Here is a 230,287-nt window from a genome sequence, read left to right as displayed (position 1 = left end):
TTTAGACCATTGACCTCCACTCCAATTGCAATTCTTTCTTAATTGATTGGACCAATTCAAAAGAAATGGATTGTTTGAATTGCGGTGATATAACTAGAAACTGTTACTGGTCAAAAAAAAAAAAATTTTAAAAAATGAATAATAATAATAATAACTATTGTTTGAATTGCGGTGATATAACTAGAAACTGTTACTGGTCAAAAAAAAAAAAAATTCTAAAAAATGAATAATAATAATAATAACTACTGATAAAATTATAAGAGGAATGTCAAGTGCTGACACAACAATAGAATTTTAAATTTTGTTGTAAAATTCACCGAATTCAAGACGTGTTTAGCACAGCTAAAATTACTAAGTCGTGAAATCAGACATAAAAACTTTTCATTGCTCACCGTGAAGGAGCACCTTAGGAATTGATAGTTTCTCACCAAAGACCACAACGGCTGCCTGTAGGCGATTGAAGGCCTTGAATCGGCTCTTCAATTCATAACTTGATCAACTACATCGAGTTGTATGATTCAGGGATACAAAGGGTCTTGGTTAGTGTGGTGATGAAGGAACTGAAAGAAATGAATAGAACACAATACAGAAGAAAAAAAGGGAAAAAGAACTGAGTGTGGTAATAAAATTTGAACTAGTGTACCGTTAGCATCAACCCTAGAATTTGCTTATATGTTGCTTAGTTATACTCCGATCTTTTCCAAAGACTAACTAAAAAACACAAGTTAGAGCCCCTTAAAAAATTGTTGTTTGAACTGTATGTTAGGTTTACCGTGTGTTAACCAATTGTGTACATAAAATTATCACAAGATGATTCCAGACTTTTTGGACCATTTAAACACAACGCCAAACTCCTTTGAATATTTTAGCTCGTTCCTGTCTTAAAAATCAACCTTCCACTTCTAAAAGCATACCAAAAGGCTAATGGAGCTAGCACTCATCTCCCAACAACAGCCTGGAATTTAGAGGAATCTGCAGTTATCACCCCATTTGCTTTCAACCCATGTGATGCCAACCTCATAATGCACATATTGTGGCCCTTTCAATGATTCATTGCATTCGAAACTAAAGCATACGCGGACCCTGAAATGCATTATTCAAGCTGTGGCATACTTTCCATGTCTTGTCCCTTTGGCAATTTGGACCACTTTTTGTTTTCAAACAAGTAGAAAGAAAATTCTTATATATCAATGGATTGATTTCGTCTAACTTTCTTGGTCGTTTAAATACAACAAAAAATGGTGAACAGCCATTTCGGATATGATCTGATTAAAAACAATATATAATTCCAAAAAGAGCCCACAACACTTTTCCATCTCCCTCCAAACTCAATCTTATCTAACTGTCAAGTTCCAATTCAACCAAAACTGACACAAGCAACAAGTTTATGGAGAAGATATCTCAGCAGATTCAACAACCAAATAAAAGCTATCAATTTAAGCATCAAATAAAAAGAATTGCACCAGTATCTCTCTTGTTATTCTGTAAAAGCCCCAATAAATAAAAAGAATAAAACACAATTTCAGGCCAAAAATAAAAGAAAAAATAAAACTTTTTACTGTTAACTCGGGTAGACGTGCCATATTAACTTACAAGTGAAGGTATAAGAATTATGGGGGTAGATTTCTACAGGTTTAGCATCAGTTGTCAGGAACTTCCGCTGAAGCCTCGACTGTCTTTCTTCAACCTTCCCATCTCCATCTCACGGGTTTGTTGGCCTTCGCTGCTTGAGCCAGACGGGTTCAAACCATATTCACTGGTTGGACCACCACCACTGTACTCGCTGCTGCCATAATCATGGCTTGCTAGTGCCATCTTCCTAAATTTTATCATGTCCTCATTATATTGGCTGGTGTCGTAGTCTGAGCTTCCATGAGAACTGTACATTGTGCTGTGTCCGGGTCTGATTCCTTCATTAAGATCGGACAAAGACACATCTCCTTCCAGGGCTCGCACCACCTGCAAAATTTCAAATTAATTATTTGTTTAGAAATTAGGTACAAAAAGCACATGTATGTTTGTAAAATTAGCATCTTGTTTAAAACCATTTGACCATATTGTGGTTTTTCAAGCACATAGCCAGAAAGGCAGGCTCAAGTGTAAGGGTGCAAGACTCCCAGCAATTGAGTCCACTTGGGAGCTAGTCAAACTCTATATTTTTTTTTCTTTTTCCCTAATTATGTCCAACTCATTTTGGCATAAAAAGAATCTAGAGTAAATGATTTCAGAACTTTCTATCAAAAAAATTCCAACCATAGATGGTGATAAGATTAGAATCATATAATCCAAACAATTGATACATCATTTCATAATTTTCATGGCCTTATTCATCTCTCAAGTCTTAGAAAGGCACAAAAAGCATTGGATCTAAAGACAGAGACTTCCACTTGCAAGCCACATGTACAAGATCATATGGGTTTAGTAAAAACATCAATTAGAATATCATTTCCGCAATCTAAGTACAAACACTCTTTGTATAAGGCACCCTATTTGGACGTTCAGGGTTCCAGTCAAATCACTCAGATGTATTAGGCACACAGCAGCGCTTAACTTGGATGAAAAAGAAATGACATTATACAGTTTTTCCCTTCAATGTGGGGGTGGTGTTAGAAACACTAGAGCTTGTATAGACCTAATCTTTAGTTTCACACAAAAAGGGTGCCCATATGTTTGAAACTATCTTCTCACACAACCACCCAGACTACTACTATTATACCGAGTTATGGCCCTAACAGTATTCAACTTAATTATTGCAAATAAACCTTCATGATTCAAAGGCAAAACTAATACCTGGCTCAATCGGGGTCGACGCCGTGCTGAATGACGCACACAAGCAGCAGCACAAGCAACCATGCGAGCCATCTCATTGTGGTTGTATTCCTTCTGCAACCGTGGATCGACAAGAATATCAAAGTTTCCATCTTCCAAAGTTCGGGTGAGCAAGGGCCTTGCCTGCAACAAAATTAATATTGTTAGTTTTATGATTAGAAAACTACAACACTCCAGGCTTAAGAAAGTATAAGGGGGAAAAAAAAAACGCTCTTATAAGCAGAAAGACAAACAACTCCACTAGAATTGTGTGCATATTATCCCGCCTTTTATCAAAAGATGGATATGTGGCCATTTCGTGGAAAGATAGTGGTGGTGCAAGTAAATACTCACCCAGTCTACTAAACTATCATCCATGTAGGATTGAGCCGTGTCAACAGGTCGTCGTCCAGTAATCAACTCCAGAAGCATTACTCCAAAAGAGAAAACATCTGACTTGTCCGTAAGTTTTCCAGAAGAAGCATATTCAGGAGCCAGGTATCTGGAGCATGTGAGAATTTCAAGGATATTTAATTAGCTGAAAGTTGATTACCCCAGCAATTTATATCACCATCAAAACTAAAATACCAAGCAACATATACCATGGAAAGGTTGGCCTTACCCAAAAGTACCCATAACCCTAGTAGAGATGTGAGTGTTGACTTCGGAAGAAATCTTAGCAAGTCCAAAATCTGCAACCTAAAGAAAACAAAATTCCAGGTTAATAACTCAATAACAATAATAAACATTAGTAGGACATTTAAATGCCAGAACAAATCCACTGAATTTAGTATTTATTTTATTTTATTTATTTATTTAAGTAAGATTCAGAATGAGCCAAGCCACTCCTTAAACTTTAAACTCTCACTGATCATATCTCATAGGTAAAAGGATCAAACTATCAATTTGTTTTGTGATAAAGTGAATCCATCCCCAAAAAGATCAATGATGAAGATCTCGGTAAGTGAAGTATCTTTACGCCCCTAGTTACCAAACAATTGGGATCAAATCCTGCATCAATCAACCCCAAAGGGGATAGCATAATGGCAAAGACTCTCACCTCAAATCTTGGAGGTCGGGAGTTCAAATCCCCTTGGGGCTACCCAAGGGAATTTTTCTGGTAATTGCCTGGTGGTGCTCTAAGAGGCCAGACACCACCATCGTCAACAAAAATAAATAAATAATAATAATAATAATAACCTTGCATCCATGCTGGTTTGGGAATTCATTGTAGGGGGAGGACTGTTGTGTAGCTCATCAATAGATGGACCAAGAAAAGAAACCAACTGGGAAGTTAATCAGGCGGTACATGGGCCTGACTTTAGATTTATTATATAGGTCACAAATAATGCACTATTCAAATTTTGAGAGTCCATGAGCCATGGCCTATTAGGGAAAAAAGGTCTTACCTTTGCCTCAAAGTTAAAATCCAGAAGTATATTAGCTGCCTTAATATCACGATGTATAATTTTAGGATGGCCTGCAAAAAAAATTATTTCAATTTAAAACATGGAATGTTTCCAATGTCACTAGCCAAAAGAATTTCTTGTTGTCATGAGAGATAGAGATGCATGAAAAAAACTTACAGTCCTCATGCAGATATGCTAGTCCTTTTGCAGACCCTAGAGCAATTCTTAGTCTTGTGGGCCAACCCAATACAGGTCTCCCCTTTGCTGAAAAATAATGTTCTCCATTAAATCCTTGTCACCAGATACATCATGCAACAACTAAAAAACAAAGGATATAGACTTGTAATCTAAATCAGATTGTGACGAACTCATTTTTATGATAGCAATACAGCCAATCGAGATAGATTGATATCAAACTGAGAAACAAATCGTTAATTGGTCCTAAGAGACTAAAAAAATATACTAACACCTTCCCATGACATAAACATTCAAAAGCAGCCAAAAAGAAAAAAATCATAAATTACTAAGACAAAAATTTGCATATCAGCATAATATGATTAACATCAGGAATCGATGCTGCAAATGTGGACTTACCATGTAAGTGAAACTCCATAGTGTTGTTTGGAACAAATTCATAAACAAGCAATCTTTGGGAACCAGCGATACAATATCCAACTAATGAAACAAGATGCTTATGATGCACTCGGCTAATGATCTCAACCTCAGCTTGGAATTCACGCTCCCCTTGCCCACTTCCAGCTTTCAGCTGCTTAATTGCAACTTCTTTTCCATTTGGAAGGACTCCTTTGTGCACATACCCAAAACCACCTTGTCCAAGGAGGTTGGCATTCGAGAAGCCATCTGTTGCCATTGCCAATTCTTCATATGTAAATGTGCTCTTTGAGAAACCTAAGGACATGCCAGGGGAGGGTGGCGGGAGTGCATTTTCAGACCCTGAATAGTTGGACCCAGAACCTCCACTGCTACTCATGAAAGGAGGCGGAGGGGGAGGTTGGGGTGTTAGAGAACGCACTGGTGAGTGTGGTGGCCGATATGCAACTGCAGGTGGAGGAGAGGGTTTTTGTGGCATTGAGACGACATGATCCCTTGGTGGAGGAGCATTCTGTTGCCAATTCTGTGGTGGGCCGCCATAACGATCATCTGGCAATTATTAACAAACACCAGAATGAGTGAGCAAATTGGGATAATTATTTAAGCAGAGGATTTCAGAAAAGAAGTAATTAGTCATACAATTCTGATCATAAATCCCTTACATATGCTTATTGTACTTTCTGAAAAGAATAATATTCTTTTCAAGCATTCAACATAGATAGTTACAAATTTGATGAAAAATATATGGTCATCTGCAAAATTAAACATATAAACACTATGTTGTTGCTTCTACTTTTTGAGTTTTACCTATTTGTTCTTTTTGTGTGTGTTTTGGGGGGTGTTATCTTGCTATGATTCTTTTACCCTTGACAAACATGTGAGGATAAGTGATGTTTGTGGTAAATTCAATCATTTCATTTCCATGCTGTCTTGAAATGTCCGTTAAATGGATATGACACAATGCACAAAGAAAAGAAATTTCAAAATAAAATTAGTAGAAATTATCCTTCCTTGAAGCTGTTCAAAACACAAGCACGCAGCCCATGTAGGAGAGTAAACCAAAAATGAGTACAGAAATAAAATTAAAGACTACTTAAAAATGCAATAGAGGAATGCTGAAGTTGGAATTATTTTCCCTAATATGTCAAAATTTATTCTTTGTCAAACCAAAGTTTTTTGAGTGTCAAGTAAGGAAATGCCCTCAAATGTCACAACATTCTTTAATGATGAAACATCTTTTTTCAAATCGTTGAAAAAATGAAAATTTTCCTATAGAAAAATATTAAAAAATTATTGCACAATTTTTATATCCCAATGGAGCTTTGATAAATTAAACTTCAAATAAAAAATTCAATGTCAGACCCGAAATTTTCTAACATGAGATCAGTAAAATGCATGTCTAATTGCATTTGAAAAATAATAGCACTTCATGTAAATTCAGAATTCATGAAAAAACAGTTAGGACTAGATCTTAAAAAAATGACTCACCTTTACGTCCATGTCTAATTGGATTTGAAAAATAATAGCACTTTATGTAAATTCAGAATTCATGAACAGAATTCATGAAAAAACAGTTAGGCCTAGATCTAAAAGATGACTCACCTTTACGTCCATGTGGTGGTGGAAGGTAGTAATCATGATCTCTTCTTTTCTTTTTCTTGCAACAAACAAACAAAATACTCAAGATTGCAAGAATCAGTACACCACCAACAGCAATTCCAACGACGAGGCCAGTGGAGATGCCCGATGAGCTTGACGGAGGTGATGGAGACGTTGAGGATGACGGAGGCGGCGGCGAAGATCTTGCAGTCCCCGTAGGCGGTGGTGGACTCCGATTTGACGGCGGCGAAGGCGTTGACCCCGCCGGAGGAGGTGGAGATGAGGAAGAAGTCGGCGGTGGCGGCGAAGGCGGAGAGGTTGATGGAGCTGGAGTTGACGGCGGTGGCGGAGAGGTTGATGGAGCCGGAGTTGACGGCGGTGGCGGAGAGACTGATGGAGCCGGAGTTGACGGCGGAGGAGGTGAAGTAGCCGGCGCTACGGGTGGCGGCGGAGAAGCAGCAGGAGGGGGAGATGTCGCAGGAGGTGTCGGATTAGATGGAGGCGGGGCAGTTGCCGTCGGCGGGGGTGCTGCCGCCGGCGGTGGCGGTGATGTGGTGTTGGTGGATGGTGGGGATGTGGGAACCGGAGCTGCTCCCGGTGGTGGTGATGACATTGTCGGATTCCTTTATATATGAATATTACGTATATGCATACATAAAGATAAATAGATATAGAGAGAGAGTAGAGAGTCCTATCACCGGGGATGGGTATTGGAGGTGATTCTCTTGTTCTTTTGCGTTTGTTTCTCTCTCTGGATTTTTGAGCGAGAGAGAGAGAGGATGTGAATTTGAAAATAGTTGGTAGAGTAGGAGACGAATCGTCTTAGTACTTTTGATGCAGGAAGTGTGAAGTTTATTTGTTTTAGTAGTTGCTTTTGAAAACTAAAAGCGAAACGAAAGGGGTATTTGTGTCAAGAGAGTCTGCGTTCACATGGTGGAAGAATGCTTAAATGCTCGAGTGGGACCCACACGGCTGGCCCGCGCATCTCTCCTGTCATTACTCGTTTGGATATTTAGTCTTAATTTGGTAGTAATATTTATACGGAGTAAATAGTATCTAGAGTATTTTATTTTATTTTTTAATTAAGCTTAAATGGAGGAGTGTTTGTATTAAAATAGCACAAAATAGAAAAGGACAAAAAAAAAAAAAAAAAATCAGATAGCAATACAACAAAAATAGAAATTTAGAAAATGATTATTTATTTAATGAGACCATTATATGGTGTTAGACAGCAGTATTTTGATGTTAGTTAACATGTAAGCTTCATCAAGGTCGTTCCAAGTCCAACCGTCTAACTTTAAATATATATATTTTTTTAACATACAAGTCGTAATTAATACAAATTCCAGTCTTGGGTGAAAAAAGATTTAATACAAATTTAAGTGAAAAAGGATTTTATAAAAACTCTATTTGGTTGGTAATTTAAAAAAAAAAAAAATTAATTTTTTTTATATATATGTTCTCATAATTCTCTTTGATATTGTGTAGTATCACGTGAAAGATCAAGAAAAATCACATGTAAACAAATATCATTTTTTTCTTATTCCCTCTTACACTCTCTCTTCCTTCATAATTTTCATGATAACTAAAGAAAATAATAATAATTTCATACTTTTAAAATTCAAATTTTATTTTATTGAGAATGTTTCTAAACTAATATGAGATAAATGCAAACAATTTGAAACTTTTCTTCTTCTTTTTTTTATAATTTTTTCAAGGTTCAATATGAAGCTAAAGAATTGGCAAAGGAATAGGAATTGGTTGAGAGATTCCAATTATGCACGCCATTAGAAAATGGGTATTGACGTGAAAACAGCTTAAGGACCTCCTTCATTCCTCAACTGAACTTTCCGATGACCAACAAATTGGCATTGCCATCCTCTCTCTCTCTCTCTCTCTCTCTCTCTTACACACACACACACAACTTAAAAGAAAGCAGTGGAAGGATAGTTTTTTTTTTAGAGTACCAATTAATATCACCTCTCAAATAAAAATAAAAAGGGAAACATATAAATGACTAATCATTTTAATTAATAAAAAAACACTAGTACCTCATTTTTAATTTCACCCACCCCAACCAAACCCGAAGAGAAATAACCATCATATGCCCCCCCAAACAACCAACTTTTTGTCCCACTCATGCGTTGTTGAGAACCGAAAATGGAAGGCATCTTTTTAAATTAACGTTAAACTATGTGTTTTTGCAATTTTTAGCTTCAATATTTTAAAAAGGTTTTGTTTGTTTGGATGTATCATTTTTTCTTTTTCTTTTTAATGATGTTTGTTTGTCATAAAATATTTACGAAAAAATAATATCAAAATTTAATAAAAATAAATTACTTATCAATTTTCAGCAAGTTATTTATTTATACGCTTTTCATAGATTCAATCTTAACTTTGACTTTGACCTTTTTCAAATATCAAAAATAAAAATAAAAAATATATTTTACTTTTTTGAAAAAAAAAATTATACATCAAGTGAAAAAAAAAAAAAAATTGCAAAAAAGTAAAAAAGAAAATCAAATTGGAAGACTTTAATTGCCTTATTTATTATATAGGAGATGGTAGTTCTAAAGTTGATTTCATTTTTTCTTATGGAATCGTAGAAATATTTGGAAAATGCAAACAAAGCAATGCATGATTGGATGAAATCATGAAGTAGACAGTTAGGAAAGGTGAGACTTATTTTTGTTAGAATAAATCATTTATGTTCAAATTACTTTTAACAGAAATGATTATTTATGGTTAATTAATTAATACAAGGTCAAAGATTAGGTAATCTATATTAATATATTTTTCCCTGTTTGTGTATAGCTTTGGCTGTTACTCTAAGTAACCAGCTGGAAACCAACATCTAACCATAGATGAAGATTTGACGCGCTTCCTGCAATGGACCATTTCTTTATATATATATATATTTAAAATTAAAACATTTTTAAAACTAATTCACTGTTAATATTATTAATTGGATAGTTAATGATAAAATATAGCACCGAATCCGTTCCCTTATTATTATTGGATAATTATTAATTATAAAATATGGCACCGAATTTGTCACCTTATTTAGTATTATTATTCTTAATTTATCCTATTTTGGTCCCTTTGATTGAGGGAATGATTTCATACAAACCTACATCTATTTATATCATTTTTCGAATTGTCTAACTGAATAATTTTAATTAACTATTTATATGGAATACAAGTAAATGAAGGGTTCTACTTCCTTATGAGTAGTGATACTTATATCATATTTATAGTGAATTGTCTAATCAAATAATTTTTAATTAACTATTTATACCAAATACAACTAAGTGGAAGTTTCTACCTCCTTATTTGTTATATAATTGATTAATTAAAATAATAATCTAGCAATTCACAACAACTATCATTTTTTATTCTTTATTTGTTATATAATTGATCAATTTAAAAAGTAAATTTAACAATTTAGTGTAACTATTCAGTGGAAGAATCATTTTCTAACCGAGAATGACTATTTTTTCCTCCAATTTGCATTCTGATAATAACATAGAAGACTTCATTGTTTTATTATTTGTATGAAACAATAGATTTTGTTGCATAAAACAGTTGCACCTTGAAACATGTTCATATTGAATTTTGTACCACACAAGTCTGATATTTTTTTTAAAAAAAAATAATAATAAAAAAAAAAAAACTCATGATATTCTATATAAAAGGAGTTGGCCCCACCCTAGTGCATGTTTTCCATTCATATTTGTTCCTTTTATTAAGGGTAGCATTTTTATATTATTTTATATATATATATTTATGTATATGATAGTTGCATCTCTTATCAATACTTACCTATTCATACTATCTTTTGACCGAATCTAATAATCACACATCATTTTTAATTATTAATTTAAAAAATTGAAAAGAAAAGAAAATAAAAATTTGAGTTAATTCAGATTCATTTTTCTTATTTATTTATTTTAATTTTATAATTAAAAGATATGTGTGTATTTGTGATTCGAGCGAGAGCATCTCCAGCCATCTGTTAAATTATTTTTTTGTATAAAATATACACTGTCACATATGATGTGTAATTTTTTTTTTTTTTTTTTTTTACTCCAGCAGTCTGTTAAAATACACTATCACGTCACCAACTTATACAATCTTTTTACACATCTACATTACTATATTTCCTTTCTCTTCAGTCTTTCTCATTCTATTAATGAATCAATCCATATTAATAGTAGATTTGTAATTATGAGGGATTCAGGCATGACACTGATTGGTTGTTATTGGGAAGATATATTTTTATACCTTCAATCCCAAAATTTGAGCAACATAAATTGGTCAACGATCGGCCATTTGGTATTTTGTCATTCTTTGAATACTGTAGTAATATTTTGAAATTGAAATTTGATTTTAATCACATGTTAAAAATAATTGGAAACAACAAACTCCAAACATTATTTTCTCAAAAAAAAAAAAAAATCCAAACATAATTATAAATTTATAGTTAATTCTCGGATCAATGTCAAATTGTTCTATTGCAATAAACTAAAATCATGTGTATATGTGATATAGACCAATTGGGTTCAAATCAATATAACAAAAAAAAAAAAAAATCACACAAAATGTACTATGTCAAACCATTCAATCGCATTTCACATTATCACATAACATTTAAAGGTTATATGAAAACAATAGGGCCAAAAAGAAAGTGAAGAAAAAGAAATGGAAGAAGTATGCAAGCCGGCAATGGCTTCTAGAAAAATATGACCGTTGATGAGCTGGTTGTATGGCATGTTTCGTTCGACTAAGCATACTTTGACCATGTTGTTAGTCATTTGCGTTTGAAAGCTACACATTCCCTGTACAAATGAGAGAAGATAACATTGTTTTGAAAATAAGATTGACATTTGGGTAAAGAAGAAGTTGAGTGTGTGAAGTCTGTCAGGGCAATATTGTAAGTGATTAAATGCGTAGACGTTTATTTAATTTTTAAAAAAAATTTAGAATAAATAAATAAATAAACTAATTACGAGTGTTTACAAATTGCAATATTGAGATATAAAGGTCCGCATGAAAGCATTAAAGAAAAAACATATTCATGACTTTTGTTTTTCCTCCACATTTAAAGCAATTCGTGGTGGAACTTTGCAATCATATTAGGGTCCGCAATTTGCAAAAGCTGAGGCTCGGCTCTCTCATTCTGTGCTATATAAACTTTTCATATAAGTAATATATGTTCCTAATATATATATATGTGTGTCACGCGCGCGTGTGCATGTATGTATTTATGGACACTTTAAAACAGATTACATGATTTGTAATATCGGTCACGATCACAGTATTAATTATTATTATAATATAACAAAGTCGGACAAAGTCAGTATAAATTGACCGATACAAATTACGTATCAAACTTAAAAAAAAAAATTCATATAAATTGATACGTTTGCCACGCCGAATCTTCACAAAATGGATATAGGATTTAGATGTAGGAGTTGCTTTATTTACTTTTGACAGGGTTTGACTATTATGATTTGGGGCATGGTCATATTATTATATTCTTCACATAATTTGTGGCATGATACTCGCTTCTGCGACTCTGACTAAAGGCAAACATTCAGCTCAAACCAGCTTTCCCACACATATATATATATATATATATATATATATTCTCCATTAATGAATTCATTTCTCATCATCTTAACAATTTGTCTCTTAAGATTGAGTTGTCTTATATTTTTCATGTCATAGTTTTCTTCCCTGGTTGTTGGAGTATACTTCTCCGAATGTACGTCAGGAAAAAGAAAACTAGAAACAATATATTACGTATATGTCAAAATTTAATATGCGGAAAAATTTGAGAAAATAACATGCTTCTATTTCTTTTCGGAGGGCAAAGACATTATTCTGCTCTAAAGAAAATCCTTCACTCTTATTACCTGATGATGTAATTCCGACATGAGAGATGATTTAAGCCCATTTAAATTACATTATCATTTACTTATTTATTAGATAATAATTATAAAATATGAATAACCCAAGTTCACTAGAATCACTACATCTTTTCCATTTAATAATATTACAAGGTTTAAGAATAAACTTTAATAATTTAATTTACTTGTATCTTTCTCATTTATCTTTTTCGAGAAAATGTTACTTGCCTCTCAAAGTAAATAACCAAACTAAATCCTTTTTCACATATAGGATCTATTAAAACTTGAGGAATTAGAATATTGATTGTAATCCATTACGGAGCTTTTTCCAATAGAATTAGATATAAAGAAAAAGCAATTAATCAAAATCAAAATCACAATATAGAGGAAAATTCACACAGAGAAAGGCTATAAATTTCTTTTCTCAAGGTCAGTTGCATTGTGGAATCACGCCTTGTATTTTTCTTTTTCTTGAGTCAGTATTTTATTATTTTAATTACTAAACATTTCTTATATACAAAAATATTCTAAATTATTATTATTTTTTAAAATGATAAGGAGACCTTTGTAATTTTATTTATTTTAGGGGTAAGTAGAAAACCACAAGTCACCGTCACCGTCAATTTAACAGAATTTAGTAAATTACAGCTATTTCCTACTTACTATTGACGTTACTTGTTTTTCCACCAGTGACCAGACTAGACCTCCTAAGAATTCAGAATTATTGTGAGAAACAAGAAATTGATGCCAATTTGTGTCGAGAATTTTGGGAGCTAGGAGCATGATTACAGGAATTACTATTAGGTCCGAAAGCGATAGATTGAGATTGAAAATTTTCACGATACCTTCAAAATAAATCTTAAATCTCCACCAATTGCGCCTTCTAATTTCTAGATGTGGATACCATTACTAAAAAGTGATCCTCATGATAAGGAAAATGATATATTCATGATTTTATCACTAAGCATAATTAACTTTCTTTGTTTTTTTGAGAAACCCTCACTCAAAATTTTTTTTGAAGCTAATTTTTTTTTTTTCTTGAATTATTATGAAATTTCCTTACTATTTTGATGTGCTTCAATGTTGACCTTTTTGATGATTATGGTACAGAAATAATATAGATCTTTATACTTTTGGAAAGAAAATATTGAGAGAATAACTACCCTAAAAAAAAAAGGAAAGAGTGACTTTCATGAAGAAATCCGAGTATTTACCATTTATAAAAAAGTGGAAAGAATGACTTTGATAAAGAAATACTACATCAGATTTACCATTTATGATACAATCTTGATTTTTTTATTCTGGTGAAGTACGGCTAAGCGAGCATCTCCAATCGTTATGTGTGTGTGTGTGTATATATATATATATTTGTATAAATATGATGTGTCATTATAAATTTACACAAAAAATTTGAATTGTTTATTTTTAACTCCAATGGTTGTTTTATATATTTTGTGTAAAAATATATCCCTTAATAACAACCAACCACTTGTCATGCCAGACCCCACATAATTTTTACAAACTAGTAATATAGAGTTAATTCTTTAATGGAATGAGAAAGAAAGAGGAGAACGAAAATATATTGTGGCTGTGTAAAAAAGTTGCATAAAATATATAACAATTTTATATATTTGTAAAAAAGTTGCGTAAAATATATAACAATTTTATACATTTGTAACATAACAGTGTATCTTAACAGATTGGTGGACATAAAAAAATTCGTTGGACATAAAAAAAATTTACATGTCATATGTGGCAGTGTATATTTTACCGTATATATTTTATACAAAATAGTGTTTTAACAGGTTGCTGAGATGCTCTAATGTTTGAAATTAATGAAAAATTTAAAATCCAAGTCTGTGATATTTATATGATGGTGTATTTGCTCTACATTTCAAAATAAAAGTGTTTGAATAGTGTGTATTTTTTATCAATGAAAAAAGAAAAAAAAATTTAAATAAAAGAAGAAGTAGAAGATAATATCCGTCGACCTTTCAAAGTGAAACAGTTTGATATTGATATCTTTGTAAGTTTATGTATATATATTTTTTTATCTCTATGAAAAAGAAAAAGGAAAAGAAAAAAAGGTTGGTGATGTTTATAACCACATTAAAGTTGATGTTGTGGTATAACCACCACTAATAAATTGAAATTCGGAATATAATTTTTGATATATAATCTATACTTGAAAAGTTCCACCATCTCTACGTTGGCCATTCGTGTAGACAGGCTAATGCCATGGCCCATCAACTTGATTCTCTCAGCATAATTTCATCCGAACAAGTCAACCTTCCTAATTGTGTTTTCCATATGAAGTTCTGACTTTTATTCTACTGTTTCTCTTGTTTATTTTACGCTTTTTTGTTTGCCAGTAAATTAATAATAAATTGAAATAACCAAATAAATAAAAATAAAAGGAGCTCCATTGCAGGGGAGGATCTTGATAAACAATCTTAAATTCAATCTAATTCAATATTTGACACAACTTTTCATTACGAGTACAATATACACTAAAATATTTTTGCTTGATTGAGATCCCATTGAGAGATGTTCTGATTGAAAATTGAAAATTGAAAATCTGTTTGATATCATATTACAACAATTTATGATATTTTTCTACCTCAAAATCATAAAATGCTCCAACAAATAATAAATTCAAGCGATAAGAAAAACAATAATAAAAACTCATTTATTTTTATCTTATTACATTAGGGGAATTCGAATTCCCTTGGGGGCACCCAAGGAATTATTTCACTAATTGTTTGCTTTAATTTTTTTAAAATTATTTTTTGCAAACTCAATTATAAATATACTTATTTTCAGATTATGTTTTCGAGTTTCTAAGAATTATTTTTAAAATTATAAACCAAACAAATCGATGATTTTGATGAAAGATTGGATTAAGTTTAAGTTTCAACAATACAAGACCTAGCAAATAAGTTAAATAATTTCTCTGAACAGACTCACGGCCCAAAACTCAGTTTTGTACATAGATTTGTACATCAAAGTTCAGCCCAACTCAAAGCTTAGCTACCTACTTCCATCAATATTCGGCCCAACACCATTGACTACGAAGGAAATCAGAAGTCACTCCTCAGTGTTGTCCGAAACCAGGAGTGCGCGTATAGCGAATTACTCATACACCATTTACAATGGATAAATAAATAAGGGTAAATTGCCTTGACAACTCTCATATTTGGGTTAAAGACAATCATTTACAACTTAACCACTTTTGAAATGATAACACCTCACAAATTTGGTAAAATGAATAAAAACACTTCAATTAGGATAAAAGTACGTACTTGTTCTTTGACTTCTTAACTGACCTATGTGAAGTACTAAATTAATTATTTTTATAACCTCATATTAATTGACCAAAATAACTCAAAAATGAAAAAACAAATATGATTGTATAGTGACATGTTTTTGTTATTTATTTATTTATTTTTTTGTGGAAGAAAAATGTGATATGTTGTGTAAGTTCAGTAAACACTAAGAAATAAAAAAATTAGCTTGCATTGTGATTCCTTGAATTTGATATTTAATGTATGCCTATTAAAAATGGCCTTTTAATATTTAATATATTACTATGAAATAATAATAAAAATATATTTAAAAATCATATTACTTACTTTTTGAGATGAAAAATCAGAATTTTGTAAATAATATAACTAATCCATCTATTTTAGCCGTTTGTTTTGCGAGTCGGATAAAAAGACTTATAAAGGTTAATATTATGCTTTGCGAGTCAGATAAAAAGATTTATAAATGTTAATATTGTACTTTAATGATTTGAATGAGTCAATTCAAAAGTCAAAAAAGCAATCTGTACGCTCATCTTGGTTGAGAGTGTTGTTGTTCAGTTTGCGTGCTTCACACTCTCCCTGCCCGAAGTTATATCTATGGGTGTAAGTACAAATTACCCAATAACTAAATAAAAATAAGTAGGCAGGGATGAAGAGTGGTTGTCTGAAATTGACCATCCAACAAATAAAGACAATGGCAGAAACAAGTTCAATTGAAGAATTACTAAATTGTTTGGAGCACAAACCTTTGAACTGAGAATATACACAAATAAATGCACACACTAAAGAAGAAATAATATTCAATCAACTACAACAGCTCTACATGTTACAAATTATAAGCATCCCAATGGAGAATGCTTCGTTCATTGATGAAGCGATTGCTGGGCCTTTATGTTGTTTACAGAACCCAAAGAACCTGTCCAAAACCCTACTAAATGATGGGTGAAATACTTGGACTTGTGATCTAATACAAACACCCATAATGCTGTTGAGAGCAAATTTTAAGCATGCAAGAGTGCGTCTATTTGTACGTGTGCCCTAGCTTTCTACTACCTCGGTAACTTCAGCAACGCTGCTAGCTAGTATCAGTCAATAGACGAAGCAGTCTTGTAGCTATAGCTTTTTCTAGTTACGGCTGAGTGTAAAAGTTCTCAGGTTCCAGGAAATGTGCTGGCTGTACTAGAAAGGATTATGAATGCACATACAACAGAAAGTGAGAAGACAGAGACCCAAGTATTTTCTGTGTACATTTCCATGGCATCCGTGAAAGAAAAACGCGTGCGGCTTTCAGCCCAGTTACGAAGTCTATCCGCTTCTGCTGCATATAATGCTCTTCCCTGAAAAACAAGTAGGAATCAGTTTTCTGCTTCTTTAAGCAATAAAAACAAATTTTAGAATGAATTGGGCATTTGCCTTCACTGTTTTTCTGGGGGTAAAAAGGCAGATGTCATCAAGGAGTCCCATTAAATTATGAGCATCTTAATGACTCAACAGTAGTATAAGTCCAAATCTTGAAGTAGGTAAGACTACTTAGTAAATTTATGATCAGACATGCAGCCCCAAGAGCAATAAGAGTAATTTAAAACATAAGCTTCAGAGTATCATAGTGATGTTCCAAAACTTCCTCACTGCACGGAGTCAGTATCCCAGCCCAATAGTCATGGCGATAAGTAATGGAGCCATGGATTCCTGGATGCACCTTTGCCATGGTTGAGTGAGTTCAAAGGTAGAAAATCCAATTGGTAAAGTTTAGAATACCTTGTCATCAAACCAACGACCTCTTCGAAGCCACGCAGTGACCAAAGCAAGTAAGATCCTAGGTGGAGTCAAGTAATTGATGGCCTTCCCATTTCCCTTTACAACACGCATGCGTGGAACTAAAGTTCTAGCAACTGTTTCTGGGAGCTCACAGATGATGTTAAACATCTGTTTATTTTGAATAGTTGATCCACTGCAAACATGCCAAAGACAAAGTTTTTTATATTATTACAATTGTTACATCTTAATGAACCAACTCCACAAGAATAAATATTTTGAAATTGTAAGTTCCGTTGATGCAATTCCATGGTCTGACCCATGCACAGAGGTACATGGGGCTCTTTTGGTAAAGCTCAATTCATCGACTAAAAATAAAGTTGGAGCAAACAATTCTAGTTTAAAATCAATTACTTCATTAAAAATAATAATAATAAAAAAATCATAAGGTACACAAGTACATTGCAGGAAACAGAATATACCCAGCTTACCTCAAGAGCAAGTCTGTCAGAACCATGCCTGGAGAGGCTGTATGCACTCCCACCTTCGACCGTTTACACTCCTTCAAGAGTGATGACTGTAACTGCCTAAGACCACATTTTGTTGAACCGTAGCTATGGATCAAAAAGGATAAACCAATGTTAGCATCATCAGTAAAATTCAGGAATTAGGGAAGAGCACACCAATGAGTTTGTTAATAACAATATTTTAGTCCTGGAGAAACTCTCAGTCTTTTCACCCAAAAAAGGAAATCTTGCCGTATTTGACATGACTTACACAGCTGTCAAAGGGGTGCTAGATCCTCCAGAGCCTGCACCATCCATGTTAAATATGTGGCCCGCCTTGTACTGGCTTCCCATTACACGCATGGCTTCACGAGTGCAAAGTATTGATCCAACCAGATTCGTAGAGACAATCTACCCATACAGTTATGAGAGAACAAGTGGACTAGTTAGGATTGTAGTCACCAACAAAACTAAATAAAGATCAAGTACACACAGGACCAGAAGGTTAACTATATTATACCAGAAAGAAATTCCACACACAACAAATGAAAACGTATTGATGTGCTGTGTGTGTTCCACCTGCACACGCACACACACAACACACTCACAGAGAGAGAGGTTGGACTTATCCACACACGATCTTATTTATTCATTGGTTAAAGATGTTGCTATTAAGAGACTGCTAAATGAGAGAGGGAGACAGAGAAGAAACATAACAGGTTCTAAAATAAGATCATATTCTAATGAACCCAAGCAATTATCTTCCAATGCTCCCACAAAGCAATTGCTTGCTGATTGCAGAGAATGAAGAATCATCTTGATGCTTGATGAGTTTTTAAGAAAATTTCATTTTCAAAAAACAGAAGACAATAATTTTTTAATAAAGAATCTAAAAACAAAAAATTAGCAGAAATCATCTAATTGTGTGCATACCTGTTGAATATCTTCGTCACTGAACTGTAGTAAGGGCCTGAAACCTTTGTTTGTCCCAGCATTGTTTATCTGTAAAAACAATTAGGATAGTGAGAGAATATTCTGATATGCATCCTAAATGGAACAAGAGTCTCTTTCACTATCTGAACCATCAAGATTCAAACTTAACATACTATCCACAAGCAAAGTAAATATGGATACTACCCATCTGATGTATGTGTTTGTTGTATTCTTAAGAACACCACATAACATAAGTCTCCAGATGAGCAAATAGTTAGATGTGAATGCCAGAGAACAGAGAAGATGAGCTGAATCACTAACCCAAATGTCAATTGAACCAAGTTCGTTGATGGCAAAGTTCGACAATTTTTGCACATCATCTGGTTCACAAACATCACACGCAATGCCTACCACTTTTGCATGTTTCAGATTTTTTCTAGCTGAGTCACCTGCAGGTATCATACCTTCCTTCAGATTCTCCTCGAGCTCTTTGATAGTCATGTCCACAGACTCGGAACTGCCTTCACAATATCCAAGCATTGGTAAGAAGTTGTGAGAGGAAAATTAATAGGCAAATAAATAAACAAATTCAACACTCTGGACACCACCTGCGTGAAGTAACAACTACACGATCTCCTGAAAGAAGAAATTCCCGAGCAAGAGCTTTCCCCAATCCCCTTGTACTGTATCAAACAGTTACAACTTACAAGGATTAACCAATAGTATGGATTCTATAGAAACATAACTTCTCCAAATCACAAACTACACCATAGCCTATCCAAGCAGACTGTAGTTGCATTCAAAATATATATACAGTAGAAGGAAAAAAGAAGGAACTTCAAAAGTAATGCTTAAAAGGAAAAAGCTACTAATTAAAAGAAAATGGCCATAACACTTCACCATTTTGTTTAAGAATCTAAAATCAGTGAACAAATTAATAACTCTGTATGAACTATGGCATCACAGATGGAAGTCCTTTACTTTTAATTCATTAAAGCTATATTTTAGAGCACCGAATGGCACCTTGGAATTGGAAATGGAGAAAATTTAATTCAAACTTTCAACTAAATTTCTTCCAATTCCAATTTCAAGCCGCCGATTTGGTGCTTCGGTGCTTCCAAACGCAACGCAAGTTAAAGGAAAAGGCTTGGGGCAAGAGTAATAACTTTGACAACTGTTCATAGGATGCTCAAAGATGTAACTACATAAAAATTGAACAAAAATGTTGAAATTTTTAGGGAAGTACAGACCAAATAGCTAATAAAATTCCAAACAAAGGATGAAGTGCCTTCCACCATTAGACCATATATAAGGATACCTTCCAGTTATGACAACATTTCGTGGACCAGCTTTACTGACTTCCTCTAGAACCATGTTGGCACCTATCATAGTCCCAATAATGATACCTCCAAGCCAGCTATACCATATCAAAGCATTCATCTGGCTGTCTCCACCTTCACAAAATTTTCAAACAATTCAATTTCAAAACTCAGTAATCTGATATCAACGCATATATGTGTATACAACAAAGTGAAAATTGTCTAACCTGACAGCTGAAATCCAATCAAGAGTATTACTCCAGTGCTCATCATTGTCACAATGTATCTTCCAATTTGCATAGCAGCCTGGCCATTTTAGAGAGAGAGAAATGACTTCAACATGTAAAACACCTAATACTTTTAATTTCAGGCATAGTCAATATATTTAGCTAGACAGATTAAGTGGAAGCTATAAAGCATAATAAGAATCGATTAATTTCTGTTTCTTTCATCCAGAAAAGCTAGGGAAAAAGAATTGAACATTTTCATTATTTGATAAAAATAAAATAAAAAATATAAAAAATATAAAAAAAATCAATCCCCCAGCTGAGTCCAGTTCAACTAGTTAGCCAATTAAGGTCAATTAAAAAACATATACTCCGAATGAAACAGTACAAATACGAATAAGAAATTTTCATTTTTCCTTGTTAAATTTACCGATTTTCTAAGCAGCCAAACAACAGGTAAAAGAAACCAGAGAACAAAAACTAATACTACTCACCGCGAACAATTTCTCCTCCAGTTTCGCTACTGCGTTCCGAAACTCTGCATCAGACCGCGAACGTGAACGAGGATCCACAAATACCGCAGATTTCAGAAAATCCAGAACTTTGAACCTCCTTTTAGAGTCCAACTGATCATTTTCCTTCAAATTCTCACACTTTCTCGCAACTTCCGTTTGTTTCTCGGCCAACTCTTCCCCTCCCTCCTCGGATCTAAAGGACCTGCACGGTCGCACACACACTCCTTGGCGACCTTTACATTGCCCTATAAGAGAAATTGAGTCTAAAAACACTAAATTACGGCGAAAACCCCGTCGGACCGGCGGTATTTGGCCGGTTCGGCGGTAGTCGAGCGGTGATATATGGAGATTTGCCACGGCGGGCATGGTGGCCGATCGAAATGGTTAGGTATAGGTTCGACAAGTGGTCCGATAATTGTGTAGTTACAATTTTTGTGGCCAATTTTTTTTTTCCTTCTTCTATCTCACTCACTCAATCACTCTAGCTGTGTCGAACCTCTTGTATAGAAAATTAGAAAGAGGGTTTTGCATATTTAGCACGCAAATACGAGTAGAGAAGCGTGATGACCACACGTTACTGCAACCTCATCTGCATGATATTTGTTTGCCACGTGTAGTGTTGTTTGTTTGATTCATCATGATATTTCTTTTTTTTTTTTTTTCGTAATAATGATATTTGTTTCTTTCTTTCAGCAGTCCAAATTCCACCAACTATAACTCGTAACCGTATACGCGTTGCGGTGCAAGTTGAGTGAAAGTAACTCTGCTGATATTTTTATGAGTTTGTAGGATCATGTCTATAATTACGAGGAAAATTTAGTTTAATCTAAATAAAATTGTTGCAAAATGGTCCTAAAATAAATTAAAAGAAAAATTAATTGTAATCAAATATAAAATTTATTTACTCTTATTCTCTTAATTTTTTTTTTTCACTTAAAAGAAACTTTTACACTCATATGCAGAATATTGTCTCTCCCTTTCTTTAACAATAGTCCATTCATTCCTTCCATTCTTCTAATTAACTCCCAAATTCACCAACCTTAAGTTCTATTTAATGGCAGAACTATAATGGCACTTTACAAATATAATTTCTTCGTAACATTATTAGTCATGAATCATAGATTCTCATACCACACGTTTAACAATCAAATACGTTAGACATATACGTTATTAATATGCCTATTCAATCAAAATACGCCATTTAAATTAGTTGAGCAAATTTTTTTGTTTGATTCTAACCCACTTTATTGAATAGTGTATTTTGCAGTTGAGTGCGCATGCCGCCAGCAATATTGCATCATCCAATGTCCACACGCTATTCTTGTGTTTTTGTAGATTTGAATAAGATGATCTGCCCCTTACGCCATATGAATCAATCTCCTTCAGCCCCTTACGCCATATGAATCAATCTCCTTCAGCCATAGAAAATGTTGTCGCATTAGAGTTAATTTCTGACCCGATCACTCGGTGTGTAACTGTGTTTTTATGTATTAGTAGTTGAAAATCGAAATAAAGTTTAGACTTAATACACCAACCACCAAATACTAAATCTATTGGGTCAACTCGAAGCAGTTGAACATATGATTTAACTTGACACACGAGATCCACTAACCCCCGAAAAAGATCCAATATAGCAGAAAATAAAAAGAAAAAGATATAAAATAAAAAAAGGGATTTGATTAAAGAAAGAAAATGGAAATTTCTTTGAAAAGAATAAAAAATAATAATAATACTTTAGAAGGTAAAAAAGTAAAGAAATAAATAATTAGAGAAATGTTTATAAGTATAATAATTTTAAGAGGGGCATTCTGTGTAATTTTATAAATTATAGGCATAAAATATACAGTAAGAAAAAAAAAAGAGAGAGATTATTGCAGTATATAACAGTACATAATACAAATTTTTTTTTTTTTTTTTTCCACAGTACATAATACAAATGACATTACAATTTTAAATAAAGAAAAAAATGGTGAAACAAAATTTATGCGGCTGACACATCAGTTAAGCTTTACCACAACACTCCGTAGTAAAAACTTGAGCTTCCTCCGCTTAGATGAAAGATTATGAAAATTATAAAATCTTAAGCCTTATGATTTACTATATCTCTTAGAATAGTTTTATGTTATTAATAAATTAGAAATCATAATAGTGTACAAAAATTTTATTTTGTTCGATTTTATGAAAATTTAATTATAAAAATTCATTTTTTCAAATAGGTGTTTTTTATAATTTTTAAAAAAAAATTTAATATTTTTTGAGTTTTTTGAAAACTGTTTAAAAAAAAATTAAAGTAAACAAATTCATTAACTTTTCAAAGAGGTCTTGAACAGTAGCAAAAATATGTTTGCCAACATCTGTTGGGTACCACATTTGTTTGAGAAAAGAACTCAAATATGAATGGATACATTGTTTTTTAAAAACAATTATAAATAAAATAGAAAATTCCCTTCCAAGAATTATAAAAGACATTCCTTTTCACTTTTTATAAAACTAAAATTACAACAGCTCTTATATATATATATATATATATTTGGTCACACACACGTGTTTTTTCTGAGACTTGAGATTGATATCACTAGGCCACTAGCCCGTTGGTCTATTCATATACTTTGAAACATTTATTTTTTTTAATAAATTTTTTTTTTTCATTTTCAAAAGTTCAAACAAACATAAAATTACCATGTGCTTATTTGACAACTGTTTTTGCTTTAAATTTTGTGTTGCACGAAGTGTATTGTAGCACAGCAAAACACTGAAACACATTTGATAATTTATGTTATATTTTGAATAATATCGATTTTGCTATCAAAAAGGCCCAAATCCAAAACACCACCAAATTGATGTTCGGTATTTTCTTTTATACAGTAGCAAAAGCATTGTAGCCCCAAAAGAAAATAGAAAGTTTAGGTGACTTTCTACCCATTTTGTTTCTCACTCTTAAAACATGTTCTTTATTAAATATGTTTTCACGTTTTACTTCCAAAATTTTATAACAAATTTGACCATAATTGTTTTTAATCACTCGTTTTTTTTTTGGTAATTAAGTGGTATAGCATAAAAAAACATGTTTACTTTTTTTTATAAATTATAGGCATAATTGTTTTTAATCACTCTGTTTTTTTTTTTTTGGTAATTGAGTGGTATAGCATAAAAAAAAAAAAAACTAAAAATAACAATAAGAAAAAAAAATGGGTGGAAAAAAAAAAAAAAAAAGAAAAAAGAAAAAGCAAAGCAGTCCACAGTAGTGGCCCAAATAAAAACACACCAACCCAGGCCCAATAAAAACGTTATATTCTAATTTCAAGCAAAACACAGGCGTATCCAACACCTATGAATTGCCATGGGCGGGGCAGATCAACAAGTTTGAGAGCATCAGCTTATTGTGAGTTGGTGGGTGGCGGCAGAGGGCTCATGTGATGATGGGTTGAGGAGAAAGTAAAGAAAGGGTTTGTATGTGTCGGCTGAAAGAAAGACGATTGTAAGTTCGACTCTGCAACAATTTCTTCAGCAAAGGACAATCGCATTTCCTGCTTAGAAAATAGTTTCAATCGAATTGCATATTTGTTTCTGAATATTTTGTTATTTCTCACCTTCCACGCAGGGGCAGAGCCAGAAAAAATTCAGGGTGCACAGTATAGATAAAAAAATAAAATCAATGAACATTAAAAAAATCCTTGAAATAAAGAGGCAAATTAGAAACTAAATTATTGCAAAATAATATGCAAATAAAATGAAAAAATTTGAAAGGAAAAAAGGAAATAAAAATGAGAGAAGGTTGAAAGGAAAAAAATTAAAGTTTGATTTAAAAAAAAAAAATTGACAAGAGATAATTTTAAAAAATAAAAATTTTAAGGGTGACATTATATATATTTTCTCACATATATATGTAAATATATAAAAAAAGTACTATATATATTATTGTCCACACGTGATATACAAAACTAGCCAAAGTTCATTTTCAAATCATGACTCATCTTTTTTTCAATTTTTGTTTTATAATTGGATGACGCATAAATCTTTCAATGAATTAGTGATAGTATAAGACCCACGAGATGATCTCTGAGTACTCACACTGATGAAACAAGTGCTTATGTTTCAAGATAAAATAGTCTGTTTGAGATTGCTTTTTTATTACTTGAAATCGTTTTTATTAATTGTGTTTAGATATATTTGGTAATCATTAAAAATAATTTTAATGGCTATTAAGTAGAGCGTTTGAATGAAATTATAATTTGGAACTTTTAAAACTACATTCTGAATAAATATTAAATATTTTGGGTAATTCTTTTTCATTAGTCAATTATGGCAATTTTTTATTTTTTATTTTTTATTTTTTAAAACAATTAAATACATTACTTAATAAAGTTGCTATTATCAAATATGGTAATATCCTGTTAAAAAGATATTATTGTAAAATTAGCAATAAATTTTTTAAAAAAATTATTGTTACAAAATAAATTTTAAAATAATTTAATTATAAAAAATACTCATTATAATGTGTTATCAAACCATTAACATATTTTTAATTGACCACAATTTTTTGACAACTCTATTAATAAAAACTTTTTTAATTCCAACAACAACCCCAAACAAGTTCATAGTATGTAAACATTTGGGTGCATTGTGAAGTGAAGAGCGAGTTTGTAATTTCTCTTGGATAGCTAATCATAGGCAAAATGAGTGTCTTGGGATAGCATGTTTAAACTAAATAAGTTTGCACCAAAAAATGGTTGGAATATGTTGAATAATAATGACTACAGGGGCATTTTTAAGGGAGTAAGGATTTAGTGGGTGATGGAATCCATTATATGATGTCATTGGCATTGAGATTAGGGGATTGGTAAGTTGGTAATGTCAATATCGGAAGGGGGTTAGAAATACATCAAGGTTGTGACCACTGTTTATTGGTGAATAGATATTTTGTTTTTCATTCATATGTATTATTTAATACGCAATTCTTTTTAAAATTTGATATTTAATTTGTATCGATTCGTTTATATTGACTTTATTTAAATTCATTATATCATAACCATAACCAATAATGCAAACCATATTCTCACTCTCACAATAATTTTTTTGTTAGAAAATTCCAACACTCTTTGAATAGATGAGTTTATACCATTGATATTAGAAATCCATTAATTAATTTAAAACACTTGTTAACAACTCACCATACATATTTTTTATTTAGAAATAAATCACAGTATAGTAACAAAAACAAAAACAAACACGGTGCTCATGTTCCACGTGAAATTGAAACCTAAAACAGCAATGGTTGCCAAATGGGCCAAAAATTTCCCCAAACAAACCGATCAAATTGCATTCCTCTCTAAAACCTAAGCGTGTGTGTGGACTCTCTTGTTTCTCATGAGAGGGGCCCACAAATGAGCTAGCAGGCATTGAAATCATTGCGAGGAAGCATCCATTGTTGTATCATGTGAGCAATAAACAATGGGGTTTGGGCAACAGAGACAGCAAGAAATTTTGAAGAGCTGAACATTCTAATCGTTGTCACATTTGGGAGAGAGACGCAAAGCGTCGGTGTGGGGGCTTCAATTATAGCAAGAAAATCCTCAGAAAAGCAAGCCCCCAACTCCAAATTCTCTTCCCTTCCCTTCTCTGTTTTCCTTTCCTTCTGGAGGAGAGAAGATGCAGAGGTCCCAAGATCAACGGTCAAGATCTGCCAAACCCACCACCATACACGGCTTCGCCCAGTTCGGAGATCTCCTTGCTGTTCAGAAATTACTTCGTGACAACCCTTCTCTGCTCAATGACCGAAACCCCGTTGTGAGATCTCTCTCTATATCTGTCTTTCTCTGTTATGCACACACACACGTACACACATTGTGTAAATGAAGAAACCCCATTATTGTAAATTGTAAGGATTATGAATCATTGTTGGTGAAAAGAATTAGTTAACTTTGGATGACTCTTCTATAAGAATTCTGGATGCATTTGATCTTATATTCTAATATTACTCTCCCCTTTTGAAAAGAAAAGGATTAAATGATTGCTTCTGAAGATCTAGTGTAGATATGTAAATAGACCTGCATTTTTACATTTGATTGACCTTCAGGGCCAATAGAAATGCAATGCAGTGGGTTTTCAAAATGGAAGAAAAATCTCAGATTTTGATGTGAGTGAGAAAAAATCAAGTTGGTCTAATTATGTAAACAATTGGGTTAGAGAAAAGTGGGTTTTTCATAATAGGTCCCAGGATTATTTGGATAGGATAATTTAATTCATTGACACCAGAGAACAGTGTGAAGTTAATCAAAGTGACATAGAGATGCATTAGAATTAACAGCTTTTAGACATAGGTACTACTGACTGATGAAAAAACCAGGAGCTAAGATTGTTTCTTTCTGTCAAGCAAATACTAGTGATAACATTTAACCTGAACATATCCAATGACATGGTCCTAACTCTTATCTGGTGTGAGTGGGCAGAAAAGGATATATGACGGTTGCGATGGAGATAACTTGAGTTAGTTTTGTGCTCCTTTGGGACTTTAGGAACATTTTAGGGATTAATTTTAGCTAATCTCGGTGTTTCTGAGCCATGTCCTGTAACAGTACAACACTATGATTGTGGCATTGTAGCAATGGCTCTACTTTCTTTGTTTTTGGCTATTGGTTGTAGCAACTTCATCTGTTAAAAATCGAGGATAATGAATTGCAATATGAAATCTTGCATCTGTCTGAATAATGCATATTCCTAAGTTGTTAGATTTTTTAGGTTATTTTTTCTAGATGCTTTGTGTGTGACATATTGGAGAACTTAACTTAGTTATTGAACAAAAAAAATAGAATCCCATCAATACATCCTAAGAAGTTTGAACATTTGTAAGGTGTCTTGTTTGTATTAGACACGTAACGGATATTCATCTTTTTCGTGAACTTTTGGGTGTGTGTCCAACATCTAATAGATTTGTACATACCTTACTGACCCCCCCCCCCCCCCCCCCCACACACACACACACACACAAAATAAAAAGATGGATAAACTGGAACTGTAAAGACAAGTAAAATCAAGGGTTTTTATAAAAACCTCACTTACATAAAGTAAGATACATGATAGTTTTACGTGCCTGCCCATGCACGCATATATGTCGTGTCTTTATTGTGCATGTGTCCATCCAACAAAGGTGACCGTACGGTAAAAATTCACAATATAACCATTGGATATCATTTTTATGAATCAAACTGTCAATAATGCAATCTCATATGTAAATATATATTTCTTTCTTGGTGTATCTCACTGTGCCCATATCATATTTTCTTAAATATTCGGCAGTTCCACATGTCTATGTCTTTTAGTTTTCATTTCTACTACCCTCAAATGAATCCACTTTTAAAAGCACCTTCAAGTTACATGCACTTAAACCTGTGGATATCTCTCATTTTATTTACCACCGCTGATTATTTGGTTATTGGTTGATTTTTTATAGTTTCTTTTTTCTTTTAATTTCTTTGTTTTGTTTTTTAGTTAGGTGGGGGTCAGGTGCTCATTGTAGAAATGCTTTAAAGAAATCAGAATTTTAATTCATAAATGTGAACTTTCTTTTCTGATTGCTGGGCAAATTAATGCATAGATATCTTGGTCTCATTGTTTTTTATTTGAAATTCCTACATTATGAAAGGGTAAACAAGAGTGACCATTTTCAATAATTATGAAGAATATTCTTTATTATATTTTTGCTTGAAGTATTCTCCTGAATACTAATTATCTGGATTGCAGGCTAACTCATTCATTAAATATAAAAGAAATTGTAAAATTTTATTTCTTGGTTTGTCTGCTCAGTGAGTTGTTTATTTTTTGTTTAAATGCAGATGGCACAAACACCTCTTCATGTTTCTGCTGGATACAACAATGTTGAAATAGTCAAGTTTTTGCTTGATTGGCGAGGGCCAGAAAAGGCCGAGTTAGAAGCCAAGAACATGGTGGGTAAAACTTATCCATCATCTGAGTTGTGGTACTTGCCTTCGATTATAACTGCAGCTCTGGTCAATTGACTCAAAATTGTATAATTGTGTGATTCCGTGGTGTTAAATATGGTGTATATTGCAGTATGGAGAAACTCCTTTGCACATGGCAGCGAAGAATGGGTGCAATGAAGCTGCACGGTTGCTCCTTTCTCATGGTGCTTTTGTAGAAGCCAAAGCAAATGTGTGTCTCCTTGCCTTCTTGTTATGCTTTTTTGGTTGAATTGGTAATATAAAGTTGGATTTTAGGTTTTACTGTCTGAATGTTCTCTTTCTCTTGCATCTTATTTGTGCAGAATGGGATGACTCCATTGCACCTTGCTGTTTGGCACTCACTACATGCTGAAGACTGCTCAACTGTCAAGACATTGCTTGAGTATAGTGCCGATTGCAGTTCCAAAGACAATGTGCGATTGGTCGCCATTATATAACAGACACATGTTCCATTGTTCTAATAAATGTTAGTAATTTGTAAAACCTTTGAAATGCAGGAGGGCATGACTCCCTTAAACCATCTTTCACAAGGTCCCGGAAGTGAGAAATTGCGGAAACTTCTTAACTGGCACCTTGAAGAGCAGAGAAAACGTAAAGCCATTGAAGCATGCAGTGAGACAAAAGCTAAGATGGATGAACTTGAAGATGCGATATCCAGCATTGTGGGCCTGCATGAGCTTAAATTACAACTCCGTAAATGGGCAAAGGGGATGCTTTTGGATGAGAGGCGCAGGGCCCTAGGGCTAAAAGTTGCCCCTCGAAGACCTCCTCATATGGCCTTCCTTGGCAATCCTGGAACAGGTAATTGTTTATCAGATTGTCTCCAAATCCAGGGGCGGATCCTGGAATTTCTGCTTGGGGGGTGCAAACATGAAAATGAAAATCAAATTAGGTGTATGAGAATCAAATATATAAAGTTTATATATACTCATAAGTTTAATTTATTTTTGGGTAAAGTGCAAAAAAAAACTTGAACTATATCTGAATTTGCAAGTAACCCCCTTGGACTATATTTTGTGCATAATACCCCTTGAACTATCACATTCTGTTGCAATATGCCCCAATGCCTAGACTATATTTCATTAAATGACCATAATACCCTTTCTTTTTGAATTACACTTAAATATAATTTTCTTTTAGAAATAAATTATGAAAAAAACTCAATACTATTGATGACATATTCTCCATTAAATTTGCATAAATTTAACTTTAATTTTTAATATTAATTGTTTAAATAAAAATCTTAAGTAGAAAATTTTAAAACAATTTAAGTAATTTATTATTTTTTTATGAATATATTGTATGAAAAAGAAGGTATTTTTTATTTAGGTAATTTATTAAATTTTCATAAATATATTGTATGAAAAAGAAGGTATTTTTTTATGGTAAAAATAGTTTAAACTGAGTATAATAAGTTCTATTAAAAATTGTATAATTAATTATTAGTTAATCATATTAGAAAATATAATTACAAATCTATTTATTGTTTTTTCATTTTTATGATAATTTGATACTAATAATAAAATTGAGTTAAATGGGATAATTATTATTTAGATAAGTGAAAAGATAAGAAAAATAATTTAATAAGAAATGACAAATTTAACGAGAAAGGGTAAAATGGTCTTTTGTGATGGGTTTATCTTTAAGTACAACAAATCAATAGTTCAGGGGGTTATTTGCAAAAGGCAATAGTTTAGAGTTTTTTTTTTTGAACTTTACCCTTTATTTATTACAATAGAAGTTTTAGTATATATTTCTTAATATAAAAGATTGTTAAAGAGATTATTTTATAAATTAAAAGTAATTTATAATCTTTAAAGCTTAAACACATGAAATGAGAAGTTCGGAAATATTGATTATCTTTAAGTTATTTTTTTTTTCTTCAAAATGGAAGCTTTAAAAATAAGGTAAAAAAGAGGCCAAATTGAGGTTTCGTTTGCAGGGACCAAAAATCGTATCTTTTTCATATTTGGAACTTATTATTTATAGGACCTCTTAAGTAGGATTTTTCTTTTCAAACTTTCGGGTCCCCATGTAGGTCTATCCTTGTCCACATCCTTCTTTGAATGCTTTCATTTCTGGTATATGCCTGTAAATTGCACCTATATAAGAACAATCTTATGATGTATTTTTGTTGTTAGTCTGTTAGATACTACCTTAGTTTTTCCCGTGTTACATGCATCCCTTGGCTAATGTGTTATAGAGCCAAATTCCATCATTTATTTGCTAAACTGTGATGTGCCAGAATTTTGTTATTATCCTTTTTATACCATTTTATAAATTATGTGTTAACAAGTGTTGAACTGCGATAGCATCTTTTTTGGTCTCGAGTTTGTCGTAAAACCTACAGTCTAAACCCTGCTATTCCTCGTTGATGCAGTGGTGAGTTGGTCTTCATTTCACATGTTAATACTGTAACTCTTTCAGCTTATCCTGATTAGTGATTGCTACCTAATACCTACCTATACATTCTTGTAAATACACTTTTTTCAAGCTGTCATTTTTTTTCCCTGGCGCCTGCTGATCTCTGCATTCTTATTGCAGCTGACCTCATTATTGAAAATGTTGTTTCTTGATAGTTCAACATTTGGTACCTTATCACATGGCTGGTTTTGTTGTTGTCTTCAACATCTCCTTTTCAATTTGATGGGTTTTCATGATCACAAAGGAATTGCTTTTGCACTTCATTTGTTAGTGAACCAAAGATAGTTAAAATGGTTGGTCTTAGGGGTATTTCAGATTCTCAATCATCACTAATAAATATGCCTTTAACTCTAGTTTTACCAAAAGTTCATCTCATAGTGTCAATTTTATCTATCCAATCTAAAAAACTTAAGCCCCTAAAGCAAAATTCTGAAATACTAAATTGTCGTTCTGAGAATCGTATTTGCTCAATCAAAGTCAATTTTTTTTTACCTAATTATTATTTTTCCTCAATTTTTCCTATTGGTAGTAATTTCATCAGGCAATGTCCTCTGATATCAAGATCTTTATTTGGTATCCTTATAAAAAAATCAAAATATCATTTTTTAGGAATGATATCATATTCTTTTACCAAGTCGATGAAAACCATGGACTCAAATCAACTAAAGCCTGTCTCAACTATGAGGGATTGAAACTACATGGTTTATTTTAAGATTATTTTATAGTTTTTATGTTATTTTATTGAAGAGTTCAAGCAAAGTGTTAATACACGTTGAATTGATTCATTGCGTAATTGATATCTCCAGAAGTTGTTTAAATTGCTCTGCCTTATATCTTGTATGGTTAATTACAATGCATGATCACCTGTATATGTAACAGGTAAAACAATGGTTGCTCGAATACTTGGAAGATTGCTTCATATGGTGGGAATTTTACCTACTGACAAAGTAACAGAAGTGCAAAGAACTGATTTGGTCGGGGAATTTGTTGGTCATACCGGACCAAAGACTAGGAGAAAGGTACTCCATTTTCCTACTGAAATCTTATATTGCCATTTTTATTTTTGGGTAAAGGTAAGTTTACCATTTTTTTGTATTAACAAAAGCGGGTACTTTAATGAAGTAATTCATTGCACATTGTCTGCAGATAAAAGAAGCCGAGGGAGGAATCCTATTTGTGGATGAAGCCTATCGACTAATACCTATGCAGAAGGCAGATGATAAGGACTATGGTTTGGAAGCTTTGGAGGAGATCATGTCTTTCATGGACAGTGGAAAAGTAGTAGTCATTTTTGCTGGCTACAGTGAACCAATGAAGCGCGTGATCACTTCTAATGAAGGATTCTGCAGAAGGGTGACTAAGTTTTTTCATTTTGATGATTTTAGTTCGAAAGACCTAGCCAAGATTCTTCATCTTAAGATAAATAATCAAGCAGAGGATAGTTTGTTATATGGATTTAAGTTGCATTCTTCCTGTAGCATGGATGCAGTAGCAGAATTGATAGAGAGAAAAACCACTGAGAAGCAGCGTAAGGAGATGAATGGAGGTTTAGTGGATCCAATGCTAGTTAATGCTAGAGAGAATTTGGATCTGAGGCTCAATTTTGACTGTATAGACACAGATGAACTACTTACGATTACCCTCGAGGATTTAGAAGGAGGTCTTCAATTGTTATCACAGTGAGACAAAGGAGGGAAAAAAAAAAAATCTCGAAACAATTCATTTGGCGGATATATTTCGAATTAAGAATGTTTGTCTCAATCATTGCAGAAGACTCTGAGGTTGTCATGATGTGGGTTTGACAATTAGCAGTTGTATGTTAGGAGACATTCTTTTATTGTATACGTTCCCCGTTTTGAAAGAATAGATTTATGATTTCCATAGATATTCTTGAAATTCTTTATTTCTACACATGTAGAAGATTATTTGTTTTGACCTCTTAATGTATAGCCGTCTTTGGAAGTTTGGGTTCATTTTCTGTGTTCATTCAAGTTAAATAATAAGCTAAAGTTAATTGCAGATTACTCACTTCCGTTAGTTCTTCCATTTTCTTTGGTCTTTCATTTTCGTATTTCAGTTTTTTGTTTTTGGATGCTTTCTTTATTTTTGCTCCTCCTTTAGTTGGTTCAGATTTTTTATCCTTCCAAAGTCGGTCTGAGATCATAAGCTGCAAAACTGGACTGTCGTGGTAAAAATCACATGTTCGCATTGTGCATATAACTTTCTATCTGAGATAAATAATCAAAACCTTTTTTTACTGAAATCATTTTGTTCAGCTAATGCTTTGGAGATTAGGTATGTGCTCTGCATATGTATGAATATGTTGCCCCTCACAATGAAATATAAATTATTATTTATGCTTATAAGTCGTTATTTTGAGAGTACTTGTTTAGACTTTAGAGGTAGGTTACAAGGACTATGGTAAGTGTATATTTGTAGGTTGAACACGTGAAAATGGACTGAGATAAGTATGTGTTTGTAGGTTAAACATGGTCATATATAAATCCTCATTCAACCATAAACTTAAAGCTTAAATTGTTTCAAGGTGTAAGAATGTCAATTTGTTACATTATCTTGACAAATTTTTTTTTTGGTTGGGTGCCCATTCAAGAATTTGACATTCTATTTTGAGAACCGGAAGAGATAACAAAAAGTTACAATCTTAAGAATCTTAAGAGATTCTTTTTTGCATAACAGAATCTCTTTAATTTACTTGTAATAAAAATTTCCAAGTTGAATAGGATGGTGAGATTGAAATTGGACCACAGAATTAAGCTTAATTTTGATGCATCAACCATGTATCCAAGTCTCGTGGAGGGGGTCTCATACTCAGAAAGAAATAATTTTGGTCAGCCAATTAAGGTCGCATCAGTCTTTTTCAGATTTGTTTTCAGCTCATCCGTGGCGGAACGTCTTGTGCTTAGGGAGTCCCTCAAGCTTCTTAAGTGTTGGGGGTTATTCTCACGTTACTGTGGAAGGTGATTGTAAATCACTTATGGACCTTTGCCCAACGGAAGAGGTTCTCTCTGTTATCTACAAAGATGCCTCTATCCTAGAGTTGTACATGGTGTGATTTGGATCGGATTGGGAGTTTTTTTAAATCAAACCATTTATGACAGTTCCATTAATTTTGAAATTAGATCGAATCATAATGCTCATAAAACCAAACCAAACCACGAAAAATTGGTTTGGTTCGGTTCGGTTTGTCAGTTTCAATTGATTTCCTTTTTATTTTATTTTTTAACAATAGAATTTCTTATTTTTCCTGTATATAATACATAAAACCTGCAATATGAACTTAACTTGTGAAACAACAAACAGATTCAGTATATATATTTTTTCTGATACAATTTGACAAACACTACTCTTCCACTTTAATGTTTAAAGAACCAATAATCTCTTCTGGTCCGTAATGGTTATGCTTTATTTTTGCACCATTTGGTCTCTAATTGCGTAATTTTTTGTTGTTTGGTAATTTTCATTTATGATGTTTTTCTTATTATGGCACATAATTTGGTTTTCTTTATCTCTCTCTCTTTGCTAGCTTTCATCATGGCCTGATACAAGTTCAAAGAATATGGGAATTGGGTAACTTGGGAGTAACTTTATTGAGAAAGGTGGGAAGTGGCGGGAGTAGCTTATGTCCAGCCAAAACTATAAGTTATATCATATATATATATATAAAAGTTATACAACGGTTCGGTCTCGGCCGAACCAGTCTAGCAGGACCTCAAACCAGGACCCTACCATAAAATTACGGTTTCATAATTTTGGACCCAAGACCGGATCAAACCGCTATACAACTATCCCAAACAGTCCAGTTCAGTTCGGTCAAATCCAATCCGATTTTTCGGTTTACCGAAATTTTTGAACACCCCTACTCTATCTCTGTCCTTCTTGCGTCTTGCCTAAGTGCTTCCCTTGGTTGGACCCCTTGTAAAGGTAATGTTGTTGCTTACTTATTGAACAAATCGATTTTAAAAGTCGGTAGTAGTGATTTCAGGTTCAGCATATGGCCCCGTGAATATTAAATGCTCTCACCCCGTAATGTATCTCTTCTCTTATTTATTGCTATTCTCTTAAGTTAAAAAAAAAAAAAAAAAAAAAAAAAAAAAAAAAAAAATTCAATAAGTAGATTATGGAAACAAAAGTAGAATTGGATTGAGAAATATCGCGTCCAAACGCTGGATAACGGAGGACTTCAAATCCGGGGATAGTCTAGTCCCGAAACAAACACGACCTGACAGAAAATACAAATTCGCTGAAAAATTGGGGGTGGCGTAGTATTAATTAGTATACGGCTGTAATTCATAGCGAAGTCCAGAACCAGAGTATCGGAAATTCCCATACTCCGGTTCACAAAAATCTTCTCGCTCTCTCTCTCTCTAAAAAGAAGTATGGTCTGTAGTTCTCTGTCCATATTATCATCAACGCCATCTTTATTCCCTTCGAATTCAAACAACGATTCAACTTCCACAGCCGTTGGTTCCGCTAGGGTTCGATTCTTCAATGTCCGGAGACGAGACTTTAGATCTCTCAAGCCCCTGTCTCTTTACTACCATGGTCCTCGAGCTTCGAAGACTGAAATTTATACGAAGCAATCGATTGAAGATGACTCAGCCGAGCAGTTTCTGCAGAATAATTCGATTGCAGATTTCATGAGGTTCAAGAAAGGGACCTCCGATGGAGTCGGCAATGCCGAGTTGCAGACTGCTGTCGTCAGCTATCGAAAGAAGTTCCCTTGGTCCCTCCTCAATCCATTCCTTCAGGTATATATAATATATAACTTTTGATTCAATAATTGCTACATATATGTATGTGTGTGTGCAGCTATGAGTTTTAAATTCTTTGTAATGATGGAAGTTCATTTGTTGCTTCTGTAGGTTGATTTGGTTTCCACAATACACATTGCGGATAAGGAGTAAGTTCACTTATCTACAACCAGCATTAATTTCCCTAGTAGTTGTAATTTAATTTGGGAATAACTTGTTGTAATTATAATTTCATGTGTTGGGTCGATGCGATTTCAAGTATGACCTGTGCTTACAAGGGGAATTATATTGTATATTCTAGCTCTCTCTCTCTGTATAATCCAAAAACCAGCCCAGTTGAACCTTGTTTTATTGTTGGTGCACTATCATTGAATTTTATGTGAGATTTTGATCCCTTGTCTATTTTGAAGATCCTGTCAATAAATGCTGTAGAGATTTTCCTAGTAGCAATGAAAAAAAAAGTTTGGAAATTTGATGTGAAGATGACACAGCCAATCAGCTATTGTTTAACTAATAAGCAACACATTGATTTATTATCGCTTATATTTGCTACTAGGGATTGCTGTTTATAATGAGTCGTATGACAAAAATGGTAGTACAGTTTACTTGGTAAAAGCACATGAAATGAAAGAAAATTGTTGATGTATACTGGTGTTTTCAGTCTGCTCGCCACAATGGAAACTGCTGATGTATACTAGTTTATTTACTCTCTCTCTCTCTACATTAGGGTTTAGTTGCATGCTTGTATTATGCATGACTTACATCTAGCCTTCTTTATTCTTCTTGTTCTAGATTTTCACTTATTATTTGTTGAAAATATTTTCTTCTTAACAATCGAGGATCATTTAGTAATTTTTTTGGTCAAGTATCTCTTTTCAATTTTGGCCATATAGCTTGTAAGAATTTATGATATTAGCTTAAACATCCCAATTTAATTAATCCAATTTCCCACCTTCAAGGGCGGGATTAATCCCTTCAGGTGCCCACGTTCACCCATAAATCATGGGTATCTGGTCATGCCCAGGTGCCTTATATGCCAACTCAACTAATTCTTATTTCTGCGTACAGGTACTTTGCAACCCTCCAGGAGGTACTAGAATCCTATGACTGTGTTCTGTATGAGATGGTGGCTAGCAGGGAGAGTTTAGAGAGCAGAAGAAACCCTGCTGCTACGAAGAAGCTCAAAAGTTCACGGTCACGAGGTTTTAATATTATTGGATGCATTCAACGGCAGATGGCTAGACTTCTTATGCTTGATTTCCAATTAGACTGCCTTGACTACCAGGCTGAGAATTGGTACCATGCAGATCTTGACTACGAAACCTTCAAGCTACTTCAGGTTCTACTCCTTTTTACTCTGTCTATAGTTGATATAACACACTAGTGCTTTATTTATGGAGGCTTGGAATCCTTATGAGACTTTAGGGTTGAGAACATAAGGATTAGGGTATTTCAAGTGCTCTTACTTTGCTTTGATGGGATCTCTCTGCTTTTTAAAGTTTTAAGTTTAATAGCGTAGCTGTATATATGCCATCAACATTCTGACTTGAAAATCTCATGCTATTATCATTTAATTCAGCTTGAGAAAGGTGAGAGCTTCTTTACATTTGCCAGAGATATGACTCTTAGATCAACAAAAGCCATGGTGCAACCACCTTCAAATTCAGGAGAGCTAGGTCCTTGGAGATCCAAGCTTCTATGGGCTTCTCGTGTGCTACCCATGCCTCTTGTTGGTCTTCTTATCATTGGAAGTGTTTGTTCGGATGTGGAAAGTCAAGCATCAGAATATCCTGAATTCGAGGCCTTGTCCAGGCTCGATTTTGGTGCTGCGATGAAGGTCTTCCTGGCAAAAAGACTAGCATCTGAGTAAGTATATTCCATTTTTGTTTCATTTTGTTTTTGCCCTTTTTCTAATCTGAAGTCTTGCTTGCACTAGGCGGTGGTAATGATATTGTTTGATGTTTGGTTAATATGTTAGTGCTTTGGAATGGACTATATGATTAGGGAGCATAGACTTGAGTTGGGTGAGCCTGCTCTTTGTCCAATCTCAGTATTGCATACCATAAATTAGTCAACTGCACCAATCCTTGCCGCAAATATAAATTGTGTATACCAACATATCTGCTATTTTATTACAGCTAAATTTTAACTTCTTTGTTCATTGTATCTAATAAGTTAATGAGGACAATACTCATTCTGAATGCCAAGACCTTGAGATCCTTCATCTTTGTATTTATGGCTTGCTGTTAGATGGGGAACCTACAAATAATCCCCCCCTCCTCCCCAATTCGACTCTATTTATTAAACCCTCTTGTTTCTTATATTTTTCCTATTTTTACTTTTTTAGTGTGAAATCCTGGGTTTTTATTTAATTTTTTTTTTTTTTTGAGGTCCTTGATTTGACGACGAGCTCATTTGGTATTAAAACTGCATCGATTTTCTTTTGGAACTGTCATTCCATTGTAGATAGTGGATCAAGAAAAATATCTTTGCTACTGCTACTATACAATCATGATTTTTAGAAAAGAAATGCCTGGCGGGTGAGATGACTCTGTTTAGTGAAGGTATTGATTGAATGCTATTATAAGTGCAGGTTCACACAGCTTACAGCAGATGTAGAGGAGAGATCTGTTATAATTGGTGAGAGGAACAGAGCTGCAACAGAGGCACTTCGAAGGGCGATGGATGAGGGCCACAATAAAATTGCTATATTGTATGGAGGAGGGCACATGCCTGACTTGGGGAGGCGACTACGGGAGGAGTTTGACCTTGTCCCTTTGCGGGTGCAGTGGATAACAGCGTGGTTAATAAGGAATCGGAATCTAAATAGCAGCTCCCTTCCATTTCTAAAGACAATGGCCAGAATCTTGGGTTGGCCATTGAACAGATACGAGACGCTGGCACTGTTGATTTTTTCCTCTGTCCTTGCATTGGACCTCTGTTTCTGGGAGCTCTTTTTCGGTACTACACTGAATTGGCTTTCAAATGTTGCTTCAGAAGTTTTTCAATATGTTGATGATGCACAACAGGTGCTCTGATAATTCTTAATGAAATACAAATTGTTTGCCTCGAGGAGGATGTTGGCAAGTTGTTTATGCCTGTAAATATTAGTATAAACTTCTGTAATGAAAATTTGAAATATAGCAAATTATTTGGGCCATTTGGATACAGTAGAACCATTTCTTGTCTGGGTAGAATACCAGCGTGATTAGTTCATGTACCCATTTCTTCTTGGATTGAATTGGTATATAATTATATATGGATATTCATTTCATCATTTGCTTGGTTGGGAGATCACGGTATTCTGATTTGTTTATGTTTAGCCTTCAACATTCTCCACTTTAGAATCTAAATTTGATCAGTAGAAGGTAATGTCAAATATTTTAGACACTTGTCTCGATATGAACAATGAAATGCTATGGATTACTTAGGCACTTTGGTGCATTCTAAGTATCTCCTTAGTGGTGGAGTTAGGATTTCATTTTGCGCCGGAAAAAAAGGAAAATATCAGCTATCCTATATTTTTTCATTAATTTAAATTTTTTTTAACAAAAGTTTCTTGGCACTTCACAAATAATTTGGTAAATGAAATGGGTTGAAAATAATGCAACGAGTAAAATATCTCTCTTTAAATAACTAGATGATGATACATTTATGCATTTTAATCATGTTCTATTTTAATTTAAATGTAAAATTTGCTAATTTAGTGGAGCATAAGATACATATTGTTAAAGAGTGCAGCGCTTGGCATGTCGTCGCTTTGGCCGAGTGGTTAAGGCGTGTGCCTGCTAAGTACATGGGGTTTCCCCGCGAGAGTTCGAATCTCTCAGGCGACGATTGAACTAAATTTTTTTCTTTGACTGATCAGTTTCAGAAGGATTAATAGGTATACTGCAATTTTTTTTTATGTAATAATTTGTACTATTTATGAACCACTATTTATGTTTTTAGTTTAACATATAGTAATCTAATTGTGTAGGTAATTGATTTGTCAGAGAGTCAACTATAATATTAAACAAGTACAGTATTAATTATGTACGGAATTTTAAAATTAGAAGAAGTACAAAAATGAAGTAATAATCAGATAATACTTTTCGATTAAAGAAACTTGTAGTGGACTCGATTTTCCTTTTCATGCGTGTTAATTCAGGGAAAAAATCATGGAGGAATCGAATCCTTTTCATGGCCAACGGATAGATATTATAGTTGTGAAATTAATTTAACCAAGCACAACTTTTAATAATTGTTTTCCAGTTTTTATTTTTTATAGTCAGTTTCAAAATCCATTTTCCTAAATTTAGTTTGAATGTGACCTAGCACACCTTGATTAAGTATTTAGGGGAGTTATCAAATCGAAAGTTTTCAAAAGATAATTCAAACCACAAAGCATTTTTCATAATAAAAAAGATTATATATATATATATATATATTCGTTTCAAGCCACTTGGTACACTTTAATTGATTGATACATAAATAAGTACTTATCTAAATTGATTTGACTCTTCACCTTTATTACAAATGGAATAATGAGTATAGGTAAGATGGTACAAGCTCCTCTCTTTAAAGGCGAAATAAAGTGTTTGTCCGATAAATAAAAACTTTGTAAGAATAAAAACTCTTCACATATACAAGGTATTTTTCAACCCTAATATTATTTATATATTAAATACATATTGAGTTTATAATCTTAGACAATTATAAGTTAATATGGTTCATCATTCCAATCAGATTCAAAATAGGTCATAAGAAAGTTCCATATTTGATCAAAATTAATTTTATTTTTATTCAAGTCTCGTGTTTTTTATGTGATGCACCTGTGCGCAAGCTGTATATACACGGTTGTTCAATGGTTTGATCAGACCAATTTCATTTTCATTTCTCTCATTTTTGGCTAGGGATGGGACTTAGGTCTTAATTTGAGGTTTGGAGGTCGTAGTTGGCAATTCCACAAGCAACATACAGACAATTTATTATTATTTTTTTAATTTTTGTTATTTTCAAGAAATTCACACACATCCACTTAACACTTTAATCTTTTAAAGATTCAAACACTAACCATCCACTTTAATTAGTAAAAAAATACATATTAATGTGATATTCATGTCAGTTGGTACATTAATAACAATATTTCATATACTATGGATATTCAAACTAAGATGGTTTTTCCTTTACCCTTGGGAAATGGAATTTGCCGGTGAAGTTTATATTTTCAATAAATTTAGCAACTAGGTCTATTTCAAATTTAGAATTTTATGATTTACATATTAAAGAAGTTAGTTCAATGCACAATATTTCTGTCATTGTAACGTCTAAAAAAAACTTTGTGTATGTAGTGTTATCTCCTCATGCAAAGAGTGTCATGAGCTTGTTATGACTCGGTAAGTTGCAAAAAAAAAATTTGCGCAAAGAGTGTCATGAGTTTCTTATGACTTGGTAAGTTCAAAAAAACATTGCGTGCAATATTTGATTAGTACGAGGAGATCGAAAGCGCAATCGTATATATAGATACTGTGAATTAATAAGTAGGTATAGCGCCCTTTCAATAAATTGTAGTACATCAATTTTTCATTCTTATTCAAAATGTATCACGCTCATTTGATCAACTACTAACAAATTGAGTTTGAACAGCTGAATTTTGATTAAAAAATTTCGACCGCTCAAAATTTGTTGAAAGAAAATAAGTTGTTAAAGTTTGGCTCAACATGGACTCATCAAATCTTAAATCTGAAAGTTTGGCTTAAGTTGTTGTTAGAATAATGATGTCTCAAATTCTGGATTATGCGTCTATTTATTATTTTCTCCGTCCCAAAAAATCGTACTTTTTTTTTTTTGGTCTATTTTAAAATAATTGTCCATTTTCTTTTTTCAAATAATATATTTCAAATCTTTCCATATATGTCTTTGAAGTTTAAAATTTTAAAAAATATTCAAAACTTAAAAGGACAAATTAATAATTTTTTAAAAATTACACATCCCAAAAGTGACATTTAAATTTGGACAAAGGGAGTATTGAGAGTATGAGTGGAAAGAATACAATGGGTAGAGAGAGTTTACGTGTTTGTAAGATCTCATCGCACTCCAAATTGGTTAGGATTCCTAGAATTTTAGCTAGTTAATTAAATGTTCTTACCATTATGAATCAACTTGGGAGATTTATATTTTAAATGTTTCATAATGGTAAGAATGTGTGTGTGTGATTACTATATATACACACAAAAAGGAAAGCCGGTATTTGTATACATACATACTCAATGTATCTATATCTATATACACAAAAAGAAAAATTGTATCTACATCTATATACACAAAAAGAAAATTTGTTGTTTGTATATATAGATACTTAATCTATCTATATACACAGACACACAAAAAGAAAGTTGTTGTTTGTTGGTATAGATACTCAATCTATATATACATAAAAAGGAAAGTTTTTTGTACATAAAGATACAACATCTATATATACACAAAAAGAAAAGTTGTTTTTTGTATATAGTATAAAAACTCAATCTATATATACATGTAGGTGCATACTGTGAGGGGAGAAGAAAAAAAAAGGAAAAGAAGAAAAATAAAGAATTTAGGTGTTTATATATATACATACCCCATTCAAATGAGGAGAGAGAAGAAATAATTAAAATGGCACTTTAAATGGTAGGATATATTTATTTAACTAGTGTGAAATGGTGAACTATGTAAATCTTGTGTGTTGTGATTTAGAATCATTTTTTTCTTATTTTTAATATTTTGCTTCTGTTGTCTCAACAAAATAGTGAACTATGTAAATCTTGTGTGTTGTGATTTAGAATCATTTTTCTTCTTATTTTTAATATTTTGCTTCTGTTGTCTCAACAATTGAGTTTAATTGCAGGTGGAGTTAATTAATCACGATGGTGATGGTCATCGAACAAGTTTTGCTCTTCGATGTGACCGACCTAAAAGAATAGTGGGCTTATTCTCTCGCTCTGAAAAGAGAATGGTAGTTTTGCTCTTAGCCAAGGTTTGTTTTCAGCCTAAAAGAAGAGTGGGTGCAAAACATAATCGTGATGAGATATTGTGACGACCCTGGTTTTTAGGCTAGCGTGTCCTGTGATGAATTGTAAGGATGATCCGATAACGGATCCGAATGCGGAAGCGAAAATAAAAAACAAGACTCTAAAAAGTCAAAGTGACCTTCCATGAGGTCGTGAAACTCAATAAGAACTGATGCGGAAACAAAAGATTGAAAATATGACAAATAAGCCCCCAGGGGCAAAATAGTCATTTCTGAAAACTGTAGATTCGGGTGCCACCGAGCACACCGCTGGAAGGACAACAAAAAACTAATCAAGATGGACTCAAGAATCGCATGATTCAAAATTCGGACGAAGGAGAAACGGCATGACGAAGAAAAACGAGCACTTAAGGCAAAAGGGTAAATTGGTAATTATCCAGGAAGAACCGGGTGCAACCAAGCACACCGTTGGAAAGACAACGAAAAATTAGTCAAGTTAAAAAAAAAAAATTCACTTGAATCGGAGTCTGGACAAAGGAGAAAAGCCCAAAAGAAGAATTGACGTCGCGGCGGCCCGACGAAGGGCCATGGCGCACACAGCGCCCATGCGCGAGCCCACCGGCGTGCACGCCGGCGCCCAAAGACGGTGGCAGCCCTTGGCTGCTGCTATATTTTTTTTTATCTGCCCAGAATTGAGGCTTTAAACGGAGGTCAAGACGAGTTTTTCTGGAAAAACACGAAGAAGAAACCTCCCCTAAAATCGAGTTTTCTACCCGACAACGCATACGGAATCGAAAAAAACTCACTGTGAAATCCCCAAAATGCCCCTAGATCAGAACTGAACAAGAGGGTCATAAAGCTGCTAAATGAAAACTGGAAGCTGAAACTTCACAAGGGATTTCCGGTACCAAGACGATATTTTCTGGAAAAACACGAAGAAGAAACCCCCCCTAAAATCATGTTTTCTATTCAACTATGTCAAAAGAAGAATAAAACTGATATGAAAGGTCCATAATGCCCCTAGATCAAAATATGCAAAAAAAATGCGAAATGAATTCACAAGAGGCTCAAAACACAAACGATAAGGTTTTGCCCAGAAACGACCATGCATGCAAACGTAACTTACCTATTTAGACGTGCTACAATGGTCCATGGCTTAAAAATATAGCCGATACAAAATTCGACCCCCCAACGGGCAAAAAGGCAAAAATGGAACTTGGAATGAAAACTCGGAATCCAAAAATGCAAAACGGGATCAAATGACCGTTTGGCCCTTGGCCACACTTCATACACGATTAATAAGACTCTATAAAAGAATGAAAATGGAATTCCCACACTCGATGCAACTGTGGTGAAGAAATGACTTGCGATTTTTCAAGTTTTTCATAACATTTCATGAAATTAAAAAGTTGCATAAAATACAATATACATGTCATTGGCCTCCGGCCTCATCTCATACATGTCAAATACATTGAAAGGAGTGCACTTATGTACACATTACATACATGGAATCAAATATACATATTTTGACATATAAGTCTACAAAATGACATTTCATGCTAACATTTGCATGAAATGGAAACTTGAAGGCTACACGACATCCAATGAATGCTAGGCGTCACAAACTAAGTCTTCGTACCTAAAATATGCCCCAGTATCGTAGGGGTGAGTAACATAAAGCTACTCGTAGGAGATGAGCATGCATCGACCTAGCATTTTACAAATTTATCACCTTAAGGTGAAACATGTTAAAGGGGCTCATGCCACCTAACGTCTATGTCCAAGTGAGACTCGGGGAGCATCCTAAGCTACCTTAGAGTCTAAGCAACAAGAATCATGATATACATACGTGTATGAAACGAATCATGATTGGGATAATCCAAAAAAACACGACAAGAAGAATGCTTGAGCATAGATTAACATGAATTGCATTTTCAATACAATTGAACTAGGTCTAGAGTAATCCATACAATATAACAAAAGCATATTTGAATACAAGTTAACAAGAATCACATTATCCATGCAATTCAACAGTAAAAGAGCATGTTATACAATGCAACAAGGTTTAAGTTCTCAAAGCCATCAACTTAGAATCTAAAGCACAAAACAACAGTAGTGGTTCATGCCACCTAACGTCTATGTTATAAATGAATCAATAGGATCAATCCTAAGCTTTATTAGAACGTCAAAACACGATTTTCAATATCGATGCAATTTAACCAACATTGGAACTTCCAATACAACGCATAAAGCACAATTTCGCAAAGTTAACATCCTGTAACTTAAAATAGAACAACAAATAAGAAACAACAAGTTACAACATCATCTAGTTATCAACTTGAAAATGAAATGCAAAATCAAACAAAGTGGATACTCGGACGTCACGCCGGATCAGACTGACAACATAGTTACTTTATGGTTATTAGCCCATGGGTAACCTCCCTATGTGCGCACTAGACTATATATAGAGGGATTATCCCCCGTACTAGAACCACGTCCTAGCCATAGCCAAATAACGACATCCCCAAGTTTCCAAAATCAACAAGTTGTGCAACAACGCATATATCAACAGGAATATGCAAGATAATCAACTATCTACCAAGTACAACCAAATTTGGAAACCTATACAATACATGCTCTAAGTCCACAACTAATATGATGTGATGAATGTCGAATCTTCAGTGTGCGATTCTTTACACGCTATGCATGAAAGAAGTTAAACACGAAGTGTGCAAATCATTACACAAGACAACAATATATTCAATAAGGAAAACATATTCTCATAAATACAAACATAGCAACTATGTTATCCAATGTTCAAAACATAACCAAATGAATATACAACAAGTCCAAGTCCATGATTTGAATATAGAAACCACTACTAAAACACAACTAGATCATGGAGCAAATTGATAGAATTTAAATAGATAAACACAATTAAATTCTCTAGATTCCGATTCAATTCCAAATAACCTCAATTTAATACATGTTAAAGGACATAACATGATCATCACCTATATCCATTCTAAAACTCAATTAGGTTGTTGGAACAACAAAATAGAATTTTAATTAAATCATGCTAATTTAATTACCAAGGTTCTAAAACAACTTCAAATGGTCCACAATTAATATATACTAGTAAACAAGTCATGGCCAATACAAATATCAAGTTAAAACCTTAATTAAGCTAATGGGACCACAAAATAGATTTTAAGTAATTCTTTTAATTAAAATCTCTAGATTTTTAAACTTAACCAAATGCTCTTAATTTAACGTATCTTAGAGAATATGTCAAGGACTAATGTAATATTACATTACAAGTTTATTTCATACAAGTTACACCTATGTAAATTAAACTTTCACTAAAGTTAAATATAAAATAAAGGTTGCAATTCTCATGCAATTAATCCCAATTTAATACATGTGAACAACCACACCAAAGCTTAATTTTTCAGCATGCCACAATTCAATTCCAAGTTGTATATCACCATGAGGATTAAATCTTAAATAAGGAAATTAATTAAATGAAAGGTTTTAAAACCTCACCGAATATTCTAAATCAAAAATATGTGAAGCTATATGGCATGTAGATCAAGAATATCAAGTCGGAATTCGAATGGAGTGAATAGTGCACTCGGGGTAAATTAATTAATCAAATTAATTAATAATTACTAATTTTCAAAACACCTCCAATTACTTTCAAATTCAACTATATTGAAGAGCATGCTAAGGCTTAATGTAATATGCTAACACATATTAATTTCAAGCTAGTTAAGGTCATGTGAATTAATCTTTCACCTAAGATAAATATTAAATAAAATATTTAATACTTATTCAAATGTTTCAATTTTAATACACGACAATGAGCATATCAAGGGGCAATATAAAATCATGCTACATGTTTAAACCAAGTTATGAGCAACTGGAAAAATTAGATCCCGTACAAGAAAAATAAATAATAAAATCTCTAGATTTTATATTTAATCATGCAAACAAGTAGTATAAGCATCACAAGCATGCTATATAATAAGAATTTAAACCTAAAACATCCCCTACCTCAATTTGAGATGAAAATCTAAAAAGCCATCAAAATGGAACGGCTCCGAATCCGACGAAACTACTAGGTTTTGTCGGGGACAACGCCGTGAACATAACCCCCATGAAAGCCCCATCAAAATCATAACTTGACCTCAAAACCAAACTCAAGAAATGGTCAAAACTGAATTCTAATAAGGGGGAAAGGTAGAGCACGGCGAGGGGAATAACAAACGTTAAGGCCGAAGACTTTCCATCAAAGAAAAGTGAACCAAAAGAGGAGAGAGAAGATGGCAGCACCCCTTGGGCTGCCATGGGAGCTCCAGGTCGTGCATGAAGAGGGAAGAAGATGAAAAATAAAATATCTCACCCCCCTTTTATAGAAATCTCAAAAAGTGCCCCGCCGGGCCTGAAAAAGTAAAATTTGAGAAGACGCACTCAAATGGCAAAACTTTGTGAACAAAAAAGATTCAAAATGATAAAATATAAGTAACGGAAGAAACGGCGTCAAAAACTGAATCCCGAGCAAAAAGTTATGCCCAAAACAAGTTTGGCGCAAATCGGGGCCAGAAACCCTGAAACTGGAAAACATCGACCAGGAGGAAATTCCAAGAGTACACAACTCGACGAAATGTGAAAATGAATCCCGTACGAGGATCCAGGCTCAAAACAAAACATTTTGCAATAACTTTCATTAATTGCACAATGGCCCCTCCAAAAAGTGAAAACTGCACTTATGGCCTAGAATGAAAATATCTTCCAAAAATATTTTCTTAAAAACCCCTGAAATAAAATATCTTCAAAAGATGTTTACGAAAAACACCCCAAGAAAAGAAAATAATGTCAAAAATTTATGCATCCATGCCCCTATGGGCACCGGGAGCAACCAGAGTACTTTCTTGCAAAAGTAAAGATACATATTTCGTGGAAACCACTCACGATAAGGATATGTGAAGTCAAAAACCAACTCCGAGCTTGAAAAGTGAGGTTGTGCCAAAAACTGACAAACGGAGATAAGACGAAATAGCGCATAGTATCGAAAAATGAAAAATGTGAAAATGACTCGGTCCTCAAAGGAAGTTGTCACTTCACATGAAAGAGTCTCAGAAACCAATTCCGAGCACTCGAGATGACACTAAGCGACACGAAACAGAGCTCAAAAAGGAAAATTAAACGAAAAAAATTCATTCGTAAAATTTCAGGAAAAAAAAAAAAGAAAGGCAGATGACCGGATCGTTACAGGTATAGGTGGAGTCGTGAAAGACAACCAGGGAAAGTTGTCAGATTCATCTTACTGTGGAAAGCGTTGATTGACATGAAGGAATTTGAGTGGAGATTGGTAGGATAATGAGGTCTCAAATTCTAGATTAGCCGTATATTTTTAGAGTCCTATTGTACCGTGTAATGTTGGAGTAAGTGAGTTAGGTTTGGGGTCCATCAAATAGATACTGTTGGAAACGTTGCATACAAAATAGAAACTTTGGATGAATTTTGGAGTAGGTTCCGCTAAGAATTTTTTGCGGATCTATAGATGAACGCGTTCCTCTCCGTGAGGAGATGAACATGGTATATTTACTTTATCAAATTCATTTCCGGATAAATGAAAAATTAGCTCCAAAATAAGGTGTTTAATAAGCCTAAATGGGTATGTAAAATGTAGGAAATACTTGTCCACATGGAAAAAATGATGAAACCAATTTAAGTTTAAATAAGTCAAGTTTGAGATTTGGGTTTGGACCCAATGGCACCCAAGCTTTTAAGAGGGGGAGGACCTAGGCAAGTTTGGGTCCAAACCGTTTACGCGTGCCTCGTCTAGTCCGGGCTTGGGCTTTATTGTAGAGTCTCGTTAATTTTTTATTAAACGAAATTGGACCTGTGTTGGACTTAGACTTAATTTAATTTTGGTTGGGATTATTTTTTAAATTGGTTTTCATTGAAAGGGTGTGATCCAAACCAGTGCATCAATGGGTTGAATTTTGGCTGGGCTTATTTTTTTAATTGGTTTTTATTGAAAGGGTGTGACTGGTCCAAACCAGTGCATTAAAAGGTTGCACCTGGTTCGAACCAATGCTACAATTTGAACTTTTAAATTGAACCATCACATCCCATGTAGGTGATGGTTCAGGCTACCCAAAAAAGCACCTTGCTGCCTATATAAACCCCCCTTAGGGTCATTTGCAAATCATTCCAATTTAAAATACTTCTTCTCCTATTTTGAATTCTCTCATCTTCTCTCTTCATACATACATAGACTTTAGTCTGTGAGTTTAAGTCTAATTCAGAGAGAGAGAGTACTACACCGAGTCGAATCACCCATTTCTTCGGTTTGCAGTGCTACTATCGAAGGAAGAAAAATCATTGTATCATGGGAGATAAACGCCACTGAGTCCGTTAGCATCATAGCGGGATGAATTTGTCTTAAGGACATATGATCAAATTCTAGCCTCGACTTATAATTAGGTTCTTTTATTTTGTATAGTTTTATTTTATTATATATAACTATATTTTATAACAAATTATATATATATATTATTGTTTTATAATAATAATTATATATATATATATATATATATATATATATATATATATATATACACACACATTATAAGTTTACAAAATATTTAAATAGTAATACTATAATGCAAGGTATACTTAGACCATATTTGGACAATAGATACGTAGGTTATTGTTGGGAGTATTGGTGTAGAGACGTGTAGCCCGTTAAGGCAATCTCGCGAGAGTGTGGTTATGACTCTAATAAAATAAATAATGATCTATGAACGTAGCCCTTGATGAACTATGTATCACTATGAATGTAGCTCTGAGTTTGATGAACTATGTAAAAATCTTGTGATTTGGAATTACTTGTCTTTTATTGCTGCGTCCAACAGTTGACTCACCAAATATATTAATAATGGAAGTGAAGTTTTTTATTTTTTATTTTTTATTTTATTTTATTTTATTTTTATCGAAAATGAATCTAAAGTTACCGTGTGTCAACAAAAATTATTTGATGGAGATCATGTGTTTAATTCAATTAAAACTCTCCAATTAAAAAAAAATAGGGTAAAGTATATCAACACCCCCTGAGATTTATTAAAAGGACATACAGATGAAACTTAGCCCATTTTGGGACAAAGATACCCCATCAAGTTTGATAAAGTTGCCAAATACACCATAATGGTAATGAATTGACATTTCTGCCCTATGACTTTTATATTGACCATAAATTGACATTTCCGCCCTCAAAGACCCAATGGTGATGAATTGACATACATATATACATATCCCGACACACAGTCCTTTCTTTCTTTCTCTCTCTCTCTGTATACACACACATATAGACACACATTCAAATCAGATTGAGAGAGAAAGAAAGAAAGGGCTTCAATAATTCGGACTAAACCCAAACCAAATTGACTTACAATTCAATAAACCTAACCAAAGTGATTTACAATTCCAGTCCCAAACCAAGACTTGTTACAATTCAAACCCAAACAACAGGATTCATAGGATCCAAACGGAATAATACAGATTGAGATTCCACAGTGATGATTAACGAGAAATACACAGAATCTAGATCACTGAAGGAACTAAATACAAAATATGTAGATGAATTTATTGGTTATATATAGAAGATTGAGAGAGTCTATAATTCTCACAAGGGTCCGATGAAAACAAATTCTAAATTCAAAAAGACTAATCACATGGTACATGAACCCCTTAAAAAAAAAAAAAAAAAAAAAAAAAAAAAAAAAAAAAAAAAAAAAAACCCTAACTAATCTTTTGAAGAATCTTAGTGTTGTACAGTGTTACCCTATCTAGATTTCAATTAATATATGGCCACCATTTTCAGAATAAAAAACAGCTGAGAGCCTCAATTTATAGGGCAGGAACAAGCTTCCACAAGACTTGAATCCAGAAATCAAGAATTGCTACCTTGTCGAGTGACCCAAAATCATCGGCGACAGTTCAGTTTGGCAATGCTATAAGCGACACGGATCCTGGTCGGTGTGAAACCCAATTCATATTGACGAACAAACTGCAACTCTGGTGAGATCTGAGCTTAAACCATCCATAGAGGCCAGTGAGATCTGAGCTTAAACCGGAGGGACTCGGACGAAACGACAAGATCCTTTTTTTGTGATCGACGAAGTAGGCCCTCACGTCGTTATAGACGTGACTACAAAAGCCAATGACTCGGTCTAAATAGCACCGCCGCAGGCAACGGCGCTCCAGCGCTGAGGATGTGAACTGGGTTTTTCAAGGGTTTGCCATTGCCGCAGCACCACACATGTTGGTCACGTTGTGCCGCCGAAAGGCAGATGTTGTGTCGCCACCACCGTACTCATCCTTCGCCGGACGATTTCACAGCCGGAGTAGAGAGAGAGAGAGGAGAAGGGCAATTAGGTCATTTAGTTGTTTTTGATATTTTACTTTTAAAATTAATCAAATGATGTAGGGCAAATTAGACTTTTCACATGTTTTTAGGATCTGTTTGGCTGTCAAATCTAACAAGGGGGTGTCATTGTCCAAAAATTGAGTAAGTTTCCTCTGTGTGTCTTTTTGGCAAACCTCAGAGGGTGTTGCTGTACTTTACCCAAAAAAATATTTACACATCAAAATTTTATAGAATAATTTTTGTTTAAAAAAAAAAAAACACATGCTAATATATTTTATTTCTTAGTATTCAAAAAAATCTTATACATTTTTCAAATTGAGCAAATAAAGAATATTATTCAATTTAAAGACTGAAACACCTAAAAGCCCATATGACAAATATTTTTAAAAGACTGAAATATCTAAAAGCCCTTATGACAATTTTAAAAAAATAAAATTTAAACACCAATTTCAAAATTTTGGGATTTTTGGAATTTTTATTAAAAAATTAAAAACTGAAATACTTGAAATGCTCTTAAAGGCATTTTTTAATTTTTATTAAAAAAAAATTGATGATTAGGGACAATTTTTTACAAAATATCAAATTATAGAGAGAGATGTTGTTTTTGGGCGTTTTTTAAATATATATATATAGCAAGGATTTCTTTGCACTTTACATGAAAAAAAATAAAAAATAAAAAATAAAACATAAAAATAGAAGATATGTTTTGATTGGATTGCAATTGTTAACCATCTATTAGTTTCTAGTGTATCAACGTTCCATACCAAACGGGTGAGGACATTAGCTGTATTCCATTATAATTTATTTATTCTGATAGGTAAGTCATACAAAATCACATTCGAGAAGACTTGTTTACTCATAAGTGATAGTAGATAGATTATCCATATAAACATAAAATTTAGAAAGCCATAAATAAGGAAATAAATTAAAATAATTGAATTTATTCCAAAAAAAGATGTGGTCCTTATTTATATCACTTTCCAAATTTTGTATTTACTCACTATTTGAACATTTTTAATTGGACCACATAAAACAAAAAAAAAAAAAAACAAAAAGTAAGATTATGATCTACTCACAAGTGAGTAGGCAAGTTTTATCCAATCACATTTATCTCTTTATGTTTATGAATTTGTACACAAATATATACTAGCTTTGCACAAGTCTATATTCACAACAAATTAAACTCGAACTTGGCCCATTTGCTTAGGGTCTGTTTGATAACGTTATGATTTTCATTTTTGACGTGCTTTCATTTATGTGAAAATGGCAAGTTTTAGAAATGTGTGCAATCATTTCTGTCAAAATAAAAAATGTTTGGTAACGTTTACTGTTGAATTTTTTAAACACTTTTAATTTTACTATTTGAGTATAATAAAATATGTTTTTAAATTTTATTTACTATTTAAGTATAGTTGAAAATTAATAAAATAATATTTATTTACTATTGGAGTATAATTGAAAAATAATAAAATAACATTTTAAATTTTACTATTAGAGTATAATAAAATATTTTTAAAATTTAATTTACTTTTTGAGTGTAATTAAAAAATAATAAAATAATATTTATTTACTATTTTAGTATTATTGAAAATTAATAAAATAACATTTTTTATTTTACTATTCTAGTATAATAAAATATATTTTTTAATTTTATTTACTAAATGAGTATAATTGAAAAATAATAAACTTATATTTTATTCACTATATGAATATATTTCAAAATTAATAAAATCATAAAATAAACTTTTTAATTTAACTATTCGAGCATAATAAAATATATTTTAAAATTTATTTACTATATGAGTATAATTGAAAAAAAATAAAATAACATTTCTCTAATTGTGAAAAATAATAAAATAATAAAATGTCATTTCTCTAATTGTGAAAGATAATAAAATAACATTTCTCTAATTCTCATTTTGAAAAATAATAAAATAACATTATTTCAAAACCAAAACTGAAAATCAAAGCTCACATTTGTAGAGTTGAGAATTGCAAAGGAAATATGAAAAGAGATTTCAAAAGTTTTGAAATATGAAAAGTCAAAATAAAGTTACCAATCGCATTTTGTTATTGTCTTAAAAAAAAAAAAAAAAATTTAAAATTAAAACTGAAAACGAAAACGAAAACAAAAAATGTTACCAAATAGTCTAAACCTTAGTTGAGCTCGAGATGATCATGCACAACTCGATTCATTTACAACTATAAATATTTATATGATTTTAAAAAAAAAAAAAAAAAAAAAATGTTACAACAATCATAGATATCTTGTGTGACTAATAAATATTGTGACTTAAGCAAATAAATAGGTTTAACAACTCTTGGTAGGTAATAAATAAGATTAAAATGAATGTATTCTGTCCCCCAAGTGCTTTGTGTGTATTTTGACGATCGACACATAGATTCGCCACCACAGCAATAACAACAAGACCCCAAAAAAAATCAAATAAAAAAATAAATAAAACATAAATAAAAAATTACACATATGATGTCATAAAGAGATTAGGATGGAGACACCTAAGAAAGAATCCAAATCTAAGATAAACGAGTCATTTACCGTTGACCCATATTTCAGAAATCTTGAATGAAGGTATATACTTTGAAGAGTTTGGATTTGGATATACGCATTAATTGCTCAGAAATAACCGTATTTACCTCTTCTTTATAATTTGTCAGCATGACACACCATTTCTATATTTTGGATAAATTCCATGCACCTCCACCTCTATTCTCTCCCTTGTTATACAGATTACCGTTATGTACACACCCAACACATACTTCTTTTTATCCTCTCTGCCTCTCAAATTTACTAACAGTTGTTATTACTCATGTTCTCTAATTGTAGTCTCTAATAAAAACTAAATTACACCAAAAATTAAGTAGGGGTGAAATGGGGTATTTTACCTCTTCAAGATAGAATGGAAGAGTAGTATATATATATATATATATATATATATATATACACGTATAGATAGATAGAGAGATATAAACGTGTAAAAGTAGTCCTCCCTAGGAATTTGCTGCTTTTCACCACACATGCAAAGCAGCTAATCCTTTGATTTTGTGAGACCAAACCAAAACCGTTCACCATCCGGTATTCTCTCTCTCGGTAGCCCACAGAAAAATCAGCAACTACGGATCCATATATACTTTTGGATCAGTAGAGGAGAGGGAGGGATTGGCTTCTACGGAAACCAGTTACCGATCACATCAAATGGAGAACACACATGGAGTTGAACCCGTAGCAGGTCCAGGAGGTGGAGGAGGAGAGCCTTCTATTCAAGAGAAGAAGCCTCGTCTCAACAAATATGCATTTTGTTGCGCCCTCGTGGCTTCGACCAATTCCATTCTCTTGGGCTATGGTGTGTTTTTAATTTCTTCATATCTTTATATTCATTCTATAATTATTCTGTACACATTACAATGTAATTATATAATATTATATATAAAATACTCGGATTCTACCAATTCTTGCAACCCTGTTTGAATTTGGAATCTAATTGTACTTTACCTTATTTTAAAAGGGTTTGAAGCCTAAGTGTATATGTTATTGGCTGAATTTGAAATTTAATAGCATTTTATTCAATAGGGTTCGAGATCTTGTATCTTACTTGATGAGGATGCTGAAACCATGAAAAAAAGGTAAAATGCTATTAAATTCCAAATTTACCTAGTAATATACGAGATTTGAAAAAAAAGATCTACATGTTATTGGGTAAATTTGAAAGGGTTTGAAGCTTAGTATATATGTTACTGGCTAAATTTGAAATTTAATAGCATTTTATCCAATAGGTTCGAGATCTTGTATCTTACTTGATGAAGATGCTGAAACCATGAAAAAAAAGGTAAAATGCTATTAAATTCCAAATTTACTTAGTAATATACAAGATTTAAAAAAAAAAATGCTTTAGGAAAGATCTACATGAAAAAAAATTTATTGACATAAAATTAATGTTTCTTTGCTAATTTGATTTCATCATCATTGGAGTCTGCAGGGCACATGAATTTTCTTTCTCTATATTTTTATTTTTAGTTTTATAAGATTTAATGTTCTTAAAATTATTACTCTTTATGGATAATGGATAGGGACAAATTTGTCTACTATTAAAATCAATGATCCACACATTAGTGAATAATGGTACGAATTTAGGGTATTTATTATTTTTCATATTTTGCAAAATATATATATATATATACTTTTTCTTATTATTATTATTATTATATATGTGCAGATATTGGAGTGATGAGTGGAGCGATCCTTTATATAAAGGACCACATGAAAATCTCAAGAGTCGAAGAGGAGGTATTGGTGGGTTCTCTCAATGTGTGTTCTCTTATTGGATCTTTTGCCGCCGGCTCGACATCCGATGCGATCGGCAGGCGATACACCATTGTCTTGTCGTCGGCCACTTTCTTGATAGGTGCACTCCTTATGGGCCTGGCACCCTCTTATCCATTCCTGATGGCGGGAAGGCTGATTGCCGGAATTGGCGTGGGCTACTCGCTCATGATCGCTCCGCTCTACTCGGCCGAGATCTCCCCGGCGTCGTCACGTGGCTTACTGGCATCTCTCTCCGAAGTGTTCATTGTTTTAGGTATTCTTCTGGGGTACATTTTCAACTATGTACTGTCAGGACTGCCAGAGCACATGAACTGGAGAATCATGCTTGGCATAGCAGCAATACCGGCGTTTTTCATCGGCATCTGTGTCATCTTCATGCCGGAGTCGCCTCGCTGGCTCGTCATGAAAGGCCGACAAGACGAAGCAAAGAAAGCTCTGGGAAAAGTTTCCAGCAGCCCTGAAGAAGCTCAATTGAGACACGACGAGATACTGAAAGACCTTGAGGATGCCTCTAGCAGACCCAAAGGAATGAGGGTGTGGAAGGAAATACTGTGGAAGCCCACTCCTCAAGTTCGCCGGATTCTCGTCTGCGCCCTCGGAATTAACTTCTTCATGCAAGCATCCGGCAACGACGCCGTCATTTACTACACCCCGGAGGTGTTCAAGTCGGCCGGAATTCACCATAAGAAACAGCTGGTTGGGATCACAGTGATCATGGGGCTAACAAAGACCGCATTCGTTTTGGTGTCGGCGTTGTTCCTGGACCACTACGGCAGGAGGCTCCTTTTGTTAATCGGCACTGGCGGGATGATCGTTGCACTAGGTGGGCTGGGGCTGGGGTCGAAGTTCCTCGAGAATCACGAGGCTGGTCACAAGCCACAATGGGCCATCGTGATATGTGTGATGTGTGTGTGCACGTTTGTTTCCTTCTTTTCGATTGGGCTTGGGCCCATTACGTGGGTGTACACGTCGGAGATATTTCCGACGAGGCTCCGGGCACAGGGTAACAGCCTGGCGATATCGGTGAACAGGTTGGTGAGTGGGACGGTGGCGATGACATTTCTGAGCATATCTCATGCGATATCATTTGGGGGAATGTTTTTTATTCTGTGTGGAATAATGGTGGTGGCTTTCGCTTTCTTTTACTTCGTGCTGCCGGAAACTAAAGGGAAGACGTTGGAAGAGATTGGGGCACTCTTTGAGAAGGAAAAAGATGGTGATAAAAATCGACAGTGAGTGAATTGGATAATAGGATTGGGCTTTTGGAGTTCAGATATCCAAAAAGTTTGAAAAAAGGGCAATGGTGTCTATAACACTAGTTATAGGACATGACGGCTGTGTATAATGGTTTAATTTGTTATATTTAGTAACTTATTGAGCCGTCGTGCTCACATGATTGATGCTACTTCCATTTCACCTTATATCAAAATTATGTGTCAATCATATATATATATATATATAGTTATTATTTATAACTAAATTATTTTTTTGAGCCGTGTCTATTTAATGGAACAAGGGCTTTTTGTGATAAATTATAAACGTGGTTACATGAAATTAATGTTTTGGAATTAAAATTGTAGAAGGAATTTATTCTTTTAATTTTAATTTTAAGACATTAATCTCATGCAACAGAATATAATGTTTCTATCAATCATTATCTCAGACAATAATTACTATTGAGAAGTGAAATTACTGCATTCTTGAACCAAACCTTAATTATTATTGAAAAGTGAAGTTATTGCATTCTTGTACTAGACCATAAGAACTCGATGAATTATGTTGTATAAGGAACATTGATGAATTATTTGTAACTAAATCCATCTCCAATTTGTTATTAGTTGGGTATCTGACCCAATAACTCAATTTGTTAAAGATGTAAATTTTAAAAAAGTGATGTAAATTTTTGATGTCAAATGAGATATAGCAAACATGATTGGGAAAAAAAAAAAAAAAAAAAAGAGTAGCCACAGAAGATAAATAAATAAATAAACAAAAAAAAAACAACAGAAGATTGTTATTTGACTTTTTCATTCAAGAAAAATAATAATAACGGGAGACAAAATAAAAAGATGGAAGGGAAAAAAATAATAATAATAATAATTTGTGAATATTATATATTATAATATTAGATAATATATTTATAACACATTATATATACTATATGGTATCAGATTATTATCTGGGTGGGAATCCATTTTCGCTAATTGTACCTCTAAAGACACCAAATTTTAAGCATCCCCACCTCCCTCAATTTCACCCTTCTTTGGCATATGATATGATTCAACCGTTTTACTCCTTTCTGGTAAGGCACCCGCATGAAATGATTTGGTGACCAACAACTTAATTTCTATGTCAACAGAACAAGAGACTTCATTGGGGCATGCAATTTTAATTGAAGCCATCGCATTTACCTCAATCACCATAGTGGGTTAAGTTATTTTACAGATATATTTATGTCACCAAATATAACTCGACATAAAACATGGTTAAAAGATAAAAGCAATTACAAATTGGGTGTTCAGCATCAAACTAATAGAAGCTAGAGCATTACTAAGTCTTCTCGAGGCACCATAATTTCTGCCGGGTAAAATTCCATGGGGCTGGCCTGAAGGAGGATGGATCCAAGATGTTCGCTTTCTCAAATTTGGTAGTTACTCCTTAGTCAGTTATAAAAGGACTAACTCAGTGCACGATACTCTTGTCATTACTAAATTTGAGAAGAGTCAGATGTACGCAGTCTTACCTTCGCATGAAGAGACTGTTTTCAATTTTGAACTCGTGACCTCCAAATTAAAATAGAATAACCTTATTGTTGTGTCAACGCCTACTCTCGTCCCTAGTCAATTATACCACTTGTTATTTCAAAAATTTTGAAAATATCAGGAATTATAAATCCTATAATAGTACCACAAAATTGGTAATGCAGTGACCTAGTTTGGTACCCTTTATATTTCGGGATGTTGCTCCTAGATATGCACAGGGAACATTTCATATAGACAGTCTGAATCATGTACCATTTCTGTCTCCCTGAAAGTTCAAAAAGCGTAGCTATCCCTTATTTTCAAATTTTTAGCCATTAGTCACATGACTCAATTATTGAAAACTAAACACAATAATTAAGGACCAGAGTGGTTCATCAGTACTTTCTTACAATCTTGGCTCATGGTGTGGTTCAATGCCCTTGTCTTGTGCTTTCAACAATATTATGTTGTGATTAAAAGGAGTTATGTTATGTAACATGAAAGTTTTGAAATATCGTATGGTTATATATATACATATATATCGTATTTTATGACCAATGCAAAGGACGACCTCACATGGAAAGTGAGATACATTTGTACAACCTTACCAATTAAAGTCATTGACCAAAAACCAAACTAAGAAATGAGTTTGAAATTTTCAGAGCCAACTTGAAGAAAGCAAAAGTAGAGGTCAGGAAATCTCTGTTATGTTAAAATTTCAACTTGTTAAAGCTGAATCCATCTAACAAAAACTGTCTTTTAGCTAATGGTAGGACGTTTGATGTAAAGGCCAAGTCCTGCACTCATTGGATTGTTTGTATTTTCTTGGATGTTTCTCTACGACTTCAAGATGCTCCAGAGAGAGAGAGAGAGAGAGATCTTTAGGATCATATTTATATATAGTTTTGGTAATTGAAATGACGAGTACTTTCCAAGATATAGTAGTTTCTTGGTTAATTAAATCTAGACTCAACTTGTCTTTTAATTACTGAAGAAGTTCGAACAAGACATGAGTATGTTGACAATGGTTAATTAAATCTATTAGGTTGAAACCGTGTTAAAGGGTACTACAAAATATTTGCTAAAATGAGACACATGAAAGGTGACAACATTGCCTTGGTCCTTCAATGCGGATCTTGATTTTTCGGGAAAAAAACACACACACACACTCTAACATGCAGATTTGGTAAGAGGAGAATTGGTAGTGGTTGTCCTTTTGGTGCATTTGTATCATCTCAAAACTTCGGAAATTTCAGTGTTCAACACGAATCTCACTGTAATAAAATTTGATTATGATGGATTTAAAGTGACTGCAGTCCATTTCCTCATTTGTTACTTTGCACACACTTTCTACTCATGATTTTATGTGTCTAAGCAGAATTGGACTTCGATTTCCAAGCATGGGACGATACTTGCGACAAATGATTCCAAGAGACTGGATGGACCGAGGAGAGATCAATTCGCAATGGACTAATCTTCCAACTCAGGTTATAGGAGGGACATTTCAAATTAGAAGGTATCCTCACTATAAGTGTCAGCACGAACGTTGGGTAGTTAGAAATTCTATTCAAGAAGGGCACAACGTAATAATAATAAATTTAGGGAATAATTTTAAAATTTTAAAAATTTATACATACAAAAATGCAAAGATTTAAAAGTTGAGGGGGTACATGCCCTCTCTTGGCCTTAATTGATTCCGTCTACGAGTGTAAGACGTCATATTTGTAGAGAATGAATCATTAAACTGAGACGAATTGATTTGAATCTAACATTCCAACTCAAATTTAACACTGCTCACAATTTCAAAAATTGTAGATTAAGAAGAGCTCACTTGAAGAGAATAATTAATAAGGACTAGTGTTGGTATGATTCTTCACAAATAATGCAATGGAATATTCCCACAAGTAATGTGTTCCAATGACCAAACCAAACAAGCGTTGTTCTCTCTTACCGTCATGTTAGAGATATATTCAGAACACATTATTTATTAATTTTGGTCTTGTAAATGGGGACACGACTACTATATACTTTGTAATGAAAGGGGTGTGATAGTGCAAGAATTTTATAAAGAACTAACTAGTAAATGGAGATAGATGTGTATTCTATACATCTTCAGTTTTTAGTGCCATAAGTTCCGCTTCGAGCATTGCAATACTTCTCACATTACATATTTTAAAAGAATGTCAATGCTCAAGAACTCGTCATGGTAAGGATTGAATTCACCAATTTTAAGTTTTCAATTTATTTAAAGAGCAGTTGTTAAATAATACAATTAAATTTTAAACACTTTTTGTATATTAAAGTTATATTATTGAGCTAGAAGCTTTGCCCAAAATGTCACGGCTATGAGCTTTGGTGATTTGAAAATGTCCAAAATAAATAAAAATTAAATAAAAGTAGAGTTCTTTTTTGTTTTTGTTTTTTGGATAAATTACACGGACCTCCTCTATAGTTTGCCTAATTACAAACACTTCTCTTTTGATTTGAGAAATTACTCGGACCTGCCCTAAAAATGAAACTAACATACACGACTTTCCTTATGCTATTGCAAGTCAATGATGAATTTTGTTAATGTCATGTACTGAATAAATTAAAATTATCATATTATCCTTCGTCCATCTCCTCTCACACACACATACAAATGATAATACAGTTATTTACTGTAACAACTTAAGGGTATTTCAATAAATTAGACAAATCTATTAGTACATTTCACGATCCGTCACTAAGAAGGGAGATTTGTGCACTTTAATTTCATTTTTGGATAAAATTCGAATACTTTTTTAAATTATTGGGGAGATTTCTGCAATTATGACAAATAATAAGAAAAGTCATTGTAATTTTACGCTTGTTTTTTAAGAAGAAATAAAGTTATTTAAGCCAGAATTGAGTTTTAAACTTGATAATAAGAACGGAGAAGACGACAAAAACCAGCAAAAAGTGATGATCAGAACCTTTTAAAATGTCAATAGCAAGACTTGTAACTTCTTTCTTTGCTGTATATATCCATTACTTAAATTCCGCCACCCTCGTCTTCAAAATCCTTCTCTCTCCACAATATTCTCCTCTCTATTTCTCTCTCTCCAATGGAAAACCGATTCAAGCTGCGAATATCTCGCATGGTCCGTTCATCTTTCAGATCGTGTCGGCCCCGAAATTTATCCGATCTCACCAAACAACCCCTCTTCGTCCCTCACAACCACTCCCACTTGATCCAACTCTTCTCACCCAAACCTCGACCATGTCCATCCATTTGCAGGCCGAAACGGTCCAAAACCGTCGAAGATTTGTGTCCCAGACGTAAAATATCAGGCAGAAACACTCTTCTCGTTTCGGCCGATATGGACGGCCGAAAATGTCCACCTGCATCACCCATTACGCCACTAAACACAATCCACAGCTCTCAAGGTTTCAGAGCGAATCCAAAAGAGAAAAAATCAAGAAAGAAGACGAACAAGAAGACCCATTTGAGGAACCAAAAGTTTGAGAGAGCTCAGTATTATAATGGGTGGTTTAGCAGCGATGACGACGACGACGGTGATGAGACCACACTTTTCTCCTCAAAATCACTTTCCTCTGATTCATCTGGTCGGTCTTTTTACCAAAACAGAGCTCGTTGTGACCACCAAATTGCGACGAGTAGGCGAAGAAGTAACCAGAAGGACTCTGAAATGCGTCTAATGCCGGTACTGCAAGGAAAAGTTAAAGACAGCTTTGCGGTGGTGAAGTGTTCGAGTGATCCCTACAATGATTTCAGGACTTCAATGGTGGAAATGATAGTGGAAAGGGAGATTTTCGGAGCCAAGGATCTTGAGAATCTGTTACAGTGCTTTCTCTCTCTAAACTCTTATCATCACCATAGGGTCATCGTTGAAGTGTACACTGAGATTTGGGATGCTCTGTTCTCAAACTGGTCTTATTGAAAGGTGTGTTGTCTTGGTGAAAAAAAACAGTTGAGAATAGTTTAGGGTTTAAACCATTATATATTGACTGTATTAATGGTTAATTATTCTCACTAATTGGATCTTATAATCAAATTAATTAGTTGTTGATGTTTAATTTCCTGCTCTGCTATTGTTTGGTTGCTTCTTTATTTGTTGTCGTTGTTTTTTTTTTTTTTTTTTTTTTTTTGGGGTTCTAAAGAAGATGACAGTTTCTGTTGCTTTTGAATTGATGTGACAATGTGTGTACTTCTTTTTCCTTTACAACCTTGATAGATGATGGCCATGGAAAGGATGGCTTGTTTGTTTCCAAGGAAAATGTTACAGAATGTAAGAAACTGTCTGGTCAGTTTCTTGTGAAGATGGATTTTATGAGTATTTATTTTTCCTTACTTGGGCCAAAAGAATATAAAGAGAAATAGTACTACCTTTTTCAAATGTTCAAAAAAGGATTTTTATTTTTTAAATGTTTGTGTTTGTCTGTATTGCTTATGCAGGAGTACAAATTATATATGGGGTCTGCAACATACTCAATTCATCGGTTACTCTGTAAAATTGTTAAGCGATTTATCATAATATTCATAATGTTATTAAAATATAATAAATGAAATAAATGTTTTATTATCTAAATAGAAAATAATTGATTTGTTACATACCCTTCCATTCACTCCATCTCAGTTGTGAGAAGATAACAAAAAAAACAAAATTTGAAACTTCATCTCATATTATTGGGTATTCTAATTGGTAGAGCTCCTGGCAAAAAAAAAAAAAAAAAAATGGTGAAGATAATGTTAACCACTTATTGCAAGGGAAGAAAATTATTTTGAGAAATTATCATCATACTTTACCTTTACCTTGTCTTTCATAAAAATAATGGCAAATTTAATATTAATAAAGTTTCATTTAAAATATTAGCATTTCCTTTCATTTTTGAAAGATAACAAAATCAACTAATAAACAAATTAGTATTAATAAAGTTTGATTTAAAATGTTAACATTTCTTTTCTTTTCCTCTCATTTTTGAAAGATAACAAAATCAACTAATAAAGGTTTAAGATCCCTCCAAATCCTTCCATTCCCTTTCTTATTCTTGCAAAAAAAAAAATTATACCAAACACAAAGAATCATACCTTTCCATTTCCTTAATTTCTTTTCTTTTCCTTTCATTTCTTTCTAACCAAACTGGACCTAAAAGCATAAAAAGAGATAAGAAACTATTCATGGTTGATTTTTAGAAACTTGTATCCTATAACATAATACTTTCTACTGCTTTAATGATTTTGAAGTACCAATTACTTAACTTTGTTCTAAATTTTTTTATTATAGTATTAAATAATATTTTTTCTAAAAAAATACTTTCATTGCATTAATTATCGGAATATAACATAGTTGTGCATGCATATATTCATTATATAAAAATAGTAATTAACATTAAATTTCCCATGAATTTTGAACTTTCTTATAATTCATGGACATAAAATACAGTATCGTTCGTAAAGATAGAAAGTAAAAGAAAATAGAACATCACCAAAATTAAATGTGGAAGTACAATTACATGCTTAAAATTGTATACTTGAAAAAGCAATTATAAAAAGAAACTTCATAACTAGTAATTCCATTAATTAATTTATAATCTCTACGTCATAGATATATTTTTGTATGTAGTTAATAGAGGTTGGTCCAAAATTCTTTTCATAATTCGTCAGTCGAAAAGGAAATCGGAATGTTACCTAGTCCACCAATGCGGCCAATTCCATCCTCCAAATTCCTAAAAAGTTGTTGAGGATTGAGTATTTTATCGGTGGCGGAGTAGGTAGAGAGTTGCCGTGACAGACTGGAGGCCAAAAGAAACTACTTTTGTGCTAGCTTGGACTACTAGTCTGTGTGTGTGTGTGTGTGTGTGTGTGTGAATGAATATGTAGTACTGTTAGGACTTAGGCTGTGTCTGAAATTCTATTAATATTAACAATTTTAAATTTCTTTTTAAGTTGTAATTTGTATGGTAATTTCTTGTTTTGATAGCCTTGGCCTTTAAGAAATTTCTTATCTCCAGCTTTAAGGAATTTCTTGATAAGTCTTGACCTCTAACTAATTGTGTTTAAAATTTTATAAAAAGAGAGTAGTTTGGAGAAGGTTGAGAAGAAAAAGGGTTTCGGTGAATTTCATAAAATGATTTATTTCTGTTGGTCGGACATACGACTTATTTTTCCCGGAGTAGACATTCGATCAACAAATACTAATAGTATCAACTAATTAGAATGCTTCATTATTAGACCATGGTATTTGATTAGTCAAATACATCATTATTGTATACTCTTTCATATATATGGCGCAACCGAATTCTTCTTTTTTACCTTTTTTTGAATCAAAATACCTAAGCAATAAGAAATAACCTAACTAATAAGAAATTCACACTTGACAGTGGTACATGTTGTATATGCAAATCCTAAATGTGAAAATATGCGAAATTTGTAGATGAAAAGGTATATAAAAAAGAAAAGAATAGGCTCAGCGTAAATTGAGATCTGCTAAAATAAGTAAGAAGAAGGACCGATGAGATAGCAATAATGAATCATAAATAGAGTTCGGTTCGAATTCCATAGATAATCTTAGTGGGATTGTCTATAATCATAGACAAATGAAAGACTTTCTCACGATTCTTATTCATCCACTTGGTGTTTGAAAATGAGTTGATTGCTCTTGAAAATGAATTCATTGAATAAGTAAACAATTGAATTGGATTCGGTTGGATGGTACCAACGAAATGGAGTGCTAACTCACTTTCCTTATTGAATTAATCTTTTGGCTTTGGTTATTGCCAAAACGGAACATGTTCCATTTTGGGCAGTGAATAATAAGAAAGCTGCGATAAATAGTTTCTTAATCAATTTTGGAAGCCAGAAAACTGAGTAAAAGACTGAAGATTTGGGAAAAAGTTGTACATGTTATTTTAGAGTTAAAAACGGATATGGTAAGAGCATCTCCGATCCCCTCTCAAATGATCTCTCAAACTCAAAATATAACAAGTGCATGAAAATAAGACACTCGGCCTCTCAAAAGATCTCTCATAATTTGAGATTGTCAAAAGTATTATTAAATATAGTAGCTCTCAAATGAACTCTCAAATTCAAAATATAACAAATTGATGAAAATAACATACTCCAATGGGCTCTCAAAATATAGAATGGTTGTTATGTCCAAAAATAGTATTTTGGATGAAATACATCATTGGAGCATAATTGTAAAAATATAGCATTTAACATTGTAGCTCCTCTCAAAATATAAATTTGGAATGGAAATATAATATTTTGCATTGGAGATGCTCCAACTCCTTGTAGGCTAATTGGGAATAGTTGTCCAACAAGGAATTGAGTTTTGAAGACCCACTCTACAAATAGAGATGGATATGACAAGTTTAGAAAGAGAGAATGGAGAAAAGATGTATGGGGTTTAAGAATGAATATTATGAGGAGAATGAAAAATATCTGTAATTTTGAATTATATACATATAACCTCAAAAGAAATGATGAGTGAGTGAGAGATGATGAGTACTACTCCTTAGTTCGGGTCAGGTGAAGCAAAATAGACAACCGGCCCAATACAAGAAAAATGGTTAAAGGCCTAATTCTTTGTTAGTTGCATTGGATCCTAGTGAGTCATAGTAGTATGATTATTCTCTTCTGTATCAGTAAATTCCATAGACCAGAACAGAGAAAGCAGACAGAATTAATGATGTGTATCTCTTTTTTGAGTCTGATTATCATTTTATGAAACAAAAAACACACAAGCATTGGATTCTACTCGGTATACTCTCTTTAATTTGTTTTGATAAGTTTGTAGTTTTATAAAAATGAATGTCAAATGACCTTATCAGCATGCCTCGAATATACTTGCTTGTAACTGTGTTTGTGTGTGTGTGCATATATATATATAAATATAATATATACCAACAAAGTATAGGAGATATACACACGCATCCACTCCATTATGGTCATAAGTTACAATAAAGACTTTTGACAAAGAATAGTATTATCTTTTGTACTACAGAAAATTCGTTGCGCATATGTGATTGCATAATATAGAGAGAAAAACCTTATATCCGCTCCTTTGGTTCTTCTAAAGAGGGAACACAACAACTCCACCATCAAAAAGTAAAAGCAACGAAGGTATCTTATACAACATGTATATTTGAAAAGCAGTCACAACTTTTTGTTTTTTGGTATTATCATATATATATATATGAGTGGGGAAAAACCATCAAGCAAGGTAGCAAACAAAGGAGCGTGTGAAGACAGAAATTAAACAAATTAAAGTAAACCCCAAAAGAGAGAAAGGCTCAATTCAAATGATTTCTATTCGTGTCTTTGTCCATCTTTCTTTTCTTTTTCTTTTTTTCATTAAGCATTTAAAAAAAAAAAAACCTTCAATTCAATGCTTCCATAGCTCTAATCTACATAAAGAAATTTAAGCTCACAGAGAACACCAAGAGAGAGAAGCCAAATAGACAACACAAATGTTGCTCAGAACCTCCCTTTCCAACACCAAGAAGTTCTTTCAAAACACCATAAACAACATCAAGTCTTTTCTGTCTGATGGCTACCAAAGGCTTCCCAAAGCCCCTCCCTTCAACCCCTTTTCTTGCAGCCGAGGCTTCGACGACATGAGGTTCAGCCAAAGTTACAATGAATTGGACAAATTCTACACGGAGTTCACCAACCACTGGGATAGAACTAAGCACAAGCCAAAAAAGAGAAGCAAGAAGAAACTCTTATCCCCTGTCTCAAACCCTAAAAAAGCCCTTTTCCCGGAAAACTTGAGGAAGTTTTCGAAAGCAAGGCCTGTCATGAAGAATTATGCAGAGGAAAACAGAGAGGATCAAAAGAAGAAGAAGTTGATTGTGTATGAAGGAAGTAGAGAAGAGTACTTGTCATGTACTAAAGGTGTGGAAGAGAAAAGGAGCTGTTTGGTGACACAGAAGCTAAAAGAATTGGAAATGATGGACAAGAGCAATGTAGAGCATGTGTTGGACATTGAAGAAGTTCTTCATTACTATTCTCGCCTTACAAGCCCTGTCTATCTCGACATTGTTGACAAGTTTTTCATGGACATGTATGCCGAACTCTTCAGTCTGCCGGAATCAACTAGCAATGACATCTCAAGGCCAATGTTCCGACCAGTGAACTGGTAGGCTCTTCTCTCATTAGCCTCAATTGAATTAAGGAAGAGAACAGAAAAAATTTGGAGCTAGCTTCACATGTTTTCAGGTGGTTTTGTATATTACTCCAATTACCAAGTTCTAATCTATTCCTCCTGCTAATTTTGGTCACGAGATTTGGTTTGAATTCAACTTTTTGCTTATGAACCTATTTTTCTTTTATGTTTACAATTGTAGTTTCTTGTATTATGTTTTGATTTCTTACATTCGTTAATAGATTTGTCTGTAATATTGTTCATAATTGCTTGGATGTGGCTGGTAATTCCGAGATTATACCTATTTATATATTTTCCCCATTCTTTTTGTCGTATTGTAGTAAAAATGTTACTCCCATTACAAAAATAAGAAAAAATTATTATATGATTTGAAATTACATTATTCCAACTAATTAAAAGAGGGCACACATATGAGATCATATGATTATGGCCAATCACAACTCCACATGCAAGCTTGCTAATGGAGTTGTGATTGGTCAAGACTATGATATTGCATATGTAAAGGGCAATTTGGGCCAGCTGCGGATGTAGCACAAAATTGATATGATTAAACCTAGCCCAACAGACTGCTTTTGGGTTGGCCCGTATTGAAAGGTACGCAACTAATTAGTTCAAGAACAAAATACAGCTGATAAAATGATGACTTGAGAGAAACACTGGGAAACTTATCAGATTTTGAATATTTATATTATTTGTATATACTTTTTGTGCTTTTCTTTTTTCAACAATAAGACATAAACTTCTCTTGTTTAGTATTATTCTTCTTTTAGAATTGTTTCCCAATATATTATTTTTGTGATTGCATGAATAATGACAATGTGTTCCCTTTTGTAAACAAAATTTAAATTAAAGCACACTAGGAGGGTCCTTTTCTATGATTTCTTCAACTTTTCCATCCAACTTAGTATGTCCCATTATTATTATTCATTAAAAAGGGTTCACAATCACATAAACAGGTTTTGATAAATGAGAATATTTGGTATTACCCATCATTTGTACATGATAGGTGACTCCTAATTTAGTACCAAAGAATCTGACACTGAGCTTTATGAATAAATCAAATTTGAAAACCATCTATCTTATGCCTAAAATATCACCCCCCAAAAAAAAAACTATTAACTCTTTTCATATAATTATCACTATTCTCTAACTTTTTTCCCTCCATCTAAAAACTCATATCATTCAAAAGACAAAATTTGTTCATACTAATTCAAATCTGGGTTATATATATATATATATATATATTACATATCACATTCAAAGGAATAATTTTGACAAATAATGCTGCAAGCTGGGCCAGCTTAGAAACCTTAGTTGGCATGGGTTTGAGTCGAGATCCAATTCAAATCTAAATCAATTTGATCCAATTTGAACTGTAACTTTGAGTTGGGCTCTTTTAGAAGGGTTGGTTACTAATCTTTTATAGAAGATACTTTTTTATTTGGGTCAACTGGATATTATGTGATATGATATGGATATAGAATTTATTTTTTTTTTTCTTTTTGTCTAACTGAAATTTGAATTAAGCTCTACCTAACTTAAATTTAATTTTAGGTATAGAACCTAAGTATAAAATTTAAATCAATTTATTATTTAGTTAGATTGTTCATGAATCATGAACCTGAGCAGCCTCAACCTTCCACCATCGCCATCGTCACCACCTTCCACTACCGCCACCATCGCCATTGCCACAGCCGCCACTGCCTTTCACCACCACCTCAACCTTCCACCACCGCCATCGTCACCACCTTCCACCACCACCATCGTCACCACCCCCTTCCACCACCACTACAAGTCACCACCACAGTAACTTTTATTGGCTTCCACCACTGCTACCTACACCATTATCTCCTTCCACCACCACCACGACGCTACTGCCACCACTTTCTACCAACGTACACCACCGCCACCTTCCACCGCCGCCACCGCCGCCTTCCCACATTGACACCGTCGCCACCTCCTTCCAACATTGCCACTGCCACTGCCTTCCAACACCACCACCTACCCCACTACCGCTTTCCTCCTCCATCACCATCCACCACCGCCCCTCCCACCATTTATTTTTAAAAAATTATTAAAGAATATCATTTTGTTAATTTAATTTATTTGTTATTAAAAGGGATATTTTTGAGAATTCAATTTAAAATTTATTTCATTTTAAATTTTAAATTAGTCCAATCAAACACTAAAATGATTATTATCATTCCATTCCTACACATTTTATATTTACAATCAAATAATAGAATGGGAATGACTATTCTATTTCATTTTCATTCGCATTCCATTCTTACTTACATTTCATTCCATTCCTCTTGCGAAACGTGTACAACCCAATTTGTAATCCCACGTGGAACAAGCCTTGGTTTGGCCCCCACAAAACTGAGAAAGACAAGATTTGTCTTCTCAAGTGGGACCCACCCCATATCTCTTTTTATCAAATCTGGGTCCCATATGACACGCGTCTATCATGAACGAACTAAAGGTGGGAACCACGTGATCGTCACTCTCATTAATTTGTCGTCATCACGAGGTTTAATTAAAGTAAGATCTCATAGATATTGGACCATCAACAATTGAAACAAACAATCAAATCATGGACAATAAATTAATATATACATTTTATAGTGTAGTATTTAGGCGGTTTGATTCCTCTTTAAGAATCATATTGTTTGAATTATTGGAGATTTAGTTTGACTTTTAGTAACATAATTTAAAGTTATTATACTTTAATTGCAACTTTTATAAGAATCAATCACAAGCACTTTGTAATTACCGACATAGATTGCAACTTTTATAAGAGTCAATCACAAGCACATTGTAATTACCGACATAGACGAATCCATCTAATAAGTAATTATAGTATTTTTTTTTTTTACATATTTGAGTAAATTTTATTACCATATATCAATATTTAATTTCATTATTATCAATATTTCATAACCACTATACTCTATTTTCACTTCCACTTAGATTGTCCATTTAATATCGTAATTTATCAAAGACTCGCCTATTCTAAAGATGATTAGACACTCTCGTAATCATAACTATTCATATATATATATGAATTAAGTGCAAAAAAAACATATATATGTATATGGATTAAATGCAAAAAAAATTCCTTTACTATCGATATAGTGCATATCAGTCCATATGTGGTAAAAAATCCCCCTATACTATCAATTTGGTACGATTGGGTCCCTGGTAGTGTAAAATGACAATAATACCCTCACTTCAGTTGAATAAATTAATAATTATAAATAAGGCCATGTAAAATGACCATTTTGTTCAAATTTATATAAAATAAAATTTGTTTAGTATAAGTATAAATCTCAAATTGTATAACCTAAACCTGAATATAATTAAATCTAAAACCAAACATGCCCTTTCAAATTCAAAAAAATTCGATCTCTTCAAATCCAAATTCATCACCTCACCAATATCAACCTTCGCCGGAAAATCAAACCAAGAACCCATTTCGATTCTATTGAAATTGAACAAAACCCTAGCCTTGTTCATCAGATCCAACTATTGTAATAACAATTCTGTCGAACCCAACTCGACTACACCATTTACAGAAGGTATACACACCATGGTCTGCAACCCAAACACCCGTCCCTGCCGAGCTCGCTCACAGGGTGAGGTGGCGAGTCTGTCGCCTCCGGCGACCCATATCGGAGCCGAATTGAAGAAAGCCTGACCCGGAAGAGCACTTACATTAGCAAACGACTAAGTCATTGACACTAGAAAGAACCACTTCGTATCGGAAACTTCTTCGTCAACAGCTTTGTCCGGAGAAGCACAGGAACCAGAAATAAGTGAATTGAGCTCCCGGAGCACCTTTTTCCGGTGCTCTTACTCCTCCGCCGACAAAGATGACACCGTTTTGCGCTTGGGCTCGCCGACGATTGTATCACGCGCAAGTTTCTAAAGGAACAGGCCGAGATCGGAGTTATCGAGAGATGACTTATTGAGAGCTAACAGCTTTTTGTTCAGGCATTCTCACATGACAATTTAGATGGTTTTGTAAATATGCGAATCTACTGTTTCTTTTTCTGTTTTTTTCTTATTAGTCATGCAGCAGAGCTAACCCTAATGCTTAAAACCCATTGTTAGATCTTTTAGGGTTTGTTTGTTATTTCAATTCTCATTTGTTTACCTGAAATTGAAAAGATAAGGCATGGAATCAATCTCTCTCTATATATATGTTCTTGTGCTTTTATAGAGATACTTTTTGTATTTGACAAAGACACAAAGTTTGTGCTATGTTTTCACAATCAATGAGGCTGGGGCTGGTTTGGATTCTATCTGTACAACCAACATGTGAGCTCTCAATTTTCACATCAGCTTTTACATCAACCAACATGTCGGCGATTGCTGTTTTGGGTCTCCACTCGTTTGGACAGAGAAATTTTACGATTAATTTGGGGAAGGTTAGGGTATAGATTGGATTGCAATTGCATGTGTCTGTAATACATTTGTGTGTATATAAAAGAGAGAGAATGAACAGACGAAATAATGGTGGCGGTAGTGGTGGCGGCGGTGGCAGAGGAGAGAGAGACATGGGTTTGGAGAGATCAGGTTTTTTGGTTTTGCTTGATCTGGGTTTTGCAAAGGTGAGGGTGAGATACAAAGAGGGAGAAAAGAGAATGCAGAGGGGATGAGAGAGGGAAATGATTAGGTGCGGGTGTAAGCATGTTAGGTGTGGAATATAAAAATAATTTTTATCACATCTGTCTACAATTGATTGGTATAGTCCACCAACCTTTTTTGCACAAATGCTAAGGGACTTTTATGCACAAATGGTGAGGGGCAAAATGGAGAACAAAAGGGTAAAATGAGGTTTTAAGTTTTATTTTTTGTAAAAAATTGCCAGAGGGACTGGTTATGCACCTTTTTTGAATTTTGTGGACTTGCATGTATTTTTTCAAAAAGTAAGGACTTATTCTATACAAAGTCTATATATCCGGAGGGGTTTTTTGTACTTAACCCTATATATATATATATATATATATATATATATATATATTAGTTCAATATAAACATTTTATTTTAATTATACAAATTGAGGTAAGATAAAACTGTGGTGCCTAATACAGTCATCCTTTAACAAACTTTCTTCGGACTAAAATAACCTTATTTGCAGCCAGAGTCCATCCAACTGGTAACTCAGATGGTGCGAATTGGAAATCAATCTCCTGCCTCTAATACAACTATTACACACATAACGTCCACATAATCTTGAAAAATGACCATCTAATAAGTAAGCTCTGCTCCTAAATAAAAATTCATGTTTAAAAATTAGAGTTTTTAAGGAGATATGCAATTAATGCATTGTCTTCTTTTAAAATTATCAAATTGTCCTTTTTAATTTAAATATATATAATTACAAAGTTTGAAATTTTTTTAAACAGATAAAGGACAATGATAAAAATATAATGAAAAGATGCTTTGACTTTTCAAAGAAGATAACCAATTTGAGACATGTAAAAAGAGAAAAATAGACTACTAATCAGGGACGCAGAAAGTAATATGAGTGTAGACTATTGAAAAAGAAACAATGATAAATAAAAATGATACAATGAATGATGGGAGTGACTAATTGAGATTTTATTAATAATTAATGAGTAGATATTATGGTAATTGAACTTAGATATAGTTGAAATTGAGGTGCAAAAATAAAATGACCTAAGACTATTAAAATTGTTAGTTTTAATTATCTAAATATTTTAAGATAAATATTATTTTAAAAGTCTCAATTAAACAATAGAAAATATAAAATTTTACATGAAAAATCTGTTCGCTTTAGAACAACAATTTATGGGCAGAGACTAATGCAAAAACTATAAAAGAAAGAAATTCAAATAAATTACACAAAACATAGAATCCATGATAAATCTTGTGAAGCACCTAAAAGCCACCTTCAAACAGTGAGAATGGATAAGGCGGTGGCCTCTCCTCCACCCCACTAGCCATTGCTGCCAAGTTATAACCCATATCTCCACCACTATTATCACACCGTGAAACATTATTCACCGGTGACGCCACCATAAAACCACCCACTGTGGCAGCAGCAGAAGCCGGCAAAGCCCGGCTAGGAATGGCGGCCGCGTAGTTATAACCTTCTTGAGTGATTAGTGGCCGACCCATAACTTCCCTTTGGCTCAAACACGCCGTAGAGCAAAACGTGTCGATGCCGAAATTAGCGTCTGGTGAAGATATTGACGAAATTACCCCTAGGTTTGCACCATGCACTTCATCTTCTCTCTTGACTGAATTTGTTACTGCCATTGCTGATGATGACGGTGATGGTGATACCATAAGACGTCTCTTTTTCTCAGTCAACCCATTGGTGCTCTCTTTTTCAAGGATCATACGTGGTAAAATGTCCGGATCATCCACAACTTTACACAAAAACGACATCATTTGATGTGGGCGCCTCTCCGTTGCCTCTAACCTCTTGTTCATGCCTTCAAGCTCTTGCTCTAAACCCTCCTGTTCTCTCTTTAACCTCTCAATCTCCGTCATCAATATCTTCTCCTCCTCCTCATCATCCTCTCCATGCTTGTGAACCCTACTGTGCTTCCTCCTTGTGATGTTCTTCAACAAATGCTTTTGTCCACGAAGAAACCACTGGTTCGCAAACTCCCACCCGTCCGGATCAACCTTTCTGAATCCCTGTTGCATATATAAAAAGAGCTAGTGTAGTGCACGAGATTTTGACCATTGCAAAGTATAAGGGTGAGGTGTGTAGTATATAACTATATATATATACATAATTATATAAGTATATATAAATGCTGTGTTTATACAACTTACATATGTGTTGAGCTGACGGACAAAGCTTGAGAAATTGTTGTGCTTGAAGTATGCAGGGAGGATTGTTTGTGAGAAATCTATTGGGTCGATTACGATGAAGCTGTTGTTGGCTTTGCCCCATATGATGAAACCGTCGGTCGTCGGATCGTTGACCATCTGATAAGTCTTCATAATGAATGGTGCGATTACGTTGTTAGCTTCCATCTCATAAGAGTTACACTGACTATCTGCAACTCACTGCCTCTTCCTTTGTTTTGGTTTTGTTGTGTGGATTTTTGTGAATGCATTCAATCTAGTGGAGGGAACACGGTAATTTATAAGGGAGTCAAGTACAGTAACAGGTGGGGACGACGCGGTTGATATTTTTTGAGTCACGTACAGTAGAGGTTTAGATATTTTCCAAGTTCGTGTGTAAGTTCCACGCGCGGACAACGAGAGTGGAGCCATCAATTTCAAATTATTTACGTACGTGGCACCTTTTACCATCTACCACGTGTAACAACATATCAGAATGGTCAGACTGTGAGATCGGTAATTAAGCTAAGGTTTGCTAAAGTTGCTTCAAAAGATTTTTCTTTTTCTTTTTCTTTATTCCTCCTTAAATAAGTTTGCTCAAAAGGTTACGAATAAAAAAAATCTCGGCCACTGTTTGGAATAAAAATTGATGAAATTGAAGAAATTTTATTATAATTTTGTGAATTGTTTTTTTATAAATTTAAATTTTATAACTTTAATTTCGGAATATAATCTCAATTCTATATTCGGAAAACAGCGAAAGAAGACTACCTCTATACTTAGAGGATGCTGATACAAGAGTATATAACAATTGATGAAAAAAAATTGTGAAAATTACATAAAATTCAACGTAATAATAATGTCATTTATACATTTGAGCTAGGCCCTCTCTCTATTGGCGTTGATGCATGAATTGACGTTTTGAAATGTGGCACCTTAGATTTTTTACACGACGCCACTTCTTTTAAAATTGTAGTAGTGCCGGGGAGTGGGAAACATGCTTATTTGGTCAATACATTGCTTGATTTCATTTCCACTTCCTTCTTCAACTATAGCAGCTATAGTTATACCATTATATACTAACTATATAACCTACTGTAGTTGTTGTACCTTTTAAGTCCTACCATTCTTTTCAACAGGCGTTGCTGTCACACTTCGAATACACTCTCGCTTTAACGTTCTGCGTACGCTCTCGCTCAAATTCTCACTACTTATGACATAATTTTATCGTTCTCACGCTTTCACTCTTGAATTCGCTATCTTTCGCTTTACATGACTTAAATTATACCAATATATAGACGCAAATATGGTCATATATATATATATATATATGTGTATGTATGTATGTATGTATATACTAATTGATATATTTTATCACATTGTATTTTTGGCGCAATCCATTTGCAAAGATTTTAGCTTTAACATTTATATTTGGCTATATTATCATACTGAATACATGATTTCATATATATTAGGCTATGTTTTGTTACATAAAAATAAAATTAATGGAGGTGGAGAAAACTTCAAATACTCCAATTCTATTCAGCCGCGTATATATTAATGACGTTTCAATTAAGTTTTTATTTCTTTAATGGCTTAAATTAATGAGATTAGGTGGAGTTTCCATGCAAGCCTCCATACCATCAGTTTCTCAACAATTTATTTTTTTTAAATCAACATAATTAATAATAAATAAATAAATAAATTATTCTTGTTAATTTTTCTTCTCCAAGCAAAGGAAGATACACTGATTGCCCAAATCAAAAAGGGGGCCACCAATTCTTAATTAAACAAAGGATCTTACCTACCAGTCTGCTTCTTATATATCTTAGTTCATTATTCAACCAATCAAATTTAGGACATGCTAAAATAATTTAAATACACACACATATATATGTACTCATAAAAATGAAATAAAATGAAACAATGCAGATGCAGAATGTCAAGATATCGCTGACCCACCAAAATCCATGTCACTGAAATTTGAATTTCCATATCTATGTATATCTCATTTATAATCAAGGTTGTTAAAATCGAGATTCTACGTAGAATCGTCTTAGATTTTATAAAATCGAAATCGTAAAATCAGATCGTGAATTGTAAGATTCTATCAAATTGAGAAAAAATAATTAAAGCTAACTTCTTAAATAATAAGACCTGTAAAATATAACAAAAATAAGGTCAAAACACATAATATTACATATCCATGAGTTCACAAATCTCAAATCCTAACAATATTTCGAAATCCGAATATAAATAAAGAGAATGTAGCTCAAAATAATATGAGTTCACAAATCTCAAATCCTAACTCATCCATCTCTAAAGTTAGAAACTAAAATTACGTATCAAAAGGATTTTTTTTTTTTTTTTTTTTAACCCAATGCAATTTCCTTCTTTTCTTTTTTTTCTTTTCGAAAGGTGAAGAAATAAAAAGACCTTTTTGTCCACCAATCTAAGTTTTACAGTGCATGTGAGTGACCTTATTAGTCACAAGCATGAAATTAATCAAAAGTTAGCAAAACAAAATTAATGAACCACATGTTAAAACGATTTCATTATACTATCAGTTTAGACTACAAGATTATATCTTGACTAGCATATCCGGCAAGTCTTCTAAGTTTTTAAATTATTTTAAATTTTTAATATATATGATACGCCTTAATTTATAAAAATAAAATAAAATAAAATAAAATTAGTTAAATGAAAATATTGATCATAAAACCAAAATTTGCCTAAATTTGTTAGCCACGAGTATGCATCCTTGAGATATAATTGATCATTTTAATTTTTTATAACTAAACACAAAAATATATTATGGAACAAATTGATATATATATATACATATATATATATATTTCTTTTTCTGCCACTAATGAAAGATAATTTATATTTTATAGAATAAATATTTAACTTTGTATACTATACTTGAGCCAGGCCTCTTTTATTTTGTAGTCCAGAAGAAACCAACCCAAAAATAAAGGAACTAACCCAAAAATAAAGGCCCAAACAACTAATTTTGTAGAATCGTGTAGAATCGTACGATTCTACAAAATAAACAATTTTGCTAAGATTTGGATCGATTATGGATTTTGAATCGTAGAATCGTGCGATTCTAAGACTCAAAATCGGAATTTTAACAATCATGTTTATAATAGTAGCTTTACACATCAATCACTGGTGCATGTCACTGTCATTAACTTAAAATTTCAATTACATTGTAAAAAAATTTAAGCAAATTACTTTACTCCTTTGAAGATTCAAACTCCAACATTCACTTTGAGAAATAGAGAAAATATGACTTATTCACAAATTTGCAACTTTTTTAATTATTTAACCATACTTGCCGCCTAGCTCAAGGTATATATATATATCATTCGAATCTTGTACATCTAAGTTAGTACCTTCGTTAATTAAAGTGTGAGGTCGTCTCGACCTTTCTGGTGTGGAAGTGCATAATGCTCTTTAATTGGCAATGTTTCAACATTAAATGAATTTAATTCCCTGGCTACCAGGTCACTTGCCAGTTGCAAACCAATATTTTTTTTTTGATTTTTTTTTTTTTTTTTGGGACTTGCCAACCAATATTTACTTTCCCAACCAACTCAGGTGTGACCAAATGTCAGTATCATATGTTATGTTGTCTTGTACATTAAAAGAATAATTATACTTATTTCTCGTGTTAGTGTTGATTTTGATTCAAATATATTAAATGACTAAATAAAATAAAAAAATTTAATCGAGTATCATATTTTATAATATTAGAGGTCCACATAGACCTTAATCATGCTGGTATATTAGAGGTCCGTTATTGTTGTTGCTATCGGACAGTCGTTATCTTGCACCCTAGAGTCCTAGAAATATGTGACAATATGTTGGTGTATCATTAAAAGGGCATCTTTATATGTACACTTACATGTTAATCACGCTAGTTGTAACTTTTAACATATAATAATGGGTACGTAGGATTAGTATGGCCGAGACACTTCCAACTTTGTCTGTTAATGACTACAGAATTAACAGTAATGTAGCAAACACAGGTCTCTGATTGGTCGGTAAGGGTGTGGAAGATCTAATACTGATCATGCGTTTTCTTAAGGTCTAAGTTTGATAAGCAATAATTGAGAAATGCAAATAACATTTCAGGTCAACCAATGATTTTTTAATTAAGATAACGACTTGTGATACCCACTTGTAGCAACACATATTTGACTAATTCGTCATCATTAACTACCCTATGAGAATAGCTACCTAGGTATAAATGTGGTGCACTATCTTATAGATACGGCCTTTAATTAGATCAATTATATTTTAGTAACTTCACTAGCTGTTCGTCATTACCACTGTGACATAGTACATGGGAACCCTAGAAAATAAGTTTGGTGTTCTAACGACTTTGATTTAATCACCATTTAAAACTGAATTGGTTGCTTAAAAGAATCAAGTCAACTCAAATTAATCAATTAATTGGTTCCAAATTAACTGACTTTAAGTATCATTTGCTTATTGAAAGAAAGAAATTGGAAAATGAAAAACAAATTGTACAAATTTAAATGAATTTTTGCAACACGTGATCTAGTTAAAAAACAGAGAAAAATTGAATAATTTGGTCCAGTTATATATATATATATATATATATATATATATATTTGAACAGATTATTATAATTTTTTAATATAATTGAATGGATTAATTTCAGCCCAATATACAAAAGTTAGAACAATATATCAACCATCAAGTTCAGCGGAATTTAGTTGGCCCACCACAACTTCTGTAGGACCTGGTGCATTGCAGCAACCAAACCCTTATTGTCTTGCAAACCGGGCCCAATCTAAGAGCTCATGCCTGTTGGGCTAAAACCGTTAGGCCTTCTATAGACATCAGGGACACGAGCCCGTTTGTCTATGCTCCTTAATTTAGCCTTTGTAAGGTCACAAACTCATGTTTGTATATTCTCAGACAGCACATTCTATACCAGATATGTTTTTTTTTTTTTTTATTTGGAAGTTAAAGCAATTACTCACACCCTACCTCCACCGAGGTTCGTACCAGATATGTTTCCTCCAACTGTAGAAGATTTGAAGTAGATATGCATATAAAGTGTTATAGAGGAAACATAGCAAATAACAAGTGAATATTGTAAAATTAATTTGAGGCAAGTAATTCCACAAAGTACAACAATTTCTCACTGATTAAGGAATACATAATTTGCATGAAATTATAAAGGAAACAGATCAACATAGAGAAAACTGGGTGATTCAGAAAATCCACACATAACTTGGCATTCCTAAAAGCTTTCCATGGTAACAAAAAGAAAAGACAATGCATCAAAGGTTTACAAGAGGATGCCAGACACATGAGTTTTCGGTAATTTACAACAGCATTGTGATTAAATATTGAAATACAGTGACAATACAGAAGAAAAAGAAATAAACCTCAATGGTGAAAGCCTCAAAAGTTCAATCCAAAAACCCATGTCGAAATATACTCAATCAAAAACAGGGTGAAAAAAATCCCATACCGCCACACGTCCTCAGCATGAAAGAAATGAATCGTGACAACGCTGCTTGACACGTTCCAATGACCAGATTTTTTGGGATGTAATCAATGACCAGAAGAAGAAACTAAAACATTATATTCTTTCAGACGCTTCTGAAAATGAGCTAAGCGGGTTTGCAGCTGCAGAATTCCTGCAGCCTTCTGTGAAAGAATAGCATTCAACCTAGATATATAATCATCTAGATGATTTCCTGGCTGGTCAACTTCAACCAACAGGTTCATTTCCTGCATAAATCAATGAAAGTTAAATCGAAGTGTCATCTTCCAGACAAAATGGATGAACCAAATGTAGATGGTCACTAACCTCCTTAACAATATCCATCGTCTCCTCCACTTGTCTCCGATGAGCAGTGACAAGATCTTCCTCATCCTAAAATCAAGCAAAGCAGAATTTTACTAAGCAATTGTCCAATATACCTTTACAAAAATCAATACAAGCAATTTACAGTACTGTTACCTTCAACAGGGCACTAAGATCATCGTCTGAATTTAAATTGTTAACCTCAAAGTATGGCAGATCTCTTCGCATTTTCTGAGTGCCAGTCTTACTCATTTTTTCTTCTAAGGCTGATCCTTGGTAGGACTCGACCTTTTTATTCATCATCCATGATGGTTTGTCTTGTTCAAAGTTCTTATCGGAGTAATCTAAATCATCTTCAGTTATGTTACCTTGACCAGCTCTCTGACTCCTGAAACTATCAGTAAATGCAGATGAGGCCAAATTGCCCTGTGCCCTTCCACTAGGAACACGTTCTATGTTAAAAGATGGAGACGGCTCCCTTTCAGTTTGTTTGGACCATCCAAACCTGCTACTTTCATGAGTAAGATCCATTACGTTATCCTCAGAAGCAGTTAGAGTCGGAATAACTGAAGATAGAGGCAACGCAGTTGAGCTTCTAAGATTTAAGGATGAAGACAATGGATCCCTCTTGGAGCTGTTTCCTTTGGATAGACTCTTAACCCTGAAACGTAAATCAATTAGAATATTTCAAGCAAAGAGAACTAACTTATCAAAATAGATCATTGTCAGAAACAACATTACCTGTCAGCATATCTTAGTGTGTTGAGAGTATGTTCACATGACCCTGAGCTTGGTGAAATGCATGATATCATAACAGTGCGTGAGTCACCAACAAATGAATCTCTAAGAACTTCAGTCAGCTTACTTCCTCTGAATGGAATGTGGCCCTGGTCACTATCAAGAGCTCTAATGCATTCCTTCAAAGCAAGTAAGCTTTTATTAATTTCAGCACCTTCCATTCTGCAACAGATATTTACAATCAGCCTTTACTTATCCATCCACCACATCTACTTGTACTAAAAAAACGATTCTAATGAAATATAGAACAAACAATAAGTTTATAATGTTTAGAAACCAAATAAGATATATGAAAACCTACCTAGTCTGTTTATCATTATCGGTAGTATCTGCACCACGTTCACTTCCAGCAAGATCTATAAAAGATAGCTTGCCTATGATTCGAGCAGGTTTTGATTCACTGCCATCAACCGCTCTTTTGATGGCAAGCTGAAGTATAGCATGTGATCGGGATGATTCCTCGTTCGCACCAGTTGTTCCAGTACTCCTCGTGGCATTTCCTTTCTCAATTAACTCTTTGACCGTCTCCACATCTGATACTCTGTACTCTTGCAAACCCACAATGCAGACCTGCTGTTTCCCATCCTCCCTCATGCAAAGCTTTCTGCAAAAGTAGAGTTCCAAGTCTAGGGAGTTGTACTTACAGAAAATCTTGTCTAATCAAAGAAATGGTTAAAAGTCTGAGAAACTCGCCTCCGATCATTAAGGAGATCAAAAACTTTTCCTCCATATATCTCAAAGTAACTGACAAACAATTGGAATCCTTGGTTCCGATAAGTGTGATGCATTAATCTAAAAATATCTTGGGATGCTTTAAGGGGCAGCGGTTGCATAGTATATGTCTTTCCACTCCCTGAACGAAAAATCATAACCAATTCGGGTATTAATGTAAAAAAGAACAAGGCTGGGATATAATTTCTAACAAAAACCTAAAAGGAAAAGGAATCCATGAGATGCATGTACAAAACAAACATCGAGATGCAATTATCTTACAAGTTATGTCCAAACACCATTTATCAACTTAAAGATAAAGATGTAGATATATAATCAATAAACGGTCCTGTATTTAATACCTAGAAAAATTTAAACTTTTTAAATGTTTATAAGAAACTGACGGGAAGCGTATCCAGTAAGTATTGATATTGCATAGAAATGACAATGAAAATCCTCTGGTAGCCATCAGAAAAGGCAAAAAAGAGGTAGATTTTTTTTTTTAATATTTTCAGATCAAATATGACTGAAATACATAAAATGAGTTAGAAGAACAACAATCATTTAGGAATATTCTTGCCAAATAAATTTATTAAGTACTGAATTACATGTCATGTACAGTGTACTTAACAAAAAATTAGTTAAAGATCAAAGGCTTCTGCTGGAATGGATGCATAGGCATGAATGCCCATCATGACAGAAACCAATAGATAAATGGCAAATCTCCCATGGCAATATATACCTGACCATATCGTTCTTCTAAAAAGGCACTCTTATGACTACAGATGGTGAAACCAACCAAAGCAAATTAGGCATGCTGAAGTTAGTAGAGTTTGTTATCTCGAGTTCGAGGAAGGAAGGCATTAATTATTAGGTTCAGCATAATCTAGATTCTAGTTGATAAAGTTGTTTTTGTCTTCATGTAAATCCTAACAACAAATTTACTTAGTTATTTTTTTTTAATCTTTGGGGTGGGGGGAAGAAAAAAAAGAAAGAACTCTTCCAGAACTTATAAACTCTTTAACTGAATAAATCCTGAACCATCAAAGGGCATGTCCAAACAAACATGTGAAAGAGGAAGATAAATAGCAAATCCAAGGAAATTAAATTTGTAAACACAAATAAATTTTCTAATCTACTAGGAGAGAATCATCCTCATTGTGAACTCTACATCAGTAAGCACATTAAATCACCTACATAAAATTTTCAAATTCAGCAGACCCAAACCATGTTTCTACCACCTAGTAGCTCAAGTATATGGATGATTGTGTTACCATGCAGAAGATGAGGGGTGCAGGTCCCATCAGATTGTATCTTAGAACGGTTGAAAATTAAGTTCTTATTGGAACCACATAGGAAAAAACCAAAAAAGTCAAACCACTTGCCTGTCTGTCCATATGCAAAGCAGGTTGCCTTTGTTCGTTGAAAAATTATTGGAACTATGGGCTCCACAGTCTCTGAGTACACCTATAGCAGTAAAATAAGAGAGACAATATAATAAGCTGAGATATCATTGAAATGGTAACCAAATCTTCTCATACTCACATCATCATTTGAAACATCTCCGTCCAACGCTGCATCAAAAACAAATTCATGTTTCTCGACGTATTCAGTTAGGTCAACCTGCAAAAGGTGGTAAATTAGATTCTAGGAAAACACTTTGAACATCACATCCAATCATATACTTCAATGCCATTAGAGAAGATGTAAGCTGAGAACAAACATAGATGTTAACCATAGGTATTAACCAAAGGTTGCTCAAATGCCTTTGTACAAGAATGAGGAAGAAATAAAAAATATTATCTGTTACTCATTACTACTTAGCTTAAAGGCTTCTTCCCTCTTTCATTGCAGCCTAAAACAAATTAAGCTGCTAAATAGTTTTACTTTCACATAAAATAATATTCATCAATAACATCATTTTATACCTGATTTTCTTTGTGGTTTTGCATCCAGTATTACAGTCATGGTCTGCCTCTATCAACATGGAAGCAATGGTCACTCCTAATGGTGATCACTGATTTTATATGAATCTCAATCAATTTTCGTGGTTCAAAAACTTGCACTCATTGTATGCATAAATCCCATCAGAACGCATGTTATGTTGTAGTCATCTAATTGACTTAAAAGAAAGTGGGTGATTCTACTTACTCACTGAAGCCAATGAACTGCTAAATAATGTTATTAACAATAACACAAAAAGTGTAGTGTTAAGACATGGTTATTTTCTTATATAGCTCTTAATAATTCATCAAATACTTATCAAGAAAAATTGTAAAAGCAGAAGTGACCAACTTCTCAAACACATTACAGATTCCATAGGAGGTTTCACGCCAAAATAACAACTCTAAAAAAACTGCATGTGGATTTCCAACTGACAGTGCAATGGACTAAAGCTGCATCATTCTTGTTTCACCATTCTAACTCCACTTACGACCATAATTTCAACTAATCTACTGTCATGATTCATAACTATCCCACTCATGTTATTTTTGGTCTTTCTATTTCCCTAACATTACCCTAATGTGAACCATGGCATCCTTACTTATCAATGAATTATTGGTTCTTTTTGCACGTAGTCAAACAATCTTCATCATTTCTTTTTTGAATTTTATCTCCACTAGTGCAACGTCCATCATCTTGGAAATGTATTCGTTTTTACATATTGTCCTTCCTTGCCTTACCAAACATCCATGCATCATATATCTTAAGAAGGCATTCTTCCCCGCATTATGAAACAATATTTTGTCTAACTCAATCAAATAATACCAATAAAATATCATAATAGTATCATTACATAATAACAGAAGCAACAACAATCATAAGAGCAACTGCAAGGTCATAAATTCCAACATCATAAATAAATGATGATGACAAGTAACATTTTAAGGGAAATTAGAGATATGGTAAAAGCAACAGCTGCTTTTGCTGTTTACCACTCCATGGGACAGACAAACAAGCCAAAAGTTAAAATCAGAACTGAGTATTAAGATCTATAACAATAGCAATTACAGTTAAGATAACCAACCCATCAGGTGCTCACCTTGAGTTTTGTTTCATGAACAGTGAGTGAATTAGTATTTGGGTTTATGGTAATAATGTCTTCCTCTTTCTTTGCTATTTCTTTTCTATTAAGAGGCCTCTTGCGAACCTGCAATCAAAATTTTTAGAAGCATAGAACAACACAGATTATAGCACAAGTAAAAACTTTAGTGTAATGGAGAAGCTATTTGATAGAGGGCACTCTAGTTTGAAACTCTTTTCTTTTTTTTTCCCGAGAGTCAGGGTTTGTGGAACGTGATTTGAGGTTTTCAGTTATAACTTGCAAGCTCTGGTTGACACTGCAATCCATTTTTGGAATCGAATGTCCACTTCTTAATCAACACAGTAAAGAATACGAGAAATGTAGGTACAGTAGCAAGATTCATACCACAACTTTGATCTTCGCAACATTACTGGGCTTTTCTTTATCTGCAGAAAAGCTTTTCAGAAGGTTGTTCTCAGGCAAACCACCAATAAGATAATTAAGTTTATTGGTAGAGGCATATGGCTCAGAATTATCATAAGTTTTCCCAGGAAGAGGTCGATTAAATGAAGATCCATTGTATATGCTAGAAACCTGCAAAATGCCAAACAGTTTGTACAATACCATCAGCGCAACAATATATAATGACAGTCAGCCCTTCCAAGTTCAAACTAATTCACCATGCAACAACCCATGAACATATATGTATGTATATGTAAGTTTATAACTAGTGGCAAAAGAAGGCATATAAAATATGAGATATGAATTCAAGAGAATAAAAAATATATTGTAAAAAGCTGTTTATTCAGTGACTGATAAGCTATTCAATCACCCATGCAAGCCCTTCCAATTTATTCATTGACTGACAAGTTCAAGTCCTGTTAAAGGGAGATGGGGTTGGGGGAGAGCCATCCCTTTGTGTAGCTCGCGCTGCACTATATATGCAATAGATAAAAGATAAATTTTTCTCTAACAAGAAACACAAATTTTGCTCTGGATAGCAAAATAAGAACTTCCAAAATGCTAGTAAGAATGTGCCTAATTCAGGAAAAAAAAAAAAAAAAAAAGTTGTTTCAGAAAAGTAATCCATTAATTAAGCAACCATATTTCTTTTAAACTAACATGAGACTCTTTTTCTTCTGAAAGTTTGCAAATAGATGAATTCAGATATCATCAGTTAACACATTATATTTCATATTGGCAGAGATAACATTTGAATTCTACTTTAAACCTAAAAGATACCAAATTTAAGTCAGGGCTCAATTTAAAATGAACAATGCAGGTCAAAGAGACAACATCCAAACAAATCAATTCGAATTGAAAAGTCAAAAAGTAAACAAACCTCCGGTAACAGCTCAGTATCAAATGAATGCAGATCGAGTAACCCAGAACTGAGGGCACTTGGGGATACTTGTTCACCACTGGCGGTCTTCCTCATGCTCGACGACCGCGAACAACCCAACGGAGACAAAGGATCCGTCGACACCTCATCTCCTCCTCCTCCAATAACACTCCTCTGCACATCCCTGTTCAATCTATTACCCTGAACTCCTCCATTGTTATCATAAAAACCGAAGTCCTGTAATCAATTAAATCGAGAATCCTAATAAAGCATCCAAATATTAAGAACAAAACATTCATATATATAAAGTTAATTAAATATATAAGCAAACGGTTAATGGGAACCTGTAGAGGAGGAACTGTATTATGGTTTGAGGAATGGAGTTGATGGAGACCGGCAGATTGAAGCCATTTGTTATTGAACGCTGTATCTATGAAATTATCGGAGAACTGACGCTGATGGTGTCCGGTTGAACCAGATCTCTGCATTTGCCGTCCCACTGCGTTCATCTTTCTTCTTTCTCTCTCTACCTAATCGTCCAATGAGGATTGTGATTCTCTCTAAGTAAGTCGATCTCTCACAAATTGAAGTCACAATCTAAGTAATTTTTAAAACCTATACATCTCTGCCGGCCGTACATCAAACAAAAAAAATTGACCAGAAAAAACAAGAGAGAGAAACAGATTGTTGTTTTAGAGAGAGAGGGATTGGGGGGAAAGATTTTAGAATAAAGCTTTTGGGGAGGTTCTTGAGATAGGGTGTAATGGAATGGAGGGTTTGGGTTGTTGAGATTAGCTTTTGGAGCCTTTTCAAAACGAAATGATTTTGAAACTTTTGAAAAGAAAGAGCCCGGTGGCGACTTTCAAAAGCTTCGTAGCTACTACTGTATTTTATTTCAAGTATAGTTTAGTATGTGTACTTGTACTTCTACTACTTCTACGGTATTGTTTTGGTAAGCCTATGTACTAGAGTACACGCGCGTGTGAGGTTGAGGGTTTGCATTATAGCAATTTTTAGGGAAAATTATTATCGACTTTTACATTTCATAATAAAAGACAAATAAATCATAATCTTTTTTTAATCATATTAAAAGACAAATAAATCATAATCTTTATTTTTTATTTATGTAATTTGTCATTTTATGTCCTGCTTTTGATATATTTTTTCATTCAAGTCCTCAATAACTAAAATCTTCCATTTATTACTCTTACTAAATTAGGAGTATAAAATTTCGACTCAAACTTTCATATATATACGGTACATACTCTTACAAAATTAGACATAGAATTTGAATATAAATATACATTTTCTTTTTTTTTCTTTTTCTTTTTACGAAAATCGTGTATTTTACACTATTTTTTTTAATTGAATTTAAATAAAAATTGTTGATGCAAGATTTTGCAGCGACTCGAAGTGACGTACGGTGTAGTACCAACCTAAGGGCTTCAAGGATCAAGTCAATGCTAGATCGGTAAAAGGGAGAGAGAGCGAGATATTGACTAGGGATTTGTGTCATACTTTTCTTATTGACAAACTTTATAGATGAAGACTACTTATCAAAATAATTATTAATTAAACTCATTATGCAATAGATTCTTCCATATTAGTTAACTAAAACTTGAAAATTAATTAATATAGATTCTTCCATATTAATTAAATTAATAGATAGAGAATATAGATTATATATCAAATATAGAAAAAATTGTAAAATGAACTTTTAACAATTTTGAAAATTAATTAAAAAAATTTATTTATGATATATGTAATATTTCTTAAATTCAATTATCATGAGACAATTTTAAGAAATTTCCAACCAAATTACTGTTTGAATCGTTTTATAGTTTTCATTTCTATGATTTTAAAAACAAAATGTTTTTAAAAACAAGAAATTTTAACCAACCAAATCAAAAACTTTGTGGTAATCTAGTGATGCCTTTCAAAATAGAAGGATACTATTCACTAGTGTGACATTCTTTTTTTTCTTTTCTTTTGTTTTTTTTTTTTTCCTTGTAGTGTCACTCTCGAACAGAGGTATTATTTGCTCCTCACGTCCTCGAGCGGGTGGCCCCACATTGGGAGATCGCTACGCGTACATTGATGGTGTCTGAATTTTCGGCCGTAGATCAGTGCAATGCCATTTTATATTCTATGGTGGGGAATGAGTGCCGTGTTATTAAATTGCTTATGATTTTGATTAGCTACAGGTATTGAGAAATTGGGGAATCAATAGTTCGAAAATTTGAATCTTTTTCACATTGGCACTTTTAAATTATTTAGGAAATTTGGCTTGGTGGGCCCACATATTCTTATTGTATTTATTAAGAGTAACAGTGAAGAACTTGACACCAATGACTATTGTAAGGTTGAACATTATATCTTTTTTCTTTTTTCTTTTTTTATTTATTCGACAAATTATATTAACTATATTCTGCATCAGTCCTCTCATCCCTATGACAATTTTGGTTAATCAACAATTTCAAAATATCAATTTTGCTCTTGTAAAATTATTTTATCCAATTAAAAATATATTTAGATTTCATAGATAAAATAATAAATTTTGCATACTTCCATTAAGGGGTTTGGATGGAAATAGGAAAATTTAGTATACTTTAATAAATAAGAGGAAAATTTTGTATAATGATAGATAAGACGTCGTCTCACATGGCCTAAGGTGAGAATTTGCCGATACTTATATGTATGTATATCTTTAAAATATGTAGACTTGTTTTGAAAACTAAAATATGAGTAGGAAGGGTTAGCAAAGTGAACAACATCTACACAATTGGGCAAGTCTTGAAAAAAGGTAAGAGAGTGTATTCCAAAAGTGGTTAAGATGGGTGTGTGATGAAGGAGAAGTTAATGACCCTTATATGTTGTGTAGACATATTTTGATTTTAAAATTCGTTAGTGTCGTGCACATGCATAATTTACTTTTTTAGCATTATACTAATATCAATTCTAAGACTACCTTGTAAAATTATGGCATCATTCTTGGTGCAAACTGCAAACAAAATGAGCAAAAAGATCGAGCTCTAAGCTATGCATGAGGAAAGCTAATGTGTCCCATTAAGAAAGGGATGCGAAAGTTATTAATTAAGATTATTCCGTCTAATGGCTACCAGCTCATTGGATGGCCACTTTTTTATGATTGGCATTTGATTGACATTAGTCACTTGTGGCAAGTTCAGTCAACATGTATGGTACTATTAGACTAACTACTTTTATTGTTTTCATTTGCATACGTATTGTTTTAAAATAAATAAATAAATAATGGAGTTCGTCATCAACTCGTCAACTATAACGAGCCTGACAAATGCCTCGATAGCCCAGTGGTTAGTGTCTTTTGTGAATTTCAAAGTATCAGGTTTCGACTTTCTGCATCAACTAATAGCCGTGGTTCACCATAAAATATCCACAACGATTGTTCTACTATATTAATATTTGTCACTTTGACTTAGTATGTTACTAAAGGTCATAATTTAGCTCTACTTGTTTTCCTTCTTAAGACCAAAAGGAAAAGATAGGTGGGTAGATTTAAAAAGAAAAAATAAAAAAAGACAAATGTTTGCCCTGACGCGTCACCCTATAACTAAAAGCTTTAATTATGGCAACTCTTTGGTGTTGCTTGGGAAATATATGTTTGAAATTTTAGTTACTGCCTTGTAATGACCCGGTCATTTTCCTTCATTTCCTTTTTCTCCATTTATACGGATTAATTTTTTTTCATTGAAATTTTCCTTCGCGTAACCTTATTCTTCGTGCACGGAGTTGGTTTTTGACCCCCCGTGCTTCCATTCTTATTGGTTTCCTTGAATGATGTAGCTTTAGTTTTGGAGGAAAGTTTGCCAGTCATCTCTTTTTCCCGTAGGGGCGTGGATGAAAAGATTTTTCAAAAACATTTTTGTTTCTTGGGGTATTTTTCATAAATATATTTTGAAGATATTTTGACTTAGGAGTTTCTAAGAAAATATCTTTTGGGGTCACTTGTGCAGTTATCCATTTGTGTAAGGGTCTTTGTGCAATTAATGAAAGTTAACTGCTAAGTATCTTCTTGGGGCTTGAATTCTCGTACGGGATTTATTTTCACATTTCGTCGAATTGTGTACTCTTAGAATTGTCTTGCGGTCGAACCCTGCAATTTTCAGATTTTAGGCCCCGATTAGCGCAAAACTTGTTTGGGACATATCTCTCTGCTCGGGACTCAGTTTTTGACGTTGTTTCTTCCGTTATTCATTTTTTCTCATTTCAGTTCTTTCTCGTTCACAGAGTTTTGCCGTTTGAGTGCGTCTTGGCGAATTTCACTTTTTCGGACCCGGCGAGACTCGTTCAGGGCACTTTTTGAGTTATATATATATAATAAATAGGGGGTTTTAAATTGAAAAATCAGTTTTTTTTCTCTCTTTCTCTCCCCTCTCTTGGCCGGATTCCATTGCAGCTAAGGGCTGCCACATTCTCTCTCATCTTTTGAGCTTCTTCTCTTCAGTGAAATGTCGTAGTGCCTTAGTATTTTATGTTCGCCTTGGTAAGGCATTCCACCGATTGGATTCTCATTTTGGCCATTTTTTGAATTCGAGTTTAAAGTCAAATTATGATTTTGATGGGGCTTCCTTAGGATTCTTGTTCACCGTGTTATCCTTGACAAAACTCCGTAGTTTCGTCGAATTCGGAGCGGTTTCATTTCGGTGGGGATTTGAGATTTTCATCTCAAATTGAGGTAGGGGATATTATAGTTTCATATTTGAGTTGTATTGATTGTTTTATGAACTTATACAACTTGTATGCATGTTTTTGTTCAAATCCTATAATTTAATTTAATTATTTTCTTGTATAAAATTTAATTCTAATGTATGTATGTAGCTTAGAATTGAATTATGGCATGCTAGGAAATTAAGCCTTGATATGTTTGTTAACATATATTAATTTTGGGAAATTTGAATAAGAATTGCAAATTTTATTTAATATTTATCTTTCATGAAAGTTTAATTCACATAGTTGAAACAAGTATGAAATCAACTTGTAATGTGATATTAAAATAGGCCTTGGCATGTTCTCTAACCTATGTTAAATTGAGAGCATTTGGATAAGTTTAGAAATCTAGAGATTTTGAATTAATTGAATTAATTAAAATCTAATTAATGGTTCAATTAGTTTAATTGAGCTTTTAACTTGATAATGGTACTAACTTGGACTTATTCACTTGTATATATTAATTTGGGCCCATTTGGGGTTATTTTAGAAAATCTAGAGATTTAATTACCGTGTTTCAATTAAACTATATTTTGTTGTTTTGATGACCTAATTTAGTTTTGGGTTGGTTGTGTAATGACCATACTACGTTGTTTAACATATTTGAATTATGGATCGTTTGGATGAGATTACATTTTTGATATTGAAATGAAATTGTCATAGCGTGTAACGAATCACACACTGAAGATTCGACATTGTGAATGTCATTATAGACTTGAACTCTAGGACATGGTTTGTGTAGATTAAACCTTACTTGTGCATGTAAATTGATTCATATATATTGTTTGAGCTTGTATAAGTTTGGTCTAACTTATTGATTTTGCATGAGTTTTTAACTTATTGATTTAGGGAGGCTTGTAAGGATTATGTCTATTTGATGGCTAGGGTTTGGCCCTAGTACAGATTCATGAGTTTCTTAAGTCATATGAAATGCGTAGTAGGTAGTACCTTGTGGATCGTAATTACCCGGAATAACTTATACACGTGCGCATTAGGTAGTACCTTGTGGGCTACTAACCCAGAATAACTCGATTGATTTGCAGCCAATTGATTCCAAGTAATCCTAGTATTTTCACTATCTGTTTTCGCATTCAATTCCAAGTAGCTAATCATGGATTACTTGTAGTTTGTGAATTGATGCTTGCCTTGTGTATTTGGATCTCATTTAGTATACTTGGAACTATATACCTGTTTCGTGTATTTTGATCTCATTCAGTATACTTGGAACTGTATATCCGCTTCGTGTATTTTGATCTCATTTAGTATACTTGGAACTGTATACCCGCTTTGTGTATTTTGATCTCATTTAGTATACTTGGACTAATGTACTTGTTTGTGTATTCGAACCTCTTTTAGTGTACTTGAACTAGTATACTTACTTTGTGTATGTAGATTTCATTTAGTATACTTGTGCTACGTATACTTGTTTTATGTGCAACTCATCTAGTTTAGTATACTTATGTTTGTATACTTGATTCACGAGCTTTCCATATTAATTGTATACTTGCATCGGTATGCTTAGACATCGCATGACTTGTCTTAATATGGTTTAGTATACTTGGAAATGTATGCTTATATGTCGTATAACATGTTTTAACACTGCTTAGTATACTCGAGCATGTATACTTGTATGCCGTTGTTAATTTTAATTACATGAGTAACTTAGGATGATTTCTGAGTCTCACTTTGACATAGACGTTAGGTGGCATGAGCCCCTTTAACATGTTTCACCTTAAGGTGATAATCTTGTAAAAAGTTGAGTCTATGCATGCTCATCTCTTACGAATAGCTTTATGTTACTCACCCCAAAGTTACCGGGACATTGTTCAGGTACGAAGACTTGGTTCGTGATGTTCATCATTGTTTGGATGACTGTAGACTTGAAGGTTTTAAATTCTTGTAAAAGTTGGCTTTAAATGCCACTTGTAGCCTTATTTGTCAAAATGTGTATATTTGATTCCATATATGTAATGTGTACATAGGTACACCTTTTGTAATGTATTTATCATGTATGAGATGAGGCCAGAGGCCAATGACATGTATCTTGTATCCTACATAACTTTCAACTTCACGAAATATAATGAAAATATTGGAAAATATTAAGTTATTGTCTCAGCATATTGCATCGGGTGTGGGAATTCCATTTTCATTCTTTCATAGGGTCTCATTATTCATGTATGAAGTGTGGCCAAGGGCCAAACGGTAATTTGAAGTTATTTGTTAATTTTGGTTTTCATATTTTCCATTTCAAATTTATTTTCGCTTTTTTAGCCGTTGGGAGGTCGGATTTTGACTCGGCCATTTCCGGGAGCCGCGGACCATTCCCGCGCTCAAAATCACTATTTACGTTTGTGTGCATGATCATTTTCATGAAAAACCCTTTCGTTAGTGAAATGAGCCTCCTATTGACTCATTTCACACTTTTGTTGAAAAATTCGGTTCAAGGGCATTTTGGGGATTTCTTTTGGGAAATAATTTCCGGTCTCAACTCCATCACATAGAAAATGTGATTTTAGGGAGAGTTTTTTCACAACATTTTTCCGAAAAATGTCATCTTAGTCTCAAAAATCGCGTTCTAATATTATTTTTCTGTATTTTTTCTGCTCTGTTTCATTTTACTGTTTCTGGTGCAGTTGAACCGGTTCAAGATTCTTGAACCGGTTCAAGGTGAAGTTTTTGGTCCAGCATGGATGTTCTGTTCATGTTGAACCGGTTCAAGTCCTCCAGAGATTTTCTACAGGTTCAGTTTTGGACTTCCGACTTTGAACTGACGTAACTTATTCATTTCAACTCCGAATTGGTCCGTTCTTGAGTCTAAATTGACCACATCGAAATGAGCTTTCCAATGGTACAAATTTTAGTTTCAAATTCTTCTCCTAACTCAAGATATCATTGTCTTAGTGAGAGGGTGTCAGATTTAGTTCGAATTGGGATAGGGTTCTTTTTGGTTTTCACTTCCTTTGGCCCTGGGACTTCATGTGAGGTTACCAAAGGATGTTTTTTGATGTTTTTGATCTTATTTGACTTGTTGGAAGTCAAATTCCTTTCTCTTAGGGTAAAATGACCATTTTTACCCTTGGTCCATCTCTTGTAGGGTTTGGATACCCTTGGCTCCATTTTGCTTCCGTTGAGTCTCGAAACTTCTCGGAAGGTCACTCTTGTGTCTTAAGGATAATGTACATCTCTAAAGACCTTGTCTTTTGTTCTAGCTTCTGCATTTTTGATCTATTTCGGGTCATCACAAGGCACACTGGGTTTGAAAAATCCAGGGTCGTCACATGCCTAATAGGGTGTCACCAATCCTGCAGTCTATTAAAGACCAAGCTTTATTAGAGATTATACTTCTAATATATTGTATCTGCGTATTGTTACGAAGGAGACTTATTCCATATCCAATTTAGATGAGAGAATGATTAGGTATATATGGGCATTACTTCCACCTAATAACTTAGGTTTTTGGGTCAAATCACGAAATACCCACCCATTACACATGTCCACTACAATTTATTATTATATATATATTTTTTTTTGTGATTGTATATATATATTTCTTTTTAGTTCTAGCAAAAGACACATTCTTTTATATATTTATTTTAAAATAAAAAACTTGAATCTTCAACATCTCAGTTTAGAAAAATTATGCAGATGTGTCGATAGTTTAGTGGGTGAGTGCCTCAAAAATTATGGAAATTCAAGTGGACTATGACCTTGTAACAAGTTAGTTACATTTCAAACATGTTAAGTATAAATTAAGACATTTATTTTATGCAATAACATTTTTTTTCTCCCAAGTATATGTATCTCTAAGCATGAATTCTAGTTGCTATAATGACTCATGAGGCCCACGGAACTGTTGGGGCACAGCGGAAGCAAAAAAAAGAAAGAAAAAAACAATTCAAACCACAGCACAAGATATATACGTGGTTCACCCAAAATTAGGGTTATATCTACGGATGAGAAGAGATTCACTATATATATAGAGATATTACAATAGTAGAGAATATCAACACCGGACCATGCACACAAACTCTTGACCGGGTTCTCCGTGTACTCCACAAGATTCCCTCTCGCCATCAGTGTTCACTTTACCAAACCCGTAACTCACCTCTCCGTATACTCCACGAGACTCCATCTCGCCATCAATGTTTACTCTACCAAACCCGTAACTCACCCCTACCATCAACATACTCCTTCATGAGGCTACATCTCTCTCAACTTATAACTTTCAACAATAGCCTAAGTGTCTATTTATAGAGTCACATACCCAATTCCTTTGTGGACAATGATTACAATTTCTTAGAGGATTCACGTCTCTATAAGAAATTACCATAAAAATACACTCTAAAATAGAAACTAATAATAATGAAAATTTGAGACATAATTCCTAAGAATCTCCACCTTGGCTCAAATTCCATTATGTCAATCATCGCTTCTCATAGCAATTGAATCTAGACAATTATCTGCCATTTCAATATTCTCGATCTTATTGCAGAACTCGGATTATCCCTACTATACGTTACTTAATCAGTCAAAACCCCAAGACTCCACTTTGACTACTCAAGCTCCTTGCCATGTAACCAAGCCGATTGACTCTACCTATAACTGAAGCCCGTTGTAGCACATGTTGAGACTTCTTGTGTTTTCTGGATCTCATTCACCTTTAGCTCTGATACCACTTTTGGGGCACAGTGGAAGCAAAAGAAAGAAAGAAAACAACAATTCAAACCACAACACAAGATATATATGTGGTTTACCCAAAATCAAGGTTACATCCACGGATGATAAGAGATTCACTATATATGTAGAGATATTATAATAGTAGAGAATATCAACACCGGACAATGCACACAAACTCTTGACCAAGTTCTCTGTGTACTCCACGAAACTACCTCTCGCCATCAGTGTTCATTCTACCAAACCCGTAACTCACCTCTCCGTGTACTCCAGGAGACTCCCTCTCGCCATCAGTGTTCATTCTACCAAACCCGTAACTCACCTCTCCGTGTACTCCAGGAGACTCCCTCTCGCCATCAGTGTTCACTCTACCAAACCCGTAACTCACCCCTACCATTAACGTATCCCTCGTGAGATTACATCTCTCTCAATTCATAACTCTCAACAATAGCCTAAGTGTCTATTTATAGAGTCACATACCTAATTCCTTTGTGGACAAGGATTATAATTTCTTATAACCCAATTCACGTCCCTATAAGAAATTACTATAAAAATACACTTTAAAATAGAAACTAATAATAATGGAAATTTGAGACATAATTCCTAACAATAACTAGATTTTTGAATTATCATAATGAGTAATGAACAATTACTTCTTTTACAATTATTATTATTATTATTGCTATATTTTGGGAGTAGATTGGAATTTACAATGGTAGGAGTTTCAATTTAAAGTTTGGACTAAATTTCAGATTTTAAATTTTAACTCGGTGTTATCAAAAATAAAGTTATTGTACTTTGTTGTGTATGCGTAACATCATTATAACAACAACATAATATTACTAAAGGTGTTATCATTATATAAAAATTGCAACACATTATATATATGTACACATTTATTCCGAAAATGCAACTTCAATGTAAATGCGTTGTACTCTTCAAGTAAAATTATTATAATATTGTAGCTTCAATATATATATATATACTTTGCATTGATGTAACATTAATATTAAAAAATACAAGTGTCCAGAACTTGGATCTTCTAAGTTAAAATTTCTCTAAGTTATGATAAGTTGAATTTTCTACATAACGATAAGTGTCATTAAGATATATCTACGACCTATATTAAGCTACATCAGCTAATTTAATAATAATAATAAAAAAAACTGCACGGTTTTAAGATAATATGCTTTGAGAAGACGTAAACATCTCTCTCTTATAAGATTTCTCATATTTTCCCCAAAATAGATTGCTCCCTCACTCTCTTTTTAAAATAATAGTATTGACTTGGATGTAGAAGGTGATCTGATTAAAGAAACTTGAATAGTAAGTTTTCAATTTAATAGTATAGAGTATCTGATTAGATGAATTTTGTAAAATTTAAGTTTTGAACATAGTTTGTCATGATATCAACAGAAAAGAGACGTTCTTTATTATTTAAAAATACTAAATCTTTTTATTTATTAACCCGGAGTGTCCGAAATGGCACGAACCCTTAGGCCCCTCAACAACCCGACTAATTTCTGAGAACTCGGAAGGACACCTTCCCACTTGGGTCGGGTAAGTCATTGCAGGGGTAGCGGAGGTTAGGCACAAAAAACACCCAGCAGGAATTAAACCTCATACCTTGGGCTTGCTAAGCTCCAAAGTTTAGCTAGTAGACTGTGCTGGGCCATATCTAAAGTGGATGAAATCTTAAATCTTTAGTTGGTAATAACTAGATGCATTTTTATGTAAATTCGGATTTAAACTGAAGTATAAATGGTTAAGGTATTTTAAAACTTTTCTATCTTAAAACGATGTATTTTCTTGACTTTTATTAAATTAATTAAAGTGATTTAACATAGGTCATAGATATATTTTAAATGACACACGTTATTCCGTAGAAAATTCAATTTAAAATGGCTTATCCAAGTACTCAAAGAAAATGCTTATTTTAAGAATTTTTATCATATTTTTTTTTCTTTCCGTAAATAGAATTATTATCAGATTTAGCTGTCATATCACCATAAAATGATCTTAGCTAAAAATGTGTAAATTCTAAATTCATATTAATTAAATTGGTTTCTATCGCAAGGCATCAAGTTGAGATGGCCGAGTTGGTCTAAGGCGCCAGATTAAGGTTCTGGTCCGAAAGGGCGTGGGTTCAAATCCCACTCTCAACAAATATTTTACTTTTGGGCTTTTTTGTTTTTTAACTCTCTCTCCTCTTTCTCCTTTTTGACAGACTTGACCCAGGTGAATGATAATGATAATTTATGAATGAACATGTTTAGTCTACTCATGATGAGAAATAGTTTTATGTCTTCCTTTTTTTTTTAATAGTTTAAAATTTTAGAATGGCTAATTAATACTATGAGATTAGAGCGAAGTAATTTCTAAGTCTAGTTCTTATTGTCTCTCTAATAATTTAAATCTTAATCAATCCTTTGCAGGTGTGTTGTGTTTCATGGCCTTTAGGTCAAAGGAGAGCTTCAATTTGCTCAATTTTAAATGGCATTGCCATCATGAAATTTTCATAAAATGAAATAATCATACAAACTTGAAACTTGTCTCTCATCTTTCGAAGATTATATAATATTTACGAATTGTTCACACACTTTTGAGCCAATATGTTATAACTTTACACATGTTCAATTTTAATAATTTTATCACAAAGGTAAAAGAAGAGATCTAATTTCAAGCATTTTTTATCTGTTTTCTTATACAGGCCTGCAAAGTACTCTAGGAGTCAAAATGGCTATTGTTTGAGGTTTGAGACTATTTTGTGGTAATGAATCAAAATGTAATTGCATAGTTTTCTTAAATCTCCGGAATCCCACCCCCCCAGTTGGTCTAAATAAAAAATTAACAATTAAAAATTTAAGCTTTTATGTGTTCTACAGACTACAACATAAACACACACATATATATAAGTTATACGTTAACGGTTGATGTGGAATCTATCTGTAGACTGGAATCTAGCATCTCTCATTAACGTGCAAGTAGTAATTAATTATCCAATTGCAAGTATATAATATACATATACCATATATACAAGAGATGCCTAGGAGAAAAAGTTGGGACTTAGGGGACACACATAAGAACAACTAACACGTGGGAGAAAGCTATTTAAAAGATGATTAATTGTGTCTCAGTTTGAATTAAAAATTACTCTATTTCTTAACCTTTCGTTTAGATAATTGGATATAAATTATATGGAAATTTTGATTTTTTTTTTTTTTTTTTGAAGGAATCACCAGGGGATGACTTTAGTATATAGTATACATACATAAATATATATAATCATGTACATAATTACATATAACATGATATCTATATTTAAATGTTATTCTTTCTTTTGGCCAATACGTTTTCCATGATAAGTTTGATCGCGCGCATGTGGGTCGTGCTGACTAGGAAGTGCAATACCAACTTATGGATGAGTTTGAATTAAAAGTTGTTACATTTGATAATAGATAAAGCTTAAAGAGTTGCTACCAAAAGGTCTAATGTAGTCCTACATTCGGGCCACCTACAATGTTATGCATGTTTGTTTGCTGAGAAATGGTGAGAAAAGAAAATTAGAGACGAGAGAAAATTAGACTTGGTATAAACCCAACCTCATAACACTTGAGATTTGATGTTTTAATTTGGTTTCCTGTATATGATAAGCCATTAAAGGGAAAACTTCTGCTGTCGCTTTCTTTGTTGGTGTGAACAATAGCTTTCATAATATAATTATAGAACAACAATGATGATTGTGGATTATGAATATGACATTAATTTTTAAAGTTTAGATAGCAAATACAGAAAGAGAAAGGTACAAAATAATTTTGCAGTTCTATTGTTACCTTTTCATGTGAAATTTGAATTAAAAGTTTTATTCGTAAACGATTTCTAGTTTTTTAATTTAATTTAATATTATATTTTCCCAATTTAGTGAATTTTTATAATCTTAAATATATACTGAAACTATCGCAATTACAGTATTTAGATATTACTTAAAAATCAGGCAAAGACCGTTTTAACGGCCGTTACATTATTAAGCTTTTCACTGACACAACGGTTCTGAGGGTCCAAATGGTTGTTGGTAATCATCACACGCAGTCCCAGCAAATAAACGTTCCTTCAAAAAATGTCAATCCAAACAGATAACCAATCTGGACCGTCCACTTTACATCTTGACTGATTTTAAAAAAAAGTCACCACATCATATGGCCATAATCTCTCCTACTCGCCCAATCCCGCCTGCTTATCCGCACACATGACCCACCAACAATACCCAAATTACCCCTCACCAAGAACCTTCATACATGGTATCGGACACGGTCTTAAAGTGAAAGGGTAGGGCATTATCGTACATTCAAGTTATACTCATTTGAAAAGTGTGAGACGCAGGAGTTCATGTTAAAATGCCCCGTTCACTGTATAAAGCCGTGTGTGTGTGACTGTGTGTGTTTAGAAGAGAGAGAGAGAGAGAGAGAGAGAGCTCCTTTTACTTCAAAAACATTGTGTTTGTACCGAGTTAGTCCAGATCTCTGTTTTGATCGAAGAACCGCGATCGAAGATGTTGGACGGACTGTTAGGGCGAGGTTTCAGCTCCAAATGGTGAGTGTTCTCTCTCTATATAGACACACATATACATAAATGTATACTCTCTTTCTGTTTGTGTTGATGCATTCTTGATTTGTGTACTCTGATGTAGTAAATCGTTGATTAAGATGATGAGGACGCGAATCGATGTGATACGAAGGAATAAGGATGCCAGACAGAGGATTATGAAGAAAGACATTGCCGATCTACTTGCTAACGGCCTCGTTACCAATGCCTTCATAAGGGTGTATAATTGATTTTTGTTCCCTACTCGATATAATTTTTTTTATTATTGTGTTGGTTCGATCTTTGCTTTGATGATGCTAGTTCAAAATAGAGTTTGATCCAATTTATCTTCTTCTTTTTTCTTTTTGGATGAATAAAATGTTGAATTAATCCAATCTATCTTTGTTTCCTCAGAAAATAAATGAGTTCTAATGAGCTTTACATGTTTTCGACTCTCCTCCTCAGAGCTACTTTGGCTTAATTACCTTAATTATTATTATAATTTCTCTTCTGAAAAAGGCACAGAACAGAATAAAAAATTCAAAATTCAAAATTTTGTTTGTTTGTTTGTTTGTTTGTTTGTTGTTTTTTTTTTTTTTGTTTCACTTTCACAGCAAACAAAAGGAGGTGCAACAATTTGAAGACTGAAACTAAATGAGTTATGCTGTTGATTTTGTGTCACGAACATTTTATTTCTCTTTTTTTCAAATGGTTGGAGCTGTTTGAATTTTATTTTGTGCCTCTATTTCGTGGGCTTATATTTGTATGCATTGGACTTGATTATCCGTGCATTAGTCATTTATTTGATTTTTTTTCTTTTCTTTTATGTAGGCTGTTAGAGTATAAGAATTTTTCGCACTATTTGATTAACATTTCAAAGTACTAGTGTTTGACACAAATCAGGCGGAACAATATGTATCAATTATTATAATATGAATTTGTGCACTTTATCATGAAGTATAATATTCAGTGTATGGTATGTAAACCAAAGATATTACACATCAATGTGGTTCATGCTTGGGTACAAGAATAGAACTGTGAGACGCAATACACACACACACACACACACACACACTCTCTCTTTCATGTGGAATTTGTGGAGATGCTAATATTTGTATGCATTGGACTTGATTACCCGTGCATTAGTCATTTATTTAGCTTTTTTGTTGTAGGCTGTTACAGTGTATGAATTTTCAAAAGAAACTCGTTTTAGTTATTCTCTAGTAAGCAAGATAAATTCTTTCAAAAAATATATGTGATTTAGTGCATTCATTTTGCGTGTACTTTAATACATTTTTGTAGAATATTTTTAATCTTAACCCCATGGAAAAAGAAGAATGTACTTATAGATGAAAAATAAATAAAACGGAATTGTCAAGGTTTTCTTTGTTGCTACTGATACGAGTATTGAGATCTTGGAATGTCTCCCCGAAGACAAACTTTAATCCTGTAATACTTCTTGTGGTTACAAAGAACAATCAGCATTTCAAAATAAAAAATTTTCTTCTTGTCCTCTAGTTGTTTTCTAAGCAGTTCTACCACATTTTTACTCCTCTTCCTTGGTTTGTGGCCTTCTAAAATACAGCATGAATTATGAACATGAACTTCTGGTCTCCAGTATCAAGTTTTATTACGTCACCACTCACCAGTTAAGAGATTGGTTCCAAAATCATGACATGGACAGAACAAATATATATTTTTTAATTTATATCACATCCAACTTCATTAATTCATATTTATGATCCCACGTGAGTGTATAATGTATATGCTCTTAAACTTTAGCACATTTGTTATCCAATTTTAAAATTCTCTTACGGAAGTTTTCTCTTATGTGAGGATGTGAAACAGACTGAAGAATTTTTCGCTGGGCTGTGCCTCTTGTTTTGCTATGACTTCATTGAGCAGTCTTGTGAATACATATTGAAGCAGCTTTCTATCATGCAAAAACAAAGGTATGATTGATGGGCAGTAACAGTGTTATAATTATTAGTTGTCTTTTCTTTCAAGAATACTTTTCATGTCATCATACACCAGCAACGTAAAATAATTGTGTTGAATTGTTATGCTTGACATGCTATAGCGGTATCTATTAATATTGTTGGCTGTCAGATTGTACAGCAATAGCATTTTTGTGCATAAATATGTGATTATTTATATTTTGGTTCCCATCACTAAGAACTCTGCAAAAAACAAACAGGACTTACTAGAAAACAGAGATTTTTTTTCACTGGCATATCTTCTTGATCATGCTTGTTCTGATGCAGCATTACAGAATATGCATACCTTATGCCAATTTATTTCCATTGAATCAGTAGGTTGGGTACTGTTTATAGCTCTTATATATGGAATTCATCTCTGGAATTACAGTAGGCTTTGTGTTCAGGCATGGATATTGAGTGGTCAATGGATCTGGGATATCATTTTATATGTTTGGCAAAGTGGCGTTTGAAAACATTAGGATGGGCATCAAATGTAGCGCTTTTGAATTACTAGTTCACAAGAAGGCTTAGACATAAAATATCCTTAATCAAACTATAAACCTTTATAAGAACCACAGGCCCTTATGCAAGCATATCTTATGTCGCCTGTAGAAAAAGGATTGAGACTCCAAATAAGTTGGGAGTTGCATAGACATCACAAAAGATGGGAACAAGCTGATTGTAGGCTATATAGATCTACCTTTTGGTGAAAAATATTATTGGGAGAAAATTTAAATAGACAAATTGATGCATATTATTTCGAAATTGACAATCTGCATTCCCTTTCTGCGGTTTGGCATTTTAAGTTGTTGGGTGATTCTTTCCAGTCGTGGCTCCTGCTTTATCTTTTGTAGGGATGTCTCTTGTTCTGATTGAATGAAATCTCACCCGCTTACCAATCAAAAGCACAAAAAAAAAAAAAAAAAAAAAAAAATGCTTGAATGTACTCTGAGGTTTCCATCTGCAACAATATGATCAATCAATCACACATTAATTACTGGTGGTGTCTATATTTAGTTGCATATCTGTCAGTCTTTATGGTTTCAACAGTTAAATGCATTCCAATACATTTGTGGAGCACTGGGTCAAAAGCTTTCTCATTTAAGTTCCAACTACAGATAGAAAATAAACTTCAGAGCATGGATAACTAAACAGTTTTAGTTGACTTTTATCTGCATATATCAGCATATAATGTTGCCCCACGTACAAACTATATTTCTTAAGTTCAAGGGTTTCAGCTTGAAGGGCCACTATCCAATGTATTACACGCTTTAGACTTTAAATTGAAACAACTTAAATTTGATTCGACATTCCACTTGCTTTATTGTTTTCTTTTCAGGGAGTGCCCAGAAGAATGTAGGGAGGCTGTGTCATCTCTGATGTTTGCTGCAGCTAGATTTTCTGATTTGCCTGAACTCCGTGATCTTAGGGATACGTTTCAAGATAGATATGGAAATTCCTTGGAATATTATGTGAATCAAAAGGTGATTTCCCATGCATCCACTCTGAACAGTACATTAATAATATGATAGATCTTTTCACGCAGCTGATTGGCTTAGTTGCTCTTACTAGTTTGTTGAGAAACTTGCTTCAAATCCTCCCACAATGGAGAAGAAACTCCAGTTACTGCAAGACATAGCATTGGAGTTTTCAGTAAAGTGGGACTGCAGGGGTTATGAACAGATCCTTACTACTGCCCCTGCATTTACGGAGGTAACACCCTTTTACATCCTAAATTTTTATGACTGATCAATTAGAAAGAAAGGTGATAATATAAAATGGATTTAAGACATCCTATCCACCCTAAAAAATTGAGGTAGTCTTCTTTGCAACTAATTTTAAAGAAACCAACTTCATTTGATAATCCTGTTTAATATCTGATCCAAGCCTTGACTTTTCTGCAACTTCTATGAATATTTTGCAGGACCAACCTGGGAAATATGGGCCTTCCCATGTTATTGATGATAGACACAAATTACCCAATGGTAAGGACAAAATCCCAAGAGCACACAAACGGGATCTTTCATCTAAAGAAAGGGATGAGCTTGGTAACAACAAACAGATGATGCGGAATGGCATGGAATTCACCAGTAATGGAGTCAAGCCCCTTGCCAGCAGGGAAGAACCACCTATCCCAAACAGGGACAATACCGTATACACAGTAAGAGCAGGTAGTTCATCTCGTGGAGCAAGGCGAGAATTTATTGATGGAGGATACCAGCATCATAATAATAAGGTACATATTTCCCCAGGGAGAGATAGCCAGGACCCTCCCTCTCATGGAAAACCATTAGCTGCTGTATGTTCTGAAGCACTCCCAATTAAGCGTGAGGATAAAGATGTCTCGTCTTCCAGTCATAACCATGTTGGACAACAGAGTATTGCAAGCTCAACAAAAAAAGTACAGGAGGATAAGACAGATAGGGTGAAGTCCTTCTACAACAATGCTCCCCCCCCACCATACATTAGGTCGGAAGATAATGGCATACCTTCTCCATATACTAAACCCAAAGGTAGCAAATATGGTTCAAATAAAGGGTCTAAAGATTCCAGTTTTTACTGTGGTGAAGCCTCCATTGATCCTTCAAGCCATAACAAAGAGAAAGCAGTTAATGGGTCAGAGAGGATTCGGATGGAATCAGAGCAACCCAACCACGAGGGGAAGTTTGTTGGACCAGCAAGGGTGAATAGTCATTGTCATGAGAAAGATCCTTCTTGTCAGGATGATATACCGTTGCCAAAACCAAGATCAGTTAGAAGGAAACACTCAAAAAAATCATCATCCACTCGGAATGATCTTGGCAATTTTGGAGATTCAGGAGTTGGAAAGGGTTCAAGTAGCAGGAGAAGAGATAACTCAAGAAGAGGCTTGCAGATCTTGTTTGAGGATGAGCATCATCACAAAGATGAAGATGAAAGGGTTCTAGATAAGTTGTTGTTACATTTCAGCAAGAAACCATCAATCTACGAACCAGGGAAGGTGGGGAAAAGGTCAAAAGATCATCCTTCCCATCAGATAGCTACCAATGCTGCCCTTCAAAATAGCAGCAGAGATGGGCCTGTGGCAGAGCCAGAAATGGTTGCTCCTCCAACCAGGTCCATTTCTCTCCCTCGTGAGCAAACTGCCCCTTCAGAGGCAAAAAATGTTTTTGCTCGTACCAATTCTTTTCAGCCAGGTAACCAAGCACGGCATGTGCATCCCAAGTTACCAGATTATGATGATTTGGCCAAACGGTTTGCAGCCCTGAGAGGGAGATAAAGTGTAAGAGTAAGTAAAACTTAGAAATCGCATATTCTTCTATTTGCACGACAATTTATTAATTATTATCTTCTTCACTTGTGTGTCCGTTGGTGAGCCGGCAGAAAGGGTGGTTAACCTTGCTCCCACGAAGGGCTCTGCCCGTAAACACTGGGGTTGAAGTGTCCCTGAATAATTGCCTTGCAACTCTGTTACTAGAGCATAGCCCTGTGTCACCTTCTTCCCATCTTTCAATGAAAGGTTACATGCTACTCTGCCATGCATGTAGTGTATGTTGGTATTACTCTTTTCTGCAATCCATGGCATCCACGGGCAATATATGCTTGTCCTAAGTTTCACTTAGTTGAGAACTTGGTTGTAAAGTTGTAACCATGCATGTTAAACGTTACATTACACATATTCCGCAGATTAATAAATAGACGGTGGTGATCGAGATTAAGTTTGGTATTGCTTATCAGTGTTCCACAGCTCATGATGATTTTCTTTTAGTTCAACAATTGATTACTGATTACTGTTTTATTTGTTTAAGTACTGTTGTCACACTACATATTTGGAAGCACATATCGAGCTTATTTTGATAGACACGCAAGTTTTTGGGTGGCTGGTAATCGAGGTACTATTGTCCTTTTCGGAGACTGGTATTAAGCCATCTGGTGTAAAAAATGGCCTCGAATGTCAGGAAGCCCCACCACATCAGAATAAAAGCCTTCCACAACTTCCCGCAAGATTCCCTTCCTATCTACTTTCCTTGTCCATGGTGAAGTCTTTCCCGCCAAAAAACGTCTTCTCACCCTTCCATTTATTACAGCCCCCTTTCTTTTCACTCCGCATCCCACAAGAGAGAGAGAGATGAAGGGTACTTCCAAAGTGATAATGGGGGCAACTCTTGTCATGGTAGTGGGTCTCGCCATAGTATTAGGCCTGGTGCTGGTATTACTAGCCGAGTTGTACTGCTCACTATTACTTCGTCGACGAAAGCAAGAAATCACCACTTCAAGTACAACCACCGCTGCCACCACCACCACTGCCATTGCCACTGATTCTTCCTGTCTCCACAAGCAACCCCAAGATGAATCAGGTGCTGCTCCACCCCTCAGTAGTTTCTACGCGCAAGGTGTTCTTCGGGCTCCGAGAAACTTCCTGTTCCCCGCAGTGTCTGAGAAAGAACTGGAGTCAGATATAGAGAAGCAGCAACAGTCTCAACCTCTTCAAACCCAACCACCCAGCTCCACCCCACATCGAATCGGGCTGGTAACTCCCTCACCCTCTTCCCCTTCCTTTGTATGTTCACCTCCTCTAATTCCAAAAGTTTCACTTCAAGGTGATAGTAGTACTAGCAATGATGGAGTTTGTGGTAGAGGTGAGGAGCAGTTTATGTACATATCCAATCCAATTTACGACAATGAAGCCGGCATGCCAAGTAGAGCAGACACCCCATTTGAAACGCCGGATACTTCACCGTCCCACTTAGAAATGGGTGGTTTTTCCGGCGACGACGACCAACCATCGCCATCTAGTCCCTCTTCTCTCCCAACTACCCCTCCGTTAACTCCAATGAAAAAGCTTCCAGCAGAGGGATGTTCAGTCTGTCTGAGAGATGCTCGGTCTCTCGCCACTTCAGGTAGTGATTCCAATAGTAACAATGGTGTTTCTTCATCATCGTCTGGATCTCCTTGTACTTCTCCTTCATGGTGAATTCATATCCATGTTAAGACCAGACTATTAACAGCTTTGTTATTTTGTTTCTTTGTGAATTTTGGGATTTGGGGTTTTTTTTTTGTGAAACATGATGTCACTAGACTTGCATGTGTTCTTTACAAACTCTCTCTTCTAGCGTGACAGTGGCACGTCAACCCAAGCCCACGCCTAGCTTTTGTTTTGATTCGGTTGTGTGAATATTTTTGCAAGTCTCTTTTTTTACCCTTCTTGGTGTTGGGATTGTGAAGATGCATGTGAAAGGGTGGGTTGGATCAAAAGCTAAAAAAAAAAAACTAATGTTTTTAATGGAGCTCTTATGCTGATTTCAATGCATTGAACCCAAAAACAAAGTAATGGGCAGTGGGTCTTTGTCTGCTGAGACAAGGACGACCTCCTGTTGGGTTTGGCGTACATGAGACCCATGACATAAAGAAGCTTCAGCTTCTGTGATGGCTCGTGTTTAAAATTTTTAATACTAGTAAAAGTAATTAGTGGAGTAACACTACTACCCTCTTAAGTGAAAGTACAATCCTGACCTATTGAGCTGGTTTGCTTTTCTGTGTCAAGTGGTTTTTAGTTTGAGGGGTGATTGATTCTTCATTGTGTATTACCATAGAAAATGGGATGTGGTTAAAAATGGGGGACAAGAGGATTTTCCCTTGATTGTATGTGAAAGTTGGTTGGATTCTTGTTTCCGTATTTTACAGAATGGTTTTGGTTGCTTCTGCAGTCCATTTTAATGGACATACGATTCGAATTTGTTTGGCTGCTTATAAAAGCCATTTAATGCAACACTAAGGTTGAAATTCTCCTATCTTGAAACGTCACTGTGGCTTCTAATTGCTAAATCGCCCTCACGATACTATAATTGGAGATTTGGTGCCATACCTCATGGTCCACATGTAGACCAGACAGTAGTACTTTTTTGTATACACAATCCCTCACTGAAATAAATCATAAAAATTGACTTCATGTGTTAAATAATGTGCAGTGAAAGATTTAATTTTTTTTTGGATGGAAAAAGCGATAAATGTTACTACATAATGTTACCGTTTGAGAATACTCAATGTGCGCCTTAGATTTGGTAATTTCGTTCAAATTTTTAACCTTATATATATATTTTTTATTTCAAATCTAATCTACTAATTTGATGCTTTTAAACATAACATAAGAAAGTTTTAGGCTTTTAGCAATACCTTCAATGACACTTCATTACATTATGAGAAATGAAAAATAATAATAAAAAATTATGGAAGAAAGTAGTTATAAACTTGTAATGGAAAATAAAAGACGATGATGATGCTAAAATTAACATTGGATATTGTTATTAAAAATAATTTTAAAAAGATAAGAATAACATGTGAATTGACATATAATAAATAGTTGGAAAGAATATTTATGTAACTTACCTATATACTTTTTTTTTTTTAATACAAAACCACCTTCGTTATTTCTAATTTCTAAATTTAATATTTACTAATACAATTAATTACAATAAATAATAAAAGGTAAATACCAAAAAAAAAATAGAAATCTCTTCATCTCTGGAAAAAAAAAAAAAATCAGGTCTCACCACTAAAATGGATTTTTGTTTTATTTGTAAATAACAAAATAAAAGAAAATTAGAAAATTGCATCCATCACTTAATTGACTGATTCAAAGTATTTCTGTTCATATGCAAGAGTTGATGAATGGTACCTCAAAACCTAATAGTCCATGATGAAATCTTCCACTCTGTTGTCTCCTGCAATTAGTTTGTGATCAAATCGAATTGGGATTATCATGTAATAATAGATGTGGATTGATGTCTTTATTGTAACTGTACATATTAACTTCCTTGAGGCCCTTTCATGCCTTTTTAACTCACAAAAAAATAAAAAATAAAAGATGATGGTGAAAAAAAAAAAAATTTGACTAGGAAATGACTAGAGTATTTCGGGTTCATAAACAGTGACAATTGCACCATGAAGACTCGCTTTTGCTACGGTTCCGGCACGCAGTCAGAGCCCCGGGCTCCTCCCACTACTTGAGAGCTTACGGTTTCATGTTCAATTTCACTCCCTGATGGAGGTTCTTTTCATCCTTAATTCCTGCACGGTACTACTTCGCTATCTGTCACCTAGGTATTTAACCTTGCAAGGTGATCCTTATTGATTCAAACGGGATTCCATGAATTAATTTACAAAGAAAATTTAAAAATTTATGGAATAATAACGTGTTTTGTAATGAATCTTCGTCAATAAATTTTTATAATTAGAGTATTATGACGCTGATTAGTTTGGAACGTGTTTACAACTAGTTATAATCTGAGAAAAAACAAAACAAAATAAATAAGAAAGATAAGACAATTTTTGACAAAGAAGTATGGTGTAGATCTACAAAATTTATTATTGGTCTACATCGGCGGCCAGTATGGTACTGATCTTCACTAATGAAGACCTAAATATTGATGGTAAAAAAAAATAGATTCAATTTCAAAATTTTAAATAGCATATATTTAGGGAAGTATATAATAATTTAAATTGTAATCTCACAAGTTACCTTGAGTTGATCAAGCGGTATAAATATAGAGATTTAATTTTTAATTTTAGTTATTTATTTTTGAGTCAATGTTTCGTACATCAATAGTATAATTTTTAATTTCTTTTTCACACTCAAACAAATGGGCAATGTCAACTTTAGTATCAAGTTGTAGATGTAATTTTCTAATATATATTTTTATAAAGAATATAAAGAAAACAAAAAATCCAATTAGTAGTGAGATGTGATTCAAGAGATTTCTATTTCTATTTTTTTAGTATTTACCTTTTATTGTTATAATTAGTGATATTGATAAATATTAAATTTGAAAACTAGAAATAGTGATAGTGATTTTGTATTAAAAATATAGTATATAAGTTGGTTTAGAATGTGGTCATTAGAGCATTTTTAACAGTCTATTGAGATATTATTTTGTATAAAATATACATTGCCATGTATGATGTGTAAATTTTTTATCTCATTCCATTAACGAATTAACCCTATATTAAGTAAGTTTGTAAAACTTATGTGAGATCCAGTTATGACACTGATTGGTTGTTATTGAGGGTATATTTTTACAAAAAAAATATAAAACAACGCTAGAGTATAAATCTATCATGATTTATTAGATTTACACAAACATATATATATCCACATGGTATGATATTGTTCACTTTGGGTCTGAGCTCGCACGGTTTTGCTCTTGGGCTTAAGCCTCATATTAATTGGAGATGATGCACTTACATATAAGCACTCCACCTTTCCTCTACTCAGGCGATGTGGGACTTGTGCACCCGTAACTCGCCAGTGTGGTAACCTGATAGTGTCTCTTGCACAACACACACACACAACGGTTTAAAACACTCTTTTGTGTAAAATATACACTACCACGTATTTTGTGTAATTTTTTTTTTTTAATCTCTAGCAGTTTGTGTAAAATATACACTACCACGTATTTTGTGTAATTTTTTTTTTTTAATCTCTAGCAGTCCGTTAAGTAATGTCACATCACCAATGAAAAAATTTGTTGTGTATTTTATAAAACATCATTAACAAATCAAGTTTCTAAAAATTATGTAAATGCATGACACTGCTTAGTTGTTATTGGGGATATATTTTTACACAAAAAGTATTAAACAGCTAGACCTAAAAATAAATAATCTATTTTTTTTTGTGTAAATTTATTATGACACATCAGATTTAAAAAAAAAAAAAAAAAAAAAATTATACACAAGGTTGGGGATGTTATATTTTAATTTAATGTTCACTATAGAAAGTGCAAAGAATTTTTTAACTCCGCGACGAGCAAGAGATCACTATTCACTACTATAATAATAATAATAATAATAATAATAATAATAATATATGTGTGTGTTTTTTTCTAAATACAACTTTGATATTTGAATATTATTATTATTATTATTATTTTTTAAAGTTTGCAATCTATATTAGGACTATACTATTGTATTATATTAGCGCACTTTTTTTGTGGGTGTGGAAAAAAGTCATAACTTAAAGAATTGCGGGAGAGTAGAATTTTTGCATGTATTTGGAAGGATATTTTTTAGAAAAATCAACGAGTTGTAAGAATATTATTTTTTAAAAAACTTTTCTTTTTACGGTTAATCAAACTGCTAAAAACTTTAAAATTTTCTATTTTTTAATTTTTTTTGTTAGTTCATGCTAACCAAACCATTAAAAGATGAAAAAATATATTTATCTTCTCTTTGACTTTTAAGATGAGACAGTTACTTGGAATAATTAAATTGGGAAGGAGAAAGTATTAATTAATTAAAAAAATAATGTGTGTATTCACCGTTGTAGTTCAGTAATATTTTTTTATATTTTAAAATAAAAAATGAACGGATTTGTCCTGGAGGCAAAACTTACTTTTGTTTTAAATATTTTACTACAGTACTAGAGACATCTTCAAATATTATAGAGTGAAATAATTACAAATTGACACGGTCGTATTAAGGAAAAAAAAAATCACGTCCGATTGAGTCAAAAGAATAATAATAATATAATATATATTGAAATTTTCTTTTTCTTGATACATGAAGTTGTTCACAAAGGATAATTATCAAACTTGACATAGAAAGATATTTATATCGATTAGAAAAATAAATCACCAAATATAATTTGTATCCAATGATGTGGAAAATATAAATGTTAAAAAAGAAAAACTCTTTATTCGTTTTAGTGGGATAGAGATATCGTTGAAGAGAATGAGTGGATAAATGTGAATGCTATAGGTGGGGCTGGAGGTCCATTTTGTCTTTTACGAAGGAAATTAGAAAGCATTGGGAAGATCAAACTGAAAGTCTCGCTTTTCAAGGTTACACATACTAATCTATCCATCCATATAATCTATCCAGTAAAGTACTAATAATTGAACTTCCGGGAAAAAAAAAAGTACTAATAATTGGTCAAAAAAAAAAAAAGTACTGCTACCTAATAATTTGTCATCTAGAATCTCATATAGTCATATATATATATATATAAGTGATCTATACAACACAGCGACGTCGTTTTACTTCTCAAGCATCAATCAACAAACATGTTGGTATAAATTTAATGAAAAATATATTCAGTGTGCACATTACTTTTCAAGCATCAATCAACAAACATGTTGGTATAAAGTTCATGAAAAATATATTCAGAGTGCGCGCTTGATTATTACAATGCTTATATGAGTGTTGTGCAAGCGTTTGCACTTGCACAATAAAATAATCAGATAATTACAATATATACTGTATACCATTAATTGAATATACTAAATGCTCAAAGATAATAACCCAATCCTCAAAGATAATAACCCAATCGTTTAGCAATCGTATTCTTTAATGAATTTCATAGATATCTCATGCAATCGGTTCAGCAATCATGTTAAATGAATTCCATAGATGGAGAGATCATATGCACCATTTAAAGCATCATTAATACACATATTTCATCAAATTATTTGTACTTATTTTATTGTATTGCTATAATTTAATAGAGAGTGAATTCTGAAATTAATGCCTCATTTATAAGGAAAAGATACTGAGTTTGCTATATTCGATTTAATCTATACACTATTTATCAATACTAAAAATTATTCTCAACAAATTAAAATATTAAACGTTTAATTGAATGGATATATCAATAACGTGAGATGCTAGAAATTTTCAATAATGTGATTTGCTAGAAATTTTTTCTATATTAATATTTGGTTATTTATGTCATCAATCAAGGACGGACCAAGAACTTTAGGTGGGAGGGTAAGATTAAAATTTTATAATAATTTTAGGAAGGTGTTAGTAATATTTTAGAATTATATATTAAAAACAGGAAGAAAAATAGTATGGTATATTAATAAAAAAAAAAAATTTAAATAAATTAATTTATACGTGTGTGTATCCAATCAATTGATACCATAAAATATTTATAGTTTGATGCTGAGTTGCATTCACCATCCGCTCCGTTTATTAAGGAAGGATACAAAAAGGACGTAATCAAAGTAAATAGAGAGGGAGAGCTCTTCCTTTGGTCTCACTACAACCCAAAAAAGGCAGCAATCAAATTCCACCACTTGATTGATTCCCCAGTAGTGCCCACTCTTGACCTCACACAGCCATCATTGAGATAAAATCTTTTCGTGTTTGTGTATGTATATCTATATCTATAGATATTTATGAACACCGATAGATATCAAATTGGTCTGTGATTTGAATTAGTTATTGGCTAATTACTCCTCTGTTTTGAATTGTTTGGACAAGATGGCCTCCCCCTCCCATGGCAGTGGCATCACCGTTAGCACATCACCCAAGGGCTCAGCCAACGGAGAAGCCAACTCACCGAAAGGTCAGTGCTTGTGTTCGCCGACGACTCATGAAGGCTCGTTCCGGTGCCGGTTTCATCGCTCTGGATCAACAGCTTGGTTGAAGCGCAACAAGTCCATGCCGGCGGCCAAAACCAACGTGTCTCCTCTTTCTCCTAAATCAGTTGAGTCCACGTGATCAAACAATATATATATATATATATATATATGTGTGTGTGTATATATATATATATATCCTTCAAAAAGCGTTGATCACTATGTAAATAATCCAAATCCCTGTGGGATTGCTCTTTTATATTTGGCTATGTATATATGTGAGTGATGTCTTTTACCTGCTTGGAATAACAACATATTAATGAAATATTAATATACTTTTATTTTGCGTTACTGAAAGACGGGGAAGACTCATTCATCGATTTAGCGACGGCTGTATTGCAGTCTCTTTAATTGTGTAAACAATTATCATTCAATGTTGTAATTCAATTTTATTTCTTATTATTTTTAATATGAAAGGTTGAGAATTTTAACTTTTTTGTGGAAATAAAGTGGAAGTAGGAGTTATCAAAAGGAAAACAAAAGGGCAAAAAAAGACCTAGGAAAAAAAACCATATCTCGTAGGACATTACAAGATCAACATATTTTATTTATTTTGATACAAATTACACTTTCTATCAACTCAAGATCAACAAGTATTATCCTGCATCAATGTTAAAGTGACGAATTAGTTTTCACTAGATCATCATCCACATTAAGTAGGAATCTAGACTTTTTTCTCAATCGGCCACTCAGTCGCACGCAAACATTACCTATGAATTTTAGGCTTATATGAATATATATATATATATGTGGGTGTTTTTTAATTGTTGGTGGTGACTTTTGAATGGTCTAAGATCATGGCGGCCGTTTTTAATAAACTTAAATTCTAAAATAAAATATTGCGTTTCAATAAATATATGTGTGTGTGTGTGTGTGTGTGAATAAGTATATTAGAAATATGAAATTTCTAATATAAATCAGTAAAAGGGAGATATTATCAATTTTACTTTTGTTTTGAGCTTCATTCTCACTTTGTGATGAAATTGATGAAAAGATGCAAGATTAAAATTAAATCAGTAAGGAAAAAAAAAAAAAATTAAATCAGTAACAGGGAGATATTATCAATTTCACTTTTACTTGAAAATCAATATCAATCCAAAAATTTGGTTGGATATAGAAGGTAAACTAGAACAAAACCATTCTAATTAACAGTTTCCAAATTTTTTTAAATCGAACTAAATCAATTGAACCATCTAAACAGAACAGATAAAAATCTTATAAGAACAATTTGTATCAATTAAATTTATATGAAACTATAACAAAATAATAGGCCAAAATCAAGTCTTATTTAATCAAATATTTTATTTTTTATTGTATCTAGATGAAAGTCTCAACTTTCTACTCAGTAGTGTATTTTCAATCCTGAGATAACAATAGTTTAATGTGACAAGAAAAATTAGAATATTATTTTATCAATATGTTTATATCAATAAATGTATGCAGAGACGGATCTAGGAAGTTGTGGGAGGGAGAAAAATGAATTTAGTGTATTTTTTTTTGTAATTTTAGGAGGGTCAAAGTGAAAATTTTATAAGTATATAATTAAAAATAAGAAAACTTAGAGGTATATAACAGTAAAATAATAATAATAATAATAATAATAATAATAAAAATAATAATAATCAGTGGGAGCAATTCAATGTGCCTTCGTCCCTGGATGTATACACACACCCTACATATATACGGACAATACTTGGGTTCTCCTTTTGAACGATAAAGTTCATCCTCTCAGCTGATGTGACCCAATACAATTTAGACACATATTTAAAAATAATTGTTACCCATTTTCTTACATGTTACAAGCAAGGGCGGATTCATGAATTGATAATGGGGTAGGCTAAAATTAAATATAAATTTAATAACACAATTTCTCAAGCAATTTTTTTTTTTTTTATAACATAATCTATATTTTAGGCTTTTATTTTAGCCTTGGGCTTGTTTGGGTGAGCTAATACTAATAATAATAATAATAATAATAATGATAATTTATTTATTTTATTTTTTTATTTTTGGGCTGGGTTAAATTTACCCATAGTAATTAAATTTTTTTTTTTGGTGGGCTGGAGCCCAGCCCAGCCCTACCTTAAATCCGCCATTGGCTACGAGTTAAATAGAATCCCATTCCTCCCCCTTCCCAAAAGAATACTATAGTTTCTATACCCAAATTGAAAAATTACTTAATTTATTTAAAAAATGTACTGTATCGAGTGTTGAATAGGGAATGAATAGAAGTTTAAAATATTATATAAAAATTTGATGTTAACCTATATTTGAATAGAGTTTTTCTTATATATATTGGTCAGAGTTAACTTTCTCGTGTATATATATATTTGGTCAGAGCTTTTCTCGTATATATTGGTCAGAGTTAGCTTTCTCGTATATATATATCTTTATCTTTATAAGTATTCCAGAAAGAAAGTGATACACAGAGACTTAAAAGCTAGCAACATTTTACTTGACCATCAAATGAATCCAAAAATATTAGATTATGGATTAGCAAGAATTTTTGGACAAGATGAATCTGAAGCAAATACAAACAGGGTTGTGGGTACATAGTAAGTACAAGCAAAATTTGATTGGAATATTTACATATAGTATGTGCCTTCTAAGTATATATGTACATTTTCTTCTTTTTGTTTCCAGAATATGCCATGAATAGGATTTTCTCGGTAAAATTTGATATATACAACTTTGAAGTTCTATTATTAGAGATTGTGAGCGGCAAGAAAAATGCTAGTTTTTCTCATTTGTCTTCTAATTTTAGGTTCTTGTACTCTTGTGGCTTTGCAGAAGCCACCCTAGGACATGCAATTAGATTGCTCATTCACTCTTAGTGGAGGACAATGGTAAGAAAAGAAAATAAAATCGAAGACATTTTCTAATGCTAGCAACATGTGAATTAGTTTGCGTGGAATTGCTTCTATTTTTTAAAGATGGAGAATAAATACAAATGACATACACTAAATTATATTTGTCCATTAAGATATGTAATTGCATTAAGCTCTGTCGTCTGTACGCTTTTGGGACTTGAGAAATTAAGTGATTTCAAAGTAAAAGGCTGTGTGCAAGATGAATTTATCCTCCAACCCCTTCTCCAACTAATGCGTAGAAGCAATAATTATGAATATAACACATATTTCATTTGTTCCTTTCGACATGAAGTCCAACCAATTTTTACATAATCTTAAATCACCATAATTCTAACAATAAAAGCCACTTTAAATTATCATCTGTAATTTTATTAACACCAAACAACCACATTTTCTTTTTCTTATTGAATTTCAGTACCAAATTTATTTATTATTATTTTTTTTTCTCTTGTGGGTTGACCACCATTGTTAGACTTTGTAAAGCAGCCATGTGCTTCGCTTCTCAAGTCTTGTTGGATTATGACTACCATTATAAACGTTTAAAGCAGAAAGACCAGGTCTTTGGTCTTTGGTCTTCCCATCCCAAATTATACTCTTAACAAGAAAACAGAGGATGTGAATTAAGTTTGGGTAGTTTCTTGGCAGCTACTCTTGGTGTCTTTTATCCCAACTAATCTCATACTTTTCAAACTAAAAAAATTCAAATGAAGAAGACACATACATGTAGTGTATATACCTGCACAATTGTGTGAGTGGCTATGTATATACTATATATCCATCATTACACATTAGGCGGGGCGTGGTGTGCGTGCAACATGGCTCTGCAGGGAAGCCTCATCGTTTTACTTGTATCTTTCCTCTGTATAACATTAACATCTCACTATCTTCTTCTTAGTATTAATGCAGAACAAGATACGTTGAGGCAAGGCCAACACCTCTACGCCGACCGTCTTGGTCAGCTAACTTCTGCAGGGGGAGTCTTCGTATTTGGTTTCTTCACTGGTCAATTTCAATCAGGTTACTCCACTATTTATTATTGTTACTTGGGAATATGGTACGCGAGTATACCAGAAAAACCAGTGTGGGTGGCCAATCGGGAAAATCCAGCTCCTGATTTCTCCGGAGTTGTTACAATGGATACGGATGCCATATTGAGATTGAGCTACAGCGGGGGGCAAAAAATTAATATAAGTAGTTCCAATATTCAATTAGCATCCAGTAATAATTATACAGTCACAGCTGCAGCCACCCTACTTGATTCGGGGAATTTAATCGTGCGACGAGTTTATACTAGCAACGGAAGCAGCAACAGCAACAGCAACAGCAGCAGCAGCTTTGGACCGGTGTTGTGGCAGAGTTTTGATTACCCCACAAACATCCTACTGCCCGGAACGAAACTAGGCATGAACCTAAGGACTAACCAGAGCTGGTTTCTTACTTCATGGATAAGTGATGAAGTTCCTGCTCAGGGGGCTTTCAAACTGGGGGTGGATGGTGGCAGCAGCAGCCCCCAATTGGTTATGTGGCGGCGTGACCATTTTTACTGGACTAGTGGTCCCTGGATAAACGGGAGTTTCTCAAATGCACCTGTGCTGACAGACTTCAAAGTTATAAACAACAGGTTTGTGGCAAATGAGGATGAGAAGTACTTCTCTTACTTTTATAAAAGCAATTCTACTCCTCCAACTCTGGAGTTGGGACTCAATGGTGAAATCGTGATCACTAACTCCAATGGTTTTTGGATTAATTATCAAATCCCTTTGACACCATGTGATCAGAATCGGGATGCAGTGTGCTTAAAGGGGGATCCCTCCAAGTGCAGGAATGGTTCTGAGCAGTACTTTGTGCCCACGACCATGAGTTATACGCCTGATAACTATTCCCTTTTGGAATCTGATAATATGAGGTTGGGTCTCAGTGATTGTCATGCGCTCTGCTGGAACAATTGTTCTTGTCATGCTTATACATCTATGTTTCCTAATGGAACCGGATGCAGATTCTGGGACACCATATCATTTTTAAACTCTGAACTTGGAACTTCTGCAGAGGTTTACCTTCTCAGTGGTACTGCTGTTCAAGGTAACTCTAATATTATTATTACCATTTATCTTCCACTCAACGCATATATTTTTACTTTTATAGGATTATTTTGTCATTCAATATTTCCACCCCCATTCATCTTTTAAAAGGCGGTGGTTGGAAAGTGTGTCAATCATTTAAATAAGCATGTCATGTGTCACAAAAATCGCAGATAAAATATGACCACAAAATTTCAGAAAGGTTTCATACTGTTGCATGACTGCATACTTTTCATAATCGTGATGATTTATAATTCGCTTCTCTTTGACCATTTCACACTCGCAACCAACAAAAGTCTTGGGCCAGGCAGATACAAATCAGGCCAAACAATATGCATATATCAAATATAATGATATGAATTTGCAATGTGCCCTTTATCATGATGTGTAACATTCAGAAAGATATTACCCATCAAGGGCTTAGACTTTCTCCTGGAAGATGCAATAAACACATGCACTCTCTTTTATGGGGAATTTGTGGAAATGCTAATATCACTTTTGATGGTGTGACACTCTATTATTGCACTTACATAAAGCTCTTCCATTTCATATGCTTCTTATTTTCACAAAGTTCACTGCTCTTCTCCTTTTTTATTTGGCCAAATTAGGCTCTATAAATAATAAAATTACTTTAGACTCAAAATACAGAACAAATATTCCAAACAAAAACACTTTCTCAAAATTGCACTAAAAAGTACCTTAAGTTGACTAGAAAAGAAAACAAGTATGATCACAATTAATGGTTATGACCATGATCTAAGCTTAGAGACTACCAACTACCCTAAATCAACCTAGAAAAAGCTGATTTTGTGATTAAATTTTTCTAGCAATGCCACCAGTAATAATGCTGCTAGAAGCACCAATTGGAGAACCAGCGGGAGAGCCAATGGAAGAACCGAAAGAAATGCCTCATCCTCACCAGTTCCCACGTTGTCATCTGAGCAATTGCAGAAGCTTCTTTCCACCTGGAAGTACCAAAGTTTGGGGGCGGTGGTGGATGTGGTGCCTAGTGGCAATCATTCCCACTCTAGCAAAGCTTCTATTCATTTTCTTATGCCACTTAAGAAAGAGGAATCCAAACTGGAAGCAACAAACAGGTGATGGTTAAACGATGTTCTCTCAATGCATGCATGTTCACAAATGCGTGGCAAATATATATGCATGACTAATTGGGTTTAAAAAAAAATTATGTAATTGTTTTTTAGGAGAGAGGGAAAGAAGCCACGGGAAGTCACTAATCACATTAAGATCTCAAACAATACGTTCCTACGAGTATGATGTTGCAGATAAGTTCAAATTCAATACAAGGAAAGGTCAACAATTGCCGTTGTACAGTTTTCATCAAATAGTTTCTGCCACTGATAACTTCTCATCTGTCAACAAGCTTGGACAGGGTGGTTTTGGACCAGTCTACAAGGTAAAACTTTGTTACTCTTAAACCGATCCTGTTGAATTAAGCTAATGATGATATATAACATTAGGTAATTAAAACATGTTTAGGGTGCACTACCAACTGGGCAACACGTGGCAGTAAAAAGACTTTCTAGAAGTTCAGGACAAGGACTAGAAGAGTTCAAGAATGAAATTATTCTAATTGCTGAACTTCAACATATGAATCTTGTCAAGCTATTGGGTGGTTGTATCCAAGGAGAAGAAAAAGTTCTAATCTATGAATATATGCCAAATAAAAGCTTGGATTCCTTTCTATTTGGTTGGTAAACCCGCAATTTAATTACTATCTACTGGTACTCTTAATTAATTAGTATTTACTAGCTTGACCACTTGTTGCAATATTTTTCTAATTTTACCTAGCAACAGATCCAACTAAGAGGCAACAACTTGATTGGAAAAGACGTCTCAATATCATTGAGGGTATCGCACAAGGACTTCTTTATCTTCATAAGTATTCCAGAATGAGAGTAATACACAGAGACTTAAAAGCCAGTAACATTTTACTTGATGATAAAATGAATCCAAAAATAGATTGGCTAGAATTTTTGGACAAGATGAATCTGAAGTAAATACAAATAGGGTTGTTGGTACATAGTAAGTACAAGCAAAATTTGATTGGAATAGTCACATACATACAGTATATGCCTTCTAAATATATACATTTTCTTAATTTTGTTTGATTATTCTATGCAGTGGTTATATGTCTCCCGAATATGCCATGAACGGGATTTTCTCGGTGAAATCTGATGTATACAGCTTTGGAGTCCTACTATTAGAGATTGTGAGCGGTAAGAAAAATACCAGTTTTTCACGTTTGTCCGGCCCTCTAAGCCTTATAGAACATGTAAGTTATCACAATCCTAAAATTTCTATTCGCATCATGAGCTTTGGACTATATGTTCACGTCTTACATCAAAACTGAAAATTATTGCAGGCATGGGATTTGTGGAAGAAAGGTATTAGTCTTGAGCTAATAGATCCGTCGCTGGACTTCTCTTGCTCTAAAACTCAACAGCTGAGATGTATTCATGTTGGTCTCCTCTGTGTACAAGAGTGTGCTAATGACAGACCCACCATGTCAGATGTTATTGTTATGCTTACAAATGAAACTATGTGTCTACGTGATCCAAAACAACCAGCATTTTTTACTGGGAGAAGCCGAAACGCACCAACTTTACCTGCAGAGAATAAGTCAGAAAATTGTTCAATAAATCGTGTTTCTACATCTGTGATGGAGCCAAGATAGAGAGGCATAAGTAGTCGCTTTCTGTTTCTGTAACTTTTGTTCTTGTACTCGTGGCTTTGCAGTGGCCACCATAAGACATTTGCAATTTGATTGCTCATTGACTCGTAATGGAGAACAATGGTAAGAAAAACAAATCAAATCAAAGACATTTTCTAATGCTATGTTTGGTTGTCAAGAAAGTTGAAGGAAGAAAATAAAGTCAATATTTGAATCAGTAGATGCAGCTGCTATGAAAAATAGCTAGAAGGCATTTTTGGGAAGTAGAAAGAAAACGTTGTAGATATAATTTATGTGTGGGAGAAAGAGGATGAGATAGCACTTAAATTGAAGGAAAGAAAAGAAGAAAAAAAAAATGTATAAGCCAGTACTGTTTAATTAGTGCACCTAAATTAAACTGTGCCAGTGGTTTTTACCATTCAAAAGAGATAATTTTCTGAATTTTAGATTCTTGTACTCTTGTGGCATTTTCTAATGATATGTTTGGTTGCCAAGAAAATTAAGGGGAAGGAAATAAAGTCAATATCTGAATCAGTTTGTATGCTATTGCTTTTGTTAATTTTTTAAAGATGGAGAATAAATAAATGAACATTAATAAAACATATTCTTCAATTAAGATATTTAATTACTTATTAGGATCTATTGGCTGTATGCTTTTGTGATTCTCAAGTCACAACTGAGCTCAGATAAAAAGACTGTGTACAAGATGAATCCATCCCCTACCCCTTCTCCAACTAAAATCATAACCATTAAAATTGGGACATGGTCCCTCGTTGTCTTCCTCACCATCCCAATTTGAGCTTGCTAAGGTACATAATTCAAGTATGGAGAAACAGATATATATATATATATATATATATAGAGAGAGAGAGAGAGAGAGAGAGAGATAATGCGAATTAGAAGATGCTTGTAGATTAAAGTTTAACTAATTTTTTGTATTTGACCATGTGATCCATACACTTGAGAAATAACAGAAATATTGAATGATAGCCTACAGGTGAGGGATTCCTGTACTTGAAGTTTCACAAAAATGTACAAGGTGTATTTATGCCATGATAAGTAGCACTACTTCGAAAGGTTGATAAAAATCCATTTTTAGTCAAATTGGGGAGGTGAAAAAAAAAAAAAATGAAACACAATTGCTGTATTATATTTTCAGTAAGAACGGGAAAAAAAAAATACTATTGAATACATTGTTATTATTATAGTTGAAGTAACACTCATTTGAGACAAAATTATAGATTTGAAATAATCCTATTAGAATTGAATATATTGACTAAAATTATTAAGATATTCTCAAAGATCATCAAGAGGTAAAAAAAAAAAAAAAATTAATACAAATAAAGTTAGTAAATTCCAAATAATCCTATTAGAATTGAATATATTGTTATTATTATGGTTGAAGTAATAAAACATATTCTTCAATTGAATATATTGTTAACATTAATAAAACATATTCTGCAATTAAGACATTTAATTGCTTATTAGGATTTGTTGGCTGTATGTTTTTGTGATTCTTAAGTCATAACTGAGCTCAGATAAAAAGACTCTGTACAAGACGAATCCATCCCCTAACCCTTCTCCAATTAAAATCATAACCATTAAAATTGGAACATGGTCCCTCATTGTCTTCCTCACCATCCCAATTTGAGCTTACTACGGTACATAATTCAAATCTGGAGAAACAAACAACTTATCAAGGTAAATATATATATATATATATATATATATATATATAATGCGAATTAGAAGATGCTTGTAGATTAAATTTTAACTAATTTTTACATATTTGACCATTTGATCCATACACTTGAGATATAACAGAAATATTGAATGATAGCCTGGGATTCCTATACTTGAAGTACCATAAAGTTTCACAAAAATGTACAAGGTGTATTTATGCCATGATATGTAGCACTACTTGGAAAGGTTGATAGAAATCCATTTTTAGTCAAATTGGGAGGTGAAAAAAATAATAATAATAAATAAATAAATAAAATTCAAGCAAATGCTCTTTAGGAATGAAAAAGAAAAAAGAGACACGGATGTACAAAGAGATAAAAAAAATTTTAATACGATAAGTAAATACCTAATTTAAAAAAACATATATATACCTAAATTTGAAAACATGTACTGTAATTTTTTTAAGTTTAACCCACGAGTCCACGACAAGTTTTGACAAATTGACTGTTATCTAGGTGTCTGTATAAAACGATGCGGGACAAAATTTTGGTTAACCACAGCGAACATGACAACGAAGGGCCGAGAAGAGGCCGTCGTCTTCTACGCCCCAATACCACCCCACCCCGTCGACGACCAAACCTACGTCCTCCTCCCTCTCCGCACCTACCGTACCAACCGGCACGATCTCCGCCGCTGCCTCGGCGTCGCCACCTTCCTCCTCCTCTTCGTCGCTGCCGCCTACCTCCTCTACCCCTCCGATCCGGACCTCACCCTCGTCCGTCTCCATCTCAACAACATCCAAGTCCACGCCTCTCCGCAACCCTCCCTCGACGTCTCTCTCTTTCTAACCCTCAGAGTCTTCAACCGTGACTTCTTCTCTCTCAATTACTCTTCGCTCGTCGTCTCGATCGGTTACAGAGGGAGAGAGTTAGGGTTTGTGACCTCAAACGGAGGGCATTTGAGGGCAAGAGGATCTTCCTACGTCAATGCCACGCTTGAACTCAACGGTTTCCAAGTGATTCACGATGTCTTCTATTTGCTTGAAGATTTGGCCAGAGGTTCGATTCCCTTCGATACCCATTCCAAAGTGAAAGGGACTGTCGGACTCTTTTTCATCCAAGTTCCTATTCAGGTATTTATTTTAAATTTTGGGGAAATTTGAATTGATCGAGAGACTGTGAATTGGAAAATTTAGTTCCTTTTTTAAATTATATACACCTAAAATTAGTTCAATACAAATGGGTTCTGTATGTGATACATGTTGAAATTTTTGTTTGATACGTTATGATACACGTTGAAATTGATAAGCTGGAACTGCAATTATGAGGCTAAACTATGTTTTAACATCCTGAAAGGGTTATATTGTTTCTGTGAAAAAAAAAAAAAAAAAAAAAAAAAAATTATTATTAATGAATATATGGAACCCTAAAATATACATACAATAAGTCCCCAATTGAAGTTGAGAATTTCACATATTGAAATATAGAATACATAGCTTTATAAAGTAGAATTTTTTTTTTTTTTTTAATACAATTGAGTTCAACTAATTCGACCTATATGATTGTTGCGTCTATAGTATTAATAACCATTGGCATACTCTTATCCTGATTTTGAAGTCCGTGAACAATGTCTGTTTCTGGTACCATGCCTTTGGAATTTACTACATCAAATAGTATTATGTATTGGGGACACTCCATGCATGTGCTGCTGTGCACGAGGGCCACAATATGGTTCTTCCAAGTTCCTATTGTAGAATTTTGTGACTAGAATTTCTACAAGTAAAAAGTATTTAGGTTAGATTTATAATTCATGTGCTTGGATGGGTGTGCAGCATTAGAGTTTGCAATTTGACTTGTTACACCCTACAGAAAGTTCTAGTTGAACTAGTAGGTTGTGCTGATCTAAGATACAACTTGTATCTCATAGTGTTAAATAAAAAATAAAATAAAATAAAAAAAAAAGAAAGAAAAAGAAATAAGCACAGATTTCTCTTTCAAAGGTTTTAGATTGATTTAAATTATTAAGTTCATATATTTTTGAAACAGCAGGCAGAATTTTAGAGGTTTCCGTTTTGGCGGAATAGAGATTTAGAACTGGTTGGCTGTAATCAAAAGTACTTATTTTTCTTGTGGCGTGAGATATTGAAATTCTCATGGACGAAAAGACTTTCCTTGCAAGATTTTGAAGTAGTAAAATGCTACTTCTGGCATATGGATCAATTATTGTTTGGTGAATCAGGCATCTTAGTTGTTCCATTCACCTCATAGTATGGAATGAACTGTCGTCAAAGTGGAACAATGAGTGAAAAATGCTCTCAAGGTTTCTGAAAACAGATAAAACCCTTAACTCTTAAGTATTTCTAAACTATGAGAGATAAATAACACCCCTGCGGGGTAGCTGAGTTGGCACAAAGCTTTTGGACTGAGTCATCTTGTGTTAAATTCCTGGGATCATTAAAAACCTCCTCTTTGGGCTTACTCGATACCTGTGGTTTGGGGGTGGTTGCAGGTATTCAAAGGGATTAGTCTCCCCTTATGAGGAAACCTAATCAGCTAATCCTTATCATAACTCTCTAATTATAGATATATGTCTTGCCATTATTGTTAATAAAAGTATGGTAATTGAGGTGAAAGCAGGTTTAGAAAGGAAATGTGCTGTTCAGTTTAGTGTAAAAGGGTCGCTTAAGGTGCTGAGATCATATATTGCTCAGTGCTTGATCTTAAAAGAGGCACTAACCTTTGTGAAGCAACTACATCAGGTGTTCAAAGTTTGTGTTTTTTTTTTTTTTTACCACGACAGTAAACCTCATTTAAGATATATAGGTGTTATTTAACAATAGATTACTTAATTAGGGCAAATTGAGTAATAACATTAATTTGATTAAATATAACGTGTATCATTCATTCAACCAAACTTGTTCACACCAAATGAAGAACAAATAGCATCAGATGTGAAAAATAACTAGAAGGAATTTTTGAAAAGCAAAAGGAAAACAATGCAATTATAAATGACCCTAATTATCAAAAAATTAGAAATATACCTATATAAATACAAGAAATCAGTAAATGGTGTAAGGAGAATTTATTTGTGGGTCAAAAGTGCAGTAAAAGAGTTCAAAAATTCTCTGGACATCAGCATAATATATGTGTGTGTGTGTGTGTGTGTGTAGAGAGAGAGAGAGCGAACTTCAATTGAAGGAAAGAGAAGAGATACGCTGTATAAGCCTTTGTATAATAGAAATATCAAATGTGGATGCCCTAGATTCTTCTGTTTGACTTTTATTGTTTTTTTCTTCTACAATTATATAGGAGAGTTCTGTAATGGTGATTTACTTTAACCTTTAAGTGCTTTCCCCACCCTCCCCCCTCTATTTCTCTGTATATTAGCAGTTAAAACTTTGGTCTCGCTGTGTTTAAACTTTTGTTCTTCAACTTTCCATCAGGCAAGGATATCATGCGAAGTTATTGCAAATACAACCGACCAGACAATTATCCGTCAAGATTGTTACCCACAGGTGAGGAACTTCTCTATAACTCGTCTAAATTACACCATAAAGGCTTAGCTAGTCCTTTAGTTATGTATGTCTAGAACAGTCTGGCTAATGGGCTGTGGCTTTCCAATCACACTGGCAAAATCTTTTGATTTGGTTTGGACAGTTTTTGTGCCTGTTCACTGTTAAATTATTAACACCATTTATTTGATGTTGGATTCCTCATCATACAGTTCATCTGACCCACACACACATTCATGATAAAATAAAGTATTATAGTAATTCACTTGAGTTATGTAATGGGAAATGATGTGCTCTCTGATGTTCTATGCTGTGGGTTCATATGCACTGTGATTAGGAATCGGAGCTGTAAATTGAAAATTTGATGATGACTAATCCTTGCAATTGTGTGTATTTTGTAGCTATATCTGTTTGTAGGAAGTTGAAAACAATGTGCTTCATTAGCTGAAGAGACGAATGGCCATAAGGTTTTCTTTGCTAATTGAACTTGTGTTTGTTTTCACAGTGATTGTGGTGAATATCATTGGAACTGGAGTTATAGAGCATTTGATACCTTCGCTCAAGGAAAGGAGATGATTTTAGTAAGGAGGTGAATTTAGTTTTTCTTTGCTAATTTTACTTCATTGTGGTGCACACCACTGGAGCCAGAAATTGTCTTGCATCGTGTTGAAAGAAGGGGCATAGGTTTGAGGAGCAGAAACAAATACTTCATAAATATTGTTTAATGTGTGGAGTCTGAATTGTTGGTACATATATTATTAAGTTGCAATATAGTGTGTGATGAAGAAGATCTATATTGTTATGAAACAGGATCAATCAATATCTCAATCAATTTACATCTTGTTATTTACACAACTTAATTTTCAATCTATTTAGATATTTATACAAGGAAAATTAAAAAGAAAAACAATTCAATTTGTTAGATGCGCTTCAGCCAGATCTGAGTGAATTATAAGAAAAGTGGTATTACATACACTTTGGGTATTTTCAGAAAGGAAGTCAATGTTTTCCGATGTCATGCGGCAAATATGCTCCTTCACTGTAGAAGCTCAGGGTCAACTTTCAGAGATGAGTTGGTACTCAGGAGATAACATTAGTGAATTAATAGCCATGGGGCCAGTTGGTGTAGAAATGCTGTACCATTGAAAGGTGGCCCTGAAGGATTCCATATAGTTATATATTGCTCAGTTAACAGAGCCATGGAGACAAAATATTGATTGCGGTATATAAAGTCTCTTTAGCTTTAGCTTTCGCTTGAGCGAGCAGTCATCTTGTTGGACTGAACTGCTTGAGGTTGAGTTTTAGAGTCTATGAGGTATTGGGTGCTTGCCATATTATTTAGGAGTATCTTCCATTTTCTCTTCACTAGACAGAGAGACAAAATAGAGAGAGAGAGAGACGTGTAGAAATTGTTATTCTTATATATACATGTTTTTGTATTTGTTGATGTGGGAGGGGGATATTTGGTAACTGAAGGGTAATTTGGGAATTACGGGGAAATTTGGTCATGTGAACCACACATGTACGAGGGAGTGTAATATGCAACATTTTTTTAAAGTATAAAGTTGTTATATACTTGTTTCGAACTATAGGAGAGTTATATGAACAGTGTTGAATAGTGGGGTATTTTTTGCACTTTACCCTACTGAGTATTATCCCTTACCTTTGGATGGAGTGATGTGTTGTTGAAGAGAGAGATTATGAAATTTGAAGGGAAACTAAAAATCTGAGAAGCACTTTAAGTTTCTAATTCTTAGGGATAGTTAAATGGCAAGACTTCCACCTCCCATCTTCATATCTTGAAGGTTGGGGGAGTTCGGATTTTTTTTTAAGCCACTTTCAGATAATTTTCTTCTGTAATTGCCTATGGCATGTGAGATGGAAGAATTGTATGTAAAGTGCTCTAAGAAGTCTCATACCGTGACCATAGATGGAAAAAAGTAAAAGGAGAGAGAGAGAGGGAGAGGATTTGCCTCGTGGTCCATTTCTTAAGAGGCAGTACATTTGAACTACACATATCTTTTCTTTGATGTTACATGACTAACTGTTACCGTTAGGCTCACTTTGTGTTGTCCTGCCACTCCAGACATACTCAGCATGGTGATGCCTGCATCGAAATGACCCTGGATGCTTTGTAGGTGAACACACACAATGCTTAATTGAGCCATGATTGCCACCTCTTGCTGCTGCTCCAACCACCACTGCTGGCGAGTGCTGTATCTCTGTTCCAACCACATATAGTGCCTGTAAAACCTGCAAAATATAGCGTCTGCGCTGTTCCTTCAACACCTGTAAGCCAACTAATGGAAAACCTGGATGACACATTTTTTTCTTCTTTCTATTGATTTCTGCTCTTCTTGTTCCTTTTTGTTGCTCTGAGAGGATTATGGGAATAGATTGAAAAGAAAAATTCTTGTGCCCTAAGAAAAGAGTGGGTGAATTTATGACATAGAAGGAAAGAAAAGGAGAAGGGGTGGCTAAGTAAAGTTGGGTATAAAGAGCTTTTAAAGATTAGATTCCCCCCACAGAGGGTTTGCTTTTTAAAGCTTTAACGAGGTGTTTTTTTGGTGTGTGTAATGACCATATGTGTTAGTTATGCTGATGAGGCTTGTCTGAGAAACGAGTCACCCCCACCTCACTTCTCCAAAACATGGCCTGACAAGTTAAAAACATGATTGTAAGTATGTGGTGGCCCACAACGACTCCCATGAACGTTTAGGCACCGTCTATGGTGTCGCTGTCGTATTAGTATTAGTATCCGGCCACTGGTTTTTGTAAGGGGCTTTGAATGGATTTGGCAATAAAAGTTGGATTCTAGATTAGAAAAGCAAAACTGTATGTTTAGAGAATTTTGCAGGTTCTTTGATTCTTTTTCTCAGTGCACGTTGTACTCGTATATAATATATTATGTGCATAGAGATTGTTTGTTGATGTTTGGCTTAATTCCAGTGGATGGGTGGTATTTGAAAGGCGACAAAAGGATGCTGATGCTGCTCTTACTCGGATTCTAACGGAAGGTGGATGATAGCACCCCACTTGGGTGGAGATAGTGTTTGGGCTACTCTGGGGTCAGGGGAGGGTAGCTTGGGGAACTGGGCTAGGCTGTGAGACCCAAGCCCAAGCCCAAGCCCGAAGGACTCCTCTTGAGGACCGGGCCAATATTTGGGCTGGGCTCTGGGTCTCGAGCTGTTTTTTGCATACCTAAAAGAGATGGAATCATTTGGTCTGTGTTTTAGTAATTCAAGGCTGATCACATTGACAATGACAGTGTAGGAGTATTAGCCCCCATTAGGCTACTTAATATATTGTAATTGATTATCTGTATTTGTAAAGGCCTGGTCCAAACTCCAAATATGTTAGGGATGACCCACATGATCAATATACATTACTTTTTTAACTGCTCAATAGAATCTAATGATTAATACTTAAGGTGTGCATATATTTTTTGTTTATATATAAATATATAAGCTTCTCAAGATAAGCGAAGGATTTGTATATATGGAGTATTAATTATTTACAAAATTTGAACCATTGGTGATGTGAAATTGTGAATGTATATGATTTTATAGTTGTGTACTCTCCACCAGGAAACAAGCTATATATGAAGTGAGAGCACTATGACAGAACATGTAAAATGACTTTCCAGAAGGGAAATTTCTTTTTTTTGAAATATGCTATATATGACTTAAAAATGTCAAAGGTAAGGTTGCAGCAAGATGGTCTGTGTACTCGTGTGTTGCTGCTGCTAGCTGCTGGCTCTCTTGTTGTCTCGAAGGTTTTGTTTAAGTTAAAATTTCGATGCAATATTTGAATAACTTTCAAGGCATATGTAACTGAAGTACTTCAATTTTTTAGGGAGAATTGTGTTGTTTCATTGTGAATTATCAATTTTAAATAAAATTAACAGTGCGTTTAACTATATCGTGAAATAACTTTTTCATGAAACTCAATCTAAGCGTATGTTGAATTGGGTTCAAGTTATACCTTAACCTACGAATTGGTGCATTATCTGAAAGTGGCTCACAAAATGGAGTTTTCCCAATCCGAACTAAGACGGTTCAGTTTATCAGTGTCGGCAAACTTTCACACATGGACTATATAAGTGGAACAGGAAGGTTTAGTTAACCCATATATTCCTCTAGAAACTGCACGTGTTGCTTTCTAAGACGACTTCTCCAATTGTCTTTCTGTATAAATTGGATTAGCATTAAAAAATTAAAAAAAAATTATCATACTATTCATGTATGTGTGTCAGATAACTAGAGCCGATAATTTTTTTTTTTTTTTTTTCTTTGATTTGATAAATATTGAAAAAGGAGAGATTACACCAATTAAGTTAATGATCCAGTGGCCTAAAGCTTGTAATGTTAAAAAGAGAGAAATATTAGCATTTTTCTTTAAATATCGAACGTTTTTTTGAATGAAGCTATGGTCCAAGAAAAGTCACTTTCCTCGACATTAACGCAGCCAAGTTGATGGATGCATCTCCAGTTTAATCCAAAATTAGCAAAAGGACAACTCTAATACTTGTTAAAATTGGACATGCATGGTTCATCTGCTTGGACAAGGACTAGTTGGTAAACATGGACCACAAACCCGACCTAACCCTTATGATGCTTTGAAGGTACGTTCCATGTTCACATTTTCCCTGCATACTCATTCTAACACCACCATTGTTTCTAATTGTACCGACCGCACTTCTTTCTTATTGTTCCACACATAATAGAATGAATGTTAACTAAGAAACATAGATACGGATATAAAATACCAATACGATATAATATAATAAGATAAATTTCAAAACAAAATTAAAAGTCAAATAAATGTTTAAAACTAATAATATAATATTTTATATATATATATATACACACACACACATATGAAACATATACTGCAATATTTTTGTTCATTTTATCCTTACTATAATTATGAATGAAATCTGTGTTTTTTTTTTTTTTCTCCCTAAATTTTATATTATTTTTCTAATTCATCCATATTATAGTTTAAATTCTATTGATTTTCTTTATTTACAGAAAAGTATACTTGAGTAGATTTAGGAACCTTAAATATTTGTTAATTCGCGATTAGTGGATTTTGTGTGATATCGCTTTCAAATCACAAATGTGAAAACTTTCCTATGAAATATATATATATATACACACACACACACACATACATATAGAACACATGCATAGAAGAGGGAGATCATGAAAAAACTAAATAGTTGCTTCAGTAAATATAGTACACCAGCAGTTATTTTATTTATTTATAAAACAAGTGTAATTAATTGAGTCAAAATATTAATGATCATCTCAAGACATGCGCCATAACAAAAACAATTTATATATTCTTGAGTTTAAGTATGTGTGTGTGTGTGTATATATATATATATATATATATATATTTTGGATTAACCTTTGATTGCGCCATTTTTTACTATATTGAATCTTTTTTTATTATTTGTGTAAGTTCTCATGTGCGCGCGCGCGCACGAAAGTTGTAGCAATATGATTCAAAGTTAAAGGCTAGGAAAGATCTTCGTTTTTCTAAATTTTTCAAGTAAAAAAATTATTTTAAGAAAGTACTTGATTTTAGGGGAATAATTTTTAGTATTTTGGAATAACTTGAATAAATGTTTGGAAGGTATTTTGGACTTAAATAATAGTTATTTATGCTAATTACTTTACTTAATTCAATCAAAGTGAAAAATAAAATTTTAAAATAGACCATTTTTGTTATTTATGATTCCTAATTTTATGTAAGTGTAGTATTTCCTTTTCTTTATTCTACCAATAATAAATACAATAATATTTTAGAAAATAAAATATTTAAATTTTAAAATAATTTTAATCATAATTAAGATTGCATGTAATACATGTCTCACACCTGACGTGATATCTAACAGATGTTCATAATTTCTAGAATGTTAACATGAGTTGTTCACACGGTGTGACGACTTTAATTCGGAAGTTTCAGAACATTACTCAATTTGGCCTGTGTGAATGAAATGAATTTAATAACATTAATTTGATTTGTTTAATCATTTGAGACATCATTCGGTAATGTCCTTTTGACATTTCTTCCATTACATCACGAGAATCCGTCCCTTGAATCTGAGTATTAGCTAATTAAAAGAATCTGGTCCGTTGGCCTCTTTTGATCACGAGACGAAATTTCCACAACACGAGGCAGTTTCTCAATCGTCCAGCGACTCTTCCAAGTGACCTTTTGTGTCCGAGTCAATTTCGCCGCCCACCCGGTCAAATTAATCCCAAAAACGAAATTCATAAACAATGCGCGTACCTGCTGACCTCTCACCCCACCCCCGAACTTTCTCTCTCTTTCCCGGAAAATCCATATATCCCCAAACACATATATATAAGCACCCACCATACTCTCCATCCATCATCCAAAACAAACCAGAAAACCCAAGATTTCCTCTGTTACCCTTCTTCCCCTTCTTTAATTTTCTAGTATTTCTTCTTTTTAATTTCTCAGATTCTTTTGCTTTTTCCATAGTTTCATATTTGGAATTGGAAGATGAACTCAATGAGATTGTTCGCTCTCCCAATCGTCGGATTGATTTTCTCGGCACTTCTGCAAATCATTGATGGGCAAGCCATTGCTCCTTCGCCTGCACCAGTTGGTCCAACCAGTGACAGTAAGTAACTCCACCAATTTTCTCATTATTTTTTTTATTTGTGGTTAATTTTTTACATTCACGTGTATGATAATAAATTAATAAAATGTAATATTTGTTTTGATTTTTCAGGCACAACGATCGACCAAGGAATAGCTTACTTCCTTCTACTTCTGGCATTGGCAATTACATACATGCTCCATTAATTACAAATTCTTTTATTTATTTTTTTTTCGTGTATTCCATATGGAGAAATGGCCACATTATTTTTTTATCTCTCTTCTCTTATATATCCGTGTAAAGAAATATACTACTGAGTAATAAATTTATTTATTGGAGCCTTCATCGTCTGTGTGAATTGGGAATTAATTGGTCTTGCGATATTGCTTGATTTTTCAATATGATTGAAGCAAAAAATTGCCATTATTGATTTTCTTTTTCTGAAGTGTCGGTTAAAAACGTGTTGTGTATTGCGCCTTGGTTGAAGAAGTCTCAAGATTCGTGCGAGTGTTTTAAAGAACAATTAAACTTTCAATTCGAACTTTACAACTAAAACTCGGTTATCGAAGGAGTTTGAGTTTTAAATTAATTTTATGTTTGAGAGTACTTTTAATTTATGATTTTAAATTCAAATCGTTGAATTATTGTATAAAAATAAAATAAGGTTTATTATTGAGCCATTTTTGAGGTTAAGAAATGAGTTGAGAAATTGACTTTGGCAAGCCATGTGAATTCAAATACCTTATTTAACTAAAACAAATCGAATGAGTTGAATTTGACCTTGACAAGCAATGTTCAAAGTGAACTCAAATACCTCATATGGACTTATAATAATAAACGTATCAAGAAATAGATTCTAGATAAACAACAACTTGTAAAGATAAGAAATGAATTGCATTTATTGTTTTTTAGCCAAAATTGGAAACTCTAAACCTTAAAATTTTGGCATCTCCTGAACTTCTACTTTGGCAATGTGAGCGTTTAGGATACAAGTAGTGCTAATTAAAAAATAAAAAAAATTATTCTATTTTATATTTATATATGTGAAATTTTTTATATAATCCCTCCTAAAATTATCTCTGGGTTAAAAGTTAGATTAGTAGTGTTTCGACACTCCTAAAATTCACCGGAGGCTCTAACCACTGGACTATCGAGGCATCTATGGTTAAATTTTTCTTATTAAATTAAATTTTATTTTTTTCCTTTTCAAGTTATCATTTTTCTTACTTATTTTTTTTTTTTTTTTTTTTATCTTTTTCTTATTTTTTTCCTTTCTACTCCTTTAAATAATTTTTTTTTTTCTTTTTACTTAACACTGTGCCCCCTAAACTAAAATCCTGACTCAGCCCTGGTTGTACAGCATTCTTCGTGGCAAAGCAATGGTATTGATTTTATTTTTTTTAGTTATTTAGTAAGGAACAAGATAAATCAGACCTAAGACAACCAAACAAACTTACTTATCAAAAAAAAAAAAAAAACACAAAGACAACCAAACAAACTTGAAATAATGGTATTAATTATCACTTTTAAAAAAGAAAAAGTAAATAAAAAGGACATAAATAAATATCATTATTGACGGGTTCACTACCGACTGCATATGGCCTAAACAATAAACAAACATGTCTGAGGTAGGCCGCCGCATTGATGGCTCATTTTAGGCTCGGCCATAAACAGGGACCAAGAGGATAAAAACAGTGGAACTTATCTTCATTTTTTTTTTTTTATTTTTTATTTTTTTATAAATAGATAAGTTGAATCCACACTGGTTTTATCCTCTTGGTCCCAGTTTATGGCCAAGCCTAAAATGAGTCATCAATGCGGCGTACCGCGGCGTACCTCAGATACTATAAGCTTAGAACACCTGTACAAACAGTACAATGCATACCAAGCCCATTATTCCGTAAACAGGAACGAAGCCCAATACAGTTTCTAAAAATCTGTTGGGCTGCATGAGAAGTTCGGTAGAAATTGCAGTTTGAAAGAGACAGAGATTACCACGGCAGCTAATCATGAAGAAGACTTTATTACCTTTTTTTCCCTTCTCGTATTTGATCCATCAAAAGATCAACTATGGGAACTGGGAAGCAACAAATTTTTATTTATTTTTAATAGACTCAACTTCGACATTATTTGCATATAAGTTTAATAAAAATTGAGGGTGAACAAAAAATATAAACAAAACACTTTATACCATTAGGATGATTGTTGAATCCCTCCCTTACTCTCTTCGAGTATGAAGAGGTCGTGCTGTTGCGCTAGCGTGAATTATACGCCATGAATTTTTTTGAAAAATTTTTTCTTTAGGTTTTATAGATACGATTTATCACCAGCCCGAATGAAGTTTTTTTAAATGTTTTTAAACGTTTTGATACGTGTCAGCCACCTGTTTAATAAGTTTTTTTTTATCCAACCGTTTTACTTTCCCAATACAATTTTAATTCTATATTTTTTCTAAAAAAATAATTTTGTTTTTTTAGTAAATTCAATATCTTTTTCTCAAATGCAATTTTTTTTTTTTTTTTTTTATACTAAATTCATTATCTTTAGCACTCCAAGCCAAGGCATGGTCTTCTATTAAGTAATAGGTACACACATTTTGTGAAATATAGATCGTTGTAGATTTTATTTTATTTTAAGATCTTTTAATTTTTGTTTGTAATAGTAGATATTTATTTTATTTTATTTTTGAAATTTTATAAACCTTTTAGAGATAAAATGAGCCGAAAACACTTTATGATTTATGCATATGCATAAATGCATTATGTGATACTCTAATCTAATTTAATATGAAATTTTAATTTTAATAAATTATACTTTTGCATTTGCTATATATATATATATATATATATATATATATATGTAGAGAGAGAGAGAGAGGTTATCAAGAAAATATGGGAAAAAGAGAGTAAATTTTTAGATAACTCATTTGAAGTAATTTTTTTTTTATTAATTTGTGATGAATTTACGATTTCGTAGTTATTAGTTATTGACTAATTTATATTTAATTAGTTTATTTCTTCCATGGTTATTTTGATAGTGCCAATTTGCATAAAATGAAATTTTATTTTAGTATTTTTAACATTTAGTTATTTATTTTATTAACTGTTACATTTTATTTTACATAAAATAATAATAATGTGTATATATAGAGCCGAATTTTTGGTTCCAAATTTTTAATCATTTCAAATGTATTATACACATTCGTATTCATATTCGAATTTTTACATTTTCGTTTTTTCCAGCCTAATTTTTATAATGTACTAAAAAAAAAAATAATTATATTTATACGTTTCCAAAACCGTTTTTTTCTCATATCGTATTTTACTAACTACAATTCCATCATGTGAAGTTGCAATATTATTTATTACATTTGCACCACGTAGCAACAATTTTATTATTTTACCCTAGTGAAACGATTTGATTTATTACATTTATAATGTAATCTCCAACCCAATCAAATCTTGCCAAGTCATCTTATCTTTATCAACGTTTATGGATCATAAATGTACGTTGTCTTTGAAGGCATTAAATTATGTGAGGCCATTGACCTATTATATTTGGCCTTTTGTTTTGTTTTTATTTTTTTAAGTGTTGGCCCTTGTCAAGCCATTGCAAAAGATCCCCAAGTTGACAGACCACATGGGGTGTGGTGAAGCCCTGAAACCAAGCGAGCAAGTTATCACGTGCTTCTAGATGAGATCCCACACATGCAACACAGATATATGAGTGTGCGTCCGCTAATATATACAATTAAATATGAATACAATTCTACATTTCAACATGAACTAGTATTCAGTCAAACCGAACCAATCCAACTCAACAAACTCCTTTTAATCAACTTACACAGCCTGTGAGCCAAATTAGACCATTCAAGTCCTCAAAAGCCACGAAACCCACTCCTTAAAAGTCCTTGTACAGGGCCACATTATATATATATATATCTTGACATGCACATTACGACACAACCCTCCTCCTTCATCTAGACTTGGGACCTGTTGTATAATGAAACGCAATATTCTACTTGTGTAAAACCCTATTTTTCCAATCAGATACAAACCATTTACAACACCTTCCTTCAAAACATTATAACAGGACCTCATTTCCAGCAAAATAATTTTTTCTACTTCCCCGAATAGAATAAGATAATTCATTTAAGACAATACCCATAAAAAATGCAGTTCCAATTGATAGAAGACGCTTTCAATTTTCACCAAAAGTAAACACTACACAAACACGTAACAGTGTGACATATATCTATTGACATTTTAGATGAAAACATAAAACATTAGTTCAATATACACATAGCATGAACACTAAAACTAACATAAACATATATCATTGCACTTATAGCAGTACTTATAATGTGATGACCTTGTGAATGGGTGTGCCGTGGGCGGGTGCGAGAGACACTGTCAGGCTACCACACTGGCGAGTTACGGGTGCACAGTCCCACATCGCCTGGGTAGAGGAAAGGTGAAGTGCTTATATGTAAGTGTGTCACCTCCAATTGGTATGAGGCCTTTTGGGGTGAAGTCCAAGAGCAAAATCGTGCGGGCTCAGGCCCAAAGCGGACAATATTATACCATGTGGTGGAGTGGGTTGTTAGTTTGGTATCAGAGCCTAGGTTAAGAATTACCTAGCTAAGAGAAGTGATAGTAAGAATAGGAGTATATACTTTTACGAATTATTGCTCTCTTACCATGCTTCAATTTAAGTATAAATTACTTGTGAGACTTATCATTGACATTCTTTACTGAAAATAGGATGTCAGGAGCTGGAAGAGGCAGAGGACGACCTGCTAGAGGTAGAGGTCAAGGAGGTGCTGGTCGTGGTGGTGTTGACCATGACAATGTTCAGTTGGAGGATGCACCTCATGTGCCAAATCCTATGATTGGATTTATCAGAGATATCCGCAAATTGGGGGCTGTTGAATTTGCTAGAGCTACCGATCCACTTGATGCTAAGAAGTGGATTGAAGATATGGAAAAGTATTTTGAGATGATGGACTGCATTAAGGTGCAGAAAAGGAAGATTGGTGCATTTCTTTTATCTGGTGAGGCGCGCCAGTGGTGACAGTCAGAGACCAGGATGGTTGTGGACATTACAACTATGATCTGGAATGATTTTAAAACTCGGTTCAACGACAAATACTTTCCACAATCAGTGAAGGAGAAGAAGGCAGCAGAGTTCATGCAGCTGGAACAGAATAATGAGATGTCAGTTAGTGAGTACGAGAGGAAGTTTACAGAGCTATCCCGATTCGCTCCTCACATTGTTGCGAATGAGTTACACAAGGTTAGAAAGTTTGAGCGAGGATTGGTCTCTTATGTGAAGAAGTTTGTGGTGGGTCATCGTTTTGACACTTATGCTAGAGTGGTGGAATGTGCTATGGCAGTAGAGGAGAATAATAACATTGCCTTTCAGAAACAGAAGGAGCGTAGGGCAGAACAGAAAGGTAAGGGGGCTAGCAGCACTCAACAGAATCAGAGTAGCTCTCAACAGAATCAGAGGGGTCAGCAGCAGCAGACTCAAAGAAACTGGCAGGGTCAGTTTTGGCAGAGAGGTAGACAAGATTGGCTAGCAGGGAAACGGCAGAGAGTTGGTGAAGGTGAGCAATCCACAGCTTTAGTACCAGCCACACCTCATGATGCACAGCCATATCAGTTCGGCGGGCATTGCTACAATTGTCGTGAGTAAGGACATTTGGCTCGTAATTGTCCCAAGCCTCACAAGAATAACCAGCAGAAAGGTCAGGCACCACAGCAACAAGGAGGTGCAAGGGTTTATGCAGTTGTTTCAGATGGGAGACACGATCGTGCACCACCAGCAGTGGAAGGTACACTTACTATTTATGGCAGTATAGCTAGAGTACTATTTGATTCAGGTTCTTCATATTCTTTTATTGCACTATCATTTGTGGATACACTCGGATTAGAACCTGGACATATAAGTAATGCCTTATCTATTACAACTCCACTCGGGAGCGCGACGACACTTGATAGATACGTCGTGCTTGCCCTGTTACAATTGGGGAGTTGGAGTATCCTATTGATTTAATAGTATTACGTATGAGAGAATTTGATGCTATACTGGGTATGGATTGGTTGGCTAGATATCATGCTTAGTTGGACTGCCATGAGAGGATTATTGTATTCTCAGTTCCGGGACAGTTACCTTCTCGATATAAGTGTGGGGAGTTTTAGGGCACCATGACTATGGGATTTCTGGCCCACATCGAGGTGGTTGAGCAATGCGTGACTATAGAGCAGTTGCCTACAGTGTCAGAGTATGCAGATGTGTTTCGGGATATTCCGGGTTTGCCTCCTAGGAGGGCAGTGGATTTCTGCATCGACCTCACTCCTAGTATTTCACCTATCTCTAGGGCACCCTACAGAATGGCGCCAGTTGAATTAAGTGAGTTGAAGAAACAGACTCAAGAGTTGCAAGATCGGGGGTTTATTCGACCTAGCACATCACCTTGGGGAGCACCTGTTTTATTTGTCAAGAAGAAAGATGGGTCACTCCGCTTATGATTTGTTTGATCAACTTAGAGGGGCGCAGTTGTTTTCTAAGATTGACTTGAGGACTGGATACCATCAACTGAGGATTAAGGAGGAGGATATTCCTAAGACTGCCTTCAGGACTCGTTATGGCCTATATGAGTTTTTAGTCATGCCTTTTGGGTTGACTAACGCTCCGACAGCTTTTATGGATTTGATGAACCGAGTGTTTCGACCTTACTTGGATCAGTTTGTTGTAGTATTTGTTGATGACATTCTGATATATTCCAAGACTAAGGAGGAGCATGAGAGACACTTAAGCATTACACTTCAGACTTTGCGTGAGCATCAGCTCTATGCTAAGTTTGAGAAGTGTGACTTTTGGCAGGAGCAGATTCAGTTTTTGGGGCATGTGATCTCTAAGGATGGAGTTTCAGTAGATTCTGCCAAGGTGGAGGCTGTGATAAGTTGGAAACGGCCTACTACTGTCACTGAGATTAGTAGCTTCTTAGGACTGGCAGGATACTACAGGCGCTTTATTGAGGGTTTCTCCAAGATTGCTGCACCTTTGACCCGGTTGACTCGGAAGGATGTGAAGTTTGTTTGGGACCACCGCTGTGAGCAGGCGTTTGAGGAGCTGAAGACGAGATTGACATCAGCACCAGTTCTTACCATTCCTGCTAGTGGTGAGAGATTTGTGATCTACACAGATGCATCACATCAGGGTTTTGGCTGTGTATTGATGCAAGATGATAAGGTGGTAGCGTATGCCTCTAGGCAGCTTAAGCCACATGAGCAAAATTACCCTACACATGACCTGGAATTGGCAGCAGTGGTTCTTGCATTGAAGGTGTGGAGGCATTACTTGTATGGCGAGGAATTTGAGTTATTCTCTGATCACAAGAGCCTCAAATACCTCTACACTCAGAAGGAGTTGAATGTGAGGCAACGGAGGTGGATGGAGAAGATGGAGAAGATGAAGGATTTTGATATGACTCTTCAGTATCATCCTGGAAAGGCGAATGTGGTAGCAGATGCCTTGAGTCGGAAACCGAGAAGATTAGTTGCCTTTATGATGATTCAGGAGTGGATGATGTTAGAGGCATTGGCAGAGTTTTCTATCATGCCGAGTTCTCAGAGTACAGGGGCTATTCTTTGTAGTTTGACTGTACAACCTACTTTGATCAGCCGGATCATTCATTTTCAGACTCTGGATGACAGGTTACAGACCAAAGCAGTTGAGTCTGTTAATGATGAAGGTAATGTTGACTGGGCGTATGGAGCTGATGGTGGTATGAGATTTCGAGGTAAGCTATGTGTTCCAGACTTAGCAGACCTCAAGAGAGAGATTTTAGAGGAGGCATATCACTCTAGGTACACAGTGTACCCAGGTGGCACTAAGATGTATCATGATCTTAAAAGGCAGTTCTGGTGGGAAGGCATGAAACGTGATGTGGCAGAGTTTGTATATAGATGTCTCACTTGTCGGCGAGTGAAAGCTGAGCACCAGAGACCAGCAGGACTATTACAGCCTTTGCCTGTGCCTGAGTTGAAATGGGAACATGTGACGATGGATTTTGTTGTGGGGTTACCGAGGTCGATACATAACCATGATACAGTGTGGGTGATAGTGGACCGATTGACTAAATCAGCTTATTTTCTACCCATTCGAGCTACTGATACTGTAAAGGAATTGTGTAAGATCTACATTAGAGACATAGTTAAGCTTCATGGAGTGCCGGTGTCTATTGTCTCAAATCGTGATCCTCGTTTTTCATCTCGATTTTGGAGTAGTTTCCAAGCAGCTTTTGGTACTCCTTTGAGTTTGAGTACTGCTTTTCATCCTCAGACCGATGGCCAGTCCGAGAGGGTCATTCAGGTGTTGGAGGATATGCTTCGTGCTTGTGTGCTAGATTTTCGAGGCAGTTGGGAGGATCGCATTCCATTGGTTGAGTTCGCTTATAATAATAACTATCAGGCTAGTATCGGCATGGCACCATATGAGGCACTTTATGGTAGACCTTGTCGTTCACCTGTATGTTGGGCTGAGGTTGGTGATGGTAGTTTTTTGGGGCCAGAGTTGGTGCAAGAGACTACGGAGAAGGTTGCCATCATTCGAGATCGACTTCGCACAGCTCAGAGTCGAGAAAAGAGTTATGCAGACCGACGCCGTCGTGCTTTGGAGTTTAGTGTGGGTGACTTGGTGTTCTTGAAAGTATCACCAACGAAGGGGGTTACGAGATTTGGTAGGAAGAAATGGAAGTTAGCTCCTCGATTCATCGGACCTTTTGAGATCACAGAGAGTATTGGGAAAGTGGCATATAGATTGGCTTTACCACCCGGACTATCTGCTGTTCATGATGTTTTCCATGTCTCTATGTTGAGGAGGTGCTTAAGGGATGAAACTCAGGCAGTTGACTGCACAGAGGTTCAGTTGCGTCCTAATGCAACCTATGTTGAGACTTCTGTTCGGATCATTGACAGTATGGTGAAACAGTTGAGGCGGACAGAGATACTTCTAGTAAAGGTACAGTGGAATCATCAGGACGAGAGAGAGGCTACTTGGGAGCTAGAGTCAGAAATGAAGGAAAAGTACCCACAACTCTTCGAATAAGGTATGCAAATTTCGAGGACGAAATTTCTTTTTAGGTGGGTAGAATGTAAAACCCTAAAATTTCATACATTGTTATTATTTTTTTTATTATTATTTAGTATTTAGTATTTTAACGTGATAGTAGAGATAATAGAGTTTTTCTTTTAAAATTTAAAACTTTAAATAAGAGTCCTAGGTTATCTCGAATGCAGTTATATTTATCCTTTATATTTTACATCGTATCAGTACGAGGATATTATTTTTCATAAAAAAAAAGAAGAAAGAAATTACCAAGAGAGAAAGAGAGGAAGCGGGTTATTGATTTTTCGTTGGCAATCTGCAGTAGCTGGAAAAAGAGACGGTGACCAAAGGATCGGCTAGAGAGAAAGGTTTAACGATATTTAACAGGCAAGTTAATCTTGCTTTATATACTTGTATATATACGAAACTCTGCCTAATTACGATTAATCAAGAATTAATATAACATGCTTTTATGAATTGGGGTATATCGATCTGATGTAAATTAGGCATAGAATGGCATGAAACTTTATCACATGTTCTAATAGCACTGAATATAAGTTTAAATGGAGGACATTTACTTGATGCGCATGTGTGTGTGTGTGTGTATAGATATTGAATAAATGTAATTCACATGTTTTTATACTTGCTATATGCATGTTAAGCTTGATTAATAGACTGATTTGATATTATATGTGTGTATATGTATGGAAACTGATTTGGTGTTATTATATATCAATATACTTATACGAATTGTTTGATTTACGGAGAGTTAGAAATCAAAGTTCAGCGTGGAATATTTTAATAAGTGAAATAATTTATTGTTGTAAGTCTTGCATTCAATTTGATGTTTCAAACTTAAGCTTTATTGACTACAGAAAGCTTAAAAGTAGACTTTGGGGTCAATAGAAGGTAGAACCGTTAGATATTGGTTGGAAAAGAAAAACAGATAGAAAAACAAATGCATTATGGTGGTGAAGACCCACTTTGGGTTCTTCTCTACGAAGCACATTCTTGGCAATGGAGAGTGAGGGAGAGTGTGTTGCCGTGAGACATTGGTTTGACTATTGAAAGTTATCACTGGAATCTACTCGCCGAGCCTAGTCCGTTGGGGGCAATACCCGGGTTCAACCGAAATGAATAATATATTTAATTATTTTAAATTTTGAAAAACAAATATAGAAGAGTATTTTTTTTTTTAGTATTCAAAAAAAAAATTACTGAAATTCCAGAATATTAGTTTTAAGTATAATGGACTTAGTTTTGCTGAAATCCAGATTTTTAAATGACATTTTGGTAGTTTTACGAAATTAAAACCCGAAAAAGTATTATTTTCAGCACTAAGATGGAGAGTACGGAAATATTATTAAGACTTAGCTTCTGAAATTTTGTAGGGAGTCATATCTAATATTAGGCTATGTCCAGAATTTTGTACTCTCACTAGTTGGGTCTATAGGGTTCTGTTTTTAAATTAAAAGCGTGTTTGGGTGTATTACTTATTGATTTTAAATTATTAATTAATAATGTATTTCATAATTCACCATAAATAATAATGATGAGTTTGGATTAGTCGGAGGGCAGTCAGGGACTGACTCTATGATGACTTTTGAGTATGGTCAGGGACCTACCTATTTGGGAGTGCACTACCATTTTATTATGGCCATGGGTCTAATGAGCCCTTATTGTGTGGACGTGATCAGGGATCATCTGGGGAGTAGACGTACAATCTAGCCACACGTGTGTTTTTGGTAGTCAGGGATTATACGATTCACACCATTTTATTGGACGGGAGCCCGGGGCTCATGTGAAATATGCCGATTTATTAAACATAAAAGATGGTTATTTATTAAGTTTATAATTAACTGAGTTATACACATTTGAATAATGAACTTATTTGAGTTGCTTATATATACCGGAATACAAGGTAAGGTTAATTTACTGAACGATAATTGTGTTTAGCATTTATTGCTGGGCTTGTGAGCTCACTCTATTATCACATTTCAGGTACACGTTGAGTAGGAACGTAATGGGATTACATGATGGTGATGGATTTTGGCTTGTTTGTCGTATTCTTTGGTTTAGTTCATTTTTCGCATTATAATAAGAATGACGATATTTTTTTTGAGAGTTAGTTCATTTTGTCCAATTATCATGGATTATTTTTGACAAGGTTGTTTGATATTATGGTTGTATCGATTTAATAAATTAGAGGGTAGTTTACATCTACTACTTTATTTAATTATTTTTATTGTAAGGTTGTGGTTGTGTAAAGAAAGTCATGCCAAATCTTAATACGAGACAAGAGTTCATGTATTTAGGATTTTGGGCGTGACAGTTTGGTATCAAAGCCTGACCCAATCAGAAGTGTGCCGACGGGGACGTCGGGCCTCCAAGGGGGTGGATTGTGATGACCTTATGGGCGGGTGTGCCGTGGGCGGGTGCGAGAGACACTGTCAGGCTACCACACTGGCGAGTTACGGGTGCACAGTCCCACATCGCCTGGGTAGAGGAAAGGTGAAGTGCTTATATGTAAGTGTGTCACCTCCAATTGGTATGAGGCCTTTTGGGGTGAAGCTTAAGAGCAAAATCGTGCGGGCTCAAGTCCAAAGCGGACAATATCATACCATGTGGTGGAGTGGGTCGTTACATATAAATTCTCCACTTAGGTACTAAGAGAAATAAACCTTCAATAACTATAATTCTTAATTCCACTCAGAAAAATGTGACCATGACAAGTCGAAAGTATGCTATTATTTCCTTCAAAGATGTCCAAGTACCAACAATTGCCGTGAAGATACCATTAAGATGATGGCACCTATAACCACCAATTCCAATCCAACCCTCTTATAACTGCCTGTGATCTTTGGGTAGCAAATGCACGGCAGTAAAATAGATGTTGTGAAAACCAAGAAAAGCTCCAACGAGTGACATGAGAGATCCAAAAAAGGGAACCTCACAGCTACAACAATCATGCTGATCACCAAGCAGGTTTTGAACAATAGGCTAAGTAGTCTCCTATTGTTAGAATGGTGAAATAGAGCTTCAATCAAGAGCACTATCGGTGTAACCATTAATGAATATTTTGAGACTGGATTGATTGAGGTAGTGTAGATGGTCACTTTTGAACTAATCTTTTCAGTAGGGAGACTTAAACTTATCTGCAGAGAGGCACCCATAAAATTATGTGAGGGCAGGGGCACCAGTGAATTTTTATAGTAATTTCAGCGGGGGCAAAAGTGAAATTCTATAGATATATGATTCAAAAATAAAGAATCAATAGAGGCATAATACCAAACAAAAAAAAAATTCAGTGGGGCTACACAGGTCCGTGTCTGCTTACTTGTGACTCCACCTTGGAGCCAAACATTAAAAATCTGGTGACTTCCATGGACACATTTGCTAACATACAAAAAACACAGCATCATAACCTACAAAGAGAAAGCATAACATTAGACCGCCAATCACTTATGACAAAAGAGCCTTAATTAGTTCGATGACATTGGTATACCTTTGTAAATTGAAGCTTGTTTGCTATAGAAGTGTAGAGGGTTGGGAAAACAGGATGTGCGCTGTAGCACAAAGCATATGAGCTGGTAGCTGTAGGGATTCCCTTCAAATGTAGAGTCGTCCCCTTCTCATTAAACCTAATCCCACCAAATGCACCAGTCCACAAAGTCAAGCCAAGGATTATAGCAGATGTCAGCACTACAGTGGCAGAGCTATAAGACAAAACAATGTGTCCATGACAGTCACCGAGTATCTAATGTTTGGCTCAAAGATGGAGTCACAAGTAAGCAAACAAGGACGTGTGTAGTGAATTTTTTTTTTTTTTTTTGTTTAGTATTATGCCTCTATGGATTCTTTATTTTTGAATTATATACCTATAGAATTTCACTTTTGTCCCTGTTAAAATTACTAAAAAAATTCACTAGTGCCCTTGCCCTCACATAATTTTCTGCATCCCTCCTTGCAGATAAGCTTAAGACTTCCTACTGAAAAGATTAATTCAAAAGTGACCATCTACACTACCTTGATCAATCCGGTCTCAAAATATTCATGGTTACACCGATAGTGCACTTGATTGAAGGTCTATTTCACCATTCTAACAATAGGAGACTACTTAGTTCAAGACCTGCTTGGTGATCAGCACGATTGTTGTAGCTGTGACTGTTCCCCTATTTGGATCTCTCATGTCACTTGTTGGAGCTTTTCTGGGTTTCACAACATCTATTTTATTGCCGTGCATTTGCTACCTGAAGATCACAGGCAATTATAAAAGGGTTGGATTGCAATTGGTGGTTATAGGTGCCATCATCTTAATGGGTATCTTCACGACAATTGTTGGTACTTGGACATCTTTGAAGGAAATAATAGGATACTTTTGACTTGTCAGGGTCACGTTTCACATTTCTCTGAGTGGAATTGAGAATTATAGTTATTGAAGGTTTATTTCTCTTAGTACCTAAGTGGAGAATTTATAGGTACTGCTATATGTGCAATGTCATTGAACTAATTAAGGTTATTTTTTCACAAGTGACTGACGGTCTAATGTCAAGAGCCCAGTTGCAACCAAAAACAGCTCTACATTCATCAAGAACAATATGAGCCATCACCCAACTCCTAAGAAACAAACAAAAATAGAAGGAAAAAAAAAAAAAAATTAGTTTCCATCTAGCTTACATTTCAAGAAACAAACAGAAATGGGCAAAGTTTCGTTTCCATTTAGCCCTACATTTCAAAATATAGTTGTTTGAACACACTGGCTGGAATCTTAGATTTAATTAAGCTGGAAATTCTAATTCATATATAATATCAAATTACATCACAAAAATATCAACGGTAAAAAAGAGATCTTAGTTTCCTTAATCTAAATTTAAGTTTAATGAACATAGTTTCAGGGAACAGTACATGTTGGCATTAGATGGTATATATATGATTCAAAGTCAAGAGCAAGATGAAAAATAATACTAGCTGTATGGTAAAAGCAAGTCAAAAAATAATAACCAAAAAAAAAAAAAAAAAAAAAAAAAATTACATATAAATCTAGCTAACATTACCCTTTGATACCACATGATAAGTAGGAAAAAGAGAGTGGCATACCATACTAAATTTTCAACAGCGTAGTTACAAAATAAAATAAATAAATGAAAAACTGCAAACCTTTTCAAGTAAATACCAATATGTTATATGTAACTTCTAAAGCATGTCACTTGAATATGCATTCATAGCTAGAACTTTAAACTTGAAAAGCATATTGTATAATAAAATTCTCAAGGGAAGCTAAGAAAAAAAAATATAAATCAACAAGTATGTTATTCGCAGCAATTGTTGCCATCTAACTAATTTGCCATGATTAGAGAGAAATGATTCTCTATTTAAAATGCGTGTATTTGTTAGGTAGTGCTATTCCCCCGGACTAGAAAAAAACTGACTTAATACCAACTCCTCTACATGATTGTCTGAGTGTCATGTGACTAGCGGAGTCCATTCTAAAACTAAAATATACAACTTGCAACTCCTCTTCCATAAGGGTCCGTTCCTCTGCCTCTTAGGTTTGAAGAACCATGGCTTCAACAAAACAAATGTAAGAATTCTCGAACTCAGAGAGCCAATTTGAAGTCATTGGAGTTGTGAGATTCCAAGAGCAAGCTAGCGGCAACGGAGTTTGGGATACTCAATCGGGTCATGGCAAAGGCGAAAGAGGTTGAGAAGGAGAAGGCAGAGCCACAGGTGTAGTTCTTGAATTGAAGTGGTAAGGGATAAAAGGTGCGTGATGTAGTACATGAATGGGCAGACATAAACAGTGCATGAACATTACTCGGGAACGGTGTTTACTATTTTCTGTTTCAGGAAAGTTTTCCATTGTTTTAGTTTCTAATAGTTTGGTGTCTGTTTTAGGAAAGTTTTTGGTGTCTGTTTTAGGAAAGTTTTCATTTATTTAATTTCCTATACGGTTTAAGATTTGCTTAGGCCTATAAATACATGTTATTGTAATAGTTTAGGGATCAATTATCTCTTTTATTAATATATAAAAACTGAGAGTTTTTCTCAATCTCTTCTCGTGGATTCGAGTGTTTAAAGAATACATTGCTATTCTTAATTATTTTGCTTGCTTTCATTGATTCGTTGTGTCAAGTTGGTATCAGAGCCATTCTCCATGAACGGTAATTTGGGAGAATATGGGGTGACCGTGGAAGAATTCACAAAGCACATCAACCTATATATATATATATATAGGTGGCATAAAAAATTTGATAAGTGGTTCATGCGATGTGTGTGAGCCAATTGTGTGAATTGTATGATTTAACTGAATCCCGGCCATATTGAAATGATGATCCTGGGAAATTGAGCTCACCATAATTTTTGGGCTTCAGTTATCTTTTTGGGCCTGGCGAAGTTTCAATCATCTGGAATCTAGAAAATGTACTAAACAATAACTTTTAGGATTCCGGAGCTTCCAATGAGTTTAAGTTGCATACAACCATTAAAAAGGTTCTTGGTATACTTGTTCTCTCGTCTAAATTGTTTATTTTCATTTTATTTAAATTATTATTTTATATTAATTTTGAAAGAAAATCAAATCAAATCTTGTAACAGTGTTGATTTATAATTATTAAATTGATGTATCAATTACTATAAAATAAAAAAATAAAAATTGATAAAATTGACGACATGTTTTACGGACTGACTGATATATACATATACACTACTACAGCAGTCTCTTCCCTTTTGAACCTTCGTAAAAAAGGACCCCTCTTTTTCTCTCTATTCTTTTCTTTATCTCAATCTTCAACAAACCAATTCAATTTTTGTTCTCAAAACTCATCTATTTCCAATTCATCCCTCAAACGTTAAACCAATTATGAAACATTAAACCAATTGAATATCCTTAAAACTCCTCTTTTTCCAACAAATTCCCCATTAGCCAAACACATCTTCCTTAGGATCTGTTTGAAATGTGTTATGATATTACTGGTCTTTAAATTTGGGCACATATCATGTTTGGAACAATTGATATTGGTTTGGAATAGTTCGTAACATATTAGATTTTTTAACTTACACATATCACCAAATTGATGATATTGTGTGCGTTGGTACTATAGCGGAGGAACCAAAGCAAATTTTTTAATTTCCCAGAATAATTTTTCATTATCAAACATGGTTCTGATTCATACTCAAAACACTCCTACAACAAAATAGTTATTTTGGTATTAATAAAAAACATAACGCCTAAAACATATTATATGTCAAACGACCTTTAAAACGAATATATTGTTAGGGATGGCAACGGGGGCGGGTTTGGGCGGGTGTACCCTCCCCCGCCCCCGCAACTGTTTAAAAACTCCGCTCCCGTCCATGCCCAAAACCGCAAAAATAGGGGGACTTTCCATCTCATTCCCTCAACTGTATAACATTTTTATTCCCGTGGGTACCCGTCCCACCTCGTTTAAGACCATAACTTACTTATTGTTGAAATAGATTTGCTTTCTTTTTTTCCCCCCTCATCTTCAGTTCTTCACCATTGCAATTTTCCTTCTAATCAAATCCATTTGTTACTTTAATATTGTTATAAAGGGTACTTAATATATATACGAATGAAAGAAGGGTACTTAAGTAATTTGTCTATCGAAACAGGACGGGGCGGGACAACCTTCCCGCTCCCGTATCAAACTCGCGTGAATTTTTATTACATCAAACCATCCCTGCCCAAATAAATTAAACGGTCCCCCAAAACCGCCAAAAAAAAGGTAGGGCGGGAAGGGCAACCGCGGGGCAGGTCAAATTACCATCCTTATATATTGTTGATATGTTTTATCATTTTCCCACCGTGGTAAACATCAATATAATTTAAAGGAACCAATAAAATAAATTTATTAAAAAGGAACTGGACTGCCTTCTGTGATAAATGGATACAAATAGAGAGAGAGAGCCGTTATAAATTACTGTATAATAGTTCAGTCATAGACTCATAACTTATAAATTATAATGGCTTGTATAGCTTTAGAAATGCAATTGGGCCTCAGTTATTTTATTGGGCTGATTCTTTTTTGGTGTCTAGCCCGTCTTTGGGCCATGTTATTGTTATTCTTTTTGTTATGTGCCTAATGGCCTTATCGCAGTACTTGCATATCTCAGTCACACATTCAATGGTACTGTCACACTTTGAATTAAACTTCCACTGGGGATATCTCTATCAACAATTAATGGAGATTTGAGCAACATAAATTTCTGCTGAGTCTGGGCAAAAGATTCAGAATAAAAGTAATAATGATTTTAGAACTATTTACAAGTGTTTTATTATATATCTGTTTTGTTAATTTGTTTATCCGACACTCTTCGTCACCTCCTTCCCACATTAAACAAGTTCAAATTCAAATAGCTCCACTATTTACAAGTGCCTTATTATGTATCTGTCAACAGATACATAATAAGGCACTTGTAAATAGTGGAGCTATTTGAATTTGAACTTGTTTAATGTGGGAAGGAGGTGACGAAGAGTGTCGGATAAACAAATTAACAAAACAAACAAAAACATATATATGATAAAAAAGCACATCAATGTGTATATGTATATAGGTGGCATACAAAAATTGATCAATGATTCGTGCGATGTGTGTGAGTCAATTATGTGAATGGTATGATCTAACAGAATCCCGACCATACTAAAATGATGGATCCACGGAGATTCAACTCACCATAATTTTTGTACTTCAATTATTTTTTCTCTTCCATCTTTTTGTAGAATCCAGTTGTCCAAAGACACGATTATAAATATATTAAGTATATGCACATTTTGTGTATAGCAAAATTATGAAATTCTGATTTCAGAATTTCAAAAACTTAATTCTTATTTCAAAAAATCAAAAAATTCTAAAATTCTGATTTCAAAAAAAATAAATAAATAACAATTACTGAAAGAAGTTTCAAACCATTTTATGCTTTCTATGAACAATAAATACTAAACCCAGCATAGAGTTTAATATATGGATGTGGATGGTTATTGATTTGGGTGCTCAAATTTTTTATTTTTATTTTTCTGTAGCCAGTCTTTGCTCAACCATAAGATTGTGATTGACACTTCCATTTCAAGTCCCAAAATTATGTGATATTGTGAAAATTAAGGGCTTACTTGTTTTGTCACTCAGAAAATAGTTTTTAAAAAATTTTAAAATAAAAAAACTGTTTTCAAAAACTATAAAAGATAATTCTCCAAAAACATTCATTTTTTAAACTTTAATTTTCATAATGCAATTCTTATAATCTATCTACAATTTTTTTATTTTCAATTTTCAAAATCAAAAAAATGTTCTAGAAAAACAGAAACAAGCAAACCAAGTTGACTTTCATATTCAGAAAAAAGACTTCCAAATTATTTGTTAATAATGATCTGTTGTTAATATACTGCGCATTTTGCCGATTCATTACAAAAGATTGAAATAAAGTTGGGTTAAAATAAGAATATATTTCACCAAAATTATTAGCCACAGGTAGCAGCTTAGAAAGGAAAATGAGCATTTGAAGGAAAATAATGAAATAATATTTTATAAGCTTGTTAGTTTGTTTCTGTTTAAACTTTATGATGATAAGCAACGGGCGGATCCAGGATTTCTCAATAGGGTGTGCTAAATCAAAATATACCTAAGTCTAAGTATAAAGTTATAAACACACACACACACACACATATATATGTATATATGTATAAAATACGTAGGTAAGTTATAAATATATAATATTAATTATTGTCTCTGTCTGTAACTTCGAATGCATCAGAGCTTTTTATTTCATTGTTGTACACTTCCTAGATCCGATGCATGATACAAGCCACAAGCTCACAACTCTATCGTTGGTTCACAATTGTCGTAAACTTTTGTGACCCCAACCATATATATTTCTCTCTACAAGTCCATATCTATAGAAGTCTCCCATGCCAATATTAGTTAAGACGCTCAGAGAGCTTATTTTGTCCTAAGTTGGATAATTCTTATTGGTGGAATCTCTCTTCTTTGCTGTTTCAGTTTCGACATTTCAGAAGCTCTGCCAATGCTCGAGCTGATAAAGTTAAATTAAAATTGCATAGAGTCTTTTTTTTTTCTTTTTCACAAATAAAATTAGGGTTTAGAGAGACGAAAAAAGAAAAAGCCTAAGTAGATAAACCATATTACACACCATTGTTACCGCGTGTGAAGTGACCAAAGATTCTTGCAACTAAAAGAATTAGACACTATGCTCAATAGTATGTCTTCAATTCTAAGTGCTTTGACTTAATTTGAGTGTATCAATATATTATCAACATCATCGGTCGTCATCACTAAAGTCAATGTTGACATAAACATCCTCGTAACGTTAATATTAACTTCCTCATCTAGAATCGTCTTCTAGAATCACGTAATCCTCCTGCATAAATATACATTTGATTAAGATAAATTGAAAAAAGACTTCCTATCATAATTGGTCATTTTAAAACCAACATCACTAAAACAACAATAGGATTTATATAATTCAATTAGCTAGCCAAACAAAACATACCTTTTCTTTTTTCCTACTCCACCCATTCCAATCAGCTCTCTTCTTTCAGAAAAGAGACCTATATTATTAGGACAAAAGAGGAAAAGTTTTCAAAGCGTTAAAAAATTTGTAAAACATATATTCTTAAATTGAAAACTAAACTTCCAAGTCTTTAATTCCCATTAATAAATTGTTCGAGCATCACATCATAACAATATTATATATATGTACGTAGAAACAAAAACAAAAATAAAAAATAAGTATGTAAAATATGAATAAATAAATGTAACCAATAGCTAAAAATGCCAATTAAAATTTTAGAAAAAATAAGAGTTTGTTACCTGATGACTGAGGAGGCATGTTTCTTAATCTTGTTTTTGCTAAATGTTAAGGCCCGATGCTAACCCTAAAAATAAAAAAACACTCAAGTTGTGAGTAAGAGGTTTCACAATCTCATTCATGACAATTAAAATACCACCATCTAAGTACTATCTGTATCGTGTATCAACCCAACCCAACTATGCTTTCAGTCAAAATGTTGGACACCCATCCGTAGAAAGAGGTGTAATTACGGATACAGCTCTTATGTTAAATTAATTTAATAACAAAGTACAATGCATCAGTTTAGGAATAATCATCAAAATTAACAAATCAATATCCTGATATTCTACATTCTAATAACAAAAAAAAATCAAAAATCAAAATTTGAAAATAAAAATATGACAGAAAGATTGAATACATCTTTCGTGCATTGCACAGATTGTATTCTAGGGCGGATCCAAGATTTCTCAATGGGGTAGGCTAAATTAAAATATTTCAACCAAAATCAACATTCAATTTTAGTTAGCTAACAATGTTTGTTTTAGACAATTGACTGATTAAGGCATAGAAAATCCAATTTATTTCTGAACAATTCACCATACCCTATCTCTTCTTTTAACCAATTTACTAATCCTATTTGAGAATCTACTAGTGGAAGCAGAGTGTGAGGTAGTTCATGGCAAGCCCCTTCCAACACTATGGAATTCACTCAAAAGCATGCTTTTTGTAAGTATTTTAATTTTCAAGAAGTAAATTTAGAGATTTACCCTATATTAAGTACTTTTGCTTGTCAAAGTTCTTGTTTGGCATGTTTATAAAAATTGTTTCAGATTCAATCTCTGCAGATTTTTAATCCAACTCGGATTCTTTTTTTTTCCTTTTTTCATGCCCAGATTCAAATTTTCTTGTAGAAAAAAAATAAAAATAAAATAAAATTGTTTTGCTGAAATAAAATGTAGATTACGGTGATTACCTCAAAATGCAATGCAAATTTTGTTACTTTATATTGTAAAAATATATATATTTATATAAAAAAGATCATAAAAAAAATCACCAAATAGGATTTAGTTTGCAAAACAAAGAATTACATAGCTTTATTAGTTGATTTAGAAAGAAAAAAAAAAAAAAAAATTAAAAGAAAACCCATACATACAATTTAGCAGTTGCAGAGAGAGAGGGGGGCAAGCTTGAGAGTTGAGAGACAACAGGACAGCGGCTGAAGCTTGCGAACGGCGAATCCGAACTGGAACAGCGGGCGATGGAAACTGAAAGGTCTGGGTTTTGATTTTTTGAACAATCTGAAATGATATGCCGATATGGGTTTTGATATGAGTAATAGGCTTTTAACTTTTGATTCTTGCAGACAGATAGATAAACTGAAATATAAGGGTTTTGAAATTCTGATTCTGGTAGATTTTGTAGTCTGCAGTTGGAGAGAGAGAGAGAGAGAGAGCAAGTTCAGAGTTGAAAACGAGAATAGAGATGGAGGCGATTGGGGAGGCTGAAATGATTTGCCCTAAAAATCTACTGGTATTTTTTTTCTGGTGGCCCATCATCTATGGGCCTATAAATTTTGGGCCCCATAAATTTTTTGGCCACCCATTCCCCGATCCAATAAACATGACCCACAAATGACAACCCACATTGGAGTAACTGGGTCGCCATTTTTGGGCCCAAATCGCCGAATTTAAAGGCGCTGGAGTCGCTCTTATTATTTATCTGGTAAGCCATGTGAAATTGGCTTTTTAAATTTATTTAATTGTAGTAATTTAATTGCTATTTAGGCCTACTTTCTTTTTCGTTCTGATATTTTTAGTGATTCTCTCTTGGTCATTTATTTGTAGTTTCATGGACTAAAGGCTGAATCAATATTTATTAATAATTTGATTAAATTATTAATTTTTTGAAATAAAATGGTCCTGTGTGAATTTGGCTTTTTGTTATTTAATTCATTAATTGTAGTGCTTTAATTACTGTTTAGCTTCATTACTGTCTATATACATGTAAGTAAAATCGAAATCAGTTTTAATACATATGATATATGGCAAGGAGTTTGGTATGCGTTTTGTTTTAGGAGTTTTGTTTTTTTGTTAAAATAGAAACAATATTTTTTTTTGTAAGAGTGTTTTTAAAAAAAATCGGAAGCACATTTGGAACGATATTCTGCTGTGGAAATATCAGAAAAAGAAACAAGAAAAATAACTTTTTAGTGTTTTGGTTTTGGACCACCGTTTACGAAATGTTTTAATACTGTGTAAAATAAAATAAGACCGTACAAAACATACTTTTGTTGCTAAAATCGACACTGTAGCAGCCCAACAATAAAACAACAGAAAAAAAAATAAAAATAAAAATAAAAAAAACAAAACGCATGCCAAACGGAACCTTAGTTTCTTATTCATTATAGTAGTACCCTAGTGGATTGTAGATGTCCTGCTCTTAGCTTGGGCTTGTACAATTGTTTATACTATATTTATAAAATTGAAAATTTAACTTTCAAAAACAATATATAAATAAAGCTTATTTTCTTGGTCATTTATTTGTAGTTTCATAGGCTAAGGGTTTAATCAATATTTACAACTAATTTGATTAAATTACTAATTTTTTGAAATAAAATGGTCCCATGCTGCCATGCATGTTGAAAATTAATTCTTAATGCCATCACAAATAGTAAGTACCTGTGTCTCATTTTGTATATTGATGGCAGTTTCTTAGTTATTATAAAAATTAGATAAATTGATGGATTAAATTAATGATATGGGTAGTTAAATCCAAAAAAAGAGAAAAAAAAACGTAACTGATTTTTTTCCAATTTTCATGAAAATCATAAATAAAACTATCGTAGTGATTAATGAACTTTATCCGTAAATGATTTCAGACCGTCTAATAATTTCATATCTCAATGATAAAAAGATAATACAACCGGGTTCACTAATAGTGACAATTGCAACGGTCTTATTTGTGTTTCAATTCTCTAGGTTATTAGGATTCCAAGGTCACACATGTGGGCATACCACAAGTATGTCTGTATTCGATGAGTAATCATTGACGAAAAACATGTATAGGTAGTGCAAAAATGATGTACAGGTTGTGAATGGCCATGCCATCAATTTCTTAGTTGTAGATTTTGATGTTCTAGTGCCGTTGCATGGTCATGTTCGTGTGACCAGAAAATAGAAAGAAAAGGAAGTGTCACAAAGTAAAAAATGAGGAGGAGAAAAATAAATGGAAAATGGAAGAGAAAGTAATGATATTTTATTATCAAATTAATCACGGCACTGCCATGTAAAAAAAGAAATAAAAAAAAAAAATCAGACAAAATAATTATCACATGCAGTAGAAAGAAATTAAAGAGCCTGAAAGTATGTTACTGAAAATTAAAAAGCATGTGTTATTTCTAAAAGCAGTACACGGGCTGTGATAAGTGACTAATGGAAAAATATGAGATTGTTTTGGATCGAGACTGATATTTTGCACTGTTTAATATATATATATATATATATATATATATATATATATATAAAAGGGGGTTCAGACAATGAATAGATAATAAATATATAAATACAAAGATTTTGAACAAGCTCACAATGGAACTGTGTTTTATTTCTTCTTAAATTCTAAATAATTCGATCAATATAAACTCTCAGCATTTTAAACCCATTTGGACTGCTTCTTTCTTCTTAAGTGGGCTGCATTAGGGCTCATTTCTTTTGTTGGGCTGATGTTTTGGGCATGCTATTGTTATGGGCCTAATGGCCTTATTAAAGTATTTGCCTATCTCAGACCCACACTTGAAAATCATAATTATTCATGTAGACAATTGTGTCCTTATTGGAAGTACTTGCCTATCTCAGGCCCACTATATAATAATTATTCCTGGATCCAATTGCTTAGTCACGACACACCGAAAGGGAGAGAGAGTGTGTGAGTCCGTGTGTCTCTGAACTCTAAACATTTGAAAGCAAACATTTTTTGTTATGGAAATATCACACTTAGAATAAACATTCCTCTAAATATCAACCACGAAAAAGTATGTAACATACTATGAAAAAGTATGTAACAAAATATTAGTACACACAATCTTCAATAACTAAAACTCCTATTAATTCCACCCAGCGAAATCTGACCCTCCTCGTAAGTAGCCACAAAATGTCTCTTTTAAAGACGTATAAGTACCAACAATTGTTGTGAAGATACCCATAACATGATGCCACCTATAATCCCCAATTCAATTCATCCATAATTACCTGTAATCTTCAAGTGGCACAAGCATGGCAGTAAAATAGATGTTAGAAAACCTAGAAAAGCTCCCACAAGTGACATGAGGTGTTCAAAAAGGAGGATAGTCATAGCTACAACAACTGTGCTTATCACTAAGCAGGTCTTGGACAATAGGCTAAAGAGTACTCTCTGATTGCTAGAATGGTAGAATTGGCTTTCAATAGTGTGCACAATTGGTGTTACCGTCAATGCATACTCTGAGACTGGATTGAGCAATGTAGTGTATATGGCCACTTTTGAGCTAAGTTTTTCGGTAGGAAGACTTAAGGTTATCTGTGACTCCACCTTTGAACCAAACATTAGATACCCAATAACCGTCATCAACACATTAGCTGTGGTACATAAAATAAAGCATAACACCAAAACCTACAAAGACAAGGCATAAAGTGAGATCGAGACCACAAGTCACTTATGAAAAAAACATAACCTTGGTTATAGCTAGTTCAAATACCATTGTAACATACGTATATACCTTCGAAAACTGAGGCTTCTTGTTCATAGAAGCGTAAAGAGTTGGAAAAATAGGATGTGCAGAGTAACAGAAAACATATAAGCTAATAGCAGTAGGTATCCCCTTCCAATGTAGAGTTGTCCCTTTCTCATGAACCCCAATGCCACTAAATGCACCAGTCCAAAAAGTTGAGCCAATGATTATAACAAAAGCGAGAACTCCGGTGGCAGAGATATAAGAAAGAACACTCAGGTCATTAAACCAAACAGTAGGCATTACAAGACCAACTATCATTACAAAAGTTGGTGTTCCTCCATTATTCGGAAATAATTTGTGTAAATTATCACCTTCAAGAATCAGGAATCCCATTGCAAATAAGTAGAGCTCTATGTTCATTAGAAATAAAATGAGCCATCTACATTTCTTTCCAAATGCACGCTCGCCAATGTCTGGATATGTTTTACGGTTATGATCCACATCCATACATCTTTTAATTAACAAGCTTGTATAGAAGTTTGCAATGGTAATTACAAAAAGAAATGCCAAGCTCACCCAGCCTTCAGATGATAGTGCATATGGGATTGACAGTAATTCAACTCCTGATAAACAAACAGAAAAATGAAAACTTTCATTTCCGTCTAGCCCTACACTTCAAGGAACAAACAAAAATTAAAAAAATTTCATTTCCAACTACATTTCAAAATGTAGTTGTCTAAACAACGCTTATAGCTCGAATTTGTTCCATGAAAATGCAAACGTATATAAAAATGATATTACATTTTAGAATGAACAAAAATGCCATATTTAAATGTTTGCAATAAAGATACAACTAACCATTGGAAAATGATACTTGCACCGAATAAATAAACCGATTTCTCTAACATAATCCATGTTGCAGTCTATGTGGATATGCCATGTCATAATATTTAAAGTAATAACAATTAAATTTCTCTCTCTTCCATTTTTTTTACAATCTTTTCTTATCTTCAGCCAAGAGTCCAATATTTCTCTTTTTTTTTTTTTTTTTTTCATTCTCTCTCTCTCCAGTTTTTCTTTAGTCATGCCTTCATTAATTTCAGAGAGAAATCTGATTATTTGTTAGTGATGATGACTCCTAATAAAGTTTCAATAAAATCAAATTGTATTACAGAAAATGAATGTTAATTGAGTTCAAAGTGATTGTTGAGACTATTTGTATAATTTTTTATGATAAAATCATCTTAATAAAATTAAATGGTATTGTAGAGAGAATGGATGTTAATGGAGTCTTGAATATTAATAAAATCATCTCCATATATTTGTATTACCTTTACCTTGGGGTATTGTCTCTTATTTTACGATTTATTAAACCTATGAAATCCATAAGGTGGTTGATGTTGTTGTTGTTTGTTTTTTTTTAACCTTTCTAAAGTTTACTACACTGCCGAAATAGAGATTAGAAATATTTATGGAGAAAAAATTAGAGTTAATTAAAAAGAAACTAAATTCCCAATAGAAGACCAATGGTTATTCCAAAGATAATTATAGAAAAGAAAATGGAGATAATTAAAGAAGGTATTAAATTTTTAATAAAAGACGAAGAACTAGGGGATCGGAAATAAAATTAAAAATTTAATACTTTGTAATGAGTCACCACTAAATATTATTTGTCTTTTTGTGTCACATAGATTTTGCCTAACAAATGGGTCTAAGTTATATTCTTAAGTATCGTGGCTCTTAACCATTTTAGCGGGAATTAGACAAACTTTATATATTTCCAAACAAACCTCATGGCTGGGTGGAAAAACAAGTTATTTTTTAAATTAAAAGGAATAAATGTTGTTTATTTGAACATGTGTATTTATTTCATATTTCTATAAAACAAAAAGAATCAAAAGAATTGAAAAAAAAAAACATTTTTTTTTTCTCTAATTAGAAGGAAGAATTTTTTTTTTCTTGCTCCAAGCCGAAAAATCTCAGATGTAATTCAGCCGGAAATGCATCTAACTCGTATATAATATCAAATAAAAAGAGATCTTAATATCCATTATTTAATCTAAATTCCAGTTTAATGAACATAGTTTTAAGGAACATTTCATGTTGACATTGGTTGGTATAATATATATATACACGATATATTGTCAAAGTCAAGAGCAAGAGGATGGTATATGTATAAATATTATAGTTGTATGGGTAAAGCAAGTGAAAAAAAAAATAACAAGAAAAACACATATAACACCGTAATCAATGTTAACTTTGATGCATATTATATTATTACCTTTTCAACAACATAGTCACAAAAATAAATAAATAAATGCGGAGAAAAAATAAATAAATTGAAAACTGTAAATCCTTTCAAACCAATACGTATATATAATAAATTACCTGATAGAGCATTGATTATGTTGAAGAAAGTGGAGGCAGTTCCTGCAAAGCCTCTGGAGTAGAGGAATCCTGATGAATAGGATTCAACCATCTCCATGATTAAAAGTGTGTGAAGAATCGAAAGGGTGGAATATTTAGTGTAGAAAAATGGTGGTAGGATATTTGTACTATTCCAAACTATGATGAACTGCATTCTTATTAATCCTAAATTTGAATTATGTTTAGAAGTGGTAGTAGTACACAACCCTCCCCCTCCTCAATATCTTTTTTCTCAAATGCAATTTTTTTTTTTATATACTAAATTCATTATCTTTAGCACTCCAAGCCAAGGTATGGTCTTCAATTAAATAGGTACGCACACATTTTGTGAAATATAGATCTTTGTAGATTTTATTTTATTTTAAGATCTTTTAATTTTTGTTTGTAATAGTAGATATTTATTTTATTTTATTTTTGAAATTTTATAGACCTTTTAGAGATAAAATGAGCCCAAAACACTTTTATGATTTATGCATGTGCATAAATGCATTATGTGATACTCTAATCTAATTTAATTTGAAATTTTAATTTTAATAAATTATACTTTTGCATTATATATATATATATATATATATATATATATATATATATATATATCAAGAAAACATGGGAAAAAGAGAGTAAATTTTTAGATAACTTATTTGAATTAATTTTTTTAATTAATTTGTGATGAACTTACGATGTCATAGTTATTAGTTATTGACTAATTTATATTTAATTAGTTTATTTCTTCCATGGTTATTGTGATAGTGCCAATTTGCATAAAATGAAATTTTATTTTAGTATTTTTAACATTTAGTTATTTATTTTATTAATTGTTACATTTTATTTTACATAAAAAAAAAATAATGTGTATGTATAGAGCCGAATTTTTGGTTCCAAATTTTTAACCACTTCAAACGTATTATACACGTTCGTATTCATATTCGAACTTTATATTTTCGGTTTTTTCAGCCGAATTTTTATAACGTATTAAAAAAAAATTATAATTATATCCATACGTTTTTAAATTCGTTTTTTTTTGGGTATCGTATTTTACTATGATTCCATCACGTAAAGTTGCGATATTGTTTATTACATTTGCACTACCTAGCAACAATTTTATTATTTTACCCTTAATGAAACGTTTGACTTACTACATTTATTCACATAACAATCAAATCTTGCCACGTTATCTTATTTTTATCAACGGTGATGGATCATAAATGTACGTTGTCTTTGAAGGCATGAAATTACGTGAGGCCATTGACCCATTGTATTTGGCCTTTTGTTTTGTTTTTGTTTTTATTTTTTCAAGTGTTGGGCCTTGTCAAGCCATTGCAAAAGATCTCCAAGTTGACAGACCACATGGGGTGTGGTGAAGCCCTGAAACCAGGCAAGCAAGTTATCACGTGGATATATGTGTGTGTGCCCGCTAATATATACAATTAAATATGAATACAATTCTACATTTCAACATCAACTAGTATTCAGTCAAACTGAGCCAATCCAACTCAAACTCTTTTTAATCAACTTACACAGCCTGTGAGCCAATTTAGACCATTCAATAAGTCTTCAAAAGCCACGAAACCGACCCCTTAAAAGTCCTTGTACAGGGCCACATTATATATATATATATATATATATATATATATATCTTGACATGCACATTACTACATTATCTCAGCTGAAAGATAACTGCTAGGGTCCCAAATACATCAGTAGCAGAGAGACCTTTGGAGCTAGCTAGCTCTTGTGGTTGCAACTGATCATTAATGGATGCCAAAAACTGTTTCAGCTCAGGCAGTACTGGAAGTATACAATTGGGACGGTACTATGAAAAGGTGGAGTCCATGTCGTCCACAACAAGCAGCAGATCATCATCAAACAAGCAGCCAATATTGTGGAGACTGATTTGGAAAAAGTTGAAGAAAGAGAAGAGGAAGGTGATTATGTCTCCAAGGCAGCATGTACAGGTCTCTTATGATGCATATTCTTATTCTCAGAATTTTGATGAAGGATCCACGTGGGATGAGCCCGATAACCTCTCCCGATCTTTCTCTGTTCGCTTCTCCGATCCCTCCAGGATCTCTGCTATTGTTAATCAACAATTAGTACTGTAATATATATATGATCATGTGTAAATCAACTATTTCCCATTTATTAGCTAGGTTAATTTCTAAGTTTTGATGGATCAAATGTGTTTGATTATGGAAGTTAAATTAGTAGAGATGTTCTTCCATCCACTATTTACAATGCTTCATTGATTCATGTGTGTTTGTGCACGCACAAATTACCTTTATGCTCAGGGGGCACTTGGCCCTGGCTGGACTCGCCCAATATACATATAGAATTTTTTTTATATTTTATATGTATATATGTGGAATTTTTTATATAATCCCTCCTTAAAATTATTAGTTTTTAAAATTATCTCTTATTTTTCTAGTTTCTTTCCTAATTTACTCTTCAAATTCCTTAAAAAATGGTTAAATTTTCCTTATTAAATTAAATTTTAATTTTTTCCTTTTTAAGTTGTCATTTTTCTTATTTTTTTCCCTTCTACTCTTTTAACACTGCGCTAGATTTATTTATGTCTTCTTGGCAAAACAATGGTATTGATTTTTTTTTTTTTTAAAGTTATTTAGTAGTAAGGAACAAGATAAACCAGACCTAAGAGTCTAAGACAACCAAACAAACTTGAAATAATAGTATTAATTATCACTTATAAAAAAAGAAAAAATAAATAAAAAGGACATAAATAAATATCATTATTCACGGTTCATTACCTACTACATATAGTCAAGAAAAATTAAAAAGAGGACCTAAACAGTAAACAATGACGATTTTGAATAAAGAGGTAAGTTCCACACTGGTTTTATCGTCTTGGTCCCTGTTCATGGCCTAGCCTAAAATAAGTCATCAATGCGGCCTACCTCAGACCCTTTGGGCCCACAATAGCTGTACAATGAATACCAAGCCCATTACTCCGTCAACACTAGACCGAAGCCCAATATAGGTTCTAAAAATCTGTTGGGCTGGGTATCTTTATTACTTTTTTTCCCTTCTCGTATTTGATCCATCAAAAGATCAACTATGGGAAGCAACAATTTTTTATTTTATTTTAATAGACTCAACTTCGACATTATTTGCATATAAGTTTAATAAGAATTGAGGGTGAACAAAAAATATAAAAAAATAAAACACTTTTTACAAATTAGGGATGATTGTTCCCTTACTCTCTTCGACTATGAAGAGGTTGCGCTAGTTAAATTTTTTTGAAAATATTTTGGTTTGCGGTTTAGATTTCAAATATACGATTTATCACCATTCCGAATGAAACATTTTGATATATGTCACCGTTTAATACCCTTTTTTATATCTAACCATTTTACTTTCCCAATACAATCTAATTCTATATTTTTTTTTTCAAAAATAATTTTTTTTATTTACTAAATTCAATATATTTTTCTCAAATGCAATTTTTTTTTTTTTTTTTAATTTTTTATACTATATTCAATATCTCTAGCTCTCCAAGTTATGGTCTTCAATTAAGTAATAGGTATACAAACACACATTTTGTGAAAATATAGATTCTTATAGATCTTTCTAGATTTATTTATTTTTATTTTATTTTAAGATCTTTTAAATTTTGTTTGTAATAGTAGATATTTATTTATTTTTTTTTTCAAAATTTATAGACCTTTTAGAAATAAAATGAGTCAAAAACGCTTTTATGATTTCAGCATGTGTATAAATGCATTATGTGATACTCTAATCTAATTTAATTTGAAATTTTAATTTTAATAAATTATACTTTTGCATTTGTTATATATATATATATATATATATATATATATATGTTATCAAGAAAATATGGGAAAAAGAGAGTAAATTTTTAGATAAACAAAGCTGATTATTTGAATTATAATTTTTTTTATTAATTTGTTATTAATTTATGATGTCATAGTTATTAGTTATTGACTAATTATATTTAATTAGTTTATTTCTTCCATGGTTATTGTGATAGTGCCAATTTGCATAAAATGAAATTTTATTTTAGTATTTTTAACATTTAGTTATTTATTTTATTATTTGTTACATTTTATTTTACATAAAAATAATAATAATGTGTATATATAGAGCCGAATTTTTAATCATTTCAACGTATTATATACGTACGTACATATTCATATTCATATTCAAATTTTTACTTTTTCGTATTTTTTAACCAAATTTCTATAATGTAGTTTTTTAAAAAGAAATTAAATTCGAATTCATTTTTTTTTTTCCATACCGTATTTTACTAATTACGATTCCATCATGTGAAGTTGTGATATTGTTTATTACATTTGCTCCACTTAGCAACAATTTTACTATTTTACCCTTAGTGAAACGATTTGATTTATTACATGTATTCACATAAATGTAATCTCCAACCCAATCAAATCATGCCAAGTCATCTCATCTTTATCAATATCTTTTAAAATTATCAACGTTTATGGATCATCTCTCTATGTTGTCTTTGAAGGCATGAAATTATGTGAGGCCATCCACCCATTGTATTTGGCCTTTTGTTTTTTATTATTATTTTTTTGTAAGTGTTGGGCCTAGTCAAGCCATTGCAAAAGATCCCCAAGTTGACAGACCACATGGGGTGTGGTGAAGCCCTGAAACCAAGCAAGCTCGTAATCACGTGCATCACGTGCTTCCAGATGAGATCCCACACATACAACATGGATATATGTGTGCGTGCCCGCTAATGTATACAATTAAATATGAATACAATTCTACATTTCATCATCAACTAGTATTCAGTCAAACTGAGCCAAGCCAACTCAACAAACTCTTTTTAATCAACTTACACAGCCTGTGAGCCAATTTAGACCATTAAAGTCTTCAAAGGCCACGAAACCCACTCCTTAAAAGTCATTGTACAGGGTCACATTTTATATATATATATATATATATCTATCTTGACATGCACATTACTACATTATCTCAGCTGATAGATAACTGCTAGGGTCCCAAATACATCATTCGTAGAGAGACCTTTGGTAGCTAGCTAGCTCTCGTGGTTGCAACTGATCAATGGATGCCAAAAACTGTTACAGCTCAGGCAGTACTGGAAGTATACAACTGGGACGGTACTATGATGAGCTTGAGTCCATGTCGTCCACAACAAGCAGTAGATCATCATCAAACAAGCCAATATTGTGGAAACTGATTTGGAAAAAGTTGAAGAAAGAGAAGAGTAAGGTGATTATGTCTCCACGGCAGCATGTACGGGTCTCTTATGATGCATATTCTTATTCTCAGAATTTTGATGAAGGATCCACGTGGGATGAGCCCGATAACCTCTCCCGATCTTTCTCTGTTCGCTTCTCTGATCCCTCCAGGATCTCTGCTATTGTTAATCAACAATTAGTACTGTAATATATATATATATATGATCATATGTAAATCAACTATTTCCGATTTAGCTAGGTTAATTTCTAAGTTTTGATCGATCAAATGCGTTTGATTATGGAAGTTAAATTAGTAGAGATGTTCTTCCATCCACTATTTACCGTGCTTGATTGATTCCTGTGTGTTTGTGCACGCACAAATTAGTTAAGCAAGATAGCCCTTAATTAATTAGCTAACTTGAATACATTTATGTGCGTGTGTTATTATTTTTTCCTCTCGGTTTGCATGATTTGTCATGGAATTTTCTTCAGCTTGTTTGGCTTCTCTATTCCCTTTCTTGATATAACTAAAAAGCTCGGGGTGTGTGTGAGAGACATGTTTTGTTAAAAAAAAAAAGAGGTAAAATTGGAAATGGTTTAATTACATCGATCTCTCTTTGTACTTTATTATTGTTATTTGTTGGTTTTGCAAAATAGCTGTTTTTTGTAGAATTTGACAATGGAAATGAGAGTACTTGGTCAATTAAGATGAAGAATATCAAGTCTAGCATAATGTAAGTCCATAAAACCAGATATATAAATTGAGATTCAAGAAATCAATTGTTCGCAGCTCCCTTTTACTTTATTTGATCTAACCATCAAAGGCACCAAGAATATTTGATGAAACATTTCAAGAAGCCTCAATAAAGCGCCTCTGCCATCTAAACTTTTTAAATTTTTGTGGGGGCATCCAAAAAATGAAAAATTTAAAGAAAAAAAAAAAAGAACAAAACGGAATTTTCAGCATTTCTTTAAGTTTTAAATTTAAAATTACGGACAATTAGATAATTAACGTGATATTAAAATTTGTACTTCACATAAGGCAAGCAAGAAATATCCACATTTTATTCATAACCCGACACCACATACGACGGTTGCAAATTAAACCTAACAGTCAATTCCATCTTCTTTAAACAGTCGTTATATTTGGAGGTAGCTAGCCACATGTTGTAGGTGGGTGGGAACATATATATTCAATTTATGCATCATTATGCAGGCTGAAATAGTAGTTGGCAAGAGATATATATATTAAATGTGCAACATATATATATTCAACTGCCACCTCTAGAACATATATACCTTAGAAAGCTCAACAATTCTTGAGACCCATTCAATTAATCTGCTTACCATTATCTTTTTTATTATTATTTCCAATAACCCTCTTGCCTCCTTAATTGGTATTCTGGTTCTCCAACAACCAGCTCTTTTATATATATATATATATATATATTATCAAATGAAGTCACTAATTCAATCATACTTGCAACTTGAGACAAAATTACAAAAGGAATGATATATATGTATCTATAGAGAGAGAGGGGATGAGATTTGTATTTCCATCACGATGTTTGACAAATACATTGGATGGATAGAATATGGTGAAAAGTTTCCTCATGACATAGAGTACCTTTGAATTATTGCAACGAGTGCCAACACATTAATAATGAATAAATATTATCATCCATGTCCTTTAATCTTGGTTGCTTGCCGAGTGATTCTTTTAATGTTGCACTTTCGGCGTTCTAAATATGTTTAATTACTTAGATAGGCACGTGGATTTGATCAGGCCTCGAACTAATCACTACCGTGGGTTCATCTGGTTGTAGGAAATGAGAATCAAAGATCTAATCTTACAATTTTTCTTTCTTTCTTTCTTTTTTTTCTTTTATTGTAATCATGCAGAGCCTAATCTAATAATGAACAAAATGGATCAGGGGCAGAAATGGGAAGTAAATGTAGTAGGATTTCAAATTTTCTAACATTCATTATCTAAGATATCAATGAATTCGTACTATTGCACTTTGTGACGTAGACCAGTGTTAATTATGATGAGAATTAAGTTGTACTTTTCTTTGATGATAGAGTAACAAAATTTTGATACAATCTAATCTTGTGTGAGTGGACGCACAATTTTTCAAACTTCTATAATTACGAACTTCCACAAGAACTTTCATAACAATGGGCGATAATATCTTGAACATTTTATCTCTGACAAAAAAATCTTTTAAACTGTCTCCAATGCAAAATGTTATTTTTACATGAAATACTATATTTTAGCAATTCTGGTATAATAGTGTATTTAATCCAAAATTCTATTTTTTGACACAACTACTATTATTTTTCAACTATCATTCCCAACTATCAATTTTCAACAATCATTTTTTTTTTTTTTTTTTTTTGAGTGTTTGTATTTTATTTATTTTATTTGCCTAAATAAAAAATAATAATCATCAAATCTAACTTAGTCTTGAAATTTAAGCAACTTTTAGATTTACAGATATATATATATACACGTTGACATATATATATACACAAGCACAACACCAAACTACAAAATCTACGAGAATCAAAAGTTCAAAATTCATATATTTCAGTTTGGCAGAAGCAATATCAATAGCTATAGTTTGTGCTATATTTGGTACAAGATTTGACAAAGCTGTATTTTGGCCGCTCATTTAACAACCCATTAGAAAGTCCATATTAAACCCACCAGCTATATTTTTAAATTGACAGCCCACTGGAGTTGCTCTTACAATTAATCTCACTCTTAAACAAAATCAAAATTCGTTTCCTTCTTAGAACTGTTTAAAATAAGAAAATGATAAATTAATCTGAGAGTTCCATATATTCGGATTGTTTTATTTGAGTAAAAATGATGTCATCATGGTGTCATTAAATAAGATGATGTCATGATAATAATTATCCCTTACTCACATAAATTTTAGTTAGACTTGTATCACAACTATTTAAAATTAAATTCCATTTAGCATTGTATAATTACTTAATTAGACATTACATTTTGAAATGAGTGCATGGTTTGTAGCTTTGTTGAAGATATGGTTTAGATGTTCCACTGATGATACAATCTTAAAATTCAACTAATGCTATATTTGTGTATCGGATCGGTAATTTGAATTTAAAATCGAAATTTCCAATCCTAAATCCAATACACCGATTTCGGTAATTTGAATTTAAAATCAAATTTTCAATCCTAAATCCAATACACCGATTCGGTGTTTCTAAGCGCAACATAAATAAAAAAAGTTAAAATAATTTTGTTTTTTTGTAATTCCAAAAAATGCGTACTAATAATTTTTATTGAATAATGACACTTACCACCCTTAAAGAATGATCAAATAATAGGGACTTCCTTTTCCTTGGTTTAAAAAAGTAACACTGATCTTTCCTTGGTCCAGATTTCTGATATAAAATCTGATACTTTTGTTTGCTAACATTATGTTCAATATTTGCTATAAATCCGAAATAAGGTATAATAGTTATTTACCACTTTCAAATAAAATCGAAAGAGGGAGTCAATGTTATTTTTAAAACCTTACACGAGATATACTAGTATGTTGTTTGGGTTTTCTTTCGAAAAGTAAGAGTAATTATTCTTAATTTATTTAAACGAACTACAGTAGAAGCCTATAGCCCAGAGTGCACATATGGGGCGCATTCTGAAAAGAAAAGGCTTCACTTGCCAGTGCCTCTAAATACATTAAATTAATCGCTCAACTAACATTAAAAATTAAAATAAATAGATGCAAGTTGAATCCAAGCTTTTTCGTTTACAAGACTGTTCTACTTAAATTAATTTGTCCTTTTCTAAAAAAAATTAAATTCAAACAACTCTTTATGGGTTCCATCATCTGTTGACTAAAAAGGATGAGACAAATAGATATTTCAAAATATACTGCGGTCCGTCCTTGTCACGTTCTTATCTGTTATGAACGTGCTAGTTAGGAAGGGCCCACACGGGTTGTCCATGCGCTGCACTGCTACATGGGCCCACGTACCCGACCCAACCAAGTTCTAAAAATTCAGGCCCAGTTATCTTTCCAGTTGTTAAAAAAAAAACCTATTTTCCTGACCCATTTTAATTTTATTGTGGGCCTAGGCAAAAAAAAATTTGTGTTGCTAATGGGTGTTTATATTCTAATTTTTGGGCTGAATGGACTCAGCAGAGACGATGCCTCGCCCAACTACAAATGTATGACTCGTTAATGAGGAAAATCCATTAGCTTTGCTGTTAATAATTTGTCACTGATATAAAGCAGGCCAAAGGGCAAGTAGCCCGAGGACCAAGGGCAGATAGGCTCAAACCCACCAGAGCCCACCCCTTATCCATCCTTATCTTAGTACTTAAAGAAGAGGGAGAGGGTTTGAGTACAGGTATGGATAAAATGCCTATAAAAATATAAGAAATATATATATATATATATATATATATATGATATTTTTAGTTATTTATTTATTTATTTATTTTTTGACAACAATGGAAGGATAGGATCTCTAGTTAACAACCATGATATTTCTTTATCACAAGCACCAGTAATTATGAAAAACATAAAAAGAATATTTTGCAAACCAGTACCAGTACCAGTACCGTACATTTGAGGTTAAAAGTACCAGTTCTTGCACTTTAGACTAAGAATGTAACAACTTGTCTCATTTGTCATTAGTTATGTTTAACGGATGGAATAGCTTTTGAGAATTGCATTTCAGAAGTGCTTTTAATATCATAAAATTTGTTGTTGAGAGTGATGAATAATGAAAATGGACAGAGCAATCTCCTTATCGTTAAGTTTCAATTTTCGGAAAGAACTTCGTCTTCAAGTTTGGTGTTTCCCAAGTCTAATCAGAAGAGCTTCGAAAAAAGGCTCAGAAACTTCTATATTCAAGCAATCCAAACATTATTTCCAAATGGAAATAAATGTTTTTTAAGTTGATATATATTTTTTGAAAATTTTAAATAGTAGAAAAAATATAAATATTGACACTTCAAATTTGTACTCTTCTATTTCATTAATTTTAAATAACATTATAACACGACTAGATTGTCTTTCAAATAAAAAATTAAATCAGAATAGTTGCGAAATATATTCTTCCACTTCACTTTTGATAAATATTTATTTTATTAATCAAATCTTGTACAATAGCATAAAAATTGGAAAGAAAATATATTTTTCTTTGTTAAGTATTGCAATTGAATTTATTTAATTTTGATTTTAGATGTTTCTGTTTCTTAATCAAAGTGTCACAAATTTATGATAATATGTGCTTATTGATATTAGATATAGACATTTTTATTAGGATATCAAAATTTGAAATGACTCTTCAACATGGGTGAATCGAACACGACACGAGTTAACTAAATTAAGATTTAACTTAAATAGGTTTGAGTCTTAAGCCGATCAATACGATTATCTCATTTAGTTAGTCGAATCGTGTTTGAATTGATGAGTTCAACCCGTTTAACGATACGTGTCATAAACAAATTTATGTTTAAGTTTTAAAATAACTATATAAATTTTTATCTAATAATTTATTATTTTGTAAATGACAGGTTATTTTATAATTTTGGTAGATTAAAATTTATATTTTTTTAATATTTATTATTTGATGGAGCATTATTAAAAATTTTAATCATTATTATTTTTTAATAAACATGTCAGGCTTCACATGATTATTAGTCGGTGTTTAACATAATAATCTTAAATTGATACTATTACAAGCAACAAACACAAATTGTTATCCTTAATCTTACGTGGAAACAAAAATTTAATTAAAAGACTTTCCGAATAAAAAAAGAACTCTGAGGATTTAATTTTAATTTTAATTTTTTATCAACTCCAAAATTCAAATCGTCGAGATGTTTCGACTTATACCCATAATCACAGTCACAAATGTTTTGCCAATCACAAAAAAAATCTAACAAAAAAATGGCGCCAAATCTCGATCTTCCCTCCAGCACTTAACACCTCTCTCTCGCTGTAGTCTCGGAGTTAAGCTCGTTCCTTCTCTCTCTGTATCTCTCCGACAATCAAACAATGCAGCGTCAGAAATCTATTCTATCCTTTCTTCAGAAACCCTCGCCGGAGAACCAAAAGTCCGGCGGAAACACGTTCAACGGTCCGCAACTCCATCAGTTCCCGGCGAAGCAACAGAATCAAAACGCCGCCGTCGCCAATCGACCTATCGTCTCATCTGCGGTAGATTCATGTGCTGAAATCAGAGGAACCGACACCCCTCCGGAGAAGGTGCCACGTCAGATTTTCCCTCCAAGCCTTACGGCAAATGACGACGGCGTAAACAAACCTTCGCTGTTCTCGAGTATAAAGCATAAGTTCCTGAAGGATGATGATAGGGAAAAGTGTCGTGATAGGTATATCTTTCGATTTCTAGGGCATTCATTATACATTTTACTGTAGATATTTGTTTAGGGTTCAATTTAGAGTTCTAGCATCTCTGTAACTTAAATTTATTATTTGTTGATTATATAATGGTCTCTATATATGAAGTTTTATCAAAAAGAAAGAAAAAGAAGGGAAAGGTCTCCGTATGTATACGAATCAATCTCAGTGCTGTCAGAATACAAATAATGCCTAAATGAGTAATAATGGTAATTTATGAGAAAAAATGAAACTTAAGAAATTGAACCAAAGGCATGCTAATTTTGATTTAGTTGATACATGTAATGGATTGTTCTGTCATTTGATTTGTTTACACCTACGCTTGTTTGTGTGTGTTTTTACATAATTGGAAACCCCTTATACCAAAGAGTCTAGATTTAGACTGTAATTCAAGACCTAACTGTTTAAATTTATCTCATGGAAATTCATGTTGACTTTTTACGTCCAACTTTGCTGTCTACTAATTACTACATATAATAATCCTTATAATTTCTTTAGTTAATGAATTGCATAAACTTGCTTCTGATTTCTTTCACATTTGTATCACGCCTCCTCTGCTTGTATATAAACATTCCTTAATATTACATAATGTGTTATTTCACTTCTGATGCACCTATGCTTCACATTTTATATAATTTGTCAGCAATTTTGCAGGAACAAGACAAATGGTGGTTCCGTTAATGTTTGCTCAGTTTCTAGTAAATTTATTAGTCATGAAGGATTACATAATGAAGGTGTCATTTCTGAACATCCTGGAAAGGAAATTTTTTCCAATTTCAACAGAACAGTTGATCAGGGGAATAAAGGGTGTCCCTTTCTTATAGAAATTGATGATGATATTCTTGGACCAGAAACACCGGGTGTGCGACCTCTTGTACCACGTTTGAAGCGTGTTCAAGAGGCTAATTGCAATTTTGAGCTTAAAAGTGATTGTTCCTTGCTGGGTTCTAGCAAAAGGGTGAAACTTCTGCAGGATTCAGAGGTGGGAAAGAAGAACCATGAGGAGTTATCTGGGACAACCAGTAAGTTTGAATGGCTTGATCCTTCTAGAATCAGGGATGCTAATGGAAGAAGGCCCAATGATGCTCTTTATGACAAGAGGACACTTTATATACCACCAGATGCTTTGAGAAAATTGTCAACAACTCAAAAGCAATATTGGAACGTTAAATGTCAATATATGGATACTGTTATCTTCTTCAAAGTGGTCAGTTTAAAAGTTGTCATGTCATTTTTTTCTTCATGTTCTCGATTTAATCATATTGTGTATTTATATGATAACACTGTTCTATAGCATAAACTGCTTTAATGCTCATAATTATGGCATTGGTATATAATATTAGGTAACACTAACTAGCTCGTTTTGTTGAACTGAAATGATTTGAGAAGGATGTCTATTGCATATAGAACATAGATGATGAGCAAATAAGGAACTCTTATTTAAATAATAATAAAAAAATGTCTTTTCCATTCAGAAACTAGTAAGATTTCCATTGTTCTCATGCTTCTACTTATCCTCTGTTTGGTGAATTCCTCCTCTTCAATTTATGTAAATGAAAGTTTTCCTGCCAAACAATCTGTAACATTTGATATGGTACATAATTCTTTCTTTTATTTTATAGTACATTTGTCCTGAAATCATATTAGCCTAATACTACAGCTTTTGAAATAATATAGGGAAAATTCTATGAGCTCTATGAACTAGATGCTGAAATTGGCCATAAGGAGCTTGACTGGAAAATGACAATGAGTGGTGTGGGAAAATGTCGTCAGGTAACTTCACTTTTTGTTCTCCATTTTGTTTTAGTTCAGTTTGAGTTGTTTGTCTTTTAAAGACATTTATATCCACCGACATCTTCTGCCGGTCAGGTTGGTATCTCTGAGAGTGGGATTGACGAGGCTATTCAGAAGTTGATTGCTCGCGGGTAAGGAAATGATATCCATATCTGTTTCATACTTTTAGGTAAGGTATCCAAATTAGCTAAATTGCTAGACGACTACCTATTTCTGGAAATTATTCTACCTTATGGCTGTAGATCTTTCCATGTAAATATTTGGGAACTGCCTCTCTCTGATGCAGAAGAATTTTGTGGAAGGATATTTTCTCGCTTTATGTGGCTGCACATTTTCTTCTTGTATCTGAGCTGTAGATAGAGCACATCTGTGACTGAGTTCGGAAACATAGTGCTCTCTCAGTACTTTGGACAAGATTTAGACGAGGACTTGCTCATTTTGTTTGGTTCCTACTTTTTAAGTATTGACGTCCTCTTAAAATTCATTAATAATTTTTAATGTGAAGGTATAAAGTTGGACGGATGGAGCAATTGGAGACATCTGAACAAGCAAAAGCCAGAGGTTCTACTTCTGTAAGTTTTGCATGTAGTTATTAGGATTGTGTTGATACATTTACTTATTCTTCAATCTCTAATATATAAACTATTGTTAAAATGTAACATTATACAATAGGAAGGAATGACTAAAGCTGTAATTTTTTTTCATAAACTGGAAGTAGTTTAATTTATACGTGGCCCGTGGGCAGTCTACCGATACTGAACTGTATGCTGTAGCTAGTAAAAAAGAAAATTAGAAAAGGGAAGGAAGAGGTGAATTTTGAATATGTTTACATTCCGGGTTTTTTTTTTTTGCTGCTCTCTCTCTCTCTCTCAAGGAGTGGGTGGGGACGATCTATATATTTTTGCGTGGGGCTTATGATTCCCTAGACGGTCTGGAATTGGTCTTCAGCTACCATCCTCATCATTCATTGTACCTTCAGTGTTTTTAGAAGCTGCAGTATATCTTGGGAAATCTGTGAAAAGAAAGTTGAGAAATTTCTTTTCAAATGAGTGGAGTTTTTTTGAAAATTTTCAACTCCATGGTGATAAAGTCAATAGACTCAAGGAAACCGCTGAGGATCTTGTGATAGATGAAGTGCCAAGTGCCAACAAACCTTTTTATCTGATCTCTTTTTAAAGTTCGAAGATTAGTCTCTTTTATCAATCTCTTCTTACATGTTGAAAAGCAACGCAATTCACTTTTTTTCCTGGGTAATTTTACAAATATTCCTCTTTTAGCTTCCCCAACTATCCTAAATTGACGAGTGAAGAAGCTTCAAGTGGAGTGCTGCCAACAGTTCTGCCATTTTCATCCAAAATGAAAAATTAGACTGGAAGGGACTTTTTATTTTAGCATTTTGATTGTTGTTTATGTGTTCAGTTAGGAAGTAGAATTGGGCGCTTCCCTCCCATCCTTCTGTTCTAATTATCATACTAAAATTGGGCCAATTAATGGAAGAAAAGTGACTCTCAGGAGGGAGAAGTTCTACAATACCCTGGAGGTACTGTACCCCCAGGGTATCCCAGCTGTTGGATCATCCATCAGGTGGGCCCCACCACCACGCTCAACAGACCCGGGGTTACGGTACCCCCAGGGTATTCTAGAATTTTCCCTCAGGAGGAAGCTATTTATTGGATATGAACTTGTCGCCGTGGAACTTTGGAGCTCTTTTCTTTGAAATCTCTCCTTGCAAGTGGAGTTAATTTCTTCCAACATCCGTGGGCACTACTGCTCTTAATCAAGCATATCAGAAATAAGATGATGTTTATGCATATGTAATGTGATTTTAGTTAAGAAGCTCCATAGAATCCTGAAATATAGTTTATTTTATTTTTATTGTACACTTCGAGGTTCACAAGTAATGGTTTGTTATTAGTGTTGTAAAAGTAGCTACTCTTTATACTTTGTTATGCAAATTTGTTTGGCCGTTTGATTTTCTTAGGTTTCACTCTAACATTATACTTGGATATATCCCTGAATATTCTCTTTCTAAATTTTTTCAGTTCCAGTCTATGCTATTAGTTAAATAATAATGGATTTTGCGGGTTTCAGGTTATTCAAAGAAAATTAGTTCATGTACTCACACCATCAACCACAATCGATGGTAACATTGGACCTGATGCTGTTCATCTTCTTGCTATAAAAGAGGTTTGTATGATTCTTGTTGCTTACCCATTTAAATGCTGGATGTCAATGAAACACTGTGCACTAGATTTCTATTAAACTGACCATTCCTTTTTCTTCTTCTTTTTTCCCACCATCTGTAGTACACTTATCAAAATTGTAGGTTCTTTTCTCCTTCCTTAAGTGTATTTTTCATATAATTACACATAATCCATCAAAAGTATTCTCCTTTTTGGTTGTTTTGTGCTACTTTGTTCAATTGATGTCGGGGCCATTGCTGCAACACAAACTTTTAAGACTTCACACAAAGCAGGTTTAATTTTTTTAACCAATTTTTGCTTGAAACCGTGCACATTAATTTCTGTTCTGGTGGTTCAATCAATGCTAAATATTCCATTGGGCACCAAATTTTAATGGCTGTGAGTAATTTATGCTCTAGTTTTGCAGAACTGACAATACATGCTAGCAAGCAAGATTTCAATTACCATCTATAAAACTCTGTTTATATTACCACCAAAGCTTTGTCCTGGGTGGCATATCCTCCATCTCCCCAAAGGGGAGGTTGAGAGTTCAATCCCCAGTGGCATGTGCTTGTGAGCAAATTTACCTATTGAAAAAATAAATAAATAAACTATGTCTATATTACAAAGAAACCACGTGCCTTCCCATGATAAAGTTGCTATGGTCCTATGGATTTTTTTTATAAATTTTTTTCTTTTATACATATATTTATAAGTTATTGTAACGATCTAGTTGGAAGATATTGGTGTGAGATCTTTACTCTATTTAATCAATGAAAATTGAACTAGCGGCCCATTCTAAAATAGCTTCTTATCCGTATTGAAAATTGAAAGTTATGAGAAAATTATATATATGACGTTATTAAGCCGTTCATCAAACTCAATAGGCAAATCAATCATATCAGAAGTGACCATCGCAGGACAACTTCTGAATTGTGGTGAAATGATTTTCTTATTAGTGTGGCTCAAGACTTCTACTATTTTCTTCATTTTTGTATATTACATATTGTTGATTGTTGACTTGTTAAACTGTAACAACCCAAAGTCCCAGGATCCAAGTTGCCATTCGGGTCCTTACCCTAACCCATCAACCCATGGGCATTATGGTCATTTTACGCCGCAAAGTTCGCTATTATGCTTGATTCTATCCCATTTGTTATTAATAAGGTAAATAGGTCCAATGCATCGAAGTCCCTGCCCAAAGGAACAAGTCCCCAAAAACAGTCCCTAAAAGCCTTAGCCGAGCGCTCAGAGGGTGCCCTGGGCATCCTTGCACGCATGCGGGGGTGGGCATGGCCCGAGCGCTTGGCTAAGGAAATTCCGCACTGGAATTTCTTGCCCAATGGCCCGAGTGCTCGGAGCCCCTACTGCGAGTGCTCGGAGCTGCCAAGAAAAGGGGGCTTTGGCCCCTATTTGCCTCCATTCACATCCCCGAGCCTAAATTTGGTCATTTTAACCTTGGTGCCCATGTCCCAATTCACAAGCATAGATAAACAGGTAATCAACTACATTATGCATCAAATTGTAACTTTTAAATACCTCATTATACATCATTTCCTTCTAAAACTTTATGAACATGGTCATCACTTGCATGTCCAATTTATACAAAATATCATCTCAAAAAAATAAGATTACAAGTTTGAAAACCCTTGAGGTCATAATTACAATGCTTTTCATCAATATCCTCGAATAACGTCATCTTTACAAAAATAATCGTCATATATAGCTAAGCATTGTTTACAAAAATTACAAAAGATGGTTTCTTCATCTACGTCTAGGATGGTGCGTCATCCACAACGTCCTTGCCATGTCCTGAAAATATTAGAGGAAGGGGTGAGCACTACGGCTCGGTAAAGATGCCTAAGACATCAACTTTAGACTCCCTTGAGTCAAGCAATGGATAAAAAGGGTTTAAGAGAAATCGGGATCATACATTGGGGATTTCATGGAATCCAAATCATAATTCAACTCCAACAATATCACTTATACAATTTCTCATAATTATGCATGAAAATGCAATGAAATGCACAACCGTCCCAACCTTGGTCCTAAACCGACACAACTCACACCGAAGGCCGCTAATTGACTTTACCGAGATGAGATTGGTTAACTATCTCTGGCTTCAAATCCGACAACCATTTGGGGCCTAGTTAATGCAACGGTACACGTCCAAAACCGGCACGCGCTCCCTCTAGGCCAAATTAGCACTGGACTAGCGAAATCTAGTTCTTTTATAAAATTCATTTCACAACACTTTCTACCTTGACTCATTTGACATTCCCATTCAACCTTTCCACTATGTCATGCCATGTACATTAATCATGCATTAACTTCATTTTCATTTCTACCACATCATTAGCATAGCATTACAATTGCCAAGAATCAAATATAAGCATGCTTAACATTAAAATTCATTCATCACAACCATGCTAGCATTTGTAAACTAAGCAATTCTACACTTAGGCAATAACATGTACTCCATTAACATAGAAAGGCACATTTTACATCACATACAAGCATGCTTTCATTACATCATCATACTACTAACATTTCATTGACAAGTTTGCATTCAAAATGAAATTAAGGAGGAATCAAAGTGGAAATACTCAATGAAAGACAAAGCGTGAGGTCTTAAGCATCCCTACCTCGATGCAGCAAGCCAAACAAGCCCTTAGCTAGGTCAAAATTCAAAATCCTCCAAGTGGCCTCAAGAGTGGTGTCAAAAGATAGCTCTAGTCGAGTACTCCAACTTCCTCTTTTTGCTTGACTCACAAATCTCACTCTAAGTCCCTCAAATATGGCTTTGAAGATTGAAGTAATATGTGTGTGTATAGATATAGAGAGAGAAAGAAAAAAGTTAGAGAGAGAAAGGGGCTAGCTGAAATGGGAGGTGGAGGGGTTGGCCAAGTCTTCAATTTGGTCATGTGGTCCTCCCCTTGCCAAGTGTCACCATGTGGTTCATTCTAATTTAGCCAAAGTTACCCAAATGCCCCATTAAGTCACTTAACTTCCCCACTTTGCCCTCTAAATATCTTACCACACACACACACACACACAACATGCCAATTACAATAATAGTCAATAATGAAAAACCGGGAAAAATCCCCGTGCACAAAAGTCGGTCCCGAATCCGAGAAATTCTAAAATCCATCTCGTAAATTCTAACATGCTTAAAATAAATGAAATGCATTCCCAAAACTCCCGAGCTCATGAAAATGTCCCGAACGACTCTTGGGACCCACATGGCATGCAAAACGAGGTAATGAAAATAAATAAAAGAAAATACCGAAAATTCTGGAAAAATCCGGGACATTACATAAACCCTCCCGTGATTGTACTTGATAAAATTTTCCCTGCTCTGGATATATTAATTCTTGTATGTGTATCAATTTCTTGGCTACTTTGAATCAAATGACTGTTGATAGTTGAGACTTATATGCCTCATTCAATTGGAGATATTCTCATCAGCGTGTTGCATTGACATTTGTTTCTAGGGTGATTGTGGGCTGGAGAATGGTTCGACTGCTTACGGTTTTGCTTTTGTTGATTGTGCTGCTTTAAAATTTTGGGTCGGTTCCATTAGTGATGACGCTTCTTGTGCAGCTTTGGGTGCTTTGTTGATGCAAGTACGTTATTTGATATTTGAATCAGTTTTGAAAGATGCAACTGCCAGTGTGGAATATATATTCTTATTTTTTTTTGTTGACTTTGATATTAGGTTTCACCTAAGGAAGTTATATATGAATGTCGAGGTAAATTTTCTTTCATTTGTTTGATCCTTAAGAAAAAAGGTTTTTTCTTTTTGCCTCCTTTTTTTGGGGGGGGGGGGGGGGGGTGGTGGGTGGGGGGTGGGTGGGTTGTATTCCAGTCAGAAATTTTGCCTGAAACTTCTGCTTTGTAGTTTTTGAGTTAGTTCTCTTTATCCTGCAGGGCTGTCTAAAGAAGCTCAGAAAGCGCTAAAAAAGTATTCACTGACAGGTGAGGAAACATATTCATATTTCTATATATAATTTTTTTCCCAGATATTTCTTCTTTCAATTATTTGAGAAACTAGTTTGAATAGTGAAGCCAAGGAAAAATACTAAACATATGATGTTTAACACCATGGACCTGGTTTGTGGTCTCTTTCTAGCATTTCTTGCCCACTAATTTTCAGCATACTCAAGCCTAGCTTGTCAAGTAACAGTTCCTAGGTTTGGCATGCCAAGTAGGTGCTTTCTTAAGTTCTCTAACAACTCCAAACCAAAGCATTTACAATTGTGAGGAAACTTGGTGACAGCTAATGTGAAAATAATGCTATCCCGTCTCATGTATTTGATTCCATGTTTTGCTTCTTGGCATGATTCTTTTTGTGAATGTACTCCTTGTTATTCATTTTGGACTAGCTGATCTGCATTACATGTTTCTATGTTTGTTTTATTGACTAGAGAATGTGCTTCTTTTGGTGAAACTGTGAATTTTAACAATTTATGTCTTATCTGTACAGAGCCTACTAACTTCCTAGATATATCAATCTTGTTATATTTGAGGAGGCATATACATTGTTAAGATTGTGCCTCAGGCTTTATAATATTGGACTTTGTTTTTAAATTCTATGAATAGTTCAGGATCAATTCTTTACCCACAATGCTTCATTCTCTTCTTTGCAGTAGTCATTTTATTCATTAATCATTTGGTGAACAAAAATGTTTACAAGGAAAGCATACTCGGTTTTATTTATCTTGCAGGTTCTACTGCAACACAATTGACTCCAATGCAACCTGCCACTGATTTTGTGGATGCTTCAGAAGTTAGAAATCTGATTCAGTCAAAGGGATACTTCAAAAAATCTTGTAGTGCGTGGAATAATGCACTTGATGGTGTTATGCACCATGACCTTGCATTATGTGCTCTTGGTGGACTTATTAGCCATTTATCCAGGTTAATGGTAAGCTCTTTTCTGTGGCCTAATTTCAGATTGAGCATCAATATGCCTGATAATGACATATTCCATTTTTGGCCAGTTAGATGATGCTTTACATAATGGAGATATTCTACTGTACCAAGTCTACAGGGGTTGTCTCAGAATGGATGGACAGACATTTGTCAATCTGGAGATTTTCAGTAATAATGCTGATGGTGGTCCAGCTGGCAAGTGTTTACAACCCTTTGCCTCCAAGTGGAATACTTAGTTTCATTGGCAACCCCCTTCTAATAATGTTCTATCTCTCTTAGTTATGTTATGCTTATTGGTTTCATTTTACTTGAGTTTCAGGTACATTGTACAAATTTCTAGATAACTGTATGACTTCTTCTGGAAAACGGCTTTTAAGGACCTGGATCTGTCATCCACTTAAAGATGTCGAAGAAATTAACCTTAGGCTTAATGCTGTTGAGGAATTAATGACACATTCAGAAACTATGTTGCTTGTTGCTCAATATCTTCGCAAGCTTCCAGACTTAGAAAGGTTGCTTGGACGGGTTAAGGCTAGCATTCAGTCATCTGCTTCACTCTTACTGCCGTTGATTGGCAAAAAAGTACTGAAACAGCGAGTAAGTCTTGTCTGCTTTCTGAGTCCTTGAAATATATATATATATATTTGGATTGGGTTTATTACAAAATCAACCCGTGACAAGCTTAGTTCACAGGTTGTAGTCTTAAGGAAATCGCTTTGTGTAAAATAATGCTAAAGGATTAGATTTATCTCTTCCCCTACAGCACCCCACGAAGTTGGGGCATACACTGTTTGATGCACTTTTCGATCTTAACTGACTTAAAAAGTCACATTTAGTTGCCCTCTGGAAAGATTTAACCCCTTTCCTCTTGAACCTTTAGGAAGGTCTTCCTTTTTTTTTGGGGATTTTTTGCGTAGTTGGAATTGTACAACTAAAATCCAGAACATTTGTAGATTAGGGATTGTTGACTTACAAAGTTTATGTCTTGTTAAATTTGCGAAGATGTCATTAAAATATCATTGATGGTTAATGTTTCCCTTCCTTTCTCCTGTTAGCCAAAGTATCCTCATTTTGTTTTAATTGCTTTGCAACGTCAAAGAACAACAAGGTTGAGTTACTCAATGATTTTCGCTGGTATGTTATGTTGCAATCATTTAGTCACTCTTGGTCTTAAAATTTTATTTTTCAAAGTATGAAGTGAAATTTTTGGGTTAGTTATTTTAATTTGATCAAGCTGTATAATCATCTTTGCATGTTGCAGGTGAAAGTATTTGGATCTCTTGTTAAAGGCATGCGTGTTGGAATTTATTTGTTAAGTCTATTACAGAAGGAAGGCCACGTGATCTCATCATTATTAAAAATTTTAAACCTTCCAATGCTCAGTGGTACTGATGGGCTCAATAAATTCCTTGAGCAATTAGAAGCAGCTGTAGATAGTGACTTCCCCAGTTACCAGGTCTGCTTCTGATTTTATTGGTACAGTTATTTTCTTTCTGCAGCAAATTTTGTTTTTAATATCCGTTGAATGCTGACCAATTCATTAGCATGTCTGTTAAATCTTGATTATTACTAGTGTGCATTGCTCTAGAGATACTGGATGATACAAATATGTGACTCCATATAAGCATTGGTTTCCAATGTTGACTTCACTTTGACCCATACAACCAATTATTTTGTTCAAGAATTAATTTTCAATACCAAATCAATCCCCAGGCTAGAACTAATTCTTTTTTGGTAAGTAGGGTATGACTAATTCACATGTGCAAGAGCTTCAATGATATTGAAAAATAAAGCAAATAAAAGAATTCACTAGGCAAATTATGTCTTTTTACAAAAAATAAATTTAACATGGTAAAACCCCAAATCAATGTAAAAAACCTCTACCATTAACAATCAATAAAGAAGTACAATCTTGAAAATTTTTACTGGGATCACTTACCACCTGAAATTAGTCTCACAAAACACCTAAAATCTCCTCATTTGTCTTCTTTTACCCAATTTCCTGTAATTTTCATGAAATTTATCCACTTTCTCCCCCAAAGAGAAAGGAACTAGGGAACAATATTTACCACACAATAGAACCTTAAAAGCAAAACCGACAAGTAAATAAGTTTGGAAATCCAAACTCCTAAACATTACATGACATGGGAAGTGTGTACGGCAACACCTCCCCACTTTGTTATTTATTTATTTATTTATTATTATTAGTGATCAGGCTTCCTGACCAAGAAGGCCTTTGATCCCTCAGAGCTACATCGGTTGAATGAGGGAATTTTTCTTCCACTTGTTTCATGGATTACCAATTACATCTGCATATAAAATCTGAAACTGAGCTTGTAAGCATTCTCATTATGCTGTTTGAAAGTTTTAAGCAAGCCATATATTTTGTATACATCAACTTTTTCTTTGACCCTTTCAAAACATATCAGGAACCTGAAAATAATAATTAGGTCGATATTTTAGTGCCACTTCTTCTCCAGTATCAAACCCACAGGAAGACCAGCTGGTGATGAAGCAGAACTTACATATCCATAACCTGACAAGTCTGATACTGCTATGTCTTCTCTGGAGGAACTTACCTTCTGTCAATGTCATATTTTGTTGCAGTTTCACATTGGTATTTATTTATATATACTTTTACTAGAGCACCATTTTCTTAATTTTTGCAAGTGATCCTGAAATAGATAGTATTAGCTATGAAGAATTACGTTCCAGCTCTCATAGAGAGCGAAATAGTTTCATGTTGATCTTGCCTTTCACTATTCAATGCATTAGAGTTGCTATATTTATAGCACATACTGGATAAAGAAATAACAGAACACTCCTCTCTCTCATTCTCTTGCATTTCCTCCAGTTCATGTTTGTGTATGTCTTTTCCTCATTTGGATGATATATTGATTTCTAGTTTCCTATATGCAACTCTAGGGAAATTACTGACATAATGCATGATTCCAGGACCATGATGTAATGGACTCGGATGCTGAAATACTTGCAGTTCTAACTGAGTTGTTTATTGAGAAGGCAGCTCAATGGTCTCAAATCATTTATGCCATAAATTGTATTGATGTACTAAGGTCATTTGCAGTCACTGCAAATTTTTCATGTGGAGCCATGTGCAGACCAGTTATTTTGCCTCATACAAATTCCATGACATTTTGCCAAGAGACCAGTGGACCAATACTTAAAATCAAAGGGCTGTGGCATCCATTTGCCCTCGGAGAGAATGGAGGTCTACCCGTTCCAAATGACATATGCCTTGGAGAGGATACAGATGGCTATCATCCCCGCACTTTGCTTTTGACTGGACCAAATATGGGGGGAAAATCAACCCTTCTACGTACCACTTGTCTAGCTGTTATACTGGCACAGGTTTGTTTTATTGTGTAAGATAATTGATAGTTTGCATGGGCTTTATCATGAAAATATTCTAATGTTCATTTATCCCCTCTTCTATGAATAAATCTTTCCCTTGATTGCAGCTTGGCTGTTATGTGCCCTGTGAGATGTGTGTCCTCTCAGTTGTGGATATCATTTTTACACGGCTTGGTGCAACTGATCGAATCATGACAGGCGAGAGTAAGTTTCCCTAAACAAACTGACTATTATAGTGATTTCATTTGACTACTTGCGTCAACTTTTGTGGTGTAATATTTGTCTGTTGTGGGGAAGATCTGATGTATTGGATTCATTCAGATGTTAATCTATGTCACAAGTATCATGCTTTGAGTGTCCTTTAAACCTAAAAAACTAAGGAACAGAGAGCGTGCAATGTTTTGGGCTATAAATAAAGGCAGCAACATCAGAAGAAGGCGAAGGGGATTGATAGTGCAGTAGCAAACCAGTGCTTCAATCATGACGGGGCCGTAGGAGTATTATGATAACAGTTTTAAGTTTATGGACCTGGCGGCATTAATGGTAATAGCGACTGGTGGGTAATGATAGCGCAAGAGCTCTTTAGATATTAATAGGATTAACTATTGGAAGCCGATAACAGTACTACAGATCAGGTTTCATCTTAAATTTACTATTATGTCGACAATTTTGTATTGAAAGGCTGTAGTTATTGTCTATCAGTGGTTAATAATGGCTTAACAGCTTCTTGCTCAATATAATTGTCTAGAGAAATGTGTATAATAATAATCTGTTCTTCTAAGTAAATGTATAAAATTAAATGCTGCACCCCACTTCAGTGGCATGAATGAATATGCTGGACTGCCATTTGGGATGTCTCACCTTAACTAATATATTAAAATTAAGCTGATTGGATGTTTCATTCTGTCAATTTCAAGTCTTTTTTACCAAAACATTTGTTTTTGGTCAATGCAATATAAGTTGAATCTCAGGATACACAGATACACTTTAGTGTATAAAATTGATTACAAATTGCAAAATTCAATGTTGAAATAATTTACATTTTTTTGTAGGTACTTTCTTTATTGAGTGTACAGAAACTGCATCAGTTCTTCAAAATGCCACTCAAGATTCCCTGGTTCTTCTTGATGAATTGGGTCGAGGAACGAGCACTTTTGATGGATATGCCATTGCATATGCAGTGAGATTTCAGTTTTTTCTGCTACTGGTTGATTTAACTCATTGTCAATGCTCTTGCCTTCTCCATAGATGAGATTAGATTACTAAATATTCCTACTTTCAAACTATAAGAAACTATATTAGTATTTTGCTATCTTTTTTTTAAGTGTGTGAGCAGGCATCCTTGGTTACAATTAAGGCACTTCAAATGGTAGACATGGGTATAGTTTGTAGGATAATGTCAGCTGGGATGCATCTGCAGCTTTGAAATGGCACAATTAATCATATTTATCATGCATCAAGGATGGTAGCCTGTGAGGCACTGTATAACAAGATTGAGCAAGGGAATTTTTTCAAAATAGTTTTGTGTTGATTATAAATTAATTTGTTACAATATCTGGAAAATGTTAATTTCTTCAGTATGCTGTCTTCTTGTTCATTTATTTTTATTTTTATGCCAATGAATATTTGTGCAGGTATTCCGTCATCTTGTTGAAAAGGTCAATTGCCGGTTATTATTTGCAACACATTACCACCCTCTGACAAAGGAGTTTGCTTCTCACCCTCATGTTACCCTGCAACACATGGCCTGCACTTTCAAGTTGAAATCTGAGAACTTACCTCAAGGTGACCAGGAGTTGGTTTTCCTGTATCGGCTGACCTCTGGAGCATGCCCAGAGAGTTACGGAATGCAAGTGGCACTCATGGCTGGGATCCCAAAACAGGTGGTTGAAATTGCATCAAGGGCTAGCCAAGTGATGAAAAGATCGATTGGAGAAAACTTCAGGTCAAGCGAACAGAGGTCTGAGTTCTCAACTCTTCATGAAGAGTGGTTGAAGGGCCTATTAAATGTCGTAAAGCTAGGAGAATGTAACTTGGATGATGATGATGCGTGTGATACACTGTTTTGCTTGTGGCACGAGCTAAAAAGCTCTTATCAATATGGTAAATGAAAGTAGAGCTTGCCATCAGATTTCATTGTAGAATTAGGATGGTTAGAAAAAGTTTGAGATGATTATCAGTTTTCCTTTGGAAGAAAGTTCAATGGCAGATCCTGTATTGTGTACATCTCATCAACAATTACATATTTTGTCAACAATGATCTGGGAGGTTAATGTTATATTTAAAACCAAGTGGATGACCTGTTATTTAGGCAATTTACCGGAGAGGTAAGTGTAAAACACAATGAAAATTGTTGATGGAAATTGGGTTTTTTTTTTTGGGGATAAAAATACATGCTGATCATTCTGTTTTGAAGTGACATTATAATGAGATTAAATTTGTATTTTAAACAATGTGATTTGTATAGCATGAAATCTCTCTCAAATCATTCCAACAGCTCTCCCTCCAATGGGAGGACAACATCATGTTTCATTTAGGGAAATCATGAGACCTTTGCTTCCAACTTAATCACACCGCCCAAAACCCTCCAATTTCACCCCCACAATCATGTCTTTCTTGTCTATCATCAAGTTTTTTAAATGAAGGTAATAACATAAAAATAAAGTTTGTAACCATTATCAAAATTTCAAAATGTTTCCTATTGATATTAAAAGATAAAAAAAAATTGATGATCAAATTAATAGTACATCATAATTAATTTCATACAACGATCACCATCACCGAACCAACTGTATCATCACAGGCAAAACAATTTTAGAATCAATAACACGAGAAGCACTAGAAAAGGTCTCCTGAAGAATATATACTCCGCAAAAATTCCTCATCTCATGATTAAAAAGCTTTAAAAGATTACACAAAGAACCAAAATGACTTTTCATGGACTTCGTGACTACCACATGAGTGTGACCACTCTTGAACCAACCTCTTCCCATCATGAATTATTAGCATGCAAGCAACAAAAACTTTTGTTAATCCTAAGACCAAATCATGAAGCCTATTTATAATTTATCTAAAAGAAATTAATCTATAAGCTAGTTTTATTATATACAGACTTTACATTCTCTCCTCCATTTTCACATCAGAATGGCAAGAAGATCAATACAAGTCTTTGAATCAAGCCATCTAATGAACACAGCCCAAATCTTAAGAGAATCAATAGGAATCTTACTTCTCCGTCCAAACCATTTCCATTCCATCTCTATTTTCCTCTTCTCACCTCTTCCAATTTCCCTTTTCATCTCACACTTCCTCCTTCACCATTTTCCTGAAATACCCTTCTCCACACTTAAGATCACAGGCCATTTACTTGGACAAAACAGATTATATCCAAATCCAACCCTGCCCAAAATTCTATCCAAAACCATTGTTCACATCATCATTTGCTTTCCCTCCTCCATCACCTTCTCTCTCCTTGGAAGGGCCGCCACCATTCAAGCAGTTTCTGACAGTTACAATGGAATCAACCTGAATGGAAGAAGGCTACTATTAAGAAGTGGTTTGTCTTGGGTGAAGCTCCTCCACACAAGTTTTTGGGAGTTTGTAATTGTGATTACCCTTTTTGGGGCTATGGTTGCTTGTTTGGCAACAGTGCCAAAGGTACTATATGCATTTGGGATATGTTCAAGGGTGGTAGGTTTCTGGGGTACCCTAGGGTTTCTAGGGGTGCCCTTTTGTGTGGCATTTGCACATGTTATGGTTTTGGGGAATTTAGCTAGGGTTTTATCAGTGTTGGAGGGTGAGTGTTTTGGGTTGGAGTCAATGATGAAGGCCAGGAGTCTGATGGAGGGAAGGAGACAAACAGCCCTAGTGATGGCGTTGTTGAGTAATGTGGGATTTAGACTAGTTGAATGTTTGTTTGAGTTTAGGATGTGTAAGGGGATGAGTTTGTGGGAAGGTCCGTTGTTGGTTTCCATGTATTCTTTGGTGCTTGTTTTGGACTCTGTCATGAACGCCGTCTTCTATTATACATGTAAACCGTGGGGTTCTTCTACCACATTTTGACGGTGCTGAATGGATTACCACAAGTAATGTTCATTGTGTGTGTGTGTGTGTTTTTTTTTTTTCTTTTTTTTTGGTGGGTGGTTAAATGTACATGTCCATTTTAAAGTGTGTAGCAAGCACACCTGAAAATTTTACCCTTGAAAGTTGAAACAATCTTTTTATTATAATGCATACACACGTGTCTGTGTGTGTGTGTGTGTTTTCTCATGCGTGAGTTGCACTGAGCAAAACATGTTATTTAACTTATTTGTAACAATAGTCAATTACCCCTTTACCAAGTTTAAATCTACAGGAGAGCACTAGGAACTTTCAAGTAGACTCCAATTCATGACATAGAATAATAGTGGATGATTAAATTACAGCTAATTCTATTACGGGGGTGTTCAAATAAAACAAGTTTAAATCATACGATATGAGATGCTAATTTATTGATTAAGGATTTATAATCAAATGATATTTTTTTTTATATTTTAACGTGGATGGTGAGAATTCGAGTCTTCAAAAAAATAAAATGAAATGTATAAATTGTGTATGTGAATTTCTTATTAAAAAAAAAAAAAGAGTCAAGTTATTGTAATACCGTATGAAATAATTGGATCATAATATTGTCCACTATGAGGTTTAATTTATCCATGGTTTGGGCCATCTTTGCCAGAATTAATCTGGATGGTGGGCCTAAACTCAGACCTATGGCAACTTAGTTATAAAGTACATGCCATTATGTTAGAGCTGGGCCTCTCTTGAACTTCTTCGTGGCCCACTACTCTTAGAAACTATACATAAGTTGGCAAGCTAATACGGACTCTAGGTCGGTCCAAATACTTAAGAGTAGGTGATGCAAATGTTTCTTAAATCAAAAACGAAAATGATTTTCAAAGGGATTGGCTAGCCCAATAATTTGACCAATTCATTTATAACTTTCAAGTTCATTAAAAAATAATTTTAACGGGGAGTACTTTAAGAATCTAATAGTAGCAGTAAATTAGACTATTGGGCTTGAAGAATAAGTTCAAGTATTATTACTCAATTTTTTTTATTTTATTTTATTTTTAATTTATTATTATTATTATTATTTTTCATTACTCAATTGAAAAACAGAGCTAACTAAACAAATACAAAATGGAAAATTCAAAACACAGCTACACCCACTTGACATTTTACTTATGTAGTGTAGATTTCACACCTGCTGTGGTGGTAGAGAACCCATCACTATCGCAATATCTATCATATTAGTCATATAAAATAGGATGGTGCTTTTAGCACAGAAATAATTTGACATTTGCTAGATCTCAATCTTCCTTCACCTTCCTTTCCCTATATTATCATCACCGCCCATACCACTTGTCTCTCCCATTAATTCTGGTATTAATTCTAGATTTTACTTTTTCCTCATACATCGTGTTTCTTTCTCCTACCTACAACTATCCCTCTGTGCCATTAGTCTCTCTCTCATTAAATATTAATTCCCCACCTCTGTACTCCTCTCTCTCTCTCTCTCTCTCTCTCTTAACAACCACCATTATAGTCTCTCTGCATCCTTCTTTGTCTTTTTCTCTCTTTCGTGTAATGTGAGTTTCTTTTTCTTCTCCTTTCTTAATGTTTCCTTTGACTCAGCGTTCTGAATAGTTGTTGTCGGAGTTACTATGATTCATTCTGGTGTTTGTTAACACCAACATATATATATAGTCGACAGATTTAAAAATGTCGTGAATGTAATAAAAATATCTCTAACAAACTCCATGTCCCAAGAATTAATCTTGAATTTTTGGACTACGTTAAACCTTAATGTCAACACACGTTTTGACAGTTTGAGTTTGGTTATCAACATCGTTTTCATCTATAAATATAAACACCACGCGTATGATTCACGAAACCGAAGTGAATAAATTGTTGATGACTTCATAATTCATAACAAACATACTTTAATCTTAAAATCCACTTTATCACTTATTTTTTTTAATATCGATCTCGCTCAAGTTTTGAAGACAAACAATAGATTTTTTTTCTGATGTAACATTTATTCTCACGGTCATTGTTTTTTCGCTTATTGCACTTGTTAAAAAGAGGACAATTATATGGTATTAATTAGAAAATGCTATTGTCATGTTATTTTATATAAACCTTTTTTTTTTTTATTCTTTTAAGATGATGTACACTAGCTAGCTTCTTAACTTGAAGCAACAATCTTTTTCCACGTTTTTTTAACTTTATATTTTCTATTCCCATCAAATAAGAAGTCTCAAAATTTGACTTATTTTGATAATATGTGTTTTTAAAGTGTGAGTGGGATTTTTATTTTATTATTTTTTTAAAAAAATAATATTTGCATCAAAAAGATAAATCGGTTTCTCTAACCTAATTCATGTGGTGTCTAAGTGGATATGCAATGTCACAATATTTAAAGTGATTAACTATTAAGTTTATCTCTTTTCCGTTTTTTTACTATCCTTTCTTATCTTCACCCCTAAGAGTCCAATATTTATCTTTTATTTTTATTTTATTATGATTATTATTATTTTTTCTTTCCCTCATTCTCTCTTCAGTTTTTCTCTCAACCATCTTCCTCGCACAATCGAATACCATCATGTAATTGCATATAGATTTAATTAATTGGTAGTGATGATGCCCTACTTATAAAATTTCAATAAAATCAAATTGTATTGTAGAGAATGAATGTTAATAGAGTCCAAAGTAGTTGTTGAAAGTCTTTGTATAATTTTTTATGATAAAATCATCTTAATAAAATTATATTGTATTGTAGAGAATGAATTTTAATGGAGTACCTGAATGTTAATAAAATCATCTCCATATATTTGTATTACCTTAATTTTTGGGTATTGTCTCTTATATTACGATCAATTAAACCAATCAAACCCATTAGTTTTTTTTTTTTTAATTATTATTATTTTACCTAATAGAGATCTGAAATATTTATGGATTTAATTAAAGATGGAAGCAAATTCCTAATAGAAGACGAACTCTTAGTGTAGAGATATTTATAGAAAAGAAAATGGAGATAATTAAAGAAAGAAATTAAATTTTTAATAGAAGATGATTGGAAATAAAATTAGAAGTTCAATGCTTTGTAACGAGGTAGCATGACTCACTGCTAAATATTATTTGTCTTTTTTGTGCCACATAGATTCTGCCTAGCATATCGATCTAAGTTTTTTGTCTAAGTATAACCGACTCATTTTTTTTTTTTTATGGTTTGATTCACTTGGTTCTCTCTCATTTCATGAATTTTGTTTTGAATGCCTTCACACTTGAGCTTTTTTAGATTTATTGGCACGGTAATATTGTTTAACTATAACCAATGTAATTTGAAGATTACTAGTTCGAAATAAAAAATCAATCTCTCTTAATACGAGGGTAAAATCGCATACATCTAACCCTCTCCAGCTCTTCAATTCTTCTAAGTTACTTCACAATGATGTAAAATATTTCAAATATATCAAGCACATGTTTAAGATCCACTTCAACCAATTTAGTTTGGGTTGGAAATCTCAATCCAATCTACCCACCTCCAATTTGCAAACTTGCAATTAGACTAGTGAACGGTAATTTCGGGTAATTGCTTTAGGACCTATTATGCAAGGAAATAGTGTTTATCAAAATCAAAATAATAATAATACTTGAATAAGCAAGCCAATGTGTTGACTGGTTGATTAGGAAGCTCGAACATGAACGAACACATGACACAAGGATCACAGAACATATAGGGCATCGATACAACATGAATATTATATTATTTATAATAATATTTTCTTATTTTCTCTATATAACCATGAATGAATGAAGTTATAATTTATAGTTAAATGTTTATTGTTATTATTTTCTTAAATTTTATACTTCCATCTTACAAAAATTTAACATCTTTCTTTTTTTTTTTTTCTTTTTTTTTTTGACTGTTTCAAAATAATTATTCAAATTCAATGTAATTTGTTTTAATATTCTTAATTTATTTTTCTTGCCTTGAAGTTATAAAAATATGTATTTTATATTGTATTGAATCACATTCTTCTATAAATAACAATTAATAATAATTACAAAATCATCTTATGCTATAAATTTTTTAAATTTCAGGGCAATTTCTAAAAGTATCTGTTTGAATGTGCAGTACCGCCCCCCAACACACTAGGAGAAGTTTTCATACTACCGGATGGCGATCAGAACAAGAACTTCAAGTATAAAGTAGCCGTTGCCCTAACGGTTTTTGATTTCATTAGTATGGACTAGACTTCACAAGGTGATAACTAAAGTTGCAACTGTTTTGGGCCCATTTTGGGCTGCCCAACAACAAGTTCGGTCCCATTTACATACTTGCACAGACATAAAACTTGACGTAAATTTCTCAAAAGAAAAAAAAAATGACATCATCACATCGAAATAAGAAAGTCTAATGCTATGATAAGGGTCCTTTCAGGGTGAATTCAGTTTACCTAATTAATTAATGAAAAAATTATTAAATAATTCATTTAACTTTTTGCATATATTAAAAGACTGCCTGAATTTAACGATTAAATAATGAGAGTTTATGCCAAGAGGCTTTCACGATAACATTATAAAATAAAAAAGCAATCTTTGTATGGAGGTACAGTTACTGTGCCTAACCACCTTTATTTTGATTTTTTAACATTTTCCCCAAAGCATTTGAGAGAATTGATATTTTAATATTTATTCCAAAACATTTGAGAGGAAAAAATATAAAAAAAACTCCTATTCTCTAATATACATTTAAGTAAACAATGATGTGAAATAAAACATAAAAGAGATCAAACATACAAAACAAGTATATACATATTTTATTTGATTCGTCCAAAAATTAGGACTACTTTCAAACGTTGTAAGAATTTTACGATGATCAAAACAAAAGTGGATACAAAGAGTTTAGGATAATAAAAATTGCACTAAAATAACATAACAAGTACTGAAATTACCCAAATACTCTAAAAAAAACTCAAGCACAATATTTATCAACTCTCAGTACTAATCAAATTAACAAGAGAGGACGAAGATCACCGTACCCAAGGTACAACTTATATCCACCTAAGGGACCAGGCTGTATCTAATGTTAGGTGATAATTATAACCAACAAAAATAACAATCTCACATGTGCATATAAAGTCCCAGCATTATGAATTTTTTTTTTAATTTCCCGAAAGGTACGTGTTACTAATAAAGTCATATTAATTATTTCCCATATTTTTCATAGACAGGCTAGCATTGTCACCCTTCAAACTCTCATATCAAATCTTTATCATTCTTATATCATTTTTCCACCATGCATGCATGTTTTTCTCTCTATATATATATATTTACACAGCTCTCCATGAACGGTCCCAAGCAACAGCTGCAACACTCTCTCTCTCTCTCTCTCTCACACACACACACACACACACAAACACTAGCCATGTTAACTTCTGGCGAAACATCTGTTCACAAGTTGAACTTTGCCAAGCCTAGAAGCTTTTCCACCACATTCAAGTCCGACTTCAAAGAGACTCTCTTCCCCGATGACCCTTTCCGGGATATAAAGAATGAGCCGTTCTGGCCCCGCACCAAGAAAACCGTGCAATATTTTGTTCCAATGTTTGAGTGGCTGCCCAAATACAACTTCCATTTGTTCAAGTATGATCTTCTCGCCGGGATCACCATCGCTAGCCTTGCCATACCACAGGGAATCAGCTACGCTAGGCTCGCCAATGTTCCTCCCATCCTCGGCCTATGTAAGCTTCAATAACATAAATATTGAAATTACACCATCGTGTGACGGGGCGCCTAAGCTTTTAGAGTAGATGGTGGTTAACAAATATATAGCTATAATTGAAGCTGTACGTATTAATTGTGTTTGTAAATGTGATGTGGTTGTTGCAGACTCGAGCTTTGTTCCTCCTCTTGTTTATGCTGTTTTTGGAAGTTCAAAGCATCTTGCAGTTGGAACCATTGCAGCATGTTCATTGCTCATCGCTTCAATAATTGGAGAGCAAGTATCAGCCACCGACAATCCAACTCTGTATCTTAGCTTGGTCTTCACTGCTACTTTCTTCACTGGTATCATCCAGACTGCTTTGGGTTTACTAAGGTATATACGTCACAAATTAAGAAACTCTATGGACAATTTTCGGGAAAAAAAAAAAAAAACCTAAATGGAAGGATTGTATTCTTATTAATTTAAATGGTTTATTATAAGGAAAAAATTATAAACCTATCGACCCGTGCGTTATTGTTATTGGCTGATGTGATAATCAATGAGATAAACACATAAATAAACCCCAGAGTTTAATTATTATTTAATGTTGACAAGAGTTTTTGTTAGACACCGTCTATGTCACAAAAATTGAATAGTAATAAGTAAATGATTTTATTATTAAATATATGTGCAGGCTTGGAATTTTGATAGATTTCTTGTCACATTCGACGATCACTGGTTTCATGGGAGGGACGGCAATAATTATCTGCCTGCAACAATTGAGGGGCATCTTTGGATTGAAGAGTTTCACTACTAATACTGATGTGATTTCAGTGTTACGTGCAATTTTCAGCCGGACAAATGAGGTTTAATTAAATACGTTCCATGCGTATAATATTTATCACTCAACTAGATCTCTTCTTTTAATTTTTCATATCCCCTGTCCATGCATGGACTTTCCGGTCCCTTAAATAAATGATTCTTCCATTCCCTTTGTCTTCAGTAACATTAATTTGAAATATTATGACCTGTTACCATTCTAATTACTAGTAAAACCTTTTTCTTTTGGGATACAAAAAATTGAGAGATTATTATTACTGTGTCATTAACTAGGCCGGTATAACCTCTTTTTCCGAGTGATTTGAGAAGTGAGGTGTTTGAGCCCATTTATGAATGTTTGTGTGAATATTTATTTAAGTGCCACATGACCAAATTAATGTCCACTAAACGGTTGCAAATTATAATAAATGTTTAATTTTATAATATCTTACTACTTAATTAATCATATCTTACTACTAAACTAATTCTACAGTGGAGATGGGAGAGCGCGCTCATGGGTGTTATCTTCCTTTGTTTCCTTCAATTCACCAAATATGTGGTAATCTCTCTCTCTGTTTATCTATATATGTATATATGCATGCATATATGTGTGTATATATGTACTAAATACTAACCCTAAAAAAAAAATGGATTGCAGAAGCAAATGAAACCAAAGCTATTTTGGGTAACAGCTATAGCTCCGATGGTGACCGTTATAATTGGCTGTGTCTATGCATATTTTGCTAAAGCGGAAAGACATGGCATCCAAATTGTTAGTTCTCTCTCTAAATTTATCACCAGTGGGTATTTTCATGTCATTATTTGCCTATTGTAGGTGAAAAGTACGTGGACTTTGAATTAATTCCATTTTTGGGATCCCTAATTTCATTGTCCTGCAATTTTCTATTCATATTTCTTGCTAATATCCTATCATTATATCTGAAATCAATAAAAGATCAACTTTATTAATTTTTTTAAACCAAAAAAAAAACTTTATTAATTTTTAGGTTTTCATGTATAATTAAATATTACAGGTTGGTGACTTGAACAGAGGAATAAATCCTCTATCCATTCAAAGTTTGAACTTTGACCCCAAGTACATATCAGCACCTATAAGAGCTGGGATCATTACAGGCATGGTGGCTCTAGCTGTAAGATCGAACACTACTACCATGCTTTTCTCTTATTTTAGTATCTTTTCATTAGTTATTTTATTTTCAAATTTATTGGTATATTTTTATGTTAATATATATATATATTTACTTACAGGAAGGAATAGCAATTGGAAGGAGTTTTGCCATGATGAGAAATGAACAAATTGATGGTAACAAAGAGATGATAGCCTTTGGTCTCATGAACATGGTTGGATCTTTCACTTCATGCTACTTGACCACTGGTATATACTTTGAATATTCTCATGAAAAGGATAGAGTTAGTCGAGTATACGAGATTTCTGTCATTACTGATCTTCTTTCATATGATCAATCATGTTTTTTTATTTTGCAGGGCCGTTTTCAAAAACTGCAGTGAATTTCAACGCGGGATGTAAGACTCAAATGGCAAATGTAGTGATGGCCATTTGCATGTTGCTTACACTCCTCTTCTTGGCTCCTCTGTTTAGTTACACCCCACTCGTCGCTCTTTCTGCCATTATCATGTCGGCCATGTTTGGTCTGATTGAGTATGACAAGGCTTATCACCTCTACAAGACAGACAAGTTCGATTTCATCATTTGCATGTCTGCATTTCTTGGTGTCATCTTCATAACCATGGACATGGGCCTTATGATTTCTGTAAGATTTTTCATGTGTAGCTGTGCAATTCCAACACAATATATAGTAGTAGTGTTAGTTCTATAATGATACTAAATCTATATATATAATTCCTACTAATTTGATATGAAACTTATTTGGGGTGTGCTTAGGTGGGACTTGCCATAGTCAGAGCACTTTTATACATAGCAAGGCCTTCTATTTGCAAGCTCGGACACGTTCCCTATTCAACTTTGTACCGTGACACAGTGCAGTATCCTGGTGCCACTGGCCTTCCCGGAATCCTAATTCTGAAACTTGGTTCTCCTGTCTACTTTGCGAATTGCTCTTATATTAGAGAGAGGTAATTCATCTTTGGACATGCTTTATTTATTATTATTGCTTTTAAAGTCGAAATCATCCGTTGAAGTCAAAACTCGCAACACTGGTGGTTCCACATCAATATTTGAATATAGACATGAACAATGCTATTTAAACCTATTTCACAATATAAACTCAATTGTGAATCTCATCTAAAAACCTCTTCGACTATTCACCGTGTTGTGAATATCGGCAATTCGACATGAACAATGCTATTTAAACCTATTTCTCAATATAAACTCAATTGTGGGTCTCATTAAAGACCTCTTCGGCTATTCACATTGGTTTGGAAATTTCGATTAAAATTTTTTCTCCACCTTATTATATTGGCAAGTGGTAATTGATTGTGTATCTTAATATTTTTGGTTGTATTTGAGTAGGATTTTGAGATGGGTGAGAGATGAACAGGACATTGCAGAATCTGAAGGAAATGACATTGAGCATATTTTACTAGATTTGGGAGGTAATAATAATTAAACTTCCCAATAAATTGCAGATTATATATATATATATATATATATATATATATATATATATATTATCAACGTCACTAATACAAGACAAATGTAATTTGTATAGGAGTTACATCAATCGACATTACAGGCGTTGAAACCCTCTTTGAAGTTCAAAGAAACATGGAAGCAAAAGGGATTACGGTATAAACCACTGCTCTATAACATGCCATACTCTGAATAATTATAGAAACACAAAACTAAATTCTAAAAACTGTTTTTTTGTTCTTCTTCTATAGATGGCCTTAATAAACCCGAGGATTGAGGTAATGGAAAAGTTGATAGTGACAAAATTCATAGACAAAATTGGGAAGGAATCAGTGTTCTTATCGATCCAAGAAGCGACCGAAGCGTACGGGTTTTCTCTGAGAAGCTCAAAGCAGGTGATGAACAGCTTCGATGGACGTGAGGTTGTGCAGGTGATGCTAGTGTAACAACAAACTAGTTTGGGAATTGGGAAATAAAGATCATCCTGGATGAGGCTGCAGGGTGATTAAATCTTCAAAATGGACGCACATTCATCATCACATTATCTACTAGTTGTTACAATAAGGAAGATTTATATATATAAATGGTTGTAAGACGATATATATCTTGGTTATTATATTAAGATCGAAGATCCATGTGTGTCATGAAAAAGAAAAAGAAAAAAAAAATGTACTAGTTAGAATGGATTGATAAATAATACTAGAATGATTTATTTGGATATGCTTCCAAGGATTTTTCTTCTCTTTTCTTTTACACCTTTTATTTAAGGGTGGCAAATGAACGGGTTGGGTCGGATTTGAGTTGGGTTAAAATTGGGCAGGTCAACATGGGGTCAAGTCCCATATTCAACCAGTTTAGAATGAGTTAAAAATGGGCGGGTTAAAAATAGACAGGGTCAACCCGTTATGACCCGTGAACCCATTAATTATTATTTTTAATTTTTTTATACTTTCAAAAAAATAATGAAAATTTAGTAATGGAGAGATAGGAGTAATCATTAACTAAAAATGTAGAATTAGTTATTGAGGACGCTAAAGACGGCTTGGGCCAGATCCAACTCACAGAACGAAGTATGGGCCTGACAATTGACAAGGGCCCGATCTTGATGTCCACAAAGCAGACCGGGTGTACTGGACTGATTAAAAAAGGGCTCCAGGAGGATTCAGGCCCATAACTACTAAACATTGAGGATAAGCCCAACAGCGGAAATTAGTGAAGAAGGCTTTAGAGTAATGTAAATGATCTATAAATAGAAAGGAGAAAAGAGGAATGAAGGGAGAAAATTTTTTAAGTGTAATGAAATTTTGTCAACTTAGAGAGAGAAAATTCATGCATCTTCAATGGCGCCGTCTGTGGAAAACGAAGAGGATTGATTGATGATTCACTCAAATTGACTTGATCTAGTAAGCGCTTCAGGACGCGGCCTGATCATTGAAGGCAGAGTTGAGATCGATGAAATTGAGACCGGAGAAATCGGCGTTTGTTCTACGCAGTTCAACTTTTGTGCTTGTTTTGGAGAGTTAAGCGGTCAAGAGCCGCTAAAATTGCCGAATTTGGCAAGTTCATTGCCGGAGCAATTCAGATCTGGTTAGTCATGCTCAACATTCAGCTGCACTAGAATCCAGATCTAAAGCGTCAGCATCAACAAAACTCAGATCTGATCAGAAATTTGCAGTTGATGACTTTGCTATGATCCGGAATGATGATCGAAGAAGAGAATTAGAATCCAGTGGAGAATAATCAGCAGATGAAGCTTGACGAACTGATGAACATGATCGAGGCACTGAGAAAAAAAAATGCAGAGTTGTAAGCTGGAATGGAACGTCGAGAGGTTTCGGTTGCGACGCGACCGCCTCCGCCTCCGGTAGGTGAAAGAGGTGTGCGACCTGATGACGCACATCAAGGTGAGCAAGAAGGAGATAACCGCGTCAATCTCCACCGCGAGGAGGTTAGGATGGAGAATATGCCGCCAAACGCTCGTCGAGCCGAGGATCGAGAAGAATCTGTACATCTCGATCCTCATCGTGAGCATATCAGGCGGGATGACAATACAGCCCTCAATCCGCATCAGGAAAGGCACAATCGCGAGCAGGATATGGAGTTTGATTGTCACAAAGTTAATTCACCGTGGTTTATGGAGGAAAGGTCGGTCGATCCGCCTTATCGGCCTTCAATGGCCACCTATGATTATAGGAGTTCGGAAAGAAGATCTACAGACCACAGAGTTGTCACAAGGTTTGAAAGAGAGAATGAAGCCCTCTGTTCGGCAGCACGGACGGTTGATTCGCCGTTCACCGATGAGATCCTGAATGCTCTGAGCCCGAGAAAGTTTTCCATGCCTGTTTTTACTTTTTTCGACGGAACGACCGATCCGATTGATCATGTCTATCACATTCAGTTGAAGATGGCACTGAACATAGAGAACGATCCTTTGATGTACAAGTGTTTTCCTACAAGCTTAGCTGGACCGGCGCTCAATTGGTTTAAGAACCTCCCGGGGGGCTCGGTAAACAGCTTCCGTAGCTTGTGTGATCGATTCATAAGCCAATACTATAGGAATAAACGCCCGGCAAAAGATATCTCTAGCTTGTTCACCATGAAACAACATAACGACGAGCGTTTCCAAGCTTTCCTTACTAAGTTTAACTTGACCAAGAGCATGGTGATAGAGTGCCATCCTTCCACAGCAGTTCAAGCATTCAAGTTAGTAATGACCAGAGGCACACCGTTCCATACCAGTCTTGTGGTAAACACACCAAAGATAATGGACGAGCTGAATGAGAGGGCTGATGGTTTCGTGCGCCTAGAAGAGGAAGAAGCAACTAACGCTAGAAAGACATCCATCATCTCCACGGAAGAAAAGTCCAAAGCAAAGATACGGCGAAAGTAAGTTCCTACGCAACGTCAGACCTCCTGGAAGGCAGAGAAGAGGCCTAGAGAAGATGACCTGATTACTCCACTTAAAGTTACACTTGCAAGGCTGTTCCAAGAGAACAAAGATAAGTTTCGCCCTCCCTTACCAATTAGACAACCGTTTGAACAGCGGGATCAAACCAAACTTTGTGCTTTTCATAGTGATTTTGGTCATCAGACTAATGAATGCAGGAACTTAAGAAGACAAGTGGAGATGCTGATCGCTACGGGAGAGTTTGCAGGGTATGTTCAAGGACCGGTGCAAGAGCAAAGTCGTCCAGCTGAGCAGGTCAAGAGAAATCAAAAATCGAACCCCCATAACGCTCAGCCCGTACGAATTATCAACGCAATCCATGGCCGACCTAAGCAAACCGTAGAATCTGAGGAATTACTCCGAACACGCCTCCGCCAAGCGCAAATGAAAACGTGAGTGGGCAGTGTCAACACACTGCATCAACAGAGTTCGGTTGTATATATACGGTTTGATAGGACGGACATGATGCGAGTTCAGATTCCGTATGAGGATCCCTTAGTTGTCAGTCTGACAGTGGCAGAGTGCTTAGTACGCAGAGTGTTTGTCGATCCGGGTAGCAGTGCGAATATCATGCCTAGAGTCACTTTTGATTGGCTTGAAATTAAGCCGGAAGAGCTCAAGTCTACTGGAAATCCGTTGTTGGGTTTCGATGGCAAACGAGTCGAACCAGTCGGCACAGTGGAATTGGTGGTCCGCGCAGCTAAGAGGGACTTGGTCGAAAGTTTTGTCGTGGTGGAGATCTATCCCTCGTACAATCTGTTGATAGGGAGAGGATGGATCCATAAGGTACAAGGAGTCCCCTCAACCCTACACCAAGTGATGAGGTGCTTGAGCCCAGACGGGAGTAAGGTGATTGATATCCATGGGAATCAGGTTGCGGCAAATGAGTGCTATTCAGTGACCCAAAGGGCCGCAGGCAAAGGCAAGGCTCCCATCCAACCAGTTGATGCCCAATAGCAATTACAGGAACTTCCCCTCGGTGTGAGCAGGGAGGAGGAGTCCACGATGCTGACCGAAGAGCCTCTGGATGAAGTTCAAATTGATCAATTGAGGCAAGACCGAACCACAAAAGTAGGGTCGCGACTTTCAGATGAAGAAAAAGCCAGTTAATTGAGTTCCTTTCTCAAAATACAGACGTGTTCGCTTGGAGCCAATCAGACATGCCAGGGATCGACCCTTCTGTCTCTTATCACTCCCTTAATATTGATCTGAACGTTAGGCTTGTGAAGCAGAAGCAGAAGCAGAGGAGATTCGCCCCGGAACGCAACCAGATCATCGCTGAGGAGGTAAACCGATTGTTGAAGGTTGGGTTCATTCGAGAAGTACAATACCCGAGCTGGTTGTCAAATGTGGTCGTAGTACAGAAGAAGAATGGAAAATGGAGAGTTTGCATTGATTTCACCAATCTAAATAAGGCCTGCCCGAAGGATAGCTTTCCACTTCTAAAGATTGATCAAATGGTGGACGCTACAACAGGATTTGAGCGGTTAACTTTTCTTGATGCTTATTCAGGCTATAATCAAATTCCTATGGATCCGAACGATGAAGAAAAGACTTCTTTTATCACCGAACGAGGGATCTACTGTTACAAGGTCATGCCATTCGGATTGAAAAATGCTGGGACTACATACCAAAGGTTGGTTAGCAAAACTTTTAAAGAGCAAATGGGCAAAACAGTGGAGGCATACATTGACGATATGGTGGTAAAGAGCAAGCAAAAGGGACATCACTTGAAACATATGTGAGAAGTGTTTAATGTATTAAGAAGGTATGGAATGAGGTTAAATCTGATAAAGTGCTCGTTCGGCGTGGGGTCAGGGCAATTCCTTGGCCATGTGGTCAACAACAAAGGGAGTGAGATCAGCCCAACCCAAGCAGAAGCCCTGCTTAAAATACAGAATCGTGCACTATTAAGGAAGTTCAAGCTCTTACCGGGCACATAGTGGCATTGAGTCGGTTTATTTCCAAGTTATCTGATCGATGCAAACCATTCTTTGATATAATCAGAAGTCATGAAAAGCAGTGTTGGGGGAATGAGCAGAGGCCGGCGCTAAACAATTTGAAAGAATATATGCGGAACCCACTAGTTTTGAGTGCCCCAGATCCAGGTGAAAAACTTTTCTTGTACCTCGGAGTGTCTAGCGTTTCAACCAGCGGTGTTCTGATCCGGTGTGCTGAGGGTAAGCAATTCCCAGTCTTTTATGTAAGTAAAACATTGGCCGAGTCAGAGCGAGGATATTCAAAGGCCGAACGGGTAATCTTGTCCTTGGTAAACGCAAAAAGGAAGCTCATGCACTATTTTGAATCACATCCAATAGTCGTTCTGACCATATTTCCCATAAGGGTGATCCTGCATAAGCCCGATCTGTTCGGTCGAATGACGAAGTAGGCGATAGAGTTAAGCTCTTTTGATATCACGTATAAACCCCGAACGGCCATCAAAGGGCAAGCAGTGGCTGATTTCTTGCTAGAGTGTGATGTGGAAGAGCCCGAGGCCTATTCGGAAGAATCCTCATGGAAGCTCTTCGTTGATAGCTCCTTAAATCAAATGGGGGCAGGAATCGGGATCAAACTACAAACGCCAGAGGGCACTGCGCTCAGCCAAACAGTCAAGCTTGAGTTTAGGGCAACCAACAATGAAGCAGAGAATGAAGCGTTATTAGCTGCGTTAAGGTTAGCCAAGGAACTAAAAGTCAAAAACTTAGTCGTTTTTAGTGACTCACAGCTGATCATTCGGCAAGTGACTGGGGAGTATGGTACTAAAGATGAGACTGTGGAGGAATACCGTTCAGCCGTTATGCACAAGGCCAGAAATTTTGATAAGATCAAGTTCACGCAAGTGCCACGGGAGCACAATGCAGATGCTGACCGTTTGGCCTGCAGTGCATCGAGCTCAGGTGAGACATTGGCAAAGGTGATTCCAGTTGGTATGCTTCACCAACCATCTATATTGGAGCAATCGACAAGTTCGGACTCATGGCAGGTAAACGTCATACCGTATGAGCCAAGCTGGATAGATCCAATTATGGCATATATCCGAGATGGTATTCTGCCTGAACAAAGGGATGAAGCAAGGAGGGTCAGATCGAACGCTACAAAGTATACCGTGGTACACGACCAGTTGTACAGGAGGTCTTATTTAGGACCTTATCTAAAATGTGTAACCCTTGCAGAAACTCAGCAAATACTGCGAACCATTCATGAAGGCGTGTGTGGTAATCATTCAGGGGGGAGATCCCTAACGCACAAAGTAATGACACAAGGGTACTTTTGGCTAAACATGTCACGAGACGCAGAAGAATTTTCGAGAAGATGTGATAAGTGCCAACGGTACGGACCCTTGATCCACCAACCACCAGAAGACTTGCACGTAATGGCCAAACCATGGCCTTTCGCGCAATGAGGGATGGATGTGGTTGGCCCGTTACCAACGGCCAAGTCGCAAAATAAGTATGTTCTGCTAGCAACAGATTACTTCACCAAATGGGTAGAAGCGGAACCGTACCCCAGTGTCACTCAGACTCACGTGAGGCTTTTCATTTGAAGTAATATCATTTGTCGGTTTGGTGTACCGAGGTCAATCTTCATGGACAATGGGACAAACCTAGATAGCAAGAAGGTGAGAGAGTTACTAGAAGAATATGGAATTAATCAGAAGTTAGCAGCGGTCAGCCATCGACAGGCGAATGGTCAGGCTGAGATCACAAATAGAATGATCTTCGCTTGCATAAAGAAGAAGCTTGAAGATGAGAAAGGGAAATGGTTGGATGAACTCCTGAACATTCTGTGGGCATACAGAACGACACCGAGGCGACCGACCAGGGAAAACCCATTCGCTATGGTGTATGGTATCGAGGCAGTAATACCGGTAGAGCATCAAGTTCCCACTGTTCGAAGCTTGGCATGGAATCAGGAGCAGAATGATCATATGCTAAGGTTTAACCTCAATTTGTTTGAGGAAAAGAGGAATGCTGCAGCAGTAAGACTTGCGTCATACCAGCAAACACTTATGAATAGCCATAACAGGAGGGTGAGGCATAGGGATTTTGTACTCGGTGATTTAGTTCTGAAAAAAAAAGTTGGGATTGTCAAGAAAATGATGTCACATTGGGAAGGACCATATAGAATTGTGGAAGTTGTAGGAAAGGGGGCATATATGTTGGAAACTATAGCTAGAAGGCCGGTAAACAAGCTTTGGAATGCCATATCTTTGAAAAGGTATTATCAATGAAAATAAATTTGTGTTTTAAGCAATATTTACTTTAGAATGTATAATTGCAAAGTGACAAAACCTCGAAAGATTGGTAGAAGTATCGCCCTCTCAAAAGAAAAGTGGCAATGGCACTACAAGCCGAACGCCAAATACTTGCCAAATAAACAAAAAGCCAAGTGTCTAGTGGCATTCAAACCGAACGCCAGGCACTTATGCAAGAAAAGTGGCAGCTGGCACTAAGAGCCGAACGCTAAACACTTGCCAAAAAAGTAAAAAGCCAAGTGGCAAGTGGCGTTCAAGCCGAGCGCCAGGCACTTATGCAAGAAAAGTGGCAGCTGGCACTAAGAGCCGAACGCCAAACATTTGCCAAAAAGGCAAAAAGCCAAGTGGCAAGTGGCATTTAAGCCGAGCGCCAGGCACTTATGCAAGAAAAGTGGCAGCTGGCACTACGAGCCGAATGCCAAACACTTACCAAAAAAGCAAAAAGCCATATGGCAAGTGGCGTTCAAGCCGAGCGCTAGGCAATTATGCAAGAAAAGTGGCAGCTGGCACTACGAGCCGAACGCCAAACACTTGCCAATCATTAATAGGCAAAGGATGCAAAATAAAGTGATAATTCATTTATACAAACAACTATTGACAAACGATTCAAAGTTTGAAATCATGAGTAATAGAAATCATCATTCTCATTCATAAGGAGCTATGAGAGTTACAAAAAAGATGATAAAAAGAAAATACAAGTGCAATCAAGCTGTGCTCGTCTTTTCATTGACTTGTTCAGCCTCATTAACTCGCTCAGCTTCAGCGATCTCCTCTGGGTTGTTATCGTTCTTTTCCCCATCAGTGGCTACAGCTTCACTGTGTGGGGGGGGGGGGGGAATCCAATTGAATCACCGTTTCATTTTGTAGGGTTCCACCCTCGGCAATGGGTGCGGATGGAACCACTACTGACAGAGGAATCTGCAAGGTTCCGTCCTCGGCAGCGGTTGCTGATGGAACCATGACAGACAGAGGAGGAGCTTTCAAAGGTGGAGAAGGGGGGGCAGGAATGACCCCAGAAGATACAATCTCCTGGCATTCATCAAAGATGCACTCGGCAGGAGAAGAGTCTGGGTCAGTATAGATTCCTGGAGGATCAATGATGAGTTCATTGTCAATGTCATCCGGAGTGGAACCAGTCTGACCCTCAGCCGGAAGACGGTCATTATAACCTTCTCTGAATCCTTCGACGTACCTCAGGGCACCTATTCTGGAGAAGCGACCATGCAGAGCTGCCACCCCACTGTTAACCTTACCAATAACGCCGAGCAAGGCATTGCGCTCACCCAGAGCCCTCTTCTCAAAGGCCATGCGCTCTGCTTGTTCGTCGTGAAGCAAGCGTTGAAGGTTGTCCCTCTCGGCCCTAAGCGATTCATGTTCGGTCTGCCAGATACTCTTCTCCTTCTTCAGACCATCCCTCTCAATCTCAACCTTGTTCAGTTGTACCATGAGTTCAGCATTCTTGGTGCTAATGATCTTGTTCTCCTTGTGACCTACCTCAACGTCTCTGGCAAACTTTCGTGCCTTAACGTTGGCAGCCTCAACATGTTTTTGCATGGCCATCATGCCAAATAGAGTCTGCAAAACAATACATTAATACTAATTGAGCCGAGCGTATGTTCAGAAAAATTGTAAAATGAAGATATTTCTAAGGTGATTAAGACCAGGGTAGGAAATTACCTCCATAGCAGCCAAAGGAAAACGGCTAAACACTTCTTTCTGGGAAAGAGCTTTGGCAACCTCAACATCTTTGGGGGACCACATGTTTTTGTAGTAGGCCATAGCGGTTAGGCCATCTTTGAACATGGTGTCGCTCGGTTTAACAACTAATCCATCCGTTCGGACGAATTGAGGAGTCCATGGAGCCTCACCAGAGGCAGAAGCAGTGGTCGTGCTAGTTCCAGAAGGTGCGATCGGTCTGATCTGGGGGGGAATGGGCGCATTCGGTCCTGAAGTCCGAACCCTCCTCGTCAGTGGTTGATCATCAGGATTGCCCTCATTGTCAGCTTGGGGCCTTTTTCCTCGCTCCTTGTCTTGAGCAGGTGCAACGGGGGTAAAGGGACCCCAAGTCCGAGGAGCGATGCTCAGATTGACAGAAGGAACATTGATGATTGGATTAGTGTTTATTGCATTTGGAGTCTTACTGAAGGTGGTAGCAGAGGACGACGCTGAGGCTGGAGAGGAAGAAGCTACAGAAGTCGCCAGAGCTCTGAGAGGAGCCTTCTTCCTACTGAAGGAAGGGATCTGGAGTTGACTCATTGTAAAACCGAGGACTGAAATGTCACTAAGATTTTCAGAAGTGAGAAGCTCCGAACAAGAGGGGACGTTGCTCAGCACGTGTTCCTTCAAGTATGTGATCCTATCCCTGCAAATACTGTAACTGAGTTCATTATCCAAATTGATACCCAGGGAATTGCAAAGAAAAGAACAAAAACGGGGAATGCAAATTTCACAAGGGCAGTCAGCCTTATGAGTCTTGAACTTCTTATAAGAAGAGACTGAGCATTCGCCGAAGGCATTCGGGATAGGGTAGTCATTGGCCGCTGGAGCAAACCAAGCTCCCCGAACCCCAACGACACCTCTTTTCCACCCTTTTTCAGATTTAAGTTTGTCCGTACAGATGGACATCTTCTCGAACAGATAGAAATGATAGTAAGCCTCATCCAACCTAATCTTGTTGACTTTGTAACAAAGGAGAATATCGATTAAATCAAAATCCAAACCTCTGTCGCGATTCAGAAGCAACAGAACGGATAGAACCCTAAAAAAGTTGGGGTTGACTTGAAGAGGAGAAATCTTCTACCTATTAAATACATAACAAAAGAAAGGATGCAGAGGGAATCTAATAATATTCAAATGATGGAGGCAAAATAAGGTTTCATCGGGAAGAAGGCCTTCACCAGTTCTGATGTTTACATCTGCAGGGCATTCCCTAACATGAATACTGCTGGGAAGGTGGAGTTTCATGCGAAGAATATTTAAATCGATGGGCATGGTAAAGATACTATAAGCCTTGACAAAAAATGCAGAGATTTTAGGGGGGGAAGGGCAACAAGACTAACCTCAGAGAATATCGCAAGGAAACTGAAGATGAAGAATCTTTCGCAAGACTCGCCGGAGAAGATGAAATTTGACCGGGAAAGATGATGTTCGCCTTGAGAAAGTAGATTGAATCGATTGATAGCAAGATGTGAGTGATGCGACAAGAAAAGTTTTGGTCGTGGAAGAAGGGTATTTAAAGGGAAAGTGGTCCCATTTGCTGAGACGTCAGGAAGCTGAAGGGATTCGAATTTCAAAAGGGGCATTCATTCCGAGGCCGACCGCTCGATGCCCCACACAATCGTCTTGAGCCGTTGAATCATCATAAGCCGTCAGGTCATCATTGAGCTTTTCAATAATCACACCCTAATCAATGAGGGAGTGATTATGGGGGCAGTTGAGGACGCTAAAGACGGCTTGGGCCAGATCCAACTCACATAACGAAGTATGGGCCTGACAATTAACAAGGGCTCGATCTTGACGTCCACAAAGCAGACCGAGTGTACTGGACTGATTAAAAAAGGGTTCCAGGAGGATTCAGGCCCATAACTACTAAACATTGAGGATAGGCCCAGCAACGAAAATTAGTGAAGAAGGCTCTAGAGTAATGTAAATGATCTATAAATAGAAAGGAGAAAGGAGGAATGAAGGGAGAAAAATTTTGAAGTGTAATGAAATTCTGTCAACTTAGAGAGAGAAAATTCATACATCTTTAGTTACTGAATGTTTACAGCTTTATTAGTAATGAAATTTTAATAATGGAAAGATAAGAATTTTGAATATAAACCATCAACCATTAATAAAAGAAATAAATTAAAGAATATATATCAAATTAAAAAAAAAAATTCTTATTAATAAAAAAAATTTATTAATAATTATTATTTTTTATTTTTTATTTTTTGCGAAGCCTTTTAAAAAGAAGGATCTGAAATTTCACAGTCAAAGTGAAATTACTCGTAATATCACAGGCGGCGACGATCAAATCGGCGGCGACGATCCTGACGTCTTGGCCGAGGAGTCGCTGCAGACGGTGCCTCTTCCTCGCTCTCTGCTCGCCTCTCCTCCTCCCGTTCCTCTGCGCCACCTTCCCTCTCCTCTGCGCCATCGAAATCTGCCTCCGCCTGTGCAGGCGGCGGCGGAGGAATAGACTGAAGATTGCTCCGCCGGACGACTGGCTGGATCCTAATATTCCGGCGACGGACGCTCTGTTGCAGGTCACGCTTCTGTGTCGCAGTGACGGCGGCGCGGCGTGCAAGATCTGCCTTTGACGGCCTTCCCTTCTTCCTCTTCACGATCTGACCCATCTTTTTTCTTTCCTCACTTTCTTTCTTTACACTTTCGCTCACTAAACTGTCTGTCTCTCCGGTGATGGTGTTTTTCGGGCATAATTCAACGCAGAGAGAGAAAATATTAAAAAATGAATTTTTTTTTTTGGAAAGTACTAAAAAAATGGAAATTATTTAGGAAGAAAAAGAGACTTTAGAGAGGAGAGAGAAAAAAAATAGAAATTATTTAGAGAGAGAAAGAGCCAAATTAAAGAGGAGAGAGAAAATATTTTTATTATATATAAAGAAATAATTAAATAAGAGTAATATTCTCAAATCTGTACGTGTGAAGAGTTCATTTCCAACAATTATATATATATAATAATTATTATTATTTTTATTTTTTTAATTTTTAATTTTTAATTTTTAAATTTTTTACTTATTTTTAATTTTTTTTTTTTTTTTAATTTTTTTTTTTTTTTAGAAGAAATTTATAGAAAGAAATTTAGAGAGAGGAGATTGATGAGAGACAAATTTAAAGAGAAAGAGAGAGAATTGTGACTGAGAATTTTAGAGAGAAATGAGTTGAGTGCAATATAAGAATAGATGTGTGTTTATTATGTTTGTGATTGGTGAAATATGAGTTAAATATGGTTAACCATATTCAACCCATCTTGATCCTTAAATTAAGTGGTTAAAAATTACCCAACTCATTTTGACTCTCAAATTAAATATGGTTCACCCATAACCACTAAATAGCGGACGGATATGAGCGGGTTGATAATTCCTGACCCATTTTGCCACCCCTACTTTTATTGCAAAAGGTAAAGGAAAATCCAATAAATTGCGGTATTTGAAAATACAAAAACAATCAAATACTTCATAAAAATTAATGTATCAATTTGTTTATGGCCACAACATGTCAAGAAAATGAAAAAGAAAAAAAAAATTAGAGGTTTCATAATGTAAAATGGAATTAATCTTTGTCAAAGACATTTTAGTGTTATTGTTACATATAATACATTAAATTTATGGTAGTGGTCCTCCTGGATGGTTTATATAAAAGTTGAGTTCAACTGCGTTTAATAGTACAAAAATGGCTTTTGATTAAAAAAAAGAAAAAGATAAGCTATTAGATTAAAGTGATCCCCTCCGGTCATCGGAATTGCAGTTTGTCTCGTGTTTGATTAAGGTGGCAAACGGATTAACTTTGTAATTATTAGGTGAATGCGATATAAGAATTGCATGTGTTCTGTAATGAATCATATAACCCTCCATAGGCCTCAAGCCCAAAGGCAAAATACGGAGTACGACATAGCCCAAATAAGGAAATCATGCGGGCCAATTTGGATTCATATTGACGGTAATGAGAAGATGTCGAGGCCCGTTCCATTGCCCATTAGAAAGCAATGTAAGACACTATACCTGGATTAATGGGCCACAAGGAAGCCAGTCGTGATAGAAAATCATGGTTGACTCCCCACTGCGCCTTTTGTTTGATGAAAGGTTTTCTTGCAAAAACTCTACTATATTACACAAATTTTTAATGGACCAGCAACGGAGGCACATAATAGGAGTATAATAAAATGTACGGCATTGAGCTGAACCTACTTTTTTTTTTATTTTTTTTTCCCGGAAATTGAGGCTGAACCTAGTTTAGTAGGAAGAAAATGTACAGATGTAGGATTGGGCTGGACCTAGTTTAGATTGCAACCAAAAACAGCCCAAATTATGGACAAAAGGAAACGCCCCAAAACTAGTTAAGTGTCACAAGGCCCATCTCACGGGGACTTTATAACCAAAAATCAGCCATTGGATCCGAAAGAGTTGTATCCGCTTCCATTTCAATTCTTTAGATAACCCGTGAAATTATTAAAAAGACAAAAATAATAATAATAATAAAAGAAAATTTTGGAGATTTGGTTACAAGGGGATAAGGGGTTTATTAGTTTGTAATTAATAAAATCAATTATGCAAAAGCACTTTATGTATATCATTTTGTTAAGGGTAAAATGCATTAAAACCTCTTGAACTATTGGTCATTTGCAAGAAATCCCCCTGAATTATAAAAAATCCCCCCTGAACTATGATTTTGTTACAATTTACCTCCTTGAACTATTGGTCATTTGCAAGAAACCCCCCTGAACTATGATTTTGTTGCAATTTACCTCCATGACATCAGCTTCCAGCACCAAAAATTTTGAAAGACCAGTTTACCCTTATAACACACTGCGTCGTTTTAACTTATACACTTCTTACTTTTTTTTTTGCCAAAAGATATTTTTCACCCAACATAACCCAAAATTGAGAGCTAGAGAGAGATAAGAGACCAAAGAAATCCGAGGTCGGCGGGATGGCTCGATCTCGGATGATGGCGACTTGTGCGCAGAGGACTCAGCTATGATGAGAGCTCGGTTGACTCGGCCATGAACTGTGGAGGCGGCGACGAGCTTAAGGGGGTTCGGCGGTGAACTGTGAACGGCTGTGTGCTCGAAACACGGACGACGGTGTGCTCGGCTATGGAGATGGCGGAATGGGCCAGCGAGATTGGAATGGATGGTGGAATGGGGCGGCGAGATTGGAATGGACGGTGGAATGGACCAGCGAGCAAGGTGAGCTGAACAGCGGGCAAGGCAATGATGGCGATGGGCTGACGCAACGGTGCAGAGAAGTGCGATATATATGGTCGACGGATCTGGCGGGTGGTGCAACGACTATGATGGAGCTATGACAGGAGACCCACCGATCCCAGTGACAAATTCCTCAGCTTCATCGTCCCTTTCAGTCAATCAATTCGCGTGGATGGGGTAAACTGTAAAAAAATATATAGTTCAAATGGGTTTTTTGCACATACCCTAATAGTTCAGGGGGGTTTTTTGCAACTTTTATAGTTCAGGGGAGTTTCTTACACATACCCTAATAGTTGAGGGGGATTTTTTGCAACTTTTATAATTCAGGGGAGTTTTTTACACATACCCAATAGTTCAGGGGGGTTTAATGCCCTTTACCCTTTTGTTAATTATTAGATGTTGCCTTTTGCTAATTAGTAGATGTTGTAGTTGCCTGAATTAGTTCTAGTTGCATCTCTCTCATTCAACTGATCTTCCCAGGAAGTGATAAGATTTGAGAAGATGATGTAGCTCCACAAACAGCCTGTTAAGGTGAAAGTGACGGGGTACAATTTACAAATAATGAACTCCGTATATCAAGTTAAGTAGAGGCAATAGTTTGGCATTTGTGACAGAGTATGGTAGTGTGTTGGCTCAGAATTCTGTCTTCAACTCTCTTTAATTGATTATATATATATATATATACATACTTTAAAATTGATATAGTTAAGAGCTCTAAACATTTTCGTTACGCCTCTATTCTATTAATTTAAATTCCTGGTCATAATTGGTGATCCGAAAACTTATCCTGGACAATTCTCTCCGCCAGTCTGAAATCAGACAGCATGCTTAAGTTGATATATATATATATATATATATATAACTATGCATTCTGATATTCAGGTTGGTTTTATTTAAAAATATGTATATTCAACTAGTCATTTGTATACAACAGTTCTCTAGGAAGAAGGAGCAACTAGTGTTTTGTAAATTTTGCATTTTGTACCATCAATGTCAACATTTCTGCCTTTCTTCTTTTGTTTTTTTTGCCTGGCTGATATAGCAGTTGTTATACTAATATATATATATATAATATATATATAGCAGTTGTTATACATTATTTAACTAGTTTGCGTATGTATTATTTACAACTTTGTGCCACATCACTACATCCCATCAGGACAGCAAATTCCAGCTGCCAAATATCATCAGCTTCGGTAATGCTTTCTACATCTCTCTACTTGTGCATTATTTACAAACAATTTCACATTTTATTATTTATTAAAGTCAACATGTCCGCCTTTTATCCCTTTCATTTTTTTTTTTTTTTTTTTGGCTTTTTTTAGCTGAGATGGCAGTCCTTGCGCCACATCACTAATATCGCATCAAGACAGAAATTTGCAGCTGTCACATAGCTTCTTCTTCATGTCAGATTAGTGTTTACGTATAATATTCTGTTTCGTTTTTTTTTTTTCAAATATAATTTTGGTATCTTGTTAGCCTTCTATTTGAACTAATGCGCCTTGTGTATTATTACGTACACGTGTGTGTATTGTTAACCGTTCATTGCTGTATTGTATTACATCGAATTCTAACACTCATTGAGTACGATTGTTGTTAAATTTTTTTAGATTCAACCGTGTTAAGCTTTAGCATACTTTTTTCTTTGGACACTAATATAGCTCCAGTAATTCTGAAGGAAGATCTCATTTCTACCTGTTGGAACTATTATAGATTGAAAAGAAAAGAAGAAAAACATCAATCTGTGACCTAAATCTGTCTGTGAATAGTAAAAGATTTGGAACTTAAAATGCTAGAGAAATTTGAATCTGCAAGCAACAAGTTAAGTGTGTCATAAAATTTCCATATCTTCATCAAATTTGTTCAGTTATTGCCTAAATTTAACAGAACCATGGCCCATTAATGACCTGTGACCTACAAACATGTGGCCTCCCAAAACTTTAAAAGCATCACCACTATGATTCTTAAATTGGTAGCCATTTAAATAGGTGGGATCCATACACCAGTTCATCAACAAACCAATTACTTTATTTTCATAGCTACTATTATAGATTTTGACCCTCCACACCCTTTTATATATATATATATATTTTCTGTTGTTTTGGTGAGGTGACCTGTGTCATATCTTTATGACACCACCAAAAGTGTCCTTCCTTGTTCTTTAGAATCGCTACTTAATCTCGTGACAATTCACAGACGCAAAAAAAAAAAAAAAAAAAGGGCCCATCAAAAGTAACAGTTTTTATTGTCTCCTACATTTACAGAGTACTATTTTTTTTCTCCACTGTACATTATTTAGCTTTTCAATGGTTGTAACAAAAGAAATGCTCTGTTCTCTTAAAATATGGTGATAACAAATCTTGAGCAGTAAGATTTCTCCCTCCGTAAAGTGATTAAAATTCTGAGAACAAAATCTGTGTCTTCTTTATAGTCGGTCATAACATCAACATGCCAGCTTGCCATTCGTTTTTTTTATTGTATTTTTTAAATAATTTTTTTTTTAAAGAGAAATTCAGGTGTACTGGCCAATCAGGTGCTCTGAATCTTTTATATTTATATACGCAAACAAAAATAATTTCTAAAGAATGTCTCGATTATGTCCAATCATTTGATTCCGGCTCTAATAAAATATATATATATATATATATATATATATATATATATAAATAAATTCCAGCAAAAACAAAAAGGTAGTTGGAGGCTTTGTAACAAGAATAAATTGATATTTACTATATAGTTGTTGTATTTTATAAAAGAGGGCCCTTTTTTTTTTGGGTTAATGAAGAAGCCAGGTACAGTTGGTTGTGAGGTTCGCTGCGTACGCGTTTATAACTGGGTCATAGATTAGGTTGAAAGGTTTTGTTCTCACGTGCCGACAATGGTAGTCTTGGTAATTCACATTAATATAGAGCTATATCCAATCAAATTTTGGCTGCTTCCACACAAATTGAATTCTGTTTTCACATGAGACAATTTGGAGAAAACCTATCAAAATTGCTAAAACAATAGGGAAAAAAGAAAAGAAAAGAAATAATGATGAGTTTGGTTTCCAAGTTCTGGTGTGGCCAACTATCCCATCTGAGAATAACGTTTTAAAGACACGAACAAAGTTCGTTAAACATATGTAGTAGTAAATTTGAAGTAAAACATAGTTTTATGTCTTTATCTAACTTGAAGATTTGTTCGGCCACAAAACCAAATTTTCATCCAATTCATTCGGCCATGAAACTGTTTGTGTCTAAAGTCAAATGTGACATAGTAATAACTTTCATTTTAGTAACTTTCTAGTTGCTGACATCTCAGGGATGAAGTTTCAAGGCAGATGTGAGAACACACATTAAATTCTTACTAAATGGTTTTGACCAAAGGCTCTAAACTCACAAGTTTGAAGTCACAAATTTCCATAGACACTTCCAAAAGCTCGATTGGTGGATTAGCTTGAACAGTGTATAATTTGTCCACTAATTATCGAGTTTAAATTTCCTTCTAGACTAATTTTGAATGTTTCTTGTACTTTGGAGATTCCTTTTCTATGTCAAAAGATCTCCATTGCTATCATATTTAGCGTGAGTTGTGCGGTGCTCCAATTATACAAAGCAATAAATATATATATAAAATAACATGTGTACATTAAATTAAGTTTTGACACTAAGAATTTAATAGATATCGCAAGTAAAAAATAAAAGAAAAGGGAAAAATAGACATTTTCTTCCACAAGTTCGTTCTTCCTCCGATAGGCTTTTTTTTTTTATTTTTAGTTTCGATAGCCTTTTAAGATTGTGAATATCACAGTTTTTCTACAAATATTATGACAAGTAGCATAAATGATAATGGACAAAAGTGAGAGGAAGTTATTAATTATAGTAAATCAGGGTATAAGGAAAATGACTGTAAAAATGGAAAAACAAAAAGAAAAGCAGAAAATAATAGACATTGCATGTGGATCTGGTTAGAAATTCGGTGTAGAGTCTTCAGTTCAAATAATTTGAAATGGGGAAATAATAAGGAAGAAGAAAACAAACTGTGGAATTTTGGTGATAAATTAAAAATGGAGGGGCCCAATTGAAAAATAAGTAGTCATCTGAGTTCCGGTTCCTGTTCCCGCGTGATGGGGACCCACCCACCACCTAAAGGTCCTGCCGACGATTTTAAACAAGAAAACCGTGAAATGGGTATTAAATTCCCGGTATTTGTGTCCGTAATTTGCGTGGCTTACTATTTTCTTTCTGTTCTCCCAAACGCTTTTTTACTTCCTACTTTTTTCTACTTTTCTGTTTCTTTTTATTATTATTATTTTTTTTAATTTTGATTCTGAGTTTTAAATTAGTGCTTTTTGGCCACGACACCACCAATTCATTACATATGGTAAGTTGTGGAGATGATAAATAACATATAGTTTTATCCTTTCTATGCTTTAAAATACACTCAATGTGGAACAATGAATCAATATTTGTGGCAACTATCACATGTTGGCAACTCAACTTCAACGAAAGTAGATTTAAATAATGTTAAAGATTATTTCTGTGCATGCTCTTTTTGTCACACTACTTTATGTACACGAAGTTGACATTGGATAGGTAATATGTGCAAGTTGCAGCATAGAATGGTGAAATGTATAAAATATATATATATATATATATATATGACAGGTATGTCTTTTACCTTTTAAAATAAAAGAGATAGTTAGCGAGGATTTTTGGTTCAATATATCTCCTCTACTTTTCAAAGTAAATGGTGAGTGTTTGAATCTCTGAAAAAATAAAAAATGTGTGAGTGGTATAAAAATATATATATACATATGAAAGTGATAGTTTAAATTCAAACAAGTCTTTTGTGAGTTTGTTGAGAAATTGAATTCAAACTCCAATTCATTTTTTGTGTTAATAAAATTTTCTCTCTATTTTCTTAAATATTTCTTATCCCTTTCTTACTGTGTTTAAATCGATGAAGTTGGAAGTAAAATAAAGAAATGAGAAAGAATAACTATAATATCATGTTTGAAAATGTAAAAGGGAAAAATAAAGAGGAAAAGAAAATGCACTTTTTTTTGGCTTACTCTTGCTTCTTCAAGTATATGCAAATTTAATAGAGTACAACGTGTCACATCATTCATGTATGTAAGCAATGTTGTCTCGTAATTTGAATTTTATCGTTACAAATGATAAATTTTTAACCCAAAAAAAAAAAAAAAAAAAAGGATACCTAATGAAGTGCTAAGGCCATCTCCAACCGCCTTGTTAAGTAAGGGTGTTTAAAAAATTCGGTAAATTGAAAAATCGGACCGGATCGTACTTGGATTAGTTTTATAGCAATTTGGTCCAATCCTGGTCCCAAAATTATGGAACTGTAATTTTTCGATCCGATCCTGATTTAAGATCGTGCTGGACCGGACCAAACCGTTACTATATATATATATATATCGTATTCTAAATCTTAATTAAGTAAACTTCTTACGTGCCCCTTTTCTTTCTTTTGTTCTTTAAATTCCTTAAATTTTCTTTTAAAAAAATTAAATTTTCATTTTCAAATATATCTCAATTTTCTTTCATTTTTTTCTTCTTAAAATTATTTTTTTTGCGTGTTATATCAATGTTAGTAGTTTTTTTTTTTTTAACTTTACCCCCTCTAAAAAAATAAAAATAAAAAAAAAATAAAAAAATCAACTAAAACCAACAAATCAAACCGAAGCAAACCGGTTTTTCGCGGTTTGGTTTGGTTTGTTTCCATATACATTATGATTCGGTTTGGTTTCAAAAATAGTAGAACCATTATAAATAATTTAGTTTCAAAATACTCTCAATTCAGTTTAAACCGGACCATGTGCACCCCTATCGTCAAGGGCCTTGTTTGACAAGAAACGGACAATTTTGGACTACAACAGCCTCGCGTGATGGTGGACCCAAAAGGGCGCTCTTGATAATGCTCGTGGTATCCGACTATCAACCTAGCGCCAAAACAATTGTTTCCCTTTTTCTGGTTTTTACTTGGGCCAACAGCAATAAAAATAAAAATTAATTAAATTAATTAAAAAAAAAACCTTTTTTTAACCTAAAAAATAGTTTTTAAATTTTTTTTTCACTTGTATTATTTTAGTTATTTGTAATTATTTTTAATCGGTGATAATTGATATTGCATTATTTATTTATTTTTTATTTTATAATGTAATGTATTGTTCTTATATTAATGGAGTGATGATTATTAGATGATGAACATTTGTTATTATATAAGATGAAAATTATAGCTATTAAAATATAGCCGTTGGTAAAATAAATATATATATATTTTAATAGTTATAATTTTCATCTTATATAATCACAAATGTTCATCATCTAATAATCATCACTCCATTAATATAAGAACAATACATTACATTATAAAATAAAAAATAAATAAATAATGCAATATCAATTATCACCGATTAAAAATAATTACAAATAACTAAAATAATAAAAGTGAAAAAAAAGTATATATTATTAAAAGTATATTATTTTTTTAAAGAGTAAAAATTTGGAGAGGTTGTTGCAACCCAAAATTTGAAGAGTAGAAGTTACCTACGTGGCTCTTGAAAGAAAAAATTATCGTAACTCTTAAAATAGGTGACGTGACTAATTTAAAGAGCAAAATTTTAAAGAGATTATTCTAGAAAAAAAAAATGTATTAAAGAGTTAAAGTATTATATTTTAAAAGATATACTAGACGTCAACTATAATTCTTTTTTTTTTCAAGTTTGTATATGTTTTTTAATTTTTTTTTCTTTTCTTGTCATCCAATCAAGAACTGAAATTATCATAATTTATTTATTTCCTTTTGTTTTGTGATGTTTCTAAATAAAGGTCACTTGTAGGAGATGCCAACTCACAAATACAGAAGGATCAGTTTGTGGAGAATAATAATCACGATTTAACTCGATACTCGGTGGAGCTTTCACTTGTCAACGTAAATGACATCATTCAAGTCCGTTACTTATGTGGGTCCTTAAAAGCTGATGAGGACATGGTGGTGCTTGTGAGCCACGTTGCATGACGAGCCTTCCAGCTGGAATTGCTGTCTGTCACTCGTCATCTGCTTCACTTTCCTACGTGGCACTACGTCCCACTCGTTCTTGGGTTCACCTGTACTCTTTTCCCGCACTCCTTTGGAAAACGCCATTTTGAGTTGTTGTGTTTTTTTTTTTTTTTTTTTTTTTTTGACTGACATTAAGTGTACAATTCACATTAAAACCTTTTGTTTTTTTTTTTTCACCCCGACAAGAAAACAAGCCATACAACATAAGATCAAAAACACATAAAACACCATCCCAAAATTAACTAACACCTCTTATAGTTAAGATCAATAGTCTTGACAAACCAAAGAAAATGTGCCAACTATAGAAGGAAAACCACCACAACAAAAGAAAAAAACAGTGCTAGAGAAAGACCCCATGACGTCAATGATGAACCCATAAAAAAAACCACCGGCGAGAGGACCAAACACACCAGCGCAGGCACCAGCGACAGCATACGTCGACAAAGGACTCAGATGCATCAGATCCACTCCCAGCGCAAAACACCAAAAAGCTCCATAAAGGAGCAGACAAACAAACCCAATTCCGGCGATCCAACAACCATCTACCCTCGGAAACGGCACAGATCAGGAGATCGGGAACAAAAACTTACAATGAAACGTGAGAAATGCTGCTCACAGCGAAACCTCAACGACAGTGAAAAGAAACAACAAAAAACGACGTGAATCCACCCATTGAATAGGCTATGTATAGTACGCCGATATTATTAATCAGTGGGTGGCTGAGATTGGGACCTCTCCACTCCCCACGCCATTTTGAGTTTACCTACACTTTATCTACATTCACCTTGCTTCTTGTTACAAGGAGGTTTGTCTCCGATCAATATGGAAGAGAGATTGAGTGTATATATATAGATTGGGTATTAGTCTCATTTAATAATTTAAATTTTTAAATAAATAAAAACGTGTTCATCCGTTATAGTTGGCTTTAGAGTCAAACACGGTTCTTAATTTGGTCTCACGCCAAGCACCTGATTTAGAGGGCGTTTGGGTAGCCCAACCTCAATGAGGGCATTGCAAGTTCAAGCGGGAAAGAATGTTAAAAGGGGATATTTGTCCCACATCGAAGAATGAGGAAGTGATTAGATATATATGGGTGGAGTGTTAACCCAACCTAATATCTTAAGTTTTTAAATAAATTGACAAGTGCCCACTCGACCCCACAGTGTGAGTAACATTTTCAGTCAAATGAGATTGCTTTACAAACTTTTGTTAACATAGAAGTTCTAAAATACATATTATATTTATAATTTTATATAAAGGATATGGTAACTATTTTTCTTTTCGGTAAGTAATGATATAGTAACCATTAGATATAATTATTATATTTTATTAGTAATTAAATTTTTTATTTATTTTTATTTTTATATTTGTCATTGACAAGATACTTATACACTCATTTTACTATTTAAACTCTCATCATTCACTTTGAAAGGTAAAAAAAATACAGTTGGTTCTTTATTTTTTTATTCATTAATATAACAATTTTAATTTGTAAATTGGTCTAATTATCATGCTATATAGTTATGTTCAGGGATTTAACCAAAAATTATGTTCCGATGGATACAATGTAATAAATATTAAAAAAAATCTAATAAATTATAAAAAAAATGTAAATTTTTAAACGTTAAGAGGGTTGAGGAATGCCCCCGGGACCTAATTAGCTCCATCTATGGTTATGTTCATATCTCAAGGATATGATTTTTCTTTATTATTTGTAGTTTTTGCCTTATCTAGGTTTTACAAATCAATAAAAATAATTTTAAATTAGTTTTTTAGGGCAAATTGTATAAAAACCTCACCTACTTTCAATTTTTGGCAAGAAAAAACCCTAAAGAAAAAAGTTGACATAAAACCTCCTAACTATCTAATTTGTTGCAAAGTAATGTTATAATGGCTAAAATATCCCTTAATATAAATTTAATAAAATGGTACCCCTTAATATTAAATAAAAATTAATATTCATACAAATAATTCATTTGGCATAGTGCTGTCATAGAAAATTTTGATTTTATTTAATGGTGGGTATATAAAAAAATGAAAATACTTTAAAACAATTTTCTAAAATTTTTATTTTTCAAAAAAAAAAAAAAAAGAAAACCTAAAATTCAAATCATTTAAAATTAAACCCTGTTTTTTTTAAAAAAATTATATTAAAAGGAAATTTATTATTATAAAATCACTTTAATGGTGTAATTTTCAAACTTTAAGTTCAAATTTTAAATTATTAAGAAGGCATTAGAACCTAAAATGATTTTTTTATATTAAATTTATGTTAAGGGCATTTTTGTCATTATAATAGTAGTTTGCAACAAATTTGATAGTTATGGGAGTTTTATATCAACCTTTTATTTTAGAGGGTTTCTTGCCAAAATTTGAGTTTTTTATTTTTTATCCACAACTATGTTTTCAATTTTTTTTTTTTTTTATGGGAAATTGAAATTTGTGAAATTGAAGAAAATTATAAAAAAATTATTTTTATTTAATAAATTATCTCTTTTGAATGGAAAAAAAAAAAAAATTGCTATACGTAAATATATATATATATATATATATATATATATATTTGTTAATAAATTATCTATTTGACAAAACTCAAAAAATAAGTTATCTTTCTTAAATAAAATATTTTTTTTTATATAACCAAATCAATAATGAATTGCAATTGTAAAACGAGGAGTGTCAATATCCCCCAGCCCCATAGATCATAATCGAAGACTTTCCAACTGCATTTAAGCTTTGGTAATTAATTTTCAGGTGCATGAACGCCAAAAAGTCATCCCCACTCAGCAATACTTTTGCAGCGTGCATGGTATACGTGTTTTTTTTTTTTCTTTTTTTCTTTTTTCTTTTATTTTATTTTATTTTATTTTATTTACAAAGACAAAAAAATCGGCAAAACAAAGCAGATTGAATGACCCTCACCGGGTGGTCACTATTTAAGGTAAAAAAACAACGTTTTCATCAATTTCTTTAATTTATTTATTTTTATTTTTATTTTTTTAAAATTTTATTTATTTATTTACTTATTTGGTATTCATGTACTCCATATCACATAAGCTTATCTATTTCGTCCATCCTACCCCAATTATTATTATTATTGCATTGTAATCTGTCTTTCATCTCCTTGTATTATGGATCCCATAAAATGAAATTAACTACTTTTAGTAATCCGTTCGTCTCAACTCTCGAAGTATGATAGATGTATTTTCCTTTCTACTATTTTATTAAATTTACATGTCATGTATTTTAATTTTTAGGTTTTTTCTTTCTGAAACATTTTTCATATTTCTTTGACTATACATTTGGTGTGTAGGAATGGAATGAAATGCAAGTGGGAATGGAATGTGAATGGGAATGGAATGGACATTCTCATCCTATTATTATTTGGTTGTAAATATGAAATGTGTAGGAATGGAATCGTAATAGCCATTCTAGTGTTTGGTTGGATCAATTTAAAATTTAGAATGGAATAAATTTCTAATTGAATTTTTAAAAATATCCCTCTTAGTAACAAATAAATTAAATTAACAAAATGACATTCTCTAATAATTTTTTAAAAATAAATAGTGGCAGTGGTGGTGGTGGATGGTGGAAAGCGGTAGTAGTGTAGGTGATGGTGTTAGAAGGCGGCGGCGGTGATGGAAGGCAGTGGCAGTAGTGTGGTGGAAGGAGATAGTGGTGGTGGAAGACAGTGGAGGTAGTGGTGGTGGTGGTGGTGACGATGGTGGTGGTGGAAGGCAGTGGCGGCGCTAGTAGTGGTGGAAGGCGGTGGCCGTGGTGCGGCGGTGGTGATGGAAGGTGGCGGAAGGCGGTGAAAGACGGTGGCAGCGGTGGTGGAAGGCGGTGGTGATGATGGTAGTGGTAAAATGTGGTGATTGTGGTGGTGGTGGAAGGTTGTGGTGTAGGGCGGCGGCGGTGGTGGTAGTGGTGGTGAAAGGCTGTGGTGGAAGGTGGTGGTATAGGGTGGTGGCGGTGGCAGCAATGGTGATGGAAGGTGGTGAAAGGCAATTGCAGTGGTGGTGCTGGCGGTAGCGGTTGCGGTGGTTGAGGCAAACGGTGGCGATAGCGGTGGTGAAAGGCGATGGCAGTGGTGGTGGTGGAAAGTGGTGGTGGTGGTGAAAGACGGTAGTAGTGGTGGTGGTGAGTAAGGTGGATGTGGTTGCGGTGGAAGGTAATGGTGGTTTTTGAACTTGAAACATGAGGGTTTTTTGAGAAATTGATTTTTTAAAAAAAATTACTTGGGAATGGAATGGCCATTCCATAGGTTTTGTTGGGAAATGAATTTGCATTCCAATGGAATGGCCATTTACATTTTAAATTGTATACCAAACAAATGAATGTTTGGAATGGGCATTCCATTCAATTCCTGCATACCAAACATAGCATGAAAGTATTCAATAGAAATATAATAAACAACACGCATGATCGTGGTATGAATCTCTCATTATATTACCTAAAAATAGCTATAAATAAATATAAATTTAACATTAAGCTTTTGTATAATAATACTTTGGGTAAATTGAACTGAAAACCCCGGAGGTTTTGGTCAGTGCTATTCGACGGACGATCAATAACTTTTTTTACACTGACATGTTTCAAAAATATGCACGACACCCCTCTAGACATTTGGAAATATATGAAATTACCTTTTAACTCTTTGACTTTTCAACAACTCCATTTAAATCATGAAATTACAAATTTAACCTCATAATTAAATTTAATGGATCAAATTAACCTCTTCATCTTTTCTATACATATAGATATGGTTTATATATAATAATACTTATACCACTATAACTACCACTACAACATAAAATTAAAAAACAAAAAAGAAAATTATTATTATTTTTTAAACAACACCATAACCATCACCGCAACATAAAAATAAAAAATAAAAAAGAAAATTAATTTTTTTGTTTTTAAATAGCCATAATTGTATATCGCCATAACCACCACCACCACGCCTAAACACCACAATAAAATAAAAAAATAAAAAAATAAAAAATATCTATGGTTAACTCAAACTTATATGTGCCAAATGTCACAAGAACCACCACCAAAACACCCAGACTCTACCAGAACTACCACCACCATCACAACAGAAAAAATAAAATAAAATTTTGAAATACCTTTATAACCTAGACACCACCACAGCCACACCTAAAACACACCACAAAAACCCCCACCAGCCTAGAAAAAAAAAAAACAGCCATAGTCAACCAGACCAACCACAACAGGGGAAAAAAAAAAAAAAAAAAAAAAAAAGGCATGTTTGAGATTGGGAAGAGAGAGGTGGTGTTGGCAGCTAGGGTACTAAAATGAAAAAAAGAAAAGAAAAAGAGTTAATGATTATGGTAAGGAAAGAAGATTAATGATGAGAGTAATTTTGTCAATTAACATAATCGATAAATTATAAATTAATTGAATTAAATAATCAGGGCAAATATGATATTTGAAACCACATGAGTATCATTGTTAAAAAAGTCGTTGACACGTATCTGAGTGACATTGACCGAAATTTCAAGAAGTATTAATACAATTTACCCTAATACTTTTATGAAATTTATTAATTTCCAAAACACGTGGTCTCGAATTATTTTGCCATTGTACATGTTCTTATCTTGCTACTTGTGTTCGGTTATAGAGTGTAATAAGAGGCCCGAGTCACCTGTAGGGATGGTAATAGGGAAGGCGAGGCAGGGATCTCATTCCCCATCCCTATCCACGGTATTTTTTTTCATCCCCACTCTTATCCCCATTTAAAATTTCACTTTAATCCCCATACCTGCCCCCGCCCCTGCCCTCCATTCCCCATCCCCGCAATCCTCATCCCCATTTAATATACATTATAATTTTTTAACAAATAAATTTTCTTATTTTCAGAAATATGTTCATATATACTTAATATAGTTTAATAATATATTATAATATATAAGGGTATTTTAGAAAATGTGTACCCTAAAGGGGGTGGGGCGGGTTTACCCTATCCCCGTTTTCGTCGGATTTTCAAAAATTACTCCATCCCTGTTTGCATAAAAGGGGCTCAAAAATTGTCCTAAATAGGGTGGAGACTGTTGGGATGGAGAATTTACCATCCCTAGTCACCTGACAGTATAAAAGGAAAAAAAAAAAAAATCTAAATGTCAAATTAGTTAGGAAATTTACCAAAGTGTGCGCATGTAAAGTTTTTTATTAACTGTCTGACTTAAGTGGGAGAAAAAGAAGATAAAAGAAAAATATGGATAAAAAGAGTAGAAAAGAAAATATAGGAGGGTCTCCTAGTAAAAATATGGCAAGTGCGAGTCAGTGGTGATACAGTGCGAATTGACGCGTACGCGGACTCGCTGCACCCCAAAAAAAATGAAAGGTCGTCCCTCGGCGCCGACGATCTAGCCGTGCAATACGTGAAACGTGTGGGCCCATCACATACTAATTGTGGATGATGTCGCTTTCTTACATGGGGTCCACAAGTGTAGCTAAGATCAGACCCCATTTGTTCCTCAAAAAACTATGTCCCCATCACCATCATCATCGCCATGATCATCCTCATCATCATCATGTGTAGCCATAACATGCATGCATGCGTCGACTTACTTACTGACTTATCTCCAGACTCCAATAAATGCTGTTACGAATTGTTAGTGGAAAGGGACGTTTCTATTGATCCATTAATTAGGCCAATCTTTCTATATATATTTTAATTAAATGCCCCTTTTATTTTGTCAATTGCGTCAATAAAAATAAATTATGAGTGAAGCTCACTCGACTTGTTCTATAACTGTTTTCGTATTAATTTGATTAAGACCTAAACAAAAGGTTGGTTCCATTTAATTAAATAAGGGAATATTTATTTAGTAGTAATTTTAAAATTGATTTCTTTAAAAAAATTAATTCTCTGTGAAATGTCATTTAGAAATTGATTAGTAATCTAAATTACAAATGCACATGAAGGTGCAAACCCCTTTTCCAACAATTTTAATATATATATATATATATATATATATATATATATATTTGTTTTTAGCACTAAAATTTACTCAGATTAACCCTTAACATCAATATTTTTTAATATACATAATTTACATGTAAAATCTTTATTGGGATAACTTGGAAATAATTGCAATTGATATGACTTAGTTGTTGTCTCAGCCAATTCAATTATCCTAATGCATTCTATTTTAAAATAAATTAATTAATCAACTTTTATAAGTAAGCAATATATATACATTTCAATGAAAGTTTTCACACGCTAAAGAACAAGTTTTTATTTACAAGCATTTTTGCTGTGAATGTACAGAATACTTGTACAATAATGGCAGGTTTTTACATGTGTGTCTGTCCTGGACTTCATGCGCATATATATATATAGATAATATATATGTCACACTCTATGCATTTCAGTCATGCAATGATACAAACAAATCACAACCGTTTCAAAAATTAAAAGCAAAAGGAAATTGAGGATTTGTAAAATCTACCGGCAACCGGCCAGCCCAGTCTATCCGGCGTGGGTCAAATCGCCGGCGCTCTTCTCTCACCGTCGAGCCTTTAACAAGTTCACATCATTACAACTTTTAATTAATATACTTAAAGTAAAAATTTTAATTAATAATTAATAACTTTTTTTTAATTTATGCTAACCTTTAGCATAGGGAAGTTGAATGGGAAACGGATTCAAACAAAGAATAAAGTCGCCTTCTTTTTAGAGAGAGAAAATTGGAGAGTAAAAGGAATGATGAGAGAGAAAGTTAGAGAGAGAAAGAGAGAATCTGGTGGGCTTTGAGCTGTGATTTAGCTGTCTCTTTTCCTGCTTATTTCTCTCTCACTCGCACTCCCCCAAAATCCCTAGAAAATACCCCTTCTCTCTCCTCAAACACTACCCAATCGCAAAACCTATCTCCAAATTCTCTCTCTCTCTCTCTCTACATTTCTCTCCTCAGATCTCAGGCACTACACATCTCCCATTTTATTTATTTATTTATTTATTTCTCAACCTGAACTGAGAAAGTTGAAGAGTAGAGTGAAAACAAAAGAAAATTAGGGAAAGTAATCAGATGTTTCATGTGAGATGAAGAAGAAGACCACCACACACCATCTTTGTTTTAATCTTCTCTCTCTGCAATTCATTATCTTCTTGCTCTTCTACTCTGCTTCTGCTTATTCTGACCCCATTCACTTCTCCGGCAATGGCGGTCTCACAGACGCCGAAGCCATGTTCATCAAGCAGCGCCAGTTACTCTACTACAGAGACGAGTTCGGCGACAGAGGGGAGAACGTCACCGTCGACCCCTCTCTAGTCTTCGAAAACCCTAGACTCCGAAACGCCTACATTGCATTACAAGCTTGGAAGCAAGCGATTCTCTCCGATCCCCTCAATCTCACCGCCGATTGGGTCGGATCTGACGTGTGCAACTACAGCAACGTCTACTGTGCTCCCGCACTTGACAATGACAAGATCCGGACGGTTGCCGGCATCGATCTCAACCACGGCGACATCGCAGGATACCTCCCGGAGGAGCTCGGACTTCTCACGGATCTGGCATTGTTTCACATCAACTCGAATCGGTTTTGCGGTACAGTCCCACGGAAGTTCAAGGACTTGAGGCTCTTATTCGAATTAGATCTCAGCAACAACAGGTTCGCCGGAAAATTTCCGAGTGTTGTTCTTCAATTGCCGACCCTAAAGTTCTTAGATCTTCGATTCAATGAGTTCGAAGGAACCGTCCCTCGCGAGCTATTCGACAAGGACTTGGACGCCATCTTCATCAACCATAATCGATTTGTTTTCGATTTGCCGGACAATTTCGGAAACTCGCCGGTCTCCGTTATCGTTCTGGCCAACAACAAGTTCCACGGATGTGTGCCCGCGAGCTTGGGCAACATGTCGGACACCTTGAACGAGATCATTTTCATGAACAATGGGTTCAGATCTTGTCTACCGGAGGAGATTGGGTTGCTGAAAAACCTAACGGTGTTCGATGTGAGCTTCAACCAGCTGATGGGGCCGTTGCCGGAGACGATCGGAGATATGCTGAGCTTGGAGCAGCTGAATGTGGCTCACAACATGCTTTCGGGGAGTATTCCAGAGAGTATATGTAAGCTTCCGAGTCTGCAGAACTTTACTTATTCGTATAATTTCTTTACTGGCGAGCCTCCGGTGTGCTTGAGATTGCCGGATTTCAATGATCGACGAAATTGTTTGCCGGCACGGCCGGCGCAGCGGTCCGCCGCGCAGTGTAGGGCGTTCAAGCCCGCTCATTGTGGTTCGTTTAGGTGTACTCCGTTTGTTCCTTCCTTACCGACTCCTCCTCCACCTTCTCCTCCAATGCCGGTGCCATCTCCACCGGTTCTCCCATCTTCTCCTCCGCCACCAATAGTTTCACCTCCTCCACCACCTGTTTTGACGCCTCCTTCCCTATCACCGCCACCACCTCCTCCACCAATTTACTCTCCACCGCCTCCTCCACCGTCACCTCCGCCACCGGTTTATTCACCACCTCCACCTCCACCTTCCCCTCCACCACCTGTTTACTTGCCACCTCCTCCACCTCCGCCTCCGCCTCCGCCCCCACCCCCGCCGCCTGTTTACTTACCTCCACCTCCACCCCCGCCATCTCCTCCTCCGCCTTCTCCTCCCCCACCGTCTCCTCCACCACCTTCTCCACCTCCACCATCTCCTCCCCCGCCTTCTGTGTCGCCTCCGCCACCATCTCCACCACCACCCTCAATGTCACCTCCCCCACCTTCTCCACCACCACCCTCGCCTTTACCTTATTGTGTACGCTCCCCACCACCGCCGCCACCAAATTCACCGCCACCTCCTGCACCCCTGCATTCTCCACCACCTCCAATTCCCTACTATTATAATTCTCCACCTCCGCCGCAGCACTCACCACCACCGCCTCCACCACACTCACCGCCACCGCCTCCTGCTTATGTCTATTCATCACCACCGCCCCCTCCAATCCATTCACCACCTCCTCCAATCAATTCACCTCCACCACCGTCACCACCTCCTTGTATAGAACCACCACCACCTCCATCTCCTCCGCCATGTATAGAGTACTCACCACCCCCACCTCCATCTCCTCCACCATGTATAGAGTACTCACCACCCCCACCCCCACCATCACCAACACCGCCACCGCCAATTCATTATTTGCCGCCACCATCACCATCACCTCCACCACCACCAATTCAATACCATTCTCCACCCCCCCCTGTACAATATAATTCTCCACCTCCACCCTCACCGCCAATTCATTACCACTCTCCACCCCCACCATCACCACCACCTCCGATCCCATGTGAAAACCCCCCACCACCACCATCTGCCTCCCCACCGCCTCCTCCAGCACCCGTGTACGAAGGGCCACTACCACCAATCTTTGGGGTTTCATATGCTTCTCCTCCGCCACCTCCCTTCTATTGATTCTTTTGAGAATTTTCCTCTTAACCTTTCCTCCCAACACAAACAAAATCTACAATTACATTAACGGGAATTGCTTCCATTTCCTCATCTTTTACTTCTCTATTGTCCACTTATCTTTCTTTTGTGATGATTCTCATCACCAGAAGAGTTCCAAAGCATCTGTGTCGGCAATGTACTACTATGCGTATCAATTCGTCCAAGAAACAGAGAAGTGATGAAGATTGAGAGATCGAGAGAGGAGGTAAGAGGAGAAAGCCTCTCTCAAATATTTATTTGAATTGTTATGGATAATTTGAGTTGGAGAAATAAAAATTGGCAGAGAAAAGAGTAGGTTGCAGAGAAGTGTATGTATAGCGAACCATAAACAGGGCTAGAAGGCAGTAGTGTAGCACTTCTTGCTGCTCCTGCTGATTCTGGTTCGTGGGGGTTTTATTGTTATTATCTCTTTTATATCATACTTTTGTATCTTCTTTCGATTTCTGGAATTTATAGTATAATCTTGAACATTTTACTTGTATTCATTTTAAGAATTCAGTTCACTCAGTTCTATTCTTGTCTGTCCCATTTCCTTTCATGATGGTGAGCTTGTACAGGTCTAGTTATGGTACTACTCATTTGTGTGTTGTGTTGGTGTGGATTATATTTTCAATCTTTAGACGTCAAGGTTTATTCTATCGATTACACAAAATTTGTATGGAAATTTTCATGATATTTGGCAGGTTTAACCAGTACTTTATACTCTTGGGTACCATGTGGTTGAGGATCATAATCCTTGAACAAATTTCTGTTCTTGATGGTTGACATGGAAGAACTAATTGTCAGCTTACTGTATGTTCATAGTATTTGAAATTTTTAAGGAGAGGTACATTTAATGTATTGACAGAACTGAGTCTCTGAGGTATATACTTTAAAACATCTATCCTCAAACGTTCCAAAAAAGAAGATGCTAAAATAATTTGGGGTGAGGAATGAACAATCAAGTAAATGGGAACTTGGGACAGAGTACTAAATTGAGGATTAGTTTGTTTGCTTCAGTCACACTTCTTCCATTGGAACTTGGAATATTGTACTCCCTCCTCATTTGAGTTTAGAATTGTTGTTGTCAGGCTTGAAAATTCTTACAGATTGTTCTTCCTGAATCTCATTCTGCATAGGATGTAGCATGTCCTTGCACAGGCTATAATTGGTTGACTATTGTTTGTAGCATTTGAAATCCCCAAAAGCTGATTGTTAAGTGCTTCATTGCTGTTATGCTATGAATGTGAATTACCTTCGTATTTAAGCGCCTGTTGGAGCGTGGCTTCACAATGAACTCCACCACCA

General features: G+C 34.3%; 19 protein-coding genes, 2 long non-coding RNA genes, 2 other non-coding genes and 3 pseudogenes across 24 annotated transcripts; 19 read left to right on the top strand and 7 right to left on the bottom strand.

Moving 5' to 3' along the window:
- Positions 1 to 1,409: 1,409 nt before the first annotated feature.
- Positions 1,410 to 7,314, bottom strand: LOC132280042 (proline-rich receptor-like protein kinase PERK1). The gene is made up of 8 exons (XM_059782146.1): positions 6,432 to 7,314; positions 4,812 to 5,378; positions 4,395 to 4,481; positions 4,218 to 4,288; positions 3,431 to 3,507; positions 3,163 to 3,310; positions 2,791 to 2,952; positions 1,410 to 1,959 (listed from the first exon to the last, which is right to left on the bottom strand). Exons 1-8 carry the CDS (start codon positions 7,039 to 7,041, stop codon positions 1,648 to 1,650), a joined length of 2,034 nt encoding a protein of 677 aa, XP_059638129.1. The 5' UTR covers positions 7,042 to 7,314; the 3' UTR covers positions 1,410 to 1,647.
- A 9,105-nt stretch (positions 7,315 to 16,419) lies between these two features.
- Positions 16,420 to 21,420, bottom strand: LOC132280037 (probable chlorophyll(ide) b reductase NYC1, chloroplastic). Its single transcript, XM_059782140.1, has 10 exons — positions 20,880 to 21,420; positions 20,386 to 20,464; positions 20,158 to 20,293; positions 19,448 to 19,522; positions 19,161 to 19,356; positions 18,840 to 18,908; positions 18,178 to 18,317; positions 17,892 to 18,014; positions 17,404 to 17,596; positions 16,420 to 16,982 (listed from the first exon to the last, which is right to left on the bottom strand). Exons 1-10 carry the CDS (start codon positions 21,264 to 21,266, stop codon positions 16,797 to 16,799), a joined length of 1,584 nt encoding a protein of 527 aa, XP_059638123.1. The 5' UTR covers positions 21,267 to 21,420; the 3' UTR covers positions 16,420 to 16,796.
- Positions 21,421 to 26,195: 4,775 nt separating this feature from the next.
- On the top strand, positions 26,196 to 33,276 carry LOC132280035 (uncharacterized). 2 transcript variants are annotated; one of them, XM_059782138.1, is made up of 7 exons: positions 26,196 to 26,687; positions 28,733 to 28,843; positions 28,971 to 29,069; positions 29,182 to 29,292; positions 29,377 to 29,680; positions 32,183 to 32,322; positions 32,450 to 33,276. In XM_059782138.1, the coding sequence occupies exons 1-7, from the start codon at positions 26,550 to 26,552 to the stop codon at positions 32,984 to 32,986; spliced, it is 1,440 nt and encodes a 479-aa protein (XP_059638121.1). In that variant the 5' UTR covers positions 26,196 to 26,549; the 3' UTR covers positions 32,987 to 33,276. The 2 variants fall into 2 exon arrangements, with proteins under 2 accessions (XP_059638121.1, XP_059638122.1); XM_059782139.1 differs by lacking the exon at positions 26,196 to 26,687 and having other exon boundaries at positions 28,800 to 28,875.
- Positions 33,277 to 35,593: 2,317 nt separating this feature from the next.
- Positions 35,594 to 39,352, top strand: LOC132280034 (uncharacterized). Its single transcript, XM_059782137.1, has 5 exons — positions 35,594 to 36,072; positions 36,187 to 36,224; positions 37,144 to 37,414; positions 37,655 to 37,941; positions 38,669 to 39,352. Exons 1-5 carry the CDS (start codon positions 35,701 to 35,703, stop codon positions 39,111 to 39,113), a joined length of 1,413 nt encoding a protein of 470 aa, XP_059638120.1. The 5' UTR covers positions 35,594 to 35,700; the 3' UTR covers positions 39,114 to 39,352.
- A 477-nt stretch (positions 39,353 to 39,829) lies between these two features.
- Positions 39,830 to 39,911, top strand: TRNAS-GCU (transfer RNA serine (anticodon GCU)). Its single transcript has one exon. It is a non-coding gene; the product is annotated as a tRNA-Ser (tRNA).
- A 14,776-nt stretch (positions 39,912 to 54,687) lies between these two features.
- On the top strand, positions 54,688 to 57,269 carry LOC132279137 (probable polyol transporter 6). The gene is made up of 2 exons (XM_059781069.1): positions 54,688 to 54,865; positions 55,736 to 57,269. The coding sequence occupies exons 1-2, from the start codon at positions 54,718 to 54,720 to the stop codon at positions 57,079 to 57,081; spliced, it is 1,494 nt and encodes a 497-aa protein (XP_059637052.1). The 5' UTR covers positions 54,688 to 54,717; the 3' UTR covers positions 57,082 to 57,269.
- A 4,658-nt stretch (positions 57,270 to 61,927) lies between these two features.
- LOC132278108 (transcription repressor OFP8-like) lies at positions 61,928 to 62,880 on the top strand. Its single transcript, XM_059779928.1, has one exon. The coding sequence runs from the start codon at positions 61,928 to 61,930 to the stop codon at positions 62,507 to 62,509; it is 582 nt and encodes a 193-aa protein (XP_059635911.1). The 3' UTR covers positions 62,510 to 62,880.
- A 3,917-nt stretch (positions 62,881 to 66,797) lies between these two features.
- LOC132278853 (uncharacterized) lies at positions 66,798 to 68,030 on the top strand. Its single transcript, XM_059780752.1, has one exon. The coding sequence runs from the start codon at positions 67,041 to 67,043 to the stop codon at positions 67,713 to 67,715; it is 675 nt and encodes a 224-aa protein (XP_059636735.1). The 5' UTR covers positions 66,798 to 67,040; the 3' UTR covers positions 67,716 to 68,030.
- A 5,514-nt stretch (positions 68,031 to 73,544) lies between these two features.
- LOC132279379 (heat stress transcription factor C-1) lies at positions 73,545 to 74,802 on the bottom strand. Its single transcript, XM_059781336.1, has 2 exons — positions 74,555 to 74,802; positions 73,545 to 74,413 (listed from the first exon to the last, which is right to left on the bottom strand). The coding sequence occupies exons 1-2, from the start codon at positions 74,756 to 74,758 to the stop codon at positions 73,646 to 73,648; spliced, it is 972 nt and encodes a 323-aa protein (XP_059637319.1). The 5' UTR covers positions 74,759 to 74,802; the 3' UTR covers positions 73,545 to 73,645.
- Positions 74,803 to 79,820: 5,018 nt separating this feature from the next.
- On the bottom strand, positions 79,821 to 87,144 carry LOC132280031 (kinesin-like protein KIN-13B). Its single transcript, XM_059782136.1, has 12 exons — positions 86,647 to 87,144; positions 86,303 to 86,539; positions 85,366 to 85,554; positions 84,979 to 85,086; positions 83,481 to 83,558; positions 83,317 to 83,402; positions 81,918 to 82,073; positions 81,526 to 81,828; positions 81,168 to 81,386; positions 80,583 to 81,087; positions 80,430 to 80,495; positions 79,821 to 80,350 (listed from the first exon to the last, which is right to left on the bottom strand). Exons 1-12 carry the CDS (start codon positions 86,809 to 86,811, stop codon positions 80,171 to 80,173), a joined length of 2,292 nt encoding a protein of 763 aa, XP_059638119.1. The 5' UTR covers positions 86,812 to 87,144; the 3' UTR covers positions 79,821 to 80,170.
- Positions 87,145 to 97,806: 10,662 nt separating this feature from the next.
- On the top strand, positions 97,807 to 97,887 carry TRNAL-AAG (transfer RNA leucine (anticodon AAG)). Its single transcript has one exon. It is a non-coding gene; the product is annotated as a tRNA-Leu (tRNA).
- Positions 97,888 to 100,131: 2,244 nt separating this feature from the next.
- Positions 100,132 to 105,995, top strand: LOC132280029 (uncharacterized). Its single transcript, XM_059782134.1, has 6 exons — positions 100,132 to 100,312; positions 100,410 to 100,542; positions 102,152 to 102,255; positions 103,622 to 103,766; positions 103,855 to 103,995; positions 104,207 to 105,995. The coding sequence occupies exons 1-6, from the start codon at positions 100,272 to 100,274 to the stop codon at positions 105,539 to 105,541; spliced, it is 1,899 nt and encodes a 632-aa protein (XP_059638117.1). The 5' UTR covers positions 100,132 to 100,271; the 3' UTR covers positions 105,542 to 105,995.
- A 120-nt stretch (positions 105,996 to 106,115) lies between these two features.
- On the top strand, positions 106,116 to 108,204 carry LOC132280030 (uncharacterized). Its single transcript, XM_059782135.1, has one exon. The coding sequence runs from the start codon at positions 106,391 to 106,393 to the stop codon at positions 107,234 to 107,236; it is 846 nt and encodes a 281-aa protein (XP_059638118.1). The 5' UTR covers positions 106,116 to 106,390; the 3' UTR covers positions 107,237 to 108,204.
- Positions 108,205 to 117,118: 8,914 nt separating this feature from the next.
- LOC132280028 (G-type lectin S-receptor-like serine/threonine-protein kinase CES101) lies at positions 117,119 to 121,503 on the top strand (annotated as a pseudogene).
- Positions 121,504 to 123,544: 2,041 nt separating this feature from the next.
- LOC132280027 (uncharacterized) lies at positions 123,545 to 127,322 on the top strand. Its single transcript, XM_059782131.1, has 3 exons — positions 123,545 to 124,136; positions 126,447 to 126,518; positions 127,021 to 127,322. The coding sequence occupies exons 1-3, from the start codon at positions 123,570 to 123,572 to the stop codon at positions 127,021 to 127,023; spliced, it is 642 nt and encodes a 213-aa protein (XP_059638114.1). The 5' UTR covers positions 123,545 to 123,569; the 3' UTR covers positions 127,024 to 127,322.
- A 5,421-nt stretch (positions 127,323 to 132,743) lies between these two features.
- On the top strand, positions 132,744 to 133,498 carry LOC132278852 (uncharacterized). The gene is made up of 2 exons (XR_009471148.1): positions 132,744 to 133,176; positions 133,288 to 133,498. It is a non-coding gene; the product is annotated as an uncharacterized LOC132278852 (long non-coding RNA).
- Positions 133,499 to 144,978: 11,480 nt separating this feature from the next.
- Positions 144,979 to 146,512, bottom strand: LOC132278107 (amino acid transporter AVT1I-like; annotated as a pseudogene).
- A 5,656-nt stretch (positions 146,513 to 152,168) lies between these two features.
- LOC132278849 (uncharacterized) lies at positions 152,169 to 154,585 on the bottom strand. Its single transcript, XR_009471147.1, has 4 exons — positions 154,247 to 154,585; positions 153,114 to 153,178; positions 152,794 to 152,851; positions 152,169 to 152,661 (listed from the first exon to the last, which is right to left on the bottom strand). It is a non-coding gene; the product is annotated as an uncharacterized LOC132278849 (long non-coding RNA).
- Positions 154,586 to 157,195: 2,610 nt separating this feature from the next.
- Positions 157,196 to 160,286, bottom strand: LOC132278106 (amino acid transporter AVT1I-like; annotated as a pseudogene).
- Positions 160,287 to 161,982: 1,696 nt separating this feature from the next.
- LOC132278105 (uncharacterized) lies at positions 161,983 to 162,330 on the top strand. Its single transcript, XM_059779927.1, has one exon. It carries the CDS (start codon positions 161,983 to 161,985, stop codon positions 162,328 to 162,330), a length of 348 nt encoding a protein of 115 aa, XP_059635910.1.
- A 2,759-nt stretch (positions 162,331 to 165,089) lies between these two features.
- On the top strand, positions 165,090 to 165,766 carry LOC132278847 (uncharacterized). The gene has a single exon (XM_059780746.1). It carries the CDS (start codon positions 165,296 to 165,298, stop codon positions 165,638 to 165,640), a length of 345 nt encoding a protein of 114 aa, XP_059636729.1. The 5' UTR covers positions 165,090 to 165,295; the 3' UTR covers positions 165,641 to 165,766.
- Positions 165,767 to 171,284: 5,518 nt separating this feature from the next.
- Positions 171,285 to 186,508, top strand: LOC132280023 (DNA mismatch repair protein MSH7). The gene is made up of 17 exons (XM_059782128.1): positions 171,285 to 171,817; positions 172,500 to 173,052; positions 173,523 to 173,618; positions 173,715 to 173,770; positions 174,145 to 174,211; positions 175,731 to 175,826; positions 179,317 to 179,448; positions 179,541 to 179,574; positions 179,753 to 179,800; positions 180,550 to 180,749; positions 180,826 to 180,952; positions 181,077 to 181,354; positions 182,019 to 182,213; positions 183,713 to 184,126; positions 184,237 to 184,333; positions 185,182 to 185,309; positions 185,764 to 186,508. Exons 1-17 carry the CDS (start codon positions 171,483 to 171,485, stop codon positions 186,238 to 186,240), a joined length of 3,333 nt encoding a protein of 1,110 aa, XP_059638111.1. The 5' UTR covers positions 171,285 to 171,482; the 3' UTR covers positions 186,241 to 186,508.
- Positions 186,509 to 187,273: 765 nt separating this feature from the next.
- Positions 187,274 to 188,191, top strand: LOC132278104 (uncharacterized). The gene has a single exon (XM_059779926.1). The coding sequence runs from the start codon at positions 187,274 to 187,276 to the stop codon at positions 188,189 to 188,191; it is 918 nt and encodes a 305-aa protein (XP_059635909.1).
- Positions 188,192 to 193,529: 5,338 nt separating this feature from the next.
- LOC132280021 (probable sulfate transporter 3.5) lies at positions 193,530 to 198,052 on the top strand. Its single transcript, XM_059782127.1, has 12 exons — positions 193,530 to 193,920; positions 194,069 to 194,276; positions 194,578 to 194,749; positions 195,196 to 195,261; positions 195,361 to 195,474; positions 195,737 to 195,853; positions 195,972 to 196,098; positions 196,209 to 196,495; positions 196,627 to 196,817; positions 197,215 to 197,297; positions 197,414 to 197,490; positions 197,586 to 198,052. The coding sequence occupies exons 1-12, from the start codon at positions 193,605 to 193,607 to the stop codon at positions 197,778 to 197,780; spliced, it is 1,953 nt and encodes a 650-aa protein (XP_059638110.1). The 5' UTR covers positions 193,530 to 193,604; the 3' UTR covers positions 197,781 to 198,052.
- Positions 198,053 to 200,743: 2,691 nt separating this feature from the next.
- Positions 200,744 to 201,238, top strand: LOC132278103 (uncharacterized). The gene has a single exon (XM_059779925.1). It carries the CDS (start codon positions 200,744 to 200,746, stop codon positions 201,236 to 201,238), a length of 495 nt encoding a protein of 164 aa, XP_059635908.1.
- A 24,989-nt stretch (positions 201,239 to 226,227) lies between these two features.
- Positions 226,228 to 229,521, top strand: LOC132280014 (leucine-rich repeat extensin-like protein 4). The gene has a single exon (XM_059782116.1). The coding sequence runs from the start codon at positions 226,601 to 226,603 to the stop codon at positions 228,962 to 228,964; it is 2,364 nt and encodes a 787-aa protein (XP_059638099.1). The 5' UTR covers positions 226,228 to 226,600; the 3' UTR covers positions 228,965 to 229,521.
- Positions 229,522 to 230,287: the final 766 nt, after the last annotated feature.

Source organism: Cornus florida, unplaced genomic scaffold, assembly GCF_030987335.1.
Source record: "Cornus florida cultivar Cherokee Brave unplaced genomic scaffold, ASM3098733v1 CherokeeBrave_3.0.0_Hap2_Chr10, whole genome shotgun sequence".
In the NCBI taxonomy this organism is placed as follows: Eukaryota; Viridiplantae; Streptophyta; class Magnoliopsida; order Cornales; family Cornaceae; genus Cornus; species Cornus florida.
This window is presented reverse-complemented; position numbering and strand designations above follow the sequence as displayed.

Bases quoted from the DNA above. Each gene is read 5' to 3' on its own strand.
- LOC132280034 (XM_059782137.1), top strand. From the start codon at position 35,701: ATGGTCTGTAGTTCTCTGTCCATATTATCATCAACGCCATCTTTATTC. The intron at 37,415-37,654 runs GTTCTACTCCTT...CATTTAATTCAG, and splicing joins AAACCTTCAAGCTACTTCAG to CTTGAGAAAGGTGAGAGCTT. The intron at 37,942-38,668 runs GTAAGTATATTC...TTATAAGTGCAG, and splicing joins GCAAAAAGACTAGCATCTGA to GTTCACACAGCTTACAGCAG.
- LOC132278105 (XM_059779927.1), top strand. From the start codon at position 161,983: ATGGATGCCAAAAACTGTTTCAGCTCAGGCAGTACTGGAAGTATACAA.
- LOC132278103 (XM_059779925.1), top strand. From the start codon at position 200,744: ATGATGCGAGTTCAGATTCCGTATGAGGATCCCTTAGTTGTCAGTCTG.
- LOC132280031 (XM_059782136.1), bottom strand. From the start codon at position 86,811: ATGAACGCAGTGGGACGGCAAATGCAGAGATCTGGTTCAACCGGACAC. The intron at 85,555-86,302 runs GTTTGTTTACTT...GGCATTTTGCAG, and splicing joins ATACTGAGCTGTTACCGGAG to GTTTCTAGCATATACAATGG. The intron at 81,829-81,917 runs GCGAGTTTCTCA...CTACTTTTGCAG, and splicing joins GATCTCCTTAATGATCGGAG to AAAGCTTTGCATGAGGGAGG.
- LOC132280014 (XM_059782116.1), top strand. From the start codon at position 226,601: ATGAAGAAGAAGACCACCACACACCATCTTTGTTTTAATCTTCTCTCT.
- LOC132280029 (XM_059782134.1), top strand. From the start codon at position 100,272: ATGTTGGACGGACTGTTAGGGCGAGGTTTCAGCTCCAAATG. The intron at 100,313-100,409 runs GTGAGTGTTCTC...ACTCTGATGTAG, and splicing joins CGAGGTTTCAGCTCCAAATG to TAAATCGTTGATTAAGATGA. The intron at 103,767-103,854 runs GTGATTTCCCAT...TGCTCTTACTAG, and splicing joins AATATTATGTGAATCAAAAG to TTTGTTGAGAAACTTGCTTC.
- LOC132280042 (XM_059782146.1), bottom strand. From the start codon at position 7,041: ATGTCATCACCACCACCGGGAGCAGCTCCGGTTCCCACATCCCCACCA. The intron at 5,379-6,431 runs GTGAGTCATCTT...AATAATTGCCAG, and splicing joins ACCACCACATGGACGTAAAG to ATGATCGTTATGGCGGCCCA. The intron at 1,960-2,790 runs GTATTAGTTTTG...GAAATTTTGCAG, and splicing joins GTCGACCCCGATTGAGCCAG to GTGGTGCGAGCCCTGGAAGG.
- LOC132280023 (XM_059782128.1), top strand. From the start codon at position 171,483: ATGCAGCGTCAGAAATCTATTCTATCCTTTCTTCAGAAACCCTCGCCG. The intron at 171,818-172,499 runs GTATATCTTTCG...GCAATTTTGCAG, and splicing joins AGGGAAAAGTGTCGTGATAG to GAACAAGACAAATGGTGGTT. The intron at 180,750-180,825 runs GTAAGCTCTTTT...ATTTTTGGCCAG, and splicing joins GCCATTTATCCAGGTTAATG to TTAGATGATGCTTTACATAA.
- LOC132278104 (XM_059779926.1), top strand. From the start codon at position 187,274: ATGGCAAGAAGATCAATACAAGTCTTTGAATCAAGCCATCTAATGAAC.
- LOC132278853 (XM_059780752.1), top strand. From the start codon at position 67,041: ATGTTGCTCAGAACCTCCCTTTCCAACACCAAGAAGTTCTTTCAAAAC.
- LOC132280035 (XM_059782138.1), top strand. From the start codon at position 26,550: ATGCAGAGGTCCCAAGATCAACGGTCAAGATCTGCCAAACCCACCACC. The intron at 29,681-32,182 runs GTAATTGTTTAT...TATATGTAACAG, and splicing joins CCTTGGCAATCCTGGAACAG to GTAAAACAATGGTTGCTCGA. The intron at 32,323-32,449 runs GTACTCCATTTT...CATTGTCTGCAG, and splicing joins GACCAAAGACTAGGAGAAAG to ATAAAAGAAGCCGAGGGAGG.
- LOC132280021 (XM_059782127.1), top strand. From the start codon at position 193,605: ATGTTAACTTCTGGCGAAACATCTGTTCACAAGTTGAACTTTGCCAAG. The intron at 193,921-194,068 runs GTAAGCTTCAAT...TGGTTGTTGCAG, and splicing joins TCCTCCCATCCTCGGCCTAT to ACTCGAGCTTTGTTCCTCCT. The intron at 196,496-196,626 runs GTAAGATTTTTC...GGGTGTGCTTAG, and splicing joins ACATGGGCCTTATGATTTCT to GTGGGACTTGCCATAGTCAG.
- LOC132279379 (XM_059781336.1), bottom strand. From the start codon at position 74,758: ATGGAAGCTAACAACGTAATCGCACCATTCATTATGAAGACTTATCAG. The intron at 74,414-74,554 runs GTAAGTTGTATA...TATATGCAACAG, and splicing joins TCCGTCAGCTCAACACATAT to GGATTCAGAAAGGTTGATCC.
- LOC132278108 (XM_059779928.1), top strand. From the start codon at position 61,928: ATGGACGGCCGAAAATGTCCACCTGCATCACCCATTACGCCACTAAAC.
- LOC132280037 (XM_059782140.1), bottom strand. From the start codon at position 21,266: ATGCCCGCCGTGGCAAATCTCCATATATCACCGCTCGACTACCGCCGA. The intron at 20,294-20,385 runs GTTAGACAATTT...AATTTTGTGAAG, and splicing joins GATTGGATTTCAGCTGTCAG to GTGGAGACAGCCAGATGAAT. The intron at 19,523-20,157 runs GTATCCTTATAT...TGTTTGATACAG, and splicing joins AATGTTGTCATAACTGGAAG to TACAAGGGGATTGGGGAAAG.
- LOC132280030 (XM_059782135.1), top strand. From the start codon at position 106,391: ATGAAGGGTACTTCCAAAGTGATAATGGGGGCAACTCTTGTCATGGTA.
- LOC132278847 (XM_059780746.1), top strand. From the start codon at position 165,296: ATGGATGCCAAAAACTGTTACAGCTCAGGCAGTACTGGAAGTATACAA.
- LOC132279137 (XM_059781069.1), top strand. From the start codon at position 54,718: ATGGAGAACACACATGGAGTTGAACCCGTAGCAGGTCCAGGAGGTGGA. The intron at 54,866-55,735 runs GTGTGTTTTTAA...ATATATGTGCAG, and splicing joins TTCCATTCTCTTGGGCTATG to ATATTGGAGTGATGAGTGGA.
- LOC132280027 (XM_059782131.1), top strand. From the start codon at position 123,570: ATGACAACGAAGGGCCGAGAAGAGGCCGTCGTCTTCTACGCCCCAATA. The intron at 124,137-126,446 runs GTATTTATTTTA...ACTTTCCATCAG, and splicing joins TCATCCAAGTTCCTATTCAG to GCAAGGATATCATGCGAAGT.